This window comes from Ictalurus furcatus, chromosome 12 (genome assembly GCF_023375685.1).
Source record: "Ictalurus furcatus strain D&B chromosome 12, Billie_1.0, whole genome shotgun sequence".
Lineage (NCBI taxonomy): Eukaryota > Metazoa > Chordata > Actinopteri > Siluriformes > Ictaluridae > Ictalurus > Ictalurus furcatus.
Genome location: NC_071266.1, coordinates 20,265,334 through 20,548,665, shown reverse-complemented (window position 1 = coordinate 20,548,665; position 283,332 = coordinate 20,265,334). Strand labels below are relative to the sequence as shown.

At 38.2% G+C, this 283,332-nt stretch overlaps 6 protein-coding genes across 24 annotated transcripts in view; 2 read left to right on the top strand and 4 right to left on the bottom strand.

Annotated features, from left to right (window-relative positions):
* Window positions 1–7,611, top strand: part of phf14 (PHD finger protein 14) — a 104,417-nt gene extending 96,806 nt beyond the window's left edge. For both annotated transcript variants that reach the window (XM_053638732.1, XM_053638733.1), the window contains one exon: window positions 6,514–7,611. In XM_053638732.1, the coding sequence (XP_053494707.1) occupies window positions 6,514–6,588 (75 nt within the window). In that variant the 3' untranslated portion in view covers window positions 6,589–7,611. The remainder of the gene's footprint in view (window positions 1–6,513) is intronic.
* A 3,358-nt stretch (window positions 7,612–10,969) lies between these two features.
* On the bottom strand, window positions 10,970–18,557 carry LOC128616191 (uncharacterized). Of its 6 annotated transcripts, none has more exons than XR_008387378.1 (8): window positions 18,400–18,557; window positions 17,421–17,618; window positions 17,199–17,303; window positions 17,014–17,070; window positions 14,205–14,342; window positions 13,934–14,083; window positions 11,487–13,799; window positions 10,970–11,389 (listed from the first exon to the last, which is right to left on the bottom strand). XR_008387378.1 is itself a non-coding variant. In XM_053638737.1 (8 exons), the coding sequence occupies exons 1-7, from the start codon at window positions 18,455–18,457 to the stop codon at window positions 12,760–12,762; spliced, it is 1,746 nt and encodes a 581-aa protein (XP_053494712.1). In that variant the 5' UTR covers window positions 18,458–18,557; the 3' UTR covers window positions 10,970–11,389; window positions 12,745–12,759. The 6 variants fall into 6 exon arrangements, 5 of the variants coding, with proteins under 5 accessions (XP_053494712.1, XP_053494711.1, XP_053494714.1 ...); XM_053638737.1 differs by having other exon boundaries at window positions 12,745–13,799; XM_053638736.1 differs by having other exon boundaries at window positions 10,970–13,799.
* A 28,391-nt stretch (window positions 18,558–46,948) lies between these two features.
* On the bottom strand, window positions 46,949–75,794 carry smap2 (small ArfGAP2). Of its 2 annotated transcripts, none has more exons than XM_053638091.1 (11): window positions 75,439–75,794; window positions 74,987–75,164; window positions 58,237–58,370; window positions 57,404–57,489; window positions 57,225–57,303; window positions 57,076–57,135; window positions 56,922–56,994; window positions 56,723–56,838; window positions 51,648–51,831; window positions 50,869–51,167; window positions 46,949–50,146 (listed from the first exon to the last, which is right to left on the bottom strand). In XM_053638091.1, exons 2-11 carry the CDS (start codon window positions 75,087–75,089, stop codon window positions 50,021–50,023), a joined length of 1,260 nt encoding a protein of 419 aa, XP_053494066.1. In that variant the 5' UTR covers window positions 75,090–75,164; window positions 75,439–75,794; the 3' UTR covers window positions 46,949–50,020. The 2 variants fall into 2 exon arrangements, with proteins under 2 accessions (XP_053494066.1, XP_053494065.1); XM_053638090.1 differs by having other exon boundaries at window positions 56,922–56,997; window positions 75,439–75,791.
* A 714-nt stretch (window positions 75,795–76,508) lies between these two features.
* On the top strand, window positions 76,509–106,725 carry col9a2 (procollagen, type IX, alpha 2). Its single transcript, XM_053638513.1, has 32 exons — window positions 76,509–78,019; window positions 79,009–79,086; window positions 81,380–81,415; window positions 81,587–81,649; window positions 82,489–82,542; window positions 83,175–83,210; window positions 84,486–84,509; window positions 84,856–84,909; window positions 86,559–86,612; window positions 87,719–87,769; window positions 90,149–90,205; window positions 90,324–90,377; window positions 92,870–92,923; window positions 93,034–93,087; window positions 93,988–94,041; window positions 94,130–94,183; window positions 94,257–94,310; window positions 94,406–94,459; window positions 94,576–94,629; window positions 96,026–96,070; window positions 96,209–96,262; window positions 96,354–96,407; window positions 96,734–96,787; window positions 96,985–97,056; window positions 97,491–97,526; window positions 97,640–97,684; window positions 97,775–97,807; window positions 99,986–100,132; window positions 102,343–102,397; window positions 104,609–104,797; window positions 104,975–105,052; window positions 105,695–106,725. The coding sequence occupies exons 1-32, from the start codon at window positions 77,948–77,950 to the stop codon at window positions 105,898–105,900; spliced, it is 2,079 nt and encodes a 692-aa protein (XP_053494488.1). The 5' UTR covers window positions 76,509–77,947; the 3' UTR covers window positions 105,901–106,725.
* A 1,564-nt stretch (window positions 106,726–108,289) lies between these two features.
* On the bottom strand, window positions 108,290–210,791 carry col16a1 (collagen, type XVI, alpha 1). Of its 4 annotated transcripts, XM_053638509.1 has the most exons (69): window positions 210,566–210,791; window positions 201,734–201,827; window positions 190,213–190,281; window positions 188,003–188,120; window positions 181,829–181,952; window positions 179,846–180,127; window positions 176,116–176,196; window positions 170,158–170,232; window positions 161,006–161,038; window positions 159,731–159,766; window positions 159,395–159,451; window positions 158,941–158,976; window positions 158,786–158,830; window positions 158,627–158,665; window positions 158,356–158,418; window positions 157,702–157,746; window positions 157,494–157,589; window positions 156,301–156,336; window positions 156,110–156,154; window positions 155,825–155,860; window positions 153,509–153,631; window positions 152,285–152,320; window positions 151,404–151,439; window positions 151,181–151,288; window positions 150,849–150,893; window positions 149,577–149,612; window positions 149,430–149,483; window positions 148,029–148,073; window positions 147,878–147,943; window positions 147,575–147,610; window positions 147,370–147,468; window positions 143,746–143,868; window positions 141,838–141,873; window positions 141,685–141,738; window positions 141,526–141,594; window positions 140,791–140,844; window positions 139,535–139,561; window positions 137,429–137,485; window positions 135,638–135,685; window positions 134,061–134,132; window positions 132,931–132,984; window positions 129,680–129,709; window positions 126,855–126,971; window positions 126,269–126,307; window positions 126,054–126,131; window positions 122,853–122,897; window positions 122,249–122,293; window positions 120,787–120,840; window positions 120,605–120,658; window positions 120,330–120,383; window positions 119,560–119,604; window positions 119,402–119,455; window positions 119,201–119,236; window positions 119,053–119,115; window positions 118,660–118,731; window positions 118,386–118,439; window positions 118,126–118,170; window positions 117,902–117,946; window positions 117,682–117,735; window positions 116,088–116,141; window positions 115,929–115,979; window positions 115,722–115,811; window positions 115,585–115,620; window positions 115,400–115,444; window positions 114,069–114,266; window positions 113,803–113,866; window positions 113,339–113,515; window positions 113,163–113,240; window positions 108,290–110,870 (listed from the first exon to the last, which is right to left on the bottom strand). In XM_053638509.1, exons 2-69 carry the CDS (start codon window positions 201,807–201,809, stop codon window positions 110,674–110,676), a joined length of 4,644 nt encoding a protein of 1,547 aa, XP_053494484.1. In that variant the 5' UTR covers window positions 201,810–201,827; window positions 210,566–210,791; the 3' UTR covers window positions 108,290–110,673. The 4 variants fall into 4 exon arrangements, with proteins under 4 accessions (XP_053494484.1, XP_053494485.1, XP_053494486.1 ...); XM_053638510.1 differs by lacking the exon at window positions 159,731–159,766; XM_053638511.1 differs by lacking the exon at window positions 132,931–132,984 and having other exon boundaries at window positions 210,566–210,790.
* Window positions 210,792–252,781: 41,990 nt separating this feature from the next.
* adgrb2 (adhesion G protein-coupled receptor B2) overlaps window positions 252,782–283,332 on the bottom strand; it is a 458,554-nt gene continuing 428,003 nt past the window's right edge. For 8 of the 9 annotated variants that reach the window (XM_053638184.1, XM_053638186.1, XM_053638190.1 and 5 more), the window contains one exon: window positions 281,033–281,377. In XM_053638184.1, coding sequence (XP_053494159.1) covers window positions 281,198–281,377 — 180 coding nt within the window. In that variant the 3' untranslated portion in view covers window positions 281,033–281,197. Of the gene's footprint in view, window positions 252,827–281,032; window positions 281,378–283,332 lie in introns of those variants that run through there. The other variant, XM_053638192.1, reaches the window with a different exon arrangement.

Genomic DNA, 283,332 nt, shown 5'->3' with positions numbered 1-283,332 from the left:
TATTTGCAATAATTTTTTTTTCTCTCTTTCTTTCCATTTCTTTGATTATTTGGATTTTGTTTCTTTGTTTTTTAATTACAGGATAGTGTGATGTAAAAAAAAAAAAAAAAAAAAAAATGGCAAGCTCTTAACCTTGTTCCCCTTGCATTCACCTTGTTTTTATTTGTTTGTTTGTTTCTGTACCTGATAGTGGAATGTAAAAAATATTATGGCAAACACATAATTCTGGTCATTTGCCGTCTTTTTTTTTTTTTTTTTTTTTTTTACTTTTTTTTAACATTACAACTGGATATAAATTATATTAGAAATAATATTACATCAAACAAACCAAAAGCTTGACCATTTTTTGTTTTGTTTGCTTTTTGTTTGTTTGTTTATTTTTTGTTTGTTTGTTTATTTATTAAACTTTATCCGCATGAGGCCGTCTTTCCAGGCTTTATTTACTTATTTATTTTCAGACTTTGAGCCCCCTCAACCAAAAGCAAATCTCAATAATCAAACTACAACTGCGTACGCCAAGTGATCCCATTTGCCTGGGACTTCTATTGCCTATTAATAACTGACAGATAGAGTAAAATATAGTCAAATCAAATCACAAACTCTGCAACACTGCAATCATTTGTTGTGTTTTAGATCAATTCTGTAGTAAGCACATGGCAAAAGTTCATCTTTTTTTTTTTTTTTTAAAGGCCTGATTTAGCTGAATGTATTTTTAAAAAATTATTATTATTATTTGTTTAGGTACAGCTGGCTGACTTTCATATGCATGACACACAACATTATTGGTGATTTAAATTGAGTCCTTGAGTGTTTGGACCTGAACACTAGACCTGATATAACGTGTTTGCTGTTTAGAGGAAGAATGTTACGGTAAAAGTTGAAGCTGGTGCTGTGCTGTGTTTACAACAATACTTTACGGTCATCCAAAGTGCAAGACTGATTTTATTAGACTTATTTATTGGATAAACGAATGAGTCGTTCTATCACTGTCCATTAGCTGACTTTATATGTATGACAGTAGATTATATGTATGATGATAGATTATATGTATGACGATAGATTATATGTATGACGGTAGATTATATGTATGATGATAGATTATATGTATGACAGTAGATTATATGTATGACAGTAGATTATATGTATGACGATAGATTATATGTATGACGGTAGATTATATGTATGACAGTATAATAATAGAATACAATTTTATAATTGAGGTTCTCAGCTTATATTCTTTGTCAGAGAAATCACAATACAAAGCCAACATAATACACCAAGTGAGAACTAAAACATCTGGGGGCATTCTGTTATAGGAAAATAATCAATGGCTGTATGGTGTGATGCGGCAAGTGGACTTACTGTGACCACGCTGCCTTGTTTATTTTCCACTAACAGTGCATCCTGAAGTGTTTTATTCTCCTTAAACTACAGCAAGTGAGCCAATTAAAATTTCTACTTTAGTAATGAACCACACGTAATACATCTTATCCATTTATAGTTACATTTAATGTTGTGGAACATCCCAGAAAGAAGGTTGTTACTTTTATAACAGCTATAAACGGTCATTCCTTCACCAACCTCTCTTTCTCTCTCTTAAATTTACATTTATATACTCTCATTCTCCACTGCTGTTTATTGTCATGCCTCACCTCATCGTCAAAGTGTTCAGAACCCAGAAACAGACGACGATTAAACACCATTTTCGTTCTATTTCTCTCAACTATCTCACACTTCTGAGCAGCTTTGCTGCATTATATGCGATCCTGCCAGCGGCAGCCGTGTCTCAGCTGTAACTCACCAACCGAAACGAGTCATCTTCTGTTCCCTGGAGGAAAAAGATGGGAGGAGGGACGATGGGTTGGACCCGCAAATCAGTCCCCAAAGTGTCCAGGGGCACTTCCCCAGGGACATGCTGTAAATCACCAAAAAAAAGGGGACTATATGGGGATATAGAAAAGGGAGGGGTGCTTTATCCTAACTAAGACATTTAGCATGAGGTGGTTTCTCATCTAAGCACATGAGCGGCCATGGCGATAACGTACGGCGCGGCAGGTAATTGGAAAATTGGCAGGCTTGTCAGGGAGATTTGGTGGATGGCACGGGCAGAGCGGGCACTTGCACGCTCATGAGCTGCGAATTTATATCTGCCCAAGGGCCAGCAGCGACAAAGTGTCCAGAGTTCAGGAAAAAGAGGCGCATTTTTCATAAAGGGCCTCACTATATATCAAAAGTTCCCTCCAGACAGAGCGACTCTGGGAATGTGACACAGCCGGATGGAGCAAAATAAAAAGCCTGTGCACTCTGTTAAATGAATTTCTCTCTTCTGCAGGTCTAAGATTTGAATTATGTTGTCATACAGAGTTCGACGGTCCTCCATCAAGGCCATACAACATCTGCTAACACTTTATATAAAGCCTGGATTCATAAATCATTATAACTGTGCTTGTAATTCCTGGTTATTTGGTAACAGTGCTTTATAAACCCAAGTAATGCCTCTTAAAACTCCAATAAAGTGCATGGACTTGTATAGTGTATGGTCTGTGTGTAGTCCAGTGGTTAAGTTCTATAAGGTTCTGCATGGTTGTGAGTTCAAATCCCAGCAACACAATATAATACACAACACACTGACTTACTTCTGCTATAGTAATAATTCACTGCAAAATAATTATTATTCACAAAAAAGTCAAAAGTAGCGATCAAGAAAATAACTCGTTAGAGTACAATTTTTTTAATTTATTTTTTATTTTTTTATAATTTACAACACTAATTGAAAAATCTTGTTTTCTGTTCTGTTCTTATGCTAACTAACCAAGTGCCCTATGCTGAAGTGAACATCACCTCCATTATCAGTAGTATACAAAGAAAGCTATCGTTAGCTGGCTAGCAAATTGGTCAAATGCTGTTGAGTTTCACTAGCTTGCTAGATTTGTTGGCAAGTTAACTAACTCATATTAATTCATAAATTTTTCCAGCTACCTAATTAGCTATCTACAGTTGAGGTCATACGTTTCCATACCCCTTGCAGAATCTGCAGAATGCAAATCTTTTTTTTTAAATAAGAGTGATCATAAAAATTGCATTTCGTTTTTTTTTTTTATTTAGTCCCGCCCTGAATAATCTATTTCACATAAAAGATGTTTACATCTAGTCCACAAGACACAATAATAACTGAATTTACACAAATGAACCAATTCAAAAGTTTACACACCCTTGATTATTAATACTGTGTGTCGTTACCTGGATGATCCACTACTGTGTTTATGTTTTGTGAGAGTTCTTCACGAGTCCCTTGTTTGTCCTGAGCAGTTAAACTGCCCACTGTTCTTCAGAAAAATCCTCCAGGTCCTGCACATTCTTTACTTTTCCAGCATCTTCTGCCTATTTCACCCCTTTCCATCAGTAACTATATGATGTTGAGATCCATCTTTTCACACTGAGGGTCTCGTACACAATTATTACAAAAGGTCCAAACATTCACTGACACTCAAGAAGGCAACAGGATACATTAAGAGTCGGGGGGGTGGGAGTGTAAACTTTTGAACAGGATGATCGGTGTACATTATTATTTCGTTTAAAGATCTTTTTTTTTTTCATTTAGTCCTGCCCTGCAGACGCTACATAAGATATTTACATGCTTCCCAGCAGACAAAATAATAACAATTTACACCGAATGTTTGCTCCTTCTGTGATAGTTGTTTCATTTGCAGCATCATTATTATCACACTGTTTGATCTGAAGCATTTAAAACTGAAGAAAGCTGATAACTTGGATTAGGGATGCGCATCTGTCTCACTGTCTCAGATATTGCTGCTAATCATATGGCATGTGAAGTGTAGACTCGCACTCTATTTTTGATTTGGGGTGTTGAATGCATTTTTTTATTATTATTATTATTCTGTATCAGTGATCAAAAATAAATGCAGCAAAGTTAAATAGTGTATTTTATTGAATTCAAGTATAAATAAAAGAACTGTGATAAATTATATTTAAATAAAGTACTATTACAATGAACCGTGTAGTCAAGTACTGTAAAGAGAGTGCATGTAATTTGTTCATTTTCATTCCTGATGTGTATTTGATGTTGTGCATTAAATACATTTGAATGAATGGGATTTGTGAGGCATTTTAAACAAAAAGGTTATAAACCCACAGCATTACAATGTTTTACATAGTGTTAAAGCACTTGTACTCCTGATTGGGGTAAGTTAAAGAAATCGTATTAGAAATGGTGAACTTACAAAGAATTGTAAGCGTTGTTCAGAAGGTTATTAGAGATTTTAGCACCGAAAGGTTCATGTCATGTTTCAGCAGCTCTTTATACAACGTGTGTACGGTATCAGCCTGAAAATAACACATCGACAAAATAATCAATGAGATGGTCCGTCCGAGATAAGAAAGGCCGAAGTTTCCTAAGAGGAGGTGTCATTTCAGATGTGTGTGTGTGTGTGTGTGTGTGTGTGTGCACGTACGTGTCATACAGCTGCCCTTCCATGGTAGGATGAGGGCAGTGTGTGGTTGGGAATAGGTAATCACACATGGCTGGCTGTAGATGTGTGTATTAACCTCAGGAAGAGGGGATAATTGCATCTGTCAGACTCATTTAACTGTCGAGATGGCCGTCGTTTTCTATTTGTGTCCTCCTCTAAATCTCGGCGAGCTTTAAGTGACTCCGGCATGATGACCGTGCGCTGTTGTATCTTGTGAGTATTTGTTGCTTGGCTGAGGTTGAAAAGGTGGCATATTGATAAAAAAGAAAGAAAGAAAGAATACGCAATAAAGGCTGAGGGATATATTTTCAATGTATCACGGTGTGTGTTTACGACTTTGCAGAAGTGTAGGAATTGAAGTAATTATCAAGATTTTCACTTTTAGCCCTTATTCAAGTTCATTTATTAAAAACATGGTCTCCTAGTTGCAGTTGAAGAATATGCAGCCCTTCATGGCTGACTGTGCACTCTGACTTCAAACTGGGATTTCACTGTACTTTTCTGACAAATACATCAATTATCTTCTTAATTCTTAATATTGCATCGTATATAATATTCCATTGTATTTTTACATTTCCTTTCTCCAGGTATCCCGTCATGGCGGTATGCCATCCTGTCCCTCACTCTTCAGAATAATCACATAACCCTAGTGGATGAAAAAAACACAACTAATTGCCTTTTCTTTCGCTGTAAGACATGTGAATAAAAACCTTCCTAATATCTTTAACCCCATTTACACTTGGTCATTTCATGCATCTTGAGTGTTACATACTTGCCAAAATCCTGAAGAGGAACAAGGAATACTCCTGGGAAGTGTTATATATAAAATTTCACTGCCTGTATAACCCTTGTTTTTTTATGTGGCTGAAATTCCGGCCTAATAAATATCTCTAATAAATATAGTTTATTGATGTTAACTATATACATGTCTAATGTTAGCTAAGTCAAATGTACATGTTATTTCAGAATAATGAGCTCAAAATGGCTGCATTTGAAATCGCGTACTGTCACAGTACCTACTGCATTCGATTCAGTACCTACTGCTCGGCCGTGTATACAGTACGTACTGATCAGTATATGTGTGTAGCATGAATACAAACCATGTTGACATTGTCATGTGACCTACAACTTAAAAAGAGCCGACACGATACCTTCCGCCATTATTGACAGCTCTTTTGTGCCAGTCCCGATAGCGCAGTGCCCATTGGTTCTTCTTACACCACATTCATTTAACAGACTTCTAAGATCTTCTGATAGGTTTCTTTTGCGTGTCCCTCGATCCCGATTTAAAAACTAAGGGGGATAGAGCTTTTCAAGTCGCCGCCCCTCATTTATGGAATCAATTGCCACTGGATATCCGCCTTGCACCGTCTATTACCACTTTTATAAAGAGGCTTAAAACATCTCTCTTCTCCTATGCTTTTTAATCTCATTTTTCTGTTGTCTGTCTTTATTTGGTTTTATTCTGTTTTCTATTTTAACTTTCTTTACTCTGTTCAGCAGTTTGGTCAGCTTCGCTGTGTTAAATGTGCTTTATAAATAAAATTTATATACTTTACTTACTTACATTGGTTCCATAACGCAGAATCTCAGAGGAAGCAGTAGGTCATCCGGGTATTTCTTGCCTACTGTTTTATGAACACTGAGAATTTTAACATGGACATACTTGGACATACTACGGACACCGTACTCCTTTGGCATACTGCTTTTCGCCTACTGAATAGTAGGGTAGTAGGGATATTCGGATGCAGCTCATGTTCTCTGATTACCTTGACAGAAAGTCAGAATTGAGCAGGAAAATCGGATTAGGACGAGAGCACCGGTCGGAACATTGCTAATGCTAAGATTGGGAGGAAAGGAGCGGAAAGGCTTCCATTAGAGAGTTAGAAAAAAAAACTGTCTATAATTCCACATGTCGAATGACTCATCATTGCTGTTTTTTTACTGGAGGATACAAGAAAGAACTGTTCTTCTGGCGCATGAAATGACCAGCTGTAAACATGATCTTTCTGGTTCTATTCAGGAGGAAGAGGAAGCACGTGAAGCTGAAGAGGAGTGTGTGAAACAGGAAGTGGCTGAGCAGGAGATCCCAAACTGAATTACCTCACTGTCACTCTGTCTACACTGTCAGTGCTGACACCTTCAATTCTTGTTTGAACTCTAGAATGTTGTATTTTCTATCAGATGTGCTCCCAAATACAACATCAAGCCATTTTTGCTCTGCAGATTGACACAGGCTCATTTCCATGTGATCTCGTCATTATTACATACGTTAAGATTGTATGTGAGAAATTGGAGGTAACTGCACCGACGTTGTCGTTTCAACACAATTTACTAGTTAGAGTCCGTGAACTGACGCAAGTCGCAAACGAACTGACGCAGATCGACCGATTCGGGGAAATTTATTTTCATACACTAAACAACTATAGCCCAAGCTGAATGTGAACATCCTGTGTGATATATTATCATACTATACTAATGTTGTGTTAACAATATCGTTTCTTTTTGTACAGAGAGAAATTTACTATTGTTATAATATTCTTTATTCTCAAGTTCCATGTTTGCATTCGGTTTGCATTACTTTATGGTTTTTATCCATCTGCGCATACCTGTTCTAGATTGTGCACCTGTGAGAGTGATTAATAACACTCAGATATCAGAGCAAACACTATTTTTACATTTGTACAGTACTCTATATGAAATGCTGGGTGTCCTACACACATGGCCTCATATTTTGCAGGTAATCATAAATTTATAAATTCTTGCTTTCATCTGACTGTGTTGCAGATTTAAGAAACACTTTGCCTGCCTCAAGAGTTTACACAAGAGTCTGTATTTAGGTACTTTGTAAATGTGTAATTCTTAATAAACAGTAATAAACAATAATGTCATCTTGAATGCTAAACCAAGCTTCTGATACAGGAGTTCCTGGGACCTTGTGATCGAGGGAAATCAAATTTGGATGTGTAATGGTGGTTTAGACATATTAGTTGACTCTTTTTTTAACCCAGCCCAACTACTGACAAAAAAAAAAAAAACCCACACATACACAACAGTCTTTTATAAAAAAGTTTTATAAAAGTCTTTGTGTGGGGAAACAAGATCGCACGTTTCTAATGTACACACATTATCCACTCCTTAATCGTCTGTTCCCTCTTTCAATCCTTGCAATATATCTTACAATAGAAATGGTTCTGTACACTTACACTTTACCTTTGTTTGTGGAAATTTATTAGATCTAATTCCGATTATTTGCTGTAATACAAGTTCTTGGTGACCAGAGTATTTAAAAAATAATAATAAATTAAATAACCTAATCTGCCATTAACTGTCCTGCCCGCTGCTTCTTCCCCGAGCATGGAGCAGTGTGATTCCCACCCCAACGGGCGTGTAATAGCATTTGTTGCAGTTCCAATAGTTGACTACTAGGGGCAATAATAAAGCTGTGGAACTGAATGATTGCGCAACATTTGCATCACGATTGCATCATCTTGAAGTCCGAGCAAATCAATGGAACATCAGTTTATATAGTATGTCAAATAGCACAATTTCTTTTCATCATTGGTCACTCAAAATGGAAATTAGCCGAATGTCAGCAGAATTTAAACTGTACGGAGTTGTAAATGAGAACTTTATGAAGATTAACCTTGGTTGAACAGCTGATATATAGCCACCACTGATGCCATTTGCAGGTTTTTGTGATGTAAAATAACAATAATAATAATCATCATCATCATGAACAAATAAGGTGAAATTTAAGTTAAAAAAAATAGAAGTTTTTAGGGGGAAAAAGGGGAAAAATTTGTTATTTGGTTGTGTAAGTGGTGATGGCAGGTATTTAAAATGTATCTGACCTTCACATACAGTAGATATATAAAGTCTACACACCCTTGTTAAAATTGTGGGTTTTTTCAGATTTTTGTTTTTTAAGGAAAATAAAATAATTCATCAGATCTTTTCCTATCTTTCATGTGAAATTCCACATGCAAATGCCACATTTGAAGTCAACTCTAGACCTTCAACAGCTACAATAACTTTGCCAATGTCCAAATGTTTATGGGCCTGACTGCATATGACAAACCTACTCTCAAGCCTAAGATTATATTTTATGCTAGAACTATGAAGTACTCCTTCAGAAGATGTGAATATGTTGTTGCCAGCTTGTCAGTAATGTTATCTGCATCCAGCTTTGCCGTTTTTCTGTCTCAGAATTGTCTCTATGTTTTTACAGTTTTCCATCTTTCTCCACCCCTCCCTCTCAAAGCGCCTGAGCTACTGACGTTAATGCATTGAGGGGTGTAATTCCGATTTGTTTCAGCACAACTATTAATTTGCCCATTTTTCCAGGCCATGCAGGAGGGGAACCCCTGTAAGGCCATTGAACCATGAAAGACATTATCTGGAGGGCTCTGTCTTTTTTTTTCTCAAAAAAAAAAAAAAGGATGGATGCCAGCGATTGATGTGCTTGGATGAGGTTTCAACGGTTCCTGAGGCCCCCTGCAGCCCCCTTGCAGCCTTTTTCCCAGCATGCCGAGCAAGGAGGATGTCATTAGGACTCTGATAACAGCTAAGGGCATGCTAATGTAGGAGTGCCCCGAACATCCTCGAATGCAGCCAGCCTCTGAATATCAAATAGGATTTTAATGATAAGCACACTCCTGACCAGACAAGAGGCCTATGAAATACACATTTGTGTTAAAATGCTGCTTCTTTTTTTTTTTTTTTTTTTTTTTTAAATCTCTGGACTAAAAAAAATCTAAAACAAATGGCTATATTGATCATGTGCATACTAATAGATTTGATTGAAATGGCTGGATTTTCTTATTAATCATAAAATACTGCCAAAATAAAGGACCTTATGTCAGGGCTATACAACTGGCAGTCTGCAGGCCAAATGCAGCCAGTTTAATCAATTCAGACTGGCCCTCTGATCAATTCTGATTACTATTAAATTAATTAAAAGGTTGAAAGAAAAAAAAAACCCACATAAATAAATAACCATTTTGCAACAATAATCCCAAATCCTCTACACCTCCAATAAGAGAGCCAAGATCTCTTATACTGACTCTCAGCAGCCAATGAAAGAGATGTACGATCGGGGTTGGTCGGGTTACTTTTTAAAATGTAATCCATTACAGTTACAAATGACTTCATAAAGAATGTAAATCAGTAACATAATCCAAGTCTCACAATATGAAAGTAATGTAATCTGATTACTTCAAGACCGCATATGTAAGTAAAGTCCAGAGAAAAACAATATGATCTAAAATACTTTTATTTAGAGCTTATTTTAAGCTTAAAACATGTTCAATATTTGGATTTGTTTGACTTTTTCCTACAATCTTTTGAATGCCCATGGAATAAAATAAAATATCAGATGTCATGGTCACCCTAACAAAAGGGTTTCAGAGAACAATTTGTGTTCATTTCTACCAAATTAACCATGCACCAGGAGGTTGCTCATGTGAGTCACGACTGGCAAGAGAGAACCAGAATTATAATCAAGCAGCTGTTTCTATTGTGTTATGTCAAAAGATTCATTTCTTTGGTTTTAAATGTAATCCTGATAGTGTTCCCATTTTTTACAAAACGTACCTGTAATCTGATTACTTTGTTTTTTGACGTAACTGTAACGGATTACAGTTGCCAGTTTTTTATATCCTGATTACATAACGCCGTTACATGTATTCCGTTACTCCCCAAGCCTGTGTGCGATTGATAACAAAAACACCTGTTAGTTTTTTATCAGATAATTGGTTGCCGCATCAGTCATGGACAGTGTGCCACCATGCCACCAGAGGGCACCCTTCCATGAATATTGCACACTTCTTCATTACTCATTACCATTTCCTGTCTGTACAATATTTAAAGCATTTGAAGCCTTTATTCTCGTTAGTTCTGAGCTGTTAGTATTGCGATTGGTTTAATGTTTAGCAAGGAACTTTGTTTCCCTGCTTTTGTTCTTTGGATTTGCCCTTGCCTTGTTGTACCTTGATTCTCCATGTGTCTACTCTTGCCTGTAACCTGACCGACCCTTTGAATCTGTGGATTGGATTGTTTATTCTGACATTTTGTTGACTGTTGACGATCCTTGGATTTGCATTCACTGTCTTATTAAGCCTACTGCACATGGATCCTAACTTCCCTGGTGTGTTACACTAATGAACATAGCTGACTTTTAAGGTACAGTGTATTTCATTTTTAAAGTGTGAATCCAGGCTACCGGGATGTCACTCAACACTTAAAAGAAAAATTGATAACGAAAATTGAGTGGACAGGAAATTATTCGTTCATTGATATCATAGGGTAGAAGCCACTGTGCTTGCTTTGTAATTAATCTATTTCTGGTGAAGAATTATAACCTGAGGAGGCACTTCAAGACGAAGCACTCAAATTTTGATACCAGTGGTTCTGGATGTTCAGCAGCATAACATTTAAAGTCTAGCAACTTTCAGTGAGCACAGCTGGGGTCACTATCATTCAATTCGATTCAATTTTTATTTGTACAGCACTTTTTACAATAGACATTGTCTCAAAGCAGCTTTACAGAAACATAACATAAACGTTATACAGATTTTAAAAGTGCGAATTTATCCCAATTGAGCAAGCCGGTGGCGACGGTGGCAAGGAAAAACTCCCTAAGATGTTAAGAGGAAGAAACCTTGAGAGGAACCAGACTCAGAAGGGAACCCATCCTCATCTGGGTAACAACAGATAGTGTGAAAAAGTTCATTATGGATTTATATGAAATCTGTTTGGCCTTAGAAGCAGCCGTAGTCCCAGCAATCTGGAATTGGAGTAGATGAGAGATCCATTCAAAGGTAGGACATCCGAAACGGATCAGGCAGGTCCGGAGAGCAGAGAGGATCAGGATCTCTAGTATCTACATAAAATCGTGTCTGGCCCGACAGAAGGAGAGAGGGAGAGAAAAGATTATTGGGACTGTGCTTAGCATAACAGAAAGTCTAGTCATGGTAGGCTTGAGTAAACAAATACATTTTACGCCTAGACTTAAACACTGAAACTGTGTGTGAGTCCCGAACACTAATTGGAAGACTGTTCCATAACTGTGGGGCTCTATAAGAGAAACTCTTCCCCCTGCTGTAGCCTTCGCTATTCAAGGTACCAATAAATAGCCTGCATCTTTTGATCTAAGTAGGCGTGGCGGATCATAGAAAACCAAAAGGTCGCTTAGATACTGTGGCGCGAGACCGTTTAGTGCTTTATAAGTTAATAATAGTATTTTATAATCAATGTGAGATTTCACTGGGAGCCAATTCTCCTAAGATTTCCTGATACTTCAATGAATCCATCTTGCCTTCCACACGCTGAAGGTTTCCAGTGCCAGAGGATTCAAAGCAGCCCCAGAGCATCACCGCGCCACCACCATGCTTGACTGTGGACAGAGTGTTCTTTCTTCATTCTTTTCGTGCTGAAAAGTTCCAGTTTTGTTTCATCGCTCCACAGAACAGAATCCCAAAACTTCTGTGGCTCGATTTTTGTTTACTTCGAATATGACTTTAGCCGGATTAAAGTAATCAATAATCGCTGTTTACATGGTAGTTTCTTAATCAGAGTATCGTCTTAATCGTGTATTTAATTTGTGTGTTCCTAGTGGCGTAGCTGCCGCTTCACAACTACAGGGTCCGGGTTCGATTGTAGCTCGGGATCGGCTATCTGTGCAGCATTGCTGTGCGTGCCCTTGTGGTGTCCTGCAAAGGAGGACGACCAATTGGTTTTTCCAAATTAATCTGCACAGATAACCGATTGCTGGAACTGGCGGCATGTACAGTACGTGTGTACTCTGCTGACAACGAAACTTGCATCACGCAGTGACAGATTTTCTACTTTAGACGCACGTGCCTTGAGATCTGCTACCACACTCTTCCCACTAGCGCTATCCTCATCCTCATGATCACTGTCCCAGTGTCGCTTGTGGTTAGTGAGTGGAGTGTTAGACCTACCTGCCTTGAGATCTGTTACCACACTCTTACCACTAGTGCTATCCTCATCCTCATGATCACTGTCCCAGTGTTGCTTTTGGTTAATGAGTGGAGTGTTAGACCTACCTGCCTTAAGATCTGTTACCACACTCTTCCCACAGGCGCTGGCTTGCTGCTATGAGGGAGAGGCCAAATCTGAAGAGCCAACCTTAGGTTTTTTGCAGGCTGTTCGTTTCTGGTGGCTTCCTCCTCATCCTCATGGTCACTGTCCTGGTGTCGCTTGTGGTTAGTGATAAAAGTGTTAGACTTACCTGCCTTGAGATTTGTTACCCCACTGTTTCCACTAGCACTGGCTTGCTGATATGAGGGAGAGGCCAAATCTGAAGAGTCAACCTTTGCTTTTTGGCAGCCTGTTTGCCGCTGCTGCTGCTGCTGGCTCCTACCTCATCCTCATCATCACTGTCCCGGTGTCGCTTATGGTTGTTGAGCACAGTCTTAAAACAGTGTGGCTCCTCATCTGTCAGATCTGCGATCAGACCACTGTTCCTGCTAGTGCTAGCACACTGATGTGAAGGAGAGTCCACATCTGAAGAGCCAACCTTTGATGTTTCTGCTGGCTGTTTGCTGCTTCTGGCTTCTTCCTCATCCTCATAGTCACTTTCCCAGTGTTGTTTGTGGTTGTTGAGCACAGTCTTAAAACAGTGTGGCTCTTCATCTGTCAGATCTGCGATCAGACCACTGTTCCTGCTAGTGCTAGCACACTGATGTGAAGGAGAGTCCACATCTGAAGAGCCAACCTTTGATGTTTCTGCTGGCTGTTTGCTGCTTCTGGCTTCTTCCTCATCCTCATAGTCACTTTCCCAGTGTTGTTTGTGGTTGTTGAGCACAGTCTTAAAACAGTGTGGCTCTTCATCTGTCAGATCTGCGATCAGACCACTGTTCTTGCTAGTGCTAGCATGCTGATGTGAGGGAGAGTCCACATCTGAAGAGCCAACCTTTGATGTTTCTGCAGGCTGTTTGCTGCTGCTGGCTTCTTCCTCATCCTCATAGTCACTCTCCCAGTGTCGATTGTGGATAAGATTTGTTGTACCAGTGTTCCCGCTCGTGCCATCATGCTGATTTGAGAAGGTGCTAGAGGAACGTAACTCTCTATCACTGTTGCTGGGTTTACCAGGCATAGATTTCACATCACTAGCTCCTATCAGATCAGAGTAAATCTTGTCTTCAGAATCCTCATTCTGAGACGGCGATGATCTTCCAGAAGATCCACAGCTACTGGAAGATGACAATGAGCTTCCAGGACAGCCACACAAAATGCATGAGAAAGGGTCCCCCTCACCGTACACTGTGTTGCAGGTGAGGCATTCTATATGAAGGAAATAAATTGTGGCATATTAGGAACTTTAAGTAGAGATTATTTGACATAATTATTTGATGCATTTAGGATTTACTTTGAAGGCCTATGTCAAATATTATAGCAATAAAAGATATACAACATACTTGGGCAGTGCCAGTATCCAATTGTCTCAAGCTCTTCTTCCTCATCCACCGAAACTGCTAGCTGGTCCGTCAACAAACCAACAGAATGGTCACAAAAAGTGCATGTGAAAGAGTCCTCCTCATCATACATTGTGTTGCAGGTGAGGCAATCTACATGAAGGAAATAAATTGTGGCATATTAGGAACTTTAAGTAGAGATTATTTGACACATTTAGGATTTAGTCTGAAGGCCTACGTCAAATATTATAGCAATAAAAGATATACAACATACTTCGGCAATGCCAGTATCCAATTGTCTCAAGCTCTTCTTCCTCATTCACCGAAACTGCTGGCTGGTCCGTCAACAAACCAACAGAATGGTCACAAAAAAAGCTCTCCTTGTTGGCCACTGCATTGGAGCTGAGGCTTGCTACAGGAAAGAAATAATAAAGTTAGACAGGTGAAGAAAAAGCACAATAACAACCCAAAGCACAAATACAAGTTATCAAAGGAATGGCTTCCAAAGAAGCTCAACATTTTTTGGAATGGCCGAATGAGAGAACAGATATGAGTCCTAATAAAAACTTGAAGAGGGCTGTGCACAGGAGATCCCCTCACAATTTGATAGATCGGGAGCATTTACACAAGGAAGAACGGAATAAAATTGCCAAATCAAGATGTGCTAAGTTGGTCGACTCTGTATCACAAGCAAAAGGTACTTTAACTAAGTATTAGTTAAGGGGTGTGCACACACTGGCAAGTTTTTTTTCTTTTTCTTCTTAAAAATAATTTCTGTTTGGGTTTTTTTAGTTAAATTTTGTTGGTTGCAAACTATCGGATCAACATTAAAGGTGATCTGATATGATAACTAGCATTTCGTGATTGTGTCGTTGTCTTTATGTCACAGACCAAGGCCCATTGCGGTACAGTACAGGTGGTTGGAAGTGGTGTTCCTGAAGTGTTTATGAACTGCCTCTAGTAATGTTTTTTTTCGTTGTTGTTGTTGTTGTTGTTTTAACTCCACGGTCACTGTTGGCTTCTTTTCTTTGAGTAACCTTGAGTCTTGAATGGGGGGGAAATGTCAGCAGTGAACACATCTGCTTTACTAATCTCTCTGGTTATTTCTTCAAACGGTGAGAGAAGTGTGGTTATACTTCCCACCATCAGTGCCCACTGCTGCGCATTAAGTGTGACAGGTAGCCCATAATCTGCAGCGTATGCAGCATGCACTCTTTTTTGTTCCCAAAGACTTTCCATCATATAGAAAGTGCTACTCCACCTCCCCGTAGTCATGTCCTGCTTAAGTCTCTTTAGTAGAAGATCCATCTGTGTCTGTATGGACACATGAATAAAAAATTTGTGAGTGTTTGAAGTGGCCTACAGTCGTTCGACACATACTGACCAAGTCTGTCACACTTCGTTGGCTTAATATGCCTTCTGTGACAGCCAGCTGGAGGGAATGAGCCATGTACGGTTAAATCATAATATCACTGTCCGTCATGTCATGGCTTTGGCCATATTTCTTGCATTGTCACTTATAACAACTTGCACTCTTGATCTGTCAATTGTCCATTTATCTAACATGTCAGTGGAAATTTGTGAGATTACCAGCGCAGTGTCAGAACAGCTAGATTCTTGTGCATGAAGCAAGACTTTTTAAAGTTTAAAATCACAATCGATCCATTGAGCAGTGAGACTAAGCATGCTCAGCGGGCTCGCATCATGCTGCACGATCAACCATTCTCTGTAGTAAGGGACACAGGTTTTCAGCAACTGGTAAAACACATCAAGCCTTGCTACTCAATACCGAGTTGGCGTTATTTCGCAGACATCATATTCACAAGCTTGTTCAATATGACTCAGTGAGCTTCACCACAGATATTTGGTCTACAGATGTAAGCCCGATGAGCATGCTTAGTCTCACTGCTCAATGGATCGATTGTGATTTTAAACTTAAAAAAAAGTCTTGCTTCATGCAAGTGACAATGCAAGAAATATGGCCAAAGCCATGACATGACGGACAGTGATATTATGATTTAACCGTACATGGCTCATTCCCTCCAGCTGGCTGTCACAGAAGGCATATTAAGCTAACGAAGTGTGACAGACTTGGTCAGTATGTGTCGAACGACTGTAGGCCACTTCAAACACTCACAAATTTTTATTCATGTGTCCATACAGACACAGATGGATCTTCTACTAAAGAGACTTAAGCAGGACGTGACTACGGGGAGGTGGAGTAGCACTTTCTATATGATGGAAAGTCTTTGGGAACAAAAAAGAGTGCATGCTGCATACGCTGCAGATTATGGGCTACCTGTCACACTTAATGCGCAGCAGTGGGCACTGATGGTGGGAAGTATAACCACACTTCTCTCACCATTTGAAGAAATAACCAGAGAGATTAGTAAAGCAGATGTGTCCACTGCTGACATTATCCCCCTATTTAAGACTCAAGGTTACTCAAAGAAAAGAAGCCAACAGTGACCGGAGTTAAAACAACAACAACAACAACAAAAAAAAACATTACTAGAGGCAGTTCATAAACACTTCAGGAACACCACTTCCAACCACCTGTACTGTACTGCAATGGGCCTTGGTCTGTGACATAAAGACAAGTTTTTTGCTGACACAAAACGACACAATCACGAAATGCTAGTTGCGAAGATAAAGAAATTTGATCCTGCTGGGGATAAAAATGGCACACAGAATGTAAAAGGTAACTTAAAGGCTTTACTTTTACTCCAAGTACAATTGTATATAGAAATATAAGAATTCAATAATTCAGTAGTCTGCTGTGAGCAAGACTTTATAAAAACTATTCCAGGGAACTATGGACAATTTGGAAATGCCAGTCAGTCTACAACACAGAGAGTACCAGGTAGAAACATGCAAACTCCATGCACACAGGGCGGAGGTGGGAAATGAACCCCCGACCCTGGAGGTGCAAGGCAAACGTGCTAACCACTAAGACTAGTTACTCTGAAACATGAATAACATGTAGATAGAGAGAGAATAAAGTTATTTAAATGACTGTAATTTGGGATTAAAGTTAATGGATGTATGTCAAACATTATAGCAATAAAAGATTTACAACATACTTGTGCCGTGCCAGTTTCCAGCTGTCTTCCTCTCTTCATCCTCATCCACTGGACCTGCTTAATAGAAATAACATGAATTGTGGTTAGCATCAAACATACAGAATGTTTCAAACATGTAATTGAGAATTACTGAGCTTCGTTTAGGTGAGCCCTGTCTAAAGTTACAAAAGGTGCTCGTTCGTTACCATTAGATCCTGATAATGCAGGTTGTTCCCCAACACTGTTAACACATCCACTAGGCGTCTCCTTAACGGTACCTGAAGCCGATGAGCTTTCAGAAGAAGATGCTGCTGTTTAAAGAGATTATAATGGGAGATTTTTCACATATGTGGTTTGAATATTCATAATCACTAGAAAGATGTAATTGTGGTTTTTTAAAAAAAAAAATCCATATAATATTCCATTACCAGTAAATCTTCTTTTCGAAATATTTTTTTTACATTTTCCCCAAAACTTGAAAACGCTTCCAAAAATCGTTTTCTTCTTAGCACACGGATCCACCGATGAGCTCGAAGGAGCATCCTCCACCAAAGAAACAAAGTAGCTACAAAACGTGCACTGGGAAGTGTACTCTTCATCGTTCACTGTGTTGTTAGTGAAGCATTCTGCATGAAAGAATGAAATAAATTGTGGCATGTTAGTTCGCGTAGCTGTTCTAACCATATAAATAATACAATACGCAAACATACTATTTCAAGAGAAACTCGTTTTAAGTGGCTTGAATATTGATAATCACTAAAAACCTTTTTAGATAGCCTAACTTTTGCGATTTGTTTTTGTCACTATGTCTGACAATTCTGATTTGAAGCTATTCAGCCATTTCAAAAAAAAGTTCAAAGCATATACAGCTTTTTTTTTCCTTTAGGCCTTTATATTTACCATACTTATAAGCAGGGATGCGCCGAAATTTCGGCCGTTCCCACAATTCAGTGCTCTGCGCTCAGATTTCAATCTCGATCTAACCGACGGTTATCGTTGCATTACAACATTACTAGATCCGTGATTTAAAGAGCATTACTTTGAAGAAAAGGCCGCGTGCACGAGAACTGATACAGGTAGAGCTGGACGTCATGAGCGCACGCGCAGCACCGAGCAAAGTGTGCCAGAGAAACGTGTGCGTACAAGTGATGATGAATTGATGACATTAAATAAATAAATAAATAAATAAATAAATAAATAAATAAATAAGTCATAATAATACAATTATACAAAAGCATTTTAAAATGGGCTTTAAAAAAAAAAAAAGAAAAAAAAAAGAAAAAAAAACAACAACAACAAAAAAAAGGTTTCGGCCCAGATTTTTCCTTCCGGTGTATCACTACTTATAAACAATAATTTGTTGCAGGACATCTTAGGGGGAAAAAAAGGGCAACCTAGACAACCTACCTGGACAGAGCCAGCTTTGCTCCCCTGTAATCATTACTTTATCATTAAGATCAGACATCTTTGGTCTACATTATTAGATTAGTAAATACTGAGGTGTTTAGGTGTTGTACCGGTATTTATAGGCACTACGGTTGCTATGGGCCTTGTGGTTGCTATGGGCCTTGACGTCATAGTCGGAATATTGTTCCATAAGCACGCGCGTCATAGAATGTTCAAGACTTTTTAAATAAAACCGCGCACTAAATAACTGCACTTGAAACACCCAAAACTGTAAACGGTACCATAACGAAGACGAACTGTAACAGCATAATTTGCACAGCCATCGTTGGTGGCGCGAGCTTCTAATTTGTCCTGGAGCTGATTTTAATCTGAATCTGAAAGGAATATTGGACCTGTTTCAGATTTACACCTCATGTGATTAGACACACAGCGACCTCTTCCCACTCTAATGTGAGTTAACATGATCAATATTTGCCATGTAATAATAATAATAATAATAATAATAATAATAATAATAATAATAATAATATCTCCGTAATTAAGAAAATATTATTTTTCAACATCTCATAGCAGCAACTGTTAGCTTTGCTTTCTCTCTAATGATAATGAACACAGCATGACTCACCAGTCACTTGTAAACAAACTCCATCATTCAAGTTTAGGTTTCAGTTTCTCTCTCTCTCTCTCTCTCTCAGTTATTTATTTACTTTATTTATGTATTTATTTATCCATCCACCTTCTATACCGCTTAATCATTTTCAGGGTCACAGGGAACCTGGAGCCTATCCCAGGGAGCATCAGGCACAAGGGGGGTACACCCTGGACAGGGTGCCAATCCATTGCAGGGCACAATCACATACATACTCACACACCCATTCATACACTACGGACACTTTAGACATGCCAATCAGCCTACCATGCAGGTCTTTGCACTGGGGGAGGAAACCGGAGAACCCGGAGGAAACCCCCGCAGCATGGGGAGAACATGCAAACTCCACACACACAGAGCCACGGGAATCGAACCCCCGACCCTGGCGGTGTGAGGCGAACGTGCTAACCACTAAGTCACTATTAATTTTCATCTGGAAAACCAGCCACAATATCAAATCTGCTAACTTCAATTGCCGCCATTATTTTCATATAATGGGAGGGAGTCTGTTCCACAACACAGCACACTGCAGGTCCTGAAAGAAAATTCTGTTCATAATAGTACATAAGTCTGAAGTAGAAGGATGAGAAATACATAAATGAAATTGAAATGTAATTATTACAACAAAACAGTTTAAATTTGTTATATATATATCACACTCAAAGTCAGTTTCTTTATTTGTCATTTGCAAAGTTGACACAAAGGTGTCACGATTTCCCCTCGCTTCCAGGTTTTAATAGTGACGTTGACTTTGTTTACTTTGTTTACTTTCTACATGTGCATTTGTTATGTTTATCTGTCCTGTCTCCGCCCCTGTATTGCCATCAGTTGTTCTCTTATGTGTTATCATTAGTCTCAGCTGTTTTGTGTTCACCCTTAATTACTTTTGTCATTTAAACCCCTCGTGTATCATTGCTCGATGCGAAGTATTGCGCGAGTTTTCCGTGTTTCAAGCCTTTGTTCATAGTTTCATGTCTCATAGTTTTGATCCTGTTCTCAACCTTGTTGTTTGATACTTGTTTAGCCTGCTTTATGCCCGATTGCTGATCGCCGATCGCCTGACCCTTTGCCTGTTTTGACCACGCCTGTGTTTCACGATTTGGATTTGTCTGCCTATCGCTCGTCTAATAAAGCTCTTATCTGCATTTGCATCCATCCTAACCTCCATTACGTGATCTACATGACAAAGGGAAAGTGTACATTAAAATTCTTATGACAAAAACACTGGGCACATATTAATATAATATATACGTTCAGGGTGCAAAAATGCACAAACTATAAATGTGCAAAGTGGTGTGCAAAAAAAGATGGCTGTGCAAATCATGCTGTTACAGTTCGTCTTCGTTATGGTACCGTATACAGTTTTGGGTGTTTCAAGTGCAGTTATTTAGTTGTCATGCTATATGTGCAAATAGACGACTGCTTGAAGCCGTGGGCTGCGTCCCAAACCACGTACTTACCTACTATATAGTAGCTGAAATACATGTTTAGTAAATAAGAACGCGGTTTGGGACAAAGCCGTGCTCTCTTGTGCCATCAAACGGTTGAGCTCTGCCGTGTGTACGTGTCCTGGCGCAATATGCGGTGAAAACTCCCACACGATGTTAATAGTGTGATTAAGGTGTATACATGTCTGTAATACACGTTGATAATGCGACTAAAACAGGAATACTCCACATGTCTTAATTCGATTTGTGTTTACTTCGAGTATGACTTTAGCTGGATTAACATCATCAATAATCTCTGTTTACATGGTAGGGTCTTAATCAGAGTATCGTCTTAATCGGTTTAATATCGGAATATTGTCCATGTAAACGTACTGAGTGATTATTGATGACCTTAATCTGGATAAAGTCATACTTGAAGTTTACATACGCGCGATCCTTAATCAGTGTTGTTACCTGGATGGTCAACGACTTTTTTGCTTTTATGATTTGTGATAGTTGTTCATGAGTCCCTTGTTAGTCTTTTGCATGTATATGTTGATACAAACAAATGTAGCTAGGGAAAACAATGTCCTGGCTGCTCATGTTTGGGAATTTCTCAACATCATTGTACTTAGTCCAAAATCTTTGGCATGCAATAGAGAAAATGAAGGTGAAATTAAGGTAAAGCAAGGTGCATGGTGGTTAGCATGGTCGCCTCACACCTCCAGGGTTGAGGGTTCGATTCCTGCCACGGCCCTGTGTGTGCGGAGTTTGCATGTTCTCCCCGTACTGCGGGGGTTTCCTCCGGGTACTCTGGTTTCCTCCCCCAGTCCAAAGACATGCATGGTAGGCTGATTAGCATGTCTAAAGTGTCCGTAGTGTATGAATGGGTGTGTGAATGTGTATGTGAGTGTGCCCTGCGATGGACTGGCACCCTGTCCAGGGTGTACCCCACCTTGTGCCCCACGCTCCCTGGGATAGGCTCCAGGTTCCCTGTAGGATAAGCGGTATAGAAAATGGATGGATGGATGGATGGATAGATAGATGAGATGAAGCATAATGATAGAAATGCTAGATTCAGATTGTAAAGTTGATATTAATTGATTTTATATAACAGCAACTTGATGCTCATTCTAATACATTATCACTTTTATAGTAACACATTACACAAGGACTTGTATGGTGGATGCTCCACATAAGTGGGTTTAAAACCCATAAGATGTTTGTTTAGCATTTTTAGGAGCTGCTTAAACTTTGTAACAGACAGAGGTAAAGTTGTTATAAATGAGAATAAATGGTAATAAAACACTTTGGTGTTGTAGAAAAATAACCAACTTCAAAGTGGCAATGGCTTATCACCCTGCCACGAATAACATTATCCCATGCCATGTTTGTTTTTTCTTAAATATTACATATCATATTGAATTCTTAAAAATCCAGGAGGAGCAAAATTTGTTTTTTGAGTGATAGAGGCATGTCAGATGAATTACGTGTGTAGATGGATGAGAGCTATCAAAATGAAATATTGAGACTGCTGGATTTAGATAGACATTTCAAGGATGACCAAAAGAAATGGGTTCTTATAAGATGGTGCAGGGATGAACGATGGGATAGGTGGATGTATGAGCCCTGTCTATGAAATTTAGTCAGGTGCAGTTTGATGCCTTTTTCTTGAACGTTTAAGGATCATGGTGTCAGAATTGATGAAAAAAGAGAGGGATGAAACAAAGTTGGATTAGACAAGCAGTTACAATAGGTATATACAATAGGTTCAAAATGTAGATGCACGTTGGATCAGTAGTTGAATCTTACCACCCAGTTTGATTGGTTTGGTAATCAAAAATTCTGAGTGTCACACACAATGACTTATGGGAGGATGAAAGAATGGAAGAAAGAAGAGATTGATGAGTGCTATCAGTCTGGAATGCAGTTATGTGATTTGGGTCAACAGTTGAATCTTGTATACCAAGTTTGATGGATATAGATTGGAAAATCAATGAGTAAAAAATGAATCTTTTTTTTTTTGATAGTGGAAGGATGGGAAAATTATAGTAGGGTTAGTGGAAAATGCTTTACATCAAGGGATGACATTTTACACCAAACATGATGACTGTAGCTGTAAAATTCAATTCATTCATTTTTAGTAGCTGCTTTACTCTCTCAGGGGCTTGCTGGATCCATCGCTTATCCCAGGAACACTGGAAGTGAGGTGACAATACACCCTGGATAGGATACCAAACACACTCACACTTTTGCAGTTGACACTTGCGGAGAATTTAGTATAGCCAATCCATCCAGTGGCATGTGTTTGGGAGGTAGAAATGAAACCCACTCAGAATGGACTCAGGGACCTTGGAGCTGTGAGTGAGCAAGGAATACAAATAATAATAATAATAATAATAATAATAATAATAATAATAATAATAATAAAGAGGTGTCTATGAGGTGAGAAAAATTAAGAAAAAGAAAAGATTAAAGAGGAGTGAAAAAAAATTGGGAACATTAAGATTCGTACTATGTAGGCCAAATTTAATGGTTCCTGCTTACAAAGTATAAAAGTAAGTAGGAACTGAAATGTGATGATATGAAATATGGGATATAAAAATAAGTATTGAGGTGTGAAAAGTTTATGAACGCTTTATATCATACTTAGCAAATCAAAAGCAATTTTGATGGTTCTCAAAATTGTCATACTATGATCCAAAGACATGCATTGCTTCCCAGCTAGCAGAAACATTATTAAATCATTCAGTAAGCATGCAAATGGTTCTTAGAAGGTTCGACTGTAAATTTCCAAAAATACCATTCCTGCAATGCTTGCACAATGTTCCTAAACAAAAACTGTATGGATAGTCTAGTGTTAGCATTCCTACAGTCAAAAATATAGTAGCAATGCTGTAGAAACATCTAAAATAGTAATGTAAATATGTTCTCAGAAGATCCAGAACACTTTTGATTGATTTCACCAATTTCAACTCGTGACCAAAGAATTTTTTTTTGCCACAGAATTGTACAGTGTAAACCCAGCTTTAGAAACAATTCTGCTAAAGTAGAATGATAAGACAGGATTATGATGGTGTCACTACATGCATTGCAATATTTTCAACGAACTTTATTTATCCAGACAGTTCATATATCAGCTCAGTGACTTTTATGTGCTACATTTTCTGTAAAACTCCATATAATTTTATGCAGATAGAAATAGATTGATCTTTTCTGTTCAAGCTCCTGTCTGCCTGAGGCATCAGTGATTCATGTTTCCACACACTTATATTCACTAAAAAGTCAGACGTAACATTTCGATTAGCGCTTTGAATACTCTACCTATCCCCTTTTTCTCCCTCTTCCTTGCTCGCTGTCTTTCACTTTTTTTCCCCTGGTCTCTCTGTCCTTTAATTGCTATGAATAATGCTTAAAATAACATCTCTTCAGCATGTATGAGCTTTTCAGATGACCTTTTCCAGACTCTGCCCTGTTGTGACAGTGCCATTTGCGGCTTCTTTAATGCACTTGGAGTGTGTTCGGTATTCGCATGGTGCCAATCTTTGCCTCTCAACACCTCGGTGCACAAGTACACACTCATTAAGAATAAAAGCCCTAAAAGGGTCGCTGACATCCTGGAGTTGGACATGCTAATGACTTGAGTCTCTGAATATAATAGACAAGGATGTTTTACAGCATAGGTGCTAAAGCTGATGGTGTGAGATTGTAATGTTATTCTCAACTTGTTAGACTGTGGTTCTTTAACTGTTTATAAGTAGATCATATTAGTAAAATTAATCAAAATGTGGCCACAACTAGGTTTATTTGTGTACTGCTCCAAAGATAAGTTGCCTAGAATTTAGTCGAAAGGAATCAGAACGTTACATTTCATTCAACAGAACTAGCGCTAACAACTTTCTAAATACGTTTTTACCAGTTTCTCAGCTCCACATTGGGCTAAAGCCAATCACCCCATTGTTGATTATTTTCCTATAACACTACGCCCTTCCGTGTTTTATTTCTCTTGTACTACAGCAATTTGACAATTACACGTTTTGCGACACGTCATACTTTCTATCCATTTATAGTTATGTTTAATGTCTGTGAGAATAAGTTACTTCCTGTTTTCACTTTATAAACAGTCATTCCCTCACTAGAATCTCTTTTTTTCCTCTCTCTCTTGAAGCTAATAAGAAGAAAAAATGTAGCTTGTCATGTTATCTTCAAAGCTTCAAAGCCATACGTTTTTCTTTGTTAAATAATAACACATTTCAAAAAGTTTAATTTTAGCCTTAGATTATTTCTATATTCTGTATTCATTTCATTTACCTTTACATTTTATATTCTTTGGGACTGTCAATAATTTTCCAGAATTTCTTAGAAAAACAATCATATTTGCAAAAGTTTTTTTTAAATAAGAGTACCAAATGTTCTTCCTTTATTGTGTCTCTGTTATTATTATTATTATTATTATTATTATTATTATTATTATCATTTAGTTCCAATTTATGTCTTGTTATTAATAAGCAAAATGTACTATGGTTACTAAGGTTTTGGTTAATGTTAAGTTTAGGTCTAGTAATAATTGTGTGTGTGTGTGTGTGTGTGTGTGTGTGTGTGAGAGAGAGAGAGAGAGAGAGAGAGAGAGAGAGAGACCCTGAAGGACTCTTTTCACAGGCTTTACCATAAAACATTGTTTTGCTTTTCATTGTCTTCAGTACCCGTAAAAATTTACAGCCCTGTAAAAAGGTAAATACCCTGCAAGACTTTAATGATATGAGCTACTGATTGCTTCCTATTACACTTTTATGGATGACGTAATTCAGACAGACGCCACACGGCCTTGCTGTGACTTGCTCCGGCTTCGGACATTTGGACAGTTCTACTGATTTGAAATGCGTTACCAAAGTCAAACTTAGCAATTTATGGGAAAAAAAAAAAAAAAATTACAGACAATTTTATATGATATCAGGTGCCGTACGGCGGTAGCATAACCAGTAATTAATAAATCAGTAAAATCACTGAATGATGTGTACAGTTCAATTGATAAGTCAACAAGCTCATGCATTTTGGGTAGATGCCAGATAGTGTTAGCAGTAATGGTAGTCAGTATTTGTCATTGAATTATTTAACATGTTTTACTGTAAATCACTCGTGCCATACTAATAATGTTAATTGGTGTAGGAAATCAAATAACCTTATGACACTGAAAATAGTTAAAATATTATGCTAGTGATAGGAAAACAAGTGACATTTGTCCTTATAAAACCAGATGTACCCTTCTTTTCTCCTACTGCAGTATACCTCGAGTACTTCATCAGCTGTCTCTGTGAAATCCCTGTGCTCAGGGTTTAGCTAGCTGGCTTATAGCTTTCAAACAGAAATGGGAAAAATACATGATCCTGTTTGGTTAATCCTGCTTCTCACAATAGCATCCAATAAAATGTGATTAAACTGTGATTAAATGTGATTAAAGTGATGGGTTCTGGGGTGGTTAAGCTATCATAATGACAACTTCTTTGATTTTTGTTAACATCATTACTGCACAAAATGATGTTTTATAAATTGTTGGATTATTGGCCGTGTCCAGACTTTGATTCAGCAAGTCATTGATTCCAAAGATTTATTTTAAAGTGTCCATTTAATTGTTAAAAAAAGGGGCGCTGGGATTCTTATATGGGTCACTGTATAATGTTTGATATAACATCGACAGATAACTAAATTTGACTGATTAATGAATATGATGTTGATTTCCTGTCACAAACTTTAACAAGTTTTCATGTCACATTTGAATATTGTGCTCACAATGTTATTATATTGTTGTTATAATGTTTGCTGCACTTTAGTCCAGTGTTTGTTTGAACTCCAAATGCCAATGGTTCAAAAATACCATTTCAGTAGAGTGACGCAGCGATCATTGGGGTTCATTTAGGCGCCCTTTTTCAGCTTACATTAAAGCTAAGAGCCATTTAACATTGTGCTAAGATGCTATCATGCTGTGCTCACAATATGTTGCAAATGCCAGAGTTTAAGGCATTCAGTATCTGTGCAACATAAGTTTATCTCTCTCTCTCTATCTCTCTCTCTCTCGTTTCCTGTAACTAATGTACAGTAAATTTTCTAAGTACATGCAATAAACTTCTCTCTTGTTGACGTGAATGAAAATGCAAGATTTTGCTGTAAAAAAAATTACTAACAGATATGAGAAATATTAATACATATGTCAAATATTTTACACACTCGAAAAAGTTATGGCCCTATGTAGTTTTTACATATTGATATAAGGTCCTTGTATTAAAGTAAATTAATGTTTGTATTTAATCCATTTCTCTCTCTCTCTCTCTCTCTCTCTCTCTCTCTCATATATATATATATATATATATATATATATATATATATATATATATATAATGTAAAAATATGGTTTATGGTCTCTTACAGTATACAGAGTGTTTATCTGACTCAAGAAAATCTGTACATCTCCCAAGAGTATTCAAAGTAATGTTTGCTGGCATTGTTCTGTTATTAAATGGCCGCTGTGTTCTAGTGCTCCCCATGACCTGCCAAGGGTAAAAAATCTGTTTACTGTAAACTGCACCTTGTTCCCCTCTAACTACCATCTGCTGCGTAGTGAGCTGCTGTGTAGCTCCCACTAAAAATAGATACTCAGATTGACTCCTGAGGAGAGCAGGACCCATGTTTCCCAACATTTCTGAAATTACTTCAGATGAGGATCTGACATTGTAACAAAAAAAGTGTTTGTCTGTGTATTTATTTGACAAGCCTGGGGTTTCTAGAATGTGTGTCAGACATTATTATATGAAACAAGTTTCATATAACAGGAAACTTCCTGAAACATCCTTTTCCACTAGTCATACATTATAGGATTATCAACCCTGTTACCTGAAGATATTCAACCCTATAACATACAATGCCCTCCACTAATATTGGCACCCATGTTAAATAGGAGCAAATAAAACAAATTGTCTTTATTGTCTTTAAGGGTTTCAAGAAAAAGCCTCTACTCTCATCCAAAACCAAACTCACGCATCTTCAGTTTACTGGAACTTCAAATGGGATCGGGTTCTATGGTTTGATGAAACCAAAATAAACAAATAAGGCAATAAACACCAGAGGTGGTTTTGGCGCACACAGAGAGGCAGCCATATGGAAAAGTATCTCATGCGCATGGTTAAATATGGTGGTGGCTCTTTAATGTTTTGGGGCTGTTTTTCTGCCAGAGGATCTGGACATTTTGTTAGGATACATGGCATCATGGACTCTATCAAATATCAGCAGATATTAAATGAAACCTGACTGCCTCTGCCAGAAAGCTTAAAATGGGCCGTGGCTGGATCTTCCAGCAGGGCAATGATCCAAAACATACTTCAAAATCAACACAAAAATGGTTTACTGACCACAAAATTACCATGGCCATGACCTCGAAATGTGAAGGATCTGGAGAGATTCTGTTTGGAGGAATGATCTCAGATCCCTTGCCATGTATTCTCCAACCTCGTCAGGCATTATAAAACTCCGAGCTGTTATCTTGGCAAAGGGAGGTAGCACAAAGTACTGACTAAAAGGGTGCCAATAATTGTTGCACACCTATATTTAACAATTTTTTTTTTATAAACCTGTGTTTTGCTTGCAATTGTTTGATATCCATAAGAGCAGAGTACTTTTCTTTTAACAAAAGATCAAAAGGTTAAACAATAAAGACAATTTTTCTTCTTTGCTCATATTTACCATGGGTGCCAAAATTAGTGGAAGGCACTGTATTTGGACTACTCCTTAAGTCACATGTTCAACAGGACATTTTGAATTTGAAGTCCAAACTTTTTGATGATAGCGGGAAGAAGAAAATTAAGTTTCTAAAACATTTAAAATGATCTTTACTGATGAGGCCACTCTGAATGCCAGTTATTTAACCCACATTATAAAGTGAAAGTAAATTATTAATTTGAAAGAATAATAAGTAATTCATTAGAAAGTCCTTTAATGTAACCATGTAATTAGCATGGAGGATCATATTTATTAATTCTATGTGAAAAAAAAATTCAACACTGTTACATTTACAATCAAATTGCAGCCATTATTAGCAAAGAAACATTGTAAAAAAAAAAAATGAGACACCATTGCTTGAGATGAATTAACACATTTAACATGTTTGAAAGGTTAAATGCATGCTTCATAAACTATGGGTTAATTTTCAGTTTACTCTTGTAAGCTTCAATGTAAATGAAGGGGTATCTTGCTAGTAATTTGGCTAACTTATCACAACAGAGATTTCTCAATATAAAACTTAACGTTTCCTATCAGTGCATTATGGGGGGAAAATGTTGCCTCTGTTACTTACACTACGTTACATGAGAACTTGAAATTAATGTCAGTTAAGCGGTCTTGTCAGAATGAAGGCTTTGTTCTCTATTGTGCAACATTTCCTAAAAGGACTGACTAAGTACTAGCAAGCTATGAACTCTGGAACTTAACACTTGAATGTGTTGCCAATCAAATAACAGTGAATTCTTTTCACAGCTTTCACACACACACTCATGTTGACTGACAACTGCCAGTCAGAATCAGGTCCCTTTCTTCAAATAATTCTGAACTGTCACCACCTTTACAGGCACTGCAACAATGAAATAGTTTCAAGGTTGATTGATAAATTTCCATTTAAAAAGGGCTATATTTTACTCAAATACTCATACTGGGTTGCAGTTAGTTGAAACCTCATCATGAAGTGCTTCGAGAGGCTCGTCATTAGGCACATCAAGACTCTGCTGCTCCCCTTACTGGACCCGCTGCAGTTTGTAGGCCCTACATCTGGCCTTCACCCACCTGGACAAAAAGGACACCTACATTTGAATGCTGTTCATAGATTTCACTTCAGTACTCAACACAATAATTTCTCAGCACCTGATTGGAAAGATGAACCTACTGGGCCCGAACACCTCCATCTGCAACTGGATCCTGGACTTCCTGACTGGGAGACCTCAGTCAGTCCAGATTGGGAACAGCATCTCCAGCATCACCACAGTGAGCACGGGGGTCCCTCAGGGCTGTGTGCTCAGTCCACTGCTGTTCACTCTGCTGATTCACAACTGTACAGCAGTGCACAGCTCCAATCACATCATCAAGTCAGCCGATGACACAACCGTGGTGGGTCTCATCAGCAAGAACGACGAGTCAGCATACAGAGAGGAGGTGCAGCGGATAACAGACTAGTGCAGAGCCAACAACTTGTCTCTGAATGTGGACAAAACGAAAGAGATGGTTATTGCATGGAGCAACCACTCTCCGCCGAACATCAACAGCTCCTCCATGGAGATCATCGAGAGCACCAAATTCCTTGGTGTTCACCTGACGGAGAACCTCACCTGGTCCCTCAACACCAGCTCCATTACCAAGAAAGCCCAGCAGGTGTCTCTACTTTCTGTGAAGGCTGAAGAAAGCCCATCTCCCACCCCTCATCCTCACAACATTCTATGGAGCATCGCTGTTTGGTTTGGAAATTGCACCTTATCAGATCGCAAGACCCTGCAGCGGAGAGTGAGGACAGCTGAGAAGATCATTGGGGTCTCTCTTCCCTCCATCATAGATATTTACACTACACGCTGCATCCACAAAGCCACCAGCATTGTGGATGACCCTACACACCCCTCACACACACTCGTCACCCTTCTGCCGTCTGGAAAAAGGTACTGAAGCATTCGGGCCCTCACGACCAGCTTCTTCCCCCAAGCCATCAGAGACTGGACTGACACACACACACACACACACTCTGAACTGAACACCGTCCCCCTCCCATTGCAATATTTGCACATTCCTTCAGTGACTCTATTGCATTTTTGCTGCTACTGTACTTATAAAAATATAGTATTTAATTTCTTGTCACTATTATACACTTTACCTGACTGCAACTGCAATAACTGCTATGTCCATATTTGGTATAAGCTAATCTGCCGAATACTAAGTTATAGCATGTTATGTTTACATTTATACCATTTTTAAATAATATTGTTACTCTTTGGCACCTATCTTTTGCACTACTTGTTATATCTATTGTCCTGTTTTAGTACTATTGTACTGTCCTGTGTTGTTAGCACACGTTTGCATGTGCATGTTATAAAAATGTGTAGATCTTATTTAATTCTGTGTTGTCTCATGTGGTTAGTGGAGGAACGTTGTTTTGTTTCACTGTGTAGTGTACCAGCTGTATGTGTTTTAAATGACAATAAAGCCACTTGAACTTGAAAGATTAACTCTGATTGGATGGAGGGTTCTGGTTATATACAGTCCCCTCTGAAACTATCGGAACAGCCAGACTAGTTAATTTGTTTTTGCTGTAGACTGAAGACATTTGGGTGTGAGATCAAAAGATGAATATGAGAAGAGTGTTTGGGAATTTCAGCTTCTATTTCCTGGTATTTATATGTAGATGTGTTAAATGACGTAGAACATAGCGTATTTTATAACTAGGGTTGTCACAGTACCAAAATTTCAGTAGTCGGTACCAATACCAGTAAAATTCCACGGTATTCGGTACCAATTTCGGTACCACACTATTTTATTAATAAGGTTAAATATCAATATAAAATGTATTTTTTAAAATGGCATTCTGTATACTTAATGTATATCATTATTATTAAAGCTACTAGAGTTATCCAGACAAGAGTGGAAATGTTTTTCTGACTGACTGATATTAAAGACCTAAACAGTGCTAGCCATATATCTATTATTTTCTAACACATAAATTTCAGATATATAGCTCATCGAAAAGCCTCTGGTGTGTAAAATTAGTACACCCCATCATGTCCTCCCATTTATTTCACCCCAATAAAAGTTAAAGCATTAAATGGTTAATAAGGACTCCTGACCGTATTAGCGTTAAACGCGCGTATGCTAACCATGAAGTAAACAAAAACGAGGATGTTTTCTTGCAATAATACACTCCAATTAAACTATGCTACAACATTCATAATGCAACCGCTACCATCATTTTAAACTCATCTGCTTGAACTGCTTGAATAAATACTGCGGGTATAAATATAGCTGCTCCTCCTGAAAGCACGGTTAATCTAGCGGCACATAAATTTTAGGGGCGCGGCTTTTACACACTTAGCGGTAATAGCACCGAAAGCGGAAAACGAGCGTCCGAGAGAAATACATGTATTTCGCCTAATATATAGTAGATATGTATACGGTTTTGGACGTAGCCATGGTAACCGGTAGAGCTGCTGCTGCTTTGGCTCCAGTGTCTTCTTATAGCAGGGCGTACCCATGAAAAGTTTCCGACTGACCACCTGTCAATCAGCGCGTCAGTACCGGGCTGACCCAGTACTACCAGTACTTATGAAAATCTGGTATCGTCAACTTTTTTACTTTTTAGTACCAACTTGGTACCGAAGTACCGGTACGTTTAACAGCCCTATTTGTAACAGACCACCCAATTTGTTGGATAGTTCAAATACTGGAACATGTGACTGATAGGTGTTTCTTTTTACCCAGGTCTGTCCTGTTAGATTGATTGTTTAAACAATAAATAGCTCTGAACATCTTCCACAAACGTTCTGGAACCAAAATGAAACTCTACCAACATGATGGAAAGGCCAACGTGTGGAGAAAAAAAGGATCTACTCATGGCCCAAACCCTACAAACTCATCTTTGAAGCATGGTGGTGGTAGTGTCATGGCTTGGGCTTGCATGGCTGCTTCTGAAACAGGCTCACTAATCTTTATTGATGATTTAACTCATGAATTCACAATAACAAGTACATGTTATCTGCCAGGTGCATGGAGGCTCAGTGGTTAGCACATTCAGCTCACACCTCCAAGGCTGGGGGTTCGACAGGATCGGTTTGGGACATTTGGAGGCCCTAGGCAAAATTTATTTCAGAGGCCCCCCCGAACCCCTCTTGTGACAACATGTTCCCCCCCCCCCCCCCCCCCCCATTACTTTAAAATGTTAACTTGATTAAACTTTTTTTTTATTCAGTTTATTATAATTTAATTATAAATTATTCATAAAGCCACACTGACTAAAGATTTTAAGGCACTCATCCACTATTTGGGATAACAAACAGTTTTGCCTACTCTATACAGTAAAACAGAAAAAAATACAAGCCATCACATTGCCAACAAATAATTACAGATGAACACTTCCTGCACACCACTTCAGTAAATGAACATCAGTGCCTTTAACGTTTTTTCCCTAGCTGGGTATGGACAGGATTTCCCTCTCCTATTGAGCCAATATAGACTATAAATATAGTCATATTAAGTATTGCAGTGAAATACCTTAAATATGGACTATATACACAAATCAACTGCGAGTGAAAGAGACAAACTACTAAGCAGAAAGAATAGTTCATTTCTTCATAAAATGTTCTGCTTATATTTCAGTAAATATAATAACTAAAATGAATTATGATGTTAAAGCAGTAATGTAAACATCATCAGAATTTAGAAGATATACAGATAGTTGAGGTAATTTTTTTTAATGCTCTAGTGTGTTTACTCTTTGACTTTGAATACAAACTTCTTTACTTTTACTTTAGTATTTTGCGAGTCAGCTCCTGACGCAATGTCATTGTACACGCGAATTCAAGGTGTCTGACAGTCTCAACGTGTTGACGGCGCTCACGCTCTTTTGAACTGGCAAATGATCTATCCCGAAATGACTCTGATCGACAGAACAAGGCCCAGTTTATTTTTAGAATACATTACAATCACTCCAAAATAGCTGATGAGAGCTCACATCCCTGCATCACGAGCTACACTTTCTTTGCATGTCTGTTTAGCTTTTCACTCAGCAGCCCCCGAAGGATGTGATCGTTTCTGTGCCATCATAAGTCACTGACTTAAAGTCAGTCAGCTGCAGAAAAGTTGCATTTTTGCATTTTGTTTATCGTACACTGTCTCTTCATACATTCAGAGGGTAGGACCCACTTTGAAACGGTGACATTAATTGGTGTCACTGCAGATGAGTGACAGTTCATTTATATCCAAGGGACAAAGTGTCTAATCTTTTGCTGCCCATCTTGATTGGTGGACTAGTGTATAGTGATGTGACGGTTATGGAGGCATGGTTTCACTGTGCTGTGGGGGTTTCCTCCAGGTACTCCAGTTTTCTCCTCCAGTCCAAAGACATGCATGGTAGGCTGATTGGCATGTCCAAGGTGTCCGTAATGTATGAATGGGTGTGTGATTGTGCCCTGTGATGGATTGGCACCACGTCCAGGCTGTACCCTGCCTTGTGCCCCATGCCCATAGGCTCCAGGTTCCCTGCAACCCTGTAGGATAAGTGTTATAGAAAATGGATGGATGGATGGATGGATGTTGTCTGCCAATTGACAGAGAAATGCATCCAAATTAATTGGGAGGAACTTTATCATGCAGCAAGACAATGATCCAAAACACACTGCCAACTCAACTTTATCACAAAAGAAGAAACCAGCAATTTGGTGATGTGAATGAGTCACATGCTTGATGCAGTTATTGCAAGCAAGTGATATGCAACCAAATATTAAGTCTTATTTACTTCAAGTTTTATGTGTTCCTATACTTTTGCTTACCTAAAAAGTTTGTGGTCTGACACAAAAGGTTCTGTGTTTTATGTTGTTTAACACATCTACATGTAAATACCAGGAAATCCCAAACTCTCGTCTCATATCCATCTTTTGATCGCGACATGCAAGCAGTGCTTGATGAACTGTAAACGGTGTTGTTCATTGAGATGGGTCATTCATGACATTCGGTAAGATAATGCTAAGCAAGGCATTAACAATTAGCATAGATAAGAAAAATAGGATGTAAACAACTTCTGTTAGACTACATTAAACAATTCCAGAAGTTATACATATTATCAAGGAACAAGATCAGTGCATTACCTACGATCAATATGCAAACAGGTACAGTATCTAGAAGATATCAACAAGCCACAAGGTCACAGAGCAAACAAGGGAATGCTGAAACGAAGCAAGAAGATAGCAGAACGCAGGCACATGCCAAGCTTATTTATTAACAGTTAGATAATAAGCAATTCGGGATGTCAGTAGTTCCCAAATTCCTAAATCTTGACATTTGTATGAGGGCAAATACTGTATATAAAGATGTGCTGTGCTAAGAAATTCTTTGTTGTTTTTTGGGAACTAAAATAAAACCAATTATTAAACAGTTTATTAAGACAATTCTCCACTGATTATTAGAATAGTTTAAAATTATATGTTTATGGAGACTTTAAAGGCCATGAGTAAGATGGAGACAGTGACCAGATATCACAATAGCTGGCCATTATAATACAAAAGCAATTTGGAAATTTGTAAGGTTTTACCTCTTTAGAGACAACTCACTTTAGTTTGAACCATTTTGAACCTGAAGCGTTCTAACTGATTTTTATTATTTTTTTTAAACATATATTTAGGTGTTAATGATTCTACATAACTTTCTTGGGGTGGCATGGCGGCTTAGTGGTTAGCATGTTTGCCTCGCACCTCCAGGGTTGGGGGTGTGATTCCCACCTCCACCCTGTGTGCGTGGACTTTGCATGTTCTCCCTGTGCTTCCTGGAGGTTTCCTCAGGGTACTCCGGTTTTCTCCCCCAGTCCAAAGACATGCGTTGTAGGCTAAATTGTCCATTTTGTGTGATTGTGCCCTGCGATTGGTTGGCACCCCATCCAGGGTGTCCCCTGCTTTGTGCCCTGAGTCCCCTGGGATAGGCTCCAGGCTTCCTGCGACCTGGTGTAGTATAAATGGTACAGAAAATGGATGGATGGATAACTTTCTTGGTGGGCTTTCATTCCACTGTTTCATTTTCCTAGAGTGCAGAATTCTCATTGCAGAAATTTCTCAAAAACTTTGCAGTATTGATCACACGCAACACATGATTTATGGACGATATGGATTATTTGCAATACAACACTGTCTGTAAGTGATAGCCTTACATCTGGTCTGTCTCAGATGACTTGTCTGTCAGCAAATGGTAAGAGGTTATATTTGGTACAGATCAAAACATTTTAGTGTGCAGTAGACAGGCTGCAAGATTAGATGTTGATTTATCTCAGGCGATGGGGAGATTGCTACAATTCTGCCAAAAAGCTGAATCGTAGCAATCAACAGCTGTATGTTTACACTAGTCAGATTACCTCCTGGTTATTAAACATTAAACATTCTGCCTTCAAATAACACTATGATGAAATCCATCCATCTTCTGTACTGCTTATCCTACACAGGGTCACAGGGAACTTGGAGCCTGTTTCAGGGAACTCAGGGGACACCCTGGGCAGTGTGCCAACCCATTGCAGGGCACAACAGCACACACACTCAAGACAATTATGCATGTCTGTGGACTGGGGGTAGGAAACTGGAGAACCCGGAAGAAAACCCCAAAGCACAGAGAGAACATGCAAACGCCGTGCTCACAGGGCAGAGGCGGGAGTCAAACCCCCATCCCTGGAGGTGCAAGGCAAACATGCTAACCACTACTCCACCATGCCCGCAAAACATATTGAATAAAATAATACACTACACATCCCTGCTTGACTGTACTATTTTATAGTACTATAAACTATTTTATGTCTGAGTGAATAAATGCAGATATTTTTAACCCAATTCCTCAACTGACAGTATTTTCTGATCAGTACAGATTTAGTCCTAAACGCATTTTAAACTACAACTGCATGTAGAAGCTAGCCAGAGTGGTGTGGATCGGAAGATGAAATCACAATATATAAATTTTATAGGAGCAGCTCATGAAGATACATAGGGCACTTTCAAATTTGTAAGTAACTTGTAAGAATCAGAAGTGGTGAAGGCTGTGCAAAAAAAAAGGTGTTTTTTTTTTTTTTTTTTTTTTTTTTAAATCCATTTCTTACAAGATTTCCTCAAAATGATATCAGTTTGAGGAAATGATCAAAATCTATCCTGGGTGGTGAAACGTCTTTGCCTTATTGGTGGGAAATTGGCCCTGCTATCTGGGTGGGTGGAATTCTCTGTCCCCTGTCAATCAGAGCGATACTAGTCAATCGTATGCATCTGTGTGCTCTTGTATGTGGAAGAGGGCAGTAAGTGCTTGCCTTGTGCCTGAGTGTGTTATGCTACCCTGTGATGCAGCAGTCAGCTGGCTTCAGGTTTCTTCAAGAAAACATGTTAGCCTTCACTCTCCACAGTTTATAGCTGATGTATATGATGATATATGATGAGAAAGATGGCTGGTGGGTGAGAAGTGGCAGGTGACCAATTTGGGGGGGGAGTTCAATAGATCCTTATCCCTAATCTATTGTAATGGTTATATGATACAGTAATTTATAGCAAAGCAGGGTCAATTAACTGGTGTATAGCAAATGAAATGCTGCAAGCATCTCAGGCCAGACATGAATCACAAATACACAAATATGGTTTGTTTTTGTTTAAAGTCACAGTGGAGCTGTCATAGGTTCAAAATTAGTGCCTGGATTTCAAGTAAAAAAGCCATTTTGGGATTGCTATTGTATTCTACACCAATAAAGAAGATATTAATACCACCACATTACTGTTGTTATGATTTATTAGATCCCCATGTTCCACTGAAGTGTCCACTATTTGTCCAGATGATACAGTTGCCTAGAAATCGAGGCTGTTACAGTATAACTGTACCCATCCTTTAGCCAAACACAACCCACAGGACTAATATTGTTATCTTAAATGAGGCGGGCGTGTGCACTGAGACTAAACTGGAGCCAAAGAGAAAGAGAGAGAGAGTTCTGAACGAAGCTGCCATAAGTCTTCCCCTGCTTTCTCCTGTCTCAGGCGGCTATGCAGGCCAGCTGTGCGTAATTGGCTGGCTGTGCTCATTCACAGCTCTGTCAGCGTGATTTGCCAGTTTGCTGATGTGGAGAGACAGAGGTGCTGCTTCTGTGTCTCTTCGGGTTTGACTTTATGGGATCGGCTAAAACGCTATATGAGGACAGAGGTGTGGTGAGGAAGGAGGATTTAGCGCGCATATAGCCGTGTCTCCTTTCACCGCTTTATTTTATTTTTTTCCACATTCAGTATTCAGGTTCATCCTGCTGTATTTGCATCCTGAGTATCAAGCGTTAAAATGCAATTCCCACTTTTTTTTTTTAAATTGCCGATCATAAGGGTGTGAGAAGGTCAGCTGTGAAGAGACCGAAGTGTGCATGTGAAAAGACTCCTGTTTAATGATGCACATTATAGTGAACATGAGGAAGGAGACCCGAGCACAGCTGCCTTCACAGCTTTATGTATATACGCTATATGATTCTTATATTGTCTTCCAAACAACACAACTTCTGTGGTAAGTAGGACAGCAGGCCGCAAGATAAAGCAGAGCTGCTGAATTTGTAATCATTTTCCATGGATGGCAGCCATATCTCTGGCATGCCACATATTTAAAGGTCATCTGTGGTTTTACAAGAGCCGGTAATGGTGCGGCTGCGTTTGGGCGAATTGGCTGATCTGTCACGGCAAGTGTTGTTTATGAGCGTATGGCGGCTCCCTCTCGCCCGATCCATGCACAGAGCTCATTCCAATGGCCGTAAAATCCACAATTGCTCCGATTCATCACGGAATTAGCAGGGATGTGACAGCGGGCACATAGACGCTCAGCGCTGCTGCAGGTGCAGCTTGTGAGAGCCAGACAGAAGCATATGCAAAAAAGATACTCGAATGAGCTGAATGTGTGTATGTGAGTGTGAGTACGCATCTTTTGATACCTTAGTGGGGACCAAATATCTCCACAAGAGATTGGTCCACACAAGGCAAAACCCCCCCCCTAAATTTCCTTTTCCTTTTTTACTGAGGCTGTGGTTAGGTTTACGTTCATGTACAGCATAGTGTTACTTAAGCTGCATTCACGCCATGTCAGAATTACCAACCCTAACGTTCTACTCAGAGATGTTCACGTCCTCAGACTATGTATTTATGCAAAATACATAAAATATCTGTTGTCAACCTGTCTCTGGTACAATGTGCCAGCAGATTTACTCTCATCCAGATAGAGCTGCATCTGTGAGTCTAAGAAGACTGACGAGCACAATAAAGAACATACCATCAGATTTAATGACAAAAACACATACTAATTTGAGAAATTAATTGACAAAACAACTAACAGTCATTATGCAAATGCCTTATTAATAAACTTAGTTTATTTAGCAGGACATTGGACGGTTATCCAACTCTGTGCTAGCTACATTAAACTGTATTGTATGTCTTTTGTTTATTTTCAGATTAATCTTGCTTCATTAAGACATTAATAATAATAATAATAATAATAGTCAATTATATAAATTATTGCACAGAAATATTATGAGATAACTACATAACTACATTTAACTTGCGAAGCCGGAGCCATTTTCAGTGTTTCCGCACGACACTGTAGCGGTCAGGTGGTACAAGTTGGAGCTCTCAGAAAATTCCTAGTTTACAAGTTGTAATTACAAGTTCTATGAGGATGTGATCGCTTTTTACAAGTCGGGATCTCGTAATTACGACATGGCACGAACGCAGCTTCTGCTGAATTAATAAATATGTCAATGGAAAGTCCTCACAAAGATAGTAGGACAAACATGTTACTCGAGTTTGTATTTAGGTCTCGTTTTCTTATCATTAATAAGCACATTTATGATATGGTGTGTGTTTTTGTGGTATTTTTTAGGGTATGGTTTAGGCGTAGTATGAATTTGTGCCAGTAATGTTTATGTCAAATGTAGGCCCTCACAAGTGAAACGTGTGTGTGCTGCAATGGGACTCTACAGGTTCAACCACAATGAACAAGAGATTAAATGCATGGACCTCTGAAACAGCGTTACCTTTAAACAAAATAACTTTTTGACAATAGTTAAAGGTGGGGTCAGTGATTATCAGGTGACATTTATATTATATTATATTATATTATATTATATTATATATATATATATATATATATATATATATATATATATATATATATATATATATATATATATTTGGTAAAGGCATACTTTTGATGTAGACCACTGACCAATAAGGACAACGAAACATCTCTACCTGACAGTCAGTCATGTTACGTGTCAAATCAGAAAGCTCCTTATCTTTCACAAGAGTTCAAATTTATGTTTGGAAATACCTAGCTTTATCCTTTTACCAGGTGCAGTGAATATATGATATACTTTTGTTGAAACCCCTTCTTCATTTGTTCAAATCCCTCAATCTGCAGTAACCACTTTATCCTGCTTAGGGGACACGGGGAACCTATTCTTGAGTATATGAACACTGAAAATGTCAAGCCAGAGGTCTACATAAATTTGTTTTTTTTTTCTAACTTTGGGTTAATTGAATGATTAGTACTTTTTATATAACACCTGACTGGCTTGAAAGTCAGACTGTCTGATCTCTCACCACTGAAACGCTTCATCACGGATCTGAAAGCAGCTAAACGGCTTGACTGCTTGGCATGCTGTTAAAGGCTGTGAAATGAAAGCCGTATCTCAGGCATTCAGTGCACCAAAAAAAAAAAAAAAAAAAAAAAAAAAAACAGTGTGTCACAAAAAAGAAACGGTGGCACCCTCTCCCTACCTGTTCACTGCTAATGTAAAAGGAGCGCTGCTGATCTCTTTCCATTCCCAGGCTGTGAAGTGTGTACCGGGAGGGAAGGAGGGATGAAAGGGACGAGTGAAGCCATGAGCATTAGGATCTGCTGGAGCACAGTCAAACTGGCACCTGACTATAAGGGCAAAGCTGACTGAGGCTGACTGGCATCACTCTCACATCTGCACTGTCCATGATAACGCTTCATTACCATGTATTTATTTGCTCACATTGAAGAGGCTGATTGAAACAAAGGGCGAGTGATGATTTTCTGCTTGATCGTCACAGCCTGCCTTGAAAAGAGGCCGGAAACAATAGAGAGTCCCGCTGACGTGCCAAGGCCAAGATGCCAGGCGTGCAGGCTCAAGGGACGTCTGAATGTATCAAGCCCGCCCGCTTAAACGAGTGCTTGTCTACTGTGCAGCTTCCTCATTATTAAACAATACTGATTTTATCAACTGCTGAACAATTGCAACGTTCTAGCGAAGATCCACTAATATAGTGTGCTGAAATTCTTTTATTTCCTTCCATCAGAGATAATGGGTGCATCCTATATACAGAAAATAACATCTTCTCAAAGAGATTATATACAGATGAATGAATTTTAGTGAATTTAATGAAGAGAAAAAAAACAACAAAAAAGTCTCTTTGGAACTGTACTGGAAAGCCATTCTTCTAATAGATATTCCCTCAGTTGTTGTTTTGATGATAGTGTTAGAGAGCACCATCATAAAGCCATAGCATATGTATTCTATATTCATCAAACCACTCAGTGAGTTCTCATGCTCTGTGGATGGGGCGGAGGCATCTTGAATGAGACCACGCCCATCAGGGTAGAACTGTTTCATCATAGGATAAAGATAATCACGCAGGAGTATCTTGTATTGATTTGCTCCGACTCTTTGCTCTAAGCAGATACAAACTGCAAACCATCTGCAATAGTTAGACACCAAGTTTGCACCAAGACACACAAGCAAATAAAATGGTTTAAAAAGATGAGATTAAATAAACATTTATTAAAAGGTATTCTAGTGGCATGATAGAAAGAATACAATGCCTGAGAATGTAGATCAATAAATATAAATGATAGTTAGTCTTAATATTGCAAGAATACAACAACAACCAAAAAAAAAAAAATAGGCAAAATGCAGTAGTGGTGTAGTACATCAGAGGATTGGTCATGTCATGTGACCTGCAGAGGACTGTTCATATGAGAAATCTCAGAAATATTGATAAACTGAAATTTTTACAGTCTAAAATGCCTCTTGGTGCAGCGAAATGAAGTTCCCGCAGTAATTAAATAAAAGGGCTAACTGCCCAGATGGAATCGTTAGTCAATGTGGTCATTTTGTATGTGCTACTAATTAAGGCTGAATGTAATGATAATGTTTGTCTATTGTTATGATGATCAGACCATATGTGAAGAACACATTTCACAACCTTTCATGCAAATGTACACTTGCGGTATGTTATGGGTCATACAACTGGGTCCTAAGCTCCTATTTAAACACTGTTATTTTCCGAATACGGTCCTACACTGCAATAACATCTTCCATCCATCCATCCATCTTCTACCGCTTACTCCTTCTTCAGGGTCGCGGGGGAACCTGGAGCCAATCCCAGGGAGCATCGGGTACAAGGGGGGTACACCGTGGACAGGGTGCCAGTCCATCGCAGGGCACAATCACATACACACTCACACACCCATTCATACACTACGGACACTTTAGACACGCCAATCAGCCTACCATGCACGTCTTTGGACTGGGGGAGGAAACCCCCGCAGCACGGGGAGAACATGCAAACTCCGCACACACATGGCGGGAATCGAAGGTGGAATCGTTCGCCTCACACCTGGAGGTGTGAGGCGAACGTGCTAACCACTAAGCCACCGTGCGCCCCTGTGCAATAACATCTTAGCAATTGAAAATATCTTGGATATAGTCAAATTTATCTAGTATTTCCTTTTATTAAGAATACAATAAACCAAAAATATAAGATTATTAAACCTATACTTCTTTCCATTCATTTCAAGCTTGAAGTTATGATTTTGAGCATTTGTTTCTAGAAAGAAGCTAAATGTTCTGAAAACAGAATAAAACCATTTTAAGCTTGAAATCTGTAAATAGGTCTTAAAAAAAAACTTGATGGTTGTATATTTGATATATAATAAAACTTGTATTGGGAAATATTAAATAACCTTCTCTTTATTCAAGATATCTTCATTTTTTGCAGTGTAGATTCTCAGATTTGAAGGATTTCTCCTGATTTTGTGTCTCATACTAAATCGCTTGAGATTTTCAAATGAAATAAAACATACAGTAAAACAAAGACAACAATGCAGTTTTGTTTTTTTATTGAACAAAAAAAAGGTATCCAACACCCATCACCAATGTGAAAAACTAACTGCCCCTTTTAACTTAATATCTGGTTGTGCCACCTTTAGCAGCAGTAACTGCAACCAAACGTTTCTGATAACTGGAGATCGGTCTTTCACTTATTTCTAGGACTAGAATATACTCCTATACTTTGGGTCACTGACTTGCTGCATACTCAAGTTGTGCTTCAATTTCAACTTACAGACTGAAGACCAGACATTCTCCTTTAGGATTTTCTGGTAGAGAGCAGAATTCATGTTTCCCCCAATTATTACACGATGCCCAGGTCCTGAAGCAGCAAAGCATCCCCACAACCACACACTTCCACCACCATGCTTGTAGAATTCTGTGTTTGGTTTACGCCAGATGTAACAAGACCCCTGTCTTCCAAACAGTTCCACTTTCGACTCCTCAGTCCACAGAACATTCTCCCAAAAGTTTTGAGGATCATTAAGCTGTGTTTTGGCAAAATTCAGATGAGCATTAATGTTCTTCTGGGTTAGCAGTGGTTTTCACCTCGCCTCTCTTCCATGGATGCGATTTTTGCCCAGTGTCTTTCTGATAGTGTTGTCATGAACAGTGCCCTTTAATGATGCAAGAGAGGCCTGCACGTCCTTTGATATTGTCCTTGGCTCTTTTATGACTTGCTGGATGAGTCGTTGCTGTGCTCTTGGAAGAATTTTAGAGTTTTTCCATTTGGAGATAATGGCTCTCACTGTGGTTCATTGGAGTCCCAGAGCCTTTGAAATAGTTTTGTAACCTTCCCAGACTGATGTATTTCAATCACCTTCTTCCTCATCATTTCTGGAATTTCATTTAACTTAGGCATAGTGCGTTACTGGGTAAGACCTTTTAACCAACTTCATGCTGTTGAAAAAGTTCTATGTAAGTGTTGATTTGATTGAACAGGGTTTGCAGTAATCAGGCCTGGTTGTGTCTAGTCCAGCTGAACCCCATTATCAATGCAGTTTCATAGATTTGGAGAATTAGTAACTATGGGGGGCAAATACATTTTCACACAGGCCCAGTTGGTATTGGATACCTTTTTTTGCTTCAGTAAATAACATTATCATTTAAAAACTGTATTTTGTGTTTACTCAGGTTGCCTTTGTTTTATCTTAGATTTTGTTTTAATTTCTGAAACTATTTAGCATGCACAGCACTGTAAGTCCAAAAGTTACATGGGGAAATTTATGCATGTTCTGAATCAGGTTACACAGCTACTCAAGTCAATTTTCTGTGTAATTCTATTTTTTTAATTATTTTTTTTTAATCAAAGTCTACTTTATTTTGCATAATGCATTCATATTATGCAAATTACCTGTGTGTAGTTCACACCCTCTTGAGCTGGGGATTTTCAATAGCATCCTGACCACACTTGCCTTAAAGCCTGGAAAAAATTGGGGGGATAGAAAATATGGACTGAAGAAGAATATTGTGTTTATTTTGTTTTATTTCTTTCAAATGTAATCTGATATAGCATAAATGCAAGAGACACTTTAAAAATGAAAATGAACAAATAAAAAGACTAATGGAAAGTATTCTAATCAGTACAGGGAGTCTAGTGTACTGCCAGTATATTGCTATATGAATTACCCTAGCTGTAATTATCACAATCACTGCAATCACTTGGTTTAATTTAATAATATAAATGTATGGCACATTAGTAGCACGTATGATCAACTTTACCAATGGCTGAAAAAAAATTAACAGCCAATGAAATTACTCATTTTCAATGAATGAATGTAAATGTAAAGTATGATGTAAAGATCAACATTGCTGGTATTGATAGGGTCTCGGAGCACACAGGATCAGCTAGGTAACTTGTTTCCTAAGAGGATTAATTGGTCTTGAATAGGACCCGGGTGTGAGGGACACAGCATGCAGGATTACACACAGCTTTCAACTCCCCGACACGAGATATTAAAAAGACAGTTTTACCTTTTTGTGCACACTTCAGTGTGTGTGCTTGTTAAATTGCTCATTGAGAATTAGTGGCGAGGTTGAGATTACAGCAATGTGTTTTTTCTCTTCAAAGCCGATTAGCCTAAATTGAAACAGAGCCAAATATTCTCATTTCAAAAAGGAAAAAAAAAGAGAAACATATCCAACTGACAAAATGGGAGTGGTGTCATTAAGATATCTTGCTAAGTCTGAATTTCCATAAATGATCATTCCAGCTTTTATATATCCTCACATTAGGGGGGGAATCCTTTCTAACAGTGTGAACAAATAATTACATGCCTAAGCTCTGTGCATGATTCATTAAATCAACAATCGTTAATGAAACACATAAACACATTTAGAGCATTCAAACAATGACATAGTATTTGAAGTAGTGTCTGGATACTATACACACACACACACACACACACACACACACACAGAATTCAAATATATACGTCTATTCATTTAGCAGAGGCTTTTAACCAAAGCGACTTACAAATGAGGAGATATATATGTTTTTTAATATGGCGGTTTGAAGAGATCCCCCCCCCCCCACAATGCAAGGCGTGCTGAGTGTCTAGAAAAGTGCTATAAAACTCTAAGGAACTATTATTATTGTAAGTGTATTATTTTCTTTGCTTATGGATGTAGACTGCCATCTGGTGGACACCAGACATTGTTGACTTTACAACTTTTTTTTATACACATACAATATTATATACAATATATCCAAGAATACACTTTGTAACACAAATGGTTTGTTTTCCCTTTTTTAAAAACCAAATCTAAACCCTCTTGATTTGACTGTCCTATACTTTCTATTGTGAATATATATTTTTATGTAAAAGCTTCATCCTGCTGTAGGGCCGTAGTTCACGTTAAGGATTTTTATTTTATTTTATTGTTGACCCAGTTTTATGTGAAGCACATAAAGGATTAGCACAAGGATCACATGTTTTAATCACAATGAAATGTTAAAAATAAATAAACTAAAAAAAACCCCAAAACTTATTTTAAATAATTGCTTACTATTAACACACCATTTTAATTTGACAAATTAGCACAACGTTATTACTCTTTTACAAAAACTCATATTGGTCTTAAACCAGACGAGGTTCACACATTATACTGAACGGTACAGTTGAACTGGGGAAAAAGGATGATCTGTACCACAGTTTAAACAGGCATTTCACTCAACATAACTTATGTACACGCACTGGACTTTCCACAGTGTGAATCACCATCCATCCATCTTCTGTACTGCTTATGCTACACAGAATCGAGGGGAGCCTTGAGCTTATCCCAGCGGACTCGGGGCACAAGGCAGGGGACACCCCATTGCAGGGTACAATCGCGCACACACACACACTACAGACAATTTAGAGGTAGCCTGAGGAAACCCCTTAACCACTAAGCCACCGTGCCCCTGTTTGTAAACCAATACTTTACAAATTAAGAACAAAGACCAAACTAGACTTTTCTTGATCTACATACATTCCACCAGCACTGACCCAGCCCACCATACTCGCACGTTATCTTGAAATATAATCATTCAAATCTGATTTTTGCAATGTGTTTGCATTAATGTCCATTTAACATCTTGTGCATGAAGCATCCTTTCTTCAATACAATCTCATACTGACACCACCACACACACACACACACACACCACTCCTCAACTATTCAATCCCATTTAATTACATTCAATAAAATGTTACACACCAGTTCATTTTAACATGATATAAAAGACTAAGTAAACTTAATCGTGTGCAATCGAGATCTCGTTTAATTTAACGAGAACACTGGTGTTTACACACAGGATTGCCACTTCAGCCATATGGGTGCACTTTAAAGGAATGCAATCATATAGCCCATCTGCTACGGTGTATAATCTCTGAACCACAATAAGCACTGCCCATCAGTGGAAATGGACCACCAGAGGAAATCCGCTTAGCAGATATGTGGGGTATGGTAGTGGCACTGGTACGCGTGTGAAACAATCCCCACCCAAATAGATCAAATAGTGCTTGGGTCAGATGCAGACACTGACAAAGCACTAGATGATGATGATTCACAAACTGTGCATGGGGAAAAAACAAAAAACTATGAGATATGAATAGGAGGATCACTATTAATTCATTTTTTTTATTTAAAAAAAAAAGTATTTTGTTGAAAGCCAGCATCCAACTGAGACTGGGATCAGGCACCACAACAGCAAAAACAAACCCAAAAAACAAAAATCCACCAGCAGGATGTTTCTACATTCATGAGGGCATGACTGAGCAGTCAAATATGAAGCTCATGGGACAAAAAGACCCATTTTTGTCCTACAAGCTGCACAATGCACTTCTGTCATAATTAGCACATCCTTAGCAACTGCCTGATCAGTGTAGCAGTGGTTTACTTTAGGCTTCTAGTTTGTTTATTAATCCATGTTAGGCCACACCCACTTTGGGTTAAATCCAAATACATATACCAAACAGACAGAGACAATGGCATTGTGTTACACCCCTAAATGTACATATACTATACAGAACAACCTGCATGACAAGGCATTAAATGACTAATCACAAAAAAAAAAAATAATCAAAACACATGCGGTGAGGATAAAATACATTTCTTTATTACGTTATTATTTAATTCAGCCTTCGTAATATACACGTTTGGAAAACCCTAAAACATATCAAAAGGAAGCAGGCATGATTAAGCGTTACACATTCAGTTACCCACAAAATGTACGTGTTTATAACGCTGAACCTTGACGATTAAACTTTAAGAATTGCAGCAGTGTCTTTGCTTTGCTCTGCTACTGAGAATTCACAGAGAAGGAAATATGATCTGTAATGCCTCGGTCCTTTCCTAACGAACAGTAGCACCAGAACACCAAAGAGGAAAAGGGCATACCTCAGACTGATTCCCTGCAACTGTGAACATGAACTGCCCTCGAACCTTTAATACAAGTACATCAAAACGGTACAAACCAGTTTCCGCCACAAACAAAACATTATTTTAAGTTATCTAAAGTAAAGGAGAAAAGCGATGTGTTATGTTGTGTGTTGTTGATATTCAACCTACTTGATACAACGTGTGGATACAACAGTAATCCCGCCGATGGTGCTAGACTTCTATTCCATTGACTTGTTGATGCAACAGCGTACACCATCTTTTGTTGCTAATCCAGTATTGCTTTACGGTTTTTACACAGAAAAAGGTACATTTTCTCTCAGACAAGCTCAGCACAGCACAGCACAGCACAATCTCTTTTTTGAACAGTTTCAGCATTCAGTGGGCGATGAACATGCCAAGCCATTCAGAAATACAATGTTGTCGTTTGCTTATGGAATCATTTTAATGACCAATCTGTAAGTCCTTCTCCTAGAAACTTGAACAGTGATGGTCGAACAGTGTTGGATTATTCAGCCAGACATGCATGCTTCTTTAACAAAGTGCCTTAAGGGTAAACTCCACCCTGAAACACACGAAATATATGTTTCTATCGAAATATTTGTGATGTGTTTAGAGAGTCTGGTGCTAACCTGAGAGGTCAGTGGTTGGATTTTATATTATTCAATGTCGCATTAATGAGGAAATCCAACACAGAATTAGTGGAGGCAGCAAAAGCTGGACTCAAAGCCCCAAAATGCAACTCGGCTATACAACATGGCCGCTTTACGAGTTAGAGCAGAGACTCGGCTTCTCTAGTTAGAGGTCATTGCTGATTGAGCAGAGTATACAGATGAAGTGATAGAGCTAGACGGTTTGAAGAACTAAAAAGTGCTGCCGCACTGCTCTCTTTTTTTACGTAGAGGTATCCTTATTAGTGGGTCGTTAAATGGCATTGTGGGTAACGTATGCAACCTGTAACCAAAGTGAAAATAGACCAAATCAACCCAGAATTTCAGTATAAAAATCAAACTTGGAAGCCAGTGAAGATCCCATGATTACACAGATAAATTGTTCAGGGTGGATTTTTCCCTTTATAACTTCCTGATGATTATAAGGAAGTAAAATATTCAAGATATTTTTTTTGGGGGGGGGGGGTTAGTTATAGCATGGAATGTGTATAGATACAAGGTTTCACATTTAGTGGTAGAAATAAATCCGCTTAACCAAGCATTCAACGTTACACAGCGTCATTCTCAAAGAAGAGTGAAAGACAGCATGAAAGCAAGAGATGTACTCACAATAATATCCGAAAGATTTTTTTTTTGCTATGTGTAGCACAGTGGAAGCTAAATATTGCCAAATCTTATTTAAAAAAAAAAAAAAAAAAAAAAATCCCTTATCACATTCATGTTCCTGTGAAATCTATTAACATGCAATCGCAAGATGGACGTCTGTCTACACGTGATCGCGTCTCACACAGTACATGATCAGAGAAGCTGTATTGTAAAAGAGCCACGTGTTGCGCGTTAACGAGCCTTACAGTTAACATCTCTGCATCAGAGGCGTGCGTTCCTCGCCAAAGTAAGGCCGTGTAAATATAACCCGGATCTCAGTGACCTAAAACAACCACGTGAACAAAACGATGGCCATCTGAAGCACGGGACGTGAATGAGAAACATTCATTTGGTCTCTGTACAGACTGAAGCCGAGAGGTACGATTTAAATGATTCAAACCCTGCTGTTTAGTCACGTTAAATCTGACCCTCAGAAGTTGGAGAGCACCCTATATACAGTGTTTATACAATCAAATGTGGCATTGAGTGCTTGAGGTGAGCACATATACATACATCAGATATACATTTATAGATCACAGGACTAATCAATAGCTTGTCACCAGAAAACTGTTCTTGCAAGCATTATACATTTTTTTTTTTTTTTTTTTTTTTTTTTTTTACCCGAAATGAATAATTCTGCATTCTTTGGCTATGATTTCTCTCAGTTTGAGATGAGAATCCATCTCTTAGATTTCCCTCCTGAGTGGGAAGAAGGAGAGTAGCTGGACTACCGCTCCATCACAGTACCCTAGATTACACGAAGAGAAAAGGTACATAGAGTACAACAATCCAGCTGTCTAATACAGGCTTCAACATCGACAGCAGCCGGAAAAAAGGAAAAAAAAAAATAATAATAAAAAAAAAATAATAATAATTATTGACAGGAACACCAGGACCAAAACAGCAGCATCACATTACTTGAGGTGTATGCTTGACAAATACGTCTTGACGCATTATATAGTCTCTCAGTGTCTTTTTTTTTTATGTGTGAAGCTTAGCAATCAGTGCATGCAGGTTTATTAAGCTTGTACCACGAAGTGTAACAGCGCAAAGACGACGGTGAAATAAAAGAAAACGCAAGAACAGCTTGAAATCCCAGAACCTACATGCAAACAAAAAGTCGCAGCTACTGCACGTCTGAGGGAGTGAAGGACGCTAGGTGGGGTTTAGGGTGGAGCTCAGGAGAGCTGCTGTGTTTGGGGTGTAGCTGCTAAGAAAGAGAAGAGAGAGATGCTGGACTCTTGGATCACATCATGTCTGGAAAAAAAGAAAAAAAAAAGTCGCAGGAGGTAGAAACTCTTCCTCTTGAGGTTGATCCTCTAAACTAACATTTCCTCTTTGCCATTGAAGGAATGTTAGATGAAGAGTATGTAAAAGCCTCCCTTTATTCCCTTACAGTTTATTGCGATGCTCCCGAAAAACCTACACTTTTTTTTTTTAACCCGGCATGCTTTCACTTCCATACGTGAGAGCCGAGCATTTGATTAGTGCTGGGAGCTGAGGCTCCGCCCATGGGCTGTCCGTATCCCATCATGCGGTTCTGGCCGTGAACGTTCATACCCGCCATGTGGTGAGTCATCTGAAACACAAATGCACCGCATGTGTAATTTTAACGACATTCTTCTACTTGCACTTGCTCCTTATTCCTTGTGGACGAAATCATCATGTATACCGCAGTGCTGTTGAAGTCTTGATTCTGATTGGTCAGACGGTGTTGATTCATTTTGTACAGTAGCTCTGGCTGTAATTCAACTCACTGTTTTATATTAATGTATAATTCATTCTAATATGTTGTCGTTTCTAGACGAACAACTCATTCACAGAGACTCCGACATAATCTAAGTCTACTAACAAATAATAATAATCGATTAAAAAAAAATATTGAAGACCATCTTGCAGTCCACAATATTAAAAGTAGCTATAAATGATTAAACATTTAAAATCATAATTGTAATAAAGTAGCTGTGGTATAAAAGGAATAAAAACAAGCCTACTTCAGGACATGCTGTTATTGGAAAATAATCATTTTAGGGGTGGTCATGGTGGTAACCACCCTGGCATTGATTATTTTCCTATAACAGCACACCATATCCTGTTTTAATCATTACATGATATCAATACCATGATAAAATACATTACAATCAACTTTTCTAAGATACTGACAACACATTTGTTGCATTATTTTAAAAAATGATTTTACACTGCCTTACAAAACGGCGTGAAGTTAATAAATGTTGTGCTGCTTATGCGAGGCACTGCGTATATCCATTATATAAACTGATCTTGGCAAATATCTCTCACCTGGGTGATGTTCCACTGCAGCTGCTGCGTCTGCTGCATTGTGTACGCCTGTTGTGGCAGTGCCCCAACACCTCCCATCATGCCCCCCTGCACTCCCATCATGCCCCCCTGCACTCCCACCGTATAGGGAGATGGAGCGGCCACTCCTGTTGGTGCCATGACACCTGGCTGCCCCAGCATGTTCACCTGAGGGGCCATCATGGTTCCCATCATTCCTTGCTGTGTGGCCAGAGCCTGGTAGTGCCCATAGGCAGGTGCAGGGGCATAACCCATTTGAGCTGCCCCCATGTACATGCCAGCTGCAGACAACACACAACATTCATTGCAATAATACATCCGGGGTTCGGTGTAAAAATCTCTACATGCATCATTTCTTTTTAGCAGATATGAACGAATTCATTCACATATTAGTCCAAGAGCTTCTAACATTTCCATGAAATGAAATTCATCCATAAACGTTATACAAATGTCTCCTAACAGAAAGCATCATCCATTGTATTAACTTTTACATGTTCTTCTTTGGTTTTTGTTTGTTCTTTGGTTTAAAAAAAATAAAAAGGCTGGAGGAGCTGCATAGTTTTCCACACATAGGTTATACTTGGGTATTGTATCAAAGTATATTGATGAGAAAAGATTATAGTTAAGTTATAAAAGCACCACATGCAGTGGCACTACAAAGTGATTAGTGGAAGACTAGCAAAATGTTTTCAAGATTAAAATTGTGTGTGTTTTGACTGTAGAAGTAGTCATTCTGACTGTAATTGTGAATCATTTCGCACCATTAGCAGCCATGTTGGTCTGAGGTGTTACGCTGCTGTACAGTGACAGGATGGAGTCTTTGGACAGCTTTTTGCTGCTTTCTTCGTTTTTGGAGGGCGGGTCCAGGAAGAGGCTCAGGTTCTCCGGTACGGATGCTGCAGCCCGGCCTTTAGGCATAGAGCTGGACACAGAACTGGAGCCAGGCTACAATGGGACAAAAAGATGGATCATGCCAATGAAAAACTATGCTATACTATCATCTTCTACACACATTCTGTGTTTTTGCTCTTCCATGTAGTACGAGTTACTGTGACAGTCCCAGTAATATGCAGACTTTCTTTATTTCTTATAACACCGCTGTAAGTTAAAAGCAGCAGATAATTACGTCTTTAGTCTCAAGTACTTGGTCATGTCCCAAACTACATACTACACATTAAATAGTATGTCTAAACAGAAATAAAACAGTTAGTATGGAAGTATGCCGTTTGGGACACACACACACACCCTTAAATCCTGCTTGAACGTGTATGGACTTGACACCATCACATTAATCTACACAGTGGAGAATTGCACTGCACACATTACAAAATGGCTTTGCGTGAATTGCTTGTAATAGTATTTTCCCACTAAATGTTACATACAGCAGCTTTAACGATCCTTCACAGAAAACATACATAATATTAAACATGTGAATCAATGAGAGCAGTTAAATACACATCTTAGTGGTCACAAGGGATATTTTCCTCCACTCTGCTCACAATTTTAATGTTTCATGGTCAAATTAACATTTGCATAAACTTGCCCATAATTAACACAGCTACATTACAATCATAATGCATTATGAATATATTTAATATCTATCATGGGTATAATAAGCATGCCATGAATAACAGTTCTCTCTGGGCACAAAATTTATTTAAATCTGATGATATCTTTGTAAACAAGCATGAAATTGTTAATCAGGTGAAATCTGTTCTCTTATATAACTTTTCATGTCAATTAAACCTAGTTGAGCAGAACCATTATTATGCTCCTTGGATAATCAGCAAAACGTCCTTACGGTTAGAAATAGGGACGCATCAATACCATTTTTCTCAAACCAAGTACGGAGTACATGTTTTCTGGTACTTGATGCTCATACAGAAATAATGAACCTACTTATTTTTTTTTTTAAATCAATCAAAGATCATCACAGAACTTTTAGTTGAATTTACAAATATATTTTTCTCATATGAATTCATTATGGGTGCCAATAATTGTTGCACACCTATATTTAACTTTTTTTTTTTAATAAACCTGTGTTGTGTTTGATATCCATGAGAGCAGCGAATTTTTTTAACAAAAGTTCAAAATGTTAAACAATAAAGACAATTTTTCACAACCTCCTTTGCACATATTTACCAGGGGTGCCAATATTAGTGGAGGGCACTGTACATTTATCCAGTGGTTAGCATGCTTGGGGGTTGGGGGTTTAAATCCCACCTCCGCCCTGTGTGTGCAGAGCTTGCATGTTCTCCCTGTGCTTTAGGGGTTTCCTCTAGGTACCCCGGTTTCCTCCCCGAGTCCAAATACATACGCAGTAGGCTGATTGGCATTTCCAAATTATCCATAGTGTGTGAAGCGGTGTGTGAATGTATGTGCAGTTGTGCCCTGTCGTGGGTTGGCACCCCGTCCAGGGTGTCCCCCAAGTTCCCTGGGATAGGCTCCAGGCTCCCTGCGACCCTGCTAAGGGTAAGCGTTACGGAAAATGGAAGGATGGAATTATTTATATTTCCCTTGTTTAACTTAGCACCTTGTTATTGTTTCATACTATGCTAATTTCCTCAACAGGGGTTTTAGAGTGAACTCTTAGGGGCTGTTTACACGATAACATTTTCAACTAAAAACGTATGTTTTCTGGCTGTTCGTTCACACGACGACAGCGTTTTGGGGCCTGAAAACGCAAACTTTTGAAAACGGGTTTCAAAGTGCAAGTTTTTGAAAACGATGCCATTATCGTCTGCGTATAAACGTACAAACACGAGAATCTGTGAAAACGATGACATCATGCGCACGCGTATTACGTGTTTAGTCTACAGGCATGCGCCTTATGCGCATTTATAGACGCTTCTCCGGCAAAGTGTCTATTTACTGCATCACTACTCCGACCAGCGGAGATGCATATGTTACATGCGTCACACTATTAACCCACATCTACGCCGACGAAGGGTATTCAAAACCTTGTACGTATCTTTGGAATAGTATGTTTTACAGTATATCTGTATCCTTTTATTGCTAATAAGATATAGAAAGCAGACTGACTGCCAGTGGCTCACTATTTGCTTTGTATTTGCCGATTTTGTTCCATTTTGGTACAGTGATGGACAATTATTAGTACTTAAAATTGATTACTTGATTACTCAATTTTTTTCAGCATTTAAAAATGATCCAGCTTTGTGAACAGCTTTCTGACCTGAAGCATAAGAAAAGCTAAAAGACGGGATTGAAGACAGAAAAATCCATTTCCACAATGGAGAAATAAAATGAATAAATAAAAAAATAATAATGTTTAATAACATTTATGGCACATTTCATATACATATACATTATATTACATTAGGGATGTCTCAGCATTTATTAACAAAGAAAAATAAGCCAAACCTATGCTGGACTAGTGTGCGTTTTCACAATTCCTTATGACAATGAATAATCTTCCAAGTCTAACTATCGAGAATGTAACCGAATACAGAACTATTGTTTATACTCCACGTAGATCATTGAAATCGTTTGAGAAATGTAAACGTTATTGTGCTTTTTATCCAGAAAAACCACAGCTCCCCCGTTTACTTGTATTTGCCCGGATCAATATGGCGACACGTTCACGTGAACGCTTATGTGCGCAGGGGCGTAGTGTTTCTTTCCAAAGTGACTACTGGCGTGGCATGCATAATACAGCGTTTTTAGTTGTTTTTCGCGGATCCGTGTGAACGGGGATCATTTCGACGACGTTGTCTGTATGCAAAACTTTTCAAAAACCCAAAGGAAAATCTTTTCCGTTTTTACTACATCGTTGTCGTGTAAACGTACCGTTTGTCCCTGACCTAGTGAACCAGTATGAGGATGTATTTCTTGATGGAGACTTCAAAGTAGAGGACTGCATTGGGATCGGAATTCCGCGGGTCCCAACGCAAATCTCGCGGGAGCGGGCGGTTTCACCTTTGCTGCGGGTGGGAGTGGGCGATCAAAAAAATATAGCGGGGGTCCCGGGATTTGCCGTGTAACAAGAATGGAGTCAACAAATGAAGTTGAGAAGAAAATTAAAGCGGCGATTTACTTTGCAAAAACAAAGCGAGGCAAGTCCCATATTTAGAAACAATTTTCAGTTGTTACTGAAACAAATGTAAAAGAATTTAACTTATAGGCTAAAGTTGCTATACAATGTGCAAAAGTATTTGTTTACAACGGGCACAAATCTAGCACCTCTGGGTTGAGGCGACATACCCGCTCCGTTCTCCAGGGTGCAGCCTACGTTTCAGCGCCAAAGCCTGTCGATGCTGAAATAGCCGAATATCTCAGCACCTGACTCTCGGACAACCCAGATCCAGACAGTGTGCTTGAATGGTGGAAGTTCAAGAGAGAGCGCTTTCTTGCGCTGTCAAAACTTGCACGTTTCATTTTGAGTATCCCTGCATCTAGTGCGCAGTTCGAGAGGACATTTAGTGTGTGTGTGAGCGGATGTTGGAAGAGATACGCACAAGCCTGGAACCGCAGTCGATCAGTAACATTCTCTTCCTCCACAGCAATCTGGAGTAGGTTAGGCCATTCATTCATAATTTCATTCATTCATTAAATAGCCTACGTTTAATGTTTTATAGTATTATTTATTTTATTCTTGCTATATGTTAATTAGCTACATAAACACCTGATATCTCAGATTTTTATTTCCTATTTATTTTATTTTTTATTTTATTTGTTTAATATTTATTTTATAAGCAATTCAATTAAATATTGTGCCTTGTTGGATTACCAGAGTTTAACTATTATTGTTAGGTGTGTGTTGATACGCATACGTTTAAATATGTTTTTAGGCTCCGCCAGTTGATGTTTTAAAAGTTGATCGTTTTATAAGGCTAATAAAAAATTGGCCCAATGTGTTTGTCCTGTGTGGTGCTTTACTTGTGCTTTTTACTTATGGTCAGTTTAATTAAACGCAATGTTTTATGTCTGTTATTCTGAACGTTTAGCATAGCCCTAACGTTTGTGTAAATTTTTCACAATATCTGCAAGCTGTGACAGAATGTTTGCGGGTACGGGCCGGAGTAAATACAAACATTGCGGGTGGGAGTGGAACACGCACGTTGCGGGAACGGGCGGTAATGGTCAGAAATTCAGTGGGAGTGGGCGGCAGCGGCATTAAGAAAACAGTCCCGCGCAGGGCTCTACTTCAAAGCATTTCTGTAAGTCACTCTGGATAATGGCATCTGCCAAATGTCGTAAACGTAAAGGTACAGTGGCCACGAAACGTGCAAACATGCTCCTTCTTTATAAAGTTAGCTAGCTGATTTTAAATGATGTGCGTTAACTAGCTACATTAGTGACCTTGGCTCGAATAGCGTTCCAATGAAGGTTTTTATTTCACTTTGGAAAAAACACTTCTGTACAGCTGTAAGTAAAGTACACTGTAGTTTTCATTGCGTTGGAATACCTCTTTGTCAGTGCCTGATAATGGCTGACTGTCAAAGAACATCATACTGGGTAAGAGCTGTTATTTTCACTCACCTTGCATTGTATGTAAACATTTTATCCCCCTCATATAACCAGCGTTTGCTTCAGCGCTGGCTTTTGCTGTTTAATGATAGCAAAGAGCGTTTGATTACCGCTAATGATCGTCATCAATAGTAAAATAAGTCCAGTTGTACACAAGACTTATGTCACATGGTATCTCCTGGTATTGGAGCATTTCTTACGAGTATGAGTAAATGAGCATGGTACTGCGATCGACGCATCCCTAGTTAGAACATAAATCGTTTTGAGCTAGTTCTACATTTCAAAATGACCTGCATGACTGAAAATCTCTTAATAGTCAAAACATTTTAGAGTAAAGCAGAAGTCTTACTGTGCTTCTGGCTGAATGTGAGGTGGCTGTAGGCAGGGAACTGAACAGATCCAGTGCAACACTTTGCTCAGGACTGGCACTGCCGTTGGCTACAGGAGCAGACGCAACAGGAGTGTCTGTAAAATACACAAATGTTGATGTATTACTAATGCTACTTTTCTTTTGGTATTATATATTAATTAAGAATGTAGAAGGTTACCTAGTCCTAAAAGATCATTTACTGACTGAGACTGCTTCTTTGGACTACTCTTGTAGTGCTGAGGCTCCTCCTTCTTCTGTAACACATAAGCATACTTATTTTCCTCTCTGAAATGAAACGTGATACACTGCGAATATCAACAAACATGACTAACCAGCTTCATCTTCTCAAAAACAACAGGTGGCTCTTTTGTTACTGTCTCACTCTTCTCTTTCTGAAAGTGACAAAAGACAGGTTTGAATAATTAATACGACTACAAGCTAGAAACGTGGTTTCTACTATGAATGATGAATCCAGGCGTACTCGGAATGTCTGGATGTCAATACACTTGTCCATGTATTTCTTTTTTTCATACTTGTCCCGGATGAACATCTCAGCTGATCTAAACAAGTGTGTTAAAGAAAACCGGTACTGTAAAACACCAAAGTGTGCATCAATGTATAACAAATGAGTCCTGCTAAAGGATTATTGGAAAAGGATACTGGTCTGTCTCAGGACGCTGGAAGCACTCGGGTAAAAAGGCCTCGTAGAGGCGCCGTGCCTTGGCGTTCCCCATCTCCTGCATACACTAAATAGAGACAAAATCATTCACACGTGCTGCAAACAGATATCACCAAGCTAACCTTAAAGCTAGTCTACTAGTCCTGCGATTAGTAAAATATAACTTCAGACAAATTAAGACTGTTTATGCCTTAAAGCGCAACTATTATGGTTTTGAAACGTGCCTAATTTTGCTTTAAAAGGTAGATTTACATAGATTTACATGCATCCAAGGTCAAAAAACACTTCAATGTGCTCATTATTTAAACTGCAGCATTATCTTTTCCCCCCAAGCGTCATAAACGACTCGTTAAATGGTCCGTTCTAAAGGATTCATTCTAAATTCCTCCTTTCAGAGAGCATACTCTGCTCCGATGGTCAGATGTCCCAGTGTGTTGTGATTGGTCTACTGCTGTCAGCGTGTGCCAAAAAGAAAACGCCCACTACCATAACGAGTTCCAGCTCCGTCTGTTCACAAGTAGCCGATGAAGACCAGAGGCTGGCTTTGTATTACAAACCTACGTAGGTTTATACAGGAAGTAAAGTCTGGAATCACTAACGACTCGTTTCAGCTGTTCAGAATCGGTTCCTTCTTTTTGGAGTCAATAACTACGTTTGTCGTGCGCTTTCATTTTTGAAACTTTGCAGACGTTTTTACATTCACAAAACACCTCCATAACACATTACATAAAAGGTAATATTTGGAAAAAACATAATAATAGGTGCACTTTGATATGGCCATGGAGTGTGTGACAAAGTGTCACAGCATACAGACCAGAATTTGCTCCTGTGTCCATTGGTCCAGGTTAACAGATTTGACCCGGGATATGTGAACGCCGAGATTCCGGTGGATTCCTGCACAGCGGATACAGATGAAGATTCCTAAATTCCAGGACGCCCATCTGGGACCTGATGAAGGGGTGTGGGAGAGGGAGTGGACGAGAAAGAAACAGAGATAATCAGATGAATACTCAGTGGTTCCCACTCATGTGTCACACTTTGGTGCTACGCACAGATATATTGATGAGAGCCAAAATATATTTTATCCTATTAATAAAAATAATTATTTATTCATGTGTTCTGAGAAATCAATTGTTCTTGTCATATGAACCTAGCTCAAGGTCAGGAAGAAGGGCAGAGTGACGGTAGCAAAATAATGAGAGAAAGAAGATGGAGCTGGTAAAACACTCATTTCCTATTAATGCTTAAACATAAATACTTTGATAAGTTTAGGTGCTAACCATTAACTTCTAATCTGATTAACTCTGGCACACATTAACTTGTGCAAGTCTATTTTTTCCCCCCTCGATAGTACACGCTTCTTGTGCTCCTAATTTAACTACTCATAATAAACCACGCTAATGTAGTCACACAATATGGTAAATGGTCTGCACTTATATAGCGCTTTACACTGTGTCTCATTCACCCATTCTCACACACACACACACACACACACACACACACACACACACACACACACAAATGGAAGCAGAGCTGCCATGCAGGGCGCTAGCTTGCCATCGGGAGCAACTTTGGGTTCAATGTCCTGCCCAAGGACACTTCGGTATGTGGGGTCACGTGGGCCAGGAATCGAACCACCAACCCTACGATTAGTGGACAACCCGCTCTACCACCTGAGTCATAGCCACCCAAATATATACCCAATACATCACCCAATATGATCTGTAAATAAACTTTATTCAAGTCAATAAGAATTGCCAATGGTATGTAGTGGCATCTTGAATCTCCTTTAGTCGATATTTGTAAGTGAGACCTTAACTTGAGTGTCCAGTTGAGAAGAACCTCAGGTTTGCTTTCTCCTCTTTATCAGGAGCTAAAAATCTAAAAAAAATAAATAAATAAAAAAATAATAAAAATAAAAAGCGACTGATGAATAATCCATTTTGCTTATCTCAAAAAGGTTTACTCTTGCATGAAAAAAATGGTTGTTGTGCAGAGACTTGTTTTATTTTTTTTTGTTTTTTTTAAACCATCACAGCTTCTGTGAAAATACTATCAGATGGCATGCTTATTTATTTATGATGTATTTATTTGAAGCGGTCATATTTATCCACCCATGGAGGTAAGTACAAAGAGTTATGACAGACAACAGCTCAAGCGCACCATGCTTTCAGTATATCAGCAGACACAGAATCAGAAATGAGGATGCACAGCAAGCGAGTGAGTGACTCCTTCCATACAACATCGCAAAACTTCTCAGGCCCTCACAATAAAGAGCCTGCAGGTTTATGATGAATATATCTGTCTGCCAAGAGCTTACAGGGAACTCCAGGAGGGAAGAATAATGATCAGCTTCTCCCCCTTCACCCCGCCTCCTAAACAAATTATATAACTGTCCTTTTCTAAGCCACAAAAAAAAGGTTTCAAAGAGAAATCTGGAGATTATCAGCTAAGCTCCTCAAAAAAATAACAGAGAAGCCATTAGATGGCAGCACCGTGTTACTGATTATTCAGCTGAATGGAGCATACTGCACCATAGCGCTCTGCAACATGATGGGTGATGATGTCATCAAGTCACAAAGGAGTGTTGACAACATTTCTCTTTGTCGGTCTCTGGGTTTCAGCAAGCATGTTGGGAACACAACCTGAACACCACGCCATCGTTGTGCTTCACGTGTTTCACAAAGTCGGGCAACAGAAGGTTCTGAAAAGTTGGCTTGGTAACTAAGAGGATGTGATTAATTTGCATCGTTTGATATCCAGAGCTCTGAATTTAGCATCCGTAAATAAAAAGGGCATAAATGTAAGAAATCTCTCATAGCTACTGTGTATTATTGGTCCCCAGAGTCCGATAATGACTCGCTCCAGGTTTTGTGAAAGCATTCAGCAAAATATCTTTGACAGTAGACAAGGACGTGATCCTGTCGGTGTCGGCTTCATTGTCATGAAAGATCTCGGATTACACTGCTAATGGGAAAAGATAAACACTTATAGAACGCGCATGTCAAACCAAGGACACGGACTGCTGGAAACGTCTGCCATTACAGGCTGTTGTGGAACTTTGTTCTGGATTTGTGGTCTGGGATAGGCTTGGTGTTGTCCAATAATGCATTCTAGCAACCGTTGATTGACAATAGTGTTGCCAGTGGGAACGCAGTACAGTAGCGTTTCCAGTAGCCCATTTCCTGTTATTTGGTAGAAGAGATGGTATCGTTTTACACTGCTGTGAATAAAAGAACATTTAAAAAAAAAAAAAAAAAAAAAAAAAAAAAAAACACTGAGAAACCACTTCATGTGTGACTGACATAGAGCAAACCACTGCGTGTCGGGAATATATCCGTCAAAATGTTATCGCGTTACATAAATATTTTGCTGAAATAGTACTTATTTATGTGTTTATTATTTAAACTGTGGGTTTAAAATAACAATGCAAAATACCTGCTGGCCGAGTGCTAGCTGTAGCATTGTTGTCGCTATGGTTACCACGCAACCGATACATGCGATTTCTCAGCTACTCTATATAAGGCTGTTCTGAGTGGGTATTTTGACTTTTAATATGTGGAGTGGAGAGAGACAGGCGGAGCGGAGAAAGCGAGAGAGACCAGTCATCTGCTGTGTGAACAAGCCTTAGAACTGCGACCACTTTTTCTGGCTTTTATGTCGTCCAACTTAATAGCCATCGAGACAGATGGAATCCATCAACGATTCCCGGTACAATCGTCGATCAGCTCAAGCCTCATCCGAAGTAATCAGATTATAAGGCATTAACAAAGAAAATGGCAGGAAGTTAGTGGCACGTGAGCCAGAGTCAGTATGATCGTGTGTCTTTGTGAAGGATTACTTTGACAAAAAAAAAAAAAAATGATGAGTGACTGTACATGTGCGCCTCAGATTTACTCCCACGTGGAGTCCGGCAGATTTTAGTCTGACTCACGTATTGGCAGAAGCGTAACTTGGCATTGTGTTGTACTGAATACTGAAACAGGAAGCGACACGTTATCCTAATTATCGACAAATGGATAGTAATCCAACAGCACACAGATTTATTCTTTTCCCAATCATTACATTGGCTTTTACAGAATTTCCCAGAAGGCTGCAATTAGCAAAAATATTGCTGTGATCATCCGAAACAATCTGTTGTTGATGTAACTGACTGACCCTCCATGAACGCTACCTATCTGACCGGACCCGTGATCGATGATTTGCAATGTTGATCGAGAACACATACGATTCGCCGACTTGTCCAGACATAATGATGGCCAGTCTTAAAGCGATAGTTCACCCGGAAATGAAAATTCGCTCATCAGTCACTCACCCTCACGTCGTTCCAAGCCCATAAGACTTTCGTTCATCTTCAGAACACGAATGAAGACATTTTAACGAAACCTGTTTGTCAATGAGAAAACTTTCCACTTGTTTGCAAACAACCGTCATGTATATGGCGCACGTGCACTATCGAGAGAGCGTCCGTCTCGGATGTGCTGCACCGTCATCCACAGCTTAAGAAAATCAGACAAAATGTAGGGTTGGCAAATCCTACACCAATACATCCTGGACCAAAGCGTTCGTCTCTGCGGTGTCTCTCTGTTCACAAACTGAACAACTTCTGCTTATATACTATGAGTTTTGGCCATAGCACCCACTATTAGTTTACATCAACCTCTAACAGCTTGTTTATTTATTGGGGGTTTTTTTTAATGCCATGCCAGCATCAGTGGCATAGCAAGATAAAGTAGGGCATTCCAGTAATTCTTACAGCATTACAACAATAAAAATCTTACTATAGCAGCTATACGAGGTCCTTCACTTTAATATTCAATAAGAACTCCAGGATTTTTCCTGGTGAGACATTTTGGAAGACTACTAAATACATATTTTTCTACGAGTACAAGCGTTGTCTAGTAAGAGCAGGACAGTCCATTAAGAGATGTTGTGTACGTGTATGGTATATGTGCAGCTTATGTATATGGTCTGATCGTGTCTGGATTCAAACGGAAATTAAAGAATTGTCTTTCGTTTATAACAGGGTTGATTTCATGTAGTTGGTTATGAACGCACTGGTCCCGTTCCATTTGCCGCTTTTTTGAGACGCGTTTATTATTGGTTGAAGATCTGACGATCTGTAATTCTCAATCTGAGGGCTTCCTCAGCACCGATGTCTGCTTGTTCACTGTCAGACAGCCCCATATGGCCTGGTATCCAGCGAAAAAAGGATGTTGAAATTTTGTCTCTGTAAAGAATCCACTTTAGCTAGGACGCTGCCAATTATGGGATGGTCGGTCTTTAAGGATTCGAGTGCTTGGAGGGAAGATTTTGCAAACTTGTAATGCTGAGATGCATGATACCGAGATAATATGTTGTGCCCACTTATTACTGAAAACAAGTTACAGTCATAAAATATTATCGAACAATTTGTTGAGAAGATGGAATAGACAGTGATGAAACATCCACTGTGTTGTGTACCATTGTTTTCCTTGAACATTATATTAAATAGCATTTTTTTTTTTAAACCACCCAAAGCTCACTTATTAGGTGTAGCAGGCTGCCTCAGGTGCTTCTGTAACAGAGGCCAATATTAAGAAATTGGAAGATTCTCTGAGAATTGGGAACACTTCCTTTTTTATTTTTTGTCCTAACAGTGATTGTCTCTCATATTAAGGTTATAAAGTTGCAGCAGTTCATGTTTCATGGTCTGAGTGGCGATCGATGCATGAAATGGGAGTTTTACAGAGAGCGGATTTGTCTAATTCAACACAAAAATCGAACAAGAAGATGAAAGAGGAGAACGACATGGTGGAGAGGTAAAAGAAGGGTAAAAAAGAAAATACACCACACAACATGGACTTTAGTCATTTAGTCTTCGCCTGCTGTGATTTGTAGAGAGAATGTGTACTGAACAAACAATGACTGACACAGATACACTCCCACACCAACACACACACACACAGAATAGTGTTTACAGTCGTTTTACCAAGTGACTCACTCACACAAGCGCACAAAATATACACACACGTGATCCACGAATCCAGACTCCTAACTGCAGAAACAAACACACACACACACACAATCTCTCTCTCACTCACTCGATCGATCTTTCTCTCTCTCTCTCTCTCTCTCACTCACTGAATCTCTCTCTCACTCACTCACTCACTCACTGGATCTCTCTCTCTCTCACTCACTCACTCACTGGATCTCTCTCTCACTCACTCACTGGATCTCTCTCTCTCTCACTCACTCACTGGATCTCTCTCTCTCACTCACTCACTCACTGGATCTCTCTCTCACTCACTCACTCACTGGATCTCTCTCTCTCACTCACTCACTCACTGGATCTCTCTCTCTCACTCACTCACTGGATCTCTCTCTCTCACTCACTCACTGGATCTCTCTCTCTCACTCACTCACTCACTGGATCTCTCTCTCTCACTCACTCACTCACTCACTGGATCTCTCTCTCTCACTCACTCACTCACTCACTGGATCTCTCTCTCTCACTCACTCACTCACTCACTGGATCTCTCTCTCTCACTCACTCACTCACTGGATCTCTCTCTCTCACTCACTCACTCACTGGATCTCTCTCTCTCACTCACTCACTCACTGGATCTCTCTCTCTCACTCACTCACTGGATCTCTCTCTCTCACTCACTCACTGGATCTCTCTCTCTCACTCACTCACTGGATCTCTCTCTCTCTCACTCACTCACTGGATCTCTCTCTCACTCACTCACTGGATCTCTCTCTCTCGCGCACACGCAATCTCTCTCTCGCGCACTCGATCTCTCGCTCTCACGCACTCGATCTCTCGCTCTCACGCACTCTCGCTCTCTCTCTCGCGCGCGCGCACACCCGATCTCTCTCACACGCACTCGATCTCTCTCTCACGCGCACTCTCGATCTCTCTCTCGCGCACTCTCACTCTCTCTCTCTCGCGCACTCTCACGCGCACTCTCACTCTCACTCTCTCGCGCACTCTCTCTCTCTCGCGCACTCTCTCTCTCTCGCGCACTCTCTCTCTCTCGCGCACTCTCTCTCTCTCGCGCACTCTCTCTCTCTCTCGCTCGCACGCACTCTCTCTCTCGCACGCACTCTCTCTCTCGCTCGCACGCACTCTCTCTCTCTCTCTCTCTCACACGCACGCACTCTCTCTCTCTCTCACGCACTCTCTCTCTCTCTCACGCACTCTCTCTCGCTCGCACGCACTCTCTCTCTCGCTCGCACGCACTCTCTCTCTCGCTCGCACGCACTCTCTCTCACACGCACGCACTCTCTCTCTCTCTCTCTCTCACACGCACGCACTCTCTCTCTCTCTCTCTCTCTCAAACGCACGCACTCTATCTCTCTCTCACACGCACGCACCCGATCTCTCTCTCACACGCACGCACCCGATCTCTCTCTCACACGCACGCACCCGATCTCTCTCTCACACGCACGCACCCGATCTCTCTCACACACGCACGCACCCGATCTCTCTCTCGCACGCACACACACCCGATCTCTCTCTCGCACGCACTCAATCTCTCTCTCACACACACACACACACACTCGCGCTCTCTCTCGCGCGCGCGATCTCTCTCTCGCACGCACGTGATCTCTCTCTCACACGCACACGCATGCGATCTCTCTCTCACACGCGCACACACACTCGATCTCTCTCACACGCACACACACTCGATCTCTCTCTCACACACTCGATCTCTCTCTCACACGCACACGCACGCGATCTCTCTCACACGCACACACACTCGATCTCTCTCTCACACGCGCACACACACTCGATCTCTCTCTCACGCGCGCACACACTCGATCTCTCTCTCACACGCACACACTCGATCTCTCTCTCACACGCACACACTCGATCTCTCTCTCACACGCACACACTCGATCTCTCTCTCACACGCACACACACGATCTCTCTCACACGCACACACACGATCTCTCTCACACGCACACACACTCGATCTCTCTCTCTCACACACACACACACACACACACGATCTCACACACCTTTACGTAAATGGTATTAAGCCACATCCCATCAGGCTCAGCATTAACAGACAGACAGACAGACAGACAATCTCACACCCACACAAGATCTATCTCTCTCTCTCTCTCTCTCTCTCACACACACGTAAGTCTGAAAATCCAAGTTCTGCACTTCAGACAAGAGAGAGCATTGAGTCATGAACTAAAGACCCATTTTTCTCTAACGACGTTCAACGAACTTTGTATTTTGGCCACCACTTTGCTTTGTTTTCTCACTGCCAAACGGTTTCTTCAATTTAGAAATACTCAAAGGCCAGAAGATCAGACTATCATGCATCTCCAGCACATAAAGACTTTATTCAGCATGAAAAGCGTAAATAAATTAAGCATGCATCTAAATAATGTATTCATACGCTGCCTATTTACAATCAAGCTAAGCACAGTAGAGCTAAACAATGACTACAACTCCAGGATACCAATACTACAACAGTAACATCAGGATCTACTGTATAGAGGAATTTCAAATCTAAAGTTCAATATCAATGTGTTCTTATTTTACATCATTTATCAAAACCTAGTAAATGCAACCTGTTGATACTATTAACATTTTTATTATTTAAAACAAGGGCAAATCTGCTTTATTTAAAAAAAATATATAATTTTTTTTTTTTTTAAATCACCACCATATAATCAAATCAGACGGTAACACTTCTATTTTCCGAACACAGTGTTAATTATTTTAACTTAATCAGTCCCTACAGGATTTCACCGAGTTGTTTTGTGATTGTTGGAGCCAAAAATGCTTCATGGCTTTTTTCCAGAATGTTTTTGTTTTTTGTGGAAAACTACTTGGAACTGGCAAAATTGCAATTGCACAAAATTGTGCCGTCTTTCACAGATGTTTGTTGATAAATGAGACCTTTTATCAGTACTCATGTTCGACGCATGTGAATCGAAGAGGGCTTTGTCTGAATGTGCTTTATGATGACATCACGTGACGCGTCTTGGCCCAAATCCTCAGAATATTGTGGAGTTTGCTTGATTGTGCGTGCATTTCCTGGAGTGACTGCTCAGTACTTTGAGCCTATAACAAGCTAACAACTTACAGCTAATAGGACGTAACCTTGCTTGAAATTTGGAGAAAATATATAGCCGAGTTTCATAACTGGCGTTAAGAATCTATTGCGAGTCTCTGCTCACTGTAGCCTTCCAGTGTGTACTTGGAATACAGCTTCAGGTAGGCAAAGTTTGATGCCTTTTCAGTACTACTGAAAGTGTCTTTTTATTATTAATATATACACTAATCCAATGCTGTATTCATCCCATAGATTAATAAATACCAGTGTGCAAACTTTGGACTTTAGTCCAAATGTTGTGTCAATATTTACACATGGAAAGTTACACATATTCAGAGTTGGGTTACGCACCTGCTTAAATCAATTTTCTAAGCTCTCCATTCAAATTATGCAAATCTTCGGCATGCAGCTCAGCACCTCTGCGGTTGCCAGATTTTTCTTAAGTAGACGCATCAAAGACAGGGTTTTATCACACAAATGTTTCACACTTTTATACAAAAGTTAGCTCCAGTAGAGTCAGCGACATTGTTAGTGGACATGGCAACCAATACAGTTTTCATGAATAGAACTTCTAATATGAAAGCTTGTCAGATGAAGATGAAAAGGAAGAAGGGATGCCATTTTCACCAGATGCACCTTTAACAGGAATGTACCAATCATTGTGAGCCAGCTAGCCAATAGGCTATACAATGGGTGTGGCTTCATCAGGTGCCGATTCCTACAACAGAACAAATTTAAACAAACTCTTCGGTCACAATGTGTCCAAAATGTGAGGTTCTTGATATTAATTTCTTACGTATTAAACTGTTGTATAAAAAGTTTATCAGTTATACTGAATATTGGCATGGCTCTGGTTACAGGCGAACTGCAGCTGTTCCGATATTCAGTATAACTGCACTCTTGCTAATGCGATATTGTCCAAAGGCGTACATTGTAGGCTTATTTGGCATTTCCAAGTTGTCAGTAGTGTGTGAATGGGTGTTCGAGTGTGTGGGCGATTGTGTCCTGCGATGGGTTGGCTCTCCCACATCATGTCCCAAGTCCCCACGGATCGGCTTCAGGCTCCCCGAGAGCCTTTAAAAATGGTCAAGCAACGCCTATGTGTATTTGTGCATTTATACTGTATATAGTGGATGACAGACCACTGTCCACACATCATTCTCATTACATCCTTGACTCGTCCACTCTTAATCCTGACAGTTCTCTTGCCACTATGGATTGAGGTCTCCATGACGACAGGAGCTGTGTCGTGCAAACGAGCTGTGGTGTTTTGAGCAGGAAATGTCAACTGCAAAACCACTTATTTGCGTGTGTTTTTTCGTAATCACAGTTTCACTTCCATGTTTCGATGACACACGCAGCCTCAAAGCTGAGGAGCCATGAAAGAGGAAGTGTATGCATCAGAAATGTAAACAACAAGAGTTCTTGGTATGCTGCAGCATTACAATCTCCCTTCACTAGAATGAAGAGGCTCTAACCCGTTCCAGCAGGACAATGCACGGTGCACCCCAACGCACCCCAATGCATGGTGTGTTAAGGTTGGAGTGGAAGAACGCGAGTGTCCTGCACAGAGCCCTGAGTACAACCCCATTGAACACTTTTGGGATGAACTGGAACACCGACTGCACCCAGACCTCCTCCTCACCCAACGTCAGTTCCTGGTCTCACTAAGGCTCTTGTGACTGAATAAACAAAATTCCCCAGTCACACTCCAAAATCTAGTGGAAATCCTTCCCAGAAGAGTGGAGGTTATAATAACAGCAGCAAATGGGGACTAAATCTTGAATGGGATGTTCAACAAGCATTAGGGGTGTGATGGTCAGGTGTCCGTGTGTACGGTGGGTTAATGGTTAGCACGTTCGCCTCATCTCCATTCCCGCCGCGGTCCTGTCTGGGCGGAGTTTGCATGTTCTCCCCGTGCTGCGGGGGTTTCCTCCAGGTACTCCGGTTTCCTCCCCCAGTCCAAAGACATGCATGGTAGGCTGACTGGCATATCTAAAGTGTCCGTAATGTATGAATGGGTGTGTGATCGTGCCCTGTGATGGATTGGCACCCCGTCCAGGGTCCAACTGTACCCGATGCACCCTGGGATAGGCTCCAGGTTCACCGCGACCCTTTAGGATAAGCAGTATAGAAAATGGATGGATGGTCAAGTGTCTACAAACTTTTGGCCATAGTGTATTGACAGTGCGCACTTGTATGACAATGGTCTTGTGTGCATTCGTGTCATCCTGGGTTTTTGCTCTTTTCCACCAGATGGTGCAAACCAGTTTGGTGCAGCAAATTATCCACCAGCACAACCCACAATGCTGCAGTTTCCACTACCAAGGTGTAAGCTGTGCCATATTTAAGACCCTGTGCTGAATTTGGTCTCCGTTCTTCCCTGTGAGAGGCCAAGCCGAGACATGGCTGGAAGCGCCACGTCTACCAAAGAGTAATGTCTACAAAATTCTCACTTTCTCAATTTCTAGTACTATTTTACCCATCAATTCACCATCCTTAACCTTGAGAGAAACTCCTCCTACTTTCACCGGTATACATATGTGATGAGTGAACGAGGACTGTTCGGAGCTTGAGCCGTGGTGAGTTTTCTGTTCAGCGGGGAAGTGTAATTACTGTTATGACCCTTGGTCAATGATTACTTTTTGTGTTTCGAGTTGGCTAAAGGTAAGAGTGTGCTATTATACACATACACTGTGTGTGTGTGTGAGTGTGTGTTTCTGTCTTCTGCTTTGCCTCCTTAATAGCTTGACGAGCAGAGATACTATTGTCTCCAGAAGAACATGGGAGGTACTATGGGCCGGATTTATGCCATTTGTCAATCTGAATCAACAATTTTGCCCACATAGAAGCAAGGCTCTCGTAACCAAGGCATATAACCTGTGTACAATAACTCCAAGCCTACTGTGTTTAGAGTCGTTTTCTCAGTGCTTAAGTTTAAGTAGTTAGATTCAGGCTTGGTTGGGTTTTTTTATTATTATTTATTTATTTATTTATTTTTTTTACACATCATAATAAATCACAGGGATTTTTCTAATAAAATCACTGGAGAATATTTCTCTCCAGCGGATAAATGAAGCAGATAGATACAACTCATTACCAGCATTTGTAGTTCTGCCCGTTGGGTCTGGTGGTTGGATTGACTTCATTTCAGAAAATCGGTAAAAGACGTGAGGGAAAACAATAACTGCAAAATCAGAACAATTTGTTTCACCTTAGCAATTAGCAATGACACGAGAGGATGCCAACTCCAATTCTAATTTCCTTCTTGTACATAGCTTATGCTGTTTTTCTTCTGTGTAAAAGTCTGGCCTACAGGAAAGAGCCGTCGAATGACATCTTACACCGCAGCACCTCGCATCTCACACACACATTAACGTGACACGTCTTGCTAATGAGGTAAGGAGTGAGGAGAAGCTGTTGCGACATCACCAGAACAGAGGCGTGAGAAATAGTAAGACTACAAAGTGATTCAAGAAACAAAACTTAATCCAGATGCTGACTTTCATACTTAAGATACTTCCCATACTATCCCAGATTTTCGTTCTTCCCATATCTTCCATCGTACATATGTAGACATTCAATGTCAGAGGTCAGAAGTGCTACCTCCACTTACCTTTCTCAGGTGTATTTGTTTCCCCCCCTTATTTATGGCCGAGTTGAAAATGTTTGTGCAGTTACACAATCAGCCAAAGCTTGTGCACATCTGGACTTGCATGTAAAAATGTACATGCTGTGATCTGTGAAAAGTCTTTCAAGCAAACCACACACACACACACACACACACACACACACACACACACACACACACACACACACACACACACACACACACACACACACACACACACACACACACACACACACACACACACACACACTCTCTGCTCCTCCCACGGTCCCCCAAACTAGTAGTATTAATAGTAAACTCAGCTGTAGAATGTCGCCTTAGTTCATTTATGTCTAGATATTTATGTCACGAGGAACATCACATTAGACTTGTAACAAGCGCAAGTGTCTAATCTAATTAAAACTTTCTATAAACGGTAGCATGAAAACAGGAGGCATGGATTTTGCAAATATTGTATGAGATAAATCCGGCATTTCCTCGCACTCTTCTCGCCATTGTTCCAAGGAGTACAACAATCTAATAATATCCAGGTTTACACACTAAGATTCGTCAATTCATTCCAATTACATGGTTACATCCATCCACTCGGATAAACAAGTTATAAACAAACCATAGATATATTAAACCTCAACAAAGATTCAATGAATTATAATTTTTTTTTAATGGTCAAAAACAACATGAAAATACACTTAAAATAACTTAATGTCCTTCAAATAATTTCAAACCCTACAACCACCACCACCACCTCCTGGAGCCCAGACTGCACCTAAGCCTTCTGAAAACCCTGTAACAGCAGCTCTGGTCGTAGTTTTGGCTGTAACGTAAACGATTTTTATATTAATGCTCTCGTTTAAAAAATAAAAGAAATTCTCTTCATTTAACAAGGGAAAAAAAAATATCATTGTTGATATGGTGAAGTTTTCTGTTGAGACATTTATTTAACGTTAAGGAAAGGAGTCTCCGATGTCGGTGCTTTGAAACGGCCAGTAAATTGCCCCCGCCACGACAAAGGAGTTTGTGCTGTTTGTTTTTTTATTGTAACAGGACAAGCAAGGGTTTATTTCACTTCGAGGCTGGTGATGGAACAACTGTTACTGGATGTTCCACAATGTAACTATAAATGGTTAAAAAGTACATGTAGTCCATTCATTATGTAAAAGATTTATTGATTTTATATGAATTTATTATTATATTATAATATAATATAATATAAATGCCATATCTGCATATCCCATCATGTGTTGTTGCTTAATCGGTGTTCAAAACGGATTCCTGCGTAATTTCACTTGCAAAAAATGACATTTAAGCAAGTGCAAGTACCTTAATCACGTTCATCTAGTATTTGTTATTATAAAGGTCACAATAAACCGAATAAAAGATTATTAAGCCATTTCAAGCCAAAATAATTTTGCTCATTTTAAGCATTTATTTCTAAAAAAGAAGCTAAATTATCTACATACACTACAAGCTTGATATGAGTAATAATTTCCAGAAATAGTCCATGTTCAGCAGTTTAATATTTGGTTTACTGTAATCTTTTAAGAAATACTAGATAAATTGTACTATATTCGAGAGATTTACGATTGCTAAGATGATTTTTTTTTTTTGGCATATACGAACGAGTCAAATCTTTTGAAACGCATATACGGACGCGTCGACACAAACGCAAATGCAGAACGCGTACACAGATTGAAACGGTCAACATTTTAAAGGCAAGTTCTTCTCTTTAACGGATTACTAATGCAGATTCTTTACTTGACTCGGTTTAGATTTAGGTGTTTATATATATATATAGGTTTGTATATTCCGAGTGATTAGTAGGATTTTGAACTAGTTCATGAAAGATGACTGAACCCTCGTGTATTAGAGCCAAATAATGCGCTCTCCTCAGTTGCACAAGGAAAACTACATGGAACTAAATGCATTAGAGCTAACCCCGCAGCCGGCTGTGTAACTGTCCTCAGTGTAGCGTGTCTGAAGGATGGATACGGCAGGTACACTGTGTACACAAGTGCCCGTGTCTTCAGCAGCTACTTTTCTACAGACAGCATTCTAGACCAGAGTTAGCACGGGGTACGGATCTGCCCGCAGGTCAACAGAGGACTTTACTTGGCTCGGCCTGAGCAGATTACATCAGACTGATGACGAAGCTCCTGAGCGTGAGAGAAAAAAACAGGACTGTTGTAGAACAATGCTTCTCAACGATAAACAAACAGGATGCAGGCTTGTGATGGGGGAAACCACAATGAAGCAATTACAAAGAAAAAGAGACATCACATACACCCGCTGAACCTTAACACACTTTGCGAACTAGCTAACTATGTCAAACTGCTAAGCGTTTACCAACAGTATTTTTCACCACCACCTTCACCCACACCAGTCTATCTTATAGCGCACCTATTATGGTTTTGAAACGTGCCTAATTTTGTTTTAAAGCTCTCATATAATAGATTTACATGCATCCGACGTCAAAAAACACTTTAACGTGCTCATCATTTAAACTGCATTACCTTTTTATTCCCCCCAGTGTCACAAACGACTCGTTCAATGTTCCGTTCTAAAGGATTCATTCTAAACTCCTCCTTTTAGAGAGCATACTCTGCTCTGTCAGATGTCCCAGTCTGTTGTGATTGGACTGCCGCTGTCAGTGGATGAAGACCAGAGACCAGGGTTTTTGTTACAAACCTACGCATGTTTGTACAGGAAGTAGACAGAGCATTTTAAAACTAAAATGCAGTTTACGGATCTTATCCGGATTGGGGCGGCTGTGGCTCAGGTGGTAGAGTGGGTTGTCCACTAATCGTAGGGTTGGCGGTTCAATTCCCGGCCCACGTGACTCCACAAGTCCAAGTGTCCTTGGGCAAGACACTGAACCCCAAGTTTCTCCCGATGGCAAGTTAGCACCCTGCATGGCAGCTCTGCTACCATTGGTGTGTGAGTGCGTGTGTGAATGGGTGAATGAGACACAGCGTAAAGTGCTTTGGAAAAAAAACAGCTATATAAGTGCAGACCATTAACGTGAATGTAACCTGAGGTAGTGTGACATCTTGGCATTGAAAAGCCCAAAGCTGGTAAAACATGCCAGAAGTCACACAACCGCCAACTTGCACAAATTCCACCGTCTTAGAAATGAATAAACTCAGAGCATTTATTTCATCCAACGGGTGGTTGGAAGAGTCTGCAGAAAGACGCACAGCCAAAAACACACCGTGCTGTGTCTGAATATCCCTACTACCCAGTAGGCGCTTTTTTCCCCCCACAGGCCATCAGACTACTCAACTCTCTTTAACCCTACACAAACACGTCTGTCTGTCTGTCTTGAACCGTTTAACTCCTGAACACACACATGAACGTAAATCTTACACTGCTGTTATTTTTCTGTGCAATTATTCAATTTCAAATTACTCGAACATTTTATATGAATATTTACTAAAGTCAAGTTTATAGGTACTACGTGCAATAATTTAATTCATTTAAATTTTTATTATTTTATTTATATATTTCTGCACATTTGAGCTTGGAGAAACAATTTCATTCTGCTCTGAACAATGACGTTCACTTTGACTTTGAAAAGCAGTACACCAACGGAGTAGTATCTCCGAATCCTCAGTGTTCATAAAACAATAATCGAGAAATACCCGAACGACCTGCAGCATGGACACTGTGCTATCCCATAAGGCAACGGGACTGGAGCTGTCCGAACCAAAAATGGCACAAGGCTCTTTTGTGCTATAAGTATTAAAACATTGTTCCATGTGGTTAAACTTTCTGAAGGTTTAAACAAGAAAAAAAAAAGAAGAAAATAAAAACATTACAGTGCAGGTGCTCTAATCTGGCGGGATCTTTATGTTTTTACTGTTATGATGACATCATAGGTCACATGACAATGCCAACATGTCAGATGTAGTAGTATTCACACTGCACACATATACTTATCAGTACCAGCCTAAATCTTCCGGTATACTTAGGTTTTTTTTAACAGTTGTACACATACCATTTATACCATACCAAGTATACACCAAGTGACACGACGACTTGCACTACCCCTCCTGTCCTACAAGAGTCAGTACAGCACAGTAAAGCAGGTCTGTTAAGAAGGACGACAACGAAGAACAACGCTTAGGCGATCTCTCGGCACGATTAGTACCTATATACAAATCCTTACACTCTTTAAGGCTAGAATGATACAAATGCGGGTACTTTCTAACCTGCACTCGTTTCCATCTCTTCCGTTTATTCTTCAACTACCTTGAGAATCAACGGCCCTGGCTCACTGCTGCCACCTACAGAACAACTAAATAGTGCAAAAGAACGAAATGCAAAAAATCGGCCGGCGCGTAGAGTACGCTCGTACTCTGATGACAAAATTTATGTACACTGTTCCTAGCATACGCGTAAAAAGCGAAGCATACTTTCCGCTTAAGACCAGCCCACAGGGGCGGGACATATGCCTTCTACAGAGCATTTCACTGGACGAACACAAGATAAGTATAGGATGAGTCGTCCATAAAAAAATTAAGAAAAAAACTTTTCTGGAAGAAGGAAAATTAAAACGATAACATCTCCAAAACTATCTGTCGTACAAGATGTGTCCGTAACACTAAAGGTCAGCTCTTAAAAACTCTGAAAACACCTTAAAAAAAATGATATCAAGGCTTTTAGAGAAAAGCCTCAGCTGCTGTTCTTCCTTACTCCATCACTCCGAGGTTTTTCACACACCCCAAGTTCAACACAAAGGCCTACATGATGTCAAAACATGATTAGATGATCAATACACCAGACTTCAGATGTGCAACCTGTCCTGAAGGCTTCGGAACTGATTGGAGAGTGTGTTTAATAAAGGTTGAGGGTGTGAAGTGAAGGGGATTCACCTTTAGCTCGACAGTCAGCGCAGAACTTGTTTTCGTCCAGCGCGAGCAGTGATGAGAGAACCGCCTGATAACGGTCAACATCTTTCACTGATTTCCCCGTCATCTCTGCGCCTTTACACGCCTCTTCTCCTCTTCACAACGCGTCCCACTCGGTGTCTCCTGATTCAGATATCCAAAGCTGAGAGGAATAACGTATGGTTAAAGCTCAAACACCGCGATAAACCAGCGAAATTTTCAGGTTTTACGTGCGATTTAGACGTGACCGGCTAAGCGCGTGAACGTTAGCCGTTGTGAACCGCCTAGCTTCTCAACTTCTCCTCAGTCAGTCTAAAAATACTTCCCAAATTCCGAATTTGAACATCAATACGACTTTTTCCTCTCTCTCTCTCTCTCTTTTAATCGCTACAGTTATATTCAATAATCAATTTCCAAGAGCACCGACGACTACTCACTTCAGCGTTCTTTTCTTCTACCCGTATTCAGACAAATCCCGCCTTCTAAGATAAGCTTGGCTGTTAATATACACACCGGCGTCCTCCGCTGATTGACAGCTAACTAGCCAATCGTAGTGCAGGATACAAAATTGCTATCCAATCCTAACACAGGAGGAAGGATTTGTCGAATACGGGTAGGGAGAAAAATAACGCCTCATTTCACGCTCTTACCGGTCTCCTGCTTCCGCTGTCACTGTGGTCTAGAGCTGTCCTTCACATTTCACACACTTATCATGTAATGTTTATCTTCTTTTTTTTATTATTTTGCCAGGACAAATAGTACTGAAAAGCCTCAGGCATTATACAGGACAGGGTCAGTAATGTATGAAGCGTAATAAAGTAATTAAATAACTGCCTTCGTCGTTTCACATAGTTTAATAAAAATTAATTAAATATATAAATATATAAAAGTGGGAAGTGGCGCCACCTGTTGTAATAATGTTACAATGCAGCGTAATATTAAAAAGGAACAATTTAAAGTCCCCATGAAATAAAAATCGAGGTTTTGTGGCTTTTTGTATGATTTTGTTAGCCTTAAGGCTAAGCCAGTGTGATCCAAAACAATGACAATTTGCATTTAGAAGATATTTAATCAAAATGTACAGTCTCTATCACCAATACGGATCAACAATTTTGATGACATCATTCTGTACTTCAGCGCCTCATCAGATTTTCTGTCCAATCCAATGCTCTCTAGAATCTCGCCACCAACACTGTAAAACCCATGGTACTAACTGACAAGTACGGCTTAGACTGTGAAGTAAGCTAAACACTATTGGCTTTTTAAAAAGGGGGTGGAGCCACTCTATATGTCCCACCCTGACTTCCTTTTTCGTTGGAGATTACGTTAACACATTGAATAACGCTGCTTTTATTTGAAGGCACTTCATGGGGACTTTAAATCTAATTTACGCCCACTTTCCAGCTCAAATGCTGTCAAGCCCAATTTCATTCATTCAGGTTCAGTAATTGCTTTATCCTGATCAGGGTTACAGAGGATCCAGAGCCTATCCCAGGAGCACTGATACACCTCAATACAGTCTGAATAGGTTGGAAGTCCATCACAGGGCACTGTCTAAACACATTCACACACTCATTCACACAATCACACCTAATGTAAAACACACAAGGAAACAGAGAGAACATATGAACGTAACCCAAGCTCAGGACTGAACCAGAGAGCCCCTGCAATCTTATATGCCTCACACGTGCCGCATTGTTATTTGTAGTAAAACAAGTGAATAAAATAGTAGAAAAAGTTCAAATATTCAAAGATATAGTTCAAGTATTCCCTTCAAACAATAGAAACCCTCACAGAATTTGTAATGGTTTTATTGGTTATAATGGGAATTGTACTGGTTTAAATGGAAACGCTAATGGTCTATGTGGGTCTCTACTGGTAATTTGTTGCCTCCTGTTGGTGGAATGTTATGTCTAGTGGATACCATTAAGGAACAATAATGGTAATGTCAGTGGTTTTAATGGTTAGCTGATGAGATTTCTAGTGGAAACCATTAGAATTTCTGTGCTGGTTTCTATTGTTTTTTTTTTTTTTCCTTTGTTTTGTTTTGTTTTGTTTTGTTTTTTTTGTTAAATGACTCCAGAATTAAAACCTGGTGTTTATGTTTGTATAGAAGTGTCTCAAGTATCACAAACAACCACAAAGATAAATTTGTAATGAGATAATTTTTAACCTGCATGGTGCTAATTGGTAGTCACAGTTTATTATTATTATTATTATTATTATTATTATTATTATGTTTATGTTTAAAACTTGTAGCTTTGTTGCTTTACATTATATGTTTTTTTTTACCCCACTTGTACTGTCACAGACGATAAACACACATCGTAAACGAATGGTCAGGACCTGAGTTGTGATAAATTGTCTTAGGACGCCTAATGGGACATGCTCCCCAATGGCTGATGTAGTGCCACTGCAACCAAAAACCTCACAAAGATGTGAGGTCACCAGACAGGTAATAATCTTAAAAAACACACCAAATCTATATCTATCTATCTATCTATCTATCTATCTATCTATCTATTTGTGTTTCATCCAATCAGCTTCCCCAAATCGCTTCTGCCTGTTTAAAATTCACGAGAATGCTAATTTAGACAGAAGCCCCGCCCCCTATGCTGAGTGAGAAGGCCCTGAGCTCTGTCCACTTCTCACGGCGTTGGCCTCTGAGTTCTCAGGGGCTGACTGTACACTTAGGTTACATCCTTCTTTCCCCCTCTCTCTCTCTCTCTCTCTCTCTCTCTCTCTCTCTCTTACACACACACAGACACACACACACAGACACACACACACACACACACACACACAAACACACACACACACACGTCTTGCATCTGGAACTTTTCTGTCCTGGTCTGAGCAGCCAGGTGAGGAGAGGTGAGGAGAGGAGCTGCAGTCCTTAGGATTGGTGTTTCTGGAGGAAAGAGGAGCCTGAGACGAGTCTTCATCATGGATCGGGACTTTACCATCCTCCAAATTGCCGTGCTCCTGCAGGTGCTGTGTCTGGCTATGGCTCAAGTGGTGAGTGAGTTTCTGTTTCTTCTCGGTGCTTCTGGATGGTTCGGGTGATCTGAGATCTGTTTTCGCCTTTTAATTCATCTTAGAAACTTGATCTAGAAAGAATTTCTGGGAAATATATATATATACAGCTCTACCTCAAGGAAGTCAGGTTGGCCATTACTGTCTAACTATCCCATAAATTCTCAATAGATTTGTACTATATCTTATTACGGGGTCTCAGTAGTGTACCTTCAAGGCTCTTTTTGATTTAAAAAGCTGTGCAAGATATTGAAAAGTGTTGTGTAAGACAGGGCAGTAATAATGATCAGAATGTGGCCTGGACACCGATGGAATGTGGTGGTTCAGTGAGGAAACCCCCCCCCCCCACACACACACACACAAACACTGTACAAGGACCCCTTTCAGACTTTCAGTCAGTGGTCCCTATTGAAACAACACAACCTGAAGGTGCACTCAGCAGATACTGACATTTAGTACATTTAGAAAACTAAAACACTGAATCGCTGCATTCAGAAACATTCTTAATACTGAGTTACAGAGGTTTTCAGAACACACACATTTATTGCAGTTTGTCTGAGATCTGTAAAAGCAGACTTGGTACACATTCCCTCCCTCAGTGTTTGCTTACTCCAGCATTTAGTTTCAATTGTACTGTTTATTCTACACTGATCCGGAGAATCGGATCTGAATTTTCAACATCTGTTGCACCGAAACAATACGAACGACGTGTTAAATGTGGCTTAGCTGAAACTGAATGCATTGTATACAGATCTATTTATTTGCTGATATTTATTAGTATATTCATATTCAGTATTATCATATCACATGCGCCTTTTATAAATATTCCTACAGAAACATTCTTAATACTGAGAATATATATATATATATATATATATATATATATATATATATATATATATATATATATATATATATAGTGTATTCATGCTGATCATATTTACACTCGCATTTCTCCAAATTTCTTTCAGAGTGGCCCACCTGCTGGACCTCCGGGCCCTCGCGGTCCCCCCGGCCCTTCAGGTACCCCCGGAGCCGACGGCATTGATGTGAGTATCATGATCTCTGGCTGGTGCCACAAGTCCCATCCCGTACAAAGACGCTCATTGTGTGCTCAGGTTTTCGCATCCACTTGCAGTTGCACGATTTTACACAGAGAGGGCGCCTGAAATGAAAACAAGTTCACAATAGCGTCCTGTTAATGCAGAGAACTAGAGAGATTTTCTCTCATCTTGTGCAGAGGCCCAGAGGTAATTTAATAGCACAGAGACAGAGTGCTAGTAGATTTGTAATGAGATTTTAGCATGTGGTTCTTCAGAAGGATCCAATGCTGATGTTTAGCTATGACCTTAATCTATAACTTTAAGATTAGATTGTGTGCAGTGTAATGATCTTCTCAAATGTACATTAGCAGAAAATATGAAGATCTACGGAAACAATAATGCTAATTATTATTATAGTGCATGCTGATGCGTGAATGATTTAAAGCGAGGGTGTCAAATTCATTTCAGATTATACTTAGGCCAATGATAAGTGAGACAGACAGTTTAGTAGACCAGTTCACCTTAAATGTGTGATGTTGTTTTTTAATTTAACAAAATATCAAATTACATTTTTGAATGTATTTCACGAACAATTCATTAACAAGTAAACTATTCTTCCAAATTATGTTTTTACCCTACAGTGCCGTGCATAAATATTCACCCCTTGAACTTGTCCACATTTTCTAGTGTTACAACCTGGAACTGAAATGGACTTCATCAAGATCATATATCAATATTTTAATTTGCAGAAGAACAATTACATTTTGTCCAATTTGTCTATTTTGTCTCTATTTTGCCCTCTAGTGGAAGAACAGAGACCAGCTCTTTTACAGTCTTAACACTCCAAATTTGAATTTTACTTTAAAACACAGATTTTAAATTATTTTCCTGGGCCAGATCAGAACCTTGTATGTATTCATATAGAGAAGGGTTTCTTATTAAAAATGACAAATATATAAAATGCTCAGAAGTGTTAGGTGTCTATTGTAGGGAGGGGCATGCTTGTGGGAGGAGTCATTAAGCATATAAAATGGTGTTGGCATTTTGAGAACAATAGCTATAATTCCAGTGCAGTAGTATTAAAAGTAGACGTCTAGGTGTTATGGGTGTAAAAAAAAAAAAAAAAGAAAGAAAAGAAAAGAAAAGAAATGGAACAGCATTAAACAGGAGCTTTATCATCAAAGTACATGCAAAGCTCAAAAACAATAACATTTTCCCCAATTACTGCATACATTAGTAATACAATGTGAGTGTGTCTATATAGAGTGCATATATATATATATATAGAGTTATGTAAGGAATAACCACCTTATTGTGTAAGGAATAAAACACACTGGCACATACTGTTATAGGAAATAATCACTGACAGGACGGCGTGATGCATTACCACCATGAATTTGATTATTTTCTTGTAACAGCATGACCTGACGTGTTTCACTCCTCTTAAACCACAGCAATTTGCCAAAGTTTAAATAATTTTATTTATGAAAGAATGATACAGATGATTGTACTTCTTATCACAGTATTTATTCCTGCTATCACTTGTCTTATTTATGTAAACAGTCATTCTATAAGCAGCCTCTCTTTTCTCTATCCTGAAGTTATCTTGAAATAAGATAACCAATAACCACAAAATCCAGTGTCTTGAAGATATTCCTTTGGTGGAAAAGTTACAGCTTTACCACTGTTACAAAGTTATAAAGTCCTGACACTAAATGGTGTCTTCACTAATGATTCAATTAAGCATCGTAAAATATATCATTTTTATTATTTTTTTACAATTAACAGTGCATTTTTAAATCCATTTATCATTAGAAACAATAATGTATTTGAATGAGCAAACGTCTCAATATAAACCTTTGCTTTGAATTACAACCAGCACTATTGTCAGGTAGCTGTTATAGACGATTAATCAACACCTTCTGACACATTTGAAGATCAGATTTGATCATTCAAACAGTGCTGTTAATAGACTTATGTACTGTACAATATGTAAGTGTATTCCTGCTATATTCATAGTAGGTTATATAATTATATTAGTACTATAGTCTATATTATGTTTTATTAAGCTCATATATTGATTAAATAGCAACTATACTATTAAGCTGTTACTATTCATACATTATTAGATCTGAGTTGCAATATGACATTTTAATAACCACAGTTCATCTCACCACTATGTTAACAATAATGTTTTTCTGCAACCTGAAGACCTGTATATCTAAGCTTCAAGGCTATGAAGTTTAGATAGCTAACTTATCTTTCTTTAACCCGCTCTCATTTATTTTTTTTATTCCAGGGTGAAAAAGGGCCTCCTGGGCCTCCTGGACCTCCTGTAAGTACTTTCTTTGAAAAATGTCCCTGAGACTCATACAGAAACTCTTTTTGTTGGAATATCGATGTTACTTTACTCCTAGAGTTGAGTGTCCTTAATATAACCTTTTCAGACTGTAGGCTATTTCTGCACATGATAAATCTAATTTGTCCTCTGTAATTCACTTTGCAGGGTCAGAAGGGAGAAGCAGGCCAGCCGGGCCCAGACGGTCCTCCTGGGGATGATGGAATTGATGTGAGTTCATCCGTAGCTCAGGGAATGCCTGATCACATGTCACATGCCATTTTCATCACTGCTTTTTATCAAAGGAAACAGCAGTGGATTAAGTTGAGTTGAGATTAAGGTCGTGTAAACTGTAAAGGTTTACACAACCTTAAACTGATTAAGGTTGTGTAAATGGTAAACTGTACCATAATAAGGGAATCTGAAATAGTTACACTGTATGATACTAGTATAGGTTATAGTTATATATACAGTATATAGTCATATATAGTTATGCATGATTTTATAGTTATATTCATGACTAAATTATAAAATAGATTAATAGATAGTTGCTGCAGTCATATATGCCATATTGTCCTTTACTGTGATGCACTGAAATGCTGTAATGTTATCATAGTGTGAATTTTCTATATTTTTCCTAATTAGTACTAGCACAGTCTCGTTCAAGAATAATAAAACTGAGCAAAGCATTTTATCTTTAGTGTGTAATCTCTTTCATGATGGTACATCATGGATGTTTTTGGCATAAATTCAGAGTACAGGTTAGTGAAACCGTAGAGTTCAGGTTAATGGCCTCACCTTTCCCAGTCACATGCTCAGAATCATGGAATTATCAGAAGGATTTGCTCAGAAAATCCCCTTTGGAATGTTAGTCCTAAACTCTGAACTGTCAAAATACGTTGCCTGTACAAAGTAGTCTCATTACCATTTTGGTAATAGGTTCATTTTTTGTTTGTTTGTTTCTTTCTTTATTTTAAAACTATTAATACTGGCATTAAAATTCTCTCATAAACATAACTGTGGACAGATCCTTACTAAACAGATGATTATTGAAAATATTTTCTCTTCAGGGTTTAATTGGAGGAAAGGGTGAAAGAGGTCCCATTGGAAATCCTGGACCAAAGGTTAGTAAGATTTCCTTAAGCACATATAAGCAATGGTAAATGTGTCATTTAATCTGTAAATCAGTTCACTCAAATTCACTCCATTAAAAGTCAAATGACCAAAAACAGAAATCCAGAAACGCACTTTTGGCTGTATGTAGCCTTTAAAGCCAGCAGTAGATGCATAAGCATTTTGGTTGTTATAGCTGTTCAACAGCTAGCTTCAAATAGTTATGATATGTTTTATGTAGGAGTAATATTACTATTACTTTTTGGTTTTCTGTTGGCAATTCAAATGAAATATTCCTTCATCTGACATAATAGTTTCTACATACTACATACATGTAATGGTTCTCAAACTTTGTTTTGCAGTCAGGGACTCATATAAGTCTTAATTATCTTTTTAAATAACTATTCAAATAGTAGACTCATTATTCATATGTGTACAGTAGAATATAATTTTGGCTACTAATAAGAGCCATAGTTCATTTTATTCCAGAACTTTCCACAGTACACATTTAGGTCCAAGTTGACATTATTTATAGAGGGTTTTTTTTTGTTTGTTTTTTTTTTGCGTTTGCCAGTTGACGACAAATGATAGCTTTGCATTATAATTTCTACCACCATAACCAATTCTTTCTTGATTTCCACAGGGTCTACCAGGACCTACCGGTCCACCAGGACCACCTGTAAGTAAAATATTAATACATTATAGGATTATATATAGTGCGAAAGATTATATAACCTTATACAAGGACAAAATGTGGAAGGCAACAATACTTTTGTGTGATGGTAGATGTTTGACTGATGTTCGTTCATTATGATAAGTAATTTAAATGCTTAAATGGTGTAGGTTAAAAATCAATAATGAAAATGTTTGCATCTCTCTTTCTTAATGTGATATCAGTGTTTTCTAATAACACCTATGCCTTCCTAACTGTCTCCTTGTGTATCTTTTTGGGGTTGTAATTTTGCCTTTGATTCTTGTCGTCTTGCTGCAGGATGCACAGTAAAATTGACATAAAATGTGCATGTTTTATCCAAAAACTCATGTTTACATACATAACACATAATAAAAAAAAAAAAAAAAAAAATCATCTGCAGTTGTCAGCAAGGAGTTAAAAATATATAATAGTGGTTAATAATGGAATTGCGCACACCTATGTTCAGACTTTTGTCCACAGGTTTGTCCATTGCCACTGTATTTCACACTGAAATTTAAGATTTGTGCTGTGAATCCACTGAAATGTATGACATTCTGTAATATATAACCATCCAATGAGCACCCACACGTCCCCAAACTTCAGGCTTTTTACTACTATCTATACCAAACAGTACTACCTTCTGACTACAGATAAGCATTTCTAGTTCATACTGGAAAAAAAAAAAGAAAAATGAATCACACTTCTCTCTTTGCTTCTCTATTATTAATAGGATCTGCAGTTTATAGGCTGGCAAATACTTAATACACTGACAGCCAATTAATGTTGGTAGATTTCATATCACAATATAAATAGATTGCAAATTAACAAGATTATCAAGATTAAAACCGTTCTTGGCAATTAACCAAAATCTGCTGTTAGATGTTTATTTGAATCTTGCCTCAAATCTCATTTGGAAATTGCCATACGAGTCTAAACTCTATTTTTTTTAAATTATATGTTAATGTTATATGTTTATTATATGTTTTGAAATTCACCCATAAAATAAGCTTGATCAGTCTAAACAGGGTTTAAATGCAATTGAAAAGCTTATGCTCAGTTCAGTGAGCTCGAGTCTGAATATGAATAGCTTCCCCTGTGTAGCTATTGATGTATCTTTGAAGACTCTGAATACAGCCCTTGGATATTTTTATTTTTTAAAATCAATTATTCTAGCAAGATTGTGTCACATTGACACAAGACCGATACTAGAATAGTTTTAAATTTTCTACCATTCTCTATTTATTTTCTATTTTCATGCAGGGACCTGGGCTTCCTGGACTTTCTGTAAGTACTAATTACTACACAACATTAATTGCCATCTAGTCATTAAACTAGATTAACTAAATTATTATTATTATTATTATTATTATTATTATTATTATTATTATTATTGCTAATATTATTATTTATAGTTGTGAATTTATCATACACTGACAAATGAGCCAGAATCCATTTGTAACTTGTAGGTGGATATAGCTGGACAAGGATTAAGGGTTTTGCCACTTCAGTAGCTCCCTTGGGTTTGAACTCACCAGTAGAGAACTTTGATGACTAATTAGTGTAGCAAAGCTGTACAGTAAAATTAGTTCAAAGTCGTAAATGACATGTCGCCTCATTCTTTTGTCTTCAGGGACCACCAGGTCAGATTGGGTTTCCCGGGGAAATTGGACTCCCTGGACCCAAGGTTGGTCATCTACTTTACCCCTGTGAAAAAAAATACAAACCCTCATAGAATTTGTAATGGTTTTAATGGTTATGATGGGAATTGTATTGGTTTTAATGGAAGCTGTAATGACCCTGTGGGGCTCTACTAATTTGTTACCTTCTATTGGTGGCATGTTATGTCTAGTAGATACCATTAAGGACATATGTCCTTAAAATGTCCTACTACATAATGGAAGCCATTTGGTAATGGTTTTAATGGTTAATAGTTGATTGTTCGTAATGGTATTTGTAATGGAAAACATTATAATTTCTATGTTGTTGTTGTTGTTGTTGTTGTTGTTTTTTCAGCAAGGACATCACACAGAACAAATGTTACCACTTGACATGATGTGACTTCTGGCTGTAACAATATTAGCAGTGCTTGGATCCTCATGTTTTTACTAATGTGATGCTAAACATTTCAGCATACTGATTATCCTAGCCTTGATTTCAAGTAATTCAATCATTCAGAGTCAGTTGTACAATCTTCTAATAGTCACAAGACAGAAGATTCTAGATATTCTACTTTACCTTACTACTTCATGAACTAGTAAAAGGTAGGGCTTGATAATATGAACCAATTTTAGCCTGTCACATGACCTTTATCTATCACTTTCTCTCATATTTGTACACGCACCTACCATCAGGAAGTCATTTTGTGCACCTCTTTCCATAAATAAACTTAATGAACGTTGGGTAACCCACAGACAGATGACACATTAATGGGGAAAAAATACATAACATGTCTTAGTAAGTTGTTGGGCTACCATGAGCTACCTGAACAACTTCATTGTGCCTTGGCATCGCTTCTACAAGTCTCTGGGACTAAACTGGACTGAACTGGACGAACACCATTCTTTCCATGGATATTTCCTCAATTGCTGTTAAGATGATGGTGGTAGAAATTACTGTCTATTACACATTGCTCCAAAATTTCCCATCAGGATAGAAATGTTTCATAATAAGCAAAAGGTAATCAGTCAGAAGAAGTTTGTATTGATTTGCATTGACTCTTCCCTCAAAAGGAAGCTGACCACTGATTTCTGCACCACTGACTGAATTCTCAAACATGTTGGTAATGAGCAGTGTATGCACTGCAACTCTGCTATGATATCACTCTCTTGTCGACGGACCCTTCTTGTTGACAGTTTGATCACGTCCTGCATTGACATTTTCAGTCAATCATCTTTCCCACGAATGATACTTTAGTCACTGTTCTTATTGAAACACAGCCAACTGAGCAGTCTTTGCGACTGAAGCTACTGCATCCGCGCTTCAATAATGAATCCTCTTGTTATCTTGATTAAAATTTGGGGTCAACTGGGCCTGCTCAGCTTTTTATACATTCCACAGAGCATGATAATTTGTATCATGCTGTGCTGCTGTCTGGCCGCATCCATACTTGCTATATTTCTCCACACATTTATTCAGTTTTTCCTTTCATTTGTCAACCAGCTGTATCTCTCCAACAATATAAAGTATAATGCCATAAAATCAAAACGAGTCCATGTTCAATGGGACCTGATGAACCATATATCCACTGTTAAATGATGAACAGAACAGAAGAGTTCATTATACTCCATCTATGTATTATTTCTTAATGACTTTTGTATTCTTACCTATTCCCAGGGAGCTACAGGACTTCCTGGACCACCAGGTTTGCCAGGACCTTCAGGGAAACCTGTAAGTCATGTTTTTGCTAATGTTATAATGTATTAAAGTGATTAAGGCAGGTTTACTAAAGCTATATCAATATAAAAACATGTATTATAAAGGGTTATTTTACTCTCAGCGTACCTGTACTGTCACTGGGGGAGTATTCTCAAGTGTATACTTAAGAAATAAAACACAACAGGGTATGCTGTTATAGGAAAATAAACAACAACAAGGGTGGTGACATGAAGCAGAGGGCCTTTACCACCCTGAAGTTGATTATTTTCCAATAACAGTACATCCTAATGTGTTTTAGTCCTCTTATAAGACAGCAATTGGCCAAAGATTACACTTTCAAATTTATGAATGAATGGCAGTCATCATTTTTAGCCATTCATAGTTATGTTTATTGTTGTGGAATGTCAAGTTAGTTCCTGTTATCACTTATGTTATATCAGCTAGAAATAAGTAGAATATCCTTACAGAAAGATTCACCTTATTGATTATTCATTTTTCTTTGTTAAATAACAAAATGTTTTTTATTCCATCTATTATTAGCTTTAGATTATGTGTAATGTCTGTCATACAAGTCCATACAAGTGTAAGTTGCTGCTATAGAAATTATATTATATTAGAATCAGTGCATTAATATAAACCTGAGATTTGAATTAACAGCCAGCATTTCTGCCAGAGCTGCTGTTATAGAAAATTAATCAACAATCAGATTCAAGAATTCAATAAGAAATTATATTTTACATTATACATTTATAAAAGTATTTCTTTGAACCAATATGTTGTAATGGTATTTTTACATTGAACAAAAATGTGCCAGTATTTGTGCCCAGTATTTTTAATGCAGATTCTCTCTCTCACTCTCACACTATATATATATATATATATATATATATATATATATATATATATATATATATATATATATATATATATATATATATATATATACAGTATTTACATGTACAGATTGAATATGTGTTATGAAGTATACATGTGGAATATTTTTTATTTCTGAAAACAATTCATTTTGTGAAGTCAGTGTGTGTCTGCACAGTAAACAGCTATTATTGTCTTCCACAAATCCCCTTTTTGAAAAAAAATGTCATTATCATCACATTCAGGGGCCGCCTGGGAAGTTCTTGGGTTTAGAAGAAGGCAGCGCTGATTTCCAGGTGAGATTATTATTATATACTTTATGTATAGATACATGCCAGTGTGTGTGGATGTACAAATTAGTATATACATAAAGTATAATTATGTGCTGAGCTACAAGGCTTTTGTTATATTATTTATATTTAGTTATATGTCAATATGTGTTAGAAATAATTGCCCAGATGATGTTTGGTTGTATCATAAAAATGAAGGGTTATTTTTCCCCAAATCCACAATGATAGTCAGAAAAACAGGCAAGGTATGCCAGGAATATCAGGCTAATACAGAACAGGCAAAAGGTCAGTGATAAATATAGACAGAATGACATAGAATAAGGCTCATTAATGCATATTAATACAATGTCACCGACGCCACAGGAAGCCTGGTGCATGGGGGGTGAGATCGTGACTGGTCGAAATAACCAGCTGGGTGATATATTTCACAGCAGAAGCATTTCTGTCTTTTGGAGTGGTTTTGTGGATGTTCACTCAGGGGAGCATTGTAGGACATAGCAAAGCAGAGGAATAAATTTCTCTCTGACTCATAGCAATTTGCCAATAATTTAATTTTTTTTAATGAATTACACAACAGCACTTGACCTTTATTCACTTATAGTTACATATAATGTTGTGGAACATCCACAAAACAAGTTAATTCCTCATACCACTTGCATTACAACAGCTCTAAACAGTCATACCCTCACAAGCCTTTTTTTTCCCCTCTTAAAGTTAATAACACAAACATGCAGTTCACCATGTTATCAAGAAACTGAAAAATGCTTCATCCTGAATACTTTCCCGTGTTGGAAAACATAAAGTTACAGCTTTACCTCTGACTGTTACAAAGCACTGACACTGGAGACTCTTTCCAAAAATGATAAACATCACCACTTTTTAAAAAATCTGTTCGTGTACAAGTTCATGTACAAGTCCCTGTGTACGTTGTTACTATGAAATTGATAATGTATTACATTACGATAGTTTTAATATAAACTTCGCAGTAGGAACTACTGTCAGAGCTGCTGTTATAGAACATCTATAATCAACACCCCATGACCAGTCGGAATCAAGTATTCAATAGCATTGTGGCATATAGTGAAATACAAAGATCTAAAACATCTTATTTTTATTATGAATAAAAAAATAATCAGTTGTATTTTGATAGTAGCTGGGTGAAGTAGCTCTATATGAAAGAGATCTATATGTAAGGAGCATCCATGCGTTACTGTTTGAATCACACGCCCTTACAACAACTTGAAAGAATTTTCAGATATAATTATATGAAATATTCCGATTTTTTTTCATTTCATACAAATATTTCTCAAACAGGTTTTTGTCTGTTTTAATTCTGAGTTATACTTCATCAGAAGTGAAATTTGCCTGATTTAATAAAACGCTTTCAACTCGCTATGGAAAATGTATTTTCCAATCCAATACTCAGTTGTGGTAAGCAGTTCCTCAGAGACAAGTGAAGCCAGCTACAGCATCTTTTCAAACTGTAACACATTTGGAGGAAAGTGCTACTAGCCCTCGTTAACATACATTAGCTCAGAGATGCCCGTGATTGGCTAGTGCTACTGATTGATGATGCCATCCCTCCCACCCAGAAAACACTGTCAATTTTGCTCCCTCGGACTCCTGGCCAAGCTGGGATTCAAATGCGTGATCTCCTAATGAGGTGGGCATGGTGGCTTAGTGGTTAGCCCATATGCCTCACACCTCCGTGGTTGGGAGCTTGAATCCCACCTCCGCCCTGTGTGAATGGAGTTTGCATGTTCTCCCCATGCTTTGGGAGTTTTTTCCAGTTTCCTCCCCGAGTCCAAAGACGTACAGTACGTTGTAGGCTGGTTGGCATCTCTAAATTGTCCATAGTGTGTGAATGGGTGTGTGTGCGATTGTGCCCTGCAATGGACTGGCATCCCATCCAGGGTGTCCCCCACCTTGTACGATAAGCTCCAGGCTCCCCTGGAACCCTGTGTAGGACAAGTGGTACAGAAAATGGATGGATCTCCTGATGATAGGACTGGAGCTTGAATTTTAGATCTTTGATAAAATAATAATGAAATGAAAACAGTTTTTGCTTGTGTTTTGAAACATTTGGTCCAACTTGAGCCAAGTTGGCTCTGTTTATTTACTGAAGATAAATGAATGGCCGAACTTTACCTTGAGCTTTAATGTACAGTAATTCACCTCTTGCTGCACTTCTTTTAATGATCTCAGAGTTCATTCATTTCCCAGGGATTTAATGACTCTCCATTAAACTGATCCCTTCAACTGCCTATGCTCATTAGCACCTCCTTAGATTAGATGTTATGAAGGAGAAAATACTCATTTGTAAGAATAATTGGGTACACTTAATGCTTGAAAACCAATTGTAAACTTTTCTGTTTTCGCTTCTAGTGCCCAACTAACTGTCCACCTGGGCCTAAAGGTCCTCAAGGCCTTCAGGGCATGAAGGTGAGTGAGTTTGCACACCTGTTGCAGAATTTTTTAGCTAATGATAATATAGATGATGATACTTTATGACTGTGGTTGACTGATGTGCTGGGTTGATTTTTTTTTTTTGTTCTTGCAGGGTCACAAAGGTCGTGCTGGTATACTGGGAGCTCCAGGAAGTATTGGAAAGACGGTATAAAAAAAAAAAATCTCTTATTTTTAATCTGCTTTGTTCATTTTCTGGTAGATACTCCATAAATTGTTTTAGATTTTTTGTTGAAATACACTGTGTATTTTGCATGCAAAGTGGTAGAAATGTAGTTTTAGGATCTTTAAAATAAATAAATATATGAATAAATAATACAACTTGATTAGTTGCAAGATTTTAAAGTGGCTTGAAAATTAAAGTATACAGTATATCCTTAAAGCTAATGTTTCCAAATTGCTACTGGACACAAATCATCAATAACATAGGAACATGAGAATCTGTTTAATGCTGTGTCAAATTGTCAGGAACGTAACAAGAAGATTTATTTATTTTTTTTCCAAAGATGGGATGCATTTTAGTTAATCAACACCTTTGGCAACTCTAATTTATTTGGGAAAAACCTGGTTGATCCTCGACTTCACCTCATATATGAGAACCATCAATATATTTCATGTAGCAATGTGGAAATGTGGTTATTTACTTACTACAAAAATCACATTGGCGAAGGAGTCAGTTTAACAAAAGTAAATCCAAAATGGACATAAGCCTAATAAATTCAGATAGCAGCTGTCAAAATGTCTGTTATGCTCCTGCACCTCAGTCTGAATGGAATCATTATATGCATCTTTCTCTATGTCCACTTTTGTGAGTATAAGTTTACTTGTGGTTCAGATACATGCAACATATTTCAGTTAAGGGAAAATGTCAAAATGTCACCATGTGAAAGGTTTTCCCAACCTGCCACACATTTACGTATGAAATAATAATGTTTAAAAATTGAATGCCTAACAACGTATTCAGTGTAATACGTTGTATAATGTCTAAATGTCTGTAATGAAATGCAGGTTTTGTCATGCAGAATGTTTTGCTAAACTGATGTTAGTGGTAATTATGTTTCTTCTGACAGACTCTAAAGGTTGATTGAATTGGCAGTCAAGCAAGAAAAGACAAACAGTACAATTTGCTTGATGATGCAATGAAAGTGAAAAACAAATCTCAGCTATTTCTCTTCTGAACACAGCTATGCACTGACAGATACATCCAAACAGAATTGAAAAATATATGTTCCATCCTATTCAGGGTTGCCAGGTCTCAGCAAAAAAAAAAATATATCCAGCCCAACTACATCTGAAAGACCACATAGAAGTCTTGGGCATTGAAAAAATGTTCAAGTTCACTGTGTTCCCCATGCATTTCTGATTTTCAGTATCTGCAACACACCTTTTATCAGCCATTATCCACTCCATACCTACCAATCTTTGCAGTTTATCTTACAACAGAAATGGTTTTGTACATTGTAGATACACTGTCTGCACTTACATGTTTCCTGTGTTTGCTATAATCTATGCTTGAGAAAATTAATTACATTTAATTCCAATTATTTGTTTTAAAACAAGATATTGGAAGTCATAGACACTCAACCTTTTTCCATACTAGCCTAATCAGGCATTAAAAAATGTGACTTTCACAATCCTGATCCAATTATTTTACATTGTTTGTACCATCTGCAAATGTCTGGGGCTTGTGGTTTAATATTAATACAATGAATAGAAATGGACTATTCTAACTGGGGCTACCTAGAACAAAGTAGTGCTAAAATGAGATTCGTATTCGGTTAGGTTTAATGTAATGGTGTCTGTTTGATTGATTGCTTGTTATGGATGTAGCAGAATCAATTACATTAGACACCTTGCATTTCCTTTTACTGAATATTTCAGGTAAATTAAAACATCCAATTAAAGCACCTTGTAAGAGAACTCTAAAAGTTACAATGTAGATAATATATGGATTGCATTACAAACAAACAAACAAATGGTCTAACAAAATGCTCAGCCGTACACCCACTCATTCATCCAGTGGATTAGCCCTAATGAAGCCCTTAGAGGCACACCAGCAGCATTAATCTGTGTGGTGTGTGAGCAGTCAGGACTGGCTCAGACGAAAAGGCATGGGAGGATGTCAGGTACTACAGGAGGGAAGAGGAGCTACAGTGTATAAATCGTATTTAATGAGCACCCCGCAGACAGCGGGACCGCCTCAAGGGACGCTCAGGTTTTACTCTTATAGTGCACTGAGAAGTGGTGTCTGAGACCTGCATAGAAATTAAAATATCTAGTCTTAAACATTCCTTTTTGCTTTTTTTTTTTTTTTTTTTTGGGAAAATCGTGTAACTGGAAGGAGATAAGCAATTCATTTTTGGTGTCACAGCAAAGCAATGACTAATAAGGAAATCAATAGAGAGATTACAATGATTGGAGGCGGATTTGCTGGAGCACTGTAATGCAACTTTAAACGGAATGCAAATGAAGCTTCTGCATCCGTGTGGAGAATAAACAGTGATTTTAATCAAGAAGTGATTCCCTTGTTCATTTTGTACATTTTATTTGTCAGTTGCATTACTAAATAGCAGAAATTACAGAGTATGGTAAATATACAGGATGTGACTCATTTTCTAACTCTGCCTATCTATTTCATAGGGCACAAAGGGAGATGTTGGGATCTCTGGTGAGCAAGGAATACCAGGCCCTCCAGTAATGCATTCATTTATGTTCTACTGTCATATGGCAATGTTAAACTTTCTCATTGCTTTTACAGCACACTGTATAGACATTATATGATCATTTCTTTCTCTATATTCCAGGGCCCACAGGGGCTGAGAGGCTATCCAGGAATGGTTGGGCGTAAAGGAGAGACGGTGAGTCATATACCACCTACAACTGCCGCTTAAATGAAAAATTGGGTGCATTGGGTGCACAGAAAAGCATACTGCATACTGCAAGCACACTGCTATCCATATCCTTACAGAAAACCACATACTTTTCATTTGTTTTTGTTTTTTTACATGATCATCTGTGACAAAAATAAAGCAATGTTAAAAATGAACATGGGAAAATAAATTAGTTGTGTTAAAAAAAAAAAAAAAATCACACGTGAGAATAAAACTGACATGAAAAATTACCATGTGGTAATAAATGAGCCATGTGAAAAAAATGACATGTGAGTACATAAAATCACAAGCTCTACATGTGAAACATGTATGTAAAAAAATTGGCAGTGATTGAGAAAAATAAAACCACATGACCTACTTAAGAAAAAAATGTATGTAAAATAACAACAGAAAGCAAATGCTGTGAGAAAATGATGTGAACAATAAAAAACACATGACCTACAGTACAAAGGTAAAAATAAAAGCACATAAATAAAAACACATTCACTGCACAGTGTACAAAACTGTGTGAAAGATGATGTGTATAGAAACCATATGTGTAATATTTCCATGTGAATCATATCACTCACTACCGCTTATAGATAGAATATAATTCTTATATTCTTATATCGCTTATATAGTATAAAATTCTTCCCAACAATTTTATGTGACACTGCAAGCATTTTTTTCTCTTAGCAAAACAAGCCAGCTGTAATACAGTATGCGACTGTTTATTACCTAAATGGTAGTATACACACACCAGTTCAATTACCAAGGCATCTCTGGGGACTTTAAACAAGCACTTTAATTCAAATCCAACACAATTCAAATTAAACTTACATTTATTCCCATGCTTCTATAAATCACTTTATTCATAATGTCTCTCAGGGCCCTCAAGGTTACAAAGGTATTCTTGGACCCACTGGACTTCCTGGGACCCCTGTAAGTTTGCAAATGCTGTTAGACTCACTCTTGATTTTCAATCACTAAAATCACATAAAACTTACAATCTTCTTCCTGTCTTATATAGGGTAAAGAGGGACCCCGAGGTCCTCCTGGAGATGCTGGGGACAAAGGTGATATGGTGAGTAGTATTAATCTGGATTCTCCAAAAGTTTGCGGTTTCCTCATTTTAGTTAACTATGCTTTTTTTGTAGGGTGACCAAGGCATCAGAGGACTACAGGGAGCAGTGGGAAAGAAGGGAGAGAATGTGGGTGAAATCAAACATATATGAAATAAAGAAATATTGTTATCAGTGTATTGTTTTATGCAGTCCTTTTGACAATAATTGTCTTTACGATTCAGGGTGTCCCAGGGATTGATGGCAAAGATGGTAACCCTGGCATTCCAGGAATAAAGGTATGGACAATAACAATGCTATATTTCAATGCTATATTTTCTTAATATTTAAGCATACTTAAATGTACAATTTTCAGCAAGGTAAACTCTGCAAATATGTTTGATTTCTTGCTTAGGGTGCTCCAGGCCAGAATGGAAGACCTGGTCCACCTGGACACCAGGGGGCAGCAGTAAGTACCTAGTCTAAAAGCTGGTTTAGGCATTGGCTGCATTCGAAATTGTATACTGTGACAGTACCTACTGCATTTGATTCAGTAACTACTGCTTGGCCATTGATACAGTACGCACTGATCAGTATAAGTGTGTAGCACGAATACAATACGGACATGCTACATCTGCCGTGTTGTCATTGTCATGTGACCTACATCTTAAAAAGAGCCGACACAATGCCGTCCACCATTATTGATTGTGAGAGCTCTTCCAAGCCAGTCCTGTTGCCTTATGGGATAGCACAGTGTCCATTGCTTCCATACTGCAGAATCTCGTAGGAAGCAGTAGGTCATCCAGGTATTTCTCGCCTACTGTTTTATGAACACTGAGAATTCTGACAGACTACTCCTTTGGCGTTCTGCTTTTTGCATACTGTATAGTAGGGTAGTAGGGATAATCAGGTTCACATAGGTGTCTAAATTCATGCTTTCATGTAACATGAATGTGTCCACTAGGGGCAGTGTAGGATGAACCAAACTATATAGAATTTCCAGAAACGGGAATGCGAAAAAGAGCAGTCTTTAAGTCAAAAAATGTTGAAGACTTGTTTACACTTTATTGTTTAAAATGGTATGGTCTCCACTTGAGAATTATTTGGAACAATATTACTCTGAAATCCTGAAACTGCTGGAAGTACGGTCACAGCATCTTGTCACAATGTTTCAGGCATACAACTGAACACACCTCTCCACCAACCAATCAGAATTGATGCACAGCACCGCAGATACGCAGTGCATAGACTCTCATAGGACATCAATGCAGATACCCATCAACCCCCTCTCTGCACTGTGACACAGACTCACAAATGTGCTTCAGAAGTATAAATCAGCTCTAAGTCCATATGCTATTATCTCTTCCACTACTTACTTTTCTGCAACGCGGCAGTACCGGTCAGCACATGCCCGAGGACAGACATTTTCACTCAGCTCACGTACACACAAAGTCACTCTGCATTGTGCTTCCCTCCCCCACTTGTAACAATAACAAAAGCAACAACAAAAAAAGAAGGAAATAATTAACCAGAAGTGAAGGCGTGTTTTCTGTACACTGATCCAGATTGACCCCTGTTGCCTGATTACTTTAGAATTTATACCACCTTGAAATTGCTTTCTCTCTCTCTCTCTGCAAACAATTCATCATCATCAGATGTGACTCTTTTTCCTGGTGACTGGGAGTAATGGAGCATGCTGGGTATTATCCACACCATCACTGAGCTGAGCACCCAGCGTAATGGAGGAGCCCTTTCAAGAAACACAAGTTATCACTGTCTCTCTCAGGCGATTGCGTCTTGTGTGAGTGATCCTCAGAGAGCCTCAGGTCTCACCTCTCTGACCTTTTCCATTTTTATTTTTTTAGGGTTTGCCTGGAAGCCCTGGCACCAACGGTGGTGTGGGTGCTAAGGTGAGATGCTACTAACTCGGTTAATCCTATTAGTCGCAGTATTTTAGCCACACAATGGCACCTTCACATGTATACACGTGTATAGTCAAGAAAAAGTGAAAACCTGAAATGAACTCTATTTTTTTTTTTTATCTGTAGGGTGAGCCAGGACCCAGGGGGTTGGTAGGAATGCCTGGTGCTCCAGGTCCTCAGGTATAAATTCCTGTTTGTCATCAGATCATTTCCTGTTTATGTTTCTCATTTATTATTTCTCTTCTACTGACCTATTTATTTCTTTACACAGGGTGAGCCAGGGCCACCAGGTGAAGCTGGTATGATCGGAGTTCCTGGACCAAAGGTAACAAGTTTCTTTGACCTGCTTTCTTGACGTTCAGACCTAGGCTTCTGGATATATATTATGCGTACATGCTCTAAATGTTGGATATCAACCGAAAATACTCTTGAGTTTAAAACTAGGCTGAAACTATGACCACAAAATGTACCACTCTTCCTTAAATGTATGCATTTATTTTTATTTTTTATTTTTTTTATTTATGTATTTATTTATTAATAAATAAATTAATTTATTTTCTATTTATTTACAATAATGTAATTATTATTATTAAAAAATATATATTAGATTTAACTGTATTGACTGTCTCTGTCATTGCTCTTCTTCTTCAGGGTGACAGGGGTGAGAGAGGACCTGTTGGACCTCTGGGAATAGTTGGCAAACCTGTAAGTTTATTTATTATTATTATTATTGGGTGTTTTTTTTTTTGTATAAATAATGCACCTATTATTCCAATAAATTCTACGGCCATATTTCTCCAGTATGTTAGCAAAGCATGGTGGACCTCAATGTTTTTCATTCACAGATCCTGCTTTTTTATTTAACGACCCTTCTTACTTTTCTGTTTGGTGGCTGTTTGTAGGGAAATAAAGGAGAAAGAGGGCCAATTGGTCTGCCAGGACCTCAAGGCCTTGCTGGAACCAAAGGCGACAAGGTGAGTGATCAAACCCTACTCATATTCACATACTGACAGAAAAAGAGCTGAGTAAAATCACGTCTTGGCGTTGCAGTTAAAGGTTGTAGCCATGCAGTGGCACTATTACCCCATATATGCACAGAACTGTGCCCTGCCTTTTTTTTTTTTTTTTTTTTACCAGAAGATGTTTCTTTAGCTTCTGGGTAATTTATGCCCTGGTTTGTCAAATAATTTGCTTCCTCAAAGATGAAATATCTGCCTATGGACACTTTAATGTTTGTTGTCCTTTTATCTGTAATATACTGGCCATTTAACGCAAGCTATTGGGCATTGTCACTGATAATTTAGAGTGGTATCCGGTTAAACAAAGACATTGTGTACAATAAAAAGCTTCTCCATGAGCCATTACAGCTCGTGATGGATGACCAATCTGCTCTAACTTCTTTCTATAGGGATTCCAAGGCAAAGTGGGACCAAAGGGAGACTTTGTGAGTAAATGCACAAATGCTGTTTATGCAGCATAATGGAAATCCTGTGTCATGAAATACATTACAACACAGAGTATCTATAGGAGAATATATCAGTGTTTGTTGTGATATAGGGCGATCCAGGGGTAGAGGGATTGGCTGGAGAAAAGGGAGAAAAGGTAAAATCACACTATATCTGATACATTGAGAGCAAAGGAATATTTATATATTAATTAGAAATAAACCAGTGACCTTCATTGACTTAACAGGGACTGTCTGGTGAACCCGGCCCCAAAGGACAGGTAAGCAGAATGCAATTTAAGAATATCTGTAAACATTTATAATGTTGTAACTGCCTCTGTCTTAAGTTAAAATCAATTTTAGTCATACCATGCATATAGAGTACATTGGTGAGTATACGATTGAGGTCCGATCTGTGTCCCACTGATCTTACATTTACAAATATGTAAAGTATGTGTAAAAGTAATAGACATTTTAAACACATGGAAAGTGTCCAACAAGATATGTATATGTTTCAGGCCACTATAGCTCCACTTTACCTCGAAATATGTAATAATAATTATTAAACATCTTATCATTTTTGCATTCCTTTGTGAATCCATTTAACATCTCATGCTTAAAACATGCGCTTCCATGAATCACCTATTATAGAGTTTGAAAAATGTACATTTTAGTGTTCTACAACATTCGCTGATACCTATGAAATATTTGGAATAAGTCACATGTTCACATGGAAGTTGCATCATACAAAATTTCCAAGTATGTTCCTTATTTTCAATGATAGTGTGATGTTGAGAGGTCACTTTGAAAGTTAATTGAGGTTCAATCCAAATTATAGATTGAACGTAAATTATTCATTAACAAGTACCATTTTAAGGAATTCATTAGGGTGTCCTTAATGTCCTCATGCCACTGAATGCTAGTTAACCACACTTTGCTCATTCTAAATAAAAAAAAGAGAAAGAAAACGCTGATACTTTCAACCTTGTTACTTATTTAAATGCAGCTATTGAAGGCAAAGACTGTAGCCTGAGAAGGGTCAGCACATTTGTCTTAGATTCAGCATTGAGAAATTATACATTTATAAACGTTACAAGGGCTAAATGTCTAGAGTGAGTTGAAAGTCTCTGTGCATAGAGCGCAAATCAATAACTACACAGGACAAGTGCACTAAAGATACAGCACAATAACAGCAATCAGGGCAAATTGTACTCATGCTTTTGTAGATAATTACAATATAAATAGTATGTGAGTGCTGTGACAAATTAAGTAGGAAATAAAACACAAAAGAGCATGCCGTTATAGAAAAAGAATCAACAACAGGGTGGTGTAATCCCACTGTTACTGTACCACCATGAAGTCAATCCCCATGTGCACATTGCTTCTACCACAAAAGTATGCCAACAAGTACAGAGTTTAATTTAATAATGAACTACCTGTCATACTTTTAACCATTTCAATTTATATTTAATGTTGTGGAACATCTGTGAAACAAGTTAGCTCCTGTTATCACTTATGTTGTAGCAGTTGTAAACGGTCATTCCCTCAGCAGCCGGTATGAGCATTTCAAGCATTGAAACTGGAGACGCCTTCTATAAATTCTCTTTCACAATCTCACTGATTATACACTTTTCTCTGTCAAATAACATGGTTTCTTTGAATAAATTTATCAGTAGTAGAGCTCGACCATCAGTGGATTTTACAGATACTGATAACTAGGCTGGGTAGTACCTGCTGATAACCGATTAATCAACTGATAGTTTTTAAAATTGATACTGAAAAAAAAAAAAAAAAAAACTACTGGGTGTACCATGAAAATGTACTGTACTTTTTTCAATGAAACAAATATAATTAATATATATTAACTAAATATTAACTAAATATTAATGTACATAAAAGATATACATCCAAACTGAACCAAAAACTAACCCTCCACATAAGAAATGAAAATAAAGACATCCAAAATAAAATGAAAAACACTTCAAATAACACAACAATTATCAGTGATCATTTTTATTTCGCCTCTAGAGGCTGCTCTCGTGACAGCAGACCCTTCTCAACTGCTCCTGCAACGGATGCAACCGGGAAAAACTATCGGTGTGGATTTTTGCAGATAACTGATAGGTCCAGCAAAAGGGTATCGGTGCAGATTAATTGGCAAAACTGAGCAATGGGTCAGCTCTGATTATTAGCCTTAGATTATCTGCCATACAAGTCCCTGTGACGTAGTTGTTACAATAGAAAGAAGTGCACAAAACTTTTATTTGAATTAAATCCGGAAATACTGTCAGAGCTGCCACTATAGAAAACTAACCAATCAAATTTGAGAATTGACTCTTGGTGTAAATAAGCATAACATCTGAAATATCAAACCAGAGAGATAGACAAGGACAGTCCAGAAGATTTTTTACCTCTTATTATTGTCCATCTCCAGTCTTTCTCTTGTTCTTCACTGGCAGCAAGGAGTGAGGGGTGATCAAGGATACAATGGCCCTACAGGCGATCCCGGAAAACCTGGAGAACCGGGTCCGCCAGGTCTTCCTGGACCTCGAGGCATCCATGGAGTGAGAGGTGCACCAGGCATGCCAGGAATACAGGGAACAGCTGTGAGTATCGGTTGCCCATCACAGTGTAATTTGGCATTGCAGCACTCAAAGGGAGATTTAATTCAAGTGCAAATATATGACTGCACAACATGATTTTGTCAGAAATAAATACAATCGTTTATTTTGAAAAACAAGACTGCATCCAACGTTAAGATTTGGTTAAAGCAGTAGGGAAAACAGCACCTGCCAAGGGGTGGGATATATTAAGCACCTCATGAGTATTCAGTATTCAGATGTATTGGAAGCAGGAGAAATGGGCAAATGTAAGGATCTGAGCGACTTTGAAAAGGGCCAAATTGTGAGACCTAGACAACTGGGTCAGCACAACGATAAAACGGCAGGTCTTGTGGGTTATTCCAGATATGCAGTGGTTAGTATCTACCAAAAGTGGTCCAAGGAAGGACAGCTGGTGAACTGGTGACAGAGTCATGGGTGCCCAAGGCTCCATGATGTGCTTGAGGAGAGAAGTATACCAAGTACTCCCCTTCATGGCAACGGTATTCCCTAATTGCAGTGGCCTCTTTCAGCAGGATAATGCACCATGCCACACTGAAAAAAGATTGTTCAGGAACGGTTTGAGGAACACAGTTTGAGGTGTTGACTCGGCCTCCGAATTCCCCAGATCTCAATCCGATCGAGAATCTGTGGGATGTGCTGGAAAAAAAAGTCCGATCCATGGATGCCCAACGTCGCAACTTACAGGAACTTAAAGGATCTGTTGCTAACATCTAGGTGTCAGATACTACAGCACACCTTCAGAGGTCTTGTGGAGTCCATGCTTCGATGGGTCAGAGCTGTTTTGGCAGCACATGGGGGGCCTATACAATATTAGGCAGGTGGTTTTAATGTTTTGGCTGATTGGTGTATGTCAGGTGGTCTGGAAAAACATGTATGATGTTGCTCTGGCTGGAATCAGAAAAAAAAAATCATGTTTTTATTTAAGGCGACATAAATACATTTTACCGCAACAACATTAAATTGTTTTTGATTCCTTTCTTTGGCTGTCTGCCTGCAAATTTCATTCTGGCTAAGGAGACAATTTCCCAAACACAACAATAAAAACAGTCATTCAGCCTAAAGAGGACGAAAACCTTTTCTCAAAATCCGATCAAATTTTTCGCGTTAAATGTCATAGCAGGTCTAATGTACACAAGCATAATCAATTCAGTTTGTGAACAGATATCAGCAGTCAAACTGTCTGCCACAAGTTTTGAACTGTCCTAATAAAAGTTTCAAGTTTTGAACTGTCGTAATAAAAAGACAACATGAAGAAGAACTTTTGCCAACAGAACTGACTGAATGAGTCAGCGATTATGTCCTCACCAATGTTAGCAATGAGCAATGTTAGCATTAAAAGCAGTGAGTAACTTTACCTTGGGTGATGAGACAGAGACTGATGTGGATGATGTTGATAGTTCAAGTGAGAAGTTCCCATTCCCATTGTATACTTATAATTATTTAAAATTTGGCAGTAATGTAATTCCCATAAATAGATTAGGTGAGAAATGTAGATGTATGTATGTGTGTGTGTGTGTAATTAGATTGTAATTTTCTCCCTTTTCACTTTAGGGGGTAACCTGACACAGACTCTAGTAGAAAATGTCAGATTTTATAGCAACAGCCTTTATTTGTCATTACATTATAGCACAGTGAAATTATTTTTTTTGAATATCCCAGCTTGTTAGGAAGCTGGGGTCTTAGCACAGGGTCAACCATGATACAGTACCCCTGGAGCAGATAGGATCAAGGGTCTTTCTCAAGGTTTCAACAGTGGCAACTTGGAGATGCTGATGCTTTTACTCCCAACCTTCTGAACAGTAACCCAGAGCCTTAACCATTAAGCCACCATTCAACTGCCCCAGCTTTGACCACGTGCTGCAACAAATATGGTGTCACACCAGTTTAAAAAAAAGACATTGAGATGAATTTCATACGATTACCCTAGTTTTAAATGATCTATTTAATAGTCAGTGTGTATGAAATATAGAACAGTTCTTCATAAGGAGCTCAGATTTTTTTTTTAAATCAATGCCATGATGTTAATATATTCAGTGAAAATTGACAGTTAAGAGAGCACCTTCCTACAGTATCTCTTCTTCTTCTTCTAATCTGCATGTGTCACTCTCCTCCTTCCTTCTTCCTCGCTCTCTCTCTCTCTTTCTCTCTCTCTCTCTCTCTCTCTCTCTATCTCTTTCTCTCTCTCTCTCTAGGGTCATGATGCCTCAGATGAACACATTATCGAGGTGGTCTTGAAGATGCTACAGGGTGAGTATCATCATTTCTGAAAACATGAGATTATCCTGTGCTGCACACTAGACAAGCTGCGATCAGGACTGATAAAAGAGTGCAGCTGGAATGTACGCTGCTATATCCATGCTTTGTATCCATAGAAATGAACTAATGTGAAACTCATCACTCCTGAGGGACATCTTGGCTGCCAAACAGCATGAATTGTGCACGCTGCAGCTATTTTTTCACTTCTATTTCGGATTGGCTTTTTTTGCTCCCTCCCTCCCGCCCTCCCTCTCTCTCTCTCAGTTTACCCAGGGTTTGTAAGCTTGTCCTATTTTGCTCGAGATGACCACAGCTGACTCATGATAACTTCTGCTATCCCTTATCATTTCAACGTAATCCTGCCTTTGGCTGGACACACACACAGACACACACACACACACACACACACACACACACACACACACACACACAGACACACACCCACACAATTTGAGACGGAACAACAAACAGCTTGTGAAAGGGGAAGATACCATCTTTCCTGCAGCGAGGATGATTACATTTGGCCACTGAGACCTCTTGGCAGAGTGTGTATGCTGACGCACCTGGCCAGGTTAACATTATCTTAACACTTTTACATGGGTCAAGAGAACATTTAAAAAAAACAACCTTTTACTTTTTATTTTTTAATAATAACAGAATATAAGAGAAAATTATATACATCTGACTCTGGCTTGAGAGTAACAAGGTATTATTAAAGAAAACTATTAAAGCTCACATTAAGGTTGTTTGAGCTGGCATTATTTAACACATTAGTTAAAATGAACCTCCCTGTATATATATATATATATATATATATATATATATATATATATATATATATATATATATATATATATATACTGTTTCCAAAATTATCGACACCCCCAAACCTTGTCCATAGAGTTTAAGAATACTTCCTGTAAAGTCTAACAACCTCAGAGACACTTGTAGAGGACTTACAGTCCATGCACAACATTTCAAAGATTTTTCTACGGCATCGTACATATGGAGTTCCCTTTATAATTCAGATCACATGTTAAAATTGAGCCACCGAGATGCCTGTTGCTAAACACTGATTTTGTGCTCCTGCAACCTGGGTCTGGGTTGATTTGGATGCATGTTGGTGTTCATCTTGTTGAAAGATCAATATATATATATATATGCATATATACCAGGTATTTGGGTAAAATATCCAGTTGCAGAATGCATGATGCTATCAATCTTCACAAGAGTCCCATATATCTGCAAATCAGCAGATCTACCAAAGCATCAGTGATCCAATACCATATATTTTACAGCAGGTATCAGGTGCTTCATGGCATAAAAGTTCGATTTTAGTCTCATCTCATCCACAACACACAATTCCATTTGTTATAATTGCTGTTAAGGCTCAGGTGCTACATTTTGTAGGTTTCTTTCAGGAGGACCTTCTTCTTTGCAGCACTTCCAAACAGATTGTTGTTATAGATGTGGTCTCTAATAATTGATTTTAAAATTTGTCAAGTCCAAGAATCAACTTAAAATCGAAGCAAGCTAACTGAACTAGCTATGTACACTCACCAGAGGCACCAATGATCTCTGCTTCCTTCCACGCTTTATTTTTCTTCGTAATGTCTCCATACACATTTAATGATAGGCTGTATATGTGAAGTTAAGATGAAACCATGGTTCTACAGCAAGTTCTTTCATTTTATTTGCATGTTAAACAGTAAATGGTTACTAATTGCGGAATTAAAGAAACGTTGGAACATGGGATTGGTCTGAAGAAACATTTGATCAAATCATTTTGATAGTAATGATATTTACACATGTTTCAATAACATATTTATGGCCCAAGAAGCATAATATGGTTTAAAATTATTAAAAGGTTATAAAAAAAATTATGACCATTTTTTGTTGCATTTATTTAAATATCCTTTAGGAATGCCAAATACCTAAATCATTAGAGGAAACGTAAATATCTCCAATTCATGTTATCGAACTAATGTGTGAACTAATCATTAAATATGTGTAATGTGTATTTTATTTTTATACAGTAATTTTTACTCATTCTTATGAAAAGTGCTAAATCATTTTGTGTACTATAAGTCAGTATCATTTAGAGTTACTATCATTTGCCTGCTGCAAAGTAATGAATATTTCATTATTTACATTATACTAAGATGCTGACCATTTTACTGTATACTCTGTTATTCCCACCAGAAAGATTAGAAGCTTTAGCAGTGAGCTCTAATAGGGGACCACTAGGAGGAGCTGGAGTAATGGGACCACCAGGTCCTCCAGGACCTCCCGGATCTCCAGGTCCTCGGGGAGCTATTGGCAATACTGGTACCCGAGGGATCCCAGGCATGATCGGAGCTGCAGGCCAAATCGGGAATACTGGCCTGAAGGGTAAAGTTTTTCTTCCCCATAATTCTGCACTGTTCTACTTATTTCTATTCACACTAATGTGCATTTACATGAGTAGTGTGTTTTGTTACTTGTTATAAGCATATTCAGATGAGGATATCACAAAGCTGAGCTGATGACAGCTCATATTCTTATTGTCATCTCTGTTCTATATCTTAGGAAGGAGAGGTGCAAAGGGAGAGAGAGGAGATCCTGGTCGCCCTCATCCAGGTCTACACGGGCCACCTGGCCTACCAGGTAAAATCTTATGTTTGGTTCACTGGGATCATTCCTGGGAAAAAATTCTAAAATATATACATTTATTTGCAGTATATTTACACATAAGTTCATTATACTTGTAATTATATTCTGTGTTATATATTATCCAAGGAAGGAAGAATTTGCAAGAACAAAATTTCTGGGAAATTTCTGTTTACATTGTTCCTATATTTAATATTAAATAGTTCAGATTTTTGGATTCTGCAAGACGTAAACTTATGACCTCAGCTGTGTGTGTTTATACAGTTGCAATCAAAATTATTCAACCCCATTGCAAATCAGGTTTATTGTCAAATTTACAGACTTTCGGCTTTCAGCAATGAACAAATAAAACAAAAGCAATTGAAATAGTTCAACCAGAATTCCAGAATTTTTCGCCAATTTTTTGGAGGGTGTAGAAGTAGCCACACCCACTTTATGTTTACATACAGATATGAATATTTGGAACCAAATGTGATAGTCATATGTTCTGGACAAGTCAGAATACATGCTTTATATTAGATCATGAAAATTTTCATAAGGCAATATGAATATCAATATTGTTTTTTTAGGACAAGGCAGTTAAAAGGCACCTGTTTATATCTTGAGTATAAGATGAGTGAATATCCTACTCTCCCTCAGGTCCTCCTGGTCTGGATGGAGTTGCACGGGATGGCAAGCCGGGTGAAAGAGGTCCACAGGGTGTAGCGGGTCAACCCGGTCATCCCGGAAAAGCCGGTCCTCCTGGCCTCCCTGGCTTCTGTGAAATGGCAGCATGCCTGGCAGCGTCGGCTTATACTTCCCCACGACTCCAGGAAGCTGGCACAGTGAAGGGACCGTCCACTTAGAGCCTTAAAACATCAGACATATAAGAAGAGAGACACACAGCCCTTTCTTTCATGGGACATCAGCATGGTGCAACGGTCCTGAGTGGCTGACTTTGCAGTTTAGTTTGACATTTTGCGTGTGTGTGTTTGTGTGTGTGTATGAAAGAGTGGGGACTAGGGTTCATCAAAACTGTAATCTAGGCTCGGCGCCGTCCCACCATGAGTGCAATGAGATGTGAAAATGTCATCATTAAGACATCAGGATGACAATCAGATCCTTGGGAAGCCTTAACTCAGAGACTGAAATCCAATCCCTAGTGTTGTTTCTTTTTTGTAGTGTTCACTACATATGTTGTTAATGATAACAATCTAAGAATTTTACTTTATATAATAAAACAGGACATGGCCAAGATTTCACTGCAACGTTTACCAAAATTATTAATAATTATAATAATAAAAAAATCCCATAACAATAGTGTTTAATTTTGTAACTTATTGTTAATTACCTTATGGAATGCCTTTAAGCTTATAGTTGCTGTGTACATTACGCCCCTCTGTATTAGCCTAGAAATAAACAACCTATACTACTCTTTGCCCATCCAGCAGTACTGTAAATCTCTGTAAATGATGCAAGTGTGCTAATTTTGTACTAATATGAATTGGGTGGGTTTACAATATGGACAGGAACCTAAACTTAATATAGTCAGCATTCAAAAGAACTGATTATTTTCAATAAACACCCTATTTATTTGGTTCATCTGTAAACACATTCTTGTTTCATGGTCCATTCGAATGAATAAAGAGGTAACTTTTGTAAGACTGAATGTTCTTCGGCATCTTGTGAAAGCCTGAAAACAGAAAGAACGAAAAGAGCATGGCCTCAACTGCCTTCTTTAAAAAAAAAAAGAAAAAGAAAGAAGAAGAAAAAAAGAAGCTTTTCCTTGCACTTTCTTTACATATTCTTCCTGAAGAAAATAAACAAAATGCATCCATTTAGACGTGCAGCCTTATTTCATGGTGGAAAATAACCAGCTTTAATCCCATTAAAGAGCACGACCTTTAGGGGGTTATGATGAGCCTTGCTGCATGTGGACAAGATAAGTGAAGAAATGTAAGTAGACATCAAAACATATTATGGTCTCATGCTAGAAGGGTAGAAATAGCCAGTCTTGGTGTGGAAAGATGGATTTCCAAATGTGAGTCAAGCATAAGTGGTATTAAGCCAGGTAAATACTGAATTGCATAAGTATGTTGTGAGAAGAAATTTAGGCATGTTCTGGGTGGGAGTAATGGCATACTCTTTCCCTTGTCTCCCCAGCCTTTTGCGTCTGTAGGTTCATGTATGTAGAAGAGGGTAGATAGCGCTTTCCCCCAAGTGTATTACAATGCCCTGTGATGCAGCATGAGAAGCAGTTTAAAAAGATTGGCAGCTGTAATATGATGGGGTTTGCTAGCTTGTGAGCAAATTATGGAGAAGAATAGGCAGGAGAGGGGGAATTATATGTGAATGAGATGAGGTCAAGGCAATTTTTTTTTGTTGGTAAATAAACAAGAAATGATAAATCTTACAAAAAGCTCTTGTATTTCTGCTTTTCATTATTTCAGATTTATTTTGGGGCTAAAATTAATCTCTGATCTTGAATAACCCTGATTTACAGGGTAGCTAGTAGCAAGAAAGGTAGATTAAAGATCACTGTTAGAGCCTGAGGTACTGCTAATACAGATCATTGTTTATTTATTTATTTATTTACAAATAGCAAAAATGTGATGGTAAAGGACGACAACATGGTGGCTAGAAAAATCAGTCGGATTTTCCATGTGCTTTAATTTAAGAATTATTTGAATCATCCAAAATTTATGAAAACATAGTAAGGTTCATGAGAACACAACTTAACAAGAGAATATTCATCTTCAGTAGCCTACATGTACTTCCAGGTCAATGCTGAATTCATGCTCTATAGTGGGTGTTTTATATTTATTTATTTTTTTGGAGCAACGATTATTTGAATTCTAGACTTTGCATGGCGAAAGCAGTCGATAGATAAATAAATAAAAAGTAATAATAAAAAATATTTTATGAAAACAGTTTCCTATTTTAGTTTGTGTTTCCCCTGTGGGAATGTGAAACATTTTCATTTAAAAAGCAAAAACGAACGAATACAACGTGCCTTAAAGTTCACATGGAACGGAACAAGAATCTTACTGACATCGCTTTGTATCGTTAGGTCATATAGCAATTTGTAGATTTTGTTTTTGTAACTATTTATTTAAAAGTGCTATCTTCAGAAACACTTTACTGTCAGAGCTGGTGAAGGAACTTCTCTAACTTTTCTAACCTCTGCACTGATCAATAGACATTACTGCTTGAATGGCTACTGTTGGCAATTCACGGAACAAATCCATAGCAATCTGCTTTAAAAAAAAGAACTTTATTGCTTTTCTTGGTTTTCTATAAAAAAAAAAATGCACAAAAACAGCTAACACATGAATGACACAAATGGATCTATATGTAATGGTGGCATTTCTTTTTAAATTGCTTCTTTGTAGGCTATTATAAAGCATTTAAAAATGAAAGGACAAACAGCCATTTACTGTGGACAAGGCTTTGGTTGCCATAATCATGTAAATAATAATGTAAACTCTTGAATTTCACTGAAATTCATCATATGAACGTGAAGTACAACGTTGACGGTGACATTAATGACACAACAGATGGATTTATAGATGCACCATGCAGGAATTTTATAGTATACACTATACTATTAGTATATTTCATTTGGATTTCCCAAAGTCAGTTTCTAATAGTGATAGGATTTATAAAAATATTACATGAGCACTGACCATTCACAAACAAAAAGTGGAATGTATTTGTATTTTTGCTATAAAACATGGATGCATATCTATTAACTTTTATTCTTACATAGTGCATCTTTAAGTACTCCCAGATATGAGAAAATCTGACAACCCATCAAACCACACACATTCACACACACGCTGTACTTGTAATGACCTTGCATTGATCTTGAAAAATAATACACATCACTTTACTTTACATAGTTGAAGGGAGAAACAAACCTGATTAGTGGCTACTTTAGTAATTTAACTACATATATGAAGAAATCTGGTCATCTGATAGGTACATACACAAGTATAGATACAGAAACACACACACACACACACACACACACTTTGTGAAGGTCTGACAGAGAGGATGAAGTGCTGATGGTAAATGTATCTCGTTGGAGCCTGGCTGACACAGCAATGTGCTGAGTGGCATGGGATCAGAAAAGCTTTTAGATTATGGGATGAAAACTCTAAACCATAGATGACTGTGAAGCACACGGCTTTCGCACGTTAGACGAGGAGCTGAGAAAATTCTAGATGATGAGCGCATGTCAAAAGCGAATGAATCTCTATCCAGAAGGAGCAATTTTTTTTTTTTTAACCTGAAAGTGGTTGACTATATTAAAATATATAAATTCAAGTTTAAAAGATATAAAAAGTGGAGGAGCTCTGGAATGTCGATGTACAAGGTCGCAGAGAGACACCCGACATCAAACTCAAATAAATATCATGGTTTAGGAAACATGAAATCCAAGTTATTATTAACTTCAATTTATATAAATTCAACCAATTTACAAAAATCTACTTTTGCAGTGCTATTGCAAATACCACATTATCTGAGATGATAATGCAAAAATAAGGACTGAAATGCTGATGCCAATCTATTAAAAATGTATCATAAAAAAAAAGCCATTACATATAAATACAAATATGTACAACACAAGGCCTCAAAGGAAACAGGAATAATTATATCTCATTTGTACCTTTACATCAAGCTACATCATAATGCTAGAAGAATGGAGAATTTAGAAATTTCAAATAGGCTACAATATCTGGCCTGAATCAAATGTGAGATCATTTCTTTGAGATCAAGTCAGTTATGGGACATTATGGTAATAATAAAATTGCGCAAATTTCAGCAGCTGCCATGAAAACCCAACAAAAACCTGGAAAACTAATTTGCGAAAGCATTTCCGTACTAAAAAAGATCATGCAAACAGTAAACATTGGCAAAGAATCAAGCTGGCTTCACACTGTGATGTGTGTTGGTGGATGCGGTTGTGACAAATGGATAGTGTTGCGCCAGGTTGGGCACAAAAGTGGACGCAGCTCTCTGTAGAGAAAGAAGACGACATTTTATTACTTCTCCCATCTTTCCCTGAGCAAAATACCATGCCTCCTGCCCTGCTAATGGCCATGCACAGCAAAGTGTCACGCAAAAGTTGAAACCATTTGAACTTTAGATGATCTTGTGCGCATCGCACCAAAGATAATGTGTTTCAAATCACAGCTGTGAATTTTCTGGGAACAGTGTGAAACCAGCTTAATGGCTGAAATTAAAGAGACAACACCATCATGACCAGTGAAGCAATGATCATATGTTCAAGGTAGTGATAGTCCAGAAGGGAAAGCTGTGTGTGCTCAGTCTCCTTAATCCAGGAGTTTTCAGTCAAGCATCAGTAAAGAGAAAGTTGAAATCAGAGAGAGAGGCTTCACTAGCATTAGCACTTGTAGTTGCAGAGAAAATTTTGGCATGGGGTACTCTTTAAAAATAGCTTATAGGCCAATCTGGCCCAGCCATGTTTATTTTGACAGAAATGCCCTTTAGCTCCACTGGTTCCCCACCAAAGGCATTTAGCAAACAGATTTGGTATTGTTGATCTTTGGCTCTTGTCCTTTTTTCCCCCATTTTCTTACCCCCCCTTTTCCCCTCACTCTCGCATACTCTCTCTAGTACATGGGCCCTTTCATTTGTGGGCCCTTGGGGCTGTAATCCACAGGTGCACTCATGCAGTCAGATGGATGGCAACGGCCATCATTGCCCTTTGATCCAGGGGGTCCTTGTGGTCCAGGAATTCCAGGAATGCCCTGTTGACCTGTCGGGCCTGGTGGTCCCATTTTACCATAACCAGGGGGTCCTGGAACACCTAATTGGAAAAAAAGAGAGTGAATTGAATCAAAGGACAGATCAAATACAGCATAGTAAGACCACAAAAACTTCTTTAAATGCCATTTCTCCAAACAGATGATTTGATTCTTCCTTAATAGAAGTCAAAAATACATTGCTCTTATCAACAGTAGTGAACTGCACTGCTGATTGTTTAAATCTGTTTGGTCCAATGGTGTTGATTCATTTTTTATAACTAATCAGGTCTAATACGTTATTGTTCCTATAGCAACAACTCATTCACAGGGACTTGTATGCCATACACTAAAAATAAACACATTTATTTTCAGAAAGGTATTTTAAAAATGTGGTATTTTAGTTGATATGGTGAAGTTGTCTGTAAGGAGATGTTTTAACATTATACAAGGAGTCTCCAGTGTTAGTGTTTTGTAATGGTCAGTAATTTTCTACCACTGGAAAGTCTTCAGGAGGACTTTGGGTTTTCTGGTTTCTTGGTAGAATGAAAAGCTTCAATTGTTTGTGTTATTAACTTGAAGAGACAACAAAATAGGCCGGTGAGGGAATGACTGTTTATAACTGTTATAATTTAAAGTGGTGCTTGAAAGTTTGTGAACCCTTTAGACTTTTCTATATTTCTGCATAAATATGACCTAAAACCGAATAAGATTTTCACATAGATAAAGAGAACCCAATTAAACAAATGAGACAAAATATATTATACGTGTTCATTTATTTATTGCAGAATAATTAAATTTATGTGTGAGTGGCAAAAGTATGTGAACCTTTGCTTTCAGTATCTGGTGTGACCCCCTTGTGCAGCAATAACTGCAACTAAATGTTTACGGTGACTGTTGATCAGTCCTGCACATCGGCTTGTAGGAGTTTTAGTCCATTCCTCAGTACAGAACAGCTTTGACTCTGGGATGTTGGTGGGTTTCCTCACATTAACTGTTTGCTTCAGGTCTTTCCACAACATTTCTATTGGATTAAGGTCAGGACTTTGACTTGGCCATTCCAAAACATTAACTTTATTCTTCTTTAACCATTCTTTGGTAGAACGACTTGTGTGCTTAGGGTCGTTGTATTGCTGTTTGACCTACTTTCTCTTGAGATTCAGATCACGAACAGATTTTCCTTCAGAATTCACTGGTATAATACAGAATTCATTGTTCCATCAATGATGGCAAGTCGTTCTGGCCCAGATGTAGCAAAACAGGCTCAAACTATGATACTACCACTACCGTGGGTCACAGATGGGATAAGGTTCTTATGCTGGAATACAGCGTTTTCCTTTTTTCCAAACATATCACTTCTCATTTAAAACAAAAATTCTATTTTGATCTCATCCATCCACAAAACTTTCCCATTAGCCTTCTGGCTTCTCCACATGATCTTTAGAAAACTGCAGACAGGCAGCAATGTTCTTTTTGGTGAGCAGTGACTTTCTCCTTTCAACTCTGCCTTGCACATCATTGCTGTTCATTGTTCTCCTGATTCTGGACTCATGAACATTAACATTAGCCAATGTGAGAGAGGTCTTTAGTTGTTTAGAAGTTACCCTGGGTTCCTTTGTGACCTCATGGACTATTACACGTCTTGCCCTTGGAGTGATCTTTGCTGGTTGATATCTCCTGGGGAGGGTAACAATGATCTTGAATTTCCTCCATTTCTACACAATCTGTCTGACTGTGGATTGGTGGAGTCCAGACTCTTTAGAGATGGTTTTGTAACCTTTTCCAGCCTGATGAGCATCAACAACTCTTTTTCTGAGCTCCTCCAAAATCTCCTTTGTTCATGCCATGATACACTTCCACAAACATGTGTTGTGAAGATCAGACTCTGATAGATCCCTGTTCTTTAAATAAAACGGGGCGCTCACTCACCCCTGATTGTCATCCCATTGATTGAAAATACCTGACTCTAATTTCACCTTCAAATTAAATTGCTAATCCTAAAGGTTCACATACTTTTGCCACTCACAGATATGTAATATTGGATCATTTTCCTCAATAAATAAATGACCAAGTATAATATTTTTGTCTCATTTGTTTAATTGGGTTCTCTTTATCTATTTTTAGGACTTGTGTGAAAGTCTGATGATGTTTTGGGTCATATTTATTCAGATATGTAGACGGTTTTAAAGGGTTCACAAACTTTCAAGCACCAGGGTAAGTGACAACAGTTCTTGATTTTAAATAATATACTCTTGAATAATAATTATCAAATGAGCAAAATTTCGTAATACCTTTTCATAACTGGAGAAATACAGTATGGACAAAATTTAACAGATCACAGATTACCAAATTCTTACCGGGAGCACCAGGGGGTCCGCTGTCTCCCATCTCTCCCACACCTTTATCTCCTTTCTCTCCCTTGACACCTGGAGGACCTGCAGTTGCAAACAGAAAGCCATTCTAGTCAGAAGTCAAGCACTCAATTTAGAGTAGGCTGCTTAATCTGTAGGAAAATTAGAAGTGTTGATTTTACCATGAGGGCCCATAGGTCCTTGTCTACCCTCTCGGCCGATCTGTCCTGGACGGCCTGGAAGCCCTGGAGATCCTGCTCTTCCTGGAGTGCCGTCTTTGCCTGGGGGTCCAGGTCTGCCTGGGGGTGCTACCATTTCCACTGGCATCTGCATGCGCGACATGTAATAGGCCATTCGCTCTGAGGAGATGAGTGAAGATGAGTAAGCATTAAACAGTGACAAATGACCTTAATACACATACAAAACTAAACACAATAAAACTCAGTGCCGCTCCTAGCCAGAATAATGACATTACCAGACTCACTATTGATTATTTCTAAATCGTTTCAACATTCATTTTAGGTTCTCAGTATTACTGCCATTTTAGACAATATTAGAAGCCATTTTTCAACTAAAATTTAATTTCTTTTTGCATAAATTTTTCATTTCATTTTATTCTGGGTTACCATTTCATTCTTGGTCTCACCATCAAAGATCTTGATAACCTGCTGTCTGATGAAAGACTTGACCTCATCATAGTTGACAACAGCCTAAAAAGTGGAAAAAAGACTATTACATTAACAATGCAGCTCTCCACTGATGTCCAGGTCTAGTCAAAACCTGTCAATCACAAAATGGTGAGATCCCATTCCCTTAAAATCTTACATGCACTTATGAGAAGATCTCAAAGCTTGGGCTGGGGTTTTAGTGCCTATTTCCATTTATTTTGCTAAGAACGGAGATGTGTCTTACATCGTTTCCTGGCATTCCTGGTGCTCCAGGAGATCCGGACTGTCCAGGTGTTCCCGGGCTTCCTTTCTCTCCACGGGGGCCTGCAGGTCCCATTACTCCTATTCCAGAGTCCTTAGAGTGATATCCTGCTCCTCCTGGGGGTCCAGGACGACCACGTTCTCCTGGAGGACCCCTCAGGCCTTGAGCCCCTGCCTCACCCTACAGGAGGAAACAAACAAGGTATGACATACTCATGAATAAGGAGAAAAAAAAGGCATGCTATTTTCATTTTGGTCTATGATGAAAAATCTGCTAGCAACTTTGTCCAATATAAAACAGTATTAAGGTCTTCCTCTTTGCTTCACGTTTTCCATGGCGTCCTGTCATTAGTTTGTTGCCTGATTGTGTTCACCTCTTTTGTGTTAGTTCTTGATTAGTTTCCCTTTTTATGTCCTCTCTGTGTCATTGTTTGTTGAAAAGTCTTGTCATGCGTTTTCATGAAGTCCAAGGCTGTATTTCTGTCAGTATTTCTGTATTGCCAGTTTTTTTTTTTTTCCTAGTTTCTGAAAGTATTTAACTTTGCCTTTTGCCTGCCTGTGTTTTGACCTCCAGTATGGATTTGGATTAGGATTCTTGGATTTTTTCCAATAAAGCATATACTTCACATATAAAATAAAGCATTTTTTTACTCCTGTCTCTACTCACCACGTTACAAAGAGCAAATTTGTAGTTTCTTTTATGATCCCTCACAGTTTTATGTGCTATTATAGTGTCTGCAGGTTGGCACACAATGTATTTGAGCATAATCACTGAGAAGTTTTAAGTTACTGTAGGACTATTTTGAAACTGTGCTACTTGTAACCATTCATTTTTTTAGTATTTCGTAAACTCTGCTCCCAATTTGCTCCCAGCTTTATATTCCATCTTTTGATTATTTGGTGAGTATGTCAGTCAGTGAATTAGGTCAGTGAGTCAGTCAGTGAATCAGTAACAAAGCCAGGTCCATGAGGTCCTTTGTATCTAATAACAAGGGAATAATTCATCATTCATTCATTCAACTGCAGTGTTTTGCAGTAAGATATAATAAGACATATAAGGTGTAATAAATTGGGTAAATCTTCGTCAGAAGGAACAGAAGGCAAAAATATCTAATACCAAATGACTACTTTTGAGCAAGTGAAATGCTCAGTGCTCTGCAGTTAGACTAACAGCTACAATCACTCAGTATGACTGTGAGGCTCAGGGAAATGTATGATGGGTGTACTATATAAAAGTGGGGGAGGAAGAACACACACACACACATACACACACACACACACACACACACACACACACACACACCACTTACACACCTTCTCTCCTTGTGGACCAGTTTCTCCTGGCAGACCCGACGCTCCCTTAACACCAGATTAAGAAAGTACGTGAGAAAAAAAAATCATTAGTCAATTTTAATCTTTTGGAAACATGCAGATAAAGCAGCTATTTAACTGACAGTAAAAACAGGATTAGAACCTGAGCAATAAAAAGCGTGACTCACATCTTTCCCTGCGGCACCATCACTGCCTGGTTCTCCCTGAGACAAATCAAAAGTACAAAAAAAGAAATAGATATTAAATCTTCAGTTCATAAAAAGTGTGGAGTTTAAGTGTGAATTTATGACCAGTTTGTACAGACCATCTGTCCTGGATGCCCGGGCATCCCTGGAGGCCCAGGCATTCCTGGCAGCCCTCTCTCGCCAGCCTCCCCTTTGTCACCTTGAATACCCTGCATGTTAACAGAAGGAGAGTCAGTAGGATCATTCTAGAAACATGTGTATTATATTATAATCATACAGGCCTATTATTAGCACATTAAACAGTCTTGTTTGGCTTGATCACTCACCGTGCCGGGAGCTCCAGCTGGTCCTGGTGGACCTGGGGGACCTGCAGAACCCTGCAGAGAGAATTAAGTAAACACTAAACAGCATAACATGCTTTTATGTTGTTGTTGTTGTTTTTTTTTTTTAAGAAGAAAGCAAAGAAAGCATTGATCAACAGTTACCAGATGTCCTGGAGCACCAGGTGGTCCTTGTGGTCCCGGTGGACCAGGGTCACCCTGTATGAATGGACCAAAGAAAGAATACATATCAGTCACATAATAAGGAAAATAAAACCAGTAACACGTTTGAGTTTGAATTTAATATTCTACCAGGGATACAGGGTTTATTAAAGGATAAATAATACTAAAATAAAATAAAAAAAATCATATTTACATTAGCATATTTTTTTTTTACCTGAGCCGAACAAGGTGTAATAAAAATAAAATACATTATAAAATGGTGATTTTAGTTGTCACATGACCATCACCTGCTATTTGCATTCCCAAGTGGCCTAAACTATGGATTGCCCTCTCCTAATTATGCTGATTTTATGATTTTATGCTGAATCTGTGCACATCAGCATTCAGACCTCAGATGTAACTACAGACTTAACAGAGGTACAGTATGTCTTAGATACGGGTGATTCCAACCTTCTTCAGTCCTTATTTTCTATCATTTTTTTTTCAGGCTTAAAGGCAGGTGCAACTTGAGCATGCAGAGTAGTATCAATGAGAAAACAATAAAATGAGAAAAATTCTTTTTACAGTTGTTCCTCTTTTAATAAGCCTCTATCCTAAACAGAATATAAACATGTTACTGGATTCCAGAAACACTTGTTTTATTTATTGTGTTGCCAAAAGAAATGGGGTTGGCTGTGACCAATCATACTTGAGACAGCCCTCTTATCCCTGTCCCCAAATCTCCAAAATCAACTTGTCTCTTGAGAAAAAATGTAGACGCTGGCAAGTGAGGAGAAAATGAAGTGTCTATAGCTCAGTGCTCATTGCTTGTCAAACTGAAGTGCTTCTTCGCTCGCATGACTGATCCATGCTTATGAACACATTTTGTGCAAGCAATTCACGGCACATTGAGCTGTCTTTTAATGCCCACGCTTGCTGATAAAACTCTGTGTGCTTAAGTCGACCATCATTGCACTCTCTATTAAAACTATTATTTAAATAGAGCCATATCTCCTTGCAGTTCTAGCCTGGTTTCCCACTGAAGCTAAGAAGGGTTGAGCATGGCCAGTACATTTTTTATTTTATTTACCTGGATGGGAGACCTCCTAGGGAAAACTAAGGTTGCTGCTGGAAGTGGAATTAGTGAGGCAAGCAGGGGGTGCTCACCCTAGGGTCTGTTTGGGTCCTAATGACCCAGTATAGTGATGAGGACACTACTGTAAAAACAGCACTGTCTTTCGGATGAGACGTTAAACCGAGGTCCTGCCTCTCTGTGGTCATTAAAAATACCAGGGCACTTATTGTAAATGGCAGGACTATACCCCCGGAGTCCTGGTGAAATTCCCTCATTAGCCCTTCTCTACTACTAATAATCCTCATCTCTGAATTGGATACGTCACTCTCTTTGGGCGTTCTGGTGCACTATGGCTGCTGTCGCATCATTCAGGTAGATGCTACACAGTAGTGGTGGTTGAGGAACACCCCCCCCCCCCCCCCCCCCGCACTAAATCGCTTTGAGTGTCTAGAAAAGTGCTATATAAAAATGTAACTGTAAATGTCATAGTTAAGCCTGATGGACAGTTAAAGCAGAACTCACCTCAAGTCCTGGTCTTCCTGCTGCTCCAGATGGGCCTTGAGGTCCAACATCTCCCTGTAGAACACAAAGCAGGAAAAAAACCAAAACTCTTCCAAGTTACAGATGGGTGACAAATTAAAGGGGCCTTTTGCTACTGTTTTTAGAGATAAAACCACAGGAGTTGGAGATTAGTTTGTGTGTATTAAAAAAAAGATGATAAAATGAATAATCCCTTTCTCACCTTTAGTCCTGGAAGGCCTGTGTGTCCTTTTATGCCCTTGAATCCCTGCCATTTGGAGGAAAAGTACCAAATCATCAGCATGTAACATGCAGACACACAGGCGAACAAGCCATCTGTCAAGCTCAAATCGGAATTTTTGAGAGGATTAAATGTCCAGACGTGATGTTCCATTAATTTGCTACCGAGATAAAAGATTAAAAATAGATGAAGGTCCTCTCACATACCGGGATTCCCCTGGGGCCGACAGGGCCAGGTATACCCGGATCACCCTGTATGTTGAAGACAGATAAATAATAATAATAATAATAATAATAATAATAATACTTTATCATTTTAAAAAATAATAATTTTACATAAAAGTTAAAATAAATTCCATAAATGTAAAAGCTAAAAAAATAGGCAAAAAAGATGCTTTGAACTGCATAAAACTGTCAGAAAAAGTGCAGGATTTGAAACAAGCAATGTGTGAATATTTAATTCTGACCCTCAACCCTGGTTTTCCATCTTTTCCATCAAGCCCATCCATTCCAGGTGCACCCTGCACAGATAAAAAGCCGAGCACAAACACACACATGCATAAACAAGTGAAAACTAACGACAAAACACATTTAGTTAGATATCTCCAGGGCAGGGAGACTACAGGCTGTACATATTTACTAAATACTTCCCCAGGACATTGGCTATTCTCTGAAGAATACAGTGCCTGCCATGTCAGCTTTCCATATGCTTCAGTTTCAGAAATTATTCTGGCACCTTACCTGCAATCCTGGGCCTCCAGGAGATCCCGGAGGGCCTGTAGGTCCTTGTGGACCCTGAAGTCCTGGACTTCCCTAGGAAAACAGAAATAACTGATTAAGTTACACAGAGAGGAAACAGTGAAGACAGCAAGGTATACTAAGATGCTATTTTTAAATGTTATTTTTAAATGATCTCCCTGATAAAGAATCGCCTGATAAAAAAGATAATTACCAAAAATGTGTGGTTAAGAGATATGTATACTAATATTAAAATAATTATAAATAATATGATAAATAATGGCGTGTAACATGCAAATTAGCATGCCTAATAAATTGTGCCTGAAGTGTGCTAGTGATTCAGCACCATATTATATATTGTCCATTAAGATAAATTAGTTTAACAGCGCTACTTGCCGGATCTGCCTTTGGTCCTGGTGGTCCGCCAGGACCGATTTTTCCTTGGATTCCGGGAGTTCCCTAAACATGCAACTGGCTGTTAGTCCCTGGGAGATCCATAGATAAGAAATACAATAAAAATACCATCTCAGAAATGTATTTCTACCTGTTGTCCTGGGAATCCTGGTGGTCCTGGGAAACCCTAAAAAGAAACAAACTAATAGATACAACTGCATTTCTGAAAACACAATTTGAAGAACTAGAGCTTAAATTATTTTTTTAAAATAAAGAAAAATGTGGCAGGCATCACAAATCTTTTTAAGACAAAAACTGTTTGATACAAGTTTTTTGAGCGATACAGTCTTACCTGATCTCCCTTTGGTCCCATAGGTCCTGACGTTCCCACTTCTCCTTTGGGACCCTACAAGCACAAAAACATCTTTACATGGAGCTGTGTACATAACACTGTATAGAGGTGATAAACAGTCACGTGTTATCATGCAAGTAGCGAGAGTGTTTTCTTACAGCAGGGCCTTGTGGTCCCTGATGACCTGGAAATCCTGGTGGGCCCTGAAGATACAAACCAAAGGTGAGTGACTAACTTCACTTCAGTGTCTTTTTGCGTGAAGATTATTCAGCTCTTTTGAATTCCCAAATCTGATTGGTGTTGATTCATTTTCACAGTATACATAAAAGTACAGTATATAAATGCCCGTACTCTAATATAATCTTCACTCCATACAATCGAAGATTAAATAATAAACTGATAAAAAGGATGTTTTGTTAATAAACACACATACATACATATTATATATATATATATATATATATATATATATATATATATATATATATATATATATATATATATATATATGATAAAGCTTTCTATAAGAAAATATTTAGCATTACTGAACGGAGTCTCCACTTTCTGTGCTTCATAATGGTCAGGAGGAGTCTTCAGGACAGAGAACTTTGCACTTTTAGGTTTCTCAGTTACAAAAAAAGCTGCATTTTTTCCTTTTGAATACAAGAAAGAGAAAAAAAAGAGGCTGGTGTGGAACTATTGTTTATACCTGCTATAACGTAAGTGTGATAATGATAATGTAGTCTAAATGTACCTATAAATAGATAAAAGTAATCTGCTGTGGAATAAAATGAATGAAACACTTCAGGAAATGCTATTATTAGAAAATAATCAACTTTGTGGTGTTTTACGGCCCACAGCCTCACTGTACATCCAAATGTGTTTCATTTAGTACTTATTAGACTAGTGAAAATAAAAATATTCTTACTGATTCTCCTTTCTGCCCTGCAGTGCCAGGGCTTCCTCGTTCTCCTTTAAGTCCCTAAAGCGGCAGATGTAAGAATGTGTTAGTCAGCAAATCAAACAGTTTGGGTGGTAAACATGCAACTAACATACAGCAATATTTAATATAACAGCATTTAATATAAACCCATCACTTACATACTGGGTGGAAAAACAAACAAAAATACAGTATATATAGTATATCAGCATAATATGGCATCTAGGGGCACCTAAGGTCAGTCAGGAAGAACATCTACTTACTGGAAGTCCAGGTTGTCCCATGGTTCCTGGGTATCCAGGATTTCCAGGTGGACCCTGGAGAAAAGAAAAGAAAATGAGATAATCTAAATGAAGAACAGTACAGAATTATTTAGAAAACACATGTAGGAACCGACAACCTTCAATACATTTGTTCAAAAAGAACACCCCAAAAATAAACCCACCTGTTCTCCTTTCAGTCCAGGAGGTCCATGCTGTCCTCTCTCACCTTGCTGACCCTGTAATTTGTGGAAAAAAAATAAGCAGTGAAAAGGGCGAAAGGATTTCTAATAGGAATTTCGAGAAATCTGAATGAAGTCAGAAGAAATGCTGCAACGCCTAACCCAGCCTTCTCTCTTCAACCATAACTTTAATACAAGTTGGCTTGTGGGAATTTGCTTTTGTGAGACCATGTTGAAATAACACCACATATATAGGTAACACACTGCAGTAATGCAACCATCAACCAAAGTTTAAAAGAGGCTGTTTCCGGCTCTCTCTCAGATAGCTTTGCGTTCTGCATCATGATTTGAGAGGATTATAATGGCATCTTGCCATTCAGATCTCATTTCTGCGGGGCTCGGTGCTAATGCGCTGCGCTGAATTCTGACACCATCTCATTATTTACTTCCTAAGCGAGACCTAGTAATGGGGTGGATGAATTATTGATTCCTCCGCCATGTATTCCATGTAAACAAACAAATGATGCAGCGATATTACCTTTATTATCACAGAAGACAAAATGTACCTATTGGCTATAGTAGATTCATAATGAAAGATGTGTACACCTGAGCTAAATATCAGATAGTGTTATCCATTAAATGTCTTCCTGCATAGGTATATCGCTAATGGTTTTATCGATAAGAGCTTACTGTGCCAGGACCTGTGCAAACATTTCAACATGAAGCTCCTAAGTGCTTACAGTCAGCTCCAAACAACATCTGTTCTAAGAGACAATGAAGTTAACATAGGTGAAAAAGATGCAGGCTGGCTTATAAAAAAGTGACGGACACAGTGAGTTGGAAAGTGTGCAGCTCTTTCGGGGATCTATGGGTTATTCATCTAAATGATCCAATAGGTCGAACGCGATACTCGAACCTATTCCTCACAACGCAGAAGGTGAAATGAAAAACCGTCAACGGCTGTGTTTTTGACAGTTTCACTTTCTTGTAATCTAAAAGCTTGTTGACGAGACGCCTAGAGGCTAAGCAACACCGTCAATTTGCATATCAATGCCGTAGAAAATTTCAGCTCAGGAAACAAGAATCTTCACCATCCTGTTTTCTTGCCTTACTCTGCTAAAAGAGAAAAGTCACGCTAGCAAATTTCAAACATTTCAATGTCTACTGGTGTAAATGAAAGAGTGCAGATAGAGCACACGTCACAGTGGGCCACAATAAAAGCAGAATCCATGCTGGCTTAAACTGCACTTATGTCTCAAATCCCAAATCTCTGCTAATACAAAACATTCAGAGAAGGATTACAAGTAGTCTGCTAGGAACCCATGCAACTTCATCTTGTTCATGAAAACAACAGTTTTCCTTTTTTGAGACTTTGATTACTGAACACTGCAGGATAGAAAAGTTGCAAAGGAATGGAAGGAACTGGTGTGTACTGGTGCCTTTGTGGAGAGTGCACTTCACTTACGGGGAGTCCAGGGGGGCCTTGAGGACCAGGGAAACCAATATTACCCTAAAGAAAGAGAGAAGTTTAGAAAGAGTGATGATTAAGAATATTTAAAGAAAAACACTCAACCAAAATGAATAATAATTAAATCTAATTTGATACGAATAAGGCAGACCGGAATATCTCATATCTATCATCCTTTAATTAATCGTTACTCAAGTGTCCTTTCCTCGTTTCTTGGTACATTGCACTTTTAAAGTGAAACACAAGAGGGCTCTGTGGTCTCACTGCAAAAAACCAATGGCTGTTTCCTCTATTTTTATTCTTCCCAGTAGAAAACAGGCAAACTGAAACCAACTGGCCTGCGTAAACAAGTAGAGTGCACTGGGACTAAATGTTAATGGCCAAATTGAGGCATGAAGAGCACTCCAGCGTCCGCTCCACTTCTAAAACAAGAACGTTTTTGCTCTGTAATGAAACACATTTCCACCATCTGGTCTTTGATAAGCATGGCGAAGACAAAGATAGTCAATATTTTTGAGGGAGACAGACAGAGATAACAAGGAAAGAAAAGAGTCACAGTTTGCTGTGGTCAAAGACTTCAAAATCAAAATAAAAGACTTACTGGGGTTCCAGGAAGACCAGCGGGACCCCTTTCACCCCTGTCCCCCTAGACGACAGAAATTGACACAGCGCAGGGAAGCTTATATAAGTTTATACATGATACAATATTTACAATTTTACATACAGTGTAAGAGGGATGCCAAGCCTCTTGCTGAAGACATCCAACATGCCTGGCTCTAATATTCACATGTAGCTGGATCAGGTTCAGGTATATAAGAGGTATTCATTGTAACATGTCTGAGCTGCTGAGAAAACAGGGCTGTTTTAGACAGTGTACATAAAACATCACCATAAAAGAAGATTAGCTAAAAAAGAATGGGTAGTTACCTTGAATACTCAGTCTGTCAGCCCCCTCAACCTCCTGACTAGAGGGCCTGTGTTTAAGTGAGCCGAACACGGTTGAGTGGCCTCCCTCAATATACTGCCAATGTTTGTTGTTGAGCTTGCTATGTTAGCAGAATCACCACATTACCTCCACACCTCTGGTGTACCTTCCCACTCTTCACCATCTAGATGAAGAAGCAGTCCCTGGTTTGGACGTTCCCTGTGCTGACTCTGCAGCAATGCCAATGCCAACACAGTGTGTATGGCTGCAAGACAGATGCTGATTCAAATCTGACCCAAGTGCATCTTAAACAACCTGCTTATCGTAAATGTCCATGCTCAACAACTGATAAGCAAAATAGGAAGCCAAGAGTCAGAGTTTCTTTCAAGGTGTGTAGACGACTTTGCATCAGATGTGGCTCAAATGAAATTAGCCTCTACCAGGTTTCCTGCCCTGCTACAGGCCGTGAAGGCCACTCTCAAAATTGTGGCAGTCTGGATTGGAAAGCATGCTGACGTGTAGATCATACCACCCAATGTTCTCTTGTGTTGGTGCCGATCACAAAGGATTTCACTGTGCTACAGAGTAAAGACTACATTGAGTGCCTTATAGGAGGTTTTAGATGTTCTACAATGTTGTACCCAGGCTCTATGCTTTATGCCTTAGCTAAAATGTTGAATTACAAGCAGCTTGTCATTCTGCCTTTCTGGTGAGGTCTTATGACATTGCCTCACATTCGCCATTTTGTATTGGAATAATCACTCCGATCGGCAGGTTTTGACCCTTCTGTGAAGGAGCGGATTGAAACCTCGCTCCTGGCAGTGGGAGACTAAGGCCAGGATGCAGGGCTGCTTTCTGCCAATCTGGTTTATGGTCAGTGCCAAGTGTGAATGGCACAGTCTGCGCTGCCGGACACACGCAATTCAACCCATATGTGCCAGGGTTGGTCTTTGAGCCTGTGGCCAGATGAATCAGAAACTAGAAACCAGCACAACCAAATGATTTGGCCACATGACACCCTCAAGCTTGCCACTCTGCTCCAAGAAGTTTGTGCCCTCTTGGACAAAGGCATGATCAACAGATTATACCCCATGACTCAGAACAAGGGTTCTACTCAACTTATTTCCTACTCCAGAAGAAGGACACTGATTCTTCCACTGATTCTGCCCACATTAAACAAAATTCAGCAATCAGACCACTGATACCACAGTACTGTAGTAGTAGAGTAGTCCACAGAGTAGTCCTGTTTGTAGCCTCAAAGTGACCCACAAGACCTTGGTTTTCAGTGCTGCTCTCACTAGTAGATGGAATGCCTTGGCAGCGTCCTACCGGAATACATCTGTTGTCCCAAATGGATGGAATGATTTGACACTCTCTGCCAAATTACCCGTGCCTGTGGGTTTGCCTACTTGGAGTGAAAAGCAGGTAGACGACTGTGACCCAGCAGTTCAAGAGACACTCCTGAACTCAAGAGATCTTAGTACTCTCTGGTAGAAACTGTTCTGTGAATGATATGTACTCTAACAGCCAGTGCACTTTCCAGTTCCTAAAGTACTGGCCTTTCTGCAGGGACTGCTAGACAGTGTAACATCCCAGGCTACATCAAAGGTGTATGTGGTGGCCATTACAGAACATCACAAAACCGTTGATGGTGTCTTGGTGTTACTGTTGGTGTGCCTGTTAATGGATGCAAAGTTGTCAGAAGGAAGCAAGGGAACTTTTTCCACCATGCATCCCCAATATCTTGTCCTGGAGTCCTCAGGCAATGGGCATGAGTACCTTCCCATGTCTTTCAGACCTAAGGTGGGTCAGTTTCTCACCAACCATGAGAGTTAGCAGGGATGAACTAACCGTGGTTTTATGAACACCTGAAGAACTCCAGGGTTCTCTTTTATTTGGGACCAGCGCTTTCCTAGGCAACGTTGGCTATATGACAACAGCATTTATATGAAATACTATGTGATGCAGTCACTCTGATGTGTGTGAAGAAGAAGGTATCTAGGTGATAGTCACTGCCTTTACCACTTATCCAGTGTTCAACTGACCACAGTTACATATGTACCAAGTGTTCAGTAACAAAGACTTAAGTTCATTAATAATAATAAAAAGAATAGAGTAAGGTACTTTATATAAAAATGTGTAATAATTAAACTGCATTTTTCTTGTGCGTGATTGAAGCTTCTTTAATGTATGTTTAGGCTCATATGCAAGTTTAATAAATAACATGCTGTTTTTTTTGTTTTTTTTTAAAGTAGAATGATACCAATTTATATGTGAAAACAGCTATAAACGGTTTAGTACATCAGCACTACTTCTGCCCTAATACATGATGGGTTAAATTTAACCTAATTTGGGTCACTACTGTAAATATGTGCTACTGAAGGTCAATGGGTGCCTCTCGCCTGTCAGTCGAGAATTCTCTAGGTCTTTGTGTTCTATCCAGTGACACTGAAGTAAAACTGCAAAACCGAACCAAATGTTGGATTGTTATCATGTTCTAGTTGAAGAATTAAATCAGCTGCTGGGCTCAAATGGCAAGTCAGCCATTACGATGTATTAACTACCTAATAAAATGATCCAAACCCACTCAACCCAACAACTGTAAATAACCCAGAATTTTTACAGTGCAGAACAATAGAGTTTAGGATGTTTTTCAGAATGGCAGATGTTCTAGTGAGAACACTAATTAGACTTGCAGTCTAGCATTTGGAACAGAGGCTAAATCTCCAGGAATGGACCTCTGTACCTATGAGATGCACCAATAAGAAAACACTAGTAGTAAGCTGTATTATTAAATAATCTGTAAAATATACTGATAATAAAAACCCTCTGTCCTGCAAAAAAAAAAGTGGGCAAGCAAAGTGGCCATTCTCTTACCGGATCTCCTTTAATCCCAGGTTGACCTGGGATGCCCGGTGACCCTGGCACACCTGGGCAAGGGCCGTGGTTGGTATTCTAAAATAGATTAAACAGACACAGGGCGCTACATTATGCTGAAATAAAATACTGAAGGTACTGAAGCAAGCAATGCTTTGCATGATGAAAGAAGATGTGTTTAAAGATAGTATCTAGACTGCTTTAGGTACACTCACAGGCCTCTGTGGTTCCTCTTCTTGCAGCCTCTCAAGACACTGAAAAAAAGTAACCAGGGATTGCATTACAAGCTCATTTGTATGCATCCATAAATAAAATCAACCTGCACAACAGTACATCAAGGGCTATGTGACTAGAAGCTAATTTGAATGGTTACTTGGTTGCCAAATAAGAAGCTTCATATCAGTATTTGCACGATCTATGGCCGTGATTATGCAGGATATTGCACCTTTTCAAGTATAATAACAAAAAGAAAGTTAACCCATACATTCTTTTTAGGACAAAAAAGGGACTAAAAGTGGAACAGTGCTACAATGATTTTTCCAAAATGAAACCGAGTGTACATTAAAAACCTTTTAAACAGTCCACATCATATTACAAAGCGTACATTCCTCATGCACTACACACATGTCTTCCAGAGGATTTGCATTTAGTGCCAATAATCTGTAAAGATAATCTATATTGGGTATTTTAAAATACAGACTTACAGTTATAATTACATGAAGATAATAGAGCTGGCCTAAGGAAAAAGTACATTTAGTGTTAGAGCAGTGATAAAAAAGTTCAGTAAAAAAACCCACTCACCTTCTCACATCCATCTAAAGAAATAACACCAGGCTTGCCAATGTCTCTCTTCTCAGGCTTAGTGTCAGGTACACCAGGCACGCCTGGCAGGCCTTTGGTACAGTCGCCACAGTCCGTCTATGGCAGAGCACATGCATGACAGACATACAGCTACTGAAATGTACTCACACTGCTTTCTTTTAGAAAACAACATACAGCATATAGAGGTAATTGTGAGAAAAAGTGTCTAGTGTGGCACTGAGGCACGCCCAAGGGAGTATTTTATTCATTACACAGTTCAGCAAGCATGAACAGAAACCAAATAAAATGCACCCATATATTAGCTTTGAGACCAAAAGAATCAGTAGTACTGCAGAGCATGACGAATGGATCGAGTTGAAGTTTAAGATGTGCAAACATTATTGGCGGCAATGCATGAGTGACCAGTGACCCCATGACATGAGATGAATAATTACTTTTGGTCACTCAAGTTTCTGCCTCCTGAGAGTAAAATGCAATTAAGCCACTAAAGTGCTGAACTATTCAATCTTTAAAAAAAAAGTGACAAATTTTTGATATATTACTTATATCACAGTGTTGCTGAATTTTCAAATCTGTTTGCTCAGAATATGTTGATTAATTTTCCATAACAGCATGGCTGTGACAGTTGTTCAGACTGTAATTTAACTGATAGGTTTATTTTAATGTGCTAATACAGTATGTTATCATTTCTATAGTAACAGCTCATTCACTGGGATGTGTATGGTTGAAGCTATATATAATCTAAACATAAACAAATAAAAGATGTGTTGTTATAAATCAAGGGCCATGGTATGGACATTGATGGGGGCCCCCAACATCCAAAGTTTGATACTGAAAATTCGCATACTTAGAACATAGTTTTAAGATTACAGTTACTGTTTGAATTCACGTGATTTCTGAGTGATAGAAGCTCCCACAGCATGGTGAAATTGTAGGATGCTGTGGACGTCCTGTGGGCAGATGTATTCTCTGCTCCATAACCTACCATGAAAACTACCACACCAAGTAGAGGCGAGCTAAGATGTGTGCAGGCAAACCACACACGCTAACATTTAAACACGCAATCACGACTTTTAAACAAACTCAGAAAGGATGGCTACCTATGAAACTAAATTCAACACTATATACGTTGTAAATACAATTTCCCCACTGATGCTTCCAGGCAATGCTGTGCTGCCTGCATTGTGACCAGGTACCATTATTTTCCCAGAAGAGCAATGACTGACTTAGATGATAATTTGATAAACTGAATATTCTGTTTGTGTAACTGGTGTCGTTTATTATGTTAATGTCAACATGCTGTTTAGCTTGCTATGTAATTAGTGAACAAAGTGTACAACAATATATAGTGGTAAACTGAAACGTTAGCTATGTAAATTGTACTGGAGTTTTCTTTTCTTAAATCTAAAGACAAACTGCCATAACTAGTTCTGAATGGAGAACTACAATATGGCCACAACTCAGACATTACTTCCATATCTCTCGTTGCCAAGCTAGCACACCTCAGCATTATGCTGAGCCTTACATTTGTAAAATCACTTAGTTGTCCTTAGTCCTAATGTAGTGTAAAGGACCGAAATGCTGTGCAACTTTCCTTACTTTCACTCGCATTTATAACAGTCTGTCACAACGTGAGGGTTCACAACGAACTCGGCGGGAGGATATGCAAGTGAATGTAACATTAATGGTCAAAAACTGGAACTGACGTTAGCCTAGCCTACTTCGTGGGTGTGCAAATATAAAAAGTTAATTGACGGTCTTAAGAACAAACCAAGCCATGGTATGATGCCTTCTATACTAAGCTAAGGTTACCTACTATTTAGGTATCTAGTTACTTATTGTCTGAAAAAAGCTTGTATGTTCTGCTGCACTTTTCTACGCTTGGCTGCTGTCTCCATTTATTACAGACCGAGCTGCTAAAATATATCAACAAACTTGCGTTGAGTATAGGCGCAACCAAGTGTACAATGGGGGGGTGGGGAGAGGGCACACACCTATTTTCCTTAACAAATGGAAATATATTAAAAAGGAATAGACATTAATAAATAGAATAGCTGAAGAAAAGACAGATCAGTTGGCAGGGTTCATTAAAGGGGGACATATAGAAAATATTTTGTACTGTATATTGGGGGGGGGCAGATTGGTATTTCCTCAACATTGGGGGGGACACGACCCCCCCCAAAGAGTGGGTGGTTACGCACATGTTATAAATAATTATCATTAGCCAATCACTATATATAAGAGGAATAAAACTCTTTGGGGTGTACCGTCATAGGAAACTGATACTCTTTTTTTTATTTATTATTATTCCTTATATAATCTACTGTATACTGATACATATTATCATATTAACAACCTTGCAACACCATCTTCTATATTTACTTAGCTGTATTCTGATCTGATTTTATTTATTCTAAATCAAAGCACATATCTGCTGACATCAGTGCAGAAGCAACATCCACTCTGTGTGTGCTCTGTGTTTTTAGCATTTCATACATTTCTGAATAAAAGGAATGTCCATATCTTAGATCAGTGTGCAGTTCAAAATTTCACAGGGTTTATCTGAGCTCTACAATAGACACTACAATAGACTAAACTGTAAACGTTCAGCTCTTTCAGCACACTGAGTCTCAGTGTGAAGTGAAGTGTTACATCAATGCAGAATATGAAGAGAAAGCGTGGGCGTGATGGACAGACTGAAGGCTGAACTTATGTCGGTGTAGAGAATGCTTGTGGGCACAGGCACTGGTTTACAAACATGAAGAATTTCTTAAAGATGAAAATGTTCTTACACTGATACTAACCTTTTTGTTATTGGAAGTATCTACTGGAATCTGGAAAATGGAGTCAGAAAAAAAAATATTCAGGAAGATTTCAATATACATAATTTCTCCATTTATATTAAGTGCAACCCAAACTGTCAGTGGACCATAACATAATTTCGTTATGAATCTTTATGAAGATTTACTCCAAACGATTTAATGTTCAGTATCATTTGGACTGCACTTCATATAGCAGGAGTTATTTATTTTAGCATCATTTAGATTGTTTATCATTCCGATTACTTATATGATTATAATTTTAATATATAATTAATCAGGGTTTAAACATTAGAAACCATTGTTTCATAACACACACAGCACTACAGGAGGTCATACATCTGCCTGCTGTGATTTCCAAGAACATCACATTCAAATGGCCAAAGAAACCACAACACACATCTGTATATGTGTTGTGTATATACTAATATATATTGTCATATTAACACAAACAAAACGTTTTACCCCATAATTTGTTGCACTTTCAATGTTTTAAAGCCATTGCTTTTTGTGAAATATTAGTAAAGTTACTACTACTACCACCAAAAAAAATATTATTAATAATAATAAAATTGCCTTTAGAAGCTCGAATATACCACTCTAATGTAGTACTATTGTTTCCCATTTTCTAGTAAAACCTCAAAAATATAGACCTGTATGTAATTCTATGGACTACGCTTCACACAGAAAACTGCCACATACTTGTTACTTACAAAAAAAGTAAATCAATCAAAAGATATCTTTTACATGTGCAATACATCTACTTTGTATTTGTTTAAAAGGGAACGTGATTTAAGCTACAATCTACTATGAGTCATACTGTAATTATCACACTAATGACTGCAAGTTTGGTTTAATTTAACAATATTGTGTCCATGCATATCATTCAGCAGCTTATAAAATAGCACTTGATCCAGCACATCCTATTAGTTTGCATTTGATCTTTTTATATTGTGTGCGGACATTTAATTGTACACACAACTTAATGAATCCATAGGATACTATCCTTGCAGTGAGAAGCAGAGATACAGTTTTTTACCCTATTTCTCTGAGAGTATTATTAAAATGTTTTGCAGAGTAAATTTTTTTTTCTATTTCACTTCTGTTGAACTAAATTACCTTCTTTCTTTCAGGTCTATTGAAACATAGGTAACTAAGGCCTTTTAATGACCAAGATCATCAGTATTATTCTAAGGTTTTATCTGGCTTTCTATCAGTTTTACCCAGCTAGAATCTTATAAAATAATAAAATGATTTTATAGTAATGAATTTCATTGAATATAGCAAAATCCTCATTCACAATAAGCCAGAGGATGTGCAGTCACTGGACTGCTTTCATGCCTGCAATAGTACAAGGCTATTTTGCAAGCAGAATTGAATGCGGCTGTATGTCAGCGGCATACACCTATGTGAAGTCCGTTTGGCATTATAATTTACTGTGGCAGCAATCATTTCGGAAAAAAAAGGCTCTAAAACACTGTAACATACAGAACGCTGCTGTGATTTTCCTTTAATGAGTGTTCTATAAAAGAGCATCAATTATTGTAGCTTTTAACCTACAGCCTTCACTGGTACAGACCCTGCCAGAATTTGGCAGTGCAAGCCTATGGGTGTTAATAGAGCAGGTGTCTGCAGTCACTAAGCAGATGTGAAGTTCATATTTCTCCTGTCACTTCTGGGTGGTCTGAAACACTGAAACCATCTCTGCGGTGTGATCTCCAAAGTGCTTTTAAAATGGGCGTTTTGCGAACTTTGCTCTCTGTGATATCTATCTTGCCAACTTGTTCTGTGTGAACTGCTGTAATCACCAGGGTTATAATTTGTAGTTCTGAAGCAAATTGCACTAACTTTTTTATTATAACTGTGTGTAATTAGAAAATCTCGTAAAGATGTCATAATTCTGTATGGTTACTATACATATGCAAGCTATTCTACCCGTTTTATCTTTAAAATGGCTATTTATGTTTTTAGTAAAGTTTTTTTTCTTTCAAGTTTTGGTTTCGGCTCCTCTGTGGTGGTTAAATTAATAAGGTATTTTACTATTAAGAGCCCGGACACTGATGTAGTTTGGCTGTTAAGACGAACTGCTGGTTAGAATCTGGTGATTTTAGAAATGGAGCAGGACTGAGACTGGATTTTTGAAACCTGGACAATTTTTTTATGGAAAATAGGAGACATGAAGTTGGGAGATCTGCACAGGCCTCTGGCCAGCAAAAAAAATAAAAAATGCTGAAAAAAGGTACACAAACTCTGGACACAAAGTGCTGCAATAAATGAGATCTAATACCTCTTCACTGCACATCAGTTATCTGAATAGCCACCCTCCCTGCAACTCAACACAAAGCTACTACTTACCATCAAAAAAAGTTTACAAAATGGAGTTAATGCTGAAAGGACAATGCCAGCATTGGTCTTCATAATGAACATGTCACAAATGAGACCGCTCAAGTTACACTGAGCTAAAATGCTTGCAAGTGCTTACCAGTTTCTTTTCAAAACCATAAAAAAAATACGGTGTGTTGTTATTGTCCTCAAGATACTGCACTAGTGAACTCCGTCTCTCCACATCATTAATCCCACTAATAGCTCGTATAAAGCCCAGCCTGCTCCAGTTCCAATGCAACCCTGTGTTTCAATTTTTAACACACCCACATTGACTTCCCCTTGCCACTTCATAATGGGGAAATCTACGTCTTCAGCTTAAGAAGTGTTTAAATACTTTATTAGCTCGAGTGTTTAAATTATTAGCTCAAGAGACTGAGTCAACAAGAGTGTAGACTCTAGGAATGGTACTTGCCCAGAAAGCATTGCAACTTGATGCAATTATCTTTAAGGGTGGATTAAGGTGTTTATAAATATAAAACTAATGAAATACTTAATCTTTAAAAAAATATAACAGTTGATTTGGTACCTGTTTAAATCTGGTTTTCTGTAAGCAAACACATCTATAATTGACTTGTAACTTTTCAAGACAACATAGTAGCAAACTAGCAACTGGTCCATATTTAAAGTAAATAGGATGACGTTCTCAACTAAAAAAAATTGCTCCACACTACGCCCTTTTGTTTTTGTGCTAATAGTCAATAAGAACTTCCAAACTGTGAGAGGAAGTGCATAAGGGTGTGATAAAACCAGAATGGAACCCAAGGCAGATGTCAACCAACCAGATTCTTGAGAATTTATGTGAACCAATCACAAAGTACTCCATTAGCTCCTCCCACTATTCAGTTACTCACTGCTTGGCCGGGCGGACCCGGTTTCCCTGGTAAGCCATCATTGCCAGGGAGACCCTGCAAAAAGGAACTGAGGTTGAATTTAGCCATCAGCCAGGCTCTGGACACTTCCTTCTCCAGCGTGGTATGGAAAAAGTAGCCAAAAGATCCGGGACCTGGTTTGTGTTCCAACGTGTAGTCTACGTTTAGGTTTAGCTTGTATTTTGACTTGCTTTTAGTTTTAGATCTTCTTGTTCAGGCTTGGGAAATCAACACAACACCAGGTTAAAGACCAAGCTTTGCCCACAGTGAAGCCTCGCTGAGACACTATGTTTCCCAAAGTCCAATTAAGTTAATAAGCTGTTTTTAAAAGGAAGCCATAAAATGACACAAAAAAATACTACCTTTGGTGAAATTCAAATTCAAACTTACAAGAAAATATTATTGTTATTGACCAGAGACTGTAAAGGGGCACCTCAACGAGAGAACCGTACTCCAGAACTTCACAGTGAGCTTGGCATGGTTTTTAAAAAAGAAAACAAAATTACCAACTATAAACATTACTTTTAATTTGATCAATATTACTTTAAAACATTATTTTTATTCAAACTATTAATTTCATATTAAAAATACAGTTACTTCATGTTTTACTTTCACATGTACTTTATATTTTAAAATATATTATAGGCAACATTCCCAGGCCCCCTTCCAAGTGTTAGTGCAACTTGAACATATAGGCAGGGCAGTTTAACACGACTTTAAGGATTAATTCAGCAGCGTTAACAAAAGCAGCTACATTAAAAGCTACATTACATAATAAGCTGTTTTAGACTGTTGAGTACTTAATTATACTTTAATTAAGTATTATTGCATTTATGTTTACATTTTTATTTGTTTAGTTTATATAACAGTGGTTTATATTGTACTACGTTAATTACAGAAATGGTATAGATAATGTGGAATATTTTTTCAGCTTTAGCCACATCTTCCCATGCAGGCCACCTTTCCCATAAAAAAAAAGCCACATACTAAGACAATGCAAGACACAGAGAGACACGGAGGACATAGAAGCTCAAAGAAACAAAGGTTTGAATCCCATACCAAAGACCAATGTTTTGCAAGGGAGATCCTAAACCAAACTGTTAAGCACTTACCTGTGGGCCTGGGAACCCTGTAAATCCTTGGGGCCCTGGAGGTCCTGGGGGGCCTGGAGGTCCTGGAGGCCCCTGATAAAGCACAGACAGCACATCAGATGAGCAGGTGTATGATTTACACAAGATATTCACAGATATTCATATTTCATCAGTTGTTAGAATTCATACTCCTGATGTGGCAACCACTGGGCCGCCTTCTATTCATTCATTTATTTTCATTCAGCACTTCCTGATGGGAGTCACTCTGGAAGCAAGCCGAGACGGTCAGCCCAGATTTCTTTATCCCTGACCACAGATTTGAACTCCTCCTGGAGTATCACCAGATGTTCCCAGGCCAACTGTGAGTTAGCCATCATCTCTCCAGCAGGTCCTGGGTCTGTCCCGGAGTCTCCTTCCAGTGAGACATGTCTGATACAGCTCTAATGGACCAGGGGGCATCCTTGCAAGGTGCCCAAACCACCTCAACTGACTCCTCTCAACTTGGAGGAGCTGCTCAAACTATCAGGGAGAGTAATCCCAGCAACCCTGTGGAGGAACTTTATATCTACTACCCATACTTGTGACCTTATTCTTTTGGTCACCACCCACAGCTCATGTCCATAGGTGAGGACAGAGATAGAGCTTTGTCTGCAACAGATATTCAACCCATAGTCCTGGCAGCCCCATCCCTCAACCTAAATTCCCTGCTGTTCCAAGCCCAAATATCCCAGTGTGTTCCTTTAGCACTGTCCTATTCCCATATTTGTGATTGCTCCAATCTCCAGTTGACTTAAGTACCAGTTCTGGCCCATAATCCAGTCTCATTACTGGTCTCAGGCTCTGTTCTGAACCCTGGCCTCCTCCAGCCGAGACAGATGCAGTCCATGAGTCCTCCAATCTTAACCCCCAATCCTGTTCCAGTCTCTACTCAGTCCTTGGTCCAGTCCTTGTCTCAGGACCCACTCAAGACCCTGGCTTATTCTCTGGTTTGACTCCTCCTGCCCCCACAGACTCAGTCCCTGAGACCGCTACTCCTGGATGCAGGCCCACTGTATCCACTGTTCCAATCCCTAACACTACTGCCCCCCTGGCAGTCTCTATGGGGTCACCATACCAGACTCTGAGACTGGAAGTGACGGCGCCATATGTTCCCAAGTGTGCAGTACCATTTCATGTGCTCCAGATCCCCTACCTGTTCATTATGCTGTCTTGGTTACCTCGACACCTGCTTCATTTTTCACCCTTGTGTCTAAACTGGAGTAGTTCTTAAATCTGGATGGTGTCTGCAATTCTATTCTATTTGTTTGTGTTTTAAAAAAAAACAAAACAAAACAAAAAAAAACTATTCTTAAAATCAAGCAAATAAGTGGCGCACAACAAATATTAAGATATGTACATATTTGTCTCAGTGTAAATAATGTATTCTTGTATATGTATACATGCAGTATGTATGTATTAATCATGTGTTAGAGTGTTTATCAAAGACTAAATTTTTGCATTTGTTACTGAAAAAATAGCATTGCAAATAGTTAGAGCTGAGCTTCATCAGTGCATTTGTTAGCTGAAGACTGAAGAACTGAGGGGACAGACAGTCAGACCTGAGGACCAGGCTGGAATGGGACCGGGCCACCACCACCAGGGACACCCTGCAAAACAAAAGCAATGGAATTCCAAGTCACATGACATCAAGGTGACCTTGATCAATATCTTATTTGGATGTACAACTCAAGCACACACACGTGCCATTCGGGTGCACGTGAAAACATTTTATGCACTTTTTAAAAAAGATTGTATACAGTCAACTCCAAAATTATTGGCACCCTTCAGGAAAACAAACAAAAGTAAAAAAAAAAATTATTATGCTTTGTATTATGGGGATACTGTATTATACCTTTATATGGGGAAAGTTGTATTTTAACACAAAATGTTTTCACAAGTTGTGCATTTTGAAATGATTGGCACCCCCAATCATTTCAAATAAATATTTGTTTTAGCCTCCCTTAATAAAAACAACACTGACTCACTTCCTGTCTAACAAAGCTGGAGACACTTAAAGTGGGATCTTAGTCCACTCCACCATGTGGAATATTTTAGGCATATTAATATTCTTAGATTTATGCATGCGGACTCCCCTCTTTAATTCAGACCACCGATATTCAATAGGTTTTATATCCAAAGCCTCAGACGGCGGTTGCAAAATGTAGATTTGTTCAGTTAACAGAGTGATTTTTCAGGGACACAAGTGGAAAACACCACCAACAATAACAACAGCCAGAACAATACAACATTTTTGTCGTAGAGGAACAATACCGTATTTACTTTATATTATACCACAGTGCTTTTGGATGCTTTACTCTGATTGGTCAGAAGGTATTGAAGAATTCTCTATAACAGTAGCTCTGACAACAGTGCTGACTGCAAGGTTTATATAAGTGAGCTCATTGTAATAGGTTATCATTTCTATAGTAACTAATTACATAGAAATTTACAATTACTAGTATTTACATAGTACTGCAGATGCGCCACATAAAAACAAACAAACAAACAAAAACACATGTAATTGTTGATATGGTAAAAATAACTGTAAGACGGAGTCCTTAGAGTTGGCACTTTCTAACAGTCCATACAGGATTTCACAGAGTTTTTTTGTGATTAGTGCGGCTTTTTAAAAAAATTAGTGATGCAGCTTGCAGAGCTTTTTGTAGGTTTTTTTTTGAAAAACTACTTGTATTGGCAAAATTGCAATTGCACAAAATTGTTTTGCACAGTTTTTCGCGGTAATGTTTGTGGGTGAATGAGACCTTTTAGCTGTACTCATGTTCGACGCACTTGAATCGAAGAGAGGTTTGGCTGAATGCGTGTTGTGATGGTGCTACATGATGAGTCCTGGCCAAAATCTGTGGAAAATCTGCAGTAATTTTGAAAAATTGCACGCTCCTCTGAATATTGCTTATTTTTGCGTTAATTTCTGTAAAATCCATAAAATCCAAAAATCCTGGAGGGATTGGTCAGAGATAAAGCTGTAAAGCTGAAACAAATTCCTTGTGTGTGCAAGCGCACTTGGCCAATAAAGCTGTATCTGCTTCTAAACTGTTGTGGTATAAGAGCAAATAAACCACCTTGAGATGTGCTGTTATTGGAAAATAATCCTTTTTGATGTGATAACACATCAGACCATCCTGTCCTTAAGTACTTTACTATAACAGCACTCTCAGCATATATTTTTTGGGGGGGGGGATGTGTCGATAATTCTGTAGTTGAGAGCAGCTACACTGATATAAAATGAAAAGAACGCCTGGGTCAGTGAGATAAAGCATTTGTACTGTAAGTTAACTAAGTTTAAATATTCACATAATCAAATGTATTAAAAATTATGTGACAGTACTCACAGGTCTTCCAGTTTGTTGAATCGTATAAGACGCACAGTTGCACTCTCCTGGTTCTCCCTATGAAACACATAACACACAGTGCTGTCTTCCTGCGTACAGTGCCTTCCAGATGAGTGTGGTGTTACGAGATATGAGCAGAACCATTATACACAGCTATGATACACAGACAGCAACACAAAAGATTCTGTGGCAGGACTGGGTCATGGTACTCAATAGGTATGACACAGCACTCTATTACATTTACCAATGAATAGTTTTGCATAGTGATGCATCAATGCTATTTTTTTTCAGACTGCCTATGAGGAGGTGTACGTCTTTTTTTGGTACTCATAACAAAATCCCAATACTGAATCTGATACCGAAATGAATAACCTACATAGTATTAAACAAGCATGGGCATCATGGTACATTTTATTTAGCTGTTTATGTTAGTTGCTGCATTGCACTGTCAGCAATCAACATATAGCATTCAAACAGTACCGTGAATAGAGATACTGAATGCACAGCAGTATCAGAGAGCTTGCTCATTAAAATTGAGTGCATTAATTGCACCTTGCCTCATGAGAGAAGTGTACACCCTAGCGAAAGGAACCAAAGATGTCTCAGTGCTCGCTGTATTGAAGTGCGCTCACGTGTGACAGTTTTTCTGCACAGGCTCACAAATCGCTGTGTGTGCACGTACTTGCAGGATTGCGATACTAAAGCTTCAAAATATTGCCGATGCCACTGTATTTTTTTTTTAAACGGTAGTATCGTCGATACGGTAGTACCGTAAGTAATGTTTTATGTTCAGCAGTTAATGCGATTTTCGTTAAAATGTCACATCTCACTGCTTTTGCAGAATACACAAAGATTAGTGACACTTCATTTAACCTAAATTCTTTACCTAAATCTTTCCTGTTTGCTAGTAAGCGAGTTAATGCTATGCTAACCGCTATGCATAAATACTATAATTAGCCGAAGCGAGCGCACGTTATGCTAACTCTGTGTGTAAATACTAAAATTAGTCATGTTTTATAGTAATCGAGCTAACGTTCCCAATTTTATGATTTATTTTTTTGGAGTTTGTTTCTAAATTCAGTTGTTTATTCCTAATGTTGTGATCATTCTTAGTACTCCAAGGACAATTTCTATTTTCATGAATTCACAGCTCTATGGAACAATAGATGAAATATGTGGCACATTGAATTTGTTCCTTGCCAACTGTATGATTGTTCTTGAGTTTTTTTCAATAGCTAGTTATTCATTGTCATTCTTGGTGTTCAGAGGAAAATTCAGTTTGTCTGCTTTCATTTATATCTGTGTATTTCTATAAATTTGGTTCATTTTGTGGATTTGAATTATGAATTAACATAATATCGAGTGGTATCGTGATACTTCGGCTGGTATAGTATCATACGATTTGTTCATGGTATCGTGATAACCCTACTTGTCATCATATTAAATGATCAATCTCACTGATGCTGATCTGCATGCGCGCTCTAGTTACACGTCATAAGATGTTTTAACAGGTTACTCATATTGTACTGAAGGTGCTGTAGTGCCTCCTCTTGAGCACAGTTAACGGTCCGCTTTGCTTTGATCACTAATTGTAAGAGACTTCGAGATCACTATCATAGTGTCGTCTGTTCGTTAGCTTGACAACGTACACTAGACTTATTACACATAGTATCAAGTGATGTCAGATGTTGGTATCAGAGGATTTTTTTTACAATCAAATGAACAGAGTACCAGACCGTTACCGGGATCAATATCGCTGCATCCCTAGTTTTGCATCATGTCTTAACCATGTTGACTGGGATATACTGGAGAACATTAAAGTGTAAAGCACTTTCATTTCATTTTCAGAACAGTGCACAGCTTCTCACAGCTGACATCTTATTAATAACCTCATTCCTGCTCGTTGTGCTGCTTTTAATGTCTCTAGTCCTGTCTCTAGTGTAGATGCATCACTGGCCACATAATCAATTCCCTCTAGATGGTACGTACAACTCTTATGCACCCTCACACACAAACGCGGATGAAGACAACACACACACACAAGCTGTTTTTTTGGTTTGGAGGACCTCCAAAACCCCTCCTCAGCCCACTGAGCCGGAGTCTTACCTTGTCACCCTTAGGTCCAATGGCTCCCTGAAAGACATCACACACAAACACACACACACACACACACACACACACACACACACACCTCAGTTTTAGTCTGCTATTGTGTTTTAAGCTCCCGGGTCTGTGAGATAAGTGCAGATAAGGAACGAGAGGGGACAGCTGATGAGATGAAAGCAGACAGCGTGTTGATATGGATCCAGGCAGAGTTAGAGACAACCCCGCCTGTATCCCCATCCATTCCTGCATTGCCTGGCAATTAACATCTGACGCCATGAAAGCAGACAGTGTCGCCTTTGTTTCTTTAATGAGAAGCGCTTTTCAAAGACAATAAATTTCCCACATCCTTTGTCCCTACAGCTGACAAGATCACATTTGGTGCCAAGTGCATGCAGTACAGTTTGATGAGCTGAATGAGTTACAGGAGGCTCTAATATTAAGAGCAGTTTTCATTTCATCAGTTATAAAAACCGTCCCTCCTAGTTGTTCACCTTTTTGGCATTCCACAGATCTTATTTAGACATTGTTTATGTTTCCTGCCATGGCCCTTGTAATTCGTTTTACTTTCCTTCCCTTCCTTCCTTCCTTCATCTTGTTTAACGGAAAAGTCAGGACTGAGCTGCAATATACAGTACAGCGTAGTCACTTGACCATGAACTCTGAGTATACTTTGATTATAAATTTACAAATAATGGCTCTGTGTCCTGGCATCTCCCAAATGTTACAACTAATACAATGCGGAAAAATTAAGTAAAAAAAAAATTCTCATATTGAAATTGCACGTTTTTGTGATGTCAAGCCAGAAATCAAGATATATAAAAATAAAAGACATTTCCACCATTTTTAATGTGACCTTGAAACCGACAAAATTCAAAAGAAAAACAATTTATAATTATTAGAAAAGATTATCCAAAAATTTAAAAATAAAAATATACAAAATATATTCCACTGAACATAACATTATTTATCTTGATTTCTGAGAAGATTTATCCTTATTTCTGTACTATTACCTGCACTTTCATTAATCATCAGCTCTTGGTTTTCAACAGGCCACAATTAGCACTGTGTGTCATTGGCATACTTACGCATACGTTTGCAATACCGGTGAAAAATCTATAACTGCAGTAATTTAGTGGAAGTACTGAATCTGAGATTGTAACAAGGTTTGTTTTAATGATCTAAAACTCATAGCAGAAGTGCTTTGAAGAAAAACATGAGAAAGAAGAGTGCAACAGAGGAGTAAACATTTTACTCACTGGTCTCCCATCTGCTCCTGGGATTCCTTGAGGGCCGTTTAAACCATCTCTACCCTAAGACACAACAACAAATAAATCACATACAGTACTACCACTATTGAGACACATTAATTTTTAATATATATATTTTTTTACAAATTTAACCCCAAAAGCCTGATTGTAATTCAGGAATGTGCCAATATTAAATTTTTATACAATGTAAGCCTCAGTTTGCAATAATATTTTGATAAATGACCATGCAATAAAACATTATCAATCTCAAAAATATCATTTTGTTATTGTTTTTTTTTTTTTTTTTTTACACAGAGCTTTCATATTATCATAACTTTGAGTATTCTTCTAGCTTTTTGTTAAACCCTAAAAAAGTAGGAAGTAGGTGTTACATATTTAAATAGGTGAATAGGTGTTGCATTAAAAACAGGCAGATTTTAATGTAACTCTCATGTTCATTTTACTTGCCAAAAAAGGATTTTTAGCAAATTTAAGGAAGCTCAAATGACATCTGTTTTATAAGCTGCCTTCAGATTGGGACTGCCAGATTGGGAGTGCAAAATTGCAGCTCCAAATATTGTATAATTAGGCATCTACCTTTGATTTGAAACACAAGATGCATTAACAATATTGCACAATAACAATACAATAACAATCATGAGTATCGCACTGTAACATGTCTGCTGTCAAGTGAATCCAACAGGCAAATTTCCTCTCTTTGTGTTTAACTTGTTATGTTCTTACCGGGGGTCCTGTTATACTGACGCCAATCGGCCCCTGAGGACCTGCAGGCCCCGTTTCCCCTTTCGGACCCTGTAGAGGTCACAACATTAGTCAGGAGAGTGTGCATCCTTAGGGCTTAGATGTCTACAAAAAGACAAACGCGTTCTATGAGTCTCTTACCTTTTGTCCAACTGGTCCTATACTCCCAGGAAATCCTTGAGGTCCTACTGGACCCTACAGTGTAATTATACATGTCATGGAGTAAAGTATAGAGGAAATTGTTTTAAGCTGTCAATCAACTGCTAACACTCAAGACTTGTTTAATGCACTTACAGCAGGTCCAGGAATACCTCTTGGCCCTTGTTCACCCTAAATAGAAAATAAAATGAGTGAAGGTGTGGATTAGTGGAAAAAAGATTAATGCCTAGCTCAGAACAGCACAAGATGATATATGTGGACAAAAAAGCATATTTTTTATAAGCTGACAAACCATTAACACTATGATGTAGGTGCGCATGCAATTTTCATATTTAATCCAATATCTTAAGTGGAATAGCTTCTGAAATCAGTCGTGTGTGCGTCCAAAAAGCATTAGCAAACACTATAAACACTAATAAGATTAGCTTATTATATTACCTTGTGGGATGTGTTGGCTATGTGTATTAGAATGCTGGCTTTATAGCTATATCATAAAAAAATTTCTCAAAATTATAAAACATTTAAATTCCTGGTGATTTTATTTAGCAATTTTAAATCTCATTTTCATAAATATGCTACACACTCATAGCCAATAGCTTACAAATTATGCTTACATCTAAATGTAGCCTCACACTGTTCCTTTAAATCCCACATACAGTGCAGTGAAAGTGTTTGCCCCATCCTGATTTCTTCTGTTTTTGTGTACATCTCTCATACCAAATAAAAAGTTTTAGATCTTCAAACAAAATACAACATAAAACAAAGGCAACCTGAGTAAACACATAATACAGTTTATTTATTGAACAAAAAATGTCATCCAACACCTATCACCAATGTGAAAAACTAACTGCCCCCTTAAACTTAAAATCTGGTTGTGGCACCTTTAGCAGCAGTAAGTGAAACCAAATGCTTCTGATAACTGGAGATCAGACTTTCACTTATTTCTCGGACTAGGACTTACTCCTATGCTTTGGATCAGTGTCCTGCTGCATAATCCAGGTGCACTTGAGTTTCAATTTACAGACTGAAGACAAGAGATTCTCCTTTAGGATTTTCGAGTAGAGAGCTGAATTCATGTTTCTCTCAATTACTGTAAGTTACCCAGGCCCTGAAGCAGCAAAGCATCCTCACACTATCCCACTGCCACCACCATGCTTGACTGTAGGTATAATGTTCTTTTCATGTTTTGTGGAATTCTGTGTTCGGTTTACGTTAGATGTAATGGGACATCTTGGGAATGTCATGGGAATGGGAATGTCTTCCAAACAGTTCCACTTTCGACTCACCAATCCACAGAACATTCTCCCAAAAGGTTTGAGGATCATCAAGGTGTGTTCAGATGAGCCTTATTGTTCTCCTTGGCCTCGCCAAACTTCCATGGATGCCTTTTTTGCCCAGTGTCTTTCTGATAGTGGAGTCTGACAGTGACCTTTATTGATGCAAGACAGGCCTGCAGGTCCTTTGATGCTGTCCTTGGCTCTTTTGTGAGTTTCTGGACGAGTAGTTGCTGTGCTCTTGAAGGAAGTTTGGAAAGTCGGCCACTTATGGGAAGGATCACAACTGTGCCGAGTTTTTCCATTTGGCGATAATGTGACCTTTGAAATAGCTTTGTAACCCTTCCCAGAATGATGTATTTCAATCACCTTCTTCCTCATCAATTCTTTCAACTTAGGCATTTCTTTCAACTTCATGCTGTTGAAAAAGTTCTATTTAAGTGTTGATTTGATTGAACAGGGTTTGCAGTAATCAGGCCTGGTTGCGTCTAGTCCAGCTGAACCCCATTATGAATGCAGTCATAGATTTGGGGAATTAATAACTATGGGGGCAAATAAATTTTCACACCAGCCTAGCTGGTATTGGATAACTTTTTTGCTTCAATAAATAACATTATCATTAAAAAACTGTATTTTGTGTTTACTTAGATTTTATCTTAGATTTTGTTTTAATTTCTGAAACAATTTAGTACTAGCTATACACAAAAACAGAAGTAACAGCACTGTATATTGTGCAAAGCTGCAAAGGCGGCTGCATAGAGAAACTCACTTTCTTCCCGGCTTTCCCCATGCCAGGTTCACCTGCCTCTCCTTTCTCTCCCTTGGGTCCAGGTAAGCCCACAACATCATCCAAATCCACAGGAAGTGTTGGACAGCTGTCACAGGCATCACCCTGGCAACAGAGGCAAAAAGACAAGAGGACCCGAGGGCTTGGTGTTTAGCATAAGCAGCTTTGACGCCACTTCAGAGGCGCTGGCGCCTGCCACTTATGTGTAAATGGGATATGTAAATGGGATGTAAGTCATTTAGTTTCATTGCTGTCACACTTTTTTATTACTTTTATTTATTGTCCCAAGCGAATTTGTTGCAGTCGTCTCTGTTTACACTTCTGAAAGCATTATCTGTCAGCATTTTCTGTTCAGCACAGAGTATATTTTAATATTTCATGAGTGTTTTACTTTTCATGTCACGTTCAGTCTTTTTACAAGTTAGGCTGTGTGAATAAGCAGCACGCGCCATGCATATTGCATGCTTTCCTGCTGTTTTCTCATGCACTGATCTGCTTTATCTGAAGTAACAAAGTAATTAAGTCTTTTAAAAGCTACAAGTGACCATTACATTTATAAATTTTTTAATCAGAAGGGTCAACAAGTGAAACTTTTTTTTTCAAGTCTCAAGTATCATGTTAAGTCACAGGGTAACAAATGGCCAAAGTGAAAAGGGCTAGCTCCTAAATAAATTTGATCTTAAGTCAGGGTGTAAAATCTACTTAAAAAAAAAAAAAATAGATCCATGACTGAGAGGCAGTCATTGTCTGGTTTTTTTTTCCCACCAGTGTAATAGATTTACTTCAAAGTTAGACATATTTTAACTGTACACAAATAAACAAAATCAAAAAAGGCTGTTCTTCCTTTGCTGCTTTTTGTTAGTGTACCAAACACCTGGGATATTACACCTCCAGACCAGCAGAGGTCTCCCTCCCCTGAATACTAAACACTCTTCTTCCACACTCACAACTTCATGTTATCTTCCTGGTTAGGCATATACAAGCACATGGGTCAAAATGGCTGCGTCCAAATATCCCTACTACCCTACTATACAGTAGGCAAAAAGCAGTACATCATAGGAGTAGTATGTTAAAATTCTCAGTGTTCTTAAAACAGTAGGCGAGAAATACCCGGATGACCTACTGCATCCTCCGAGATTCTGCGTTATGGAAGCAATAGACACTGCGCTATCCCATAAGGCAACGGGATTGGCCTGGAAGAGCTGTCAGAATCAAAAATAGTGGAAGGCATCGTGTCGGCTCTTTTTAAGTTGTAGGTCACATGACAATGCCAACATGGATGTAGTACGTCCGAAATGTATTCATGCTACACAGATATACTGATCAATACGTACTGTATCAACGGCCGAGCAGTAGGTGCGGTCACTGTACGTAATTTCGGACGCAGCCAAACATTCTTTGTGAAGTCTTGCCACTGACTTTTAAGTTTATATAAGTTCTGAGCTTTGTTATCTGAGCTCCGACTGTTATTTCTTGTACTCATGACCTTATTTTCTGTGATCTGTGAATCAAACTGTTGTTTGGGATGAAGGTTTGTGGTTTAACCCTTGTCTGGTTTTGATTCACTGTTAATTAACCTCATACACATGGATCTTTAACACTCATCCAAGTCCTGTCAGTTACATTTAGTAGTTCATAATCTCAAATAAAGTGGCCAATTGCATACAAACTAAGCTGCGATTGATCTTCGGTTCCACTGGTGCAGCTGGCTACAGGTCTTGTCTGCCACCATGATGCCTTGATGTATTTTCAGTCAAAAACATTTGACCATATTGTTGACTAATTGATGATATTTTCTGCTACATTCAGTGTAACCGGCATTCTTTAGACATAACATTATTATTGGATGCTATTATACCAATGGTTTGTCAGTTATACGCCACATATCACTACCTGATTCCAGATGCAATTGTCAGCTGTTAGTAGTCAACAGCTTCTGATGTTCAAAATTAAAAACATCCATCCCTGTATTCTTCCCTGTTCATTGGATCAACCAAAGCAGCAACCGGTGATATTATGTGATAATATATTAATAAGCTTAGTTATGGCAATAGTGGCTTATCATTCCAACTTTGGTGTTACATGTTGTTTAGACGTTTTGTAATTTTCCATTTTGAAATGTTTAAACCCCAAAGCTGTAAGAAACCATCATCACTATAAGAGAAAAATATAATTTTAAAGTGTGCACTCATTTAAAATGCTCAACCCTGCCTCCACTCCACACTATTACCAGTTTCGATCAGATCACGCACTAAACCTTTTCATTTAAATCTATTTATTATCAAAAAATAATCATTCTAGTCCACTTTTTAGCTATGCCATTTTTCATTGCCTTTATAACAGATACCACATAACTCTGGTGTATACAGTATATAGGATCCAGAATGCTATATCCACTATATCTATATCGCTTGCATAATATGTCCTTTTGAATTAAAAAAAATCCAAAATCTTATTCCTGTTCCCATCATATTTTCACTTATGCACATGAAACCCCAGAGCTTTCAGACTACATCCTGACTCGCAAGACTTCATTTGAATTCAGCTTTGCCTGCAAGTTATGTTCAGACACATACTGATAGCAATGCACCATGACTTTAATCATTGGAAAGATGCGCTACAGTGCTGACAGATGGATCAAGAGTGTTTATTAGAGGAGAATTCCCAGAGTATTCTGCCACATGCCTGAAATTCTTTTTGGAACTCATTTGAGTCAAGAAGGATGTAAAAACTCTCCTAGCACTTGTGTTAAACAATAATGATGATGAAATTGGGATAGGCATAAGGGCAAAAGTAACCTTTTATGATACAGAATAAACATCACAGTATTTAATTTGTTCTAAAAAATACAGAGAAAAGTTAACAGGTGCGCTCTGTTGGCTTCTCTCTTTCAAAGCACGCTGCTTTCGTTATCTGTACCGTACAAGGAAATACTCTCTAAAAGACTCTATTGTATATGTAAAGAATAAAACACAAAAGGTGTGCTGTTACAGGAAAATAATCAATGACAGGATGGTTTGATATGAGCTGATACAAAGCACTGTTCCTTCCACAAAGTACAGTAGATTATTTTTTAATAACATCACATCCTGAAGTGTGTACTTTCTCTTCTACCACAGCAATTTGCCAACGCTACCATGTTTTTATTAAAGAACTTCACGTCACAGTTTTTATTTCATCTTTAATTACATTTAACGTTGTACAGCTATTGCAAAAACAATTACCTGTCATCACATATGTAATAGCTGCTACTGTATAATCAGCCATTTGATTATCAACCTCTCTTTTTAATCTCTTGAAGTTGGCATATTCTTTCTCAAATAAAACAAAAAACATATTACCAAAAATGTTAAATACACATCTCCTTACAGAAAAGTTCACAATTTCAACAATTGCACATTTTGTAACAGTTTAAATGGAGTGTTCACCCTACAAGTCCCTGTGTATGTTGTTACTATACTGTATAACCAATATCATATTAGAATGAGCGCAATGATATAAACTTTGCAGCTGGAACGACTGTCAGAACTGCTGGTCTAGAAATTTAATCTATATCCCCTGACTAATCAGACTCGAGAAATAAACAGTGCTGTGGTATAATGTTACCTTCTGTCCTTTGAGTCCGTCTTTCCCGGGTTCCCCTGCCAATCCCGGGGATCCTGGTGATCCAACCAGTCCTGGCTCTCCCTGTAAACCCTGATCACCCTGCGGATATGGAAACGCTCATGATTATCTGACAGTGTAATGATAACATGATGTCCAGAAGGTCATTCCTATAAATCCTGGCATTCATGTAGCTCCAGTGACTTACTTTATCTCCTTTCAGTCCTTGAAGCTTTTGAGGTGCCTGTCGAGGTAGATTGAAAGTGGGATTAATTTAAAAGTGAGTCACTCGCTGAAAATCAAGATGAGATCAAATCTCAGATCATCTGAGATGACCATGTTTTCGTCAAAACGTTAGATGAAATTAAAATCTGCAAGAGAAACTGTGAATCATTGGGTGTTTTCATCACCTTTTGGGTTGTGAATATTCTGATGCATGCTTACAGAATAATAATTTAAAAAATGCTGGTTTAGGATACACCTCTTTGCCCTTCTCTGAGTCTCCTGGCACCTTAAATGTTGTCTTGTCTCTTTTCCCTTCATCCGAGGAATTTGAACACACACCACATGAGTCTCCCTAAGACACACATTGAAGATATCACATTTAATCACAAACAAATATTTCATTTACAAAACACACACACCAAAAAATACAAGCTCACCTTTTCACCTTTGATCCCTGGTAATCCAAGCTGGCCAGCATCTCCCTACACAAAATACAATCAGATACAGCTGGTATATGATCATAATCAGGGTTACATTATATAACACATTATATTTAACACTTGGTAGAACTTTGCAGTGTGAAACTTTTCAGTGATTAGAAAGCAGAACCTAAAGAAAGGTCAGCAAGTGATAACTGCTCACACTTCTACCCGCATATAATGCCAGAGCCTAGAGTAAAGGTGAAATTTGACAAGTGGATCTATGTCATTGCTGAAAAGTTCATATTAATAGAAATCCAATAATATACGTGGTTGCCTGGGAAAACCCATCATATGTTGCTGAGTCTGAGCCAAGAATTTTCCTGTCTACATATACATATATATACATATACATACATATACATATATATATATATATATATATATATATATATATATATATATATATATATATATATATATATATATATATTAACTATAACAACATGAAAATGTTTTTATTTACAATATTCTTACCTTGGCTATCTGCAAAGATCATGTTAGGCAGATAAGGAGCCAGTTTAATAAATGTGGCTGCAAAAATGGCTGTGAACTATGAATAAGGCCATGTATAAAGCTGGATATAGTTTTACAGGGTTATATTTATTATTTTTTAAATATTTTATTTATTATAGATTAAATCAAATACAAATAAAATACGATTATGTTACACAAAAAACACTGCTGATTTCTAAAAACTGACTGGCTTATATAACATAAGTCATTATAACCTTAGAAACCTGTGTTTGGGATGATATCAAGTGTTAAATCTTTAATTTAAAAAAATGTTAATGTTGACAAACTGCCGTGGTACGAGAGGAAGCAAAACTTCAGGATGTGATGTTATGGGAAAATAATCAACTTTGAGCTGGTAATAGTGATTCTTATTGATCAAGCCTTGCCACTTGACTTGACTTGATTATTTTCCTACAACAGGACACACTTATGATTTTTTTTCCCCTTACATACCATATAGTAGTTGGTTTTCAACAATCCGTGTGTTGGTGTCTTTTGGTAGAATTGGAAGGGGAAATGCAATTTTATCCCTTTTCTCTTTTTAAGGATAAGCAGACTTTACTGGGGATTGAGATAATTGAGATAGATGTATGTGCAACAGAGAAATAGTAATTCAGTTCAGGGGAACCTGTAGTTTTTAATACTATACCGTAGTAAATGTCAAAATTTCACCAGGTAAAGGGTTTTCCCAGGCCACCACACATATCCTCATTTACAGTCTGTGCAACCAGGCGCATTAATTTACTGATCCGCTGTGAAGTCAGGAGCCCAAGGTTGCATTTCTCCTCCAAATTTCATTCCGCAATGCAGCAAAATGTCCTATATTCCACAGCAATTCATCACCTTTTCTCCTTTATGTCCATCCTTGCCACCTAGACCTCTTGGACCAGGCTTGCCCTGAAAAAGATTTTCCATTAATCATCTCAACAATGTTAAATATTTTGGCCATTTATTTCAACACAAATATCAATATGAATAAGGCAGACTTACAGTTTTCCCATCACTGCCTTTGTCTCCTGCCTCGCCCTGAAACCAAATAAAAGAAGACCAGTATCAGACATCACAGACAGCCATGTCAGTCAGCAATCACTTCATCTAGGTACAACTTTCCAAATGATATCATTAATATGATAATACTTTCCTAAACATGATATTATTCAGAAGTGGCTGAATAATGTTAAACATGATGTTAATACTGATTGGCTGTAATGTCTACACCGGGTTTAGTGGCAATATAAATTAAAGATGGGAGTATCTATTCAGTTTATGTTCAGAATAAATTGCATCCACTGATCTAGTAGCATTAGCATAGTCGGAGTGTTATGTCTCATGCGAGTTTGAGGTGAACATCACGTACGCGAACAGTCTGGTTTGTTTGGTCACACTTCAGTTAAGCCAATACTCATTGACTCAGTTTGTATACAAGTAAACACTTGAGTGTAAACACTTTTCCCATGGGAATATTTAGCAGCATGGGATACTGAATTAGTATAAAACCTGTGCTTTAAAAACTTTAGCGAAACTTTCCAAATATCATGATCACATTTCAAATGTTAAATTGAACAAACACTGCTGTAAGCTTTTCAGGGAATGTGGAGTTTGTAAAAAGCAGTGAGGCATTGATTACATTTACATTTAAATTACACTACATTGATATCTGAGAAAGAGTAAATGTTTTTTTGGTAATCATCAAAACCGCTACTAAAATGAGTATTAATAGCATTAACTATTAATTGTCTCATTGGTCCTCATTGTCAACCACTGACAATGGCTAATCGTCAAGTACAGTATACTTTTCTGCAGATATTTTCTCACCTATCTAGCGTTTAGCATAGCATAAGTTGCTGCCATGTTCTGCTAGCAGTGATCTCCTCATGCTGAGTTTTATGTTTAAGATGTTTGATCAGATATTGTAGGAAGACGCTGTAGTTCCTCAGGATATTTAGTCAGAGCACAATTTGCAGTCTGCTTTGCTTTGATTGCCTTTAATAAATCATACAATATGTCCGGTTCGCTGTCATTGTGCTTACATTGCATCGTGTGGTATCAGATCTCAGTATCAGAGTTTTTCTTATGATTAAGAGTAAATGAGCACGGTATCATGATATGATACCAGTATAGGCATCGGTGCATGCATCGTAAAAACTGTTCTATAAACCCTTTAGATCACATTCTGCTTTACTTGCACGTGGCTTTGTATGGAACATAAAAAGTGTATTAGAAGTGCATGATTAATATGTAAGTGTGCTCAGCAAGGCAGACCTTTCCTCCTTTGAGTCCAGGCAGGCCAATTTGACCTGGTACTCCCTGAGAAAGAAAAACAAGAGGACAAAAGGATAATTAAAAAAAAAAAAATATATATATATATATATATATATATATATATATATATATATATATATATATATATATATATATATATAATGAAAGTAATGAAGAAAGGATGGAAAAATAGAATATTGGAAATACACTGCACAATAACATACACATGTAAATAAATTATTAAGTCCTAATGCTGTATGATCGACTTTCTATATATCTACACCAAATTCTTCCTGAAATAAACAGCTCCACTCAGGAATAACATAACTCACCTGTTCTCCCTTCTGTCCAATTCCTGGCTCCCCTTCTCCCCCCTTCATCTGAAGATTCTGAGTGCTGAAAATACCACCATTCGTGGGGCACATAGCACACGACTCGCCCTGACAAGGACAGAACAAGACAGATGGGTTTGGGAACCTAGCCTGAGTATTTGTGCCTGAACAACAGAGAGATGCTTCATCTTTACACTGTAATTCTGCAAAAGTCCAAACTCACCTTCTCCCCTTTGGCCCCTTCTATGCCTCGCTCTCCCTGTGAAACAAACAGTGATGAAACATTCAGTTCTCTGTGAACACTTCACAGCTGAAAGTAGGAAGAATAAAGATGGAGGACACAATGGACATGCACGGCTTGTCAAAACACACTTTCTGCAGTATCAGGTAAGCACTGGTTTTTGATAAATGATTTAATAACAGTAGTTCTTGGAGGTGAACTTAAGACTTTTAGACCCTGCTGTATAGGTGTGCTTGCTTGATGCTTTGCTTGAAGTTTAACTTCATTAATGCACGACAAACAGACACAAGCAGATTATTGGTATTTCCCCCCACCATCTAGGTTTACCAACCAGAAAAAGGAAAAATTAAACTCCTTATTAAAGACATATACACTCACCATTCACTTAATTAGGAACACCTGTACACCTGCACATTCATGTAGTTATCTAATCAGCCAATCATGCGGCAGCAGTGCAATACAAAAGATCATGCAGATACAGGTCAACAGCTTCAGTTAAATGTTCACGTCAAACATCAGAATGAAGAAAAAGTGTGATCTCTGTGACTTTAACAGAGGAAAATCAGAGGAAAGTGGCCAGATTGGTTCGCGCTGCCACAGAGGATATAGAAACTCAAATAAGAGTTTGTTTATTATTATATTCACTTATTTATAACCCTCGTTTTTTGGCCTCTGATGCATTTGCCATAAAAATCAGCTCCTTCCCTATTGGACCTGTGATTAGCCCCACCCCTATTCAGAACCATTCACAAGGTATAGCTTCCACAGATGGGAGTGAGTTTGTTTGGACGTTTTCATTACTGATATAACAGTTACAAACCTTTCTTTTAATTGGTGACATTAAAACTTGGATCAGTACAAACCTTTTCTCCTGCTTTTCCATCTTTCCCTGGAGAGCCCTAGAAGGAGAAAAAAAATATTCAAATCAAACCAGTCTTACTCTCCATGATGGCACTGCTCTCTCACTCACTAATACTGTATTACTTTATACATTTTACACCCTTGATCTCTCTCTCTCTCTTACACTCTCTCTCCCTCTCTACATTTATCTCTCATTTCTGCCCTTCTTTGCGCTCATCTATCCTCCCCCTTTTCCTCAGGCCCAAATCTGACTATGAGGAATAGACTCTGACTTTATTGTAAATTGTTACGGAGAAGTGCACACCATTGTCTTATGGTGGGCCAGGAAGCCTCTTATTTGGAAAATTTTATCCTTCCTGCACAGTGGAACAGACAGTAAGACTAAATAGGTTTAAAAAAAAAAAAAAAAAAAGATGGAAGAGATGAAAGCACATATTACGCTGCGAAGATTTAATCTCTGCCTCCTCGAGTGCGTTGAAAGGGGGAAAAACCTGCTGCTGTTGACAATAGAATGGGGGTTTTGTTTAGAGAAAAATCACCAGGCCTCAACAGATGAGTTATAAAAACGCTCCCAGTGGCTATAATTATGTGAGATAGAATATGATTATATGGCTTGGTTGGTGGCGAGTGGAATAAGGGCATCGTTACTCATTGGATATAAACCCAGCAGGCTTGAAGCATCGTTCCATCGGTTCAGAAAGTAAAAGCAAAAAACAAAAAAAACAAAAAAGAGGTGAGGATTGCCTCCCACAAGGTAACCTAACTAAAGAAATAGGGATGTGAAAGAGGAGCATGCTGAGGCAGAATAATATATTGACTTACTGCAGCACATGGAAAAGTCCTAGAATTCAGAGCAGGAGTGTATGCTCTTTTGAAACTTTAAAAAGATAATAAAAATAGCTAGTGCTCATGGGACCTTGGGATTTCATATTAATTCACACATCTACACTTCAGTGTCATGTCAGTATAACAGGTTTTGTCACACTGTAGGTGTGAACGATAGACAGAGATTTAAATTCTGTGCCATCATTCCATATGACTTAGAGGGACCTTCAAGATTAAAATAGCCACCTAGACGTCCTAGAACTTTCCAGATGATCTGTATGTATGAACACATGATATGATGAACACATTTCTTTTTTGTTAAAATGAACAAAATATAAATGTTCATGAAAATAATGTACATAATGTAAATAAATGAATTTATTTAGTAGAAATGAACTCACAGGCAAACCCTGGACTCCATTGCCTGGTGCTCCTGGTTCTCCTTTGGGACCAGGCTTCCCCTGAATGATTGTGGTTTCACCCAAATCCTTTGGAAGCACTGGACAAACTTCACATGGGTCACCCTTAAATTGGCAACAAATTATCTTCAGAAAATATATAAATAATCAAAAAGGTCAATATGACTGTCATAAAGTGGCAGTCGTTTATCATAAAGGTTTATATGACTGTCCAGGGTTTCCAACATATTATGCATACTTACTGTAAGATACCCATATAAGTGAACTGATGACTGCCCAAGTTTAATTTCTCGACATATTATTTTTTAATTGGTTCTGAGAAAACAATGAGCCATGTTTTCAATTTAGTAGTGACATGACTGAATGAAGCTCGGGGTCAGGGAGAGGGGAAGCAAATAAAGGAGAGGGAGAAAGAGAACACTGCAGCGCTGCAGAAACTAGAAGCAAAGCCAGATGTTGCTTGCATGTGTCGTGTACACAGAGTGGAGCACTCATTTCTACTGCAACTGCTGTGTGAACTTTCATGAAGTTTGGATTTTAATGGGAGCCAGAGCACTCTATTGCTGCTGTAGCTCTACAGCTGCCCCATTACCTCTCTCAGTAGAATAAACCACTTTAATGTAGTCGCACAACACATTTTCGAGTCGCAGAATGCAACCAATATATATAGGTAATTCAGATCAATGTTTCACAATGCAAGTGATATGGGATGAAATGGCACTCTGGACACTTTTCAAGCTGCCTCAGACTTTTTATAACTGAACTTGAGAAGTTAAGAGCCGTGCAGCTCACTTTCCTGTTTGTCGGGAGCTGAAAACATGGATATTAAAAGCTATTTTTACTCTTGCATAAGAGCCATGGCTTCTAATAGTAAAACATTTTGAATCGTCACCTAGACTACGTCATGGTTGGGAGGCCAAAATGATTTCAGCTCTCACCCAGATGCTATGACGCAGCTCCGTCTCTTGCACACGCCCTTAGCCAGGGCGACTTACATTTATCTCACTTATACAACTCAGCAGTTGAGTGTTAAGGGTCTTGCTCAAGGACCCAGCAGTGGAAGCTTGGCAGGGCTGGTATTTTAACTCATGACCTTCCAATCAGTAGTCCAAAGTCTTGGAGTAGAGTAATGTTAATAAAATACTTGTTTAATTAAGACAAATCATTGACTGAAGTTCTCTGGATCAGTCATATGGTCAGGAACTGTATATAACACTGTTGGTTTAATGAATCTCAATGACACTGGAACACAGAACTTTATCACAATAAAAGCGAAATAAATGTCTTGATGAAGTAAATGTGCCAGTAGTAAACAATAATTACTATGTAAATATTATTTAATAAATATTAAGTTATAATTTGTGAATTTTTCCTCCTGGTTAGTTCTAGGAGTCAGTCAGATACAATGTTTACATGCACATCAATATTCTGATAATCAGAATTTGGCGATATTCTAATTAGTATAAAGTCATGTAGACCCCGCAATCCAATTGCCCGATTCAGATTATAACAATATTCTGATTCCCCAAATTCTGATTCCCAACCATGTCTGTTTTAATCGGAAATTTGTTACATGTAAACACCTTATTAAGAAAATCCACTGAAAGGAGATATATGTGCATACTCAGCCTGCAAGGAATTGTGGGTGATAACAGATAACCGATGCTTAGCTGTAAGCTAGGTATTTAGGAATGACAACTCAGGCATACTTACAACAACCACGTATACAGGAATATTCTGATGCCTGTACACATATAAACAGTGTATTCAGAATATGGCTGCAACCCGAATATAGACCTTAAAAGGAATTTGATGTGCATGTAAATGTAGTCAGTGAAACACCTGGACTGAGAGATGTGAGCGAAAACTGAGAATGCAGAGCTGAGTCTAGGTTTTTGTTATTTGTAATATCTACTCAATCAACTCATACTCAAAATATCTGTAAAGATATGTATGAAAGAGTCTACCAAAATATTTTTTTTCAGATCTGTTAGAAAACACTGCTGTATCATTTATACAAACACAACAACAAAACAAAACCTAATAAACAAAAAAGAAACAACAAAAATTATATAAAAATAACAAAAACAAACAAAAAATAAAATAGAATAAAACAAAAACTAAATTTTTAAATTAATTTTTAAAATAGTACAGCAAATTAGAACAACAAACAGAAAACAAACAACAGGAAGATTGTTTGAATCTAACAGTGTAACATAGTTTAATAGTTTTAAATTCTATTATTATTATTATTATTATTATTATTATGTAAGTCTACATAGTTTTGTGTTGGCTCACCTTTTCACCTTTGGGGCCACCTGGACCTCTTGGACCCTGTAAGCACCCAAAGCACATCACCAAAATAAACAGTGGGTGTTCATCAACTTTTCCACTTAAATTGACTTATATACTTTTATATATATATATATATATATATATATATATATATATATTATAGAGATAATGGCAACAGTGGAAGTGGCATTGATTATGGTGTTGCACAGACAGAGAACATTCTGAGTAGTAAAGTAAAGAGTTCTTTACATGAAAAACTTCTTTACATGAAAGGATCATCACACTTACAGGATCACCCGTCATCCCATCCTTCCCAGGTATCCCAGCATCCCCCTGGAACAGCGAAATACAGATATTACTTTGATCAGACACAGTTCTTTGAAACGTCTCATGATGCAGTCATGAGGAAAGTCTGCTGAAGAGACACAATTGTACTTCAGTCTAAAAATTCCAATCATCAGTCAAATTTCTTCACTTACATTCTCTCCCTTTGATCCAGGTATTCCTGGGCTCCCCTGAGTAAAAATACAGAAGAGGATGACAAACGGTTGATCAGCCAGAATTACAGTACCTAATTCTTTATAATAAAAATAAATCATTATGCACAGGGGTTCAGAAGTCTTTTATTTTAAATCAGCCATTGAAAGTGAATGCAGTGTATTGCAAGATTGATTCTAATTCTGATGAAAGAACACACAATGATAAAGCATAATGAAACTGAGTCAATATCAGAAAATTTAATAATAGAGGTCTCAAAAACAGGTAAACTCCTGCAGGAAATGCCTTGTTGATGCATTGCTTCAAGCAGACAGGAAAGGCTCCAATAACTCAAATAACTAGAGATGCACCAATACTAAATTTCATAGCCGATACCAATAACCAATTATTCAGAGTGATAACGGCCGATATAGATGCCGATACCGATAGTTCTGCTTTTTATGCCTTTAAATTAATAGTAAATAATTTAAAAGAATTCTGAAAGAAAGGCAAATGAAAACTTTATTCTCTCCATTTCAACAAGTTGTTTCACAGTAACTGGTCTGAAACAGAAAACATCTCAGAATCCACAACACATCAAACCTTGAGGTTGATGGGCTACGATAGTAGAAGCCCACAACAGGTTCCAATCTAAGGCTACAATGCGCATCGAAACTGGACATTTAAAGACAAAAGTTTAGTCGTTCGGTCTGAAGAATCTTGATTTATGCTGAAGCATGCAGATGGTAGGGTCAGAATTGAGCTTCAACAGCAAGAATATATGGACCCAACATGCCTTGTGTCAACAGTTCAGGCTGGTGGTGGTGTTGTGATGGTGTGGAGAAAGTTTTCTGGGCACACATTGGGCCCCAACTAAGCATAATTTTTTGGAGTATTGTTGCTGAACATATGCAAACCTTCATGGAAACAATTTACGATAGAAACATGAGACTCTCAGCATGAATGTTTTGCTGACAAATCTGCAACAAGTGATGCAATCATGTCAACATGGACTAGGAATTAAGAGCAAATGGAGGGTTCTACCTAGTATTAGTATGATGTTCCTAATAAAGTGACCTTATTCGTTTTTGAAAAATGATTAATATGTTATACAATGCACAAACTGATCAAGCCTGATGACACAGAGTCAATGTGGAGATATGTGTAATATGAGACCTCATGATTAAGTGCTTACAGGATTTCCTGGTGTGCCAAATCCAGGAGGTCCAGGAGGTCCTGGTAGGCCTGGTTCTCCTGCAAGCCCCTCTGGACCAACAGGACCTGTGTTTCCCTTTTAAATCAGTCAAAGCAGTTAAAGGTTTTATATGCTACAGTGTAAAACACAAAGCGTACATTCAATCTTTACATGTTAAAATCGATTGCAAAGGATCAGTCAGTTTTACCTTCTGCCCTTTAGGACCCACAACACAAATAGATCCACTGCGACCCTAGAACAAGACGGAGTGTTACACCACTTTACACACCGACAGCAATAACATACACTGCCAAAACGTTGCAGAAGTTATCTATTCAATCTAGAACAATCAGGTCATCAGTGAAGGTTGGTTTAACCAGATAAACAATTTAGAATTAAAACGAATTAAAACTGTAAACACGCACTAAGCAGTGAATCTGTTAGCGTACTCGTTTTCTGAAAGAAAAAAAAAAAAAAAAAGATTAGGGTGTTTAAATCTTGGTTAATACGCTCCGACTCTCCATTTAAAAGAATCAATGAAGGAGAATTGATTTACGGGCCTTTGTTGGTCTAAGGTAATCTATGAGGCATTAAGGAGATTTAAGTTCTAAAGAGATCTTACAGAAGAGGGAACAGGCGGCAGCGAGCTGCTTAAAGGGAGTGTAATTCCTTATAACGCTTTTAAAAAGCTGTGTACTATGAACATATGGATTTGAAAGATCATGGAGAAGTTGCTTGTGTGCACACGCTTAAGCAGTAGTAAGGTACATGGAGGACAGTTACACTGAATATTGACTTATTTTCAGTGAAAAAGGCAGGACATTAGAAATGAAGCTATATTTATGTAGATTCTCAAACATACATCTTTCCCTGGACTTCCAGTGAGACCCGGGGATCCGACCTCACCCTTCTCTCCTTTATCTCCCTGAAAGTGAAAGAGGAAAGAATGCATGTAAATTAAATAGTGATTTAGAGAGACGGAGAGTGAAAAGCTCTGGGCTTTGTCTTTAAACTAACTGATCATTTTAATAGCTCCCCTGAACTTTAAGTAAGTAGGAATTCAATAAGCCGTACTAACCACAAGACGTACACAAAGAAGAACAGTGCGAAACAATTAGTGCTTTATTTTTCACCTTAATTCCTAATGCCGCCTCCCAGTTTCCAGACAGACCCTGAAATATAAGGGAATAAGGAACGGTTGGATTGAAGAGTGGAAACAGGATCAAGATATATCCCTTGGCTTGATAGAACCTTTCAAACAATCCATTGATCTCACACCAGCACACACTCACCGGCTCTCCTCTCTCCCCTTTTTCCCCCTTCACTCCTTCTGGACACTGCAAAAAAAAAAAAAAAAAAAACTCCCATCTGTCATGACGTCCTTTTATTATAAAACAATCAATACTCAAAATGAAATGAAAGCTGTAGAGAAAGGTGAGGAACCTACTCGACCGGGAACTCCAGCTCCGGTGCAGTCCAGACCCTGCAGATGGATTTAAAGGATCATTGCATAGTGATATAATATAATCCTCTTAAAAGGTATTCTAACAGTATTCTGACCAAGAGAAACACAAAGACAGTTTAATATCCTCTCATGATCATCTCATAGCCTCCCATTAAGGAGATGGGCTTTGCTATTAATGTATCAGTAGACAATGCCAAAAATAATGAAAGCTTGGAAAAGTCAGCCTATTCAAAAGAGACGCTTTGGCAAAAAAAAAAAAAAAAGGAGCAGTCTCTAATGAGCCAGAGCTTAATGATGCCAAAACAAATGAAGCTCCCTGTGCACTCGCCGACTCGCTCGTCTAATCTCGGCAGGTCTGGGCTGTGAATGACAGCTGTGCTTTTTTGTGCGTTGCCAAATGCAAGTCAGTGATAATAAACAAATTGCTAATTCTTACCCGCGCTCCTTTTTCTCCTTTCAGGCCACGCTGACCCGCTTCCCCTTCCTGGACAAGCTGCAACACAGCAGAGAACCAGTTATAACAACAACATGCAAAACACCCCGGTGTGGCCCGTGTATATACGGAGCGTGCTCACACAAGCCGAGTGGAAGTGCATCATGCAGCGTGATGCCGTTTTTCACATCTCGAGCTGCAAATCCATCTTACAAATGTTCTCTTAAAGCCACTATCTTGGTTGGGTGGAATATGAAGAAGTGGAACACTGTCAAAGCATATTCATGCATATGGTGCAATACATGCTCAATAAGTGGCAAACATTACTGTTGTACCCACATTTTGATCCTCAGTGATCAACACACAGCCTGCACACTAGGAGAGAACGTAAAAAGCCAAATCATTTCACTGAACACATGGCGACTCAGAATTTCACATGTTGGACTGAGGATGGCAGTAAAGCACAGTTTAAAAACGAAGGACGGAGCACAAAAAAAGGCAGCATGTATAAAGAGGGGGTAAACAGCGAGGGAAGGGGTGGGGTGGATTGGGGGGGGTGGACGGGGGTCCACTGGTGCGTCTCTTTAGCACGGCCTAGCTCTCTCACGGGAGATAAAGATCAGTAAGAACAGCAGGATCCCTACGGCAGTGCTGGCACATGCCAGCTGGAGCGCTACACGGGCAGGAGGGGGCACATGTGAACTAAAGCAAGTCATAAATAGCTGACACTTACAGCGGAAGGCCGTAATTAAAACAAAATCTACCACCCGTCGCGCCAGAAAGTCCTGCATCGAGACCAGGCTGTTAACGTATACTGACTGAAACGAGCTAAAGCAAGGAGAGACAGGCGAGCGGGATAAAACAGGCCTTTTCTTCACTCTCCTGGCACAAGTAGTGCACTTACTCATCCTTTCCAATCACGCATCTGTGGGGAAGGGGGTGGAAATGTGAAATATACCATTGTACACATCGAGTTTTAACTCTTCAGTGGTGTGCTGGTTCTAAATGGCAATCTAAAGTTGTCCAAGTTAGTTTGGCTATATAAAACATCTAACTTTATTTTTTTTAAATTCAAAAACAAAAAAAAAATGTTTCAACCTTCTTTCATGGAGCCGTTTTTAATTCATTAAGACATGCTCACTTCCTATTGCAAAGACTGTTTAATTCATTTTAAACCAGGTAAAATGCTTTCCCTTGCTGAGCCATAAGTGATTGAGAGTCTATGCAGCTGAAGTGCGAAATAGACTGACAGGAGATGTTTAGTATGCTAATTTGAAGCACTACTCAGTTATTGCACATGAGCGACAAAACAGGCAGGAAACCAGTGAGCCCCTGAAGATCGGTGCTGCATAATAACATACAAATCATTCTGCTGTCAGTGTATTATCTCAATTTTCAATCTCTCGGATGGTGTTCAAATTCTATCTCTACTGCGGTTCCAGATCCAGCTATCTGCTTACAATTTATTCTGAATTACAGAGCAGGTCAAAAGGTCTGTCGGTGTGTAAGGAAGAGCTTCCAGGCCAAGCTCAAATGAATGTAGCACATGTGGCAGATTCTTTTCTAAAGATAGGATTGAATGTAGTTTCTGTTGGCTTGGTTTATGAGACTTACTTTTTCCGCCAAGTCTTTTGATCCATGGATTGGCTGTAAAAAATGAGCAAGGGATAATTGTCAGGATTCTTTTAAAAACTCTTCTTTGTCTATATACACTCACCGGTCACTTTAATAGGAAAATCAGTACCCTCGCCCAATAATGTGGCATCAGTGCAATGCATTCAATCCTGCAGGTCAAGAGCTTCAGATAATGTTCACATCAACTTTGACCCTGACATGGTTATTGGTGCCAGATGGGTTGGTTTGAGTATATCACTAACTGTAGATCTCTTGGGATTTTCACACACAACACAAAACTATCTAGAGTTTACACAAAATTGTGAGAAAAACGTCAAAATTGTCAGAAGAGCATTGTCAGATTGGTTTGAGCTTTTTTAAGTTACCATAGCCTTCCTGTCAGATCAAACCAGTTAGGATATTCTCCTCTGACCTCTCATGTTTTTCGCACCATTTTGTGTAAAATTTAGAGACTGTTGTGTGTGGAAATCCCAGGAGATCAGCAGTTTCTGAAATACCCCATGCCAAGTCATCAAGATCACATTTTTCCCCCAGTTCGGATTTTTTTTTTTTTTACGAGAACGAATGGTGACTGCAGCTCTTGACTTGAATCTGCATGATTTTATGCACTGTGCTGCTGCCATATGATTGGCTGACTGGATCACTGCATAAATAAGAATGGTGTATGGGTGTTCTTATTAAAGTGGCCGGTGAGTCCATTTAAAATATTTAACACTGCATTTGCATTACATCTGTGACACTTATAGCTAATGTACATTTATGAAAATTTATCACCACCACAAATATATATATATATATATATATATATATATATATATATATATATATATATATATATATATATATATATATATAAAAGATTTAAAGACTGAGGAAATCAAGAGAGGAGATCAAGAGAAAATATGAAAAAGTGAAGGAAAGGAGGAGAACAGAAAAGGAAGTGATGGTAAAGAATTAAATCTGATGAACATGTGCTAGAGGATGATGTGATCTTGTCCGAAATGTTATTTAAAATTACGAAAATTTTTTCATATGATGTGTTTTGAAAAGTCATGCAGAGAACAGTGAGATAAAAGACACAATGGCAAATAAAGCTGAGCACCTAACCCCCAGTTCTGCCTGCAGGACCAGGCAACATATTAAGATCCAAGTAAAGCAACACACACACACACACACACACACACACAAATGAACACACATTCTGCAGTGGAAGGCAAATAGCCCACACAGCTCCGGGCATGCACAAGACTCAAAACCATAACACTGATGTGTTGTGAAAACACTAGCATGGAATGTAGGCATTAACAATGCATGGCGTTTTGTTTAAGTCGGCTGCGATGTTCTCACTCGAGCCGTGTCGGCGTGGCAGCGCACGAAACGATTAATGAGACGACGTTGGGAATGCATCAGTCACCAACACGCTGCCTGCATCTCATTAGCCACAGACACGCATATGTGTGTACACAGACTTCATGTGCTGTGCAACACCAAATGCCACATTATAGTTCTCGGGTCAGGAACAACAGCGAGCATGTGTGTGCATGCATCCAGCGCAGGGGCGGCTGACGTGTCCATGGGAATGTTTCCTTTTAGAAATTGCCAGCATATAAACTTCACTTCCAGCAGGAGTTAAATTCACATTAATATCCAACAGTGATGACTGGAAAAGGTTGTACACACAAGTGCAAACCCAAACAAGTACAAGCATGCACACACACAAAGTGTGTGCACACTGCCATAAAACACCTCGCTCCTTTCATTATGTTACTACATTCTCCCCATCTCATGGGTCATGAGTTCCACTCCTACAGGGCCGCCGTCTAGCACAGGTTTCTCTTACTCAGGCTAGTATTTACCTGGTGAGTTCAATCGTTGATCTTTGAACAGGAAAATCACCAAATGGTGCTGGATCCCCCTCTAGGACTATGATTATTTTCTGGCAAAATGAGATTGGAATCAATATGAATCCAAATATAAAAAGCCACTGAGCAGAAAGGTGTTTAAAAGCCGCTTTAAAAAATGGTGACTATTTAATGAGATCTAGATAGTATTTCAGAGGAGTATTTATGATGTCTTTTTTGACAACCTACAGTATATGTGGCCTTCTGGGAAACTCCATCAATTGTGTCTGAATTCCAGCAAAAAAGGTCCCTGTGAAATGTGCAGTATTTTAAATATATAAACTAATTATATATATATAGTTTTGTTTTTTTCCGTTTCCTTACTAGGCTTTCTGCAAATATGTTGGGTAAGGAGGCAGTTGGGAAAAAAAAAAAAAACAGAATCTTTTTGTGATTCTTGTGACCAAAAATGCTCGATTTCGCAAAATTTGCAATGCAATTTGCTGAGTTTATGTGTTTGGTTTTTTTTGCGGAAAACCACTTGAAATAGGCGAAATTGCAATTGCATGAAATTGTTTTGCATGCTTTTTCACAGTGATGTTTGTTGGTGAATGATACCTAAAATCTGTGGTAATTTTGAAAAATTTCAAGCTCCTCCTAACATTGCCAAGTCTGCTTGACTTTGCGTTAATTTCTGGAATTGAAAAATCCCGCAATCCGGGAAGGACTGGAAAACATGGTGGTAAACATGTCTAAAACCTTGCTAGTGATGTCCTCACACACTGAATGTCATGCTTTGAGTAAGTTGTTGCATAGCTGTGCGCTAGTTTGTAATCAGATACTGTGAAATTGCAGTCAGAATGGAATCTATTCATGCAAATTTAAATTGCTCAAACTTTACTTCTGGTTTAGATATACGCGAAAGAGAAATATTTCAGTGTAGGAATGTCTGTAGTCTTCATAAATCTATGTAGTATAAACTGCCAAGGGTTTAAGATGTGAAACGCAGCGCTCGTCCATGCCTATGATGAAATTTTAAAAAAATGAAGTTTTTAGGACCTGAGCACTGATGGTGTGAAGATCCTATTGTATCTGCTCCATATATTCTTTTTCTTCCACATTCTTTTCTGAAATGAATTGCATACTCGAAAACATACTCGAAAACTCACGAAACTTTGCATAGGCGTCAGAAGTGGCGAAAATTTACATCCGATACAGGTTTTAGAATTAAGGGTGGCAAAATGTCTTGATAGCGCCACCTACTGTGTACATTTGCAAAAATCTCAGCTGAAAAACCAGGACAAGCATTACCCATGTGAGACAATTTTCCTAAACAAGACCGGATTAATCAGCAAGGTTCATGTAAGCCAGCAACACCAAAGTAACAATAACCAGCATTATCCGTGTTGAATCCTGAAAATGGTAACACACACATTATAGATAGATATATAGATATCTCCCTCTCTCTCTCTCTCTCTCATCTCTCTCTCTCTCTCTCTCTCTCTCTCTCTCTCTCTATATATATATATATATATATATATATATATATATATATATATATATATATATATATATATATATAGAGAGAGAGAGAGAGAGAGAGAGAGATACACACACACACGTACGTTTCTGAACTCCTACTGTTAGCATGACTCACAAAGTGTATAGAGTTAAAGCAGCATGTGTGTTGAATGCAGCAAAATAAATAAATAAATAAATAAAAGTGGAGCAGAAACTATGAGGGCAATAAATGTAACAAAATGACTCACCTTTCCAGATAATATTTTATGCAGAAAAACATGAGCTTATGCCATGAGTAACCCCTAGCTAATTATCCAGTTACCCTCTTTTTTGTTTACTGCACTATGTTAGAAATATAAAGGATATTTATAAATATAAAATATATATATATAAAGGATAAAATAAATAAAGGACCAAATCTTTTACAAAGGGGAAAAAAGAAGACAAGCCAAAAGAAGCACAGGCAAGCCAAATTTAAATGGCCATTTTTCTGTTATAAGTTCACATTAATTAGCTAATTCATTCCATCTCAAGTGGTTCAGTACAGGTTGCTTGTATTGCCATTGCAAAACCACCTGTTTTTTATTTTTATTTTTAATGTAATTATAATTTTACTTGGTTTAACTACGACAGCCATAGCTGTTTTACGGAAACAACAATATCTCGGCTCAGGATGGTCCTAGTTCCATGGAACACATGGAACACATGGAACTACATGGAAGTCCAAATTTATTGCTGAAGATTGCACACAGTTTCACTTTTAATGTAAATTTATTATAAAGATTTTGTTCCATATACTTGGAAATAAAAAAATGGTGGTGTTGCAATGCAAATACATAGAAAAATTTTAAATGGTCAGGCAACCAACATACAGTTATTGGACAACTCGAGAGGGACTGATCCAGCTACAAAAAGCACAACAAGCTTACTGGTTACTAGATAGTTTGCTAATGTTATAGACAGAAAATGGCTAGTGTTTCTTTAGCAAGCTAACTAGAGCTATTCCATGATTGAAGTGCTATTTAGCCCTTGTACTTTTTCTATTTAAAACTTTATTGTTTATCATTTTTCAACGCTGATTCTAAGAAAATATGTATTTCACCATTCAAAAAACCAACCCATCTCAGTAAACAAAATCTCAAGTTTCTTTGCTGAAAATGGCTGCATCTGGCTCTTAAATGAGTAACAGGGTTGAATTTAGTAAATACACTAAAAAATATCCCAGATTTTCAATGTGGTCTCATACTTTTGGACCAAATAGTATGTTTTCAATTTCTTTTACCTTTACTTCACATTGTAAATGTAATATCAATGGGACACATATGGCACCCCAATTGTAACCTTGGTGTTAAACACCCCCCCCCCCAAAAAAAAAAAAAACTTCAAACATCTTAATGATAAAAAATGACTCAACTTTACATTTGTTAGCTTGTGCATTCTTTAATAACATATGTATCTACTAATGGTCAGTAATACTCATACTTATAGCTGCTTTCAGAATGAAACTCCCCACAACATTATTAGCTAAAGTAGGCAGTAAACTAATGTAAGCATTGTAATGTAAGCTAATGCAAGCATGTGAGGACACTATATTACCTACACTGTTAAAATCCTTGCCCATGCATATTTTAATAATAAGGAGGAATTCAATTAGTACTTGGAGCAGCCTGAGCTACATTGGATGAACTGTCTATCACGTATTCAGCAAAATTAATACTGAATTTAACTTCCTTTAGAAATAATTTCTCTGGACAGAGTTGCCAGTCTGTGATGTGGCATATTGTTTCGAACACCCCGAATTCTCAATTTTCAGCCTGTGGTTGGTCCTGCTTATTTTCATAGGCAACAACAGAGCTTTAAATCCATTACTGCTTTCTCACTCTGGAAAGGGGGGCAAACATCTATCACATGATTATACCTTTCCTCAGCTCTGCAACACACAACACAACACAATTCCAAAGACCTATGTCCTCCAAAGGTGTATTTTCAAGAATTCAAAGTACGGTAATCGGTGTTACGAGTTGCAACATTTGATTTCCAGAGCCTTTGTTGGCTGATGAATAGGTTCTGGCAGAAAACAATATGCAAACAAAACAAAAAGTTGGCCTATTTAGATTGGCCTTGGAAAAAAAAAAAGTCTTGAGGAGGGTGGAGTGAGAGAGAGAGACAGACAGACAGACAGACAGACAGACAGACAGCGAGAGAGAGAGAGAGAGAGAGAGAGAGAGAGAGAGGAAGAAAGAGAAAGGGACCCAAGTTCAATGGGTTTATATACGCTAATAACTGCTGAGCTGAACCTCTGGTTTGTAAAAGGCATGTTAGGAGCAGCTTTATTTGCAGTGCAAGCTGAGCCATCGGAGAACAAATAGATTGCAGCTGGGAACAGGGCACACACTCAAGTCATTAACAGAAGGGGAGATGAGCAAGGAGCAACAATTCACTCTGAATGCAAAATAGACAAAGGTAGCAAGTGATAAAGGGAATGAGAAAGCCAGAGAAATACTAAAAAATAAGGCAAGGAATTGGGAAAAACAAAAGACATATGAAAACTATAATCTGGCCCACATATCACTGGTAAAGCAGATTATTCACCTGCCAACATGCATGCCTGTAAGTCTGATAATGGTCTTCATTCATATTCAGTAAGTGCATTATCCTGCTCAGGGTTATGATGGATCATGTCATGGTGGATAGCTTGATTATGTTAACTGCAGCATAGACATAACTTTGGTTTTACACTCATGTCTTCAGCTCTCGTTCTACAGATAACAAACAGCAGATTTTTCATCTGCACACAGACTTATGCAAGCTAGGGTTCTGTTTTCTGGGCTTTGTGAAGTGAGCTACATTCTTTACACAATGACTTAATCAAAACCATCTAAAGAAGGTCCAGGGGTTAAGCATTTCTTAAAGACACTCTTTCATTATCATGCATCATCAATGCTTTGTATGGTCCACAGTCCATTTATAAATATAATCTAACAAATATAAAGTAACTATAAATGGATAAAAATTGAAGTGAACAGAAATGAAGTTTCATTCTGTAACAAATAAATAAATAAATATTCTTTGTTTAAGTCAAATATTTTAAGTTAAATTAAGTTAAATATTTTAAGTTGCTGTGGTATATGAGGAATAAATTACTAATAGGAAAATTCGAGGTGATAATGGTAACCACACCACACCACCCAGTCATTGATTATTTCCAATATCAGCACTCCCCATTATGTTTTATTCTTTACATATTTACAACCCCTTACAAACATACAGTGCATCCGGAAAGTATTCACAGCGCTTCACTTTTTCCACATTTTGTTATGTTACAGCCTTATTCCAAAATGGATTCAATTCATTATTTTCCTCAAAATTCGACAACGTGAAAGAAGCTTGTTTGAAATCTTTGCAAATTTATTACAAATAAAAAACAAGAAAAGCACATGTACACAAGTATTCACAGCCTTTGCTCAATACTTTGTTGAAGCACCTTTGGCACCAATTACAGCCTCAAGTCTTTTTGAGTATGATGCTACAAGCTTGGCACACCTATTTTTGGGCAGTTTCTTCCATTCTTCTTTGCAGGACCTCTCAAGCTCCATCAGGTTGGATGGGAACGTCGGTACACAGCCATTTTCAGATCTCTCCAGAGATGTTCAATCGGGTTCAAGTCTGGGCTCTGGCTGGGCCACTCAAGAACATTCACAGAGTTGTCCTGTAGCCACTCCTTCGTTATCTTGGCTGTGTGTTTAGGGTTGTTGTCCTGTTGGAAGATTAACCTTCTCCCCAGTCTGAGGTCCAGAGCGCTCTGGAGCAGGTTTTCATCAAGGATGTCTCTGTACATTGCTGCATTCATCTTTCCCTCGATCCTGACTAGTCTCCCAGTTCCTGCCGCTGAAAAACATTCCCAAAGCATGATGCTGCCACCACCATGCTTCACTGTAGGGATGGTATTGGCCAGGTGATGAGTGGTGCCTAGTTTCCTCCAGACATGACGCTTGCCATTCAGGCCAAAGCGTTCAATCTTTGTCTTGGTCTTGGTCTGAGAGTCTTTCAGGTGCCTTTTGGCAAACTCCAGGCGGGCTGTCACATGACAGCCTTTTACTGAGGAGTGACTTCCAGCTGTCCACTCTACCATACAGGCCTGATTGGTGGAGTGCTGCAGAGATGGTTGTTCTTCTGGAAGGTTCTCCTCTCTCCACAGAGACATGCTGGAGCTCTGTCAGAGCTACCATCGGGTTTTTGGTCACCTCCCTGACTAAGGCCCTTCTCAGTTTGGCCGGGTGGCCAGCTCTAGAAAGAGTCCTGGTAGTTCCAAACTTCTTCCATTTACGGATGATGGAGGCCACTGTGCTCATTGGGACCTTCAGTGCTGCAGAAATGTGTCTGTACCCTTCCCCAGATCTGTGCCTCGACACAATCCTGTCTCGGAGGTCTACAGACAATTCCTTGGACCTTATGGCTTGGTTTGTGCTCTGACATGCATTGTTAACTGTTGGACCTTATATAGACAGGTGTGTGCCTTTCCAAATCATGTCCAATAAACCGAATTTACCACAGGTGGACTCCAATCGAGTTATAGAAACATCTCAAGGATGATCAGTGGAAACAGGATGCACCTGAGCTCAATTTTGAGTGTCATGGCAAAGGCTGTGAATACTTTTTTTGTTTTTTATTTTGATTACATCTGCAAAGATTTCAAACAAACTTCTTTCACGCTGTCATTATGGGGTATTGTTTGTAGAATTTTGAGGAAAATAATGAATTGAATCCATTTTGGAATAAGGCTGTAACATAACAAAATGTGGAAAAAGTGAAGCGCTGTGAATACTTTCCGGATGCACTGTACCTCAATCAAGTTCAATAAAATAATTTTAATTAATGACATTTTTTCCCCCAGATCAATCAGAGAAAAAATATATGAAATGACTCAATGTTGAGGAAAAAATTATGGAATCACCTTGTAATTTGCAGTTCTTAAACAAATACCAGCACAAGTCTAAAAATGCAAGTCTAAAAATTAGTCTGCAGTTAAAGAGATCTTAAAAGACCTTAAAGAGTGTTTACAGACATTAACCTTGGACTTTCTGAATGGAAACATGGCCCCAACAAGAGAGCTGGCTGTCAATTGAAAAAATGGAAACTCCTTCAAGAAGGAAATCCAACATGGAGTGTAGCAAAAGATGTTGGTTGTTCCCAGTCAGCTGTTCCTAAAATCTGGCGCAAGTATAAACAAAATGGGAAGGTTATAAAAGGAAAACATACGAGTAGACCAAGGTGATAATCTTGTCACAGAGCAAAGAATGTTAAAGCTTTTCTTCAGGAAAGGCATATCAACTTAACGACATGGCCAGCAAACAGTCCGGCTCTCAATCCGATTGAAAATTTGTGGTAGAATTTTTAAAAATTGGCTCCATTCTGCAAAGCTGATCTGTCCACCACTATTCGAGAAAGTTGGAACCAGCTTGATGGAGAATGTAGTTTTTATTAAGTCCAAAGAAAAAAAATATGCCATTCATTAAAACAATTGAATTTAATTTGTTTGAGATATGTTTCATGAAGCCAGAATGTTCAGCAATTAAACAAACATGATTGTCTGTCATATCTGTGCTTTATTTATTTGCTATGAAGTAAAAAAATCTAAATGAGCATCCTCTAAGTGTGGTGATTCCATACTTTTTGCCAGAGGTTGTAATACACTTGTTGTTTTTGAGGTATAATGTCTAATAAGGGTGCAGTTTTGTTGCAAGTTTGTTCAAGTGCAGTCACACCTACCTGGCTGAAAGGGTTGGGTAGAATTTCCACAAGGTTCTCGGCTGCTCGACGACTCTTAGGGGCATCTGGGGGGCACTGAAAAGAAATCAAAGGCTATTTAACAAACTATGCTGATAAGATTGTTCCCTATCCAAATCTGAAGTGTGGGAAGCCTGCCAAAATTCTGTATGCATAGTTACGAGCAAAAAAAAAAAAAAAAAAAAAAAAATCACACCACCTGTCTCTGATGAGGGTTCAAAACACATTTTAAAAATGTCTGCAACCCTCTCGCCATGTGACACAGACACCGCTTCCTTCCCTTTATGAAACTTGACAAGGCAAACTGTTGAGAGATCTTTTTTTTCCTGAAGTTTGTTTAGGGGCATCTGTTGCCCTTGTTTCCATTTTAAACTCTGCTCACAGGGAGCCCTGAGCATATGCCCCAACAGAACACCACGCTCTGAAGATCTAGGGCTCATTAAAAAGGCTCATTAAAATGTTTGACTGGGAGTAGTAGCGTCACGGTTACAATGAACACGCCTGCCTTCCCAAATAATGCATGGAGATCCATGAATACATGAAATATTTTGCTGTTATACCACAGCACTCTTAATAATAATAATAATAATAATAATAATAATAATAATTTATATAGTGCTTTTCCAGAGCTCAAGGATGCTTTACAGTAGTAACACAATAATACATAAACAATGAACAATCATGGACAAACACAAAATGTGAAACACAATGCAGATAGTTCAGTCACTGAGAGCAAAACACATAGCAACACATGGACAGGACAAATAACACTGAGAAAGCGGATATGTTTTAAGTTGAGGTTTGAACTCAGAGATGGATGTGATGCTGCAAAGAGTCAGAGGGAGTGAATTCCAGATTTTCCGTGCTACGATAGTGAAAGACCTGCCACCCATAGTAGAGAGACGAGATCTAGGGACAGAATGGTGTCCGAGCCCAGAGGACCTGAGAGAGCAGGCCGGGCTGTAGGGGGGAATCAGTTCACTAAGACAGCAAGGTGCCAAACCGTGAAGTGATTTAAATGTAAGCAGGATTATTTTCTATTTTATGCGAATTGTTAATGTTGAATTCTCAAATTAGAAGGTGTGGATTAATTTTCTATAACAGCAGCTCTGACAGCAGTTCTGTCTGGAACATAAATGCTAGGTTTACATGAATGCACTAGTTCTAATCCATTGTGGTTTCTATAGCAACAGCTCATACACAGGGACTTGACGAAAGCTCGGCATAATGTAAGGCTTATATAAATAGATTGTTTTTTTCTCTTAGGAGACATTTATATAACATTTATGGAACAATTCCTGTGCTTTGTTTACACTTTCTGGTTTCTTGGTAACATGACGAGCTGAATTTTTAAAAAACTTTTTATTCATCCTACCATCCATCTTCTATACTGCTTACTCCTTTTCAGGGTCATGGGGAAACCTGGAGCCTATCCCAGGGAGCATCGGGCACAAGGCGGGGTACACCCTGGACAAGGTGGCAATCCATCGCAGGGCACAATCACATACACACTCACACACCCATTCATACACTATGGACACTTTGGACTCGCCAATCAGCCTACCATGCATGTCTTTGGACTGGGGGAGGAAACTGGAGTACCCGGAGAAAACCCCCACAGCACGGGGAGAACATGCAAACTCCGCACACACAGGGCCATGGTGGGAATTGAACCCCCAACTCTGGCGAGGGTGAGGCGTGTGAGGCTAACCACTAAGCCACCGTGCGCCCCAACTTTTTATTAAGACAGAGAAACAAAAAGGCTGCTTTGGGAACGACTGTTTACAGCAACTATAACGTAAGAGATAACAGGAATGAACTTGTTTCACAGACGTTCCATAATGTTAAATGTAACGCTCAGTATTTAGTTAATAACAAGTTAATAACTATTCAGTCCCTCCAGGATTTTGCGATTCTGCAATATTCGGAAGAGGTTGCAATTTTTCTAAATTATCACATTTTATCTGCAAATTTGGGCCATGATGCATCATGTCACGTCATCACAATGTGCTTTCAGCCAAAGCCCTCTTCAACTCACGTGCATCGGACATGAGTACAGCTACTGTAAAAGGACCCATTTACCAAAAAAAAACATCACTGCGAAAGACGGTGCAAAACAATATTGCCAATTCAAGTAGTTTTCTGCAAAAAAAAAGCACAAAAAACTCAACAAATTGTATTGCAAATTTTGAAAAAAGCCGCAGCAAAATCAAGAATTTTTCGCCGCAACAATCACAAAAGAAGATTTTCACTCTGTGAAATCTGGTATGGACTGCCTAGTTGATAATAATCAATAAATCACTGGCAAATTGTTATGGTATCAGAAGATTAACACAATTCGCTGTTATAGGAAAATAATATGCTTCATGCTGGGGTGTATCACACCACTCTGGTAACATCACAAACCTGACATAATGTTGTATGATACTCATTGCATCAGCAGAGCTGTACTAGCCGTGTCTACTTTCTGATCATAAAACACACCTAGTTCTAAACTTCAGAGCAGAACTGAGTGTGTGTTCTCTCCTGTGGCCTCCTTTCCTCTTATACATGAAGCACTTCCTGAGCTCTTGATTTTGACTATTTCTAGTCTTTATACAGAAGGCTGGTTGCTTTTTGCATAGGCAGGAGCTCCATGGGAGCGAAATATTTCTCTGAACCTTAGCAATTCAGAAAACTGAACAATGCCAAAGCTCTGATCAATTTTGCAGGGAAAAAAAGACATTCTAGTCCCTGTTTAAAAAGAAAACCTTTCAATACGGATGACTCAAGCCCAGTCCTGGCCCCAGGACATCCTTATGTAAGTTGATGCCATGATGCAACACTGCTTGGGTCTTTGTCTGAAACAATAAAACTGATGTTTTGACATTCTGACCCCCCTAACACACACATCCAGACTTCTTTCCTACATGCAGCCATGCCGGTATTCTCATCTCGCTGCATAATTCAGCAAAAAATATTGTCCATGTCCAGTGCCTAATGAGACTCATTTCTCTCCTGAAGACAATCTCACATTTTCTCTAACTCTTAAACAAAAACCTTGGCTGCTGTGTGTTCAAGCGAAACTATCGATATATTGGGGTAATTTGCCAGTACGGCCTGACTAAGCTTCTAAAATGAAGTTTAAATGACACATTAGCCGCATTTTGGTCCATTTTTCAAATAAATTCCATGCCAACTTTTTTTAAAAGGAATAAATAAAAAGTACTGTGCATTTTTGTTCTAAAAGAACATTTCCATAAAATATCCTCATTACAAAAAAAAGAAAAAATACATAGCTGCTGCACACACATACAGAAATACAGTACACTCATACACTAATGCCATGCAAGCTCACTCGCCTGTGGTAATCAAATCCATCAAAATTTGATTAACAACAAGGAAATTATTGTAACGTCAAGGTGTTATATGTTGTTATACACAAATACATTATTCTATATAATTTGATTGAGATGGAAACAAAACCACAGGCTCACTAATGACTGATTATTTATTCCACAAATATGTATTGTGACATTTATTAAAAAACACGCCAGGGTCCAAATATGTGATTGCTCCATCAAAGGCCGTTATTATTCATCAGTTATATTCATCAGTTCTAAAAAGATATATATAAAATATTATATTGGCACCCTTAGTAAATATGAGCAAAGAAGGCTGTGAAAAATTGTCTTTATTGTTTAACCTTTTTATACTTTGTTTAAAAAAAAAAAAATCACAAAAATACTCTGCTCTCATGGATATCAAAAAATTGCAAATAACACAAGTTCATAAAAAAAAAAATCTTTGTTAAATATGTGTGCCACAAGTATTGGCACCCCTATGAATTCATATGAGAAAAATATATTTGAAGTATATTTCCAATGATATTTTACACTTACTTTAGTACACCTGGGTGGCCAGGAACAGGAAATTGTTCAAACATGACTTCCTGTTTCACAGGGGTATAAATATGAGGTAACACATAGGCCAAATTCCCTTAGTCATTCATAACAATGGGTAAGACCAAGAAATATAGCTGTGATGTGTGGCAAAAGGTTGTTGAGCTTCACAAAATGGGGAGTGGCTATAAGAAAATAGGACAAGCATTGAAAATGCTCATTTCCCCATCAGGGCAATAATTAAGAAGTTCCAGTCGACTGGAAATGTTATGAATAAACCTGGAATTGGACGCGTGTCTATATTGTCTCAATGCACTGTGAAGAGGATGGTTCAAGTGGCCAAAAATTTACAAGCATCACAGCTGGAGAATTGCAGAAATTAGTTGCATCTTGGGGTCAGAAAGTCTCTAAAACTACAATCTGAAGTCACCTACACCACCACAAGCTGTCTGGAAGGGTTTCAAGAAAAAAGCCTCTACTCTCATCCAAAAACAAACTCCAGCATCTTCAGTTTCCCAGACATTACTGGAACTTCAAATGGGATCGGGTCCTATGGTCAGATGATCCAAAAGAGAGCTTTTTGGCAATAAACACCAATGTGATTTTGGCGCACACAGAGAGTTAGGCTTATGGAAAAGTACCTCATGCCCATGCTTAAATATGGTGGTGGCTCTTTAATGTTTTAAAGCACTTACACCGATTTTAATTAAAACATACAATTGAAATTACACGCAAGATATTAACAATGCACTAACAATGCTTTTTGAAGAAGAAACATTTATAAAGAATAGTTTTAGTGTGTCAAAAAATCCAGTTGTAGGCAATGTCGAGGATTGAGCGGCTTAAACTGAAGCGGGTTAATTAACTCACACAAACGCATCCTATACACATATGAGGTTAATCAGACATATACACAACATAAAAACCTAATGTTACAACTTGCTTCTGCACAAAATGACACAAATGCACAAGTGAACTTAAGTAAGGCGCTTAAGAACTTAAGAATGGTCATGTTGTGAATACGCTTTAACAATGCACTAAAATATGTACAGTGAATAACTAAAGCATAAAGAATTCACAATATTGTATTAGAGTCCATTTTCTGTTTTGGTTGTGAAGTTTTATTTTATTTATGTTTAATTTATTTAGGATATATATATTGTTTCTTGACATTCCAATTCCAAAGTCTATTAGAATATTCTTAAAAATTAATAGTTCATTGCTCTTTGAAAGGGTGTACTTGCATTATTATGCCATTATATTATCATTATATCAGTGGCATTAAATGGTCTTAAAATGACAATAATATTGTATATTGCAATTATTTCTGGGGAAATATATATCATCCAAAAGTAGTTATCGTGACAGGACAGGCCTAAGGGAGACACATTCCTTTTCTCAGCCTTTGCATGGAAAACAAGTTCGCAGTGATGCGCACACATTTCTGATTTGCAGAATTTGCTAAATGTTATCATCTACTGGTACAGCCGTTATCTACTCCTTAATCTCATTTTCCCTCTCCCAGTCTTTGCAATATATCTTAAAACAAGAATGGTTCTGTACATCATGGATACACTTTTTTTTGTTTACCAAAGTCAATGTTTATGGAAACTAATTCGATTCAATTCAATACTGATTATTTGCTTTAAACTAAGGTTTTGGTGGCTGGGGAATATTTTAAACTGTCCACAATCCACCCCCAACCCCTACAAACACCCCCCATTTTTACTACGTGAGAATTATTGATGTGCAGATGCTTTATCTTCTTTATCTTGTGCAGTACAAAATGATTTTTTTCTCTACAATGTCCAGGTTTTTTTTTTTTTTTTTTTTAAAGTAATGGCTCACTGGTTAAGGCTTTAGGCTACTGATTGGAAGGTCATGAGTTCAAATCCAAACCTTGCCAAGCTACCATGTTGGTTCCATGAGACAGATCTTTAATCCTCAACTACTCAGTTGTATCCTGTCCAAATAATTTTTTGTATAAAACCATCAGCCAAAATGTAACTGTAATGGAAAGTGTAAGTTTCACATCTGTGTTTATTTGAGACCTACTTACCCGAGCTCCTGGAATTTCACAGCAAGCTTCCTGGATGGCCAAAGTCGGGTCACAGTACACCACCGCCTGCTGAATGTCCATCTGACAGAAAAAAAAACCCAACAAACATCAGTTTAATTTTTGTATTTCTATTTTTCATTACTGATGATTAATTAAGCTTTAATAAGAACCAAATTACAAGAACCAACCGTACTTCTTTATGTGTTATTTGAGAAGCAGAAATTTGTAAAATAAATAAATACAATCCTGGGGAAAAAAGAAATTTGGGAAAGAAAGATTTGGCACAATAGAACATAGTAGAATAGTAGAACATGTGGAGAGATTCAATTAAGTGCTTAAGTCACAGGCTGCTGGATGCATGGTTCATACAAACTACCTCTATGTGACATGAGTAGGTGTGGAACTTCTTGCTTTTCATTTATGCGAGTTTATTAGCAGGTTAAACAGATGCAGACAGCTTGCATAAGCACCGCATCCGCATCAAGTGCTTTGCCGTTGAGCCAATCTTTTTTTTTTTTTTTGCATGCTGCAAAAATTCAATACACAAAAATTCAGATTTTTAGGCAGCTCTCAGATTTAACTATGGACTTCAGAATTACTTAGATACTTAGGTAGGATTAATTAGGCTGTGTGAATGTGTGTTGGAGATGTGGGACAAAGTCTGCAGACAACAGATGTGTCAGTAGTTCAGTAATCAGGGCACTGATCAGGGAGTCGGCCATTTTAAGGGCTGTCTCAATTGCAAAATCCTTCCAGTGCACTGGAATGTTCACTCCCTAAAAATCCCACAATGCACAGCAAAAACCAGGGAGCATCGATGCTATGTTCCCTTACTGGAAATGACGTCATGTTTTCTGAAGCCTCTCAGCTCAAATAAATGGCGGACGAACTCTCAGCCAATGTTGTCTTCAATTGTAAGTAGCTTGTTATCACTGTTGTAGCTCTCAAATGATTACTGACTTTAGCGATTTTTAACTTTAATTTACATTCTATATACAGTTTAACGACTTTTAAGTGTTTAATGATTTTTTTTTTTTTGTAAATCTATTAGCTTGCCTACAATCTTACTTGAAGTACCATGACAGAAATATGTGGGATTAAGCGAACAAATTTAGATGACATATAAAACAAATCTTTTAAAAAGAAGTTTTACATTTTTGGTGACGTTTTACAATGCAAGTACATAGTCATGTTGCCGGAAATTGAGTTATTAGTGTCCCAGAGTGTAATGAGCCAGGGTCCTTACCAGTGCCCCAACTCGTGTACACAATATATTGATTCACGACCTAGGGAGCTAGGGAGCTGATTGAGACGCACCATTTGTTACATGCGATTCTGACCTTGGACTTGTGCGATATTGGCTTGAGTGAGGAGCAATATTAAGTCCAACTCCACTGTCTGACAGAGTGATGTAACCACAATATGTCACCCTGAAATTTAAGTTATGTTTTAATTGCACTCAAAAAAAAAACTATGGAATGTCATTCAAGGCAAATATTATATACACAAATATGACACTTTTCATTAATTAATAGTATTCACCCTTAAACAACATCTTAATGGGAAACACTGCTTATCTCGAGGACTGAAAGAATATTTTGTAGATAAAAATATTAATTAAATTAAATAAAGCTGTAAGGGTAGCCAGATATGTGTTCACTCAGCGTATCCTTTTAAACTGTGGGGATGATCTCTTTATCAGGAGCACATCAAGTTAAAGGAAAACATTGGAAATATTTTATAAATTTCACAAAATCGCAAGATAAAATAATCTTCGGCCTACAAACACATTATGATTCCATGACCTCGATTTAGTATCTCATGACATTAATTTGTGCTCACAATTAACTGTCATCCTACAATATAAATTACAGGATGTATTTAATCAAGTGCTATTTTATAAACTGCTGAATAATGAGGGAAGAAGCCATGATGCTTCTACCAAAGGAAAATCTGCCAATCTCAGAGACATGAATTAACTAATCTGAATGGGATGCCCAGAACTTAAGCAAATGTGTAACATGATTCTGAACATGAGGAACTTTCCCAACATAAATATTGACTGAACTTTTGAACACGGGCTATAAATACATCCAATTGTTAATTATTTTGTTTACATATGCGAGATTTCTGAGGACCTCAGAAACAGAGTTGTTGATGTTCATCAGGCTGCAAAAGGTTACAAAAGCATCTCTAAATAGTTTGGACTCCACCAATCCACAGTCGGACAGACTGCGTACAAATGGAGGAAACTGTTACCCTCCCCAGGAGTGGTCGACCAATAAAGATCACTCCAAGAGCAAGACGTGTAATAGTTCACAAGGTCACCAGGGTAACTTCTCAACTTCTTGTCACTCACAGATATGCACTATTGGATCATTTTTCTCAATAAATAAATGACCAAGTATAATATTTTTGTCTCATTTGTATAATTGGGTGAAAATCTGATGACGCTTTAGGTCATATTTATGCAGAAATACAGAAAATTCTAAAGGGTTCACAAACTTTCAAGCACCACTGTACATGCTGTGCTCCAACGCAACATTAATTATAACATTAATATATATATATTCTGTGTGTATATATATATATATATATATATATATATATATATATATATGAACAGTCAATTCATAAGTAAGCAAGTAAGCAATCAGTTGAGCCACACATTTTATTTAAATGATGTGTGAGTATGCACTTACAGTACATATGACCACCTAATTGATCATTCAACTGGGCATGTGTCTGGACTTCATTTGATTTAGAAGTGAGGATCGATCAATAAATCATGGGTGATGCTTGTTAAGACAGTCTCTTCAGGTCTGGTTTCATCATGTTTTTACAGAGCTGACTAACATGAGCCCAAAGGACCAGTGCCTGTGGTTATCCTTCTGCAGACATTTCCTTAGATAACCTTCCAGAACACACACATCCGAAAGCCCAGGGCTGAGCCTGCAGGTAGCCAGTGCTCAGGAAGCAATATTTCTACACCATTAGTAATGTTCTGCACAATTAGCAGGGGAGCAGGAAGTCAGCTGCCACCGTTTTTTTTTTTTTTTTTTTTGGGAGGTGTGAGTGTGGGGTGGGGGTGGGGGGTAGTATTTATTTATTTATTTTCTGCCACACAAGGTAACACAGGCAATTCCACTCCATGTTAACTGTTACGCTGGGTCAAAATGGGTCCAAATATTTTTATTTTTATTTTTACTCAACGTAGAACAGTGCTCTTTTTTTTCAATTGTGAAATTTGGTGCTCGGCTCTCAAATTCTAAAAAAAAATTTTTTTCAGCGCATTAGATTTATTGTTTATTCTAATGATATCTCCGCACCCACTCTGCCATCATCTTAAAAATGTCATATTTCGTTAATTATTGAGGTTAAAAAAAAAAAGAAGACATTTTTGCCGTTTCCTTTTGCGAAAAACAAAACAAAAAACAATCTGTCAAAACTACAAAATCTGTCATTAACTACATTGGGAAAAGGGAAAGAATAAAATGCAATTTGGAACATGAAAAAATGGAAATGTCAAAAAATTGTGGATTTCGACCCGTAACGTTTAATTTTGCCCCATTTTACTTTATTCTCTTCCATTTCTGCTTTTCGATTCCATATATTTCCATACTTCCAGAACCTTGGATGTATTTTAAAAAAACACGTTACAATTGTGCCAAATAAAATACGATAAGCAAATGGGACATTCTTTGGCTGCATACTACACAGAGCATTATACCTCCACAGGCGCGGCATTGGTGGCCCTCATAAACATCAGCGTGTGTCCGGTTATTGGGACATGGCCCCGAGACTCCAGTGGCTTCGTCTCAATAGAGCTGCAGTCCACGTGAAGTGATGCCGCGCTCCTCTGCACACTCAGAGCTACTTTGTGCCAGCGCAGATCCATCAGAGACTCTACACCTTCTCCATCGAACACACACCCTGTTGTAGAGGCATCCTCATCCGCAAAGGATGTCCGCAGTGCCAGCGTGCCTTCCGGCCCGCTCAGGTCCAGCGAGAGCTGCGTAAAGGAAAGACATCAAAAAAGGATTAAACTTTAATTCCTTAGGTTCATTTGTACATTTTAAACAGCACAGAACAGCCTGAATAAGGGTTAAGGTTTAGTTCTAGCTCATTAGCATCAGAGGTCTTTAAGCTCTAATTATCAGCGAGGCGATAAATGGGCACCTGTTGTTTTACTTCACATGATGAGGTTTAATGAAAGATTCTTCTCGAAATTAATGGTGAATGTTGGAGCGAACGATAGAGCACAGACCAATAACCTGTATCCGTATCATAGAGAAAGACTGGAGGCATGTTTTGATTAATTGTCTCACACATAGCTTCAATTAAAGATTTGTCTTCTCTGTTGATTTAATGGTACTTTAAAAAGTGCAAGCCTGAAAGTATTGTAATAATGCACATACACAGCCATTCATCAGCACTGAATATATACATACATAAAATCTCTGATGACTCTTATGCCATTTATTTCAAACAATTTTTTTTGGTTGTGCTTTGTCCCTCAGTGTGGTTCATTTGCGCAGGTGAGAACAAGGCAATTGCACTCTGAGAGTGAGGTGGTCTCAGTCTGGTTCTACGTGAACTCTCGCATGGTCCGATTGCAGTGAGAAAGCGATTTGACCCTTCATTGACCTGACTGCAGGGAGTGAACCAAAAAGTCCTGTGTATTTTGAGTGTGCTTTTTTGTAGATCTGAACCACAAGGTGCAAACTGGGCTAAGCTATAGTGACTGACAAAGAAAAAAAAAAAGAACACTGGATTTGAAAAATCAAATATCAATATCTAATAATTTATTTAGCACAGACTCCATGTTGCCTGTGCTGATGTGATGTCTATGCACATGTTTACCAATTGTTGTTCATTGTTGTAGTTCTGAACGAGCACATTTTCAGACCTATGAACACCTCAGCCATGGTGGATTACTGGTTAGCACGATGCCTACAACTGACGGGGTTGTGGGTTCAAATCCCTGTGCTTCGGGGGCTTCCTCCGGGAACTCCAGTTTCCTCCCCTAGGCTACAAGCTGATTTTCTGTATCACTTATCCTACACAGGGTCGTGGGGAGGCTGGAGCCTATCCCAGGGAGCTCGGGGTACAAGGCAGGGGACACCCTGTATAGGGTGTCAACCCATCGCAGGGCACACTCACACCCATTCACAAACTACAGACAATTTAGAGATGCCAATCAGCCTATAACAATCAGTCTTTGAACTGGGGGAGGAAACCAGAAGGCAATCAGGGCAGAGGCGGGATAAGTAACATCACGTATTTAAATCATTAGTATTAGATTATGTAGATTGTCTGCCGTACAAGTCCATTGGAAACGATAAATAGAAATGATCACATATTAGAACGAGTACTTATAGTAATGTATAAGACAACATTTTATCGAGATTTGCCAAGTTAAAACTCCATGTGCTGTGTTTCATAAACAAACATAATTACAATTAGATCATACATAATCATTTGATCAAGAAAACACAATTAAAAAATGATGGAGCAGTAATGTCATTATAAAAAGAAACTAATTCAAAATGGATGTTTACTGATTGCATACATTTATGTGGAAGCAAATTACTGTGGAATCTAACAGCTAGAATACGTTTAAATAATTAATTTAACCAATAACGAGGCGATTATGTACAAACTGTGACCGCCGTCTTAGCAGAACGAAGATCGAAGGAATATGATTCTGTACCTTTGGGTACCCTTGCTCATCAGAGATCTGAAAAAGGTAGATGTTATCCCTCAGAGCCTTGGCTTTCAACAGCAGGGTGAAGACCAGTGTGAACTCCTCAGGCAGTCCATGTGGAAATACTTGACTGTGGAGAGATTTGATGAAATGGAATTACACACCACCACTACAGAATTGCATCAGCGCGGCGTTTTCGGTGTTTGGATGCACAGACGTGGGTGACCTCTGACCCTCGTTTTCATAAAAAACAGTTTTGTCAACCTCATATCTATTCCTATTGCTGGATGCAACTTTACGGGTTATGGGTAGCCAAACTGTGAGAATGTGTTTGCAGTAGCAAACACACACTTTCTCTCAAAATCACGGTAAACTTCAATACAGTACATGGGTCACAGGGTGAGGGAATGCATAAATAAGTGCATACACACACACACACACACACACACAAACAGCGGGAAGGCAGAACACACAGATGAGTACCCTCACATAGTAGTAAGGCAGCTGGTTCATGTCTTTACAGCAGACAAGTATGACAGTGATGTACAACAGACTGGGGGAATCCAAGGAAATAACACAGCAGCTGCCAACTGAGGCCTTTTTTTCTAAAACACACACACACGCACGCACACACACACACACACACACACACACACACACACACACACACACACACACACACGAACAGTGTGATTTTTCATTTTCAAAACTTTTGTTTGTTGACACTATTAGTCTTTTATGACCCCTTTCAGACTTCCTTTTTCTCACAGATGTACATAGCCAGACAAACGCATCTCTCTCTCTCTCTCTCTCTCTCTCTCTCTCACACACACACACACACACACACACACACACACACCACTCCTGGATCAAATGAACAAAGCCTGGTAAAGTGAGGGAGAAATGACAATAAAAGGTAGCACCTTTATTACAGTCTGGGGTGATATATAACATACCCACGAGGGGCGTGAAGGCCAAGATACAAGCCAACCACTTGGTATAATCAGAGCAAGCCTGAAACTACAACAAAAAACTGAGATAGAAAGGATGAGATAAAAAAAAAAGAAAAAATGAAAGGTGAGGAGGGAAGAAACAGTCAAACAGCAGTAAATTAATGCAGGCTGTGTCCTGTGTTAGGTAAACACATCTGACAGTATGAATTGTGAACACAAGCTCTCCAAGGCCCCGTCTAGAAGACAAGGAGGATTTTGACTGTGTTGGGGGGGTTAGGGTGGTGAGAGAGTGTGAGAGAGAGAGAGAGAGAGAGAGAGGTCAGCTTTCAAATGGGAAAAGCATCTAAGGCTGTGAAAAATCCATCTTGATTGAGGGACAGCCTAATAGCTAGAATTGTGTGTTTGTGTGTGTGTGTGTCTACCTGTCAGTCTATCTGTAGCTGGGGATTGCATATATAGTGTCAGACATCAGACTACATGAGTTTTGTGTAAATTTCCCTGCAGCTTCTGCATAGCACTCGCAGTTCTATAGCTTCACTACAAAAGATGGCATCTTGATAAAGTACTCTGTCATCCACCAATATTAAGGGCAGACAAGGACCAAACACTTGCTTTGACAATGTTTATGAAAATATACTTTCTGCTTTAAAGAGAAAACTGCAGTCTGACAGTACTTTCACTGGCAGTGTGAATAAAGTCTGTCTGATCTGCTTAGCATTAGGTGTAATTGGGTCAGTTTGAGGTAAAACACAGGCCAAATTCCCTTAGTCATTCATAACAATGGATAAGACAAAGGAATATAGCTGTGATGTGCGTCAAAAGAATATAGAAAAATCATTGAAAATGGCCATTCCCACCACCAGGGCAATAATTAAGGAGTTTCTATCAACTGGAAATGTTATGAATCAACCTGGAATTGGACGTGTGTCTGTATTGTTTCAACGCACTGTGAAGAGCATGGTTCGAGTGGCCAAAAAATCTCCAAGGATCACAGCTAGAGAATTGTAGAAGTTAGTTGCGGCTTGGGGTCAGAAAGTCTCCAAAACTACAATCCAAAGTCACGTACATCACCACAAGTTGTTTGGAACGTTTCAAGAAAAAAGCCTCTACTCTCATCCAAAAACAAACTCAAGCGTCTTCAGTTTGCCAGACACTACTGGAACTTCAAATGGGATCGGGTTCTATGGTCAGATGAAATCAAAATAAAGCTTTTGGCAATAAACACCAGAGGTGGTTTTGGCACACACAGAGAGGTAGCCATATGGAAAAGTACCTCATGCCCACGGTTAAATATGGTGGTGGCTCTTTAATGTTTTGGGGCTGTTTTTCTGCCAGATGACCTGGATATTTTGTTAGGATACATGGCACCATGGACTCCATCAAATATCAACAGATATTAAATGAAAACCTGACTGCCTCTGCCAGAAAACTGAAAATGGGCCTTCCAGCAGGGCAATGATCCAAAACATACATCAAAATCAACACAAAAATGGTTTACTGACCACAAAATCAAGGTCCTGCCATGGCCATCCCAGTCCCCTGACATCAAACCCATAGAAAACCTGTGTGTGAACTGAAGAGGAGAGTCTACCAACGTGGACCTCGAAATGTGAAGGATCTGGAGAGATTCTGTATGGAGGAATGGTCTCAGGTCCCTTGCCATGTATTCTCCAACCTCATCAGGCATTATAGGAGAAGACTCCGAGCTGTTATCGACTAAAAGGGTGCCAATAATTGTATACACTTATATTAACAAAGTTTTTTTTTTGATAAACCAGTGTTGTGTTTGCAATTGTTTGATATCCATGAGAGCAGAGTATTTTTGTGAATCTTTTGAACAAAAGATCAAAAGGTTAAACAATAAAGGCAATTTTTCACAGCCTTTTTTGCTCATATTTACCAAGGGTGCCAATATTAGCGGAGGGCACTGTATCTTCATGAAACAGCACAGCAAACATATTGCGTTATATTGACTATTTTATTTTGGCTGTGACCTTACCAGAAAATTCCTCTAACAGAAAACTATAGGCAGCATATTTTGATTATTTCATGATCAGAAAGTCCCTAAACAATTAAACTATGTTACATATATTTTATCATATATAATATCTACAAATGTTTTATATTCTTAAAAATATATATTACCAGATATAAAATATATGATAGGATATCGCTTTAAGTAGGCCAATTTATCAGAACACTGTAAACAGATATAGGCTATATTTCATATTTAACTCACTCTTCATTGGTGCTTTTATTCACATATTGATTTCAATCAAAAAGCTATTAATGAGCTGAATTCAGTTTTGAATGCAAGCCTGTTCACTTGTTCAATAACTGCTGCGGCATTACGATCCCTCGTTACAGCGACATACAAGGCTAGAAATAAAAACACTCAGACTTTACAAATAGCGTTTTACTAAGCCAAATGTAGATATGTATCCTGAGGGCTGTTGTGTTGCACTTTGCATGCCCTATTGATTCACGTGTTGAGAATTTCTACAGTGAGAATGGGATTGTTTTTAGCAGATAACATTCGGTGCATCTTTAAATTGGTGCGTTTTTAAATTGTATTAGTTCTAACTCAATAAATAAAAACGGACGTGGGTGACCTCTGACCCTCGTTATAGTAACAGACTAGGTCTGTTATAGCAGCATATGCATAAACCCCCAGGCGTTTTCTTTGAGAATTTCAACAGAGTTCCTCAACATCGTCATCCGACTTCATGTCATAACTGAGATAATAAACATTAATTTCCGCTCTCTCATCTCCATATCTATTTATTTATGTGTCAAAGCTTTCTCACAAAAGTCAGCCAGGGCCAGTCACCATCATATCCCAATCAAACTGTCAGATCACATGCTCAAATATCACAAACAGGAAGAACGCAATAGGGAAGATTCCAGCTGGAAACTCAGTGTTACTCAATACATCTTCATCTTCCAGGGACAGTGCTTTCCCAGAATTCAAACGGCATGATATATGCATGACAGATTAAAGGTGATGCTGCGTCTAAAAGAGCATGACAGTGTTCAGAAATCTTTTATCTGTAGCCAATGTTTTGACCTCTTTTTATTGTTTTGTCTAAGAATGCCATGAAAGTCTAAAAACAAACACGTGTATTTGGGGGGATGGGGCTTAGGGGTGTAATGCAGTGCCACTATCAATATCTGCATCTGTTTAATGCTTCACTTATCTGTATTAGTATTCAGATTTAAAACCAAAGGCTTAATCAGAAGATTTTTTTCTTTCTTTCTTTGTTCTTTCCATCAATCCATTTTCCTTATCACTTATACAAGGGGTTTTCAATAAAATTACATTACTTGCATTACAAATTTATTACTAAGAAAACAATATTAAGTAAAATGCATATTTTAAAATAAATCCCATCTTGCCCCGAAGATTGTTTCTTTAACCCCGAATGATTCTCCACTTGGAGCGGTTTGTCACTACGTAACTGAACATCAGTAAAAGAAGACCGACTGTAATTTTATATCTTCAGTGAATGGAGGCGAGACCAATCAGACAGGGTTTACAGGAAAATACTTATTGGCTGACAGCTCTCAATTCTGCCAAACACTAGCTCACAGTCACTGTGAGGAAAAATGGATGTACTCAGATTTTTTTTTTTTAAACCATGTAAAGGGGTTGAAACTGAAACAGTAACATCCTCTGATGCTGAACAAGATGTGTAAATGTCTATATGAGTTCCATTTTATGTGAACATGATATGAGCAGAGCATAATGAAAGATAATGTACTTTGCAGGGCACTGTAGCAGCTAAACCCATTCGATGATAGCTTAGCTGTGCCTCCGCTTGGCCCGCCACACCAAACTAGCCTAGTTAGAAAAGTTTTATATTTTATCGGTCTGCTAGTCCTACAAACAGTGACAACATGGATACTATGGATAATCAGCCTACAGCACATGCCTTTGGACTGGGGGAGGAAACCAGAGTACTCAGAGGAAACCTCAGAAGCACAGGGAGAACATGCAAACTACACCCACACGGGGCAGAGGCGTGATTCGAGCCCCCAACCCGGAGGTGCAACAAACATGCTAACCAGTAAGCCACCATGCCCCCCCCCACATTGTTCTTTCAGTTTTTTTTTTAATTATTATTATTATTCAATATAAGCTCTGCCACTATGGCCCTGGAAATACTGGCCATTCTTAGCTACATTACTCAAGCTCATACTAGAAACTGTTTTTTTTTTTTTTTTACTGTTTGTACCATCCCATGATTAGTTGGTTCTAGTATTTCCCAAAATATTAACAAACTAGTAGGCTAATATAAAAAAATAATCCTGATCAGGTGGTTACTAAGGATGTTACTGTATGTTCTACATACTAAGGATATACTGTACATTTATTTAAATGAATCTGGTCATTGTTTGTATATCATCAGTCTCAACCAGATGCCATGTGAACCTTTCTTGCAAATTTTCCTTTAAAAAATAAAAAGAAAAAAGAAAAAAATATAGTTCTACTTCTATACATATTCATTTGGAACACATAGCCGATTTATTCCAAGTAATATATTCATATTCAGTTAAATCCCCAAAGTGTAGTCTCATTTTTGGTGAGCGCTTTATTGTCAGCAGAAAACTGAGTAAAACGTGTCAATTCAAGTCCATGCATGGTCCAATAAAACTGTAGTCATAAAACGTATTGGATTGTACTGTGGTTTACGGTCACACCAAAAAATGATGGGTCCTTAATATTATTGTTAATAAAACATTTTACCGCCCTGGGCTGTGTGCAGAGAGCTAAGTGAATGTGCCAGAGTTTCAGAAGTACATTATTGGAACGAGTGTAGCTGAGTCAACCTCCAGATGGTTGTCACAGTATGTCAAAGTCTTTGCATGTTTTTTCCATGCTTTAGGCCTAAGTTCTTAATCAACATTCCCGGTTTAAAATTCAGACACAGGCTTGTGCTGGCGTGTTTTATTACTGTGGAAGTTATGTACATGTACAGCTGTGCTAGCTAGAAGTGAGCAAGTGAGTGAGTGAGTGAGTGGGGGGGGGTTGAGAGAGCAATGACAAAAACAGACAAAATGAAACTCAGCTCTTTTGGAACTGGGTTGACTGACAAGATGAAGCAGTTTATGCGTTAGTGAATGCTAACTTCTAGAAACTAGCCAAAAACTCTCAGGATGTTTTATGGAGAGAGAGAGAGAGAGAGAGAGAGAGAGAGGGAGAGAAAGAGAAAGATCAAACGCTTACTCAGTGGGCTGGATGAGGCGAACTTTTCCTAGGCGTAGGATGATAGGCCCTCGCGGGTTACGTATCTTCTTCACATCACTGTTCTTCATCAGGGAAAAGCGCCGCACCAGATTGAAACCTGCGAATCAATCGATCAATTCATTAAACATCCAGCAGGCTAATCAATCAGCAGTCTGCTGTGCGACACACACCATGCAGTGTGTCACTATAGGAGTTCAACTAGAGCAGAAAAGCCTTTAACTCACAAAGAGATCAGAGCAGGATCACATACAACAAAATCCTTACATTTATGCCTTTGTCATTAGCAATTCTCCATGAGAGAACAGAATGAAGATTTGGAATCATGTGAAGTAAGCAGCTTCAAGCCTTCTTGAAGTGTTTGGTGAATCGTTCAGCTTCCAAACTTTACACACTGGATATAGGATACAGGAATTAACAGTAATAACTGCCAAATAGGATAACTCTATATTATGGTCCACTTAACTAATAGTGCTAAAAGGCAGGGGGTGTCTCTATGTCAACTGCATAAATGATGAAATGTATAAGGATTAAACTGCAATCTGCAGAAATGTTTAGATTCACAAGCAGTCAGCTAAGTGTATAAGTTTATAGTACAAAATTAAAGTGCCCAGTCTGTAGTCTGGTCGTTGTCAGATGTTGCACATGACAAACTATATACAAATTAAAGTTGTTGACAGTTGCGAAAGATGTTTACTGTTGATTAATGTCCTTTTTTTTGTAGCTCTGAGCATTATAATCCCAAAATAAAGATAATGAAAAAGAAACGGCTGAATAATTAGTAAAGTGAGTTTTAGAACTCTAGAACATTTTGATCTGATTGGAAGAGGAGGTTTTACTCCAGTCTCTAGCCTCTACTATTTTGCTACTAATATATTACAGTAATATTATCATCACAGAGAGACCCGGCAGGCTGAAATTTATGTTGCCAACTACAATTAGTGAGAAATACAGTATATATACACATCTTGTCTTGTGTGTAAAAGGCTCAAAGCACATTTTATAAGTATTCATTAACACCGAAGCTATTGCTAATTAACCAAATACTACAGGTTGTGGTTCATTAACAGCAAGTCATGATGTGAACAGGGCTAGGCTATGCTCATCAAATTCAGCTAGCAGCCTGTGAAAAAGTGAAGCAATAAACTAACAAAATTATGCAAGAGATAGTGGTAGGAATAGTTTTGTCGGGGACTTCATGAAATCATGCATAATAATGGCAGTAAACAAAAATCTATGCTAATAAACATTGCGATAAATGCTAGATTATACACCAGTATAGAGGTTGACTGATTTTCCCGATACCAATAACTAAATTGGGCAGTACTTGCCATAAACCGATTAATCAACCGTTTTTAAAATTGATAACACCCAAAGTAAAATACTACTGAACTTTATTCCAAAAGTCCATGGTACAGTCCAATTACTGAGTGTACCATGAAAATATACTTTACTTATTTAAATTATATATATATATATATATATATATATATATATATATATATATATATATATATATATATATATATATAAATGAAGAAAATAAAACATACATGCAAACTGAGCCAAATGAATACTTAAAATAACATAAAAATTTACCATCCAAAATGAATAAAAAAAGACTTCAAATAACACAACAAAATTTGTCGGCGATAGTTTTTATTTTGCCTCTAGAGGCCACTCTTGTATCGTATAATGACAGCAGACCCTTCTAAGCCGCTCCCACAATGGACGCCACCAGGAAAAAATATCGGTGTGGATTTTTGCCGATAGCCCATAGCTCCAGCAATCAGTTAGCTGTACCGATTAATCTGCAAAAGCAATCGATCCGTCAACCTCTACACCGGAACTAACCATGAAACTGTTATTACTGACAAGCTTTTAACTTCTTAAAATACTAGGACGAGTTGGACATGTAACTACATACCTTACTTATTAGTTTTACAGCTTACAGGATAAGTTACCGAATAACATACATTATGAAGAATAACTGAATAATTTGTTGTGCGTATTCTCCTCATGTACATGTCGGTTTCCTCCGGCTTCTCCTATCTCTGCCCACCCTCCAAAAAAACATGTCATTGAGTAGACTGACTACTCTAATATGCCCCTAGATGCCCCCAGTCACACTATAAAACAAATATTGGCTGTCACCCAGTCCTAAAGGAAATCCATATCCAGGCACACTGTACCTGTAATGTTGTGTCTGGCTGTTTGCGGAAACTTCCAGTCTTCAACCTGTAGAGTTGGACACTGCTCACCTATTGAAAGAAACAGACATCAAATGAGAAAGACAGAAAGACCAACAGACAGACTGACATGGAATTCGTGTGAACTGAACTTTCGATGATAAAAGTTTTCCAGTGGAAGTTGAGTATCTAGCTAAGGACAGCTATGTCAAATGTTAGACCTGAGCAAAGGGCAAATATGTTGCAGTGATCAAAGTTTGTACAGGGAAGACAGACAACATCTCAGATACGAAGCCAAAAATAAATTCTGTCTGTCTGAAAGAATCACTCCATAATCCGAAGACAAGGCCTCTGACAGCCCGCTTGACATCCCATCGATGGGTGGACGTCACATGATTGATCTACTCATGCTGACACACACTGTTGTGGGCCAAAGTGCTGTCTGTCATATAGCTAGGAAAGGCGTCACCTCAGAAGAGATTCAGCGGTAGAACATCACGACAAATTCCAGAAATATACATCTGAAGACATTTCTAGCAGAGTGTTTTAAGTAATGGTAACTTTACAGTACCATGCCACCTAAAGATTACAGTTAGGTCAATGCATGCTGTGATGGGCTCAAAGACCTGTTCATCTCGGTGTGTGCCATCATGCTAACACAGTGTGGCTCTGAGTGCAGCTGTCAATTAGACGTTTTATAGATGAGAAGCATGTCAAAAGCTGAAGCTATAACTGAGAGAGCAAGCAACTCTGCAAGGTTTTATATGGGAGGTGAGAGGAGGAATAATGAGAGAGCTGGAGCTCCAACCTGGTTTGCCCTGTCAAGTCCTATAAATCTCTTTCTGAAACTCAAGACACCTGAATCCCTCTTCTGCTAACACAGCAACCTGAGGGTTTGTAAGGAAATCTCGCTCACAAAAAGTTATCTGACAGACAAAGAGATCATTTTGCATCGTTCTCACATTTTATGCTTTTTGAAGTCAATCAGGACTACTCTACAAAGCTCTTGCTCACCCCCTGCTTTCAAAAAGATGAATTCCTTAATTCAGAGATTAGCACAGAGGAACCATGGGGCCTGACGGATGATCAGCTGCTGAGGAAACTGAGAAAATGAAGCAAAAACTTTTGGCCACCGGAAGAAACATGCTGACGTGACATATTTAATTTATTCAGTTATAGTCATTGTACTTGCAAGAAGAGGGTTTTTTTTTTGGTTGTTTTTTTTTTTTTTTTTTTTTTTTTTAGAGTACTCATCAATCTGTCCCAAACTCCTAGTGAGCAAATCAAGGGCAACAGTGGAAAAGAAGAACTCGCTAACAGAGCGAAGGAGGAAGACACCAGCAGGGCAACACATCTTTCTCTGGCTGACAATGTGGATCATGCAAAAAATAATAAATTTCAGGTCGTCTATGAATTCTAGTTTTAACGCAATATACTGTGGATTAATAGCAAGCAATAAGGACAAAACATACTAGGTATATAACTGAATATGAATCCATTATTCAAAATGAACAGACAGTGTGTTCTAAACAGAGATAAACACATATGAATAAGAAGAGCACTATTTGTTTTCAGGGGATTCTGCGGGGGGGGGGGGGGGGGAATTCGGTGAATTCAAACCCCAACGAAGCTACAGCCATCCATGGTCAGGAGCCAATGAGGCAAAATTGGTCATGCTCTGGGTGGTATGGCATATTCTCCCTCCCCTGTCAATCACTTTCCTCCAACTGTGTTATGCTGCCCTGTGCAGCATGAAAAGCAGTTTGAAAAGATGCACTTGGCTGCCTTCTCAATTTGAGGTTTCAATCCGAATAGAAATACAAATACTAATACAAATATTTGGAACACTAAATGGGGGCACGTGGCTTAGTGGTTAGCATGTTTGCCTCGCAACTGTGGGGTTGGGGGTTTGATAACTAAGCCCTGTGTGCGCAGAATTTGCATGTTGTCCACGTTAAGTCCAAAGACATGCGTTGTAGGCTGACGGTCATCTCTAAACTGTCCGTGGTATGTGAATGTGTGTGCGATTGTGGTACCCCATTCAGGGTGTCCCCCGCCTTGTGCCCAGAGTTATCTGGGATCCCTGCGACTCTGTATAGGATAAGCGGTACAGAAAATGGATGGATGGAGCATTAAACAGATACAGATATATGTAGTGTCCATGAGTTACACACCTACAACCGTTAGGACTGATACCACCATTGTTATGAATCTCCGGAAGGAAATAGGGACTTCAGTTCCCAGCAGCCACTGAAACTCTGCACCATGGTCACATGACCACCCGCACCTGACTCTCTTCCTGGTTAACGAGCACCTGTGTGTATTTAAGTCATGGTTTGCAGAGCACTCGGGGTCTGGCTTTGTTTGTCCCAGGATGTCACCATACACTCTCCTGTCTCCTAGGTCTTGGTTCATGCTTGTTTTTCTTGTTCAGTTATGCGTAGTGTCTTTTTGTATTTTGTTTGAACTTTTATTAAACTCTGAATCTGCAAGTGCATCCTCCTCCATCTCTGCAATTGACAACTATGCCATCAATCATGTAAAATCTGCTAAGACATATGATTACATTATAGCTCTAACCTTATTAGTAACTATAGGAGCCTTAAAATGAAAGATTGGCAAGTAATGTATTCTTGCCTAAATGGTCACTTTTGTGCAACATTAACTTTAATGCCATTATTTCACTGGAAAAAGATGAAACATCAGATGTCCCTGATATGTAGAAATATATGCACCATTATGAACACTTATCCTGAGATATCATTAATTAACTGTTGATTTATGTTTGTGCAGATAGTGATTTGTTTTACACGCCGTATCGGCTTATTGAGAAATACTTAGCATGATTTTAGGAGACCCAAAATTCAGCACGTATCCATCCATCCCTGATGTTACAGAAAATTCACAAAAAGCATGAATCCACTTTTCTCTGGATGGCAGATATTACCAATGACTCTCAGCCTAAAGATGTAATGGTATAAAGATGGTCTCCAGCAGGGTGATGGGTTCTATGTCTAAGCTTTAAAGAAATGGATGAACCCACACCTACTATCTTCCATCACAAAAAGAGCTATACTTCCTGTTTCAGACAAAACAGCATTGAAGAAAAAGGTGATTTTTATCTGGATTTTGGATCATATGCAACAAAGATATGGTGTGAATTACTGGATATTACTATGTAATTAATGTACATTTGATCTTTGTCCTTTAAATATACATTATTAGTTGTAATATATCTAGTAATGCATATGTGACAGTAGTACATAAAATATACGCTATACAGCCAAATGTATGTGAACCCTGACCATGGCACCCACATACTGGCCTTCCGCAAACTTTGGAGGCACGTTATTGCCCAGTGTGTCTTTGTATGCTGTAGAATTAAGAAGACCCTTCACTGGAACTAAAAGGCCCAAACATGTTCCAGCATGAATAATGCCCCTGTGCACAAAGTGAGCTCCATAAAGACATGGTTTACTGGGCTGGTTAAGAAGAACTTGAGTGTCCTGCATAGAGCTCTGACCTCAACCCCACTGCACACATTTGGAATGAATTGGAACGCAGACTGTTCTTCACAAATACTCTTGTGGCTGAATGAGCACAAACCCCCAAGCAACATTATGAATCTAGCGGAAATCCTTTCCAGATGTCTGGATGCTGTTAAAGCTGCAACTTCATATTAATACTATGCCTTTGGAATGGGATGTTCAGCAGGTGCATATGGGTGTCGAGGTCAGGTGTCCACAAACATTTGGCCATATAGTGTATATGTTTCACAACATATCAGATTCCCATTTATCTATCAGGGAGTGGAAAAATCAGAAATTCATTAAGCTAGTAAAAGCTCCATTATTTACAGTGCCTGTAAACTAAATAGGTTAAAACAAACACAATATAGCAATGTATGATAAGCTAGTTATAATAGTTATTAATAGACGTCATGTTTTTTGCCATCGAGAACAAGTAAGCTGGCTAATGTTTTAACTGTGGACCAGTTGGCGTTCTTTCCATCTGAAATATCATTAACGTCTGGCTAGCTTCTTTATTTTCTCTCAATATGTTTAACCACAGAGTGACTGTTACCTACTATATAACAGAAGAGTTATATTGCATAATATACAGTACCTGTGTGTTCCTGATTCTGAAAAGATTATCCATACATGCATTTATTTTAGTAATGACCTGCCAGGGGCCTGCAGATGAAAATTAGCCTTTGGCTAAATCCACTACAATGCATATGTTAAAATTTGTACATTGTCCCTTTTCAAATAAATAAATAAAATAAACTAATAAATACAACTAAGCGAACATACAAAACTACTGATATACATTTTTCTTGCTGGTATACAGTTTGATGCTAATTTCTAATGCTAATTTGAGTAAATTGTCCACTAGCCTTTCATGAGTGCTCACTTTCTGACCACAATACTGCTATGGGCTGAATATATCATATATAGTATGGGCTATTCTTAAGTCAGCTATGATAAAACCTGTGTATCAGCGCCATTCTTATGCTTGGCACAATAGCTACTACCATGTCAGTGCGACTGCTGTGCTGAAAATGATCCACCACCGAAATAATACCTACTCAGGAATGGACCTATTGTGTAAACGACCACCAAGTCACTTTGCTACTCCTTCATCTATTGATCGGTTAGCGCTGAAGGGTGGATGATATGTTGCAGCGGTCTCGGGAGGTCAGTGGACGGTCTCATAAATTTTTGTCTCTCTCTAAAGTTAAGGACTTCTGTTCAGTCATGCTGCCTTTTAAGGTGAGTGCAGCCGTATAGTGTACTGTTGTTCATTTAAAAAGACCAGACTAAAATGCTAATCTAATATGCCATACACAAACCAACTGATACACTCACCATCCACTTTAATTAATGGAAACTCCTGTATAGGTTCAGTGAGTCTGTGCCCACTGTAGCCTCATTCCTGTTCTTAGCTGACATGAGTGGAACCTTTTTCTGCTGCTCACCTTAAATTAACATATCTTTCCTGTCAACCTGAACCAATCTGGTCATTATTCTCTGACCTCTTTCATCAGCAAGGTGTTTCTGTCCACAGAACTGATGCTCCCTGGATGTTTTTGTTGTTGTTTTTCGCACCATTCTGTGTAAACTCTAGAGACTGTCGTGAATTAAAATTGCAGGAGAGCAGCAGTTCTGAAATACTCAAACCAAAGCATCTGACCTGAACAACCATGCCACGCTGAAAGTCACCCAGATCACATGTTGACCCCTGTCCACTGCAAAAAGTGCCTACAATTTGCACATGAGCATCAGGACTGGACCATGGAGCAATGGAAAAGGTGGCCTGGTCTGGTGAATCACATTTTTTTTTTTTTTTTACATCATGTGCATGGCCGGGTTCATATGTGTCGCTTACCTGGGGAAGAGATGGCACCATGATGCACTATGGGAAGATGGGAAGAAGGCAGGCCAGCGGAGGCAGTGTGATGATCTGGGAATTGTTCTACTGGGAAACCTTGGGTCCTGGCATTCATATGGATGTTACTTTGACATGTACCACCTACCTAAACATTGTTGCAGACCAAGTACATCCCTTCATGGCAATGTTATTCCCTAATGGCACTGGTCTCTTTCAACAGGATAATGCGCCCTGCCACACTGCAAAAATTGCTTGAGGAACATGACAAAGAGTTCAAGGTGTTGACCTGGCCTCCAAATTCCCCAGATCTCAAGCCGATCGATCATCTGTGGGACGTGCTGGACAAACAAGTCTAATCCATGGAGGCCCCACCTCGCAACTTACAAGACTTAAAAGATCTGCTACGAATGTCTTGGTGCCAGATACCACAGCACACCTTCAGAGGTCTTGTGGAGTCCGTGCCTCGAAGGGTCAGAGCTGTTTTGGCGGCACATAGGGACCTACACAATATTAGGCAGGTGGTTTTAATGTTATAGCTCGATCAGTGTATTCTCCCATATTAAAAAAAAAAATAAATAAAAAATCAACACATTTCACATTGAATTGAATGATATTAGCAGATAAAAATATCTAAAGCAAATGTATCTAATATTTCTCATTTTGACATTATTATTATTATTATTATTATTATTAAAGAAATACAATTATTAAGACTATTTCTGCATATTTTCAAGCTTGAGATTGTCTTAGTGCATTGGCAGATAATTTTACTTATATTGCAAGAAAGAACTAAAATTAAAGACATTCTTTTGGCTTGATATTAGTAAAAACTGTCTGGAAACAATCTCAGAAGAAGAAATATCTCTCCTATTACCAGACAACATGATGTACATTTTACATTTGTTCATTACAGTACATTTATATAGTTTTATAATATATAACAATGTATAAAGGGGATTACAACTACAACTTCCTTTGATTTTTATAGGACATAGTATTCAAAAATATAGACTTAATTAAGTTCTATCTGAATTTTGCTTAAGCCTGGTCGATACCCTGCACCTACTGGGATGAGAATTGAGTATCTCTGCTTTTTATTTCCCTGAGCACATGCTGTTTACTTCCAGAATTGTCTGGAAAGACTCATTATAGAGAAGGCCGATGGGTGCTCAGCACAGCAGGGGGAGTGAAAAAGGAGCTTCAGAAGTGTCTGATCAGCTTTATCGGTACAACATAAAGCTTTACAGTTTGATAGGGCTGCAGAAATGGAGGAAGCCGTGTTTGCTGGTTTTATTGGAATCTGAGCCGTTCTCCCAAATGTGAATTCTAGCTTGTGCTGTAACAGCAGGATGCTTTTAACAAGACAAATTGTGAGTTAAAGAGAAAGTTTTAGTATCCAAACAAAAGGAAGAGGTCAGACATGTTCACATTAATGAGATTTCCTGTATCTGATGGATGCACAGAACAGCAAAAAGACTATGAACCACAGTCAAGTATCTCTGCAGCTATCAGTACTGAAATCATTTGAGTGAAATATAACATGGCAGAAAATACCTATCTTCTCCATTCAACCCCTCTAGCAAAATCTCTAAGATTAACCTCTAGACCTCATAATGGGGGGTAAGCTAAAGTTATTAACGTCTGATACACAAGCATGTAGAGGTGAACACCTTGAGGCATGTCTCTTTCCTTCGCAGTCAAGAAAAGATGTGTACAGTTTGAGTTAAGCCTGATAAAAGTTAAAAGCAACAGCCCAATCTGGGCTTGTGACTGGAGCTTACAAAGGTAAGTATGGAGATCAGGGGCCTCATTTATCAACCATATGTGCAAATTGTTTTGTGTGTAAACCATGTGTATGCATGTTTCTATGCATTGAATGGGAGTTTTGCTTATGCATGAGGATGTGCTTATATTTTTGTACACTTGTGACCATGCACAAGCAAGTACCCCCAGTGGTCGAAAAGTGTAATAGCAGGTAAACTGACAACACTTCTCTATCATTTACTGTCTATCATAGCAGTATAGTTGAGAGAGTAATTACTGATTTTGGTGCTCACAGGATGCAGACAGATGGACTGTAAAGTAAATTATAAAGGCACATAAAGACTGTTTGGGATTATGCCTTGTTTGAAGGTTTGGCTCATGCAGCTTTGTGGAGGAGCACCAGTGGAAACTATGCTGAGAGTGACGAGAGGATAATCAGTCGATTTCGTCAGCCCCGTGCAGTTTTGTTTGATTTTATCAGAGAGAAATTGGAAAAGGTGCTAGCATTTCCCAAGCAACTACAAGTTGAACACGTCTTACCTTCATTCATATTGCTCATACTACAATACATTACATTTCCAAAACCAGCAGTGGAAAAGACAGCAAAAATGACAGATTTTTCTTTTCTAAATGAAATTAGGGTAATAGAATCCATCAATCCATCCATCCATCCATGCATTTTTTGTACCGCTTATCCTATGCAGGGTCGCAGAGAGCCTGGAGCCTATCCAAGGGAACTCGGGGGACACCTGGAAAGGTTGCCAACCCATTGCAGGGCACAATCACACACACATTCACACACTACACCCAGTTTGCCAATCAGCCTACAATGCATGTCTTTGGACTGGTGGAGAAAACTGGAGTTCCTGAAGGAAACCACTGAAGCACGGAGAAAACAAGCACACTCCACACTCACAGGGCGGAGGCAGGAATTGAGCCCCCAACCCTGGAGGTGCGAGGCAAACATGAGCCACCGTGCACCCCAGAATGCATAGTATAAGTATAATTTAAATACTATCATTTATTTATTTATTTGACAAATTACTTGTAAAGTGCCAAACAAATAATTTTTGTTTTGCTCTACTGGATGCATACAACAGTATTTTTACTTCACTGTGTGTATATATTCCATATATAATATCAGTTGAATAATAATATTTGTTTTAAGCCACAAAGGCAATTACCATAGAGGCAATTCCGAATATAATCAAATCCTCCATGTCACTGCCTCCTAATTTCATGCTGCATTTTTTTTTCCCCACACGACACATAAAAGGCTTCATCTCGGCAGCATACTGAACCCAAAAGAGAACTCGTTCCTTTCAAAAAACCTGTAGCTTTAAAGTACAGATTGTGCAGAGTGTTGATTATACGAAGTAGTGTGACACTGGAACGATCTGTACTAAGAAGTGCTAAGAAAAAAGGTTAGCTTCCACAATTCCTCCATTTTAGTAGCCCCTTTCTCTTTTCTCCCTCATGCATTACACAGCTATTTAGAAATACATCTCAGGAAGAGAAGTTATAAGAGAAGTTGAGAGGTGATGATCACTGTGAGTTTGCTTGAGTTTAGACTGTGCTACCTTTAGCACCATGAGTGGCTCTCCTGAGGCAGCAAAGACAGGTTTAGCCCAGAGAGTGCACACTAACAGAATGATTTCCCACAGGAAAAAAACCCCAGTGCTAAGAAGTCTGATTCCACAAAACAATAATAATAATAATAATAATAATAAAAAAATAAAATAATAAAACCCACAACAGTACATCAGGCAACAGCTGAAATGTAACTAGAGGGAACAGATTTAAATCCACAAATCTAAACTGTACTCAAAATATATCGTGACAAAAATATATCTATCCATTAGCATGTACAGAATAAAACACAAAATTAGGTATATGCAATATAACAATATTATCATCTCTACAACATACAGTATTACATTGCCACAATAGCCAGTGATGTTTATTAATGATTGTTATATTATTTAACGTGCCAACTGTTACACATTTTGCAAAGGGGCTTCGCAAAAACATTGGAGTACGCTGGTACATGTTACCACTCAAACATACACCAAAAGAGCAGTCTTTTTCCCTGACAAAATGAGATAGGAGACAATCAACAATGACAGCTATGTCAGCGTTCACATGTGGAAAGTATTCAGAGATGGGTTACACAGCTGACTAAGTCAATTTTCTGAGCTCCAGGGACGTTCAGAGAGTTCCTCAGAGGCAGGGACTCAAATGTCAAAAAGGGCAATATCACCAATGAGCTCATTTTTACTACTTTACTAACTTTAATTTAGCTACTGGTTTACTGTCTACTGGTAGACATTGTAAACAGACTATGTGTGGTCACAACAATGAAAATGAGAATGACACTAGTACTATAACCTAATGGTATTTTATTTTTAAATTCATAGAAACAATTACAACAAAACGGCAACTTTTGGTGGAGAGATGAATCCAAAGAATTAAAAAAAAATAAAAAATTAAACATTATGAAATAAAAAAAAACTACAATATCAACATCTACAAATGTAGTAACACACAAGTGAATGAAACTATTAAAAAGACATTTTTAAAAGAAAAATTAAGATTTTAATGATCTTATATCACAATTTTTTCATATCACTTAGGCTACAGTACTAAATTTACCATACTACTTAACAAGGGGCAAGTTACTATACAGTATGTATATAGTATAATTTATATATATGTATATATATATATATATATATATATATATATATATATATATATATATATACTTACACACACACACACACACACACACACACGTGATCTTGAAAAGTGGGTTCATTATTATTCTGTGCTGCGACTCTGCAGCTCATACTGAATGTAGCAGACATTTTCAGTTTGTAGCATCTGTTGAACGCTCTCCAACTGAACTAAATGGTTTTTATTTATATAGAAAAAGTAAAACGACAGCGGGTTTGGTGCCACAGGGGGCAAGGGTAATCAGTGTATGGTAGAACAGAACACTGTAACACCGACTATAGCAGCAAGCCTAACTCTTTGTAAACATATGATTTTGGCAACTATCTGTCTCCTATTAGCTCACCTTTTTTCACCCATGTTGATAAGGAAGCTGTCCCTTTCGCTGCCTCCTTCTTCAGTTTTTATTTAATTTTCTGCCCTCTCTGTCTGTTTGGCATCATGCCTTTACTGACCATATAACATACATATAATATAATAAGGTTACTTGCATGTCTGGAACTTCAGTAGCTAGTACTTACCAACACAATCCCTCTGAATCAATTTGAAAACTACCGGCGATAAACATATAAAATACTGCTAATATTATGAAAAGATTAGCAGAACTAGTGGTTTCAGAATACCTGTCTGCCTGTTGAAGCAAGACGCATCGCAATTGTGTCATAACAATGAGACTATCAGACTGCAGACTCGAGTCGGACAAATAAAGAAATAGGAAAATTCTCAGACTTTCTTGTGATCAATTTGCTACTGTTTTGTGCATGCTCTCATGTTAATTTGAATTCAAATGCTTTTTACATAATACAATCTTTTATTAATTAAAAGTGTAGTTCATGTCAGATTTTTCCTTCAGTAGTCTGAGACAAACTATGCCATCTATTTTCCAATAACAGCATATCCTGAATTGTTTTGTTCCCATTATACCACACCAAATTTGTCAACTAATCTATTAATAAACAAACACATCACACATCATAGTTATGTCTAATGTTATGGAACCTGGTTGTAGTTATATCAATCCATCCATTTTCTGCACTGATTATCCTACACAGGGTCATGGGAAGCCTGAAGCCTATCCCAAGGGGCTCAGGGCATGAAGCGAGGGACATCCTGGATGGGGTGCCAACCCATCGCAGGGCACAATTGCGCACACACTCACACACCAATTCACACACTATGAACAATTTGGACATGCCAATCAGCCTACAATGCATGTCTTTGGACTGGGTGAGGAAACCGGAGTAGCCGGTGGAAACCCCCAGAGAACAGGGCGAAGGAAGAAATCCAACCCAACCCTAGAGGTGCGAGCCAAATGTGTTAACCACTAAGTCACCGTGCCCCCGTTCCTGATATCACTTATGTTATTGCAGTTATAAACAGCCATTCCCTCACCAGTTTCTGATTTTACTCTGTCTTGAAGTTAACAAGACAAAACAACGCTCACATGTGGGACAGTTAACCATTACCGACCAAGAATCCTTCTATAACTGTTAAATAAACTTTTCCTTACAGAAAACTCCACCATATTCATGTATCATATGTCTTTCTAACGAAACTTAAATCTGTTTACTGTTAGGAGTGACCAATCAGATTCGATTCATTTAATGAAGGTATTACATATGTTGTAGCTTCTCACCTTTAGCAGTCTCCAGTCGAACGCCATGACCTGTCCAGATGGTCAGCAGCACAACGGAGCACAAGATGATCCTCATGGCTCCCTCTTTCAACTCCTACGTGAACGAGAGTACATAAACATTGCAATGCTGAAGAGATTATAAAAATTAAGACCTGCATTTGTCAAAAAACATTAACAATGCAAACTCTCTGCTTATTATCCAGTTATTCATTTTAACTAAGAGGAAAGATCTCCAAGTCCAAGGGGTTAATTGTAGCAGTCAAGCAAGAACAAAGTGAAGATAAAAGTTGATTACATGCTGAAAATACACCCACATAAATGCCAATGCTGTTCTCTACTTGTTTCTATTAAGAAGAAGCTTTGAGGGTAGATTAATGAAGGTGGTTTTAAGGTTAGAAAGGCCCTTGGAAATGTGTAAACTGGTCTAATTGCCCATAACAGGTTCCTATAAAGCTTTGTAACCCATGTGCTTTGAGGATTGTCATTACAATGCCCATCTGTGCTTCTCACATTGTGACTGTCTCAGTATGAACTGGCACACAGACACCTGGTGTACATTTTAATGAAATGGTTGCTTAAAACCTCATATGACACTCCTAATCTAATAAATCTAATATTAAACAGGAAACAGTATGGTGCAAAAAGATAGAAGCAGTGGAAAACATGTCTGTCTTCATAACTATATAATGTCAATGTATGTTACAACCACACGTACATTCATTTCACACCACATCCTTCTGTTGAAACTAATAAACAGGCAAAGATATGTGGTAAGGATTTGTACACGTATGAAATATATGCCTCAAGGAATGACAATACATTCTTGATGAAATGCGAATGCTCATACTCAACACGCTTGTCAATGGAAAACTCCAATTAACTAAAAAATCTATAGCTCCTGTCAAGGTCTGAACTTTCATTCCCTTGTGCATTTCTTAGACTCAAAGTGACCCAGAATGACATGTCTCATGTCTCAACACACACCTGTCAGAATGAAGGATGGCCATGGAACAAGACTTCATTGCCGTTCTGTATATTACAGCTTGGATGTCAGATGGGTAATCTGCATCCCCCTGACTGGAACTATAAATCCTTGGGGAAATCACAAACTACTACTTTTTCTGTAATGGCAGAAAAAAACTATTTTGTCTTGAACAGTTTAGACTTGCCACAAAGTACATATGGCGGAAACCCAACACTGCTCATCTCCCTGAGAATACCATTCAGACCATGAAGTATGGTGGCGGTAGCATCATATTTAGCATTACCTTTGGGCTCCTGTTTGCTTCTATGACTATGCCCTTATTATCTGTTCATTGACTTTTGACAGAGTTGTGGTTGTGCCATATTTATTCCACGTGTTAATAGATTTAATAAGGCGGACATGTCTCATCTATCCTGTAAATGACAAATTATATGCCATGGATAGGTAAACCTAATGTGCATCCCCTGACTCTACCTATAAAACCTAAGGTGAATGGCATATTACAGTACAACTGACAATGTAATGGTAATCAATGGTACATGGCGCTACATCCAACCACTGCTCATCACCCTGAGAACACCATCCCTGCAATGAACATGGTGGTGTTGGCGTCATATTGAGTTTTACCTTTAGCCTTTCTTATCTGGTCACTGACCTTTATCAGAGTCATGATCGTGCCATATTCGTTTCATATTTGAATAAAGAATTTAATGGTTAGTTAGTAACAGTTATATTTATATAGCGCTTTTCTGGACACTCAAAGCACTTTTTACACTGTATGTAAATGGTGCTGGCACATGTCTCAACACACATCTGCCTAAATAAAAAATTACCATGGAACAAGACTCTATTACTATTTTGTATATTACATCCTGAATGCCATAGATAAGCTTCAACCTGCATACCCTGACTGAACCTATAAAGCCTAGGGGAAATTCTACACTACTTAATGTAATGGCAGAAAAACCAAGCACACCAGTCCCAGAGAATTATTTTGCCATTCCTAACTCAAGGTGCTGAATGCCTCATTTTCTGATGTCCTGTCCAGAAAGAGAATTTCTCCTCAACACCGTCAACATTAGTCTTTGTAAACAAGACAACATTCATTAGGAGTGAGTAGCAGCTATATCGCAGACTCTCAGTGTGTCAGAGCCATCTCTACATTTTAGTTTGATTCCATGGGGGTACAATAAAAGCTCGCAGCTGCTTTGTTCTCCTCCAATTTGTTTTCAACGTAAGAATTAAAAAAGGAGGATCCATCTGGTCCGCACAGATAAGTGTATCTCACAGTCTTGGCTCTCTGCCTGGTGTGGTCAAAATTCAGAATCATGATGGCACTGCACAAGCAGTCACAGACTCCAAACAGATATCTACCGTGATCCACATGCACAATTTGCCATCAACTCTGTAGTTAAAATCGATCACTTCCGCATGGAGAGTACTTCAAAAAGCCAAGGATTCAGCCACTTCAAAAAGGAAAGACAAAGCCCAACAATCAATAAACAAGTAGTAAAACGTAATGAGCTGCCAAGCTCAGCATGTGGGGATTTTGTTTCTCAGCGATGGAGGGCTGTCACACACCATGCTGTTTTTATGTCACTGCCTAAGCATTACTTGTTGTGCTCTTGACTTGCTGCCAAGTGATGAATGCTACCCCCAAAAGTACGTTTTACAGATGCACACGGCTTCTCTGTAATTTTGATAGGTTTCGGTGCAAAATAAATTGGATGTCTACCTCGTCGCTCCTGAGACAACAAGTGGAATAATAAATCCAAACGACTGAAGAAGAAAAAAGTGTACTAGATTCAAATGTCCTAATGTGGATGATAAGGGGGAAAAAATGCATTGCACAAACTGACCCAGATAAGGCCCTGTCCAAATGCAGGATCTATGTGACTCACTATCCAAACAGATTTAGTGTAGCTAGCAAAGCGTGGGGGCTGGAGAGCTGCTCATGAATGTAAAGAGAGAGAGGGAGCAAAAGTGTATATACATACATAGCTCTCTGGCCCAGGTGGTGTGATACAGCCCAGCATGAAGGAGAGTTACTGTTACCACACCGAAGTTTATTGTTCAGTAACAGCATATTGCAACAGCAAGTGTTTTATACAACAACAATTCGTTTTATCCGATATCATTTATGTTTAATGTTGGGGCAACATCAAATAAATTCAGCTTGTCTTATATAAGAAACTGGCGGAAAACTCTTACAAAGTCTTGACACTGGAAACTCCTTCCATAAAGGTTTAAATAAAGTGTGTTTTCTGTTTTATTTGTGAAATAACACATTGTTTAACCCATTTATTATCAGCTTTAGCAAAATCATAAATAGTTCTTCTACGGCATTGGTCTGGTTGTTTAAGATTGTAGAAAACATTCCTAACCAGTTTGATTCAGCTGCAGAAACAGAGGAAGGCTTGCTTGTGGTGTAATTGGTATCTAAGCCGTACTCCCAAATTTGCATGCTAGCCTATGCACTAAAAGCAAGATTAATTCAACAGTGCAAAAGTGGGAGTTAAAATAGAAAAGGTTTCAAATTCAGACATAAATAAGACATTATTCATGCTCATGCTATCTTTAATAAGGTCTCTCATGAATGTAGGGATGCATGGAACATAGAGGAAAAAAGGCTTCAAATCACATACTAAACTTACTCTCTAGATGAGAGAGTACAGTGAAACTGTTTTAGTTACAACTGAACAGAAAGGAACAAGAAAGAAAATGACCGCAATAAAAAGTACCAACAAACTTAAACATTAAATTATGTCACAGTATAACGTTTCTACTCTTTCTACAGTATACTGTTTTGTGTATTGTGATATAATTTTCTAACATAATTTACTGATGAGTCATTATTTTGATTTTGGATTTTGCTGAGGTTTTTTTTTTATTTTTGTAGCTAAAAATGCTTGATTTTGTTGTGGCATTTTTCAAAATGTGTGATACAATTTGCAGTTTTTTTTTTGCAGAAAACTACTTGCATTGGAAAAATCACAATTGCACAAAATTATCCTTGGCCTTTCACAGTGAAATGGTAAATGCGACAGCTGTTTTTAGCTGTTCTCATGTTTAATGCATTTGAATCGAAAAGAGCTTTGACTGAATAAGCATTGTGATGACATCACATGACGTGTCTTGTCCCAAATCTGCAGAAAATCTAGGGCGGGAGTGGCTCAGGTGGTAGAGCGGGTTGTCCACATGCCGGCCGAAGCGTCCTTGGGCAAGACACTGAATTCCAAGTTTCTCCAGTGGCAGGCTAGCACCTTGCATAGGTGTGTGTGAATGGGTGAATATATAAAAGACACTATATAAGTGTAGACCATTTAGAAAATCTGCAGTAATTTTGAAAAATTGCAAGCTACTCCGAATATTGCATAGTTTGCTTGATTTTGCATTCATTTCTGCGATCGCAAAATCACAAAATCCTAGAGGGACTGACTGATTGGAGGTTTGTAATTTAATAAACTTTTGCACTAAACATACATCATAGAAATGTTTTTACATATTGCAATATGATCTTTGTGTTATATTGCCCAATGGTTGTAATTAGTTCATAAAACAAATATCAATAGTGAATTTGATCTCTACTGAAATGAATTTCAGATTATTATTATTTTTTTTTTAAGTTCAACATTTAAAAATGAACATGGGAACAGGAAGGAAATGAAAAACACTGTTGAGCGAATGGCATGTGTTCAAAACTGCCAGGATGGTAGTCTTTGAAAAATTAGCTAGTTTTGCGAGTTTTTAAGACTTTTTAAAAACAAGTAATTCACTTAATCATTAAATTGGTACTACACACACACATACACACACACACACACGCACGCACGCACACACACGCGCGCGCGCGCATGCGTGCCATACACATACAAAAAAAACCTTGGTGATTTTTGCTGCATTTATGTTCAAATCAAAATTTATCCAAGGACATCTGCCTTAACACCTGCGCATAACACACAGCCAATTAATCTCCAGCTGTGTAAGTCACGGTGAAAATTGTTTATGATTAAAGAAATAAAGGACTTTTAGTAAGTCCACAACAAGGAAGAGGAATGTTTTAATTGCTGTTACTGATGAACTCTGCATCACCCAGATGTGACCCTACCGCACTTGGATAAACATGTGATTTGAAATGATTAGCTTTTTCTTTGTCACAGTGCTAACAATGAAATGCATGTGCGACAGAAGCAATTCCACTAACCCACCTGTTCTGCTTATTAGCAATTAAATTATAAAATTGTAAATAAAATGTATTTAAAAGAATACACACAATAAAGACTATAATATGTTATCCACAATATAAATAACAATTGTGGAAATAGATATACAAAATTCCTTCATGAGAATTCTCCTGATAGCAGGTTTGTTCACAGGTGAGAGTGTAAATAAAAAAAATTATAAAATAAAATACAAATTTAAATCACATCTCTGCCTATATATATATATATATATATATATATATATATATAAAATAAACCTGGAGGAAAGAAACTGATAGACCTCGTTAGTACCTGATAGAGTTGGAGACGAGTTTCATTGCTAGATACAGTAGTAATTCTGAGCTGTGTATTAAAACCAACATACTAGGTCTCACCTAAAAACTCATCCAACCACCTTGACCAGACTTAGCATCCACCAAATTGTAACTTCACTACCCCCTGCAACTCCAACCCAGTTTAATTTAAACCTGTAGAAATTAACACTGATTGGCACTTAACTGAGTAACACAGCTTTGCCACAACTACATAAAGCTATGCAGTCATTAAAGGCAACTGTGTTTTGAAAGGATACCCAGCTAAAATTTAGAAACAGATTCAAAATCCACACAACCGTTGCCTGTGTTCTGCCCCATTCATTTCTACCCAGTTTACAATGGATCACAATGCTTTAATTGTGCCAGCCTGAAACAGATGCCAACTTTCCATCTGCAGCAGAAGCTGGAACTAAACAGCTCTTCCTTAAGGCACATAACAACTGTCTCTGCACCTTATTTACTAAAATGTGGAGAACTCCACAGGGGGAGTGGATGTTCTTCCCATTACATCACTCACTCGCATGGAAGGAAAGACATATATCAGGAAACATACCCGAGAACACATTTACCTTGAGTCATATAGCATGCTGGAAAAAAAATGGTTTAGCCAGGAGGTGAAGGGCATGAGCAAAGTCTAGGTTATCTTTCAAAGAACCGGTCACAAACATAGCACTCATTTTACCTTGTTTTATTTCAAAAAAATATCCCAGCCACCTCATCGTCCAGGCACTGGGAATAAACTAAAGAATCTGCAGTTACAAATAGCTAACTTTACCTACAGAAATGTAGCCAGGAGGCATCCAATACCGCTTTTACACCAAACAGTGGAAACAGCATGGTTCTGTAACAATTCCTGACCTTATACTTTACATAGAATATACATATAGTGGGAGGAAGATTTTACTGGAGGCTATGTGGTTGTGATATCTGGTAGTGGAACGCACAATTAGTAAAACATTTTAATCATAGCCAGGCATACCTCATTCAGCTTAAAATTAGGTATGTCTGGTATGTATGTCTTCCTGACAGGGGAAGAGGACAAATGCTTTACAGAAATATGGACGTAGAAGTATATCCCAAATGAGCAAGCCAGAAGTGACAGTGGAAAGAAAATCCTTTTGGAGGAAGAACATGGGCAACAGAAGAACATGAGGAAGAAACCTCGACAGGGCTCTTCTGGGTGACACTTGTGCGATTATAAATCATTACTGTATACCACTGGTCACCAACCCTCTTCCATGAGATCTACCTTCCTGCAGGTTTAATCTCCAACCAAAATCTAACACACTGCTTTAGTTGATAAAGAACTTCTCAAGGCAATGGTTAGATGGTCATGTGGGCATGATTATGGTTATGAGTGTTGTCTTTCAGTCGATGTTAAAATACAGTTCTTCTCTGGGTCAAATCTCAAATGCCATCCTACTCTATGCATGTAAGTCAGTAGGTAGGGTGTGCTGTTCCAGTATGTTATACCCTATGTAGGGTATTTACTTCGAAATTGGCTCGCGGTAAGAACCAAGCTAAATAGCTACAAGAAAATATCACTGGTGGTAAATAAATAAAAATGAATCTGATAAATAGACTTGTGATGCTGCTTCTTATATAAATTACCTGAAGATTACTATTGAGTTAGGCAAGTGATTCTAGTCATATACTATAGTAAATGATGAATGTATTAGACCAATCAGTTTTACAAATTCAGCATGGATTATTGCATGCTTGATGGTAGAAATAGCGACAACACTTGGGATTACAGTCGAGTGCCGAGCTGAATTGCACCGTCTGATGGGAAAGTGAAATAAGAGTGCTCCAGCTAGCCACGTGTATAGTAGGCTGATCAAGCCTTTCCTTCCTCATCTATGTCTGCATCTGTGCCACATATGATGAACACAAAAAGCATATGATGTAAAGTATTTCTCTTCTGTGTATCTAGCCGTATATGTTGTTTTGGCATCACTTTCATTCAGAGTTAAACAAATCTCCATATATATCCCTGCACAAAGACAATGTCTGTCCACTTCATGCCTAAAATGCAGAAACAGTACCAAACATGACTGAAACTCTGCCAAGTAAATAGGACCAAAGACCCATTTCTTTTAATACAAATCCTTCGTCAATCAGAGCACAATCACCAATGGCACGTTGATGGCCGGTGGGAGGTATTATCATTTTAGGGTTTGGATTGTAGTTCAATATAGTATATTGTTACTTAGAAATTAGCCTATATCCACAATATCCAAAATTCTACTCACCTGTTTTTGAAGTTGAGTATTTTAGTTTTGAAGTAGATTAGGCAAACATTTGCAAATGGCTGCAGAAAACGCAAATGTAAATTCATTCGAAAAAAAAAAAATGTTCAGTGGTTGCATTTTGAATCAATGAAAATCATTCAGTTCCATGGACTGTTCAGCTGTTGAGCTGTGTGAACGTGTGAAGAGGACTGAAAAAGTGAACTGATGTTTTTTTTTAGCAGTTATGGTTAAAAACAAAAAGCTACCGAATAATTAGGCTAATGGATAGTCACTCTCGAAGCTCTCAAAGCATTCACCAGCTTCTTAGATAAACACAAAGGCAGAGAGAATATATATGCATCATACGCAACATCATCTATACATCATCACATGCCCATACACCGTGCAAGGAATCTGTATTTTAGCTTTACACTTGTTTATTTGGCTAACTTACACCTGAAACAGGATACATCAGAGTCTTGAGTCAGTAACCCAACCGTAGCAGTGCTGAGATTGATCAGTTATACAAAGCTTTAACATCTGAGCCACCATCAGCATCATTCAATGAACTTATAATCACAGTTATATACTGAGAAATTAGAAAAAGGAAGGGTTTTATTTTTTTTGTTCCTTTTTTTTTTTACCCAATCTTTGTATCAAACCGTGCTGCTTGGTTGCTTCCACTTTTGGCACAATGTCGCCTCTGGCCACTAGAGGGAGCAAGGTGTCAAAAGTTGTAACAACTACCTGTATCAAAGTAACGTTTTTATCACATACAGAACCAATTACACTTAGTGGCAATTCACACTAACTCTACCGATTTTTCTATTAAATGTTTTCTGAAAGGATGCATTAAATTAATTATGCGCAAAGTGTTATTTTTTATTTTATTTTATTTTATTTGCAGGAAATTGCATGATAAAGGAATACAGTGGTTAAAATTTCCGAGATAAGATAAAGCGTAAGAAAAACTTCTACAAGCCCAGAGAGAAGCCAGCCTTTCCATTTCACTGAGGTGGACACAGGAAAGGAGACTCCAGCCAATGCAGTGATGGGGGAAAAAAGAAGTGTGTCCATACCTACAAGCAATCGATAAATCCACTCAATAAGGACAACATTAATCCAAAGAAAAGCCGATGCGTCCGGAATTTGAAACAGTTTTTCTTTCTTTCTATTTTTTATTTTTTATTTTTTGTGCAATCCACTTTTTGCTCTTCAACACTTTCCCCCAAGTCCTTTTAACGGGGGAAGGGGAAAAGTTAGAGCCTGGGAATCCTTCTTGTCCAACTTCTATCGTCTCCCCTCCCCTCACGTTGTTAAAAAAAAAAAAAAAGTTTTCCTTCTCTACCTCCTGCGCGTTGCTGGAAGACGCGCCACTTTATGGAAGGCCAAAAGGGACCTGTGATGCCAACTTTTTTCAGAAGAAAAGTAGAAAAGCACGCTCAAAAAGTCGCTAGATGACGTCATAGACATATTTGCATATTAATTTCTTCATTTTGATCATTGGCATGTCGAAGTACGAATTATGGTACATGGAGGAGGGTTTTCACTGAGAATATATATATATATATATATATATATATATATATATATATATATATATATATATATATATAATTATTTATTTTTTTTCAGGATAGAAAATAATAGATTGCAATTTACAGTAATTTATTCCTTATAGAACTGAGTCATCTTTGATCTTTGGTCATGGCACCACAAACAACTTTGTTTTGCATTTACAAAATATTATCCATTTTATAAAGAACACAGACCAAAAATCAGTAGCCATGAAAGAAAATTTTATTAGTGTTAAAATATCACCAAGAAGAGAGTTTAAAATGAAGAAAGTAAATTAAAGTAGTGCAAGTGTGAGACAAACAGTGGTGATCAGTGATTGTTCACTGGGAAATAGTAGTGATCAGTGACTGTTCACTGGGAAATAGTGGCGGCATAGCGATTGGTCCTTGGGAAAGAGTGGTGATCAGTGATTAGTCACTGGGAAATAGTGGTGATGATTGATTGGTCCCTGGGAAATAGTAGTGACCAGTGACTGGTCACTGGGAAATAGTAGTGACCAGTGATTTGTTAGTGGGAAATAGTGGTGACCAGTGATTAGTCACTGGGAAACAGTGGTGATCATTGATTGGTCCTTGGCAAAGTGTGATGATCAATGACTGTTCCTTGGGAAACAATGGTGACCAGTGATTGGACAGTGATTGGATCTCACTCGTATAACAGCAACTGTGATGTGAGCCATATCAATTTCAAGACAGTCACTAACATGTGCTCAGGAAATCGTGAGATTTGTCGTTAGGGCCACACTGAAAGGGGCAGACTTACATACTAATTCAATAAAATGTCACTTACAACTCAGTTGTGCCTATGGAGTTAAAAAAAAAAAAAAATGTTTGTAGAGGTTACAATTTTCTGGTGAAAAAATCCAGCTTGGTCTAAGCAGCTACAAGCTCCCAAACCACAAACTGAACAGCTCACGCTAGTAGACCAGGGGTTTCAGACTCAACAAAGTATTTCCATAGACTGAATCAAATGCTTTAAAAAGTACTGTAACAGAGCAGAATTATTATAAAATAGCTAATTAAGTGATTCTAGTTTTCTAAACATGAACCAGATCAGCTTCTGTAGCAGATTCTCTGTTGTGGCTTATCCAGTGATGTGTAGTTTGTAAATTATTTAACTGAAGGCAGCTCATCAACTCAGAGACTTGCTACAGGCCTAGAGACATCAAGTCAGAAAGTGGAGAGTTTTCGTAGATATTTCATTTTATTTACCCTCTCTGGTCTGATTAGTGAACTGCTGACTTTTTTTATTATTATTATTATTATTATTTTAAACCCAACACCAAGATAAGAATGTTTAATGAGTCATGGAAGAGACAGAGAATGTCTTTATGTGTTCTTCCCATGTCAGTTTCAAAACAGATGTCTCATCTCTTCAGAGTCTGTGGTGCTTGTCAGAAGTACTTACATACATTTTACATGTACAACAGTAGTAAATGTGGAGAACAGGGAGAAACAATGAGAAAGAAAATGTCTTATTTATAGCAATAAATTAATCAAATTTTACCTACAAGGTTTATTTGAATATCCCCATTTTGGGCAGATGGTCAGTGCTGGTAGGTAGAAACAGGTTCTACTGCTAATGCTACGTTATAGGCAATTTGTTTTTAAGAAAATAGCGCAGCAATGAGGCTATTAGATTATCCCATGTACTGATCCATTTAATCAAGTAATAATGAAGGTGGAAAATAGCTTACCAGTAGGCAAAGATGGTCTACCAGTTTTAGCAGCTCAGATTGCATTTTGGCAGCTGCTAAATAGTCAGAACAAGGTTTTTTTTTGTTTGTTTTTTGTTTTTTTTCAGTAGGGTTGTTTACACAATTCTCTTCCAATTTCCTACACAGGAAAACACATTTTAAATCAACAAATGTATTTTCTGATGTTAGAGACACATCTACATTAAGGTCAGAGGAAATGTTTTTTAGTACTTCTTTTCAAAGTCATAGTAAAGATGATTTGTGGCATCATTGACAAGCTGCCAAACTTAATATGGGTCACTGCGCTGGACTGACCTAGTAATGTATGTCCATGGACATTACTGTTCAGTCAGTGTTCACTGAAGTCACTGCAGATTTTCATAACTAATGGAAAATAGTAAAGTTAGCTTTGCCATTGTATTCCAGCTAAGCCTACATGTTGTCTCTAGCTATGTCAGCTACTTAAGTATATATAGTAGTTGGCTACACAATAGACAGCATTTAGATATGACTGTAATTTACTTGGAAGAATCTTACAAAGTGCAACAGCACACTCTAAAAAACATTGGGCTAAAAACAACCCAAACTGGGTTATTTTTAGCCCAACAAGTTGGGTTGTGAATTTTAATCCAGCAAATAACCAAATGATGGTCTCATTTTCACAAAAATTCTGGGTTAAAATTATCCTAAAATGGTATTTGTTTGTATGCTAAAATTCTACTAAAATGCTCACAAAATAAACAACTAGCTAAGTTCTGTTAGCCACTGACTCTCTGCACCTGTTAACCAGCATTAACATTCACCAAATACATGAAGAAAAACGGCCCTAACCCATCCTCCTAATGCTAATTAATACAACTTGCCTTGTCCAAAACACTTGCTAAATGTAGTTAACATTAACCCACTCTCTGTATTACATCATGGTGAACAGCTGTAATGCTAGGTTATCGTTAACTCTCAAAAAGGTAATGGGAATGTCTAACATTACCGTGAGTTGTATGCTAAAGTAATGTTATCAACTCAAACGAGTGTCTAGATTAGCATCACTCATCGCTACTGGTGACAGCATCCAGCTAGCTAACCCTAACTCAGAGCCTCAGATAAGATACAGACCCAGAAAATTATACAATAACCTCAGTCCATATTTCACAGCCAGCATAAACACATGACACTAGTAGCTTAACACCAACACTGAGGAAGCTGTAGATGATATTCACTTTTGAAGCCGTCGCCATAGGTAAAGTTAATTATAACTCGCTGAGTTACAGTTTTCCAATTAATGCATTTTCGAGAGCTCTCTGCCTAAATATCACAAACTCGCCCAGGCATTTTAAGCAGCAGTAATGCTAAATAGTGTTAACGCTAACTTACCTGTGGTCATTTGGTTTCCTCGCCTCAGGATGTAGGCACTGCAGTCTGCAATGTGATTGGACAATAATTTAACACATGTTGTGTTGGACACTCGTGTGAAATTTTTTCTCTTTTTTTTAACACATTTATTGGATAATTTAACACAACATGTGTTGAAATAGTAATAACACAAAAAGTGTGTAGGATATTAACACATCCTTTCTGAGTATGTTTCTCCAAATAAATCTAACTGTCTAGCTGTCTGTGTGAAAACCACTACCACTACCTTAACCCAAGGAGCTGGGCTGATGCATTGATTGGGATAGGGGTGCATTGATTCAACTGTCAGTGAAAATGACCCAGCCACTAACCCAGCAGTTGGGTTACACAAAACTACCCAAGACTGAGAAAATAACCCAATTAAATTACCCAGAAGGCTCAACTCTGCATTTTTTGGAGTGCAGTTGGCACAGACATTTGATCAAATCATGTAGTTACACACAGCTTATTCTATAAATTCAGTTAGCATAGATATTGCTGTTTCTTGATCTGGAATCAACTGTAACTATGTAATTGAAGCCCTGCTCTGCTTTACAATCTGCTGTGCATGTGCATGGTTTTGGAGGGAAGGGATCAGAGAAAGTTTTAGACAGAGGGGATTGTCTCCTTTAATGAATATGTTTGGCAGAATTTCACTGTTTACTGCTAGCATAATTTATAGCAGTCTTAAGATCTGAATGTAATAAGTTTCACACTTTAATTTGCTGAGTGTGTCCATTTTTTGTGATATTGCGTGGTTGTTTTCACATTATAGCAATTTCCAAGTAAGCCATGTTGTTTGCATGCATAGTTTGTTCTTGATTAGTCAGGAATTTGACAAGATATGCTTTGATGGACACTTCTTTTTGGGCCTCTGAACATTTTTATTTGAGAAGTGTGCAAATATTGAGATCAGAAAAACAATCTCTGAATTTTTAACATGCACTTACAGTATGGAACTATTTTAGCCCCATTTATAATGTGTGAATAGCCATTGACTGAGGTCAATAATAATTTCTGATATATCTGTTGTTATGGCTGAATATGGGTGGAGTGTTCACATCTATCAACACAAATTGAACTAAAGGAAGAGTTTGACTGGTCCATACCAAACAAGGCAGGTGTGAAAGTTACTTGAATAATCAATTAATAAGCTTTGATGAACATAAATCTGACAGAGCAGATGGTTTTGATGGAAATCATCTTGGTGGACATTTCTTGTACATATTGGACGAAAAAGTGAGCAACTAAATTATCTACTATTGTGGTAAGGGACAAAGAAGAGCTATTCAATATATAAAGGACATCAACAGCAACGTTTAACTTATACAGCTTAATATAATATAACTATAAAGTCTAGAATCAGTTAAATAAGTAAGTAAGGGATTAGCTTCCTGAGTGGTGAAACTGTCTAAATATTTGTGCTATTGTTGGGAGACCTTGAGTTTAAATTCTGGTCATGTCTACAGAGAAAAGGAAACTCAAGTTTGGCTCAAGTTGAAGGGCAATGTGAGGGGGAAACAGTCTCTGTAAAATACAAAACAAGAAAAGATTTCTTTATGCCAAACCAACTGCAGCATAGGGAATGTGGTTAGCAATCTCCTCCATGTTCATGCTATGACAGTGCATGAACAGTAGAAAAAATATCTAATGGATCTTCTAAATGTGTCTAGCCAAATAAGGTCACCTAAAAAGACACGCCTCAGCCAGCAGGGTGTTTAGCCTATTAGCATCTTTTATTACCAATGATGCACGAAGCAAACTAATTTAATGAATCTGGATAAGGAATCAATCCATTACTGTTGTTAAGAGTTAAACAACATTCAGCACTGGTGAAGAGATGTTGAAAATAATTTTGAATGGTTGGACAAAAAGTTTGAGCAACATAACCCTCTGTGTTCAGAAGGCAGTTGTTAGCAATTATCTTACCAGATGTATATGGAATTTCGTTTACTCTTAGTTTACTTTCCTTCTCGAATGGCATTTTTCCCTCTCAGCATCCTACAGGAAAAGATACAGTCTGTAAAGATACAGCTGGATCTTTAGAATAAGTGTTTATGCAGCATTAACTGTCTTATATACATATATACACTGTTACATACTGTATCTCATATATATATATATATATATATATATATATATATATATATATATATATATATATATGCATACACAAACACACAATATGGCTTATCTATTTCATCAGCAGTTGTTTTTAACCCAGACCTCTGCTGCAATAACACTCTAAACAAGAGAAAATAAACCCACAGATGTAGTATAATTTATAAAGAGAAAGAAAATAGAATGAACGCCATAACTCAACAGATCCTCAGATGGGAAAGATAAATAAATAGTTTAAACCACATGTGCATTCAATTAAAAATATGCTAAATAAGTTAAAAATAAACATATTTAATCTGTAGTTAGACTGTTATATAATATAAAATAGACCAGTGGTCTTCCAATGGTCTTAAAATATATATCCAGTGATAATTATATATCCATCCATCCATCTTCTATACCACTTATCCTTACTGGGTCGCGGGGAACCTGGAGCCTATGCCAGGGGGCATGGGGCACAAGGCGAGGGATACTCTGGATGGGGTGCCAATCCAACGCAGGGCACAATCACACACACATTCACACCCATTCATACACTATGGACACTTTTGGACATGCCAGTCAGCCTGCAGTGCATGTCTTTGGAATGGGGGAGGAAACTGGAGTACCTGGAGGAAACCACCAAAGCACGGGGAGAACATGCAAACTCCACATACACAGAGTCACGGCAGGAATCAAACCCTCAATCCTGGAGGTGTGAGGAAAATATGTTATGATAATTATAATACTGAATTTTTTAAAAAATTATATAATGTGTTATGTAATAATGGTTTATATAATGCCAATTATATAATATAATAATAATGTAAACAGTTTGGCAAAACCTTATTTATTTATTTCACGCTTTTAGAATTATTTATAAGTTTGATAAAGATTATTATTAACTTTCAGTATTGGCATGAGCATTTATCCTGTTGATGGCTTGAAAGAAAGAAAGATTAAGGAGACAAAGTTGCACAAACCTCCATATTCCACCAAGATTATGCAGTTTTTCCACAATCCTCCTGCCAAAGCTCTGACATTATCTCCAGGCATCATGCCATTAACTGAGACTAGGGTGGGTGGGATTTCATTTTCAATAGGGATCACCAGTGAAGAGCACCAAAATGAACTTCCTGTCAGTCAAAATCACCCTTTGGTTAAATACAACAAATCCCTAATCATTTACAATATTCCTTGTGACTGATAGACTTAATTAGACAGTTAAACGGTTTCAGTCTTCCAAAAATCATCCACAGAATGCTTTACGTGTCTGATAATAATTCAAACTCTTCAGGCAGTTTCTACACACTTTTGACAGTGTAACTTTAACAAGCAGGAAGTAGTGGGTGAGTGCACTGACTCTTAGGGCATTCAATCTTTAAGGAAGTAGCCATATGGAAATATGTTGACAATATACAGGTATTACTATATGCAAATGGAATATATTGTAACAAATTGTAAATATATTGCATTTTTATGGGCAGTGAGTAAGTAGATGTTCTCCCTCTCTTGCTTCTCTCTCTCTCTCTCTCTCTCTCTCTCTCTCTCTCTCTCTCTCTCTCTCTCTGTGTGTGTGTCTTTTCCAGTTTGAGAGAGTCTGGCAGCCTTTTTATTGGCTCTTTATTTTCATTCCATGCAGTTTTGCACTCTTAAGAGGATGAGAGATGGGGGACACAGGGATCAGTGAAAGCATTAGGAGATGGAAGAAAGCAAAGAGAAGCATTCTTGCTTTCCTCCCTCTCTCGACAGCTACGGTGGATTTCAAAATTGGATAACACGTGACAGTCAGAAATCACAAACTAAACCAGCCATTTCAGCACTCAACTGGATTTCATTATGAGACTGAGTGCACAGTAAGGACATGATACAAAGACACATACAGGCACTCCATGCAATAACAATTGAAAAATTGCAAAAATTCTGAGATCAGTCTGGCCATGGCTTTGGTAGGTTTGTGTAACTAGGACAGGTCAGTGCGTGGAAACAGAGAAAAGACAATGCTGCAGCTCAGTGAGCTGAGTTATTGCACCAATAGACAGCGCGGTTAGCATGACGGCTCAGTTCAGAGAACTCAAGACTGAGTCAACAGTTGCAGATTTACTACATAAGATGCAGCATGTCCTCCTTTGTATTAAATAAAGCAGCTGAGAATCTGGAAATCTACACAGTTTGGAAAGAGGGAGGGAGAGAAGGAAACACAGAATGGAGGGCTAGTCCTTATTCCTCATCATAGCTCCATGGTCTACAGCCAGAGAAGAGAATCATGGGATTTATATGGCAAACTGACAGACATTTGAGCTGGATTTTCCCATCCGTCCAGGAGTAGCAATAAAATAGAAGGGGTTGGAATATGCTGAGTTAGCAGGAAAGATCTGGATAAAGAGTGCTTACAGGAGCTGTGATTCAACCATGGCTACAACTCAGCAATCCCCTCATTACAGATTGTGCTGAATATGTGCATGAACTCTTCTACTTACAATATTAATGTGCATGATTTAATTATAATTCTGTGTGAATGATTGTAGTGGGTTGGGTGTGCATAATCTCACATTGGTACAGAAAATGTCCACCTAAGAATTGCTGCTGTAATAATAAAGACTGTCCTGTGCTCATCCCAGGACTCTTATTCGCAATGTGCTCCCACTGAACATCCTTTCAGTATTGTTATACTTTATAGTATACAGTTGTAGGGGAGAAATTATTTATAATCTCATTATCTGGTGTCACCGAGACGAGGATGGGTTCCAATTTTCTTCTCACAGTTTCTTCCTCATGTCATCTCAGGTCTTGCTCATTAGGCTTCTAAATCTATATCCAGATTTCTACAAAGCTGCTTTGTGCCAATATCTATTGTTAAAAGTGCTCTACCATGTGTGCTACATGTGTGTGCTGCAAGGCAGCAGAGAAAAAAGGAACAGACTTTAGGTCTAAAGGAAACAAATCACATGACTGGGTAGACGAAAAAACCTCACTGGCACTCTGGGAATTCTTTACTCACTCTAATTTCTCCACTTTCCACAGAGCTCTCCAAACATGAAACACAATGGCGTTCCAAACATGAAGCACTACTACTCCAGGCTAAATGCATTTTCCAGCCCCTTTGCCTTACAAACTCTTTTCCTTGCCTCAACTTTTAACACGTGTCCCACCTGAATACATTTCCAAAAAGAAAGGGAGTTATTTTCCAATTTCAACACAGCCACACAAACACATTCATATACACTTAGAAGGAGATGGCAAAATGGCTGTTGTGTCAAAGCTGGCCTGTTCCCATCTTATCTTTCTGTGCCTTAGGGAGATAAATTGAGAAATAGAGTGAATGCTGAGAGCTCCACGTCGATGTAGCCTTTTCCCTTGATGTGTGTGTGAGAGAGAGAAAGAGAGAGAGAGAAAGAGAGAGCCTGGTATAAGAAAATAGCAATGAAGACTGGAAAGAACATAGAATCTCATATTTGTTGCTGTCAGATAGTTTGCTTTTGATTTACTCTGCTAGACTCTAAATTGTCTACTTTACTTGTTGCCCCTCACTGCAGCAGCAATAAAAAAAAAAAAAAAAACAAGCTTTTAAAGGTCCGAAAAATGTGCCGCACCTCACATATTCATCATGACAATACAGAAAATCAGTTTTGACTCACCAAATTAGTATTGGCCGCCTGCAAAAATTGTGCTTTTAAGAAAAGGCTCTTTTTCTCACATATATTTTATCAGCCGAATAAAATCCATTTGCATACTTCCTAACAGGGAAAAAACCCACAGAGAGGAAATAAATGAAAGGAATCTTCTGCAGAGCCACATAATCTTTAAAGACAGCTGCATTAACAAAGTAAAGGACACAAAGGAAAGTCATGCTTATGACAGGATTATATGTGTAGAGAGGTCTGGGATGGTTGAACCCTACACATGGTAAGATTTTGACATTTTGTAGAGTGATAGGTCTCAAAATGACATGCATTTTTTATTTAATGTATGTTTCAGTAAGTATGTTTCAGCATTTAAAATAAAAAATAAATAAATTATATATTATATATTTTATATATATATATATATATATATATATATATATATATATATATATATATATATATATATATATATATATTACTGTCAAATTTGAGAGAAGGGCCTGGAGCCTAATCCCAGGGGGACTCGGGGCACACGGCGAGGGACACTCTGGATGGGGTGCCAACCCATTAGGTACCAACCCAGTGCAGGACAAAATTATACACTATGGACAGTTTGGAAATGCTAATCAGCCTACAACAAATGTCTTTGGACTGAGGGAGGAAGCTGGAGTACCCAGAGGAAGCCTCCAAAGCAAAGGCACAAGCTCCACACATGTAGGGCAGAGGCAGGATTTGAACCCCCAGCACTGGAGGTTTGAGACACGTGCTAACCAAATGTGCTAACCATTAAGCTACCATGCCTCCACATGTAGAATACTTTTATAACAATGATATCTTAGCAAGTCAAAATATCTTGAATATAGGCAAAGTCAACTTGTTTTTTTGTTTTTTTTTTAGATTGTTATTGTGTAATATATGATTATTAAGCCTATTTCTAGATATTTTATTCATTTCAGGCTTAAAACCTTCTCATTCTATTTTCCTTATTTCAATAGTTTATGTCTAGACAGAAGTAACATTTCTGTTCTGACAGCAGAACAAGACCATTTTAAGCTTGTAATTATTAAATTGATCTAGTAATAGGCTTAATGGTCTTATATTTGTTATAGAGTAACCTGATAATGAGAAATATTAGATTCCTTTACTCAAGATATCTTCACTTTCTAAGATTTGCTGCAGTCTGTTAAGCAAGTAGATTGCATGACATTTTGGGCAGTCGAAATTTTTTTTCACTTTTTTGAAAGCTGCTTGTAGTGGATTAATGTACCACATGTGCCCTCTTGAATAAACAAGTGAATAAAGATTATAGTCTCTTGTAAATCTATATGCAAAAAAGATTAATGTTAATCATCATTGTATAAATAATGAGAATAAACAAATGAAAGTGAACCCAGAACAAGACAACACCAACATCACACAATACTTATGAGAAGTTCTGGGATGTTCTCACATTCCTGCAGAGAATCTGATAAAGTTACTGGTAGAAAGTCACATCTGTTCTTGTTTTTGGGATCCTGGCCATCCCTCGGTTGCTCCGTGTGGTTAAAGGTCTGCAATCGGACTTTCAAAGCTCATTTGTCCTGCCACCCTGCTGAAAACTTTTTATGGTAAAGTCACCTATACTTATTAAAAAGGAGCAGTGTCGTGTAAATCTGATGATTTTTCTGGAAAAAAAAAAAAACATGTGAAGGTGCAATTCATCTTGTTATGGCCTGACATTGCCATGACATTGCAGGTGAATTCAAGTACACACATGATGTGAAAAATAAAACCACATGCCATACATGTGAAGAATTACAACGTGAGAAAGAATAAATTGTCTGAGAAAATCACATGAAAAATGAATGCTGTGCGTGTGTGTGTGTGTGTGTGTGTGTGGAGGGGGGGTTGGATCACTTATGATAAAGTAATGCGCAAAAAACAATAAAGTGAGAAAAGCACATGTGAAAATAAAAACATATGCAGTCCATATGAACATATGACAAGAGAGGAAAAATCATAGAATGAAAAATGTAACATGGCAATCATAACAGAAAAAAATAACAAATAAAATAAAAAAATTAATTAAAAAGCTGATGTGGAGAAAATCATCCATCCATCTATTTTCTATATCGCTTATCCTACAGGGTCACGGGGAACCTGGAGCCTATCCCAGGGAGCATGGGACACAAGGCGGGGTACACCCTGGACAGAGTGCCAATCCATCGCAGGGCACAATCACATACACACTCACACACCCATTCATACACTACGGACACTTTGGACATGCCCATCAGTCTACCATGCATGTCTTTGGACTGGGGGAGGAAACTGGATAACCCAGAGGAAACCCCCGCAGCACAGGGAGACCATGCAAACTCTGTGCACACAGGGCAGAGGTGGAATTCAAAATAAAATCACTAATAAATAAATTAATCATCTGAAAAAAGTCACATAAAGTGAAAATAATAGGAAATATCACATGAAAAAAAAAAATCATATGATAAATGAATAATTGAAAAAACAAATCATGTTTTAAAAAAAAAAAACCCAGACATTATATGCCAATAGTCCCCTTCCTTAAAGTAGTGGTCACCAACTCCTGGAGATCTACCTTCCTGAAGACTTTAGCGGCTAACTCCAACCATAATCATGCCCACCTGACCATCTGATCATTGCCTTAGGAAGTTCTTGATCAATTAAAACAGGTGTGTTAGACTTTGTTTGGAGATGAAACCTGCAGGAAGGTAGATCTCAAGGAAGGGGGTTGGTGACCACTGATCTAAAGCTATTTTGTAATTCAGAGAAACAAGCACTAAATATTTTTCATGCTGCAAGGCCACAAAAAATTTGTAAAGTTGTATATGTAATTGTTACATACTGTACAGTAGCTCAGAGCTCATACAATTCTCTTTTGCTTTAACTATATGCAAGAGCCTTCTATTGGGTGCCATCTTCTAACAGTAAAATACCTCCAGCAGTGAATGGTGAATTTCCGTGTGTTTCTATTTATCTCTGACAAAATCTTCAGGTTTGCTCTCTCTCTCTCTCTCTCTCTCTCTCTCTCTCTCTCTCTCTGACACACACACAGAAGAAGAAAACCCATCCCTCCTCTCATACTGTATATGGACAGAAGAGCCTAAAAGAAAGAGGGAGACACAGCTGCTTATCCTCCACCTACACACACACACACACACACACACACACACACATACACACACACACACACACAGTAAGAAAGAAAAAGAAAGCATGCTACCTCAAGAGTGAAAAAGAAAGAGAACACAGGTTCTCTCATGTCCTACACACATGCGCTGTCTCATTCTCTGTCTCTCTCTCTCACTATATATCTCTCTCTTTCTTTCTCTCTGATTTGTTTTCTCTTTCTGCATCAATCTCTCTTGCTTTCTCTTTCCTTGTCTCTGTGATTCTCTCTCTCTCTCTCTCTCTCTCTCTCTCTCTCTCGCTCTCTCTGTTTGTCTGTCTGCCTGTATAAGGGTAAAGAAAAAAGAAAGCATGCTCTCTCAGAAAGAGTGCAACAAAGGAAGAAGGAGGACACAGGTTCTCTCATGTGCTAATCTCTCTCACTCGCTCTCTGTTTCTCTGTCTCTCTCTCTCTCTCATGCACACACACACAGGAATAGAGAGAGAGAAAGAAAACATGTTCTCATCACTCTCAAAGAGGGAAAATGGAGAGGGAGGGACATATGTTCTCTCCTACATGTACTCTCTCTCTCTCTCTCTCTCTCTCTCTCTCTCTCTCTCTTTCACTCACTCACTCACTCACACACACAAGGATAAAGAAAGTAAGAAAGCATGCTCTCTCAGAGGAGTGAAAAAGAAAGATGGGAAGTACACAGGTTCTCTCATGTCCTAAAGATATGTGCTCTCTCTCTCTATCTCTCTCTTTTGCTCTCTAACATGTTCTCTCTCAGTCACACACAAGGAGAACGTGTGAAAGAAAGCATACTCCCTCAGAAATTCTCTCTTTTCCTAAATGCAAACACACACACACACACACAAAGAGAGGTTCTCCATCTTGCAGAAAACAGGCACGTAGAACCAAATTAAGCAATAGATAAACGGGTTTAATAAAACGCTACCAAAGCAAAAGACAAAAGGCAATCTTCTCTTCTGACCGGTGCCATCCATCCCTGTCTAATTGCCAATAAAACATACAGTTGCAATCTAATCAAATCAATATGTGTACAAAGCAGTAAGCCTAGCATGAAGGTTCTTTCGCCTCCGTCCTCTTCCTTTTGTCCTGCATGCAGTGGCTAGGCCCTGGCAGCACCACGCTCTGTATAGGGAACAGTCTGATAAGCAGTCAAAACGCAGTGCTTGATAAAAAGTGACCTTATCCACACACTGCAGGATGTAATCTGGAAGTCTAAACCAAAAGCAAAAACCTATTGTTATTTCCTTTACCTCTGAAAAAAAAAAAAAGCTTTCAGTTAAAGTTTCCTTTCTTGAACTAAAGGCAGTACATTTTGAGATGGCACAGAGATTAAATATAGCTGTATTAAAATGTTTTTTTTTTTTTTTCATTTTGTGCTGGCAAAAAAAAAGAGGCACAGCAGATAATTACCTACATGATTTTTTTTTTAAATGGGATGTGATGTGACAAGACGACTGCATGGTGAGTCCATGCTTGAGTTTCTATTAGCATTTATTTTCCGTTAAACTTGTTATTAAACCATTTAGCCTTTTCACGCTATACTGCAATATTCAAAGATTTAATTATGTCAGATTGACATGACAACAATAAGAATTACACATATTCCAGTGAGAAATCAGATCTTTTACACTCATGGATACATTGGCTGTGTTCGAAATCATGTACTGTGACAGTACCTACTGCATTCGATTCAGTACCTACTGCTCGGTACATACTGATCAGTATAAGTGTGTAGCATGAATATAATCCGGATGTACTACATCCGCCATGGTGGCATTGTCATGTGACCTACAACTTATAAAGCGCTGATGTGCTGCCTTCCACGATTTTTTGTTCGGATAGCTCTTCCACAGCAGTCCCGTTGCATTAAGGGATAACACAGTGTCCATTGGTTCCCTACTGCAGAATATCGGAGGAAACAGTAGGTCATTTGGGTATTTCTCGCCTACTGTTTTATGAACTCTGAGAATTCAGACATACTACTCCTTTGCCGTACTGCTTTTTGCCTACTGTATAGTAGGGTAGTAGGGATATTCGGATACAGCCATTGTTGACAGCAGTGGACATTTTCAGTGGTAATTCAATCAGCTCTTCAACAAACAAAAAAGAAATCTGAAATCTGATATCCAGCAGAAATGTCTCAACTAATTAAAAAAAAAAACAAAACAAAACAAAAAAAATAAGTGAGCAATTTAGAAAAATCTAACTTGGGGAACTCTGGGAAAATGCTGGATTGAATTGAGACAAAGATGGATGATGGAGGACAGAATGTGCCAGGATAACTTAATCTTGGGGTGAAAGGAAGCTCTGGAGGGAATAATGTCATTTCATATGTGCAGGATAGGCTTCCCTTCTCTGTCCCATACCAGGCCCCAGTGGAGATTATCTGAGGTCACTGTATTGGCAAGAAGAATTGGCAAGAAGTCACCTTCCTCAAGACTTATAATTTTTAATGTCTTAGTCACTAACGGAGTCCAAATCCTCTGAGCACAGTGATAGATTGGGCCTATTGACCATCATGCTGTCACACCACACCTCATCAGGTTCTTAGAACATGAGACAATGAGAATTTAAAATCAATTTGTAAATGGTTTTAGTGTGTAGGTCTAAGTTTCTAACAAATGATCAGATTAAAAAACAAACAAACAAACAAACAAACATGGATAACAGTAACCACACACTAAGCCAGGGAGTTTCTCCCCCATTTTCCCCAATGGGTTGGGACTAAAATGGCCAAAGAAAAATCAACATTCTGTCACTGCTGGCCACTGAGTTAAGCTTGTTGAAGAGCTGGACAAGTTGGTGGATGAGTTTTTTTTCACAGGCCAGGTTTGTCCAAGAGGGCTCTGCATAGATTCCTGCCCACAGGCCCAAGATTTAATAACCCATCCATGCCTAAATGGCAGGAGGAAGGGCAGTAGAAATCGAAAGTGGTTAGTGATTTGCACAATCACTTACACTTACTTGCTTGCTGTAAAACTAAAATCCAGTAAGCAATTAGCTAACATTACCTCGGTTAAATCTTCTAGTGGTACTTTATCCACTGCCTCATCAGAACTGGGCAGCTGAACCTTGAAAAAGTCCAGATTTCAGTTTTTGACTGATAAGAGTCAAACCCAATTTGGTCCTCTGTTGTTGTAGCCCATCTGCCTAAAGACTTGGCATGGTGTGCATTGTTAGATCCTTTTCTGCTCACCATGGTTGTAAAGAGTGTTTTACCCTAGCCTACCTTTCAGATTAAACCAGTCTGTCGAGTCTCCTCTGACTTCTCATCAGCAAGGTGTTTCCACCCACAGAACTGCTGCACATTGGATGTTTTTTTGTTGTTTTTCGCACCATTCTGTGTAAACTCTAGAGACTGCTGTGTGTGAAAATGCCAGGAGATCAGCAATTTCTGAATACTTAAACCAGTCAATCTGACCCCATGCCATGGTCAAAGTGGCATGTGAGTAAATCAGTGTGATCAGATTTTTACCCATTCTGATGTGTAACTTGGCCTGGATCTGCATGGCACTGCTGCCACATGACTTCCTGATTGGATAATTGCAGTTCCTAATAAAGTGACTGGTCAGTCTATGTTTAAATTCTGATTCTTCTCTGAATCATCTCTGAATCCTCTACAGCATTCTCATTTTCATGTAGATACTGCCTTGCATTAGATGCCCATTTAACCTTGGTTGAGCTGCACCAAGGTCTTATCTGTATGAATAAATGTAAGTCTACATAGTTAGATAGAATCCCACTGGAATTTTATTTAACTTTCTACCTGAGCTTGGTCCCATTTTATAAGGAAAGATAAATTCAACTAATTACTTTCAGATAGTTAATTTACCAAATATAGAAATGCATTTATAATTTCTGTGCTACTTAAAAAAGGTAAATACCCTAGTAAATGTTCAAACTATTGGCTTTTATCAGTTCTTAACATGGAATGACCAAACAGAACTAGCGTCAGATAATGTTCACTTCACAATGTCACTGAAGCTTCCAATGACTCTTAATTGACTGTTGTGGCTCTTGCTGCCCAAAATGTTGCAATCACCATGAGTAGCACTTATCTTGTGATAACTTTTATCAATCCTACAGCAATAGCAAATATATATTTTTGAGACCCTTCAGAGTATGTTGCCTAAGACACATACAGTGTTTCACAAAGATACGCCAAGTCATTTGTAAAATACAGCATTTTGTGACTAAATTCACAATGGCCGACATCCAAAATGGCCAAAATAGGAATTTTTCATACAGTTGGACTCGTTATACCTCGGTGAATCAATTGGGACAAATTTGACGATTTTATGACAAATTGCTCAGAAGTTATAAGCAAAAATGTGTTTTTTCATATCTCATGACCACTTCATGGCACTGTTCCAAAAGTGAGCAAACTCCTTCAAGTCATGATGTCAAATAAGTTTGGTATGAATATGCTAAAGCTTTACAGAGATATCCATTTTGGTGTGCTCTTCGTCAAATTCGTTTAAGCGCCATTTGAAAACGGTATGGTTTATCAAAATTCTGTGAATAACTTTTTGTCGTAAATGTCTCTATATGATTCACAGCAATTTTCATGCAAATGGGACAAATGGCTTAAGATGAGTTAAAAAAAAAGTAGGATTTTCAAAAAATTCAAAATTGCAGAAAAATGTTCATGATGGAAAATGACATCAAAGGTTGCATTCCTTGAAACAAGGAATCAGAGAAAAAATTATTTCGCTTCTAGGACTCACGGTTCGAAGGTTATTAACATAAACGTGAGTGCAAATTTGGACAGTTAGTGGCACTAGAGGGATTGACTTCGAGACTCCAAATTTCCTGTATTTACAGATCAGATTGTCCTCCATCCGTGTGCCAAATTTCATAACCTTCCCACAAGCAGTTCTATGGGCTGCCATAGACTCAATAGTGGAAGGAGAATAATAATAAGCAGAAGCAGAAGAAGAAGAAGAAAACTAACAAAAACAATAGGGGCCTCACCCCTTCGGAGCTTAACCCCTAACGATAAATGTTCTGCTCAGCTTCCCAGAAGTTCTGTCCTCATTCCCCTTTATGTTTCTATTTTCTCACGATGTCCTACTATCAGTATGTCATGATCTTATTACTGTGCTTATTACCTAGAGCACTATATTTAGCTTTATGTCACCAATCTCTTTCAAACCTTTTATTTTATTCAGATCTTAGGCAATAAAATACATACAAATTAGGGAAAATTAGTATTACTTCCTCGCATTTCTTTTAATATCCCTGTGTTCTAAAATATTTAGGAAAATGAGTACTGTCATTGTCGAGTTTAAGAAATTACTTAATTTATAAAAATGAATATCCGTCCAGATATAAATTTGTTATGCTTTTTTTATGCTTCCCCTGTCTCTGCCTAAGGGTTACTGGAATAAAACTCACGCTCTAACATCTATATTTGTGTGGGGCAGAAAGACTTAAAATATCAATTCTGAACAGGCAGAAAACCTTAAACTTCTAAAAGTACTTCTCTCAGAGTAATACTTCTTGGTTGAACCCTGACACTCAAGCATTTTGGTGTCCTATTGTGGATATCATTGTTTATCCTCAGAGATCGTGACTTAAAATATTAAAATACATTAATATATTTCTGCTAGACAGTCCAAAATAAAAAAAAAATTGGTTCATTTGTCTTTGAATTTGTAATCTTGCAAAGATACACTTTACAGTTGACTTAAGGTGGCAGCGTTATTCAGATATTTTTGATAATGCTGGTTTTCATCTGGGAGAACAACCAATTTTCTCTTCATTTATAGCCAAATAACAATGACTACGTTTACATGCACATAAAATTCCATTTAAGGTCTATATTCGGATTGCAGCCATATTCCGAATACACTGTTTATACATACAGGCATCGGAATATTCCTGCATACATGATTCTTGTAAGTAGCCATTCCTAAATATCTAGCCTACAGCTGAGCTTCCTTGAGGACGGAACATGTACATATATCTCCTTTAAGTAGACTTTCTGTATAAGGTACAACAAATTTCCGATCACAACAGGCATTTTCCAGGGGTGGGAATCAGAATATTGTCTTAAACTGAATCAGGTAATCAGATTGTGTCATTTAATCAATTAGAATATTGCCAAATTCTGATTAATGTTGGAATTTTGATGTGCATGTAAACTTAGTCATTGTCTATACACTTTCTGATCTTTGTGGAAAATGGTCTCTGCTCATTCAGAAAGTTTCTGTGTGACACTACATTTCTCTTTGTATATGTGTAATACCACTATTACATTTGCATACATCTCATTTTATAAAATAATGAATTTACCAAAGGGTGTTGTTGCTAGATTATATGTTCAATTCAAATCAATTTTATTTATGTGTTCTAGTTCTTTGTCAAAAAGCAGCTTCACAGAAATCCAGGCCACAGTGGCAAGGAAAAACTCCTTGTGATAATACGAGGTACTCGCCTTTTTCAGCCTTCTTTGTAGGCTATTATAGAAAGATTGTGAAGTAAAGTCTTAGCATTGAGATCGAATAGCTTGAAATCATTGGACAGAACTTATTTATCTTCAAGACAACTCAACCACCAGGTTACCAGGTTATCGGGGGTTGTTTTCTGGAAAATCATTTTAATCTATTACCCTTGCTACTGGCAATCTGTTACTGGCAAACAGATTTCATATTCTCCTAATGTTCTTCTGCTTAACAAAAGCTCCAATATAGATTAATCAAAAACCACACACATGTTCGGTTAGCTGATATAGAAAACTGCACCCTTCTAGATTGAAATCTCTGCCACTTTTTTACTTACACAATCTGGCTGTTGGAGTTTATAGATATTGCCAGCCTGGAAAGTCTCTCACTCTATGATAAAACTATTGCAGGAAAAACTTCTTGTAAACTTTTTGATCACCTATAGGGTCAGGGGTGATTGGGTTCAGGATGATGGGGGATCTGGGATATGGGGAAAGGGTGAGGCGGATGAAGAAGATGATGGGATCAGATTGGATTAGAGATGTTTTTGGTTATGTAGCTTCATGTAGGTTATGTAGTTGATTTTTTTCTTCATCTTTCTTTAATTTTTTTTTTGGTAAATTTGATAACATGATCAGAATGGTGCTTTGATTAGACATCTGTGTTGTTTTGTTTCCTTCTATGCTCTGTCATAACTTGTTTTGTAACCAAAATGTATATGGATGACTGTCAATTATTTGAAGGCCTTATTTGCTTTGTATGCAGCATTTTGTAATTGTAACACTATCACTACTACCCCTGGGGTAGGGGGGAGGGGGGGGTGGATTTGGGGGTAGCAAAGTGGCTTAGCAGTTAGCACATTTGCCTCACACCTCTAGGGTTGGGGCTCCATTCCCACCTCTGCCCTGTGTGCGTGGAGCTTGCATTTTCTCCCTGTGCCTTGGGGGTCTCCTCCGTGTAACTCAGCTTCCTCTAAAGACATGCATAGTAGGCTGATTGCCATTTCCAAATTGTCTGCAGTGTGTTAATATGAGTATTTGTGTGTGATTGTGCCCTGCAATGAGTTGGCACCACATCCAGGGCTCCCTGCCTCGTGTCCCAAGTCCCCTGGGATAGGCTCCAGGCTCCCTGCAACCCTGTGTAGAATAAGCAGTACAAGAAATGGATGGATGGACTATTACTTCTACTATTAGCAATAATTTCTAGAAATTGTGTGGACACTGAAACAAGTTTTGTCAAAAACTTTTTGACATCGCCATCAGAGAAGTCACCCACCATAAGTGGACCCTTGCTGGGACTTAGCAGCAGAAAGCTCCATGATGTCTTGGCACATGAGCTGAGAAACAAAGCCAGATTGTATTATCCCTCTGTCCAAACACTCTTTGGAAGAATTCTCCAAAGGATTGCCAAACTAATTATGGAAAATAAGTCATGCACCGTCATAACATATTTACAATATCTCACAAAAGTGAGAACACCCCTCACATTTTTGTAAATATTTGATTATATCTTTTAATGTGACACCACTGAAGAAATGACACTTTGCTACAATGTAAAGTAGTGAGTGTACAGCTTGTATAACAGTGTAAATTTGCTGCCCCCTCAAAATAACTCAACACACAGCCATTAATGTCTAAACTGCTGGCAACAAAAGTGAGTACACCCCTAAGTGAAAATGTCCAAACTGGGGCCAATTAGCCATTTTCCCTCCCATGAGTGTCATGTGTCATGTGACTTGTTAGTGTTACAAGGTCTCAGGTGTGAATGGGGAGCAGGTGTGTTAAATTTGGTGTCATCGCTCTCACACTCAATCATACTGGTCACTGGAAGTTCAATATGGCACCTCATGGCAAAGAACTCTCTGAGGATCTGAAAAAAAGAATTGTTGCTCTACATAAAGATTGCCAAGACCCTGACACCGAGCTGCAGCACGGTGGCCAAGACCATACAGCGGTCTAACAAAGCAGGTTCCACTCAGAACAGGCCTCGCCATGGTCGACCAAAGAAGTTGAGTGCACGTGCTCAGCGTCATATCCAGAGGTTGTGTTTGGGAAATAGACGTATGAGTGCTGCCAGCATTGCTGCAGAGGTTGAAGGGGTGGGGGGTCAGCCTGTCAGTGCTCAGACCATACGCCGCACACTGCATCAAATTGGTCTGCATAGCTGTCATCCCAGAAGAAAGCCTCTTCTAAAGATGATGCACAAGAAAGCCCGCAAACAGTTTGCTGAAGACAAGCAGACTAAGGACATGGATTACTGGAACCATGTCCTGTGGTCTGATGAGTCCAAGATAAACTTAATTGGTTCATATGGTGTCAAGCGTGTGTGGTGGCAAACAGCTGAGGAGTACAAAGACAAGTGTGTCTTGCCTACAGTCAAGCGTGGTGGTGGGAGTGTCATGGTCTGGGGCTGCATGAGTGCTGCCGGCACTGGGGAGCTACAGTTCATTGAGGGAACCATGAATGCCAACATGTACTGTGACATACTGAAGCAGAGCATGATCCCCAAGGCAGTGTTCCAGCATGATAACAATCCCAAACACACCTCCAAGATGACCACTGCCTTGCTAAAGAAGCTGAGGGTGAAGGTGATGGACTGGCCAAGCATGTCTGTAGACCTATACCCTATTGAGCATCTGTAGGGCATCCTCAAACGGAAGGTGGAGGAGCACAAGGTCTCTAACATCCACCACCTCCGTGATGTCATCATGGAGGAGTGGAAGAGGACTCCAGTGGCAACCTGTGAAGTTCTGGTGAACTCCATGCCCAAGAGGGTTAAGGCAGTGCTGGAAAATAATGGTGGCCACACAAAATATTGACACTTTGGGCCCAATTTGGACATTTTCACTTATGGGTGTATTCACATTTGTTGGCAGCGGTTTAGACATTAATGGCTGTCTGTTGAGTTATTTTGAGGGGACAGCAAATTTACACTGTAACAGAAGCTGTACACTCACTACTTTACATTGTAGCAAAGTGTCATTTCTTCAGTCTTATCACATGAAAAGATATAATCAAATATTTACAAAAATGTGAGGGGTGTACTCACTTTTGTGAGATACTGTAAGTCACTCCTTAAGCAGGGTAGATGCCCACTTCTCTGCTTTACATTTGAGAAAAAAAAAACATAAATACTGACTTCCATCAGATGTTTCAGGATTAAATCTACCCACGTCAGATCTAAAATTCAGGCTCTATTGAAAAGGACCCTGCTAAAGGGTGCTCATATTCACTGGGTTTGCAGGAACAGGACTAATGATTTTTGGCAGCTTTTTGCTTGGTAGCTTAGTGGTGGTTTGAGCAGTCATGAATTCTGCAAAACTCTGTGAAGATCGGCCCACACTTTACAATTTGTGCACATTTTAAAACAAAAATTGTCTATCAATGATTTTCAGGAGCAGACTGAGGCACCACTGCATTACTCAGTTAAATGCCCAAACAGTCTCTGTCTGACATGCCTGAAATCAGACATTCAGACATGTCGGAAATCTTGAAGGGTAATCAATATCTGCTGTGTTTCCTCAAGTCATGAACTTTCTAACATTTTTGCAAAGAGTATGCATCATATGGTTAAAGCACCAGAAATCATGCTGGATGAGCTGTGACAACAAAACACTTGACACGTGAGGTGAATAGCTGTGCCCTTATAACCTGAACTGAGAGTGGTTAATGGTGTCTCATGGGTGATTGGTGCTATTTGCTCATTCTGATAGATCCATCAAGTCTGAGAGGGGAAAAAATACTGAAAAATTATATGGCCTTCAGAGCAAAGTTATAGCCTGGAGTGAGCCTGAGTCTGGGGACACAACCCTGGCAGCACCCCTTCAGCACCCCCTGTAATGCAGTACCATTTTATATTTACTTCAAACAGATGGGAAATGATAACAATTAGAAGTTCACAGCATTCATAAGGTAAACATGAGAATGTTGTGTTTACTATTGCTACGATTTGTTACCATTAAACAATATGAAACAAAACAAAAAACCTAGTTGATTAGAAGTTACCTCAGATCAGTTTAAAAATATAGGCTTTTATTAAACGTATGCATGTATACTCGTGTTTATGTGATGTACCCTCTATCTAGTACGTCCCCATTTCTAGTACTGCTATACATATTTGAACATTTTATTTTGATACATTTCTTTTGTCTACATCTGAAGTCTGAACACATGAAGTGTAGCATTGGGGAATATGAAGCAAATATGAATATAACACAGTTTTAGTATTTAATGAAAGGTAAAATACAATTTGTGCTCGTGTAATTCAGGGTATGAGTAGTGGGGATTATGCATTTGTGTGTGGGTGTGGGGGGGTTACTGTGGAGAAACTCTTAATACCAGCAAATTAATAATTGAGAGTGTTCAAAAATGCAAAGGACTACTCTTCCAGAAGACCCTGTTTTTATGTTTTGTGTTGTTTTGGGACAGGACTGAGGCACACAGGAAGGAAAACAAAACCACCTTGAATAATAACATTGTATAATAACATTCAAAGTCAATTTTTAAAATGTATTCTTCTTCAACAACATCCATCCATCCATCCATCCATCTTCAACCGCTTACTCCTTTTCAGGGTCACAGGGAACCTGAAGCCTATCCCAGGGAGCATCGGGCACAAGGCGGGGTACACCCTGGACAGGGTTCTTCAACAACATGTTGTTCTATTTACACTTATTGGTTATTGTTTTCCTACTTTACCTACAATGCTGATTGACTACTCAGTACCAGTTGGATTTAGCCTTTTATTAGAACTTTAGCTCTACCTAAACAGAGAAATGCAGCAGGGCTTTAGTCCTTCAGTCTGTTTATATCTCTGACTCTGTATACTCTACTCCAGGGGTATCCAATCTTATCTGGAATGTGCTGGTTTGGGTACAGGTTTTCAATCCAACCAATCAGAAGCCACATCTGAGTCTATTGAAAGCCAAGCTCAACTGATTAAATAGGTGGAATCAGGTGTGGCTCCTGCTTGATTGGAATGAAAACCTGCATGCAAACCAGCCCTTTCTGGTTAATTTTGGACACCCCTGCTCTACTCAAACACATCAAGTTCCAAATGCTTATCATCTCATAGGTCACTAACCAGCTGAGCCAAGTCTCTGTTGGAACTGTTGTAGCACTTTCTGTGTTGGATTTCTCATTAATATCACATTCCAATTTACTATAGTTAGGCTGCACTGTCTGAATAATCTGTGCAAAAAAACAAACAAACAAACAAAAAAACGAGTCGCTATTGTACTGCAATGGCAGCATCTGAATTTGCATAGAGTGTATTGCAGGTCTTTTACTTCATAAGCACATTGCCTGCTAAAAGGTACAATTGGCAAATCATTTTGATGCAAGTTCATATCAGTTTCCTACCTTTTAGCAATGATCCACGCAAAATGTTCTTAAGTACTAGCTCCCCCTTGTGGAGGATATTCCACCTGCTAAACATGAATCAGTGAGTGTGTTACAAGCCAGGTCTTTGATGTGCTTCACATCTGACAAGATGAAAGTCAACAGCCAGTTACACAAAAACTAGGAACAAATCACCAAAGCTCTGATTTACTACGGCTGAACTGCAAGCAAGGATTAAGAAAGACTACACTGAGAGAGGATAATGAGTCTACATATTACAAAGAAGTGAGTGTAATGCATGGGGGATGAGGTCCATGACAGAGCACGGCGGGAGAAATTGAAATAGGGAACCTGGAATAGAGTCCAGATAAACTCCTGGCTGCGGACTCTATTTAAGTCGATGACTTATTAATTATTAGTGTATGACACCTATTGTGTTCCATTCATACTTCAATATACTAGGCAGATGTTCAATTTACACCCTGCCTTTACTTTATTTCCAGCTACTATTAAATTAACCAGTTGACATTTACACTGGAATATTTTACTAGTGATTTCAGTTATTCATTGTGATCTATGAAACCAGATTTTAATAACTAAAATCATTAGTAAAACATTCAAGTCTAAATATCCCTTTGTTCAATAGGGGAAAAAAATATGCTTGAGCCATGGCAACAAATGATGCCTTCATGCTGAGTTGATTTATAGAGTCTTGAAATGAAACATCAAGGGACACTAGACTATATTGATAAGGTTGAGTATGCCCCAAAGGATTATCTGCTCCATTTTTGCTCAAATTCACCCTTCTTTACAGTTGCAAAGCTGCTTCAATTTCAATCTGATTTTAAAAGTTCTTTGGGGATTTCCAAATAGAGTAATTCAGAGAGCTCCAGTACCCATGAAAGTAATATTTTCAGTAGATTTTGTAACTGAATTGGATTGTCCCAGGTGATATTTCCTTTCCTTAGATCTTACACCAGTATTTATGGATCTTGTTTAAATAGTTTTATGGAACCTTTACTAGAATGATACGATATTACATACTATGTTCCTCAAAATTGGCTCAAGATGCTCCGTGGGATTATGTCAGTATATGGAGTGATGTTATGTTCACAGGCTTTTGTGCCTGTCAGCCATGGCTCAGTGTAATTAAAGAACCCTCAATTATCCAAAAACCCTTGAAGAACCCTCCAGGAACCTTTTGCTAAGAGTGCAAAATCGCATCCATAATTGCATGCAATTAGAAAGTCAGTCAATTAAACTGATGTCACTAATTTGACAGCTACGAAGTTGTATACACACACCAGCCACTTTAATAGGAACACCTGTACAATTGCTCATTTTGCCGTTATCCAGTCAGCTGACAGGAAGTTTACAGTATATAAAATAACCACACTTTACAACCGTGGTGAGTGGAAAAGCGTCTCAGCATGCACACACATCAAACCCTGTGGCGGATGGGCTACAATAGAAGACCACATCGGGTTCCACTCCTGTGAGCCATAAACAGGACTCTGAGACTGCAGATCTCTGATGGCATAAGCACCCTGAAACTGGACAGTTGAATCTTGGAAAAATATGATTGTGGATTACTGGGGATTCATCTGTGGATTCCTGCTTTTAAATGTGCAGCTGGTGCAGCTAGGTGCGTAGTAAGAGACCATGAATTAATGTTTATAATTTACTGCACATCAAACGTCAAGTGAAACGTCATATGCACATCTGCTGTTTTGTTTCCTGGAAGGCTATGCATTCTTTGGCTGAACAAACATCATGAATCTAGTGCAAGCTTTTTAGGATTTGAGCAGAAATAAATCAAGAGTCAAAGCCAGCATTTTCCAATATACAGCTTTGCTTAAGTTGACCCTACATAACCGAGCAGGCCATTAACCATGCTGTCATTGTTGCCCTGTAATGAAGCATATTAAAATGTTTTGGGGGTTTTAGACTAATGAAAAGACAAACCAAAACTAAAAACACCAGAGGGCTATTTCAGAAGACAGTTGAGCATATTGGCTTGCTTAAATCCAAAAAAATCTTGGTACTATGGTGATAAAAACAACCCACTTTGTTCCGACACTTGTGTTGGTACTTTACGCAAAGTGTCATAAGACTTCAACATCAAGCGTGAGAGAAAATGATTGGAAGCTTTTAGTTTAAACGAACCATCTCAAGTGTAAATATACTGGGGGTATGAATTTGACACTATTTTGATTGCGAGCAGTTGCTGGCAAGGTGGAGGTTTTGGTGCATGCTGTATCTGTGTGCCAGGAGACAATACTTGGCAGCTCAGTCTTATGCAGAGCCATCCAAAAGAACTTCATTAAATGAATGAGAGAGAACGAAGAGTACAACTCTGAGCCTTGGTTTGAACAGAGCAGGTGAGACAACATCAATACTTGTGTCTGAATAAGTCTCAACATCAGAATGGCAGCCAAGTAAGTGATGAGAAATCACACAAAAGAGAAAGTAAAGTAAAGGTCCAGAGTTGATAAATTAAATGCATTGCTTATTGTAGATTCTTCTCGGATGCACCAATACAATGAACAATGTTTTCTAGGTCATCCATGAAATGGAAGGAAGAATTGGAAAATGGAAGAACTTTAAAGTTTACTGCCATTAAATATCAACTCATTAACATTCTTCTCTGAATCCCTCCATGATCTTTGTACTTTTGATTCTGCCGAAGTCAGCAGGTCAGGGTTCAAGCTCAGAAATCAAGAGGTCACAGAGAATGTGGGGATCCAAGGAGGAGTGTTGGCAATGCAGATTACTGGAGGGTCAAACAAGCAAAAAAAAAAGAGAGAAGAAACTCTGGCTGAAGAAAATATTAAAGAAAACGTATAAATGCATAGATTACAGTATAAGTGAAATAAGATTGAAAAGAAAAGAGTTCTATAGAACTGACAGATTCACAAGTATTTGTACGAATGTGAAACAATTTTTGGTAATTCTGCCTCTGTACACCACCACAGTGGATTTGAAATGAAGCAATCATGATTGAAGTGTAGACATTCAGCTTTAATTTAAGGGATTTAACAAAAATTCTGCATTAACCATTTAGGAATTAATGAAGTCCCTCCACTTTCACAGACTCAAAAGTACAATTGGACAATTGGCTGATAAGCAGTTTCATGGCCAAATGTGGACTGTTTCCTCATTATTTCATAACAAATTAAGGAAATAAAAGGTCTGGACTTGATTCCATGCATTGAATTTGCATTTGGTGACTGATCATGGGAACTTTCAATGTACGGTCCAAAGAGGTATAGATGCAAGTGAAGGAGATCATCATTAGGCTGAAAAAACAAAACAGACCCATCGGAGAGAGAACAGAAACTTTATTGGTGCCCAAATCAACAATTTGGTACATTCTTAAACAGAAGTAATGCACTGGTGAGCTTAGCAACACAAAAAGGCCTGGAAGACCATGGAAGACAACTAAAGTGGCTGATCGCAGAATTCTTTCCTTGTTGAAGAAATGCCCCTTCACAACATCTAGCCAAGTCAAGAACACGCTGGAGGATGTAGGTGTATCATTGTCAAAGTCTACAATCAAGAAACTGTAGACTGAATGTAAATGCAGACAATTCACCTCAAGATGCAAACCACTGGTGACACTCAAGGACAGAAAGGCCAGATTAGACTTTGCTTATATATATATATATATATATATATATATATATATATATATATATATATATATATATATATATAGCCTGACCAGTTCTGATGCAAGATTAACTTGTACCAGAATGATGGAAAGAGAAGAGTATGGAGAAGGAAAGGAAGGGCTCATGTTCCAAAGCATACCACATTATCTGTTAAACATGGTGGAGGAAGTGTCATGGCATGGGCATGTATATCTGCCAATGGAACTGGGTCACTGGTGATTATTGATGATGTTAGAAGTAGCAGGATGAATTCTGAAGTGTATAGAGCTATACTTTATGCTCAGATTCAGTCAATTGCTGCAACACTGATGGGATGGTGTTTCACAGTACAAATGGATAATGACCCAAAATGTATCATGAAAGCAACCCAAGAGATTCTTAAGACAAAGAAATTAAATGTTCTTAAATGACCTCAACTCAGTTGAGCTGCTTTTCACTTAGTGAAGACAGAATGACCCGCAAACAAGCAGCAACTGAAACCAGCTGCAGTAAAGGCTTGATAAAGCATCTCAAGGGAGTAAACTCAGCATTTGGTAATGTCCATGGGTTCCAGGTAGACTTCAGGTAGTCACTGACTGCATAGGATTTGCATCCAAGTCTTAAAAATAATCATAAAATTAATGATTTGTTTAGTTTGTCCAATTACTTTTGAGCCTGTGAAAATGGAGGAACTCTGTAACAAATGGCTGTAATTCCTAGACGGTTGCAATATTTTTGTTAAACCCATTGAATTAAAGCCTACACTTTAAACATATCTTTATTGTTTCATTTCAAATCCATTTGTGGTGTAGTACAGAGTTTAGGCATTTGGTTAATAAAGTTCAATTTAATCTAAATATGACTAATGTCATTATTACATGGTTGCCTACAATAGAATACAGTATTTTGGTTGAGTCTTGGAGGGAATTTCATAATAATCAAAACCAATTCAAATTGAAGGTAATGTGTACCTTCAACCCCGTTAGTCTATTAGAATATTAGTTTACAATATTCTCAACCTTATTCTCAACATTACTATTTTTGGAAAATAAAGTTAAACACAATTAAAAAGGAAAACATTTCTTGCTGAGTACCACCTGACATGTTAAGGGCTAACACAATAAAGTTGTGGTTTTAGTTAAACATCTAAGTTGAAAACAAATTTTTGATATTCTGATATTTACCCATGTAACATTACCTCCACCGCTAGCTATGGTGTAGGAGAGGCTCTTGCAGATTTGGATTATATTTCATTATTTATATTTCATTATTTCATTTACTTTCTGAGCTAATGCCTCTTGCCCTGTAGCTAGACTCTGATCCAATGAGCTGCCTTTAGCTAAATATTTACATAAATGCATGTAATTGGATAAACCGCAACAGACGACTTGCTACATAAGCTGAGCTGGTTCATATTTCAACCTGAAGCTGCTGAACCACAGTTAGTTTTATTCATGTTTATGAATTCTGTTTCAGTATTTTATTTATTTATTTATTTGAGTGATCGATTCATTCCTCTGAAACACTTCCACATCCAGATCCTGACTGTGTTCTGCCAGTTGATGACCCCTTGTCTACATTTTTCAAGTTTCCTGTTTGTCATGGCTTCTGTAATTTCTCATCGAAAAAAATGGGAAGAGTGTACTTAGTGAAGAAGTATTTGCAGGGTAAGTATTACACTGAGAGAAAAAAAAACAACAACATTTCTTCAAGGAAGTAAATGATCGATAACTCACTAAAGAAAATCAAAACCACACTCTCAGCATCACTGTACGCCTAGCAGGTGAGAACACGACAAGTTTCATCAGTGGAACGGCAGCCAAAGTAAAAAGGTGTTCAAAATCATCATGTTGTGAAATAATACAAATGAGGATGTAAATGAAACCACCCCTGGCTTCATTAAAAAAAAAAAATCCTTCTAATTTAAATGCATAGCTTTCTTGGATGTATGTGATACATCCCACAGTGTCCGGAATAGTTCTTCCTTGAAATTGACAGAAGAATTGATTTTATGTCCTCTCTATCTGTTCTACTGCCATTAAATATGAGCTCATTGGCATTCTTCTCTGCATGCCTCCATTTTCTTATGATGGTTCATTTGGTCCTGGGTCTGCACGTGCATGTGTGTGTGTGTGTGTGTGTGTGTGTGTTTGTGTGAGAGCACACATGTTTTGTGTGTGTGCATGTGTGTACATAACAGGCCAAATCTCAAGTGCAGAGATCAAGAGGTCAGGAGAAAATGGGATCCAGGCAGGATAGAGTACTGTGCAGATAAATCGAAGGTCAAACAGCCAGAGAAGATAAAGAAAAAGCCAGAAGAAAATATGAAAGTAAACCAGGCCTCCTCAGAGACGTACAGATCATTCGCCTTGAATATCAAGTATCTACTCTGACAAGGTTACAAGTAGTAGTGGGTTTTTGATTGCAGTGGATGATTAAAAGCATATTTAAAATGATGTCTGTGTCTCAAGTGGCTTTAGATAGCTTCAAAACCATTTTTGGATGTTAAAGGTGAGTTGCATATAATACTATAAAAAAGGGGGAAGTATAATAAATAGCAGAATGGTGGAAATATTACATGATTATCCCATAACTTCTGTAAGGGATAATCATGTAATATTAAACCATAACTTCTGTGATTATCCCATAACTTCTGTGACCCTGAAAAGGAGTAAGCGGTTGAAGATGGATGGATGGATGGATGGATTATTTGATTATGAGTAATACATAATACTAATTTAACCATGAAACACACATAGGGATAAATATAGAGCTTGCCTGGATCTGTGAGTCTATATTTAAGTCAATATACTACACATGAATAGGGTAAATTATTATTATTGTTGTTGTTGTTGTTTTAATAAACGATAGATAATGCATGTGTTTTTCCAGTTGATTGCTAAATTCCTAAAGTAATTTTTGTATTGGAACTTTTCCAGACATTTACATTTATTTATGCAAATGATGCTTTGCTTGATTAAATATGCATACATTTCCATACTTTCCATACAAATTTCCACGTGCACACACACACACACACACACACACACACACACACACACACACACACAAAACTATTAAAAAAATCAAGTTGTCTGATGTTAGAGTTTAAATGTCTATTCCACTGTGAGGAGACTCTTTTTTTAAATGACACTATTTTTCATTATAAAATAGCAGCAATGTAAATGCTTGTAAATAATCAACAATTTGGGAACATTAAGGATAGGAATGAATTTCGTGAATTCTAGTCATCTAGGAATTGTGATTTTTTTTTTATTCTGAGAATAATGAAAATGGTCATAATACAACGTAGTTTAATGTTTTAGGTATATAAAAGAAATTGACATGTATGTCATATTGAGTTATATAAATATCACTAGACAAGCTTTTCAAGGATATATAACATAACATGATTGTGCTAAGTGGGCAGAGCTTAAGCCATCAAAGCTGCTAAGTTTCAGATAATGCATTGACTGTTCTGTTGAGTTTTTGTCATTTTTGTTACCAGAGTTTAAGAGATGAGTTATCATTTGAAAAATGATTGACATGACCAGAATTCTATATTCTAACTTTAGTGTCTTGCGTTAAGTAGAATGAGGCCAAATTTAATGAAGGATAAGATAAATCTAGACTAGATTCCTTCCTTCAAACCTGGCCTGATTGCACAACCCTACTCATGCTACACAATATCAATAGGTTGTGCAACTCTACAAACAGGAGTGTCTCTTAAATGAGTGTGGCATTCCCTCATGAGCTCGGGATGGATCTGGGACGCTCCACTGCGTCAAGATGCAACAATGGCCTAGTTCTGAGACTCTCTCTCTCTCTCTCTCTCTCTCTCTCTCTCTCTCTCTCTCTCTCACACACACACACACACACACACAGGAGCCCAGACACGAGTGCTACACCTGTCAGGCACTGATCAAAGACCCCATGAAATGAAGGTGACAAAAGCAGGAGCTATTGCTCTGCTGAAGGAGAACAGGCCAACCTATCATGCAGAATGGAGGCAAAGATAAATACCTGTAATGTATCTGTTTCCTGTGTTTTTCACTGTTTCAGTGAAGCAGTGAATGTTAAAGTGGTGAATGAACTATTCACAAGTGCATTTCATTAAGTGATGTTTGGAATGAATTGTAGCAAAGTGCTGTTAATAATGCACATGCGGAACTGTTCATTTATGGCAAACCCAGGCTTATAAACACACACACACACACACACACACACACACACACACACACACATGCACACAGCGCTAAAAACACATTGCTGTCTCGCTCACTGCTGTAAGAGTGTCTGATTTACGACGCTGTTATTCTCGCCGATTTTACTGCATACTGCAAGTTTCAGAGGGAACAGATTTACTTGCTTTATCTCCTAGTGAGTTCCACTGCGCATAGGATCAAGGCATCATTGATTTTCTCCTAGCTATTGATCGCATTGAGTGGATGGTTAAGCAGTTCTCCCTGGTTTGGCTTAGGCAAATTAAAGGGCACTAGAGAGGTACAGGTGCTACTAAATGGCCACTGCTTATTAATAAACCTACTTAAATAAGAGCACTTCTGTAATCAGAATGTCGAAATATTGGCTAATAATATATATATATATATATATATATATATATATATATATATATATATATATATATATATATATATATATATAAACAACATTTTAGTGCATATACTGGTCACATAGGGATTATGACATTAGATTTAAGCAGTATTCGGGCAGGATACGATTTCTGTACAGATTGTATGCCTGGTGTAGTAATTTTGATCGATTCACATGGTTTTGGTTTTGGAAAGAGATGATAGAAAAGCGTGAGAGTCTTTTTATACTGAAGAAAAAGCTTCTTTTCCCTACAGGATAAAATGGAATCGTTACCAACATATCAGTTCAGACAGGATATACTGTACAACACATTACCTGTGCTTATTTCTATATTGAAACATTTCCAGATGCCTACATGCGGAATCCAATAAAAATGAGTGATGTGACGGATTTGGATTAGACTAAAATCCCATAAATATTCTGGACATAATTACATTAACCCATCTTCCCATGTAAAACTGATCCAGTCTGAATAGGGCTTAAATTGGTTTCAATGCACTGTAAAAAATCATATGAAAATATCTTGGAATTATATCTCAATATTCATTTGGGGGGGCATGGTGGCTTAATGGTTATCATTCACCCTTGCACCTCTGGGAATGGGGGTTTGAATCCTGTCTCCACCCTGTGTGGGTTGAGTTTGCATGTTCACCCCGTTTTTTATCATTTTTATTTATTTATTTTTTGGGGGGGTTGGAATTCCTCTAGGTATTCCAGTTTCCTCCCCCTGTCCAAAGACATGTGTTGTAGGCTGATTGGCATTTCCAAATTGTCCGTAGTGTGTGATTGTGCCCTGCGATTGGTTGGCACCCTTGTGCCCTAAGTCCCCTGGGATAGGCTCCAGACTTCCTATGGCCCTATGCAAGATAAGCAGGACAGAAAATAGACTGATGGCTGTATTTTATTGTAATCTTACAATAGGATATATATATATATATATATATATATATATATATATATATATATATATATATATATATATATATATAGATAGATAGATAGAGAGAGAGAAAGAGATAGATAGATAGATAGATAGATAGATAGATAGATAAACATACTTTTTTTACAGTGTGTCAGTGCTTCTGATTTGCAATTTCTGACACGATCACCTTTGACTACAGCTCTGTTGTGTGTGTTTGGCTGAATTGAACATCACACATACACGCACACACGCACACACATGCACATACAAGCAGCAATACATTTTCATTCATGTTTCATGCCAGTGCTTGGGGATTTCGAAAGACTTCAAGCCATTTGATCTCACCATGTTTTCTAAATAAGATAAAGAGCCATGGGTTGTGTAAGTGTGTGTATGTGGTTGACTGAAATAAGAGGACATGGTTGTGTAAATACTAAGTGAGTATAAATACTACACTGCACTGTAACCTCTTGCCAAACACTACACAATGAGATCAAGGATCTGGCGTTGACTAACATGTCCTTAAGGGGAAATGTTTTTCAGATATTTAGGGATAGATACCATCATAACTTAATTTCATAGGTTACTAAGAATTTGAAGAAGTTAATCAGTTCCTAAGGAGATCGGAAGCATTATACAGTTGCAAAATATATAGAATTCATTATGGCTGGAATTAGAGGACCAGAATTACCACATTTTTATTGCATCATAGTCATTATCTCTACTTAACAAGGCTTATAATTTGTTAACACAAATAATAAACACCACTGCATGACAATATCTCACGAGTCTTCACAGATGAGTTGGACCGAATGAGTCAAACAGCATTTTGTTGCACTGCAGCATGCTCAGTTTGGTGGCACATAACCACCTGTTTGACTTCAATCCTGTCACTGCTTTTATTAAAGGTATTTTAGTCTTGGCTATTGTCACTCATACACAAATGGAGCAGACTGCAATGGCGTATTGGGATAAGGTCCCTCAGAAACCCATGCAGCATTTTGGTCTCTCAGCAGCTGCTACAGTACATTAGCAAGTCAGCTGAGATTCCTCCCTTCAATTTTTCATGATGTTTACCCAGCTCTTTGTCCTTTAGGGAAAGATCAAGGCAATGCGCACTGATGGAGGCTGGAAATATTTATTACTCTTCTTTTTTTTTTTACCCAGAGATGCGATGGGCTTGCTATTTGGAAAAGAGTTTAATGCAAAGAGAAGGCGGCAGATACATTCAGTTAAACGTTTTTTCATATATAACTTGTACTATAATAAGTCAGAACCTTAAGGGTGGTTTAACGGATAGTAAGGAAAATAAGCATCGTTATCAAGTTATAGGAGGTTCACAGGGCATCACGAGGTATGCATTAGGACTAGGATACTGTTGAACATAGAGTGTTTGCTGGTAGGAGCAAGCAAGTAAAAAAAAGACCACGCCCATTAACATAAACTTGTATCACTATACAATCCATGTAAAAAGTTTCTTGATTCATAACTGCTTGGTCAGGGTTGCTGTGGTTTTTATGTTTTAGTGCTTAGCATGCTTGCCTCGCACCTCCATGGTTGGGTGCTTCGGAGGTTTTCTCTGGGTACTCCGGTTTCCTCCCCCAGTCCAAAGACATGCATTGTAGGCTAACTGGAATTTCCAAATGGTTCCATATTGTTCCAAATTGTAATGTGTGAATGTATGTGTGAGTGTGTGTCCGATTGTGCAGCACAGTGGGTTGGCACCCCGTCCAGGGTGTTCCCTGCCTTGTGCCCCGAGTCTCCTGGGATAGGCTCCAGGCTCCCCATGATCCTCTGTAGGATAAATGATACAAAAAATGGATGGATGGAACCAACTAAATTCATTACAATATATGAAAAATAATACCTGAGATTACAAAGCAGTCTAGTTGAGAGTAGATTGAACTCGAGTGATGTAGAGGAGGCTGAGGAAGTTTCAGAGCTGGAATTCACACATTGTGCTATCAGTGCTGGCATTTCTACCTCTGGATTTTTTCCAGTGTTCCTGAAGGCAGAGTGGTAGGGTTCATAGAACAAAACAGGAACAAAAGCAAAAACCCTTCAATTTTAGCTGACGCCCACTTAGAGTTTAAATCCGAATGCAGATATGACAAAAACATACCCAGACACAGATACACACATTATATATATATATATATATATATATATATATATATATATATATATATATATGCTTCAAGGTACTCTTCTTAGAATCAAACTAATATCCAATTACATGCAGAACTAATACCAATAAGTTGGAATGGTATCCTATTTTTCTATTTAATATTTTAATACAGGTGTCCGTCCCACTTATTTCTTTTTTGGGATGTCTCATTTGAACCATTTCTTTTTGCCTTTCAAGTGAATTAGCTCAGGTTCCATATTATTTCATTTTCGGCAGTTTCAGATCTGCCTTCATGCCCATGTCTCTCTATAAAGGATCTATTTAAAAGGTTCTGCTCGAGTCATATGTCCAGGATGGGAAGAATCTGATAGCTCAAGAGAGGACAATCTTTTGCTGTATGTCCAAATGCAGTTCAAAATATCTTTTACCTTGCCTTCTTCCATTACAGATATGGAAAAAGAAAATAAAAAATTCTGGGTTGCATTAGTATTCACTCGAGCAGACACCTCCTCCCCTCTCAGCTTCTTCCACTGCACCGCTCTCTTTTTGATAATTGACATTTGCAGACAATATCAGTACCGAATGAGACAAATGAAAAGGGAGCATTTAAGCTGCAGTCTATTTACACTGTGCCTGTTGTTCCTCTGGTAATTGCAGTGGGTGCAAAAGAGATCATATCAAATGTACTTCATATCATATCAAACGAAACTTAAGTGGCAGTCTGAGAGTCTCTGCTGCTAATCTGCACCAAATAATTATAATTTAGTTAGCTATTCTTACACTATCTCTTGTTTTCTTTGTGTTCTCTGCACTTTACCACCACCCTGCTTCTCTTTCTTCAGCTCCGTAGCAATTTTATTGTCTCCCATCATCTTATAATGGTCTTTTGCTATATGCCATCTATTAATTCATTCTGCTTCAGAAAGTACGGGCTAAACATAAATGGCATTGTATCTGTTTAATGCTCCAAATATCTGTATCTGTTTCTGGAAGTGGAAGTGGGTTTGGTGCAAAAAAAGTTTTTATTTTTAATTGAAGATTAAACCCTACCACTATGCCCCCTGGAAACACTGGAAAGCAGGCCATAGGTGGAAATGCCAAGACTATCAACATGGTTCAGTTCCTCTACCTCAGCTATGATCACTCATAGTCCATAAATGGTTTCATCTAGAGATGCATGTGGGACTGTTTTTTAAATCCTGCTCACACAGAGATAATTTTTGGTTGTGCCTTCCTGCAATATTTTCTAACTAATTTACTTGGTCCCAATTCCCAAAATATAAACAGTAGCCTAACTACAGGTTGTCCCAAAAGTCTCCATACATAGGGGAAATTAACACATTTTAGCAAAATGTCTTCCAAAATTTTTCATACTTAGTTTATATTATAATTTTTTTTCAGATAGCCTTTAAGAATGCCTTTGACAAAAGATCGTATTGAAATGGTTGGATCGGGAAGCTGTCGCAAGGTTGAGATGCACTTTAACAGGAAATCATATCACACACGACACTATTGCCAAACTTAACAAATTAATTTAACAAATTCAAAAAGACAGGAAGTGTGGTGGACCAACCGAGAAGTGGACGTCCACGAACATCCACTGGAGAAGGCATAACCAATGTGGTGCTGGCAAACATAGTCCCCTATGTATGAAGACATCTGCGACAGCCTGTAAATATACACTAGTAGCCGAATTTAAACCACCATGTCATGTACTAAAGTACAAATCTAATGCCTTTTGAACCTTTCTGGAAAGCTTTCTAAAAAATCTACTTACAGTATGTATTCGTATTTAGTTACATCCTTAGTAGAGATGCTATTATGTTCACGTTGTGTTAAACTGAACATAATCCGAATTTACCATTTTCCTGTCTGAACTATACTTTCTCAGCTAGGTATGTGGCAAAAAGCAGTTCTTTGGTTGGTTAAAAGGGGTTCTACATCTAACCTAAGGAAAACCGTGTACTGCAAGGGTCTGCATCAAACGTTTAAGGTTAATCATGTACAGTGATATGAAAAATTTTATATAGACCCTCACATATGTGGGTGCTTGTTGAACATGCTACTCCATGGTACATGTCAAAATGAATCAGATCAAACTATCTGATTAGACAGGACCGCTGTTGCTCTGCAGTTCTCACATGCTCCACTCGGAGGTGACATTTCCATAGTGAAATGCGCATCTGGTGTTCAGGACCACACAGAGTGGGAGCGCCAGTTTTCAGAGGCCACACGGCGCCATCAGCCACCTTTTAAATCAGGCCCGATAAAAACAGATGCTGGATTGAAATGTCACGGGCGTATCTCAAACTGCCAGCACATTAACCTCCTCACCTACCGTGCCTTGCTCCCCTGGGGCCTCCACTGAACTCTATTGATTAAAAACACTAGTGGGCTGCTGGAGATCTGGGAGTGCGGAGGAGGGAAAGAAAGAAGTCTGTGTAAGCAAACAGGAGCTCCTTAGCTACTGATACAACTAGAGGTAAGAGAGAGAGACAGGTAGGAGGTACAGGAAATATTTCCAGAAAGAAAAAAAAAAGCTGGATAGAGAAATGTCTATGCTCAAAAAAAACCCCCCAAAAAAACAGAACATCACTTATTTTGCTTCGGTGGTGACTTATGATGACAGAAAATTTATGATTTGTGATAGGAGTTTACTGGACGATAATGTGATGGGGAAAATTATGTCTGCATTCCATCCTGCTAGCCATCATAAATATCCATGTTTTGCTTCACAGTCCTCTTGCCTTGACATGCCCCAGAGCAGATTTCCAGAACTCCAGGGTTTCTTGAGTAATTAAAGCCTTTCAAAAGCCAAAGCCATTAAAAAGATTGCTGTTTTCACATTTTTATACACTACCATAATAGGTTACTAAATATTTAGCCCGCTTGGTTAAATGTTCCTTATTGTAACACCGTGAAGGTCAGATAAAAGGGCAGGAATGAATTAGGGGTGTGTGTTGATTTATTTCTGAGCCCTGCTCACATCACAGCTTAATGGCTTAATAGTAGTTTGGTAAATGCTTATGGTTCACCTAGCTAAACTACTGTACAACTTTTAATGAAACAAAAACCCTTAACAGTTAAGGATTAACTGAGTGCTATTGAAATTATTATTACAGTTTGCAGTTGATTTTTGAAGCAGCCATGACAGGGCCATGACCTGTAATTTTGGAGCCTGACGGAATGAGACTGGACTAGGAAAGATCAGAACCCTGAAGGCATGGGTTGTGCTGTGGGAACAGAAAACAGATTTGGAGAAAGAGACAGCCTATGGCCGGTGCTCACTGTCAGATGCTGGCTGGCCAGTGGAGCATGGGGCCGCCACTGTGTGCTCAGTACTAACCATTACTGCTCACTGTGTGCAAGGCTTAGCTGAGCCTGACTGTTATATTACACCTCACTGCAACAGATGAAAGGGACCGTCAGGAAAATGGCACCGTACTTAGATTTTTATGTTCTGTTGCTTGCACAAAATTAGTATTTTCATTTATTTTCATCATTGTTTTCCTCACAGCCCCATGATTCCCGGTTCAAACCTGAGCTTGGGTCTGTCTGTCTGGAGTTTCACACATTCTCTTCTTATCTCTTTGGGTTTCTTCTGAGTTCTATGGTATTGTCCCTCGATTGCCTTAATTTGCTTGGTGCCCTGTGATGGACTGGCATCCCATTCAGGATGTCTTCCCACCTCACTTCCAGAGTTGCTGGGATAGGCTCCAGATCCACTATGACCCTGAGTATTATACTGTATCAGCTCTGGAGTGCCACCATATTTGGATTTCTAACTGTTCAGACCATAATATAAAAGATTACTGTTTTGAAATAAAAAATGTCATCTAGGCAAGAATGGAAATGGTGGGTGTTTTGTGCTTTTTCTCCAAAACATAACTTTGACGTACATTACATCTGACTTATTACTTCACAGCCAACAGAAATGAGATTAAATAGATGGTCAAACCACAGGTGCAAATTCAAAAAACATAACGACCACCAGAGAACAGTGCCATATCAAAATATTGCTGTATTGAATTCAGGTCACAAGCTAGCATACCTTTGACTAACAGGCCTTTTTTTTTCTTCTTTTTTTCGAGTGTTGACATAGTCATAAATCACTTGCCAATGAGCCCTATTTACGGTGGGGGCAAATTATGCTGCCCGTATGTAAGCCATCAGTGTGCTGATGAATTAGCTGCCATGAATAGGTATTCCTGAATGATGCCGTCACTGTGCATTACACCGCCATGCAGCGTGGCACACTAAAGCCTCTGGATCATGCCATCTCAGCTGGTATTCATATGATCAAGAATCACACCAGATGTGAATCAGAGGCAGAGAAAGAGAAGATTTAAATAAGCCTTAAGAGGGATGTTTTGCGCTTTTGCTGAATGCTTATGATTCATTGAAATAAAAGTACAACCTTTAAAGAAATTGCAGTCTTTAGCAGATAAAGATTAAAATACCACAAATACCAAATGTTTAATTCCTGACTTATAAGGTGAATCTGCAGGGTGGGGGTTTAGGAGAGAGAAATCTGGTAACCTTGAAGCAAAGCTTCTGCTTAATGGAACACATATAGCCATGAAAGTTTATTATCTAATCATTCCAAGAAATGTGAGCATGACGTAAATAAAGCCATAAAGAATGTACAATTTTCCAGCCATTTCAACTCTTTCAAGGTAGGATGGTATAAGAAATGTTGGCTTACTCATGAAATACACATTAGCTTTAGAGCACATCTGCTTTAAGCAGGACGTGTAATTTGTTTTCTATGAAACTAGACATATTAAGCTAACTAGCAAGCCCCGGTTCATCAATATAGACAAACTAGCAGACTGTGGTCTAGATGTGGATACCGCAAAGTATCCAAAACTGAGTATTGAAAAGTACTGCCGCAGAGCTGATAAAAGCATGGGGAAAAATACTATAGTTCAATGACTCTAGCTCTCTAAACATAAACCGGTTCAGCTCCTGTAGCATGCATGCATTTATGTAAATTATAAAGCTGAAGTCAGATAATTGGCCCAGATACTAGATAGGTCAGAAAAAAACAAACAAACAAACAAACAAACAAAAAAAGTAAAATGATAAAAACAATGTTGAATGATTGGAACAAAGCTAAAAACATGTGTGTGAACGTTCATCTGAGTGTGGAAGTGTAAATGTCCAGACTGGATTAGGATGCATGGGATTAAAAGGTAGCCCATGGTGTTAGCCAAAAGTGGTAATGTGAAGAATTAAAATGAATGAAGAATTAAAAGATAATTCCTGTTGCCATTCAGTTATGTTAGATGCTTATCCAGATCTTTGTAACTGTACCTTTGCAAAAATATTTCTGATGTAGGTCAGTTTTACTCTTTTGTTTAATATATTGACTAGTGTCCTTGCACTATTTTTTGTTGTGAGTGAATGAATATTTAGGTCCTTTGTTTTCTTTCACCTCTAGCAGTTCAGGCCAGAGCCAGTAAGAATGTCTGAAAACTGCAGGCTTACCTTTTTGATGCTGTTAGAAGCAGTGAATCAAAGAGTCTTCTGACTGTCAGGATTTACTCTGTGTGGTTGGTTCTGTGACAATACAGTTTGTTTGCAATCTAATGTTTCAGAGCTTTAAAGCAGGATGTCAAACATATGGTTCATAGGCTGTGATGGCTTGAATTTAATTAAAAGTTTTGATTAACTCAGCTACTGAAAACTGTGCTCAGCAGTAACTGTGCTATAAATAAATAAATAAATAAATAAATAAATAAATAAAAAAAATAAAAACGTATTCCTGATTAAGTCCATTTCAGTCCTTAGCACTACAAAATGGGTGAAAGTTTCATTTGTAGTTGCTGGTGTGTTACTGGTCTACTAAACTGATCTCTTTGGTCCAGCCCACTTGATACTGGACTAAATGTATTGTGTCCCATTACCTAAAATGAACTGACAACCCTGGTATAAAGTTATATTCAATGGTGGAGGTTTTGATGGAGGTTAGTTTTGATGGGAGGCTAAACACCCCCATCCCCCAAAAAAGAATACATGCACACTCACTGCCTAGCTGCCTAGGCAAGTGCAAGTAGTGGGAGATAACTTCTTCTTCTGTTTGGATGTTGATGGTATACAAGATTTGTTTTTTCATCCCGTTTGCAGAAGCTGGTGCAGCCAAAGAGACCAGAGCTTTAGCAAATATTTTATTAAGAAGTACCACAATGTGAGGAGAACTCAGGACCACAGGGTTATAATGCAAGATAATATGTTTTTTTCTCTAGTGGTCCTTTCTGATAGCCAATTATGAAAACAGTTGTGAACATCCCCTTTTTACTGAAAGAGGGAAACAAAGAAACGGAAAGCTGCAGTCAGCTGGTCAGTCAATAGTGCCAAATGATGCCTTAGATTTCAGCAAAAAAGCCCCAGAGTATTTATCATAGACAGGAAATCATTCACTATGCAGCAGCTGCATGGAACATCAACAGGCAGTCGTGAGGGAAATGGGCAGGAAAAAGAGAGGGAAAGAGATGAAAACAATAACAGACCCAGAGGAACAATCCATCCATCACTGGCCATTAACAGCTGTATGGATACCCTTCAATGGCTGTCAACCAAGCAAGCAGCAGATATGGCTCTGATTTTATTTGGTCACTGCTAACTATGAGTGATGATGGTATTACCTGCACTTGGTCTTATTTCCAGTCTGTCCCAAAGCCAACATGTGCCTATAAGGGACATAAGACAGGATGTTATACTGCTGTACTCTAAGAATAAAGCCATCATTATGGGTGAAACTCATTAAATTTATCTTATCCCACTGTAGGATCAACTGGATCAACCAATGACCTATTAGGCATTAGGCATGGTATAATGAAGTAAAATCCAGCTGAATTCTCCCTGCTTAAAAGAATATTTTAATCAGGCCATGTTCAAGACAGCAGCGGGAGGAGCTATAGGGAACAGTTCATTAGCAATAATTAACTACAGATCCCAAGGCAGTCTGCACAATGTCAAGTCACAAGGAGAATGGACTGGCCTCAAGTCTTTGAGACTGCACATGCAAATGCAAGGGTGGAAAAAATCTAGCCACACACAGTTACATAGTACCACACACACATACACTCACCGGCTACTTAATTAGGGGACATGGGAGGCCACTGAAGTACACACTGTCATCAGCATGGAAGCTGTTTGACACCACTTGGGCTTTGTGACATATTATCATGCTGGAAGTAGGCATTATAAGATGCGTACATTGTGGACATGAAAGGATGCATATGGTCAGCAACGATACTCAGACAATCTGGTACTCAAATGATGCATGATTGGTATTAAGAGTGCCAAGAAAACATTGCCCACACCATTACCCAATTACACCATCAGCCTGAACTAATGACACAAGGCAAGCTGGGTCAACAAATTTATGCTGGAGGTGCCAAATTCTGACCCTTCCATCTGCATGTTGCAGAACAAATCAAGATTCATCAGACCAGCCAATGTTTTTCAGATGTTCAACTGTTCAGCTTTGTTAATCCTGTGCCCATTGTTCAGCTTCATATTCTTGTTCTTGTCTGACAGGAGTGGAACCTGGTGTGGCCTTCTGTTGTTGCAGCCCATCAACTTCAAGGTTGTGCATTCTGAGACGCTTTTTCCTAGCAGCTTGATCCTGTCTCGCCATTCTCCTCTGACCTCTATCATCTACAGGTATACAGTTCTTCCTAATATCATTGAGATTATCCAGCCACATCTATTTACCCACTGTGTATCTCCATGCGTCTATGTGTGAGTATTATATGGATAGTGTGTTTTTTGTAATGGGATGTTAATGGTCATCATTATTGCCTGATATTGTGGCATTTAGGACAATTATAAATTGGCACATAAATAAACCTGATTGGACATGCCATACGCTTAACTGCTGGAGACCCCACTTGCAGTCGGTTCACAATGTACACAATTTTAAACCATTGTATGATGGCAGCATACCTAATCTTCTCTCTTTCTCTCTCTCTCTCTCTCTCTCTCTCTCTCTCTCTCTCTCTCTCTCTGTCGAGCTGTACATACACTCCTGCTGCTTGATGTGATGCCGGTGCCAGCTCATGACACACTTCTACTGCTGTGTCTCCTCTCACCCTACAGATCTGCATGATTCATCCTGATGCTTATATGTCTGCTTGGAGCTTCTGCACTTACGACCCACCTTCTGCTGCTGTAGATAGTCCCCAAAGGATAACCTACGGATTTGCACTTCAAAAGAAGACAGTTTATGTGGATAATCTCACCTGTATACTGTAGATTTGTACTTAATAACTGCTGCTATATTCAGAAAGACTGTCCAGAGCTCATTCCAGCTTCTATACCTGTGTACTGTAATGATTTACATCGATCAGCCCTAACATTAACACCACTGACAGGTGACATGAATAACATTGATTATCTTGTGGTGGGATATATTAGGCAGCAAGTGAACAGTCAGCTCTCGAAGAAGAATTGGGCAAGTGCCTGAAGAATCTGAGCGACTTTGACAAGGGCCAAATTTGGATGACTAGATGACTGGGTGAGTCATCTAAAATGGCAGGTCTTGTGGGGTGTTTCCAGTATGCAGTGGTTAGTACTTACCAAAAGTGATCTAAGGAAGGACAATCAGTGAACTGTAGACATGGTCATGGGTACCCAAGGCTCATTGATGTACATGATGAGCGAAGGCTAGCCCGTCGGGTCCGGTCCATCAGAAGAGCTACCGTAGCACAAATTGCTGAAAAAGTTAATGCTGGGTATGACAGAAAGATGTCAGAACACAGTGCAATGCATCTTGTTGCGTATGGGGCTGTGTAGCCGCAGACTGGTCAGAGTGCCCATGTTAACCCCTGTCCACTGCAAAAAGTGCCTACAATGGACATGTGAGCATCAGAACTGGACCATGGAGCAATGGAATAAGGGGGCATAGTCTGATGAATCATGTTTTCTTTTACATAATGTGGATGGCTGGGTGCATGTGGGTCACTTACCTGGGGAAGAGATGGTACCAGGATGCACTATGGGAAGATGGCAAGCCAGCCAATGTAGTGTGATGCTCTGGGCAATGTTCTGCTGGGAATTCTTGGGTCCTGGCATTCATGTGAATGTTGCTTTGACACATACCACTTATCTAAACATTGTTGCAGACCAAGTACACCCTTTCATGGCAATGGCTTTCCCTAAGGGCATCTTTCAGCAGGATATTGTGCCCTGCATCAATGCAAAAAAAAAAAAAAAAATTCAGGAATGGTTTGAGGAACTGGACAAACAGTTCAAGGTGTTGACTTGGCCTCCAAATTCCCCAGATCTCAATCTGATTGAGTATCTGTGGGATGTGCTGGACAAAGTCTGCTTCATGGAGGTCCCACCTCACAACTTACAGGACTTAAAGGATTTGCTGCTAAGGTCTTGGTGCCAGACACCACAGCACACCTTCAGAGGTCTTATGGAATCCATGCCTTGATGGGTCAGAGCTGTTTTCACGGCACAATAGGGACCTACACAATATTAGGCAATTGTTTTTAATGATGGTTTTAATGTTATGGCTGATTGGTGTATAATCATACTATCTGATAGGTTCCCTTTTGAGTTTGGTTCCTCTCAAGATTTATTCCTAATATCATTTCAGGGAATGGTTCCTTGCCACTGTCATACCTGGCTTGCTCATTAGGGATCTAAATCTGTACCTGGCTTTCTGTAAAGCCACTTTCTGACAATATCTCTTGTTAAAAGTTGAATTGAATAAATTTAGAACAGCTAAATACCAAAAGCTTTTGCACTTTCTGACACCAGAATGTCAGTGTATCTATAAAGATAAGATGTTATAAAGGGTGATGGAAACAGATTTATCAAACAAACGATGCAGCAGCAGTATCTTTCTGACACCATGACACAGAGACAGGTCTAGTGTCTCTATAACTATTACTATCTTTTCTGGTATGAAATATTCCATGCTGTCTTTAGCATAACATCTAGATGAATTAGCTGTCAAAAAGAGACACACAGATTGGTACTCTCTGACTAAGGTAATATGCTTCATCAATGGTTTATTGTGTAGTTAAACATTTGTTTCAGAGATAATGGACAGTAATTTGTTAATTAACATTATCAAAAGGGTTTCATTAAATGCCTACAACAATACCGTACACATGATGAAGACATTCTCCATCCATTTATCATCTCCTGCTTTAGCTTTAGTAACAGTCTGACATATTTGAGGCATCCATTCATTAAATTTCAGCAGGTTTGACATTAGAAGCCTTCATAAATACTTTATAAACCCTTGTGTCTAGTGTCATGTTCATCCCAGAGGAGCTCAATTGGTAGAAATTCAGTACCTTGTTGGTGCCAGGACATTTTTCATCCACCTCAACTAGATCTCAATAACCATATTATGTTATGCTAGTTGCTGGCAAATTAACGTATTAACCTAATACTTTTGAAACTTTAACAAAAAAGAATTACTGCTTGCTTCCGTATTTGCCCTGTAGCATATATAAAGCAAGTGCCTTCATGGATCTGAGGAAACCTTGGATCTGTATTTTATTGGGTTTTATCATTAGAGTCGCATAGCATCATTGTACTCTGCTCAATCTGAGGCACGTCAGAACAAAAGAGGCAGCCAGGAGTGGAAAGAAGAAAAGCCCAATTTTCTCTGTGCTAATTAAAGTGAAGCAAGACAAGATGAAGGCCAGCACCTCATGTAGCACCACACACACTCTGGAGGGCCCTCAAAGGCTCCTCTTTCATGTACCTGAAAATTGGCCAGCATTTTCTTTTTTTAGTAATGCTCCTCTAAAGAGTGAGAGTAATAGATAGATAGAGAGAGCAGGATGCTCGTGTAGCTCTGCATGTATTAGAGCTGTGAGATAAAGGACAACGCTGATCATTCAGAAGAACTTTGTATTGATTTGCAGCGACCCTTCCCTGTAATGCGATAAGTGGACCCAAATCATGTCAGCTAAATACCATCAACAGACTTTCCCTTTAATTTGTTACCCATCTGAGTATGTTAGTTAGTATATAGTTTAATGTTAGTTTCTACTGACGTCACCCCTCTTCAATTCAACATATACTACTACTACTACTAATAATGTACAGTACATTACACACACACACACACACAGACGTTGTGATTTTTTTTTCAGCTTTCTCAAATGAAAATACAATCACAGTCTCCACAAGGCTTCACCTGAATGTGTTTCATATGAATGTGTACTGTATAATTAGCGTGACTTTCAACAGTGTCCAAGATTTATTTATTTTTTTGTTTAAATGTATTTTATAGATAAGTTGGTCTAATTTCCCATAGTCTAATTTTCAACATTACCCTCAATGCTGTTCTTGGCACCACCAGCTGATAGTGGTGCAGTAAATATATTGAATGTGTTTTAAGGTGGGCTTAATGCTTTTTTAGTTGTCAGAAATGCAAATTCTCATGGAAAGCAGAAAAATACAAGGGAAAAAAAAGACTGGAATTCTGGAAGCTTGATGTAAAAGTCATGAGCAGAGAAAAACTGCTGCTGTAATTGGGAACAGAAAGCAACACATGGTTCATAGATAAACCTCCATGATACAGTAGGGGTTAAAGGTCATGAAGAAAGAGTCTGCAGAAACAGAAGGAAGAGGAGAACTAAATGAATGAAATAGAAAGACAGACAGGTCGTGAGCAGAACAAATGAATTCAGGAAATAAGTAATGTCAAATTTATTGTATTTTTTTGGAATGTACAAGGCATCAGAGGATGTCTGACAACATATACTAGATTAATAATAAACACATTTGTAGTAAATCAGGACAGTCCATTTATTGTGCTGTACTTTTGTGAGAAATGAGCACCACTGTTGTTTAGGTTGTGGTGCGATGATTCGCCGGCTCACTCAGCTGCTCCATAATTCATTGAAGTTCTCCACCCAAGCTCAGCCTAGAGGCCTCCTGTCACTCAACTCAGGGCTTGCTTTAATTAATTGTAGGTGGAGATGCAGAAATCCCAGACACTGACTCTTTCTGTTCCTCTGTCTCCCCGGGGTACGTCTTCCTTGAGATCTCTTGCTTATGTCAGCTACTTCCTGCTGCTTTGCTTGCCTCTGTATGTGTATGTGTGTGTTAAGAGTGAGTTGAAATCTGTCAGAGAGTTTATCAGAGGTGTTCAAGCCAAGAGCGTTGTGCTAAGCGAAGCAGGCTGCCTAGGTCTGATAAATGTTAATTCTCACCCAAATTAACATGCATATGGCAGACTCCAGTGCATGTCTCTGATTATCAGGCCTTGTTACTTGTCTTGCACTTGTCAGACCACTGAACGTTATGTAGTCATGTGTACTGTATGTACAGGGGTTTGCTTGTTTGAACTTTGCCACATTATTGTCACAACCTGGAACTGAAATGAACCTAATTGGGATTATAAACTCGCCATCCACTTCATTGCGAAAACCTATACACCTGGACATTTATGCAATTATGCAATCAGCCATCATGTGGCAGCAGCACAGGTACAGGTCATACACTTCAGTTAATGTTCTTATAAAACATTAAAATTGGGGAAAAACAAGATCTCTTTGACTTCGACTTTGGCGTGGTTGTTGGTGCCAGTGCTTCAGAAACTGCTGATTTCCAGGAATTTTGAAGTCTAGAGTTTACACTTTAGAGTGGTGCGAAAAACAAAAAAAATCCAATGAGAGGAGCTTCTGCAGGTGGAAACGGCTTGTTGATGAGAGACCCTTGAGGAAAATGGCCAAACTGGTTTAAGCTGACAGGAAGGCTATGGTAATGCAAATATCCATGCTTTATAACCAAGGGGAAGAGAAAAGCATCCTGGAATAGACAACATTATGTGTCTTTGTGTCAGATGGGTTTCAGTTGTGTCAGCTAAGAACATGTACTGTATCTGAGTCTACAGTGTTCACAGATTCACCGAAAGATTAGAAACATTTTCCCAGGTCTTTTCCCAATCTTCAACTGATCAGGTGAGCCTATGCGGACTGGTGGTTCTGTCATATTCATTTCATTTCAAAGAATAGATTTAGTAATACTTTGCAGGTTGCTCAAAGATTAAAATATTATTTTATAACTAAACCAATAGATTTCCTAATTCAAGGCACTGTATATGGATGGATGAAAATCAAAATGAATTTGACATAAACTGTACTAGTGCACATTCTTGCCTTTATGGTAACAACAAAACTACATTCATGTGGACATGCATTCACATAGAAGTGTACAGAAGAGCTCTCTTGGATTGCTGGGCAAGCGCTAATGACAGACTCTGGGAACTCCGATTGCTCCATTAGACCATTTGAGCTTCTTGCCTCAAATCAAAGAGGCTCAATCAGGAGCCTTGTGATTTGTCTGATCAGCCAGTCATTAGTCAGGCAATCAGCTCATATGCCTCCGTTCCCATGGCAGCCCCACTATTCTAGCTTAAAATTGAATGGAAAAGAAAAATGTAAGGGAAAAAAGAGCAGGCCAAATAACATGCCTGTTGAATTTAATTTCATTTTGTATTAGACCTACCTCCTATATGTATAAATGGCCCTTACCAAGTCTCTCTGGACATGCAATTACTGAAATATAAGCCTAGGCTACACTGGCTGAGTATGTTTGGATAAAATTTCCCTTCCCAAATGTTTTCCTTCCAGCTACACCCTTTTCTCTCTCTTCTTCCCTCCAGCTTCAGGTGATGCATGGCTCCTGTCAGCACCGGAATCAATGAAACGCTGGTTGTTTTAATTTAGCACAGCTCTGAGAGGACACCGATGCTCCGAGTAGGGAAAGAGGGATCGCTGTGGCCTTTTGCCATCTGTTTTTTACTCTATTATATTGGTTTGGTCATTGATTAGGGCTCAACTGAGGAACACATCAGGAGCCATACCTTAGTGAATTGAGTGGCTAAAACCTAAATAAATATCAGGACCTAAAAATAGATTTTTTTGTTTTATATTTTAAGCTATTTACCTCTTACATAAATCACCAGTGAAGACCATAGTAACTGTATTCAGAGTTGAGGTAAGCACACAGAGTGAGGATTTAATGTTGAAGAAAAATTACCAACTTCTGGGTTATTACTGTAAGTTTGTGTCAGGCTCCATCACACCACCCCAACATGGATTATCTTCCAATAACAAAACACCCCCTCATGTTTTATTCCTTATTTATTACATCATGTATAGTTTATGATGCCTGAATGACCATGACACTTCATAAATCCTCTTTACTACTTGGTTAAGCATGGTTAAATAATTAGTTCAGTACTTATTAGGGTCTGTTACTGTAAAATATTACTAATAAGTGCAGCCACTGAAGCAAGCCATCTTGACTTTCAGTGTTAATGATAGCCTTACTGTCAATGTTAATTCAGTGGACTTCAATGAAGGTCTTGAAAGTTAGATTTTAAACAGTTAGATGATTAAACCTTAATCAACCATATTTGCTCTGACAGCTTCTCTACTTTTACTGTCGACTATAATTTCACCTATCATCATTACCTTTGGCACAGTCATGAATAATATCCTCATTCATCTCTATATTTTGTGCCTGGTGCAGCCTCAAAGGCAGGTACAATGGGAAATGGGAAATGAAAGAAGAAGGACAGAGACTATATGGTGTGACAAAAGCTAGAATAAAATGACTATATGTCAAAAGCACACACTGATTTCTCTGATCTCAAGAATAGACAGTATTAGTTGGAACATTTTGTGTATATAATATAATATATTGGTAAAATGTCAACTGGTGTTTTTCCAATCTTCAACTATCCAGTTTGGATGAACATGTTCTTGGCAGGCAGGAGCAGAACCTGATGTGGTCTTCTGCTGTTGTAGCCCACCTGCCTCAAGGTTCAACATGTTGGGATTTCTGAGATGCTTTTCTACTCACCACACTTGTAAAAAGTGGTTATTTGAGTTACTGTAGCCTTCGTGTCCTGAGATCATATTTTTTCCCTATTCTGATGTTTGATGTGAACACTAACTAAAGCTCATGACCTGTGTTTGCATTTGGATAATTGCATGAGTGTGCAGGAGTACATATGTTTCTAATAATGTGTCTGGTTAGTGTACATGCGCATCCTTTCATGCATAAATTATGCATACATTTAAAAATATATTCTGATTTTTTAAATATATTTTTTTCTAAATATTGCTTATATTAAAAAAGTAAGTTGTCAAAAAGTCAAAAAGGACAAAACTTTATACCTGGAATTTAAACAACCAAACAACCAATGTGCTTTTAAAATAATTTTTAACATTCAGGTTTCAAATATTTAATGTTTATTACCAAAATGATAGAAAATATCATTTTTGAACAAAATATAGTAACATTCTTGACATGATCATGGAAGACAGATAAGTTAATGATCGCAGAATTATTTCCTTGTTGAAGAAAACACCAGTGACCCAGTTCCATTGGCAGCCACACATGCCCATGCCATAACATTCCCTCCACGTGTTTGACAGATGATGTGGCATGCTTTGGAACATGAGCCATTCCTGTCCTTCTCCATACTCTTCTTTTCTCTACCCTTCTCTTCTCCATACTCTTCTCTTCATAACTGGCAGTTTTTTTTTAGAGATTGTTTTGTTGTTGTTGTTGTTTTTGTTCTAATCCGGCCTATCTTTTCTTGAGTGTCAGTAGTTGTTTGCATCTTGAGGTTAGCCCTCTGCACTTTTTTACATACTCTTTATTGTAGACTTGATGATTTGCCTGCCTCCTCCAGAGTGTTCTTGACTTGGCTGGATGTTGTGAAGGGGATTTATTGATGAAGTGACTGCTGACAGAAGTAGCAGGTTGAAGTCTGAAGTACTTCTATTCTTTCGAACTATTCTTTCTACTCAGAGTCAGTCAAATGCTGCAAAACTGATAGGATGGCACTTCACAGTACAGATGGATAATAACCCAAAATGTACTGCGATCGCAACCCAAGCGCTTCTTAAGGCAAAGAAATGAAATGTTCTTAAATGTCTGATGACCTTAACCCAAGTGATCATGCTTTTCAATTACTGAAGACAAAATTGAAGGCAGAAAGACCCGGAAACAAGCAGCAACTGAAGGCAATTGCAGTAAAGGCCTGGCAAAGCATCCCAAGGGAGGAAACTCAGCATTTTATGATGTCCATGGGTTGCAGGATGATTTCAGGTAGTCACTGACTGCAAAAGATTTGCATCCAAGTAATAAAAATAATCTTAATATTTATGATTGTTAGCTTGTACAATTACTTTTGAGCCTGTAAAAATAGACAGACTGGGTTAATGCAATATTTTTGTTAAACCCCTTGAATTAAACCTGAAAGTCTACACTTCATCTTGATTGCTTCATTTCAAATCTATTGTGGTGGTGTACAGAGGTAAAAGTATGAAAATTGTAACTGTCCAAATACTTATGAACCTGGCTCTATTTTCCAAAAAACAGCCTTACATTAACTATCCATAAGTGAATTAAATGGTTAATGGTCTAAAGCAATTGTACAATTTTGGTGTGCAGTGACCTCCCCTGCTGTGTCGAACATGACAAGTGGAATAATTGGAAAGTAAGGAAAGTGAACGACATAGAAGTGTCTCTGTGGTCCATTTTTCATCTCTGCCTTTCCACTGTACGCCAGCGGCAAGAGAAAGAGAAACCGTTATTCCAGCCAGTCACTAGAGATTTAACTCCTGCCATGCAATGACATGAGCCTGCGAGTCAAAAATGTGGACTGGAGACAGAGAGACAGTGAAGCAGTTGCACCAGGCATTTCACACATGTTTAATTTTACACTGTGACCACTCTGAGGATCAACAGACCTCTCATGGGCGCCTACTTGATAATTATCCCATCGTCCACCTGCCATGGATTTATTTCACACTGACTCATCTGTCTCAAAACCAATGCAGCCCTTGGACTTGGTTTGAATTTTGAGTCTTAGTCACATCCGAGAACCGACAGAGCTTTCTAGACTCTGTTGACACACTGCTTATTTTAAATTCACACTAAGGGTCTGCCCAATCCTCCCGAGCCTCCTCTTGACAATTGAATTACATACTTCTCTGTTGAGTTAATCATGAGGCAAAGGTTAATTGAGCTTTAGACAAAACATTCAACCCTGTCAGCAGTTGAACCACAGCAATAAATGACCACAATCATCCTATTTGACAGCATCCGCAGGAAGACAGGGTAAGCCAATTCAGCCTATTTCCCAGTCCACAATACAAAACTGTTTTGGATCTCTACTGAAAATAAAAATGAAAATCTCAGATTTTGGGATAAGTATTTTCCCTCAAGATTGACCTTACCGGTCCATGATCACAGCATGTATAATTAGGCTGGGACATTTCTCTCTAGCAGTCTAATGAAACTGTGAGAAGGTAGAGCAGGAGGTCAGATTGGCAGTCTGGTGCTTCGTCTTGTTTTTTAACAGGGAGATACTAGAAAGTAATAAATGCCCAGGATGCCAGAGATGGCAGGGGGTAGGGCACGAAAAAGAGGGCCAGTCTGACATTTCAAGTTCAACTCCTGCTACAAGGGAAAATGTCATAACATTCCAGAGATATCTATCAAAGTCAAGATGAGTTTTCCAGAATGCCATACAGGCTCATAAAATGTTCATCGAAAAGCCAATACATGTTAGAATTGTTAAAGTTCCTCAATAGTGCAGAATCCTCAGTGATCCCTACTGAGCTCAGCTGACCTTTTGCTCCTTAATGTTGTCATTGTATCACTATGGCAGCCTAAAATCTTAAAATGAGAAACTCTTCATAAATAATATAAAAGTGTTTGCAGGCACCAACAGACCTCATATCAGCAGCTCCCATCTGTGAGTCATTGCTGAGCTTTCCACAGCTTGCCAGAGTTATACACTTCAAACACTTTGGGTCTTGTGAAAAGAAGGGTGACTATTTCCCAACTAGGCCAATATGTCCAAGCTCTAATGATGCCAGAATGGATGCCAGAAGAGATGCTAGTGTAGAAAGAGAAAACATGCTTTTCATGGACATTAAATATTTATGCATATTATATATATATATATATATATATATATATATATATATATATATATATATATATATATATATATATATATATATATATGTGTGTGTGTATATATATATATATATATATATATATATATGTAGTCACTTACTTTAGGGCTAGCACATTCATTTCAAATTTTCATCTCCCAACATGCCATTAAATCAGCTACTTATCCTCACCCCCCTCATTCAAACTTATGAATGACTCTACTCAACCAGTAATTCATAAACATGGCTGACTAGTCATCTTTTCCATAGTTAAATTCAGTGTTTCAGGTCATCTCTAATTTAATGCTGTTTTATTATTACAGGGGAAAAAAATGTGTCAAACCTTTTTGCAAAATATGAAACCTGTGTACTGTATCTTATTACACTATTTAAGGACATCAATTCTTGGCAGCGCAGCTGAAATCGTTGATTCTGAAACTGATAGCTCCTTATAGCTTAAACAAGTCTGAACTGGCCTCTTTGACCTGGCATGCTCCACTGATCTGACTCTAAACTAGCCATGTGCGATTGGATTTAAACAAAAAGTGCTCTTTCACACAGTGCTGGCTGGAACAAACTCTGCAAACAGTGCAATAATTTTATTTACATTTTACTTAGCTTTAAAGGACAGCAAAAATAACTATTATTAAATACTAAATTTTTATTTATTTATTTTTTTAAATTAACACACAGAAAAAACAGTCTCACAGAGCTCTACACTTTATGCAAAGTGAAATCAAAGTGTTAATGGTCCATTAAAGCAAAAATGATAAATAAAACAAGAGTTTTCCTAACACAGTATTGTTGTCTGTTGACTGTAGACATGGGTTCATCGAATTCATTCTTGTCTACTAGAAATATTCTGAGACCATAACATATTATGTTTATCTTGCCTTTTTTTTATCATCTTCCTCGCTGTTTTTTTTTTTTTTTTTTTTTTCTATATTCTGACAAGTCAACAGTTCCCCACAATGACAGCTATTGATTATATTAGTTGTCCAGTCCATGCAACCCTTAGTTTGATCTACAGGGTGTCCCAAAATTCTCCATACATATGGGGCTATGTTTGATAATGATGAGTCTTTATTGGTCACATATACATTACAGAACAGTGAAATTCTTTTCTTTGCATACCCCAGCATGTTAGGAAGTTGGGGTCAGAGCACAGGGTCAGCCATGATACAGTGCCCCTGGAGCAGACAAGGTTAAGGGCCTTGCTCAAGGGCCCAACAGTAGCAGCTTGGCTTGAACCCCGACCTTCCGATCAGTAACTCAGAGCCTTAACCACCAAGCCACCACTGCCCCATGTTTGCCAGCACCACGACGGTTGTGCCTTTGGCAGTGGATGTTCGTGGACATCCACTGCTCAGTTGGTCACTTCCAATCTTTTTGAATTTGAAGTTATTAATAAGTTTGGCAGCATTGTCATGTGTGATGTGTTTGCCATGTTTCCTGTTAAAGTCCATCGCAACCTTGCAACAGCTTCCCGATCCAGAAATGAGAATGACTTCAATGCGATCTTCTACTGTCATTCTTAAAGGCATCTGGAAAATGCTTTAATTTCCCCTGTGTGTAGTAATGTCCCCTATGTATGGAGAATATTGGGACACCCTGTATATTGGATAATACTGGATAATAAAAGATTAGATAATATGTGATTAATACTGGCCTAAAATCCGGGCTCACCATTAGATCAGATTTTACATATTTTCCCATGCAATCCACTGATTTTAGACTATGAATGCCTGTTATGTTGCCTGACAGGACACAGATGGCAAACTGTGAAGCTTGCAGCAGAAGCTTGCAGCAAGCCAGCATGGCTACTAAATGGATATTAGTATTAGATTACTCACATATTAATAACTCCTAATTCCAGTATCAATCATGGGATTGGTGCATGCCTAGTAATAAAGATACTCCATAAAAGGCTTTATAGTCAAAGTAAAAAATATTTATCTCATGCTAATTTTTAGCACATGCACAAACTCAAACTAAGCCACTGAGGCCCTTCAATTCTTGTCTCAGCTTATGGATAAACAGGTGAATTGATGGAATTTACTGAAAGGAAAGGTTAAAAAAAAATCAGTTGCTGGCTGAAAATGTGCTACAGAGAGGAAGGTTGGCAGAGGAAATGAAGTCACCTGGCGCTGGACAGATCCTTTGTTTTTTAGTTTGTGCAATATAATACAATATATTTGTAGGGACAAGCCTGCATAAACATATACTGCCTCCAGTAGTGCACTGAAAAACACAGACGTCATTTCTCATTTCCATAATAGTCATTTAATGCGAAAGTGTTAGCCATAGCAGCCAGCAGGATCTGGGTGGGAGGTGGTAATGAAGGTAATGAAAATGACTGCAGGCAAGGGACAGGTTTATGCAACAGGTGAACAGCTATCATTCTTTAAATAGCAACAGTAGCCTATCAATCCAGATTATCTGATCAGACAAAGGGATTTACTCTTTAATCTGATGTATTTTCCCAGCAGAACGTTGTCCAGAGCATCACACTGACTCTGCCGGCTTGCCTCTCACAGTGTATCCTGGCGCTATCTCTTCCCCTGGTAAGCAATGCACATGAACTCGGCCGTCCACATGAAGAAAAAAAAAAAGTGATTCATCAGACCAGGCTACCTTCTTCCACTGCTCCATTGTACAGTTCTGATGCTCACGTGCCAATCGTAGGCATTTTTGGGGGAGGACAGGGGTCAGCATGGGCATTATGAATGGTCGGTGGCTACACAGTTCCATACACAGCAATCTGCAATGCACTGCAATGTGTTCGGACACCTTTCTATCATAGCCAGCATTAAGTTTTTCATCAATTTGTGCTACAGTAGCTTTTCTGTGAGAATGGACCAGACGGGCTAAATTTCGCTTTCCACATGCATCTGTGAACCTTGTCCAGTTGAACCGGTTGAACTGGTTGTCCTTCCTTGGACCACTTTTGGTAGGTACTAACCTCTGCATACAGGGAACACCAAACAAGCCTGCCATTTTGGAGATGCTCTGACTCAGTCGTCTAGCCATCACAATTTGGCCCTTGCCAAAGTCACTCAGATCCTTACACTTTTCCCATTTTTCCTTCTTCCAACACATCAACTTTGAGAACTGACTGTTCACAACTCTACATTGCTAGCAGGTAGCTATAGACATCTAATTCCACAAACAATCTTATCAGCTAAAGATTATATGATATGTGTACCACTTAAACAGTAGAAGCTAAGACTACACACATATGTCGGGATGATGTGCATAAATTGCATCTAAACAATGTCACATGCAGCTGGTTTACTAACTGGGAAGATGATGGCATCTACATTACTGTTCACTTCCTGTTTACTGATTTGTCACTATGGAAGCATTTGGTCTACAGTCACTCATTGCAAAATCTTGTCAATATCTTGTGTTATGTACTGTAAGTTCTGAGTCCTGTTTCAACCATTTTGCATCTCTTGTTTGACTTTGGTTTGGATTGCCCTCTTGTCCATTTTCCACGTCTGTGTTTCACCATTGCCTGCCTAATGAATTTAGATCGTTTTTAATAAACTCTGCATATAGATGCTCATTCTTCAAGTCAGTCTGGTTCTCTGCAGTGTGATTTAAACCCTGGTGATTCACGTTTAGCCGGGTATCACACACCTGTATTAACTGTTAATTAATTCCAAGATGTCTAAAGCTATAAATAGCAGAATATTAAGAAAGATTTTTTTTTTATAACATCTTCCCAATAACATTTTCTCAATTAACAGATGAGCTGCATGAAACATCTTTGAGAGGTTTGTTAAGTGTTTTTGTGCAAAAATTTCAGTTTTTGATCATTTCTAGAATAGGCTCCAGCCATATTTTAGAAAGTCAAGATATCATATCTCTTCTACCTCTATAAATAAACCATCTATGGACATGAATGCTGGTTCACTTATCCATCTATTTATTTTTTCTTCTGAAGCATCACATGTCCAGTGCCTCCATGTCCTCTCCTCCTAAGTTGTACAATGCTGATTTAGAAGCTTATGGCTGTTAATGCTACAGGATGAGGAAATTGAAGGAACACTGTAACAGGATTGAGAAAATGCAGGCACCATTTTCGGAAGTGGAATTGGGGATTGCCTTAGGCACGTACTCTACAAGGGCAGTTATCATAGGTAGTATTAAGGATAGGAGAGCAACAGTCACGCACACACAAACACACAGATACACACCAATGTGCCTCAGAGCACAACATGAATACTGCCTATGTTGTTTTACTGTTGATTGTAAGGATGAGGTCTGAGATCTAAATGCTAATAAAATAAATGAATCTCTTTATGTAGCATAAACTGAACAAGCAAACATATCTAAACATTTAAAATGGTGCTCAAATAAAATCAACAAAATCTGTTGAACACGATGTGATGGCAAACTGTTCCTTATAAACAACCTCTATCGGTACATTAGTGTATCCCCACCTGCATTTTAGCATACTCCCATAATGTAGCCATCCTGCAGATGGAATGAAATTATCAGGGGTGGCCGGTATAAATAGCCCAGCAGGGCTAAACCTCCCTGTTTTTCAAAATAAAGTTTCTTTTTTGGCAACCACATCAGTTATTTCCTATTAAGAAATGTCTTAGGGCATTTTCACACCTTGCGTTTTCTTTCGTGGTTTGGTTTATTTAGACATACTCTATATGAACACAGCAATCTCTCTCAGATCTGCACCAAAACAATTGGTCCAAGATCACCTGAACAAAGTGGCATTCAAGCTCTGGAGAAGTTTGCTTGTGGTGAGAAAGCAATTCGACCCTACGGACCAACAAATTAACCTATATAGCAATGCATGATGGGAACTGCATTATGTAAAAAGCGTATTTTTTTGTAATAGCTCACAACATGAATCACGGTTTAACTTGGACCAAAGACGATGTAAAATGCTTCATTGAAATTTGGTCTGAGGAACATATTTCTGAACAACTTTCAGTAAAGCATAAACACATTTTAGTCTTTAGTGAGCGTCTCAAGGAGATGGGCTTCATGGAACATATAAATTAGATAAATTATAATAACTACAGCTAAAAAGAAAGCCGAAATAAGCTTGTGGAGCTGCTGTCTATCCATCTTGATGGATGACCACTATGAGTGATACCCTGGAACATAAACAGGCACACTCTGACCAATGACAGGATTGTTTACTCATATGTGACTTGCATAAACACATTTTGGTGCACTTTGAAATGTTGCCTTGTGAAAGCAAACTGAGCCAAGGAGAAAATGCAACATTGTAACAATTTAAGTCCCTCTTTCGGAACAAAGCACAGATCTACAGGCTTGAAAATGCCCTTAAAGTGGATTCTTTTGGAAGTTTGTGGAACCAAGTGCAACAGCGCTACCAATGGTCATTACCCAGAATGATATGAAGAAGCAAGGATGAGGCTGATTTATTTCTAGCCCTGACTATACAATAGATTAATGAAGCCTGTAAGTGGAAAGTCATGCCAGGATAACACAAAGTGAAAAGCACACTAAATTTTGTGTTCATGTGCTGTTATTTTTCAGCCAGCTTCGCTGACACATCTGTGACACATCATCAGCAGTGATTTTCCTAAAAGTAAAAGTAGACAGACTAAGCACACATTACTGAATCATAGCACGAATTACACAAAAGGACAGATAACATAACTGTAAATGTATTTGTTTGTTTATTTATTTATTTTGAATGAAAGGGTTACAACTTTTCTGGTCATATTCAGAGTTGGTGAGAGTTGGTGACACCAACATAAGTTACATCCATATTTATGCAAAGAAAGTTATGTGTATTCAGAGACTGCTTAGACAGTTTAAGTTGATTTTCTGGGTGTGCCATTCAGATCATGCAAATTACCTGCATGTAGTTCATGCCTCTGAGGTTACCAGATTTTTATTGAGTAGCTGTCGGAGAAGATGTTTTTCAATAGCGTCTAGACTACTACACGTAACCACAATCACTTCCCCACCCTCTTTTCTTTGCTGTCAAATGTACTTACTTAGATGCAAGAGATAATTGAAAATGAAAACATGAGCATGAAAAAACAAAGCAAAAAAAACAACAACAAACAAAACAAAAAATTAATGCAATGTTATACCATCAGGTCCATATTTGTACATTGACAAAGTTATTGTTATTGTAGTTAAATAATGAATATGAGCTCAAAATGCACACTGGGTGAATGGTGTAGGAATTATATAATTTTTTTTATAGATTGTAATGTGTGCATGGGGTGTAGGCTATATTATCGTGCTTTTAGTTGTTGAATTAATAACATAATGCCAATAAAGTCTCTTGTAAAGAAAGGATACCCACAGTTTAAAGGATAAGCTGACCAAGCACTCATTTGCTATGCTCAACCTCATTATATGCACTTAATAGTACATAAATTGATGTGAACAGGATTTTTAGGAGCCATTTTTGATGATCTTCACGAATTGTTGCACCATATTTCAGTTCCTTTCATGCTGTTTATTTACAGACTCCATACCCGCAAAAATTTATAAAAGAAAAGTTTGGCCAAATTGCAGGCTACTCAGTAATAACCATACCTTGACTGAAGTGTTCTGCTGCCCATAAATATTTAACATGTTCCGATTGGCTGTGAAATAAGTGTTCTTCACCTGCTCGTTATCTCTGTGCCCTTATCAGCTCCTGTTGGGCTAAAACTGTACGTGATTTAAAGCACAATCCTGTCGGTCCACTTGAACTTGAAAATTGGGGCTATTACCTAACTGAACCTTCAAAGCAAGAGTGTGTCTCAAATACACTGTGTGTAATAAATGTCACCATGGCATTGAGATTTAATCACGCTACAGCTGTGTCGTCTCCATTTTAAAAAGAGGGAATGTGATGTGGCAGACAGAGCACCAGGGTGAAAGATTGTAAAAAACACTTTGAAAAATAAATTTTATATATATATATATATATATATATATATATATATATATATATATATATATATATATATATATATATACTTATTTATTCCAATTTGTGTGTATTAATAACACCCAGATGCTCTTTCATTTGGAGGGAATGCTTTTGAATCCCCATGATGTGTCTCTAATCCCTTTCTGCATTTTCGGAATCAAATTTGGTTTCATTTGAGGTTGAGGTGTCATGGCAACACTTCCTGGTATACGAACTGCAGAATCTGCATCTATGTAAAGAAAGGAAGACAGCATCACATTTTCAGATGTTAAACCAGGGGTTTCTGCTTCATGCATGCTGCTTCATAATATTGAAATGCTTGCTCCTTTATAAGCTTCATAAGGCTTGCTGTCTGAAGCTTAGTTCAATCCGAATGCGATATGCCTTCAAATCAAGCCTCTAATCAAATCATTTCAGAAGGCGCAAATCTTTTTGGAGCGTGGAGCAATCTGACTGGAGCATGCAGAGATTTCCGAGCCTATGGGTTTATTCATGAGAGGGAAAGGGATGAGGCGTGAGGTGTGTGCATGCACTGATGGCAGCATTTACACACATCCGCAGGCACTCTGTTGCTTCCCCGCTGCACCATTAGCTTCTGCCAAGCATCTGCGCTCAGAGATAGCTTTAGATTGGGAAGGCCCTGTGCATTACACATCCATTTTGTGATTCTGCACTCCAACAGCTTCAAACAGCCAGCGTACAGTCAAAAGAGCTTGAGTGTGAGACGAGGGGATACTGGGACATGCAGACCTGGAAAATAGGAAGAACAAAATCGTGTACAGGATGCACAGTGCTTCCTAGAGTATACGTTCACTAGATCATAAAAATATACTGAGTTATCTGAGCTTTCAGTGCAAAACCTGGCAGTGCGATAACTCACATTTAAAAAATGTGGGTATTGATCCAGTCCATGGTTAAGGGACTTATTCATGATTGCATGCTGTGAGTGCATCATAAGCCTTGTTTACAGCACATGTTAAAACATACGATTAATCCTTATGAGCCACTGTTATACCTAGAGCAAACTGTACAAATCAAAAGAAAGCAAGGGGAGCTAGATGACATCTGTTTTTTTTCCTTTCATATCCTCTCCACTTTCCCACCGTTTTATAACAGGCTGTGATCATAAGCTGCTGCCTTCAGATATAATCTTTTATGGCGCCCTTTCCTTCGACAATATCGTTTCTTTTTTGGACTGAAGTGCACCGGTGTAGACAGAAACTCATTTTTGGAGAAAGAAAACGTAATGAAAAACTACTTTGGGCTTCACAGAACCGCCTGGAGTGTCCAACTTTCCTGAAGAATGCTCCATGTGCAATGAGGACAGTTGTCAATATAGCGGCACACAGCTCTTTGGTGAGCAAATCCATTAGTTGAGCTTTAGTCTGACAGGAGGCCTTTCAGCAAATCTAGGCAGAGCAGAAAAGAGATGACCAGCATTCAGTATCAGCTTTTTTCTCCATTTGCCTATTCTCTGAGATTTATTCTGATCACTTGGAACTGCCACGATTCATGATGTTACATAAAGAATGATATGGAAAAAATTGCTTTTAGCAGAGAGTGCTTTATACGTAGCCTTTTTGGTTTGAATACAGGCAGGAATGAAGGCAAAATGGCTTTTTTTTTTTTTTTTTGCCAGAATAAGCAAGGCTGCAACGTTCGTAAAATATAACAAGAGAGAATAGATTTGTTTTGTGGACTTTGTGTCGTCAGAAGATTGAGTTTATAGACAGCGTCTTCAACGTACACGCTCAAATTAGAACATTCTGCCAATACAAATACAAAGATTAAGGTAATGCATATGAATGAAGCTTGCGCTGACTAAAATGGATAATAATGAGTTATTTTGTAATGCTCATGTCCTTTTGAATCCGCATTATACTCAATTAAGGTTGTCATACTGGATAATTTGTTGCTTAACCAAAGGCCAAATGCCGAAAGAGATCCATGATGTGTCTATACAGTACATTTCCTTTTTTGAAATATCATTCATCATTTCTCATATTGGGGCCTTTGTGCATATTGTTATAGATCTATTTTTGTCTTGCCTAGGGGTTGCTTTTTAAGTTGGATGAAATTTGCATACCCCCAAGACTTGAGTTTCCAAGGCGTGTACGCTTTTATCCCTGGCCATCCTCCAGGCGCAGAAGCCTCATCTAGTTAACAACGCAATGAAATGCAAACGCACTCGAATCATGTGTGTTCCTGCATGTTAAGAGAGCACTCGCTTTCTTCCTCCTTCAAAAGCCAGAGCAGAGGAGAGCAGCTGCTACTGAAAATGTGGAGAAGAATAAAAGTTTGTAAGATAGATTTCAATTTGCACATGCACATTGTTCTCTTCCAGAAATGCAGTAAATGGTAATATAGTGTTAATATAATTCCTAAATTGAATATATATTGCACTGAAAACGTTTAATTTATTCTTCTTTTTTATTGCACTAGCTATGATGAAACAGATCCACAGTGTCAAACAGGACATGATAGAAAAAAAAAACTGAACAAAAATACTGACACTAACAAATTGTCTGACCTTAAAAATTGATTCACTGTGGTCTAAGGAAAGAAGCAAGACAGCCTAAGAGTATCAATAAGTTAATTTAATCTTATTATCTTCTTTAAGGTCAAATCCTGAGTAACATAAAAGCACAGTGGACTTAATTTCTGTTCAATCAGACGTGAAAAAGCCAGAGGGCGCAAAAGGAATAATAAGCGAGCAATGGAATATATGAATATATGCAGGTAAAATATCTAATTATCACCAGAACCACTACCTGCATCCAAGCACTTGGAGCGCAATCAGCTTCAAGCTTAAAGCTCACTTTATGGCATGCAAATTGTCCAAATTTACTTCCAACTAAGGCACAATAATGCATCTCCCAGATGTCAATGCCAATTAATTTTGTTATTAAAATCTATCAGAATAAATGGTTCCAAATGCTAAAAGTACGGAAATATTTATTCACGGTGTAAAATGTTTTAAAACTGTAGAACTGAGATGGAATAAATCAACAAAATTTAGCTTCTTGATGAATTGTTATTCCACTGATTCACAAGATCTCAGAATTCACATAAATCACAGAAGCTGGAAAAAAAAAAAAAAAAAAAACCTACAAATATCAGTACCGATGTCACTATTTCAACTTAATTTCTCATTATTGTGACGTCATAACATGTGATTCCAGGATACTATATAATATGTTATCATTTTGATTTAATATCTGATTATTTTCTATTTTTTATTTCAAAATAATGCTATTTTTACTTAATATGTCATTGTTTTCACTTAATAACTTATTTGTAGAAATGAAGTCATTATTTTAACATAATATCTCATTATTTCAAGATATTGCACCACTTTTTTTGGCACCTCAGAAACATATCTTAAGTTGTTAAGGTAGTATGTTGCTATTTTTTCATCAATGTGCATGTTGGCAAAATTCAGACAAGCCTTAATTTTCTTCTGGGTTAGCAGTGGTTTTCACCACGCCACAATTCCATGGATGCCATTTTTTGCCCTGTGTCTTTCTGATAGTGGAGTCATGAACGGTGGCCTTTATTGGTACAAGAGAGGTCTGTAGGTCCTTTGATGTTGCCCTTGGCTCTTCATCTTCCTGGATGAGTAGTTGCTATGCTCTTGGAGGAATTTTGCAAGGTCGTCCACTTCTGGGAAGGTTCACTACTGTGCCGAGTTTTTCCATTTGGAGATAATGGCTCTCACTGTGGTTCTTTGGAGTCCCAGAGCCTTTGAATTAGCTTTCATTTCTGGAATTTACTTCAATTTTGACATAGTGCGTTACTGGGTAAGACCTTTTAACCAACTTCATACTGTTGAAAAAGTTCTATTTAAGTGTTGATTTGATTGAACAGGGTTTGCAGTAATCAGGCCTGGTTGCATGTAGTCCAGCTGAACCCCATTATGAATGCAGTTTCATAGATTTGGAGAATTAGTAACTATGAGGGCAAATTCATACTCACACAGGCCCAGTTGGCAATGGACAACTTTTTACAAAACTGTATTTTATGTTTACTCGGGTTGCCTTTGTTTTATCTTAGATTTTGTTTTAATTTCTGAAACAATTTAGTATGAGATACTCACAAAAACAGAAGAAATCATGATGGGGCAAACACTTTTTTTTCTATGGTGTGTCAAATATTAAGTCACATTAATGAGATAGTATATCAAAATAACCAGTTATTAAGTAAAAATAATGAGATATTATTCTCATTAGGAATCAAAATATAAATCTGTACATTTGGATTTCTGTCACTCTGCTTTGTGCCAATATCTACTCTTAAACGCGCAATACACAAAAAATAGAATTGAATGATTGATTTCCTGATTAAATACTGACTGATCTTTTTAACTTAATATACGTCTGAATATAACCATTTACTGTGATTAAATCATAAATAACATTTAGTAGTGTAGCATAGTTAAAGCTAATTGTGTAACTGTCCACAATAAAAATTCACATGAACACAATTTGAGCTCACGTTCTTAACATAACATGTGTGTGCGCATCTGAAAATAGGCCTTTTCAAACAGAGCCTATGTAATATTTGAAGGAATTATTACAAGGAAATGTGATTTTGTTGCATGTCATATACATTAAATGAAGCTGAAAAGTTAACTCTAAAAAACTCTAAGCATCTAACTGTCCTCACCTATTTACACTTTTTATATAAGTTTACTGAGACAAATTCTGAAATATTTGCCTTAAAACTGACTGAATTTTTTTTTTTGGACTGTATTGCTTTGAAAATGGTATGACTTTAGTTGCTATACTGTCCTGTGCACAAAATGCTATTATTCTCTAGATTCTGTAGCACACACACACACACACAAACACGCACGCATGTATCCAGCCAACATCAGCACAACGTGTACAAATTACATCTCAAAGTTGCCTCGTGCTGCTCTTTAATTGGGAAGACGTCGACACACTGTCCTTTTGGATCACTGTTATGGATGTTCTTAATATTCTGCTTTTTATAGCACTGGACAAGTCTGAATATTTATGCATTTGCTGACTGTAGTGTGTTGTGGTCATGTGTTGGCTGGCTAAAGAACAGAACAAAAGTGGGTTATGTCGATTAATCACGGAAGGAATGTTGCATGAAGGGAAAGCTGAATTTGCTTATTATACTGAATGATGATTGTGAAGATTGAATTAATTATCACTATGAGTGAGTTTAAATCACATTATACTCCAGGATGAATGAAAATAGGAGATAATTTCCAAAAAACAAACAAACAAAACAGCTAATATTGTGTTGTCATGGCAATGCTTTCAGAATTAGCAAAGGAACTAATGTAAATTGTCCCTGTGATTGGTGTGTACACGATATCTGCATTGTTATTATTAGGATAAAAATATACGTAAACACTGATACATCAGATTGAAAATTTATTTTCATATAAAAAGACACTCTATGAAAACAGTAAAGGACTACTTTGTACAATCTTGTGTGTATTAAAAAAAAGGGAAAGAAATGGGGCAAAAGGAACTTTCTGTGACCGCCATCTGTAGCTTACAGGAAAATTGCTGGTTGTGGAAGAAACCTTGGGGTCAAACAAGGTGAAATATGGGGGGACATAATGTCATGTATCTATGTATATATATAATATAATATAATATATATATATATATATATATATATATATATATATATATATATATATATATATATATATATATATATATATATGTGTGTGTGTCATCTTGGGCTATTTTGTGTGTTAGCTTTTGTTTGCATACTCATGTCAATCATAAATGTCACAAAACACATATGCACACATTTCCAAATACATATTTCTTATACATATTTAATAAAATAAAATGTACTGTAAGGCAAGTTTTTTATTTCAAGATCAATACAAGTGTATATATATATATATATATATATATATATATATAAGGTAGGGGTGGTCTGGGTTAAAGTTGTTGAGAAAACAGTTTTGAGGGCTAGAATCAGTAATCTGAAAAAGATTGGTTTCATTTAATGCATGGAACATTGTTTACTTTTAGCACAAAAACTCTAAGGTACATGAGGTTTTAGAAATAAATACCAGGGTTACAAGAAAGAAACTATGAAGATGAAAAGATAGGCACTGTTAGTGAAAAGAAAGGATTGTGTAAGTCATGTATTTAAAAAAAAAAAAAAAAAGATTGGACAAGAGCGTGAAGCATACTTACCTGGTGCTCTTCTAATTCAAAGCAATGCTAACGCTAGCTAAGTGCTCTTACTTGACAAAGGACTGAAAGTACTTGTGCAATGTCAGTTTGAACATTAGTTCAACTGAGGGTGTGTAAAATGATCACTTCACCCTGTTGGCAAATTGTAGAGGAAAGCACTTTTAATCACAGTGGAGGGAAAAGGGTTATTTCCTGTTCCACGTTCTCTATTACTGCAGATGAGTTCTTAAGGTCAAAATGGCATGGTCTTGTATTGTGGTTTGTGTCTATATGATGTAGTGACTTCAGGGATCTTTGAGCAGATGGTTGTTGCACCGAGCAGGAAAATGTCAGGACAAATTGTCTGCCCCAATGGTAATTATCTCCCTCTCTCCCCGAGCCTCTGTGTGTGGTTACATCAGCCTACACAACTTGCCTAATTGGTATGAGTTGCAGTGGGAAGGAGGAAACAAGAATGTCCTATATACTCAGTTCAATATTAAACCTGAGCCTTCAGAGCTGCGGTGTTAGCATAAACAGAAAAAAGTTAGATTAAATCTTACATGAGTTGCTAATGTTGTTTGTGGGAGTAACACAAGCATAAATGTATAGGAACACTAACGAGCATAATATTGTTTAACTTGACAAACTTTTTTAGTAAGTGAAAATTCTCCACAAGGGGTCCTTGGGGTGGCTTTGTGGCTTGTCAAAAGTACCAAAACACATTAGTGTACAGCCATAAACAGTAACGACTCCAATAGTGCGTTCAACATCGAGCTAAACATCCAAAAAACTGATGAGTTAAAAGTGCTAGAATGTGTGGCGGTCTGGGAAAACTCTTCACATGATCACATTTTGACTTATAGTTATGAAAAATATACCTTTTCTTGAACATGTTTATCTCCGTATATCTCAGTCATAACTAAAATCTACTACATTTATGACATAATCACCTTTTGGAAAAACAACATTTCTGCTACATTTTAAAGAATTTTAAGGTTATAATAGGATTTTTTTTTTTTTCATTTTGATTTTATTAGCATCAGTCTCTGTCTCACCACCTGAGGTAAAAGTTACTCACGACATTTAAGCATGGGTGTCATCTCTGTGTCTTCACTCTTCACCAGGGCCACTGTTTGGGCAGTGCAACTGGTGCGACCGCTCCAGGCCCCATCCTTTAGGGGGTCCCGTGGCCAGGGGAAATATTTAAAATAATAATTAAAAATGTAAAATAAAAAAATGAAACATCCTGATTGATTTCAATGTTTTAGTTGATTTTATAATGTAAGGCTTAATTCTAAAACATCGTTTTAGTTATACAGTATACAGGTGCATCTAAAAAAAAAACATTGTGGAAAACTTCATTTTCAAGTTCAAGTTCAGTTCAGTAAATGCAAAATTCACTTTCATCTTCTCCATGATTGTGGTTGTGTGTACTGACTTAGACAGAGAGACTAAAGGGTCAGGAAACCTTTGCAGATGTTTTGATTTAATTCACTGATTAGAGCTCTTCTCAGGTTGTCATTTCTGTATTATAAATTCTTTATTCTAATATTTTGAGATACTGAATTTTTGATTTCCATGAACTGTAAGCCGTAATCATCAAGATTAAAAGAAAAGAAAAAAAAAAAAAACTTGAAATATTTCACTTTATGTGTAATGAATCTAGAATGTATGAAAATTCCACTTTTTGAATTAAATTACAGAAAAAAAGGAACTTTTTGTTTTGAGACGCACCTGTAAGGCATATTGTTTTTTTTTTTTGTTTGTTTTGTTTTGTTTTTAAGCGCATGATGCTATTTGATATTAAAATGACAGAAATGATCGCCAAGTAGGGCTCAGTATCTAACTCACACTGGGTCCTACCTCATGCTTGGGATGGCTCTGCTCTTCACAGTTCTGTTGGCTAAATTTCTTGATATTCATTTATTTTTATTAGGACATTGATCCATTTTAAAACATTGTCTACTGTCATCTGTACAGTAAGTAAGCACTCTTCTCTATTTTGATGATGTAATGGTGTAGGAACACTGTATACATTTTGACACAATGTGATCAAACTGTGAGGAAATCACACTTAGCAAGGTGGCACGAACTGGCACGAACTTTGTTGGCAGATAACCAAAGCAAGGTTATAAAGTAGCCTAAACAAAAACTATTTCCACTCTGTTTTAGTGAAATGTATTTCTGTTTTCTTAAAGTAGACATCTCAAAGTATATTGTTGGCCGAAAAACTTGATTTTCCCAGACTGCCACGCAAACTTATAAACTAAATAAATTATCTTTAAAAAAAAAAAAATTAAAAAGCTGTAAGATTCAACATTAACAAGGGGAGCGCAGAGAAAAAGTGATATTTATTAAGTGCAAATTTTCCTAAATGTTGGCCCTTACTAGAATTTGAATTGTGTATTACTGTCATCTGTTGATTTATACAAATTCTGACTAACAGATTAATCAAATATGGAAGCATGGAATATGTTTTCTGTCATGTTTTCAGCCTGGTATAACCTTTTTTTTTATATATATATACACTACACTCTCAGAAATAATGGTACCTGACTGTACTTTTCATTTTCACTGGTGTGCTAACATTAACGGGACATCTTTCATACCTTTAGAAGGATATGTACCGTTTACCTGGGAAGATACATGTGGTGTAAAGCTTTAAAAGGTACAGCAATGATCCTTAACATCCAATTGTGTACCTTCAGTTGTGTTCAATGGTGTAAAGAACTGTACTTTTCTAGTGACAAGGAAAAGTACAGTTTTGTACCTTTATTTCTGAGAGCATAAGAAAACGATGCACTTGACCAAATAAGTCACCAAATCACTTTTCTTTTTGGCATTGAGGTCTGACCTTCCTGCCATTCATAAGACTTTATCATGACTTCACTACAGAACAGAGGTACTCATGAAGGCTAATAAATCTCTCTCAGCCCTGCCGATGTAGGCTCTGCTGTTATGGCATTGCTTAGCCTTTTACAAATTCCGTTATTGAGCCTCTATTACAAATGGACTTTGCGCTAACAGATAGTGTAGGGTCACTGGCAACAGACTTTATTTTCCTCCATTTTAAGTGGACAGCAGCCACTGAATCAACGCAGAATCAATAAGCACTTCAAACAGCGGGTGAATGATACTACAGAGCAGAGAGAGATACTGCACGATGGCTGCATTTTATCTAGCAGAAATGGGAGAGTTTTCATGAGTGTTTTCAGCTGAGATGAACAGAAGGGAGGGTAAATTGAAACTATATATCTTTCCCCATGATTATTAATCTTTTGTTATGCAATTGACTTAGAATAACACACAAATATACGATTGTTGTAAAAAATGTTTTTAAATGGAACATAGGAAAAAAACCCCCATCCACACAGTCGCAGAAGGAATAAAACCGTATTTGCACGGAAATCTTTTTTTTTTTTTTTTATATATATATATATATCTTCCACTGTTTAAGCAAATGAATTAAACAATGTTGGGAAAATCGAAATAAAAATGACAACGTTCAAAAGAGGTTTGATTCTTGATCCTATTAATGAATCACATTAAATCTCCCCCTTCCCCCAAAAACAGAGAGAGTCATTTATTAACAAAGACAGGACATAAAGGTCGAACAAAACTCTATGGTGCCGATCATGTGTGCGAAACATGAGTAAGGGGGCTTTTTTTTTTTTTTTTTTTTTTTTAAATCGCTATAAAAAGGATGGTGCAGAAATATTTGTTTCCAAATTTCCAAATATGTGAAAGAGAATCCTTTCCAGAGTAAAATCAAGACATTTCAGAAACAGTTTGTTAAAAATTCTCCCATATACTCTCTGAGCCCCAGTTTCGTTCACTGAAAGTGTCCATGTGAAAATATAGAGTCTTTTTTTTTTAATGGTCTATTCTCGTAAACAAATGTATAATCCTTTTATAGATTTTCCTTTTGGTAAATCTCATTCCATTTATGTGTGTGTCCTTTCTGTGTGTGTTTCCTCAAACTTCAGTCTGGAAGTCTCCTTCGGATGTGTCAGGAGTGTTTGCAGAGGAAGTGTCCCAGGATTTACTGTGCAGCTCCACTCGATCCATTTTTTGTCCGCCGGAGCCAGATGACGGCTCAGTTGCCATTGTCTTAAAGCTGCCCCAGGATTGCTGCTCATCTGCTGTGGCCTTGTCCTGTGTGTGAACATACACATGTATACAAATAAAAAACAAAAAACAAAAACAAAAAAAAACATTCATTAGGAAAGATCCTTACTTTTCTTACTACAGCTGTGTATAGGCAGCACCATATCTTCTGCATCATTAGCAGGATTGCCAGATCTCAGCAAAATTTCTAGCCTAACTACATCTCAAAAAACACACAAATAACCTCACACTAGCCCAGAATGTTTGTCTGTTAGAAGGGAGATTAATTTTTATTGTTTTCTCAGTCTTTATGAATGAAATAAGTTCACCACGGTGCATATATTTTGCAATACACCTTTTTACCATCACCATTTAAAACTATTATCCACTCCATAATCCAAATATCCCCCTTTTTATGTCTCTTATGTAATATGCTGCTTTCTTCAATGACATACAGCTGTTTTTCTGTAACATTAAACTTTGTGCTAGAAAACTAATGTTAGGAAATCTAAAATGTTTGTTTTTTTTGTACTGACTTGATGTAGAAGTCATAAAATAATTTTAAAAAAATCTATAACAAAATTTGTACTAAAAACTAGTTTATTTAAGTTTATTTTAATGGTTGCCGTCTTAATTTATTCTTTTACATTACATTATATTACATTTGACCGCAAAAGAAAAAAAGTGATCTGCTTCTTCAATCTATATTTTCTATCTCCTTGTGTTTAAATTTGTCCCATCTCAGATGCTTCTACTCAAGAAAAATCTGCCAATCTTGGGGTGAACTACACAGAGATCATTTCCATTTTAATCTGAATGGGGTGACTAGAAAATTGAATTAAGCATGTGCATAACCTAAGTCTGAATATAAAAAAAACTTTCCAATTAACAACTTTAGAATTTACTGTAAGTCCCCAACTCTGAATATGGCCCAAAACTTTCCTGATTAATTGTTCAGTTAAATACCAAGAGACACAATAAAGCGTTGATCTTGGACATATGAACCGCAGTAATTTCAAATAAATAGTAAATGAAACAATTTTACTCATTATGGTAGTCTGATTTTCAGTGATTCCTTTCTTTCAGGGTTTTGATTACATAAACTAATGACATTCATTTTTTTCCAGGATAGAATCTTGGCTCACATATATTTATAAATGTTTTAACTGCCATGGTCAGTTAAATTCAACCTATTCAAGCATTAAACATAATAGAGTTTGTATTACTATAGATAATGTTAGAAAACAGTTCAGGTTTTTTGTAAAGACATCCTTGAACAGCTCTATAAAAACAGTGTACTTCAATGACTGTTATACTGTATTTGCAGCAATCTCAGACAAAAGCACCTCTAACTTCACTGAATGTTATTTTTCCTGCCTACAGTTACTTCATTCTTTGGATCTTCCACTTATGTGGTTATACTGTGGATTGCTTTTAAAAATAAATAAATAAATAAATATTTTCTTCAATTGGAATACTATCATAACGGCTCCATAAATAAAGGCATGGTTTGTGTAAATTAGATGTATATGAGGGTAAATTGGTGCATGGTGTATGCATATGACATGTAAATAAGTGACTAGTGGGGTAGCTTGTGGCTCAGATCATTGCTCATTTTGATGTTGTATGATAACAGATGATGTATGTTGTATAACAAACAGATATGAAGCTTGCAGAACAAAAACCATTATAAAGAAACAAAAAACATATTTTTACATGAATGTGTAGCGCAATGAACTATGTCAATTTATTCATCCTTAGTACATGCCTGGTCAGGGTCATTTTTGATTAAATTAGACTATAAATTTGTTTATCCACCCATCTTCTATACCGCTTTATCCTTTTCAGGTTCACGGGGAAACCTGGAGCCTATCCCAGGAAGCATCGGGCACAAGGCGGGGTACACCCTGGACAGGGTGCCAATCCATCGCAGGGCACACTCACATACACATTCACACACCCATTCATACACTACGGACACTTTGGACGCACCAATCAACCTA

Excerpts from the sequence above, each read along its gene's own strand:
- LOC128616191 (XM_053638736.1), bottom strand. The coding sequence starts at position 18,457 with ATGTCTGATCTTAATGATAAAGTAATGATTACAGGGGAGCAAAGCTGG. Across the intron at positions 17,071-17,198 it reads TGCATTATCAGGATCTAATG|CAGGTCCAGTGGATGAGGAT; the intron begins GTAACGAACGAG and ends ATTTCTATTAAG. Across the intron at positions 14,084-14,204 it reads TGGATACTGGCATTGCCGAA|ATTGCCTCACCTGCAACACA; the intron begins GTATGTTGTATA and ends TCCTTCATGTAG.
- smap2 (XM_053638090.1), bottom strand. The coding sequence starts at position 75,089 with ATGACGGGGAAATCAGTGAAAGATGTTGACCGTTATCAGGCGGTTCTC. Across the intron at positions 57,490-58,236 it reads GGACACAGGAGCAAATTCTG|TGTATGCAGGAGATGGGGAA; the intron begins GTCTGTATGCTG and ends GTCTCTATTTAG. Across the intron at positions 57,136-57,224 it reads TTGACATCCAGACATTCCGA|AAAGAGAAGAGTGAGACAGT; the intron begins GTACGCCTGGAT and ends TGTCACTTTCAG.
- col9a2 (XM_053638513.1), top strand. The coding sequence starts at position 77,948 with ATGGATCGGGACTTTACCATCCTCCAAATTGCCGTGCTCCTGCAGGTG. Across the intron at positions 94,042-94,129 it reads CTGGACTTCCTGGGACCCCT|GGTAAAGAGGGACCCCGAGG; the intron begins GTAAGTTTGCAA and ends TGTCTTATATAG. Across the intron at positions 96,071-96,208 it reads ACGGTGGTGTGGGTGCTAAG|GGTGAGCCAGGACCCAGGGG; the intron begins GTGAGATGCTAC and ends TTTTATCTGTAG.
- col16a1 (XM_053638509.1), bottom strand. The coding sequence starts at position 201,809 with ATGAGGATCATCTTGTGCTCCGTTGTGCTGCTGACCATCTGGACAGGT. Across the intron at positions 158,666-158,785 it reads AAGGGGAGAGAGGAGAGCCG|GGTCTGTCTGGAAACTGGGA; the intron begins GTGAGTGTGTGC and ends CTTATATTTCAG. Across the intron at positions 135,686-137,428 it reads TTCAACAAACTGGAAGACCT|GGTGTCCCTGGTGGTGGTGG; the intron begins GTGAGTACTGTC and ends TTTGTTTTGCAG.